The sequence below is a fragment of the Synchiropus splendidus genome, chromosome 10 (genome assembly GCF_027744825.2).
Source record: "Synchiropus splendidus isolate RoL2022-P1 chromosome 10, RoL_Sspl_1.0, whole genome shotgun sequence".
NCBI lineage: Eukaryota > Metazoa > Chordata > Actinopteri > Syngnathiformes > Callionymidae > Synchiropus > Synchiropus splendidus.
In genome coordinates this window covers 18,828,826-19,074,338 of record NC_071343.1, presented here as the reverse complement: position 1 = coordinate 19,074,338, position 245,513 = coordinate 18,828,826, and the positions used below count along the sequence as shown (strand labels likewise).

The following is a 245,513-nucleotide window of genomic DNA, read 5'->3' as shown; positions in this document are numbered from 1 at the left end:
CATGAAATTTCAGGTGAAAAAAGGGTAAGACAAAATGAAATTTGAAAGCAAAAAAAAAAAATTCTTCCTATTTCTTCTTTAGTCTGCACAATTACTTTTACCTTTGATTTTTGCCACGATGGCTGACTCCCCCACCACAGAGCATGTATGTCGGCACATATGGCAGCGACAAGTTTTAGTGGAAGAAATGGACCCCTGGAATGGATGGGAAATAATGGATCTCTTTCACAGTTTTTTGATGAATTTAACTGTCTTCACTCATGTAAAGTACTCTGATGAACTCCTTAATTTATTACTTATAATTATTATTTTGTCAATAAAGTCAAATTTTATTGACATTTTATACAAGTGTCTGTCAAAACTGGCGACATTGTATCATTAAAACAGGATTATTCACATTAAATGTGAGTCGAGAGTCATTTTACTGTCTATTTTCAAATGAAAAAAATGTGTAACTTTGAACTTAAATTTATGATCATTTTGCAAACACCTGCCAAAACTAGGTAAGGTAGTATCTGTCACATGGCTTAGTTAGGATTTTACTGCAGAGTTTAGATGTTAATTTGTTCTCTGGTTCTCAATAAACGTTGGTGAAATTAAGGATGTATTGTTGCTTCAGTTTCATTTTGTTGTCATTTTTAATGCGCTGCCTTATGTAAGCCATATTGGTGTCCCCCTATTGTTTTGTGTGGTTACTATTTTGTTGCACGCTGAACATTTATTTTATATAAGTGACTTTTGCATTTAGTTTATTGAACACATTAAAGTGAATTTTATTAAATCGTTTCAACAAATATTTCTGTCATAATTTGATGCCATGTTCACTGTAATGATGGACGCAAAAGAATGCTTAGTAAATAAACTATATTTTGTTTGGAAATAGGTGGAATGTGTTTTTTTCTTCATTCCATGGAAAGAAAAGGAGCTATTTATGGAGTTTATTGGTCCTATTAATATCTCATTCCCAGCTCGAAAGCGCAGAGCTCCCTTTTTATGGCTGAATGTCTGTTTTTATTAAGTTTAAAACGTACATAAATGCAGACAAAAGTTACACTACGTGCAGTGACGACATTTATTATGGTTAGGAAAACATTTGGGATGTATGTGTCTTGCAGTGGTGTTTTATGTTATGTCCAGCTCTTACTGTACGTTGAGACTCTTCATGAGACAAAAGTTTAGATTAAAAGATTTAAAAAAATATCTAATTAATTAGAGGTTCATAATTAATTAATCGCGATTAATCGCATTTTAATATTTGACCCAGAAATTTCTAATTTATGTTGAATTGCTCAGCTTTTGTTTAACCTGACATTTTCCAATGATCATCTCATAGAGGCTCATTCCTCCTGGGTGTTTGGTTCACAACATCATATTGTATCATGTGCTGCTCTGAAAAATGCTCCCTGTGATAGAAACTGCATTCATTGGATCAATAAACTATTTTTGCCTGTAATGAAGTAGTAAAACTCAATCCCCACCCCTAAAAAACACACGCTTGCTCTCGCAGAAGTGCTGTGTCAGATTTTAAAACTATCACCAAAGATCCAAAAGCATGAATCTGTCCTGAATCCATATTCCCACCAATATCTTGACCAAGTGCTTGGATACTAGCATTAACTGAAGCGCCATCGCTCCACAACCAGGTGGGAGAAGTTGTGTCGCGTTTGTTCAGTTCTGCCTCAAAGCCTTAAGAATGTAAACAGGGCCATACAGAGTTGGTTAAGAGCTGCAAACAGCAACTCTCTTTAGATGTTATTAACCCCAAAAAATGTCGGTTCCTTTCCTCCAGCTCATAATCCCATCACTGTCTTTCACTCAGCTGTGTTTATTCATGAATCGTCTCAAAGGGTGCGCTTGATTATTTGAGAGATCCGATGCATAGATTAAGCGTCAGGGCACTTATCAGTGTTTCATTACTCACTAGTACGTCATTGTTGGCCCATGCGACCACCTGCCTTCCAGCTTCAGTCCAGTCTTTGATGTGGACATTTGTAAACAATGCGTCCCTTGTAATCTTATCAGTCGCTGCATGTGATTTCCTCTTCCAAAGTGGAACAGCGAGGCAGCGGTGGCTTCACTTGTTCGCCCCTGTATTTCAGTGCCAGGGGTCTTGGCGGAGCATTTAGTGAGGCGATGTCTTGGCACTGCGCCATCATCGTTTCGTTCCTGAAGATTTTCACTCTATTTCTTTCACCAGCTCACGAAGAAGTTTTCAGTGACATCATATTTATGACTATAAATCATGAATCCTGTTACATGCTTTTACTTATTCAGAAAAAAAGGTGGCTCTTATTATTAACTACAGTTTAACAGCATGGTGCGCGCCATAAAGTCGGTGTTCCCTGTGGAGTCTTTCAGATATCGATTTAAAAAGAGCTTGAGCTCTGTATTAAGTGTTTTCCTCTTTCTCCTCTGTTTCTTTGCAGTTTCAATGAGATTGTAATTACACTTGTAATTGTAATGTAGTAACGGTGGCACAAACGTTAGGTTTGGTTCTCCCGTCGTAAACCGAGAAAATGCATTAAAAACATTGTCCTTCATCCCACCATCCTGCTAATAGTGCTTAAGTCTCACATCTGATCTTGCACATCTGTTCTAATGGCAGAAGAGTTTATCTCACAGCAAATCTAGAGAGTTTCAACCACCCACAGCATCATATTCAAATGAAGCCTTTGCTCTTTTCACAATTCCTCCACTCGTCTGGAGGTTTCCAATTTGCATCCCGACTGAGAGAAACTGTGGAGGTTTTCTCTCTCTATTGTGCCCAGTGATTTTCACCATTCTGTCTGAAGGAGGTGAAAGTGTTTGCATATAATAAGCTCTGCCTCTTCACACCCAAAACTGAACTGACGTTCGCATGAAAGGGACATTGAGGTGGTAATAGAGGTGGAGGAGGGGGGCGCCGCCGCTCTCCTGTGAGATGTTACAGTGAATGAAATCAGACCACTACCTTGGTCGCCTCAAAGTCGTGCAAGCATGTGTTTGGTTGCATCATTCAGCGAGCGTTTGCATCATGCAAGATCACAAACTTTTAACTTAACTAAGATCTTTGCACAGGAAGTTCAACTCAAGACTTCAGAAAAATGGATCATGTGATGACATCACCACTTAAACATGAGCAGGCAGCGCCTGATGGAGTAAACACATGTGCAGGGCAAGAGGAGATCTGCTCTGCCGATGCACAAAAAGTCTTGAAAGGAATTTAAGTTCAGAACAATATTCTCACACGACTCCCCTTCTTATTCCGACATACTGCAGCTTCCCGTCTGACTCTCCAGCGTCTAAACTCACAAATCACTTTTCCCTGCGTGGTCTTGGCGGCTGGCTGTGATATATCGTTTCATTTTTTCCATCACGGAGGAGAGGCGCTCTCCCGGCTGAGTCAATGGTGATTCTGGCAGTTTTACGCCCATAATTCCTCTCCGTCCAACTTTTTTGAAGACGTTGCAGATCGGCTGCCAGGGTTTTTTTACGCATCTTGGAGTCTCTGGCACGGACGCGGCAGTATCTTTTAATGACAGACTGTCTGCGGTGTTCAACAGTCTGAATCAAAGACTATTACTTTTAGACTGTGACGTTTGCTCGACATTGAACTTTTATTAGTGTCACAGGGTTTGAAGTGGATAGTGGATGGCTTTGGTTGGGTTACCTTTAAACAGGGATTGAAGGGATGAATAATGTAAGAAGCTGTGGAAACTGAAAACGCTCTTTATTGAACAGTGGCGTTTATGAAACAAAGAATCCGAAAATATGAGGCATAAGGGAGAGAACAAAAAGATGACTCTTGTTCTCGTCAGTCTTTTCATATTTTGGTTGTTCTTTTTCCCTCCATTGCCACCAACAAAGTTAAGTTTTTGTTTTTCTGGTAGCAAAATTACAAGAAAGTTACTGCACACATATGAATGAAATATGGATGATAAAAAGACACGTTACATTCCAATGTTTCTCGATTTTGGAAGGTTTGATGTCTATGTAAGATTTTGAGATTTTGTTTTTCAAATAGGGTTATTTGTTGCCCTGAAGATGAACAAATACAGGCATCTAAATACAAAGCAAAGTATGTTATATGTTGTTGATGTAACAAGTAAGTGCCCAACAGACTAAGACTTGGATGTGGTACTTGTGTTTTATTCTGAGCCGACTTAAAAAAAGAAAAAAAAACAAAACTCACATTTAAAACATATTACATATTAATACAACTATGTTGTTATTGTTAATCTAAATTTGTTTTGGGGGATGGTTAATGTGATAACTGGTATCAACTGCTGTGTTTACATTGAGCGCCTGCTCCTTTTGAAAAATGTATGTAGGAATTGTTCATGTAAACACTAAGTCAGCAAGTTCCAGGGGTGGAGGATGCCGAGCATTGATCAGTTCAACCTGATCGTGGGCTTATTATTGTGTCATTGCACGAGTTTACTGCACATCACATGCAAACAAACACTGGCACTGCAACTTAAGCAACTGCCCGCCTCAACAGCAAAAGCACCACAGACAAAACCAGTTGCTGCAGTGTGTGACCGTTAATATCAAAACAAGGACAAACAAATGAAGACATGAAACATGTTGCTAGGAGTAGGTCAGTTCAGATTAAAAATATCTGATCAGAATAAGTAAATCTGTCATGTGGAAGGTGAAGGTTCGCAGAGGTGAGCACTTTCTTAGTACTTTTGTAATGTAGCGTTGTGACGACTTCAAAGCCACTCTTTTCAAAGCTTTAGCCATTTCATCATCTGTCTGTTTGTGGACGTAATTATACAAATAATGACAAGAATAGCCGAGTCACTGAAGATTTCAAAACACAAAAAAAACCCCACTTTGGATCGGATTGTGCAATTTGTATGGATTCCAGAGGGCAACAAACTGACAATATATCAGTGTTGCGAAACCTCCAGACCAGATGTAGACAGCTGGAGTGTACGGTTACACACGCAGAGCCGTGAGAGCGTGTTCACAAGCATCGATAAGCAAAATGCTGCTAGTCTTCGGGTAAGTGCCCAACGGACTGAGACTTGGATAACACAACCCAGTATAACAGATCACATTTTAAGCCTTGCACTCTAAATCTCTTTTTCTGGGAGCAGGAATGTGAAGAGGAATGTGCTGCTTATGTCGTAAGCAGCAGTCGGAGAAGGCTGCTGGAACCATTTTGGAGGCCTCTTGCCAGTTTCCCCGCAAGCGCCAAACGCGTTAAGTAATTTGTACGTGGCAGCACTGTTCACAGATAAAATAATGATTTTACTGTGCCAGAGAAAACTATAAATCAAGTCGGTATATTTCAGTTGTCGTATTATGACCTTATATAGCCATGTCTGTTAGTGCCACGCAGCCGACGGTCACGTTGCACAGTCGATGACCACAGCAACTGATTTTGCTGTTGTGAAAGCCCGGCTGAGGAGGATCCATCTCTTGGTTTCCTTGCATTCCCTCAGAAGAACATCCAGAATTGGCCCAGATGATCCCACGTTGACCATGAAATCTGGTGAATCAAATATATCCTCTCTGTTAGGTTCAAATTCTGAGACTTAATGATGAAAAATATCTGTTCTAGTGAGCGAAACCATCCATACATTTCCTTTTATATATCAAATTCATGAGAATACAGTTTCGTCGGTTCTAACACATTTCTGGGAAAAAAAATATTTTGAGTGAGTAAAACAAAATCCTTCTCATTTACTCATCTTTATCAGGAAAGTCAGACGTCAGGGTCTGTAAAGGTCAATAGCAAGCATCACAGGGAGTGTGATGCTCGGTGTATTTGCGAATGGAACATCTGTTCTGCTGAGTCACTGAAGTTCTGCTGTCAAAATGAGAGCTGCTTTATTACACGCCCTTTCTTCACCTATAGACTGTGCAGCATGTTGTCATGTTGCATCAGACTTTAATTTTTTTTAAACTTTCATTACTATTATTTTGTAACAGCTTCAGCTAAAATATTATCTGAGGCTTTAGCATTGTGTTTTTTTTTACAATACTTTTCTCAGTGCTTAAAGCTGAAGTTCTGGTCACCTGCAGGACAAGTTCTTGTTTCAGGTCAGGGAATCTCCAGGTCCCGCCATCAGCGCACCCAGCCCCCGATACCCACACCACCACCATCTGCTTCGGGGGTAGGGCTGTCTGTTTCCATGACAACCCTGTACCCCTCCTCCCTGGTGGTGCTGGGGCTTCTTTTGTATGTCCCACGTGCGAGCCGTTCCATCTGTAACCCGACCATGCTACAGTGGGGTGCTGCTGATGAACACACGGGAGATGGGGGGTGGGGTGAGGTAACGTGACCTCCCGCCGTTGATGACTCCAGATCCACTGTGACCACAGGTAACACACTTCGAAAAGTCATTCAGAAGTTGGTAACCTGACAGCAAATAAGAAACACCCCACCCCCCATGGAAAAACAGGGTGACCTTGGCAGTTAAGCCACCCATCCCCTGCCAGTGCCCCGTCACCCCGACCAACCCCCAGCAAACTGAGCAAAAGTGGGGTAAGGTAATAGGCAGGAAAGGGAAGTACGACGCTGTAAATCAGCACGAACAGACCTGTTAACTACAAGACTGGACTCTCCAAAGCGACACATAAAAAGTTGCTGAGTCCCAAGGTTCTTGCAACCGAACACAAACTGCTTTTGAATAAGCTGCTCGAAAGTTCAACGTTAGAATGAGACTGGAAAACGAGTATGATTTTTAACAAGCCTCTGACAAGAGCACATCGTTCCAAACGGAGCACTGTAATTACGGAGCCCTCTCCGCTATAATTTACCTCCAGGTGTTGTGTGTTTTGCTGGTTCCATGGCCACAGGTGACACTCAGCACACTCCCATGAGGCCCAGACCCTCATAACCAGGACGTGGCAATCTCAGTCTTGAAGGGGCCATTTCTTATTTCACCAGAGGGTTTAAAGGTCGAAAACTATGTCTATTAAAACAAAACAGGATTTACGTTGAGTTCAAGGCTACGGTTAGGTTTTGAGAGGGTAATAGACATATGGATTATCTCTAACAACGAATCAATACAGTTCAATACATACAAATGCTGCATTGCAATACAAAACAACTGAAGCTCTGCAAATGGTAAATAAGAGCCACTTCATCCTGATTCAGTGGCACTATGAGGAGTTTGACTCATGGCCCCACTTCAGATTGTTCAGAAGAATTTCTTTTTTTTTTTCATCCTCCTCATTTCAGGGGTTGATGGTAGATTCTTTCGTCCGTGTGATCTGACAAGGTTATCTTTTTCTGCGTGTGCTTTTGTGTTATGAAACACACTTCAGTCAGTTCAAGAAAACAGAGCTCTCATTTTACCATCCACCCTCTTTCCGTGCCCTTTACAGGCGGCCACGGAAAATGGTCTAAGCCAATGTAGTACACATCCAGGGCCTGTAGTAGACAAACAAAGAACACCGCTTTAGCGCATAGAAGTGGGACACAGTCAAATGTGGAAAGAGACGTCAGTGTGTTCATGATCACTTTCGTGAAAGCTTTGCCAAAGAAAAAGAAAAAAAATACACACACACTATATATATATATATATATATATATATAGCCTGTGGTGTGGTAAAGTTTTCGGGGAGACGGACAAGCAGATGGAGCTGTGACATGATTGTTTTCAAATAGTATAGGCTGAACAGTCCACACAGAGATAATGTATCCACTTTAGAATGAATTGTAATAACTACCACGAATGAAAACCATGAGAATGAAAGGCCTATCTGACTCAGAACTAGTGCAGATGCAACAGACAAAATTTCACATCTTGATCTTTCATATCTATCTTTAAAATCATCTCGATATTGATGACTATGGATTTTGCTATTTTAAGAAAAATAAAAATATACAAAAGGCTGTAGAAAGTCAGATGCCTGCCGTTGGCAGGCTTCAGCTGTCAATCAAGGGCACACATGAAATGAGGTCTGTGGTTGGTTGGTCTGAGCTACAGCAGTCGCTTTATATGCAGAACAAGCTGGGTAAATTCACATTGTTGATTTAGTGCATCTTTAACACTTGTATGTTGGTACACTAACAGCATGTCTTCCAGCCCTAACAGGCCCTTATTCAAAAATCACACTCACTTTTACTTCATATTTTATCTTCTCGTTGAGGTACAGTTGACTGAAAATAACCAGAAAAACAGGTCTTGTGCAAGATGTTCAGAGAAAATGTGCAACGCAGAAGCACCACACGCTGCATCTTGTGTGAAGATGATTTGAAACTGTGATCTTATCAGACGTCGCATAACATATACAGTATAGTGTTTGAAAGTCAGTCATGAGATAGAATCTATGACGGAATGCAGCATCCTGGCTTCAAAGAGTGCATCATTTCCCTTAACTAAGTTACTTACAGTCATCCCTGACTGTCTTTAGTTACAGATCATATTTGTTGACTTCTCAAACCACACTCAACTGACATTGATGGTGGATTTCCTGTTGACACAGGCACGCACAAGGACTTCCATGTGAGAAGACAGGCGTCGGGTGCCCCCGTTTGAGCTCGACAAAAAAGAATCCTGGGTGAACAGTCGTTCAAGTGAAGGGTCCCACTCGACGTCAGCGGCTATTTTATTTTGGATGCACAGCCTTTGAACAGCGTGCGCAGATGGAAAGAATTAGTCTTACTGGCAGGAAATTCAACTTCCCTTCTCTACTGTGAATAGGAATGTGAGAGTGAGGGTGAAGCCCACTGCCCAACATAATTACCCGCTGACCAGTAAATAACTAACAGTCAGCGACTCAAATATTTGCCGGCTAATTAAAGGATGTTTATTTACTCCCGGATGGGTGATGCATCTGGGGAGAGGAACGGAATGGGTGGTGGAGGGAATCCTGGATCAGCGCAGTTGTGGGCAGCAGAAACACAGCCGGTCACTTTCTTGGATCATCTTGGTTTGAGCGACTCTTCACTCTCAAGAAGTCACGCTCTTGTGCTTCTCCTTGGCGTGTTGGCACGGAGACAGCTCCAAGAATGCAGGTTAAAGAGCCTCAAACCAGCGACTGCATTTCTGCTGACATCACAAAGGACGGTTCTGCATTTTTGTTTGATTTCAGAAGAATGGAAATTCTTCTTTTCGAATGGTGAATGTAACACGCTTTCTCACGACTGACAGAGTCAGGAGGTGAGCAGTAACTCCCCAGCTTCATGGCCTTTTAAGAACCATGCGGTAGTGTTAAAATGCTGACCACAGCAGCCTCGAAAAACCATCATGAGTTTCCATGTGGAACTTCAAAAGTGCCTAAGTCAACAAAAAAATTCAAATCATATGACGATGATTCACAGTGGGTTTGAGGTGGGGCAACTCTAGACCAAAGCCCTTTCACCTCTTTAAACATCGAACTACAGAATCACAAGCAGCGGGAATCGTTCACGTCTGCTGAATTACTCATTAATATAAAGTTAGGAAGGGCGTTACAACACTTATCATACCAGGTGCTTCATAACACGCCGCGCCTATGTAATCTAAAATAGTATTTTCTTTTGAAAATACCCTTCGCGATCACTATGCAGTATGTGGCAGCTCCTATATGAAGCACTTGAGGTGGGCCGCAAGGCTGCATTTTAGGCCCAATTTAATTTTACATGTATAAGATGCACATTGGTCAGATAGTGTCAAGAATAAATGTCTGGTTTTGCTTATGCTTGACATACCTGGCACTTGTGTCCTCATCGCTGTTTTACCCTGTCTGGACATTCTGACCAGTGGGGAACCCCAAACATCCTTTTATCTACTTTGCCTTGGACACCTTCAAACCAAAACTTCAGTGACGACATTTTCAGTATAACGGCAGTTGGTCGATTAAGTTACTGAGTCCGATTGCAGCGGTTTGTCAGGATTTACTAGCTCTTTGCTAGGGATTGACATTTCAATGTTTCATTCTGTGGCACAGCGCAATTTACACAGGTGCTGATCACCTGGTCCGATCACAGTCAAGCTAAACAGTGATATGCAGGCGTAATCGAGCTAACTGCATTTTCTAGGGAGGGTTGACATCAGGGCTTGCCAGAACCCATTCTGAAGCCTCATCTGCTCAGAAATGTAATGTATGACACAACATGTATCAACACAAACAGCAAAAGATTTGGGCTCCTGAACAATCTTGCGATTATTCTGCTGCTGGACTGTGGCAAACCACAGACCCACGTGGCATTGACACCATATCAAGTGACCTGTGATGTAGATACACTCTGACCGTCCACCTCTGCTTCTTGTTTGGTTTTGTCCCAACGTCACACTTCCCCTTTATTTTCCCCTGCTCATCTGAAGATGACAAAGTACTTTCAGAGGGAACAAACGTCCATTGGTCATTTTGCAACAGTTCTCTAAGAGTTTAGATTCCCAGGGTTTGAGAACTCCCAGATTTCACCACTGCTCCAAACTAAGCTGGCTCATCCAAGAAGATGAGCACTCCATGTCGGGCAGAAGGGATCAGTGGTTGATCAGATCCCAGACCGCCCTGCATGTTTCTTGAGGACTCGATGTGAGTTCAGACTTGAATCGTATCCCAGATAGTCCGCATGACGTGTGTTGGTTTTCATCACGACCTTCCACAAGGGAAACTAACCAACCTTGGACCACTCAAACCCAGCAATATAAAGAAAGTCCAGAGAAACTTTAAGGTTGTGTTGACTATCCAGTCATTGGTCAGAGAAACCAGGACATGTAGGCGAATAATCTTTTTTGGTCATTCAGGACTACGTACATGAAAATTGAAAATGCGTGAATTGGGAGCCAGAGAGCTGAACTACAGTTCCAAACAGCCTGAAGGCAAGCCAGTTCAGTCTCAAGATCATCGTCCTATTTTCTGCCGAGGAGGCTCCCCACATTATCTTGTATGAATAAAAGCATGCTTGTGGTTCACAATAGAGCTTTGCTGCGCCCCAAGAAGGGGGAAGGGCATTACATTCCTCTGCTGACCCCCCGTTTGCTGGCAATATTAAACAATATCTGCCGCCCCATGTGGGTTTAACCACGCTGTGATCGTCTTTATAATGCTGCCTTATGTACCAACAGTATAAGAGAAGATCTAGTCCTGTTTCAGAAAGATGGATGGTTATCGAGCGCATTCCAAATAGCTCAGATGGATTGATCTTGTGATATATTTTATCCAGGTTAACTGACCTTGTCTCATTTCAGTCAGTCTATCAAGGGAAGTGCAGTGTAAGCCATCTGCTGCTCCGTCAGCTGAAGTAAAGGTTAAAAACAATTAAGTAGATGCCACATCTCCTCTCATGCAAACTCCATATCCTGCTGATTTCACTCTGCATCCCTCAAACCCGGTCCAGAGAAACTTGCCTGCATTTCAGCGGGCCTGGTAATGGATATTGGCCCGATGCAGAATGATCAATCCTGGAACAATGTCAGCGTTAAGGCATAAATAAGGAGGTGGTGGGGGTGGGGGAGGTGTGGATCCGCACGTGTTGTTGTTGGCAAAGAAAGTGTGTCAGGGAGGAAAAGGCCTTCTGAGCACAACAACTTCCGAACATCTGCATAGTGAGGCGCCCAGCTCCGCGAGGTTAGATGGAGATAAGGCTGCCCGTCAGACGGCAGGCCTGCGAGGATATGTTAGCTGGCAGCTGCAGAAAAGGATAAAAGTGCAGAGAACAAATGCGCTCTGAAATGATGAAGTCCGTAGGAACATGTGAGAAGAATGTCACATAGACTTCTCAGTTCATATTTCATTTTTTCATTTGATGGCTAGGATTGTCTCTATGCAGTGGTACTGTGCTCGAGTTTTGGCCTGACATAAGTTCATGACAGACCCCTTTTTTTGTATGCACCATAAGCCCTCTTTGTTCATAAGCTGAACATTGACTATTATATATTTCGATCTCTTCAAAGGGACCCTAATGTGCATTTATTTTCCGTCAGTAATCAAATGTCACTTACTAATAAAGTAGTTTTGCATCAACATAAACGTTCAAATGTTTCTAATTACAGAATTACAGCTTTTTAAAGGTTGTAAAATGGCCATCTAGCTTAAAATGCTGTGTGTATATTGAAAGAAAGACGGTTTTAAATGGGCTTAAACAAACCCGTTTGTGAATAAAATTCAAAGTGACTCTTACATCATCTTGGCAAAACGTTGTGAATGCAGAAAAAATGCAGAAATCAGTGTAGCGTCCCAACCACGAGACATCACTCAAACTTCTGTCTGAGTCGCTGAGGAGGAGCGTTGTCACTGTTTATGTGTGGAGATGCTCCATCAGTTCATAAACCTGTCCTCATTCTTGTGATGGACACCAGCAGTTTATTTACTCTCTTTCTGGTGGTCATTAAAGCCCAGACCCAGGACAAGTCCTTGACAAAGCTCCTTATTAAGACGGGTGATCCTTTACAAAACCTGAAACTGTCCTCCTCATAATCCACTGCGCCTTCATGAACTGCTTTTTAGGACGGGAATGCAAGTTTCTCTACCTCAGCGCCAAAAACTCATTTCATCTTTGAAGACAGTCATGGTTAAAACGTTGCTCCATAAAGTCCGCTAGCAGCACTGTTTGCACTGAGTCATTAATCCCATGATCTTCTGCAGGATACATGAACAAGCTTCTGCCTTATGCCACAACGCATTGCAAGTGGATAACCGTTGTTCTTACACACACTCAGAGTACGTGTTAAGTTGAGCTTCCTCTTGCTAACACGGCAGCTAACACTTAAAAATGGAAAAGCATGAAGAAACTTGAATGGCCTGGTAGCTGGACATTAACACTTTTCTAAAAGATACCTTCCCTAGGGATGCTTCAAAATAACCTCAGGCCTTCGCTGGTAGTCCTGTTCCATGTTTGAAAGGCAACCAGAACCATGTCCAGAAGAAAGATGTGGATGTGTCTTTCTCTCTTGTTTCAGTGGAGTCTTCTTGGTATACATTTTATTGATGGAATTCAGTTCAAGCTGGGCTGTAGTCTGATTTGAAAGCCCATTTATAATAAAATGGAAAGTCACTATGCCACAAACATGTCCCAGAAAACACATTTATTTGTGCACTGTGGTCTAGCTGAATGGATCACTTTCTGATCAGATGTCAGACCACATCACACGCATCTTCGACACACAAGTTCAGATATGATATGATTCAAAGACGTCAACACTGTGAACACATCTTTCATCATCAACCACAAACTGTCGCATGGAAAATGCTTGTGCACCTTATATGATGGTCCAAAGCTCTCCATTTAAAATTCAGAGGTATCAAGGAACTCATAATTTAAGGACGCAAAACAAACTATATCATCACCGTATTACAAAATTCGGACATACAGTGGTACCTCAGTTCTCCACCACAGTCTGTTCCAGGCGGCCGTTCGAGAAGCGGTTTGTTCGAAATCTGAATCGATTTCTCCCATTACAATGAATGGAAAAAGAAATAATGCGTTCCAAGCCTTAAAATAGTCTTTTGTAGGAGTGAATGAAGAGTGTCTGCTGCAGGTGCGCTGTTCCTCTATGTGTGTGGCCGCTGCATGTGGGAGGGGTTGCCGAGTGAGTGACGTCTCTCCAGAAGTGAAGAGGTGCCCGGTGCGTGTCCAGCTCTGAATGTGCGCTTCTGTGCAGTTTGGCTGTGACAAAGTCATAAACCAAGTCACGCTCTGTCCCAGACTCGCCTCATCCCTGTCCCAGCTCCAGCCCACAACAGGACATCAAACCCTGGAGTGTGCACTCCAGTCTCGGAGGTGTGGAGAGCGAGCGCCTCCCCTGTGACACTCTACCACGGTCCAGTGTGGAGACAGGAAAGGTTTTACACCTCAATATGAAGAAAAAACAGTCAGTAAATGGAGCTAACGGGACACGTCTGCATGCAGAGGCTGTGTTATACACAATAACAAAGCGCGTCGTGGGTCAGCTGATCGGTCCGCGCACGTTATGTTTTTTCCAGCTTTTTTCGGGGGCGTTTAAGTTCTGGATTTTCGTTCGAAATCCGAAGCAAAAACATCTCCAAATTTTTGTGCGAACTCCGATTTGTTCGAAAACCGACGTACCACTGTATAATCCAAATCTAAATTCTACAATCCAAGATGGAAGCGCCCACATAACTCAATAAACAGATTTAAGTGTAATCAGATATCATCCAATAAGAAATGGTCTGGAGGTCATCTATTATGAGCTGATTTAAAACCATGCACAGTGAAGTTGTCATCACAAACACTGACAGTATGCAATTACAAATCTGTAATATTCAAGTAAAATCATAAAAAAAACTCTTGACAGAGTGACTGAAAGTGATACCCGCCACAGTGGTCGACAAACCTGATGCAGTTTCATGCGTAACCAGGTGTTTTCAAGTCACCTGGGCCGGCTTTATTCATTTTAAATTCATATCTAGATATTCTGTTGAGTTCGCTGTTCCTGTTAACAAATATCCAACTCACTCAAATGTCACCGTAATACACTTTTTCTAGAGGCGGATGTGTTTGTGTTGGTTTCTGCCACCAGGAAAACCGAGTGAGGATTGCATCAGGAATGCTGCCTGTATCCCCTCCCTTCTGCGCAGACGGGGTGGGCAGCAGGGAGGAGGCGGAGGAGGAGGAGGAGGGATTGAAAAGGGGGGTTCTTTGTCCTGCTCACCCCGCGACACAACACGCCAGGAGCGAGTCACAGGAGGGAAACCTGGATGGCTTGACATAAAAGCGGGAGTTTTTTTTGTTGTTGTCCTAGAGTCCCGGTCCAGCCGAGCGCAGCCTCAGGAGAGCAACTTGTGGAGAGACGCAGCAGCTTCCAGCGCGAGGTAACTACTCCAACAAAGCGTGGCAGGCAGCATCTCCGCAGCTTTTCTTCGTTATTGGCTCCACATTCCTGTCGCGAAGCCACCGCTGCTTCCACCTCTTGGACTTTTTTCTTCACTTGTTTCCACTTATGCTTTAACATTGCGACTTTAGTGCTGGATTTAAAGGCATTTTCATGCCGATAGTTTGCAACGCGCCCAGATTCATCCGGCTAACCATGTGCGCAGCTATTTCGTCTTTACGGTACATTGTTTTATCATCAAAAGCCGTGTTTTAAGTCTCGTTTGGCGTCAGAAATGAGTGGTTTTTGGACTAGGACTCGCACGTGCCGCTGCTTTGACGTCTGAAATACGACTTTAAAGGGGGTGATGTTGGCGTCTTTACCGCAACAGCCTCTAATTGTGAAGTACTTTGCGCGTGTGGACGCACGTGAAGCAAATTAATCCCGACTCCGACAGGATTAAAACATGTTTTCTTAACTTCATAATAACAAGTGGGATGCCTCGGTTTAGTCTTTCCTCGGTAGATTTGGTAACTCGCCTCATTATTGACTTATTCCGGAATTATTTCTCAGCCATTTCTGCTCGGCCTCCGCTGTCTGGAGTCCGAGTCAGAGCCAAAACTCTTCCTCCAGATGTGAGGGCCACAGAAGCGCGTTTGTTCTGGAAGCCTCTCCAGTTTGCCTGCTTCTATTACACATGGAATCCGCTCCTTAAGTGGACAGTGGTCGGGGGAAACACGCCATGTAGCCTATGAACCAGTGGAGAGATGAGTTCCTGTTCCTTCAAAAGCCTTTGAAAGTCCGCGTCTACACTCGGGAGAGGGTTTGGAACGGCCTGGCATGCCACAGAAATCTTCACTATGGCTTTGTAAACTGAACTTCCAACGGCAAAGAACATTCCTTAAGTAAATTTCTTTTTAATACAGTCAATTTTCCACACCCTTGGTGTGGATCAGCTGCTGTGAATTGGCTTCCTCAACCAGTGGAACTGAACTCAAGTGCTACAGTTTCCATTTTGTCATGGAATTGACGCCACATACTTTTAGACGCCATGGCTACATTTCACACAAGCTGGTGTGGAAACTGAAGTTCTGATGTTTGAACTTAAATTACATTCAGAAGAAACGGGCACAATAATGAATTTAGAGAACAAACCTCTTTCCCATTGTCCCCCCCCTCTTTATGTTGTTTTTCTTATGTTTTATTGGTTCATTTGCCTCCTCAGCAAAAACGTGGTGCCCTGAGCCAACTTCCATCTGTTAAGACTTAGTTATAAGTGGTCAAAAATGCTGCAGGCTGGAGGTTTTCACAAGTAACTGTGTAAGGTCCTGAAGCCATAAAGCACCAGGTGGAACAAACAGGAGTTGGGATTTATGGCTGGCTGGTGGTCCTGAGAGCAAACGGCAGGGATGTGTGTGCTTCACTGCTGGCTGCTACCATCCCCGTCTTCTTTTTTTTTTCCCCCACCGAAGTGGCCACAGAGTCATCCAGCTCTCTGGCCTTTTAATCACGCATATGGCCTCCAAACAGCTGATCACTGTTCAGGTCATTTATGGTGCGAAAACTCTGGAGCCCAGTGGAAACTTCACTGCCTCTTTGTAAGCGTTTGTTTATCAAGGGCAGGTTTCTTCCAAACCTAATGCCCAATGTCCCATTCAGACAGTGCCCTTATTCATTCTTGAGGTGCTGCCAAGTACAAGCTGTTATTATGACAATCCTCCGTGGAGCACCTCGGGGTGATGGATCCCGTTTAACGGGCCGTGTGCCACAAGAGACCATTTTCCCATGCAGGGAAGTTTTGTCCTTTTTTGGGTCCGAGGTCAGGTTTGTCTCAGATTCGTGCAATACCAAGAACAGATGAGTGCCGGGCATCACAGTAGGGGAAAAACTCTTGTCTTTTGAAGCAGAAACGCATGATGTCAAATCTGGAAATGGATCTAAATACCAGCCGTTGTTTTCAATGGGAGTGACTACAGAAAATATATTAAAGGAGGGAGTAGGTTGAACTGTGGGGAGGAGAAACGGGCAACATGCTGGACAAGGAATGGTAGACATGGAAGTACTAAGGAAGAGGGCATCAACCATTGTAGGTTTGGGTGTGACAAAGGGCATGACGCGCATAGGTGTGAGCAGGGAGGGTCTTCAAGATGAGTTGAGCTGACTTGCAGTGGCAATCCCTGACAGGAAACGCTGAGAGACAAGGGAGAAGTGAAGTGGTATTTAAAGAAGAAGTTGGCTCTTCTACTGTGTCTTATGTTTGGGCTTGTTTGGTATGGTAACTTGGAAGGCAGTGAACCTAGTGGACTGTCAGAGTGACATGATGGTGGAACATTAGTAAGGTCCTCCAGTGGATGAGCAACGTCTGCAGTATGTGCTCATCTCTCAGGAGCACCAGAGAACTAGTCATCTTCCTCTCTTTCCATCTCAATCTGACTTCATCAGCAAGTTTACACACTTGGACTGAAACCGTTCCGTATTGATCAGACTAGTGCCCACTAACTAATTTGGTGGTTTGTAGTGGAGGTGTGTCAGACAGATGTCTTTGTTCTTGTCACTTTGGCTGCATTTATTGAAGCTTCTCTCCTCGAGTCTGGTTGTGATAATTACTCTCCTTTTTTATGAGGTCGCTCACATGTGGCGTGAAACCTCAGGAGCCGTGTGCCACCTCTGTTTTGTTTATTTGTGTGGTTTCACCGCTGGCAAATTATTTAAACTGTGCATGTAATTGTTCAGTTGCGTGAGCGAGAAGCGAACCTCAGATTTGGACCATTCTGACCCAGGTGACGTTTTAAAGGAAAACACCGGCACTTGTTTCTACTGCAATTGCGCCCTCGTGTGGTTATATTGACAGGTGCTTGATCCATTGCCGCCTATAATCTGAAATTGCCCCACGTTTAATCGTGAATCTACTTTTTTTAAAAAAGCACTCTGCCTATGAGACTTGTTGATGACTGTCTTTGTAAGATATTCACCGGATTCTTGCTCTCTCCCACAGACATCCTGGTTCTTGAGGCAAAATGAGTTGGAGCTTCCTTACCCGCCTGTTGGATGAGATTTCCAACCACTCGACGTTTGTGGGCAAAATCTGGCTCACACTCCTGGTGGTGTTCCGGATTGTGCTGACCGCCGTCGGTGGCGAGTCCATCTACTACGATGAACAGTCCAAATTTGTGTGCAACACGAACCAGCCCGGTTGCGAGAACGTTTGCTACGACGCCTTCGCGCCGCTTTCGCACATCCGCTTCTGGGTGTTTCAGGTGATCCTGATCACCACACCCACCATCATGTACCTGGGTTTTGCCATGCACAAGATCGCCCGCATGGACGATGACGACTACAAGCCACGGACCAGGAAGCGCATGCCCATCGTCAGCAGGGGCGCCAACAGAGACTACGAGGAGGCGGAGGATAATGGGGAGGAGGACCCCATGATCCTGGAGGAGATTGAGCCAGAGAAAGACTCCAAGGAAGTGGTGGAGAAGCCCTGCAAAAAGCACGATGGCCGCCGGCGTATCAAGCGTGACGGCCTCATGAAGGTTTATGTGTTCCAGCTGCTGTCCCGTGCCATCTTCGAGGCCTCCTTCCTGTTTGGACAGTATGTCCTGTATGGACTGGAGGTGAAGGCCTTTTACATCTGCTCACGCTCCCCCTGCCCACACACAGTGGATTGTTTCGTCTCACGTCCCACCGAGAAAACCATCTTCCTCCTCATCATGTATGGCGTCAGTGCGCTCTGTCTGCTTTTCACCTTGCTGGAGATCCTTCACCTGGGCTTCAGTGGGATCCGCGATTGCTTCTGCGCCCCTCGGCCTAACCGAGCCACTCCTCGCCACTCTGCTCTTGCCAGCCAAAGATCTTCCATCAGCCGCCAGCCATCCGCCCCCCCGGGCTACCACACGGCTCTGAAGAAGGTCCCGCCAAGTAAACTGGGCTTCAGAGATAACCTGGGCGACTCCGGTCGCGAGTCTTTTGGAGACGAGTCTTCTTCAAGGGAGTTGGAGCGACTGAGGAGACACCTGAAATTGGCCCAGCAGCATCTGGATATGGCGTATCAGAGTGAGGAGGGCAGTCCAACAAGAAGCAGCAGCCCGGAGTCGAATGGCACAGCTGTGGAGCAGAACAGGCTCAACTTCGCTCAGGAGAAGCAGAGTGGCACGTGTGAGAAAGGTGAGTCTCAGAAGTCCCCCAGAAAAACTGTTGAAAGGGAAGCCGTCTCTGTACTGGGTTAAAAAGCTAAAGCTCTTCAACATCTTGGCGTCTAGCTAACAGGTTGAGGTTAAACATGGTGTTGTGAAAAGAAAAATCTTGTGGTAGTGGGTAGTAATGCGTAGTTCCAAAGGAAGTTTTTGGCCCAATTGCTGCTCCCCTGGTCTTTTCTACAGACCTGGTGAAGAGGTGTCGCGACCCTCCCCTCAGGTCACCACAGGCCTACTGAAACTCTTGGCTGCACAGCTGGATGTACTTAAGATACTGCAACTCTGTGTTGACAGACAACAGTTTTGTGTTTGCCTCTGACATCTCATACGCACGCCTCCACTTTTCTGATTATTATGTTGAGCTTCCTGGCTGGCCATGAAACCAGTCCTCACCCCAGCAAAGAGTCTGTTGTTTTTAACTTCCCTTGTCTTATTTTGAGCACATGGTTGCTGAGCAACTCAAATGAGGAACAGCTGGAAAAGAGGCCGTATTAGAAAGAGGACTGTCTGCTTGAAACAGATGTTGGAGTGATGTCATGCTGACGTGTTTCCCTTCTCTGTTTTCAGGTCTGCGTGCATGAGTTGCCATAACCCCCGCGAACACTGGTTATAGATTTGGACTTGCAGGAGGACATAAGGGAATCAAACCGGGGGTGTAACTGTGTGTGTGTGTCATGGCAGACTCACTTGAGGTGAATGAAGTCACCCCAAGCCTCTGAAGTGTTGCAGGGTAGTCGTGGCCTACCAGAAGATCCAAAGTGCTTCCAACCCACTGCTCAGTTGAGCGTCACGTGAACTTCTCCCTCAGGGCAGCTATACTATTTTATGTAAGTCTTAGAACTAAGATATTTTTAAGGCTCTTTTCATTCATCTCAATTTCTACACAACTGGAACTTTAAGAGAAGGCCAAGCCGGTTCTGCAAGAAAAAAAATAAAGTGAGTCAGTGAGATGTTGTAGATGCAGTGTGACGGACAAGGCGCCACTCACGAGGAAATGGTACTAGAGTGATTGTTAGGCTGAAGACTTTTGATATTGTTTGTCCAAACTTTTCTTTTTTGTTTTTGCCTCCAAGCGTGTTTTTTCCAAGCGATGTTGGCATCGCACCAGTCAGCAATCCCAAGTCTGGTGCCAGCTCTGGGAACTGGAACATGGTTGGGATACCTTTGTCCAAAGGATCAAACAAACCTGGGTAATGCTTGAATAACATGTATTTCTTGATATTGTGTTGTATTTGATACTGTATTTTGTAACTTGGGAGGATTGTGACGTTGAAAAGAAGCTGTCCCTTTGTCAGCATTTGTTTCCTGTAATTTTTTTTTTTTAACTTTTGTCTATCGTTTTGACATTCACTGCTGTCTTAGCTTTCAAAAGCCTGAATCCCGCCTGTGGGTGGTGTGTTCTGAAAAAAAAAAGCCTTCTAAAGATCAAGTGGAACTATTGACTGTAAAGTCGACTTAACTGTGTTGCTGAAGTTTGTCGTGTTAGGCGTCATGCTGTGTGCATATCTAACGTGTCGATTCTGAGTTGGTTGTGATGGTTGTAAACATTTCCATGTGAATTCACTATGCCTTGAACACGCTCCACCACGACAGCGTTTTGAATCATACCCACAGTGCCATTAATGCCACCTCAGATACTGTCATCTCAAGTTATTTTTGAACGATGCTTTTTGTACTTTTATACTTTTTCTATGGATAGAACTTTTGTGTGTAGTTTTAAAATAAAAAAAAAGTTAAACAAGCTGTTTTCTGTCTCCTTTCCTCATTCATAAACTGTTTCGTGTCACATTTCTTGTTTAGCTACTTTAATTTCATAGCATAAGACCTTGCATAGTCCATAGTCAAAACTGAAGATTTACATGCATTTGCTAGTGAGGTGTAGTCATGTTGAGCATGGCTATTTAAAACTGACCTGCATATAGGCTCCTCCCTGGATCCTGTTCCTGACTGGTGAGACAGTACTGGTGCTGGAGGCAGTGGCTGGATGCTTCTAGTGTCACTTCTAAATGGCCACAGAAGATCTGTCATACAAGATACTTGGCTTTGTTGTAGTCAGAAGTGGATGTTCAAGGGACTGCACCTGTCCCAGGTTTTTCATTTGTGGTGGGATTGAACCGGTGTGTTACTGGTCCTGCTCAGAGTTTCTATGGACAAGGTTGAGGCAGGATGTGCTGGGTTTAGTCACCTCAATGCCTTCAATTCCAACGGCACCAGTGACCATGACTTCGGTCATGGATGCGGACATGAGATCCCATGGTTAGGTGAGGACAGGATGGAGTTCCGAGTCCGACCACATGCAGCGTTGTGCGCCACCCCCTGGACAAGGTAGGTACAACAGACACCGCCGGGGTTGTGACTCAGATTGAATTTAACTGTCATAATTGCTCAAAGTTTCCGAATTAATTTCCTTTCTACACATATTTCTTACCTGTTTCTGATTTGCTAAATGTCGTTTAATACAAGGAGGACTAGCTTTACAGTAAGTCGAAAAAAACGAGCATTAATTTCAGGTATCAGAAGCTCTATATATTTGCAGAAGAGCACGTTTTCATAACCCTCAACATCTGTGATGCAATCGCGTAACCATAGTAACCGACGCGACTCGTTTGTTGACTACTTGGAAGCTTCACGCGCGTGGATAAACGTGCCTGCTGAGCCTCCATAAATCGCCCCATTGATACGAACGAGTTCTTGTTTGCCTCGGTATATGAAGCGGGGAATTAATCAAATACACCCAACGTGTACCGAGTCGTGAAAAGGGTAAGTTTAATATGAGCCGCTAAGGCTAATGGGCGCTAGCATAGTGTTGCTATTCTCATACAATTGAGTTTCCGTTTGTATTTCAAAATTAAAGTATCGCTCTTGTCAGATACCATACTAGCTTGAGTCTTCAGTTTTAGAAGTCAGCGCGAAATTGATTAGTAGACTCGTGTAGAAAGAAACTGTCGGTTTTAACTCGTATTCGGAATTGTACCTGAATAAAGGCAAGTCGTTCGCACGTGAAGGCTTTTATTTTGAAAGATTCACATTAGCACCGGGCGCTGTGGTGTGAGAATTTTGGGAAACTTTCCACTTCTGTTGTCTCGCTCGCAATCCCTGCGCTACTTGCTATAAATTCAAACTTGAAGTGGAGCCAATCGAATGCATGTTACTGTTATTAGTATGAAATATCAAGGGTAAACGGGTGTGTTGGGGGTCTTTCCGTTGGCTCCGCCGTCAGCCGAGTATAAATAGCCTGGCGATGCCTCGGTGTTGAAAGTGCGGAATCGTCTCCAGGTCGGTCGAACGACGCGATGTCGAATGATATCGCTGGTGTTTGGGAGGTCGCCCTGAGCGATGGCGTGCACAGGATCGAGTTCGAACACGGGACCACCACCGGCAAGAGAGTCATTTACGTCGATGGGAAGGTACGACTCCTCATCATTTCCAGAACACGCACGGTGTTTGGGTCATGCGGGTTTGTTGTGATGCACTCCAGGAGGTCCTCAGGCGAGACTGGATGTTCAAGCTCGTGGGCAAGGAGACGTTCACCGTGGGTCCAGCCGACACCAGGGCGACCATCAACATCGACGCAGTCAGCGGCTTCGCCTACGAGTACACGCTGGAAATCAACGGGAAGAGTTTGAAGAAGTACATGGAGAACAGGTCGAAGGTCACCAGCACCTGGCTGCTCAACCTGGACGGAAGTGACCTCAGGGTGGTCTTAGGTGAGGCGCACGAAGTGCACGAGCCAGCGTGGTGTGTTTACGTAAGGGTGTGGGTTGGAACCCACGCGTCCTATTTTCATCCCGCACCTCAAGCTGACATCAAAAACTCTACAGTCCGAGCTGAGCTGTTGAGGCCATGCTTGCTCTCTTCTACAGCCATCAAACACAACTTTTGAATGATCAGTGGCTCTCTGGAAAGACACGGGCAGATTTCACTGTCAGCACATACTGCTGTTTTCATGTGTTTAGCCTCCAAGTTATTATAACATCAGGGCGCTGCTTCCTGTGACCGCATTGCACCGAAGATACAACAATTCAGATGAATTTTCCATCCAATATAACAGGTTTGTCTCCATGGTTTTGGAGGATACCAACTCAAGACGCTGATGTGTAAGCAAGTCTTAGTGGTGCGTTGGCATTTAAAAGTGATTTAATGGTGGTCATATTAAATACGTTTTGATCTCCTCAACATGGTGGACTTGAGTTCCAGATCCATGCAAGCTCCCACTAATGTGTCAGAGATAGAGTTAAGCTCTTAAACTGCTTTCTGCTCCTGGCAGTCTTCTGGCTCCTCGGTGCTTCGCCGACTAAATCCTCCTCCTAATGACGCCGCAGCCCAGTTAGGCTGCTCAAGAGAAGCTGTAACTCAGGAGTCGCCACTGACTTCAGGGGTCTGAGGAAGAGCTTTGCTGCTTACAAGTATAATGTTGATATACTCAATTTACCAATGTTGACAGGGATGGCTCAGATTCAGTTTGGCAGCACAACTGAGGGAATAAAAACATATATGTTCATGATTATTGCAATGAAATATGTCCATATTTATGCGGTGCGAAGGGCAACAATTCGCCCAATATTATCTACAACTAATAATAGTTCATAATATTTGTGTAATTATCAGTAGTCTTGAAATACATTCCTGATTGTGTAACATAAAGTTAAATCTCATAAGACCCCCTTTTTAAAGCCTCATGACAAAATAATGTTCTCATGATAAAGTTTCCAACACTATGTCGCTGCTTTTAAAACAGACTTGTCAGTAGCGGCCTAAAAGCACGGGAATAATTGTGTTAATCCTTGTATGTGTGAAGTTAGATACTGTTTTTACTGTTTGTAAACTGGTAATGAGGCTTCATAAAACGGTGTCCTATTTTTAGGGTCCACTAGATGGCACTGTCTTGGCTAAAACATTGTAAAACTGTTTCATTGAAGCCTCAGCTTCAATGAGAGCAGCGCCGACTGGGATCTGAAAAAGAGGAACACTGTTTCATGAAGCCTCAGTGGTGTTTGGATAACTAGGATATAACTAGACTAGAGGAAGTATGCTTGTAATGAACATGTCTGAGAAAAAAATTGTTTCAATATTAAGTTGATACCTTTTAATCCCTTAAAAAAGTAACAATCATTTTTAATATGTAGTGCGTATAGGGTTTTATTATTTGTTCAGGATTGTTAAGGCGGAAAAAATGTGTTTTTATTAGATCATTTTAGACGTGAACAACTCCGTGTTTCATTAATTGAAGAAATTCATGTTGCGAGAGCGCAGTCCATGTAAAATGAGCCACTGAACAAAAGCAATATGTCATTAAAGAACGGGCATATGTCCGAGACAGATTCGAAAGGGAAAAAAAAACGCAAAGTTGCATTCATAGAATGAAAGACAAATTTGTGTTTCAGAGAAGGACACTATGGATGTGTGGTGCAATGGAGAGAAGATCGAGACAGCAGTAAGTATAACATCAACATGCTTATACTTCATGAAACACTTTCCTCTAGATGGCACTCTCTTCTCTAAAATCTGTGGTGGTAATGCGTAGACGAGGTTTCATGACACAACATTGACGGGTGGATGAGGTTTCATGAAACAGAGTCCTGATTTTCAGAGGCCACCAGATGGCACTGTCTGCTGCAAAATGTTAACAACTAATTCAATGAAACCTCACATCATTTCTCAACCAAAAGCGCCTTCTAGTGGCCTCTGGAAACACGGACACTGTTTCATCATTGTATTTCCACCTCATTCCTGCAGGGGGAGTTTGTGGACGACGGCACGGAGACGCACTTCACTCTTTGCGACCACAACTGCTGCGTGAAGGCGGTGAGCAGCGGGAAGAGGCGAGATGGGATCATTCACACGCTCATCGTGGACGGAACAGAGATAGCTGAGTGCACAGAGTGACTGTGAGCGGCGATGTGGCAGGCCCCTGTGTGTGTGTGTGTGTGTGTGTGTGTGTGTGTGTGTGTGTGTGTGTGTGTGTGTGTGTGTGTGTGTGTGTGTGTGTGTGTGTGTGTGTGTGTGTGTGTGTGTGTGTGTGTGTGTGTGTGTGTGTGTGTGTGTGTGTGTGTGTGTGTGTGTGTGTCGGGGACCATTGTTTGGAGAGAATACTGAGACACTGGCTTCGCACGTTCTCACTGCTTTGTTTTACCTCAGAGGTTTGGAAATACGTGAAAACTCATTTCAAACTATTCCCAGAATTGTGTAAATAGTTTTTCTTTTTGATAGAATTTCAAACCTACTGAAAAACGACACATGAAGTAAACATTTTAACTCCAAGCAATAATACACAATAATAAGGACTCTCCAGCTTTTCCTTAAATAATAATAATAATATAAATAATAAATATAAATCGTAAAAAAATATAAATAATAATAGTTTTACATTTTGAAACCGCCTCACTCTCTGACATCACACAGCAACAATAACATTTGGACTCAAAGTTTAAAAGTTATTTCAATCAACTGTCTCAATTTGTAGCTTCATTTTTTTCTAAGTATTTCAGTTTATAAGCTCATTTTTTTTTTGAGTTTTTGGAGGTCAATTAATTAAAGATAGTCAACATCATATTTAGTGATATGAAGGAAAGCATTTATTTAACTACTGTAGAGAAACAACAAACAACAAACAACATGCAATGACATGACAATGGTAGGATGAAAGAACAGCAGTTTAACACCTGTCTGAGTAATATACTGAAATTAAATCATCTACAGCTGTCAGTTAAGTGTGTTATGGCCATCATCATCATCATCATCATCAGTAGTTGTGGCCACTAGCGCACTCTGTTCTACAATCTACTTCAATGAAACCCTACCACTGAACTCTGTATATGAGGTCACAGAGGCAAGGTTTCGAGAGGTTATTGATGTGAGATCTACAAAATCTAAAATGCAAATCTGACACTTAAAACTCAAATGTCTTCAATGTGGAATGTTTACTTTGGAGTGCAAAACCCCAGGCGAAATCAAAATCATACGCATAGTTAAAATCACCCAATGCACATCTATAAAAATACGAATGTCCTCTGACAGAGATTAAAACAATTCAACCAGAAAATTGAACACTTGATGCACAAAAGGTTTGGAGAGTTGATGAGGTTTCATGACACAGTGTCCTGACTTTCAGAGGCCACCAGGTGGCACTGTCTGCTGTATACTGTTAGGACTTCAACAACTAATTCAGTGAAACCTCACATCATTTCTCAACCAATAGCACCATCTAGTGGCCTCTGAAAATAAGGACGCTGTTTCATCAACCTTGTAATACTGTCTCATGATACCTCATCCACCCATAACTAACTAAAAGTATATCAATTTTGTTCAGGGCATGACTTTTTGACCTCCTGTGCGATTATGTTTTACACCCAAACACTGTAGATGTTGAACACTCAAAATACAAGATACACTTGTGCGGCAAAAATGTGACGGTGAGCAAAACTAAATTCATAACTCAAGAATCCTTCAGAATACATTGTTTTCACTACGTACCGTAAAAACACTCCTGACTCCTACTACTATCATTTATGTGTGAAAGAAGCCATAATTCAAGCAATTAAAAGGGACTTGTGTGTTTACAAGCAGTGAAGTCTATTTCCATGACTGTGTTTACGTAATAACCACCATGGAGTCCCAGATGTGCCATGTTTCGTATCGTCCGTGATCAGCCTACTTGATTTATGTGGCGCCGTCCTCATCTTGAAACAAGCCAGCAGAAGGTCTCAGCGGGAGTTTTGAACCGTCAACTACAGATGAATGTATCACTAGTCCACTGCTCAGGAACGATCAGGTCGTCTCACTGTGTCTTCACGGCTGTAGTAGTTTCACTGACAATCGTGTGTGTCCGTCTCTAATATGTTCAAAGCTGCTTAAAAGAAATCGCTCGCGAATGATCCAGAACTAATGTCAGTTGCTCCGGAGCCTCTGCTGTATTACACACTGCTGCGTTCAACAAGGAACCAGAGTTGAGTCATAGTTCTACTCGTGTGCTTCATGATGGAGAGTGCTGGGGGTTCCCTGTTTTGAGCCTGCTCCTGGGGCCTCTACTTGTCAGGTGCACCACTCACCATTTGAGATCTTTTTGCTCCATAATATGGCACATTACTACTACATGTACTTGTTTTACAAACTGCATAAAAGATGTTACTAAGCTACAGGGTAAACAGAATAGAATTGCTTGACTTCAAGTTTTTACATGTGTTTGTAGCTGCGTGTGTTTGTAAAAATAAAGGTTGTCACATGACTTTCTCTGAGGACCACGAGTGCTGTCGTCATCTCATTTAGTGTTTGTTTTTGAAGTGCACCAAGTGGGAAAAAAACATTTTATAACCAAGGCTATCAAACTGCTTTAGCATTTACTTGGTATTTCCCACCAAGTCTGCCAGTGTCTATCAAAACAATGTCGGACCCCATTGAACACAGCAGGGTGTTTCTGTTTGCTCTGAATTAGGAGGTGGAGGGGTTCACAGCTGTGCTGGAATTAAAGTCAAGCGCAACATCACATTGCACTTTGCTCTCTTAACCACTAATTTGCAGAGATTTCAGATGTTTTTTAAGCCAATAGCTTCACAACAGAGCATCATCATGATGAGGACCTACTGCATCGTGGATTCAAATCATGCTTTTTCTCTTCTAAACAACAAGTTTAACTCTTCTTCTGTCATTTCAAACTGTTTACAGACTTGTCCGTTAATTTCAGCAATATCTTTTATATTCCCAATATTGCCCCTCATGGTGTCAGTGCTCTAACAACAAATTCATTCCTTCAACACGCTTTGGTTTATATGGTATTGCTTTGCAATACTGATCTATTTTTCCCACTATTTTCCTAAGGTCTCAGATTCCAATGCTCCTGTGACAGGTGAAGATGTACTTGGGTAGAGCTTGGTGGCCATTGAAAATGACAGAAATATCATTCCCCCCATGCACGCTGTGATACAGAACCTGAGGATCTGAGGGGTCAGCAGGTGGCAGAATAAGCCCTGGAGCCCCGAGGGTGGACTTCCCCGTCAGAACCTCTGCTTCCACAAAGTACAGATACTCTTCCGTCGGGCCTTTCCACACCGTCATCGCTTCCTCCACAGTGCCGGTGAAGTAGATTCCCTCTCCCAAAGCTGGCTCTGTACACGGGGAAGCCCTTGAGAATGAGCTTCTGGAAGATGTTTATTCATAAGAAGATCACTTTACCATAAGGTGGCGCACACTCTGAGTGAAAGCCAACATGGCAGACGACGTTGCAGAAGTGTGCAGGGAGGCGCTGGAACATCCGGCGAGGAGTGAAGACCTTCAGCTGCTTTTTCTTGAGCTCGAACATCTCACTCAGAGCGTTGTTCTCCACTTTCTCCACCTTGGAAATAGCAAAGACATGGCATAAGTGAAGCTTTGGTCTAAAATGTCTATCTTGACGCACCTTGACCACTTGAAGACCGACACTGCTGAAGTCTGACAGCTTCTGAGGAAAGGTGGCCGCGTGGTGATCGAACACTGTTTTCTTAAAGAGCACGTTCTGGTGCTGAGACAGCTCCTTCTCCTCTTCCTCCACGAATGCCTTCAGCACCTTGCAGACCAGCGCTTCCACCTTGATTCCCGCCACGGCAGCTTGGACCGGATCGCCACGTACCTCTACGCTGGAGTGACCGTTCTCCCAAAATTCTTCCACTGAAAGGTCTCTTCTGGAGAGGTCGGACAACCACCGGCACTGTGTTCGGCCCAGATGCTGCAGGAAGTTGTTGCAGATGATCACGACTCCAGAGGAGCTGCCCAGTGTTCGGATCAGCCAGTGCTTGGCCTCGCGCATGGCCTCCTCAGACTCTCCAGCCAGGCTGAGTCTGGGGATGGTGGTTCTGCTGTGTTGGTGCCTCCAATCTGCGAGAGATATCTCCTTTAGTTTCACATGAGTGTGGTGAGTACAAGCGTGTGCATCTCCATTGGGCTCACGATTCCATTATGATTAACCTGGCTACGATTCAAACTCTCGAAGCATCACGATGCTTCACGAAGCAACACTCTCCATCCTGAATTCTGAACAGAAGTCTACTATTGGACCCATGAGACAAGCAAGTAGTCAGATAAGCTCCCTTTCTTCCATAACTGCTCTCTGCTTCATCACCCACAAGTTTGTATTTCTATCCTTGTTAGGACTTTTGGAGGTTTCTCATTGCCATAATGCTTTCCCCAATCTTAAACCTAACCCTCCAAAACAAATGGCAAACCTGAACCAGGACCAGAACCAAACTCTAACCCAATTCTAATGACGCGGTTTCAGTCCTCAAAAGTTAGCTTAACCTTAATAGGACCAACACACACACACACACACACACATACACACACACTTGTAATTCTGTCTTTGTGAGGACACTCATTGACATTATGTTTTCCCTAGCCTTCTACCCTAAACCTCACCTGCCAAGAACAAATGCGCAAACTTTAACAATATTCTGAGCCAAACCTAAACCGAATCATAATGACCTAGTTACTCCCCACTCTGTCAATTGAAAACCCATACGAGTCCTCACAAAGTTAGAAGTGGAATAACACTCTTCATTCCAGGTCAACCTGTCTCTTCAGAGACCAGTAGAAGAAAAACTTTAAATAAACAACTGCTTTTCTCAACTGACTAAGATGGATGTTTAAATCAGCATCTGTTGTGTACAGTTATTTAGAATTTCAACAATAATCCTAAAAATATGTGTTTTCCCGTGGATTAGGAAAGAAGATGCTGAATGTTGTCATCGTTGTCTGAACCGTTTTGCGATTTTTATTTCAAAAAGATAAATGCTTAATGTTTGTTAAGCAGCTTTGAGAGCTATGGTGATCGGCATGTTTGTGTTTGTTATGAACTGGAACAGAGTCATGGCGCATCGCCGATTATTGTGGTCATTGTTGCTCAATTCACACCGTCTCTTGGCATAACTTTAAATTACAAACACTTTAAAATGATATTTTGAAGTGAAGCTACTCTTTAATTATGTGTAACTGGATTACTGAAGGGAAAGAATGCGCACCACTTTACACCACTATATGAGCAGAAGCGAACACAGAGTCAGATCATTTGGTCTGTTGTCAATGAAACGTACGCAGATTGTTGTGTTTGGTTTTCGTGGCTACACAAAACCAAACACAATACGTTACTACTATATACACTACTTGTGGATTCTTAATAAAAATTAGGCTGCCATCTAGTGGTCGCTCACTAAAATACAATTTTTGGTGATTTATTTTTTAAAAACATGATCGTTATACTAATACCAAATAACTATAATCTAACTATGGCTCAGTTTCTGCTGCAAGAGTTGACTATCAATCACGATGACAGACGTCAAAACCGTGGATGCAGCAGGACGCTCTCAAACACGCAGTAGTTCCTTTACCGTCTGAGGTGTTTGGCAGGGCGGAAGGCTGACGGAGAACTTGCATTCGTTTCTGAAAAATCTGACAAGAAATCACTTTTGTTAGAAGACTTGGCCAATAAATCCCTCCATATTGCCAAACATTTCCCAGTCTGCTTGTCCAGTCCCATTCCTTAAACCATAGCGTACGCTACATTTTACCAAAGAACACAGCAAGATTACCTGAAACATATTGACGGCCTGTGGGTGAACGACAAAACAGACTTCCAAAGTGGCCCCACTGTCCCTTGCACAACATAAGGCTGCATTGATGAGGGCCCCGGCCACTTTCTCATCGTCCACTCTATGGTGATCCTCAAAAAGAGCTGGGATGGAGACGGTGGTGTGTTTCTTCCTTACAGCCATCATGAGGCAGTCCGTCACTGAGTCGAAGAGCACCTGAAAGCACAGATCAGCCGATCAAAAAATGACCCCACAACCACCACATTGCCACAGAGATGTAAACTGTGTGATTAATTTGCCAGGTTCAGGTGAGGTTCAGTGCGATTAATTTAAATTCAGTGTTTTAATCTATTGACAGCCCTGAAAGAAATGTGTTAGTCTCCAACAGAGATTTCATAGCCATTCAACATTCAAGCTCATACTGAAAATCTGATTCCACAACACAAAGAGCCTGAAACAGACTGCCTGATGTGGTGGCTGGGTTTGACCTCTAAGTGTCGCCCCCTGTTTCAGAATTTCAGGGGTTTCTAACTTATTTTTTTTCTCAGCTAAACTCTTACCTGGATCGTGTCGTCTTTAAACCAGGTGACATGGAAGAGCTTTTTGCATGGTAGCTGGCCAGAATCCGTGCAGGTGACTCGATCTCCTTTGTATGTCTGTTTAAATTCCTTTTGCACAATGTCACCAGCTTTAAGAAGGAAACTGCGAGAGAGAGCAGGCAGGGCCTGTCTTGACTTCCGTGTAATGATGTTGATGACAACATCTGTCTGAAAATAAAAAAAAAAGTCTCAGATTTGCTGCACTTGAGTAAAATGGCATCAATGAAGACATTGATCCAGAACAATTCCTCATACACACACACACATCTGGGCCACTATCTTTGTCTGGACATTTCACTGACTTCCAAGCTTTCCCCAGCGTCTCACCCTAAACCTACCCACCCAAGACAAATGACTAACCTTAACTGATAATGAATTAGTTAACTTGGAAGTCTTCATCCTCAAATTGAGGTTCAGCCTTGTGTCCCCACAAGTATAGTGTTTTGTTGAAGAACTGTTCGTCACAAGGTTAGATAAACAAGCACGAACATACACACACTTGCGTGTCACAAGTGCATACTCGCATACTTGTGAGAAACAAACCAGTAGAACATGTCCAGAAGGCCTGTGGTTGAAGCCTCCTAGATCAGTGATTCTGAACTATAGAGCCGGGGCCCATGGTTGGGCTGCGAGTGCACCTGTAGAGGGCTGCTAAAAGTTCTTTTGTTTTTCAACTTTGGGCCGTGTAGCCACGTATGGTGGCAGTCGTGTGTGTCTGAATTGGCTTGACACCTCCAAATGTGTTATAGTAAACAACTACAGAGAAGTTCTTTGAAAGAAAGTGATGCTCCCTCAGCAGTAAAAACTGTTCATGATAGCACCTGTTGAAGCAGTTTTGAAAATGAATTGGAACATTTCATGGTGATATTTTAATTTACACATTACTGATATCTTATTTGGAGTTTAAATAAAATATATTGTTTTTAACATGGTTTTATCATATTTATTTCATTTGGAATTTATAAATTTGACTTGCACCTGGTTCTGCTGCTGGTTGGACAAATAAATATCTTTGCGATGATCACATGGTTTCATATCATTTCACGAGGTTTTGGTTTGTTTACGTGTAAGCAGATTAAATATGGTTATTGATCACAAATGAAATCAAGAGTAATGAATCAGTTCTATTGAATGGGCCCCGGACCCATTTGTTCAGGGAAAGGTGGGCCCCGAGATCAAAAAGGTTAAGAACCCCTGAACTACAGGACATCCTGACTGGACCTCTTCTGGCTTCGCCCTGTGCCATCGCTCCATCGTACGCCTCCAAAGCTCCTCATCTTAATCTAGTATTTCTGCAGTCTTCTTTCGTTGGTCACTACAAGGCTTGTGGCCACTGACTGAGTCAGAACTGATGGTATATGGTCGGTCTGTGACTGCCACTGGCGGTGATTGAATGGAAAAGTGAGAAGTTGGATATGTATAAATAACTATAAATCACTTGGATAATAGAGAACCACAGGCAGCTACACATTTGGAGTGGTTGCTGTAGATCAAGAAGAAAGAAGTCATGACAAATCAAATACACCTTGCACCCCAGGTGTGTATAACTGTGTTGTGTGTGATCAACTCCCTAAAGATCCACATTAACAGGTCAAGACATGAGCAGGTGTCAAGCACATACCTTCTGATCCTCGATGTGGCCCTTCACAAGAGTCAAAGTGGCATGTTCAACTCGGGCAGTCACAGCTGCAGCTTCAGCAGCACTTGTTCCTGAAGCTACCTGGCTGTATGACGGTGGCGTATCGGGGGATAGGAACTTCTGACAGGCCCTAACCATCTCAGCCACCGTTGCCTCCTCAATGTTAGCAAGCATGATCTCATTTGGGACATGCGCTGGCTTTGTGAAGGTTTTGTAGTAGCTGCCCACTGCGGACACGATTGTGTTTGCACACTCGCGCAGAGGAAAGCAGAAGATGCCGGAGCTGATGGCAGGAATGGCGACAGACTGAAGGTGATATTCTTCTACTCGGTCAAGGATCTTCCAAACAGCCTTCTCCAGAGTGATCTCCGCCTGCTTCAGGTCATACTGGGAGGGACGGCTTGGCAACTGAGGCCCGACCGCATGGATGATCTTCTTGTATTTCAACCATCCAGCGCCAGTGACCACTGCATCTCCTGTCTGAAGTGGACCGTTTTTCCGGATGTATTCTTTGCTCTCCCGTGGGACTTGAGGGCCGCCGGCATTGGCAAGAGCCAAAGCCAGGCCACCCCCATGTTGAAGGTGTACATTGGAGGCATTTACAACAGCATCCGCCTGGAACTTGGTGAGATCCACTTTCCACACCGAAACCACAACACCATTGGGAAGTGTTGCAGTGAACCTCTTATCTGGGAGAGCATTGTTGACCCCCTGAATGGTGGTGACACACTGGAATTTGCTTTGCAGGATGTCACACAGTTCGCTTCCACAGCTCTCCACAACAGCAAGAGAAGAGCGAACCAGAGAAAAGTCGAGCGTGGCCATACTTCCTCAAGAAGATGACGCTGTGGGCGAAAATGTTAGCAATCATAAAGTGAAGTGCCCTTTTTTATCTCAATCTTATGGCATGAATGCAACTTCACTCAAAAAAGTCTTGTGCATTAAGCAGGAATTTCTTTAGAATTGAAGTGTTTTTTTATTGCGCGCTAGTGTCACCAGAAGAACAGACCATGATTTTCGTCACTACAGCATACACCAGAAACTTGTAACTGAAGATGACTGATGTATTTCAGTGGTATTTTCTTACATACCACTGCTTGTTTGTCTGTTAGGTAGCAGTGACTGGACACCAGCCGGCAGGCAGGTATTACAGCAGGGAAATTTCTCTGGCAAAAGTGAAACCAAGAGTGAAAAAAAGGATTATAACATTGAATAACCTATAATAAACTTGAATAAAACTGAATTTTCTAGGAATGAAAGTAGCATGAAAAAAAAGAAGTATAGTACTACTATAGTAGTAGTATAGTATTGTATGCAGTAGTCGAGTCTTCTTTCATCATATAGTGTTAGGGTCAGAGGTGTAATTCATTTAAATGTACGATCAAAACAGAACACAGTCAAGAAGACTTCTCGTCTCCAGACACCTCAGGTCAAGTGTGTGTGTGTGTGTGTGTGAATAATAGATCATACATAAATTCTATTGTATACTTTACTATTGTATACTGAAAAACATTTCCTGTCTGTAACATTAAATAACGGGTGAAAGGAACCCCGACGTCCCTGAAGGGAAAAAGAGACGTTGGAGGCAGTATTTAACGTCACCTGCACATAACATACATTTGTTGCCTGTCGAGTCCAACAGGTGAAAAAAAGAGTCGTTTATGCAGGTCACATATGGGCCACAATAGAGCGCGACTACCTAAACGCAAATCTAACTTATTATGGAACATACATGGTTTATGTAAACGATCTCAATTTCAACCTGCAGTGAGAATAATCTGACTGCGTAGCTTAGACATTTGCTTTCACTTTTGCCCACGCCACGTTTGACCTTTTAACCACTTCCATAGGTTTTTGACGCAAACACAACGCAATCTAGATATGTAATTATCATACGTCACATAAGAAGTATAAAAGGGTGAAGAAGAACTCACCGAATAAGCTGGGAAGGTCCCGTGTTTTGCTGATTCTTCAAGGAAGCGCCCCGACTGATACGAAGCGAAAGTAAAAGTAAAGTCTGCAGAGGTTAGTGTGTGCGAACAGGCGATGGCGGCTGACCCGTATTCTCTCCGACTTCTCGTCGAATTGGAGGAAAACAACATACCAAAGTTGAAAACCAAGTTGGTGAAGTACTTCCAGAGCAAGAAGTCCAACGGAGGGGACTGCGAGGTGGACTACGAAAATGGCAGCGGGACTGCGGTGCTTCGCTTCCGCACGGAGAAAGGTCGGTGAAGCACCGTGCGATGAATTCACGTTTACCTGCTGGAATAAAGTGAGTCTCGTTTTGTTCATTTAGATCGGCAGGATGTTTTGGCCAAAGGGGCGCACCGGCTAGATCTGCCACAAGGGGTGTTGAAAATGAAAGTCAGCTTGCTGACTGATGACGGAACCAGCCATTTAGTAAGTTATTTCCATTTCAACTTCAGCATTGCTGATGGTTTCTGTGTAACCATTGCCATAACGGGAGTCAAAATCCACGGTGGGTTCCTATCTCATACGTGAACTTCTTCCAGGATGACTCAGCTGGTGACTCCGTCCGGACACAAGCAGGTGAGTCATCGCTCCTATTAACAGGATTAGAAAATTCACATCCTTTTCCTGAGATTGATTTATTGAGTGCTGAGAGGATTTTGGTGACTTGGGTGACATTTATTCATCGTTGAATCTATTTGGTTTTTCAACCTCAACCGAAACAACCAATCTGACCAAAAGCCAACATTGAATGAGTAAATGTCTTTGGCCATCTGGGTTGTTAGTCCATGAGCAAATTTAGTGCACGATCCATCCAATAGATGGAGGCAAAGGATTTGTCGGATCAGTGACCACATGGTATGCAGTCAGGCCAGTAATCTGATTTGCATTGCTATTGATTTTCTCGGTGCTTTTCCCATTTTAAATGAAACCAAAACATCAGAGTTAATGCTCAGATCTAGTCAAATATCTTGCTTTGTGAAGTGAAAGGGCAGGACAAAGGGACATACAAGGTGAATCGCTGAAAGGATTACAGAGATGACTCACCGTGTCAAGTTGTCAGTTTCTCTGTGAGTGAGGTGCTACACACAAGAAAAGCTCTCAAAGGAGCGCAGCTTCTTATTCTTCTAGCTTCTTCTTCTTATTATTTTAATTGCGCACTATGGATTTTAAATAAATACATTATTTATTTACCTTTATGTTTTGAGTTTTTCAGGCACTTGAGCTTTTTAAGCACCCAGTAATTTGACATCCATTTATTTATGTCGTTTCATAATCCCACCCATATAACAAGTGTGTTCCAAGCAGCGCATAAAACAAGGGCAACTGATTTCCTGTTGATTCACAGCTGTTGGTGATAACCAGGAGAACAGCCTGACGGAACCAGGCGATGAGTTGAGGTCTGTCGCTGCTGTGATAGAGAACGTACCGGAAAGTTTGAAACAGGAGCTGTTGGAGATGCTGGTGGAGAATATCTTGAAGGACCCAAAGCCAACAGCTCACACCAAAGCGTATACATTGGAAATCATTCCAGAAATGTCTTTGGCTGTGGTGACGCTCCAGAATGCAAAAGGTATGGATTTGTTCAGCCATCAAAGTCAATGTTTCTTGTTGGCAGCGTGATCGGCACTAAGCACTAAGTGTTTATAAAAAAGGAAATCAAGCCACACTTTCTCTGAAAGATATAGGATCATTAAGTTGAGAATTTATGATATTAATGGCTCAATGGTCCACCTTCCGCCTCTCTCTCATATATATATATATATATATATATATATATATATATATATATATATATATATATATATATATATATATATATAGGGCCGAATAATACTAGTATAAAGGACTGCAAGTGATCTTGGGCCAATGTCCCAAACTTGTGTATTGCATTTGTATCTTGCAGAAAACTCTGCTTTAATCCGGCGATGTCCAGAGAACAAGATTTTTAAAAAGCATGGTCTGGCAGTCCGTCCGCTTGAGGTCACCAGGGAAATCCTTGTCGAAGGTGTCCAGACGAGTGAGGATGTCCTCCATCTTTACTTTGAACAAGAAGGTGATGTTGAAAGTGTCGCTCTCAATGAAGACGAGGGCACTGCCCTCATCACCTTTTTCGAACCGCAAGGTAAAACACCTTTTGAGATACGGGACATTGTGTATAAATGCAGTGGTGCTGGGTAGTGATAGATCACACAGTGTGATGATGTTCAGAGGCCACCAGATGGCACTGTCTGCTGTAAAATGTTTGGACTTGAAGAACCAATTCAATGAAACCTCACATCATTTCTAAACCAAGATCGCCATCTAGTGGCCTCTGAAAACTAGGACACTGTTTCATCAACAATACTGCAATACTGTTTCACGATACCTCATCTGCCTATCACAAGTGTCAGGTATGAAGCAGCACAAACTAGTTAGTCTAAATGTATGACTTTGTTTTCGGCAGTGGCGCAGAAAACCCTCGCGAAGAAACACTCCATCCAACGGAATCAAGTCAAAGTTTATCCGTTCTATGGATCCTTGGGAACTGCCCTTTATGGAGCAAATAGGCCGGTTATGAAACTCCCTGCTTCGAATTTAGAACCCATAGACGTCGCAGTCCGAAAGTATCTGGAGGTGGAAAAGGCTGAGGCTGAAACAATTCACAAGGATTTGGCTGAAGTCTTCTGCCTTGTAGAACTTAGAGAATCAACCGTCCGTCTGAGCCCGCTGCCATCATTGATAAAACAAAGAGACGCAAAGAAATTAGCCCAAAGTTGGACTGCGACAGTTAAGTCAGCTTTTGAGCAATCCATGTCAAGATTCAAGCGAGTGACCTTCCAGCCAGGGAGTGATTCTCTGGAGGAGACGGAAGAAGCGTTTCAAGAGATGCTTCCCAAGAACATGGTCGTGATCCCGGAGAAAAAAAACGGTGAATTAGCAGTTGTTGGCCGGAAGGATGACGTTGACAAATATGAGCAAATGCTTTCGGATAAAGTGAGGGACATAGTCAAAACAGTGCAAAGAAAGAAATTGTCAGTAACCCATCAGATTGATGTGTCACCATCTGTTTTTCACATTTTGAACCAACATGGCCTTGAGTCGAAGCTGCTAGGTGGTCAGCCAGAAGTCCAGATGTCCTTCGACCAAGAGAAAAAAAGCCTGTCTTTCACTGGCCTGTACGAAGAAATCTGTCGAGCCAAGGAAACCCTCTTTGGTGAAATCTTTCGTCTTAAAGTGAACAAGTTAGAAGTGGATGGCATGTTCTTTGACTTTCTGATGAGCGAAGACCAAGAGGAGCTTACCGAGGTCTTCTTCAAAGCTAAAGGAATAAATGCAGCCTTTAAAATTAACGCTGGGGTCATCCAGCTCACTGCCATGTCCGACTTAGTTTTGACCAAAGCTGAAGAGCACCTGAGAAATCTGCTGAAGCCCATGATCATTCATCTTCACGATAGGGACGTCGTGAAGATGCCAGCGTGGGGCCAACTCGTCCAACAGTTGGAGGAGGACCACAAAGAGCTCAGCAGGAAAATTCACATCAACACCGAAGAAGATCAAGTTGTTGTCTTTGGACATGAAGGGGAGCTCACAAGTGTGTGCAGCAAACTGGAGGAATTCATAGAGCAGAATTCCTACTTGGAAGAAGTGATCCCGGTCAAGCCTGGCATCCTAGTCAAATTCATTCTCGAATGCCAAAACTCCTGGTTGGGGAACGTGCCTGGCGGAGTCAAGATCTCTCCTGTGAATGGTGGAATCCATGTTTGTGGTCGGAGTGCAGATGTAGAAGACTGCAGCACTGCTATTGACAACATGCTCTGCAGTGTGTGTTGGGAAAAAATTAACATCAGTAAGGCTGGGATGAAGAAGTTCATGAAAGATGAAGAAGCTGTTTACGCACAATTGCTCAAGAGAGAAACTGGATGTCTGGTGCAGCTGATTGAAGAGCCACCAGCTGGAGGTGCCAAAAAAGATGTCCAAAAGAAAGTTGCAAATCCTGCACCCTCCCCTAACTTATCCCCGCTGAAAACTCTTGCCAATAACCCAAACTTTTTGGGAAACGCTGTCACCAAGGAGGGTGTGAATATAACACTGATGAAGGGGAACATTCAGGAGGCTGAGGTAATGTACTCCCCCCCTAAAATCTCTCATGCAGTAATATGCATCTAATGACCGATATCTTGTGATTTCAGACGGATGCTGTCGTGAGCTCTCTGTCCTCAGATCTTAACTTGAGCAAAGGGCAGATTTCAAAGGCCATCTCAGAGGCGGCTGGTCCCAAACTTCAGGAGTTGGTAACGGCGTTTAACAGCGCTCACGTTGGGGATGTTTTTGAGACTGAAGGCTGCCAATTAAAAAGCAAGAAAATTATTCACGCAGTCTGCCCACACTGGGACAAGGGAGGTGGAAAAGTAGAACAGGTACTTTTGTGTAGGATCTCGGATGAACTCTCACAGGAACCTGTACCTGAACCTGTATGTTGTCATTTAAATACCGTATTAAATAAAGTACTTTTTTTAGCGCTGTATATTGGTAGTAATGCGGCAATATAATACATAACCTGATACAGGAGACAACATCACATGTCGCGATATACTGCAATATTTGCAAACAAAAGAAAGGCAATTTCAAATAAGTCATTCCAGCCCTTCGAATTTCACAGGTGATGGGTTTTTCCCTCAGGATTCAAACATCGCAGTGGTCCGCTGACGCTAATGTTTCAACCCACCCAAGTTCTTGTTATCTATCAGAACAGTACTGAAGAGGCTCGTCCAATTAGTAGCTAGTTAGGTCAGACATTTCATTAAATCAAAAACATATCTGAGTATTCCTTTAATACATATGGATGTAGTGGACGTAAAATAGTGCTACACTGTTGCCCCAACTATCGATATTTTCAGTGTGTTTTGTGGTCAAGTCTGATGGTGTGTTTATGTGGTCACAGCTGATGCGTGGCATCATCAAAAAGTGTTTGGACATGGCGGCAAATTCTGGCAGTACTTCGATTTCCTTCCCAGCTGTCGGTGCAGGAAACCTTGGTTTCCCAAAAGCCCTTTCTGCAACTATACTGTTTGAAGAAATCCTGGCATTTAGCACCAAAAGAAGCCCCTCAAATCTGAAGAAGGTTACACTTGTTCTCTTCCCATCGGACACCCAAACAATCCAGGCCAGTGATATTTGCAAAACAGAGGTGCCAAAGGGAAAACTGACCTAACGTCTGTTGCTGTGGGGTTTTTTTTGTCAACAGGATTTTGGACATGAATTTCAGAAAAAGTTCCCAGGCTGTACACCAGGGCCAAGTCTTCCAAAATTAACAGGTGAGCCCGAAATGCCTTTGGACAGAATTGTGCTTCAATTGAAAGGCAAGGACTTTGTGTCGTTCAGTCACATTCTTATATCAAGGTTCTTCATCAAATTGACATATATATATATATATATATTCTCAGACATTATCAGTCTGGAATTCTGGCCAGAGGTATTTGTCATCATAAAACTAGAACACAACTCATAAAGATTTGAAGCGCGGGACATTGATGTCCAAACAAATAAAAACAGAATCGCCCCTTTAACAAAGGTCTGAATGCTGTCAATGAAGTGTCAGAAAGTGGTTAAATATGAGTTTGACTGTTTGAGTACATTTTTGAGTTTAGAATTGATGCAGACATTTACTGCAGTATTTGACATTTATCAAGACAATAAAAACACCAACAAAAATAGTAGCAAAACAGCTTAAAAACGCGATCTGCCAGTGGTCCTGCAACAAAGCTTCTGAGAAGAGAAAAGACCTGAAGGCTATGTGATCCTAAATCCGCTGTCGTCCATTCAAAGGTAGGAATCTTTGTTGCAGTTGCTATGGTAACGGCGAGTCTTTTATGGCGGGGCGTACTCTTGGCTATATCAAAGTTGATAAGCGTGTCTTCTTTCATTTTGTGTACTCAACATTCGTATTTTCCCCCAGGCTCCTTGTCCAAAATTGTTTCCACCAAGGGCGTGCACGAGGCCAAGTTCGGCGCTGTGACTATTCAGGTGGTCTCTGGAGACATCACCAAGGAAACCTCTGATGTGATTGTCAACTCCTCAAACAACAATTTCACCCTGAAAACCGGTAACTCAAAAAAGTTGTTCAGTAGACGTGACTATTCTGATAAACTCTTAATCCATGCCATTCATGAGTAATTGTTGTATAAAGCTCAGTTTATTCAGTAGTTACTCCCCAATATGTAACCAGTGTGACTGAAAGTGCTAAACCCACCATACGTCTTTTTTAGGTGTTTCTAAGGCTATTCTGGAAGCTGCTGGCCAGTCTGTGGAAACGGAGTGCCAAACCCTTGGTATGAGACGTCTTACTCATTTTTTTTATTTTTTATTTATTTTTGTTCCCTGCTTTATAATGTCAGTGGTTTGAGAAAACAACATCTAAGCTACCGTGTCACCAACAAGTCTTTATGCTTTGATGTCCACTTAAACTCTCAATTTGTTTAAATGACCAAGCTTTTTGAATCTATGGGGAAATGTTTTCAAGATTCATATCTGAAATATTTAGGGTCTGTTGTGACCACCCAACGTTGTCAAGACAGGGCAGAGAGAACAAAATGGACCAAAAGCAAACACCAACTTTAAAGTCTTTTGGACATTGTGTCGAATAGTCTGAATCTATCACAGTTAGCCAGATAATTGGGTATTAGTGTGAAACTCATGGTGGGGTGGCTAAATCCTCAAAATGAAATTCAGTACTTCAGTATTTTAAAACACACCATGTGTTGGCTCACTTCAAACACTTAATATTGAGACTTAATATCGAGAGATCTTGAACGTTTGACACCATTCATGTAAATATGACTTTTCCAAGTATTCCCTTCTTGAAGATTTTGCCTTCACAATACATTCTCTGAATTCCAATTTTAGGTGCACAGGCACATCAGGGCATGATCATGACACAACCAGGCAACCTGAAGTGTAAAAAGATCCTCCACCTGGAAGGACAAACCACCCCTGTGAAAATCAATGCTGTGGTAAAGGATGCGCTCGAAGTCTGTCTCAAGGATGCTTACAAATCTGTCTCCTTCCCTGCAATTGGGACTGGTAAGTGAATGAATGTGTATTTCAATGCGGTATGACAAGTTAGATGACAATGGCATAACTATTATATCTTCTTCATTGTTACATTGCATACAATTTAGGCACTTTTTCTTCTTACATGATGCAGAGATTGAAAAGTATCAAAACAGAACAGTTGTCTACACCTTATTCCCATATTTCTTTACCTGTTCCTGTGTGTAAACTTGTCTCTGTTTGGTGGCATTTTGTGTGTGTGTGTTTATCCAACTTTGTAGGGACCCATTTTTAACAAAACACTATTCTTGTGAGGACCATATGACTCTGTGGGGACCCCATGAGGTTATGGCTCAATTTGAAGATTAAGACTTCAAAATAACTGGGTCATTATAAATAGGTTTAAGTTGGGTTCAGAGTCCTGCTTAAGTTTAGCCATAGTTTTCACAAACGCTACAAATACAAATGTGTGTGGATGTGTGGAATTGGTTTATATATTCTTGTGAGGACCAATTCTGGGAAAATACTCCTTGAGAGGACATAAGGCTTACTTAGGACCATTTTCCAGTCCCTACATATTTTATCCTGGACTTAAAAATAACCAGGTCATTATAGGTTTAGGTTTGGTTCTGAGTCCTGGTTAAGCTTAGCCATTTGCTTTGGACAGTTAAGAATGACTGGGTTGTGAAAGCATTCACGTTAGGTTTCTCATTTCTTTGTCAGTGAGTTCCACATTTTCCCTCCCACTATTGCAGTGAGGTCCTAGCATATGCTTGGTAGAAGCTCCCTCTTCTTCTCTGCTCCTCCTCATCAGGAGTTAGTTTAAACAGTGGTAGCAGTCCATTTCTGGCTCTAAACATGACTAACAGTGTTTGTCTCTCTACCAGCTCAGCTAACTTCAGTACTCTTGGTAAACAGATCTTTGGTGTGTGCTTTACTATTTGCCTAATGCTAAGGTTATTACAGTCATATACGACTGTAATAGCCTTCCTCTGTAGCAGAAGCAGTGGTCTTGTGTTACTTTGGTCGATGTTCCCTACACCTCATCTCCATACAGTAGGTGTGGGAGTACAGTACAGTGTTCTCAAAGCTCTTTCATTCAAATAGCATTTGCATTTGTCCATTATACACTGGATGTATACTGGACATACTGGATATTTTCGGTCTGTCTCCATGTGAGCTGCTTGTCTATACTGAAACCCAGAAATTCCACCTCTAATACTCCATCTAATCTCTTTCCACAAGAAATGCCCCTATACCAATGTGGTCGCTTAAGTTGCATTACAGTCTTGATGTACTTGTACATTGGGATTCCATCATTGCCGCAATGTGTGGCATTCCACTGAAAGATGAAATAATTACCTGTCGTTCCTTTTTAGGCCAAGGTGGTGTCGTGGCCAGGCAAGTGGCAGACGCCATGTTGGATGCGATTGTGGACAAGCTGAGTTCAGAAAAGTCCTGTAGCCTTGAGAGAATCCGGATCGTCATTTTCCAGACCACCATGCTTAAAGACTTCTATGAGAGCATGCATCTCAGGGAAGCCCCTCAAGCCAAACGGGAAGAAGGCTTTTTCTCAAGACTGAAATGTAAGTCATTGTCTGGAAATATTAATCCTTTTGTATACATGAAATCTAATCCATTCTTTCCAGCATTCTTTACAAGTGCTGTGAGCCCGGAAAGAGAGGACGAAGACATGACCATTGAGGGTATCAACTGTGAACCCGTTTGCTTCCACGTCTGTGGTAACACTGTGGCTGAATTGGCCTCGGCGAAGCAATGGATGGAGGAATATATGATTAAAGAATACACCACCATTTCCTTCACGGATGAAATCATAACGCTGTTCTCTGGGAAGGATTGCAAACGCATCAACGACATGCAGAAGAAGATGGGCTTGAACATAAGGACAAGGCAAATTCAGGGCAAAACCTCCCTGACAGTCGAAGGCTACTACAAGGACGTTCTTAAAGCTGGTCAGGAGATCAATGAGATGATGACAAGTGTGAGGAACAAGGAGGAGCAGAGAAAGAATGTGGAGTTGGCCAGTCGAGTGGCTGATTGGAGGTACCAAGCTCAGGGGAATAACTTTAACAGTTTTGATCCAGAGAGCAACTTCTTTCTTGAACAAGGACTGGAAAACAAACTAGCCAGTGTGAAAGTCACCATTGAAGGCCAGGACTACACAGTTACCATGCCAAACGGACCTGCAACCGGTAGTCAGGGACAAACGTTGCAGGTCAAGAGGATTGCCAAACTAATGGGTAATACGCCCCCTCATTCACTTAATAACTGCCAGTAATGTTTGATGACTGCACCATAAAACATGTTCTATTGTTTCAGTCGAAGGTGTGCCTGACCACTGGGATCTAATGCCAACCAACAGTACATGCCACAGAGTCGCACTTCAAGCTGGAACCCCAGAGCATACGGAGATCTTGAAGCTTTTCCAGGTCACCTGCCGACACAGTGTTCTGAAGGTAGTCATATTTTTGGGTTAGTTTTTGGCCTTGGTGGTTCTCCAAGTCTTGACAGTAGAACAATGCCTGTAATCTCTGAAGACTGTTTTGTCCTCTTACTACAGCATGGATTTTCGCGTTAGCTGGTGTCAGCGCTAGATTTTTTTCAGCCGACTGTAGCTTTGTTCAGGACTCACGCACTGTTGTACCAATCAATTGTGACTCTCGCGATGAGACAGCAAGCAAAGCGACTGGTAGCAGAATTATTTTCAAAATTACAATGAGCAAAGTTACAAGGGAGGGAAAACCGGCGGTCTTCAAGCCGTCTGCCGGAAGACTTGAGCTAGCTTGTGCTAACAGCCTGCCCACGAGCTAGCTTGCGCTAACAGCCTGCCCACAACACCATGTGACCGTAGAGTAAATGCCTCCAGAACTTGTTCCTGACGCATGAGCAACTGTTCTCCCTCATGTGATTCTCTTATCAAAGACAAATACTACTTACCTCTTGATGTCTCCAGAGGAAACATGGTCCCTTTTTGGGGTTGGGTGTCGTTCAGATTTTATGTTTGTAATTCATATTCTGATGCTGTATATTCCCTCCATTTCTCATTTTCTATGGCATCAAATCAGGTCCTCCAATTACAAATAAAACTTAAATTTTAAACACACATACATTCAGTACCTTTGCTAGCTATTTACTTTTGCACCGTAGAAACTTTTTCAGTTCTAGGAACCATTTTGTAAATTAAATGGTTCCTGCGTTCGACCCACAAAACAAATGGAATGGTTCTAGGAAGCTTTTTAATCCCAAATCCTAAAGGGTGTTCGTTTATGATCGAGGTATAAACACATTTTAATACATGAAACACTCAATAATGACACTAGTCGTGACTAAGACTCTTGAGTAGTGTTGGACATTCTAGTCATGGTCTGCAGACTTGGATCAACATGATGTAGTCCTCACATTGTTTTGACCGACACTAAAAGTGTGTCATGTACTTTGAATATTATTCATCATTGATCGTCGTGAAGTCATTTTAAATCAGCAAGACTCAACTAGTGACGCTCCAATCTACAGCGTCGCCGACATCACACAGGCTCATAGAACTGAGCGATCTGTGCTTGTAGTCTACAGGTGTATTTGGCGTGCACCAAGAGGACAGTCAGACTTCTCATTCAGGAACAGATGAGAGCTTCCAAAGTAAAAAGGCTTTGAAATATAATGGAAATCGATTCTACACTGGTTCCTGATGTCCTGCCTGAGTCATTATGTAGCATTATTTAGCAGCAACTCCCAGATCACGCGGCCAATAAAACAATTCTCTCAGATAAGGGTGACTTTTGACTTGTAGCAGACGCTCCCAAAAGAAAAATGGCTTCCATCCAAGAGACTCCACGTAGGAAATGAGTCCTCTGTTACTGACTGTTTACAAATGGGACATGTCTTTTTTTTTTACCCCGTAGATTGAAAGGATCCAAAACCCTGCTTTATGGAAAAGCCTGGAGATAAAGAAGAAAGTCATGGAGCAGAAAAACGGACATCAGAACAACGAAAAACGTCTTTTTCATGGCACCACTGCTGATTCTGTGGCGAATATCAATGAAGAAGGATTCAACCGGAGTTTTGCAGGAAAGAATGGTGAGCACAAACACTTTGATAGTGACGATGACCCTGGGTCTTATGGCACAATTGAAAGTACTTCTCTGATGAGCCCAGGGTAGGAACTGTCTGCTGTTTGGTGTTTACCAACACAACTCACTTGAATTCATTCACAGCTGCCAACTTTGGCAATGGAGTGTACATGGCTGTCAGCGCAAGCTACTCCGCCCAAGACACCTACTCCAAGCCGGATGCAAACGGGGAAAAGTGTATGTACCTCTGCCGTGTACTGACGGGAGATTACACACTCGGGCAGCAGCATATGAAGGTACCACCAGCCAAGAACAATTCATCGCAGAAGTACGACAGTGTGGTCAACGACATGCAAAACCCCACCATGTTCGTCATCTTCCATGACAGCCAAGCTTATCCTGAATACTTGATTTCATTCAAGTAGCTGTGAGTGATACTTGATACACTGATCCGAGACAGCGACATCACTCCTGAAACCCCCATTAAGTCAGTGAACACTGTGGTGAATGAGGCACTGAATCATGAACACAAACTGTATTAACCGATCAAGTTCAACATAAAGCTGAAGCCATGGATGCAGGCACTCGACTGTATGGCTCCAGTCACTTACTGATGGATTGCCCTTGTTTAACTAATACCACATGGCTGTTTTAAGAGTAATCAGGGTTGGCTACTACAGATATTTAACGCTTGCATGGCTTTCCCTCTGACACAGTGGGGCCTAGGTGAGCCACATAGACTTAACTTTTTCTTTTCGTTTGTCCGAAAACATGGCTCAGTGATGATGAACGATGGCCTGTGAAGTCGTATTAACAGCATTGGGACTTGCAAGTTTCACAGTATACTGTGGGTGGCAGTTTTCTAATCATGAAAATAAAGTTACTATGCCCACATGATCTTTGATGCAATAAATAAAAAAATAAATAAAATAATAGAAGTTAAAAAAAAAAGTCTCTGTTCAGGCTATTAACTTGTTCTGTATATGTTTTATGAATCCAAGTGTACAATTCAGAATTTCTGAAATAAAGTACATCATAATTTTACCAATGATGGAGATTCATTGCCTTCCTTTTTGGACCATTGGAGATGGAATAACCCTGTCACTAGGTATATTCAGCTCTCCAGCTGACAGGCTGCACGAGCTGATGGGTGGGTCACAGTGGGGAAAGCTTGATGCTAGTGATGGGTAAATGAGGCGTCACAAAACAGTATTGCAGGGTTGTATTTTCAGAGGCCACTCGCTAGAAATCGTTAAACACAGTGCTGATATCTACTGTTTTTTTGTTTTTGTTTATTTGGCCATTAGATTTCTAATGTTTGTTGCGTACACGGGTCAGAATCACTGAAAGGGGCACTGTAGTGTTTTTTTCCATGTCACTGCATTTTGCATCAATAGAAATTGTGATTTTTAAAAAAATATATATTCACTCCAAAAGTTGTCTAGTGGAAAACTATTCAGCTCGGTGACAGCAGCTCTACAAGATGGTTTCACATGGACATCAGATCCATGTGAGATTGTTTGCCGTGAAATGTTTGCTGAGCAACTGGGAGACACACTTGAGAGATTATACCTCATCCAGCAGGGAGCACCTCAGTAGTGCCATGGAGGAGATTTAGGAGGGTAATGGTGGGAGGGATGCCTGGCCTGCTGTAGTGCAGCTGTTGCCCCCACAACTCTATCGTATTTTCAATTTGCTATGCAGCTCCTGTACAGTCATGGCCAAAAGTTTTGAGAATGACACAAATATTACATTTTCACAAAACCAGGGCTTTCTCACAATCTTGCCTAAAAACACAGCGATGAGCAAAGTATGGTACCAGAACGTCCTCCAAGAGCAACTTCTCCCAACCATCCAGGGGTAATTTGATGATGAAGAATGCCTTTCCCAGCATGATGGAGCACCTTGCCATAAAGTAATGGTCATAACAAAATGGCTTAGGGAGCAAAACATTAATATTTTGGGCCCTTGGCCAGGAAACTCTCCAGATCTTAATCCCATTCAGAACTTGTGGTCAATCCTCAAGAGGCGGGTGGACAATCAAAAACCCACAAATTCTGACAAACTCCAAGCATTGATTATACAAGAATGGACGGCCATCAGTCAGGATCTGGTTCAGAAGGTGATCAACAGCATACCAGGGAGAATTGCACAGGTCTTGAAAAAGAAGGGTCAAGACTGCAAATATTGACCTATTGCATGTCATTCTCAATAAAAGCTTTTGATACTGAGATGCTTCTAATTGTATGTCATCATACCATAGAAACATCTGGCAAACACCTAAAAACCCTGAAGGAACAGACTTTGTGGAAATGTAATATTTGTGTCATTCTCAAAACCTTTGGCCATGACTGTACTATCTTTGAGTAAATGAGGCTTGATGAGAACATTTGAATTACAGATTATTTATAAATGCAACTACCACTCAAGTAAATTCCAGTTTAAGATGGGCTGAGTCTGCACCTTCTTTTAAATCACTCTTAAAACTCAGTTTAGTTTCTCTCATTGTACTTCCACACTGCATTTTATTCTCCTTTGTTTCTCTTTGCATTTACATCTGTGTTTTCTGCTGTTTTTATAGCCGCATGTTGGGTCTATGTAAAGCACCTGGTGTCTTTCTTCCTGACAGGTCCCATATGAATAAAGATTTCTGGTTATTATTATAATAATTTTGTGACACACGTGTAAGTTGAATCGCACTGGGTTTATGAAGGCTAATCTGATCTAGGCAACCAAAACGTTACATATCACCCACAAATTCACTTCTTGTCTAATCAATAAACGTATATAAATAAAAAAAAAAAAACTATGGACAGCAGCATTCAGTCTTATTACAGTCATAGCGCCCATGACTTGGTCGTAAATGGCGATATATATATTTTACATATGTATCTGGCACCATCTAGCGGTGGACTGAGCGAGCATCTTTTGCTGTCGATCCTATGTTTTTCCCTCAAAATTATTATTTTTTTCCTCTTTCCTTGTTCTTCAATCAACTAGCGAGGTTGTTCTGGAGCGCCAGTAGTTTTTTTTGCTTTGTATTCCGTGGGAAAGTGTGTCTCTCGGTCGCGCCCATCGGCGCAGGTGTGTCCGCTCTCCCACACTCCAAACACGGAAGTTCCAGGAGAGTTTGTTCGCGGTGCCACTGTTCTCCAGTTTGTCTCTGAGATTCGAGTGGACCTGAGGTAACTTCGAGACGGAAACAGGGTCTACATCCACAACTTTGTGACGCGGACTGGTGCGGCAGCGAGAGGCCAATGTCGTCCGCCGCCCGGGTGCCTCCAGGCGGCCTCGCCGACAACATGTCCGTGCACGGCAGCACCGAGGCGCTCAGCTCGTCTGCTGTCAACCGCATGCTCCTGGACGTGCTGCTGTACCTGGGCAGGGCTGTGGTGCTGTGTTACCCGGTCTACCTGACGGGATACCTGGGCCTCAGTGTCAGCTGGGTGCTGCTGTGCATGGTCATGATCACCTGGTGGAAGAAGAACCGCCAGTGGAAAGACGTCCGAATCGGCAGCGCCATAAAGTTCGTGGACGATGAAAGAATCGTCATTGACAAGGAGCTCCAGGGTGGACTGCAGATGGCGTCGTGGGTACGTACACTGGCAGCTCCCTAAACAATCCAGAGGGATCAAACCAAGTTGGATGCCTATCTGATATCCTCGCTTAATGCTTTCAAATAGGAAGTCTATCCTGAAATGACAACTCTGTAGCTTGTTCTTGCAAACTGTTTTGAATAGAACATTTTAATATCACAGGACTCATCTGAAAGCTGGCACATTGCTGTAGGCGTCTTGCAGCATCTTCTCCTTACCATACTCGTTCCACCTCAACAGACAAACTTCCCATTGCTCCTGAAATATCAATGTATTTTTTTTTATTTGAGATGATGAAGAAATAATCAAAACGTACCATAGCTGTGAATCAATTCAAATTTCCAACATCTGTTCCAGTCCATTCTCAGGATACCGGTGAGATTGTTTTGGTAAGAGCCGAGCGATAATATAGTGTCTGAATGAGGCAGATCTCTGACTGTGATGCATTTTTCAATGACCTTCCAATCATCTCTCTTTTGAAAGCACATTGATTTTTATGAATGAACATCACAACTCATTGCAGACCACCTTACTTTCCCCACTGTGCATGTTCACTCCCCCCAGACGACAACTGCACGTCACCCTTTCGTTTCTAGCGTTCCTGCCTGAAAATGTAACCCTGCGATCTTCCTTTGTGTTTAAGATCCACTTCCCTGATGAAGAGAAGGTCGACTGGGTCAACAAGGTAAGTGACTTTTAATCTTTGAAACACTTTAAAAATGATGAGTCGCAGTGTTGGTATTTAGAGATGCTTTCACCGCAGGAGTGGTACTCGGATGGGTTCAGTCTAGGGATGCTCCGATGAGGATTTTCATACCGGTCACATGGATTGACAATGAATTTGTCATCAAAATGATGAGACCTTCTGTGTACATGTGAAAAAATGAATCATGTTTTTGTATACCTCTTCAAGGAGGCAAAAACTAGAAAAACCTTGCGGCATGCAGCAACTATTCCCTCAAAAGGGCAACTGAAAAACATTGAATTTGACATGAGATGTCACACTTTGGTGAATCTCTTGAGACTACACTATGTCCGTGAAATATTTACTTACTGGCTGCTTGTAGTGGGACTCTGAGACAGAGAGCACTGCATTTATGACAGTTTCCAGTCTGAACGTTTTCTTTTACCTGGATCTTCCTCTCCACAAGTCCAAACCACTTGAGCCAGGCCAGAGACGTGGTCTCTGGTTCAGTGTGTCTTATATCCTCATCTTGGATCTGGTCTCTCTCTCTGCTCCAAAGTTAGCTCTGCTCAGTTGCACTTTGTTCTTCAGGTCATTGGTGATCTCCCGCCCTGAGCCATCAGAATCATTTGAATAGCATGTAAATCGACCGGAGGATGGCTGGCTATACCTAATATATTCAGCCATTGTGTTTACTGGTGTTGTTCTGAGGCACTGTCATGTGACTCCCTCAGTCGTGTGATCCTGTTTATTTTGGTTAATGGTATTTTCTAATCACACTTGTAACTCACCTCCATCTGCTCACTTAGATCAAAGTTTTAGTGGTTTTAAACCCACCTGACTGTAGTTGTCCACATGGTAAATGTTTGAATTTACATTGACACCTCTAAATGAGTTTGTAGTTAGTTTTTCCATTGACTTTCTGATACTTACCCCTTAGAAAAAAGAAGTTAAATTTACTGCATTTGTGTTCAACTTATCTATGCCTCATAGTTACATTTGTTTGATAATCTGAAACATTACACTGTGACAAATGTACAAAAAAAATGAGCAACACTTCCTAGTCTGGGGTTGTATTTCATCGCTCGATTAAACTCTATGTCTGCAGTGTGTGCTTTCAATTTTCTACCTCTGCCACGATCATCAGTAGACTCAAATGAGTGAGAGTCCCTAGTTTACTCAAGGTCTAGCACACCTTTTCAAAGGTTTCAAGGTTATATTTGATGAAGGTGTGTTCCTACCTGCATGTGTTCAGGTGTTGGAACAGGCATGGCCTTTCTTCGGCATGTTTATGGAGAAGCTCCTCAGAAACAACATCCAGCCGGCTGTCAGGCAGTCCAGTGGTGCGCTCAAAACTTTCTCCTTCACCAAGATCCACTTTGGACACAAAGTAAGTGTGTTTGGAAAAGTCTGCCCAGTAGGTTTTCGTCAGAATCAATTCAAATGTCTTTCCCCCAGCCTCTGAAGATCACCGGGATCAAAGCCTACACCCATGAAGTGGACCACCGGGAAGTGATTCTGGACATGAACGTCTGGTTGGTTTCAATTAAAAAGCGTAGGCTAGCTAATGTTTCCTGCCTTCAGTTTTCATGTTTTTGCTTTTCAGTTATGAAAGTGATGTTGACATAGATGGAGAAGTGAAGCCTGCTCTTACAGCTGGCGTCAAAGGTTTGACAGTAAGTGCCACTGTTTTGTCTTTTCTTGCTTTCAAACATATTTTTTATTTTAAGCCCTTACACCTTATTGACCTCATGTTATGACCAGGCCTCTTGGTCTTTTTCAGATGAAGGGGATGCTCAGGGTTATTCTGGAGCCACTGATTGGTCAAGCACCGCTGGTGGGCGGGGTCACCTTTTTCTTTATCCGCAGACCAGTAAGTTCCCTATGAACGACTGTATTCTTCCTCACTGAATAAATAAAGCACAGTTCCTCTTCTAGACACTTGAGATCAACTGGACAGGCATGACGAATCTGTTGGACAGCCCCGCCTTCAGGTATGCAACCTCACAACAGGCACGCGCGTCCTGGCCGATCCAGTTACCCCAGATATTTAGGAAGCTGTCTCATTCTGGCGGTTCCCTTCTAGCTCACTGTCTGAGGGGACCATCATGGACATCATCGCCTCTCTCATGGTGCTGCCCAATCGCATGTGCTTTCCCCTCATCGACCAAGTCAAAGTGGATCATATGAGGTTCCCGCTGCCACGTGTATGTAAGATGTTGACATCTTAGCTGGGTTGAAAGGTCATGTTAACGCCACAGGTCAAACAAACACCTGTCAACTATGGCAATCTGGGAGCACCCAGATTTGCATGTACTACAAGTATGTCTGTTTTGCCCAGCTTCCACAAGGCGGCTGTGCACTCAGTTTTGAGTAAACAGCACCATGTAAACTGACATGAGATCCCGTGGGTTGAGACTGGTGGTTTATCCAGATCGTTGATAGAGTTGGCGTCCGTGTACACACCCGATCCGATCGTCTCTCCATGCCTTGGCTGAATTCAGTGTGACTGTGCATGTCTATTCCCTGTGATATGACCAGTAAATTCATTCTAAACAAACACGAGTCCCTCGGCAGCATCCAGCAGTATGGGTTGCTGCACAGCTGGCTGCCTCAACAGTGAAAGACCCACTCACAACTGAAGGGGATAGTATCATTTTGCGCCATGGAAACGGGGAAGATTTAATCTTCGCTCGGGAGACAGTCATTCAGGTTGAGGAAAAGTGCCCATGTGACCGCAGCTAATGACCCGTGCACATGCTGGTTTTGATGTTCACTGTCAACTGTTTTCTATTTACAACTTATTAGCAAAGTATATAGTGGTCATTATTTGTGATTTTATTTTCTGGATTATTCATTTTTAAAAAATAATTTAAAGTATAAATAATTGTCGTGAACAAAGAGGAACTAGGGATGTGTATTGGGTAGAACACCACAATGTGATAAATCAAATATACTGTTGTATTGATATTTTTCTCTGCTCTAGAAGAACACATAGTATTGGATTTTAACAGCAAATGCCAGTTGTTATTGTAAACATTTTTGTTTCATGATTTAATGTATTGTAATTCTTTCTGTTGCTCATTTTAAAGCAGTATCAAGGTCAGTTTAGTCGACCACAGCCAGATACGTATCGACATCCATCTCAAAACTAAAATGTTGCTTTAAACAAATGCTCACTTGCATAAGTTCCTGAACTTGCGTGTGTCTGTTTCACACCATCATTTAAAACCCACGGTTTGCGGTGTGACGGCCATTTTAGTCCGATTGTAATTGTGCCTCTGGTGTCACCAGGGGGTTGTTAGGGTCCACCTGCTGGCGGCGCGGAACCTAGTGGCCAAGGACACCTACATGATAGGTCTGATCAAAGGCAAGTCTGACCCCTACGCGACTGTGCGCGTCGGCAACCGCCACTTCCAGAGCAAGACCGTGAAGGAGAGCCTGGACCCGACGTGGAATGAAGTGTATGAGGTAGTGCATCACATTAGTGTAGGTGCAGACATGTAGTGTTTCATGACGTCAGACGTTGGTCTGAGTTGCTATGGTGTTAAGTTAAGCTTTCCACTAAACAGACTTAAAGGATTCAAATCTGTTATACAAATCAATCCTTGCTGTACTGTTAAAGGAAAACAGAAGTGGAGGTTGACCTACTTTAGTTGACTTGCAGAAGAAGCGTGACAGCTCTTGTTTAATTTATATGTTAAGCTTACATCGGGTTTTACAGTTGTGTGTGTGTGTGTCGTGCGTGTGTGTGCAGTTTGTTGTTCACGAGGCACCGGGCCAGCAGCTGGAGGTGGAGCTCTTCGATGAGGACACAGACAAGGATGACTTCATTGGAAGGTAGTGTGGAAACATCGGTGAACTTTTAGTCTTATTTAAAAAGAAGAATGGCATGTTCTGTTGCAGATGACCCCGTTTGTGGAGATAAAATTTTAGAGGTCCTGAAATATAAATCAGCCTGATATAAAAACAACACTAAAATACATGGTCTTGAGTTTTACTTTCCCCAAGCTTCTTTGTAATACTTTGGTGTGTGTTATTATGTGAACCTGTTAAACGTGTGTTTTATGTTTACATAATTCATTCTGAACAAATACACAATCAGATTCGCAAACACGGATCAAAAAACATACAAAAACACACTTTATATAGTCATTATTAAGCATATTAAGCTAAGTACTGAATGATTAATTGATTTCTTTGCTACTCCAGGTATTTCCTCGACTTAGGAGAGGTGAAGAGGGAGAAGGAATTGGATAAGGTGAGTTGTTGGACATGGTGGCCTACAGACAGCTGAAATGGGTCTGATGAATAAGTGACACATGGCAGCTCTGGCAGGTATAAGAAGTAAATAATAGCTGTATTTATATAAAATGTAACTGAAACTGAAACTATTTCTTGCTTCATTATTGATTTTAAAAGACATTTGTTTTGTCTGTTGACGCTGAAGATGAATGGGATCACAAATGGTCTTTACGCAAGCCTTCACATGTCACAACTAATACATGGATGGATTAACAGTGCTTTTCATTTCAAGATGCTCCTTTTAGTTTCAAAACATGACACAGAGTATCATAATCGCCAGTATCCTGCTTCATGCTTCTCTCTGTCCCCCTCAGTGGTACACTCTTGAAGGAATACAGCATGGTGAGGTCCATTTGAAGCTGCAGTGGTTTGGACTTCAGGATGACGCCAGCCTGCTCAAGGAGGTGAAACGCTATTCTTAAAAAAAATCCATGTATTCAGTAAGAATCCTCTTCTTTTCAGGTTTTTAATCTTCATCACTTCTTTTAAAATACACCAAATGAATGTCATTGCACACCTACCACTGGAATTGTTATGATAGTGAAGGTCACTAACTGCCATGAGAATATTCCTCATGTGAAAAGTTGAATTAGCAATGCGTCATATATCAACATTGTGAGGTTATTACATTGCTCTCAATGTAATATACATTTCCGAATATACCCAAAATGCTACTGAATGTTTTGGTGAAATATATAATGAATATCAATAAGTAAAGATGACTAAACACAATGATTATCGCAGACATTATCTCATAATTAAATAATGAGGACAATCCAATTAATAATGACACTGCCTTAAAAACCTGAAGAACAGATGACACAGAAGCTGTGTCTTAAGTGCACTGAATATTAATTGCAGAGAGTCAAAAAAATTAAATGTATCTGCACATTATCATCAATTAAAGGTAAATACTGAAATAAATAATAGCGAAAATAATAAAAAAAAAATCAGTTTTCAAATCATCATGAAAAATCTTGGGAAAGCTGCGTCATACAGACACAAATGATTTTGTTTGTTTGCAAGGAAAACATTCCTGACGGCATCAATATATCACTTCTCAACATTGTCAACAAATAGCAGAGAATGTGTTGTGTTCAAATGCTGTGTGAATGTGTTCAAAACTGAACAATAAATAACTAGACCATCACAGCATCGATTTAATATTTACCGCTAGTAGTCCTGCTACCAGCACACAGTAGAATATGCAGGGAATATACAGTTATTCCATCACCGTGTATATTGTTCATCATTCATCATTCAGTGTATTTTATCATTCTTATGAGTCTTGTCTTGGCAAATCATCCCTGTGGTGAAAATATACAACATGTACAATGGAATAATAGACTCTTGGAAAACGATTAGTAGTTACACTATTCAAGCATAGTTGGTATTACAAATTTCAAAATGTAATATGAAATAGCAGATACATTTTTAGTACATCTGAAATTAATGTCGCTCGCTGTGAATTGTAGCTCAGTTTTTTTTTTTCTTTTTACAAAATGGTACTTTTTATGTTTATTTTGAAATGAATGCATAAAAATGATTTTAACTCAATTGTTGAAAAAGTGTTTGGATAATTGGCCAAATACCATATTTGACTGTTGTAATTTCCTCTTCCAACAGATTCCTGATGGCTTCGCCAGTGCTATGCTTGCCGTGTACCTGGACAGTGCTTCAAACATCCCTGTAAGTGGATGTTCAGGGCCCTCAAAACTACGTGTCTGGACAAGCATGACGGTGTTTGTTGTCGTCCTCAGAAAGACAACAGCGAGTTGACCCACAATCAGAAGCCGGGGAAGATCTCGAGGGAAGCCCAGGTGGGTCGCCTTGCTTCATAGCTTCCCTGCGTGTTCTCTAGTTTCGCTAGCATTATGGATCAAAGAGTCTGGAATGTTTTTTTCCCCTTTAGGCAATCTTTAAAGATCAGGCTCAAATAACACTATTTTTAAACACTTCACTGCAACTGTGATCAAGAAATACTTCCATCATTTAGCTTTCACGTGTGCGTGTATAACTAGTCAGCTTGACATGGTTAGGTAAACATGGCTGTAAATATGTGCCCTGCTTTTATTCTCTACATGACAGTTTTTCATTTGGCAACTAGTAGTTAGTTTGTACTTAGTACTTAGTTTGTATTTGACAGATTTTAATTACGATGTCCTGAAATGACATTGTGGACACAAGATTTTCTGTCCGCAAATATTACTTCAACGGTAATTCAGGTGCCCCACAAAATTACATTTAGGCGTGGATCAACTTGTCTAACTAAGTATATATGGTTAAGCTGTGTAAACTTTAATCTAGGGCAAAACATTTAGTTGAAAATACAAGAATGTCAAAACAATAATTGAAATAATAATTAAATGAGTAGTTTCAATTGATTGCTAACATTTTGTTCAACACAACTCCATGAACACCAAATCCATGAACATTATTTTTCAGGTTGAAACAAAATTCAACCACATTTTTTAGGGGCGGGAAAATGCCCCTCTTTCACCTTTTAGAGTCTACTTAACCACAGTTTACTGTGTCTGTAAAGACAAAATGCACTGCCATTTTTTGTCTTTGTCTTTACCTGAGAACTTCTTGAATTCAGTGTGTTAGAGTTGTGATGCACTTTTGGTTTCATTCAGAAATGGTTTTACTTTAGTCTCGATATATCACTGTGGAAAAGTCTACTTATGAGCTGCAGTTCCAGTCAGCAAAGGACAACCCCGCGGCCCAACTTTGCTCTCCACCTTTCATCTCCCAAACCCCCCCGAGACCATCATTGGTGCTTATCTGCTTGTGACAGCAACTCAGCAGGACTGAGAATCGTTGCGCTCACTGACTGACTGGCTGTCTGACTGCTCCATGCCATGTATGAGACTCTACTAGAAGATTATTAACTTAGTATGAAACTATTGGATGACCCTGGTTTCTCATATGTTTCGTCACACCAGTTGGTTGAATTCTTGTAGTTTGTTTTTCTTGTGCTCAAAACACTATTTTCAAAGCAAAACAAAAGCAGACTGTGAGGTTTACCTTTGTATCATGAATTTTTAATGGTCCAGGTGACTCGATGGGACGTGAACAACCAACTGTTGTGATGTATATCGATAAGTCATTAGATTTTGTGTTTCTGTGTTTGCTTTCACGTTAGACGAGGACGTGGCAGACGTTCAGTGTGCTGTGACATCTGTGTCTGATCTAGTTTTTCCTGTGAGCAGAGCAGGTATTACGGGTTTGTGTTGCTGCATGCTTGTCATTTCTCTGGGAGTGTTCACCAGCTGAGGGTTAGATTCCTTCCTCAACCTGAGGCTTACTTTACCTTTAGAAATGCCTCTTGGATGCTGATTAACATTGAGAAAGTAAAACTAGCATGTTGTGGGCAGGTGTTGATCTGTCTGAAACGCTTTCTTGAATGATTTATAACCCATTTAAACTGGTAGATTTGTGAACATTATTGGTTTGCTTCAGTGGCAACGTTCCTGACTGAAGCGCCACCTGCTGGTTGTCATGGTGAATCACAACAAAACAAACTTTAATTTTATTTTTTTTTAAGCTGTCATGTATTTTGTATTGTTGCAACATTTATTCAGCTTGTTCAATTATTCATGCCTATATAAATATAGTAATTAAACATTTTGGACTAAATATATATTACTTATTTGAGTCCTAGCCCGGGACACTTCTAATTCTGCGTCAGGCACCAATGCTAACTTTTCTTTATGACCGTGGCAACATGTGTTTGTTCCGTCTGGCGTTCTTCTGGAATGCAAAACCCTAAAATCTCAGTCAAAATCCTTGTGACTCTTCCTCTGTGCAAACCCTGATAAAAATAAATCTGCTCATGGTTCACTATGGAAAATGCTTTTTTAAATCTTTCAGTTTATTTCAAATTCTTAAAAAAATAAATTGATGTTGACATTAAAACTGATGTATGAGTCTGAATATTATGACACAAGAGTGCCATCTAGCGAGCTCTGGAAACTTTTTATTTTTACTTTCTTTCCAACCATTTTTTGGCTCCATATTTAAAGATGTGTGCCCATAATATTATGGCTTTTAATTGAAGATATGTCAACGTGCGATCGAGTGCTTTTCCCCACGGTTTCATCCTCCATTATTTAATCACAATCACACTTTCAGTATTTAAAAAAGAGCATTCTCTCTTCTCAGCTCACAAGAAAGGCCTCCAGCCCCAGCTCCTTTGTGGAACTCTCTTTAGGTGATGATGTTCAGAAAAGCAAGGTAACATCCGCAAGGTTACTGTGACATACAAGTCTGCTAATCTCAATTTAACATTAGGTTCAGATGAGAGAGGTTTTCTTCTTTTCTTAGGTGGCATTTTCCTCCAAAGACCCTGTTTGGGAGGAAGGCTTCACATTCTTTGTGCATGACATCAGCTCGGAGCAGCTAGTGATTCAGGTTTGAGAACTTATCTTCATTTGACAAGTTTAATCTTCCTCCAGAAGCGTCTGATCATCATCTGATCTGACATACACATCTTTTATTTCTTGCTGCTTTTATCCAGGTCAAAGAACATGAAAAGAAGACCGCCCTTGGTATTCTCAGCTTGCCTCTCACTCGCTTGCTCAACACCTCCAACATGATGCTCGACCAGCGTTTTCTCCTGGAGCGTTCCGGGGCCAACAGCCAGATCAAGCTGAAAGCAACTCTGAGGGTTGGCTGACACAAATCTTCTTCCTCCTCAAATGATATTGATGTCGTCAATGATTCTCCTGCAGCATCACGTGACTGAATGTTCAGTGGAATTCGGTGGACCAATACGGTCCAAAATTTGTATTGTTCTGTAGCTGCTGTCTTTGTCATTGGTAGTCGCGTAAAAATCTTTAAATTCCGCACAACTTACACTCACTGTCTCCCTCATCAGGTTTTAACGTTGGAAAAGCCACCACCAAAGGTCATCATTGATCCTCCTCGTGACCCTCCGGCCCTGGCCGACCAAGGCCAAGACATTGCAGCGTCCACTCTCTCCCTTCCGACACAGTCCTCCCTTGAACTTTCTTCCACTCATCATCCAGCTGCCCAAGCCTCTCCCACCGCAGTTCCCGAGCAAAACGGCGCCCATTCCACAAATGGACTTGCTCCCTCGCGGCCTTACGACACTTGGCATCCTCCAGCCTCCAAAGCAATGCGCCGCTACGACTCTCACAGCCTCCTGTCAGAGAACTCCATTGCCTCTTCCAGGTTCGACCTTTCAGATGGAGCCTCCTATCCAGAGTAAGTCTACGAAGTGTCTTCTCCTCACTGCTGAACCTCAAACCATGGTCATGTTTGGGTTAAAGAAGTCTAGATCTGATGCTCACTTGCCTGTCGTTGACCAGTCTGCATTCGACAGCCTCTCATTTCGGCGTCGGCATTGTTACCTTTGTAGCAGGTCCATCATGAAACGTTGCAGTGCATGATGGGTATGACATTGCTACTTCTTAAGTGGGCTTAAATTTGTCCTATCTGGACTATGCAAAGCACATTCAGTTGCTTAATACTAGAGAGACAGACACAGGAAGATGAATGTTAAATTACCATCAGTCTGTCCAATGTAATATATTGAATTTCTTTAATAGTGATGACTCATTTCCTCTTTTGAAAACATAATCTAATGTGTTCTCCAACCCTGCAGACCCCTCAGAAAATATCAAGGCTCTCTTGGTGAGATCAGTCTGACTATACGCTACGCCACCTTGAGGAAGAAGCTGATCATCCTGGTCAACGCCTGCAGGTACGCCACCTTCGCTTCCCCCGCAACAAAGCTTCTTGAAGCAGCGTCTTCATTTTCAGAGTCCACTAGATCAGAGGTTCTTAAGCTTCTTGATAACGGGGACCACTTTCCCAGAACCAATGGACCCGGGTCCCACTTTCCCAGAACCAATGGACCCGGGTCCCATTCTATAAAACTGATTCATGACTCTTCATTTCATTTGTGATCAATAACCATATTTAATCTACTTACAGGTAAACAAACCAAAACCTTGTGAAATAACATGAAACCATGTGATCATTGCTAAGATATTTATTTGTCATTGAAAAGTCCAACCAGCAGCAAAACCAGGTGGAAGTCATATTGATCAAATTTACTAAAGAAAAAAAAAAAAGAAGAAAAATACACTTGATGCAAACTGTTGAGAATTTTTGAAAAACTGAACAAAATTCTGAATAAAATAAATACAATAAAAACATTAAAATATCATAAAATAAAAATGATATATTTTATTGAAACTCCAAAGAAGATATAAGTAAAGTGTAAATGAAAACATCGCCATAAAATGTTAGTTTTAATTAATTTTCAAAACTGCTTCAACAGGTGCTTTCATGAACAGTTTTTACTGTTGGAGGAGGTGGCATCACTTTCTTAATCTTTTTTTTTTTTTTTTAGGAACTTCTCCATAGTTGGTAACTATCACAGATTTGCAGCTGCCAAGTCAATTCAGTGACAAACTACTGCCACCATATGCGGCTCATGCATTAAAACTGAGCCTCTTGCTGCCTTCACGCCCCAATGGTGTAAAACAAAAAAACTTTTAGCGGCCCTCTAAGAGGCGCTCGCGGCCCAACCATGAGCCCTGGCCCTATGGTTAAGAATCTCTGCACTTTATGGCTCTCCGTCTCATATTTCAATTACACCTCATGTAATTTTTAAACAGAGAGCAGAATCTTCTGCAGTCAGATGTTGAGGACCGTTTTCCCAAGCTTCACTAACACACCACGAGTTTCCACTTCAGATTGGATGTCATGTTTTGAATAATCTGTTTGACCTCATGACCCCTTTTAATATGAGAGCCATGTCCGCTTTGATGTTTTGTGTATTCCAAAGCATCTATGATTTTCATTGACCTCACTCACTGACCTTCAGACTGACCATCCGAAAGTAATGTGCGATTTTATTCCCTCGGCTTCCAACAGGAACTTGTTTCCTTCTAATGAAAATGGCACTGACTCCTATGTGCGCATCTATCTGCTGCCTGATCAATCCTGGAGACACCGCAAGAGGACACAAGTGGTGAGGAGGACAGTCAACCCCGTCTACAATGACAAGTCAGTCCATTAACCTCATCAGGATCGCACTTTGATCTGAGGCTGAAGCCCTTTCTTTAATCACAGGATTGAGTTTGAGGTGCCACTCGAGGAGGCTCAGACAAGGATGCTGGATGTGTCTGTGAAGAACAATAGAATGTTTAACCTTCGGCTACGAAAGGACATCGGCATGGTAGGCAGCAGTGAGAAACAGCTCGTGAGATGACGAAATATTAACTGTTAATGCTGAAATAACCCTCTTGTGTTTCAGACACAGATCGACCTGGCACAGATGGACGTGGTTAAAGGCGTCTCAGACTGGTAAAAACATCAGCATAGAGTTTGAGCACAGTTTCAGCTTTTGTTGTTTTCAGAGGTTTCCTGCCGGCCCTCATCCTCAGCCTGTAGTTTTATTTAAGCCACTTCATGCTTTGTCTGTGCGCTATAATTATTTTCTACGTATATGTATAAGCATTAAAAACTGTAAAAGGAAATTAAATTACTGTCTAATGGACTTGCTTTTCAAAGACGTTTGCCTTGAAATGCTTTTAAGAATCGGGAAGAAATCCCATTACAATTGCGTTGTATTTATAAAGGCAGACATATGGAATGTAATAACTTAATCTTAGCATTTTTATTTTATACTTTTGTAAGAAGATACGCTGGAAGCCAAAAAACTATTTAATAATCATGTATAGATTATGTATCAGTAAAACTATAAATGCATGAAACGACATTTTTAAAACGTCACATGTTCAGTCCCTGACACATTTACACCTTTATGTTTTTGTATGTTTATGCACACACTTCATTACTTTTTTGTCTTATTTCACTCTAACATTTTGTGGCAACAATACGCCCTTTGTTCTCATTGCATTTTGAAGCCACAGAATCATTTTGTTAAAGTCATTTGATTTTAATAATCTGTTTTTTCTCTTCTCTATCTCTCTCATGAAGGTTTGAGTTGACGTTACCTGGGTTGAAGAAAAGCAACTAGAAGAGCTGTTTGCACTGATCACCGTGGGCCTGACAGATATTTAGAAATATGCTTGTTACACTTGCACCCTGAACAATAATAGTCTTCTGCCAGTGATCTTTGTCTCGCTGTTACTGGAAAGGAATTACTGATAAATAAATAAATACATATGTTTTACTGCACCTTACACATTGTTGTGGTACTATGTGAGCATGTTAATTCCTTTTACATTTTTTTTAATTTAATGTTACAGTTAAAAAAAGTCATTGTTCTATGGGTTTGTATAATATAAATCACATTTTTTTATTTTTGCTTTGGTTTCTATGGTGGGGAGAGTCACTTGGTCTTTGGCAAATATGTTGGATTGTAAATATTTGTATTTATATTTTAATTTAATAAAGGGGAATAACACAAAAACAATGAGTTGTTTGCTTCCTCTCAGATTGTATTCTTTGCATTGTCTTATATTGCTTCTGACACATTACACACAGTATAGTGTCGTCAGAGTTTTGTCTTGTATTTCAGAGTTGAAATGCGACAGAGTTAAGTTCTTACAGTTCTTTCCATTCCCATATTCATTCCCATATTCCCACTTTCACCAACAATGAGTAGGTCTATGTCAGGTCCATTTTGTTGTGTTGTCATTTTTGTGCTATTGTCAGTGACTTGAAAACATTCATGTTGTTTAAGCTTTTCAGTTTAAATTTTCCTTTGTGAGTGAGTTCTAGATTTTCACTCCCACAGTATGCATTGGTATTATTTTCAAATGACTGTGGAAATTTCTGCGAGTAACGCAATGGGATCCTGAATCTGAAAAAGCAGAATTAATAAGGTATTATTCAGTAACAACACTTTTATGAAAATTTGTATAATTTTTTTTTTATAATTCCCTGCATGTCCGCAATAACCAAAGACCTACGGTTTATGAAATGATTCTAAATAGCAATAAAAAAGAGCTCAAATCTTCATTTTTAAATGCAACCCAACAAAAATGAACTGCCTAAAGGCCACATGTGTAGAAAATGACACTAACTTGACACTATAATAAAATAATTTAAAAATCCCTGACAACCGCTTGTTGAATTCGTGATCACCCTTTATTTTATTTTATTGACAGCACTTTATTCCGAAGCACCGTCCTAGTTGGTCGGATCCCCACTGACCATGGCAATAAATTTGATTCTGATTTCTGATTGTTGACTGGAAAGATTTGTTAGTTTTACGCTGAAAATTCCGAGCTTCCTTGAACGCCTCATTCACTTTTTCCTACGTCACGGGGAGACGGCGGTTCATTTTGCTTTGCGCTCAGGTGAGTTTGCAAACTTTACTCTTGAAAGCTGTGATACAAAGCAGTGACATTTAAAGTTTACATGTCGTGAACTAAGTATCGAACTAAGGTTGTGAATGTCTGGAAGTGTTTCTTCTGTAACTCGCCGAGCTAGCTTCATTATACGCATCTTCTGAGGTTCACACACGCTGAACAGATTTGAGTCACAACTGTTTCGATTGATATACGAACGAAAAAAAAAACAAATTTATAAATATAGTTACCAGCCTAATTAGTTTTACTTTTGTTGACGTCTTCCTCTGTGTCTGATTGTTGTGACGTTAGCAACTAGTGTTGCCAGGCAACGACCCCTCCGCCGCCCCCACACGCTTCAGAAGTTCAAGTGAGTGAAAAGGAAATAGCCAGATCATCACATGAATTTCATTTCATCTACCACAAGAAAGTAGCTAGAGTGGACTGGAACATGCATCTACCACGTATCTCGTTTGAATCAGAAATCAGAAAAGACTGTTTGTAACATGCTCTGTACTCAACATATCACAATAAATTAAAAAGAAATAATATTATAAAGTACAAAAAAAGCGATGCTAAAGAGCTTAGAAACCATGGGAACAATGTGCAAGAAAATGCAGTTCAAGAAGAATCCTTCATTGTAAAAATATACTTCTGCAATGTCACCGAGATCCAAAAAGTTGCTGATATTTGGTTTTGATGACCCGAGCTGGTTGATAACAATTTACATGACTATATTATTGTTTCAGATTTGTTTTGCTCACTCTGGAACTGACAAAGAACATGCCACGACATCAACTTCAGTCTTTTTAAGCAGCTCATATTTCATGCAGTTTGAGTGACTCATCGACAAACCTTAGAATCAAAGCTCCATTGTCACCAATTGAGGGACAACAAAGTGTATCGCCTCAGTACTAGTGACTTGGTTAAGCACAGTCGCTCCCCTCATGGACGTCCACTTTCCGCTAGGTTACTTGCTATTGTGACTCGCCACTCTCCATAGAAGCTTACCTTTATGTAACATAGAGCCTTGTGTGCTGTTGGTCCTGAGGTTGCTGCCATGTAGGCCACAGCTGTGTGAGCGGGTCTTTATTTCTCTCTGCGCGTCTCTTTTACTTCTCTTATCTTGAGATTTCAAAGCACATTTTGACACCCAATCAAAGCGTATAAATGATGAAGCCAACTTTTAAGTTCGAAAACATCACAGGAAATGGGATTGCCAGAGCTTTGTAATTACCAGCATGAAGTCATATAGTACTAAGTTGGTCAGATTTGTGCGTTTTATTATGTCCGTGATCTGGATTCTTTCTCATTTTTTATACTAAAAAATATACAGAATATCCACACAATGTTGAGTCTAGACAAAGGTGTCATTATGTTCTTATAATGTTGGTCTCAGGTTTTGTTTTTTAAATGAATTCACTCCAAACATGGCGTCTTTACCTAAGAAGAAGAGAGAAGACAACCAGGTATTTACATGAATCATATTACTGCTGCAAAATTCACGTGTGGGAACGTGTGGCTTCAACTACTTACCTTTCAAATTCACTTTAAGGCTGACAAAGAGCCACTGTGGGAATCCTCTGCGTATCTCTTCGACCCAGAAACAATCTTTCTTCAGACTCAAGAACCTGAGAACAGTAAGTGGGAGGAGCTTAGTTTCATTGACTGTTCTAGTGTAATCAGATTGAGGGCTTGACATTTTCATTCATCACCTTTGCTGCTAATTCATTGCTGCATTGTGAGGTTCCCATGACCCTCTTTTTTTCTGCTGCCACTCATGCAATAACCACAAAAGGACACATCATTACTATGTGTGCACTTTAAACTGCAGAGGTTACATTTGGATCCACCACATCTCTCTGCTGCTAGTACTCAATAAACAAGGTTTTACAGGGTTCAGCATGGTTTACTTACATACATTTATTTAAACATTATTTTTACTCTCTAATCCAGATGTGGGTAAAATATTGTGTGGCCCGTGGACCATGAGCCACCTGTATTTATGTGACCCTCATGAAGTTAGAGAAAAACCTGTACTTTTTATTTGGTTTGTAAATACAAACTTCCGGGTCTTTACTTTCTCTCGACACGTATGATGCTCATTTTAACAGTGTTTCTTGTCTCTCTCTCTCTCTCCCTCTCTCTTTCAAGAAAAAAAAAACATTTAATTTCCAGTGCCTGTTAAAAATGTTTGTGTAACTCTCATGGTTTGTTATTTATTAGCTTTTACACCTTTTACACCAGATTATACACCTGTTTTTTGTCCCTGTCTCCACCTGTTCTGATAATTATTACGCTGCTGTCCAGTAGTTTATAATCTAAGTTGAGTATTATATATGTGAATCATTTGTTGATACTTCATAAAAATATTGAACAAATTATGAGTTCAATTTAACTAAGAAGTATTTGTTGGTAAAGGTTTACTGTATGCTTAACTTTCCAAACTTCTTGCACAAAGACACAGCAGGCTGTTGAATATTCAGTGTAAAGTTTGTTTTGGTGGCTGAAGTTTGAAAACTGACTTTCTTGATATGCAATATAGAAGTTTTTCCCTTTGACAGAAAAATGAAATAATGACCTCATCTCTAGTTTGTTTAACCACAGGACGCCAATGTGCAGTGCTGGAACTAGGGACAAATTTATATCCCTGCTGCTTCGTATTGCGAGCAGATCTGACAACCTGAACCTCGGGTGTCCCAATGTTGCACCCCGCAACGGCCCTTTGTAATATTTGACGACACAAAATAGCTGTCCTCTGGGCAAACATGAACACTATTGTGTGGCCTAAGACAATAAGAAGACACCAAAACAAAACCGCACGAATGGACCGCCTGCGTTCTAAACTGTATTCTTTTGGAGCTTCTCTAGATTGGCTGTATTTTTTCATTGCCAGAAGTTACATTTGTACAACAAATGCTTTTGATTCTCTGTAACCCCAGCAGGAGTGCGTTTAGCAGAAGATGGGCCCAGTAAAAGTGGCACATCGACAACCAAAAAAGAATCTCGTACCTCCCAGTACTGCAGCCGCATCCTCTGTACAAAGTACCGACAGCTCAGTGAGCCGCGGTTTAAGCTAATATGGTACACAATTTGTTGTTATCTCTTTAATTTCTCATTATTATTGTTAAACCTCTTTGTATATGTCGAAACTTTAAACTGTAATTGCGTTTTCTGATAGTCAACAGTTGGAGCAGGAGAGCGAAGCTTTAGCAGAGGTATCATCCATCCGTCCCTTTGCTTCATCATTGGTGGAACCAGGCCAGGAGGACAGTGACACAGACATGGTGAAAATACTGCATTACGTTTCGTCCCGCTGTTTCCTTTTTGTTTTCATGGGTTTTTGCTAACCAGAATAGTTTTAGCTTCACCAATCTGTTCCCTATCTTCTTGGTCTAACACGGTATCTCAGTATTTTAATAAAAACTGGCCGTATGTGTATGACATAATACATTTCCCCAGCCTCTCACCCTGAAGCTAACCATCCTTGGCAAAGCCTAACCAGGACCTAAAGCAAAATTCAGTTTCATGACACTGTTGTTTTGAAGTTTTAATCCTCAAAATTGAGGTATAAACTTGTGGGGACTACAACACACACAAATCCCCACAAATTCATAAGGTCACCACAAGCAAGTCCCCACAGGTTTGTCATGCCATCTTTCAGGGGTTCGATTATTGATGTAATGCTCCCTAGCCTCTCGACCTTAACCTTCATAACCAAACTTAAACCCAAATGTAGTGTGCCAGTGATTTTGAAGTCTTACTCCTCATTGAGGCTGAACCTTGTGGGGTCTGGCATAAGGGCCCCATAAGCCTGTGTTTTCCCCAAAATTGGACCTCACTAGAACAGATGTGTGTAAACTCACACACACATAAATAAAAAAATAATCTGAATGAAGTATTCTGATGACATAGGTGCAAGTTACATTTATTGGTACACAGAAGTTAAACAACAGAGAAACTTGTGAAGAGAAGAAAAGTGTAAATATGGAGTACAAGTTTATTTAATTGACCTCTTGAGGAGTGAAAGCAACAAGTCAAGTATTCCAAAAGAAGGCTTATGTCCATTATCATTTTGTGCCACTTGAAACACACATGAAAATATTCTTTAAAAACTTTTCTGCAATGTCATCTCAACTTAACTTTTACTCAAGTTGTTAGTCATTGAGAGGGCACAGGTTTGAAATCACATTTGTAATATTTATTTGACTTCAAATATCAGTGACATTTTCAGTCATTTGTCATCATGATTCTTCTGTTTACTGTACGCATAAAACTATGCTAAATTCCAAACAATTCCACAAGTGGATGAGACTGACATCAGTAGTGCCTACTGGCAAGATTATTGGAACACAACTCTTATATCCTTCAAACTAAATTCCCCTGCTGCTAACAAGAATCAAGTTTTTTGTTTCTTTCTAGAGGGATAACTGCAACTTCTTTATCCAAAACTGGATACCTTTAGAACATGTGGCTCCTTTTGAAAACTCCTGGCTTGACAGTATTTTGGAAATGGTTCCAAAGTACCTGAGGAGTGAGCCCGCGCCAGTGGAGCCGCTGGTCGAAGAGGTTCAGGATGAGTACAAGCGCAGTGTTCAGAGAGCTACCTGTAGGTATTACCCATGTTATTTCAGTGTGGCCTACCTTTTGTGATCCTACATCATTTTTCTGGTTGCAGTGCAATATACTTACAGAAATGCAGCTGATGAAGACACAGACAAAGTAAAGGAGGTGCCACCTCACAGACAGGAGTAAGTTCAGTGGTGCTCTCGCCTTTTCCCTCATGTTAACTGATGTATTATACTGAGGTTTGTTTTATTTTAATGATCCTGTGCTGAAACTCTTTTGGAAGAGTCATTTATGAAAGATATTCAGCAATAATTTATTCATTATTAATGAAGAATCAATTTCATATCCAATCTGAACCATACAATTTACGCCTAAATAGACCTTTTTTGTATCATTCGTTTATTTATTTTGACCTGATCACCCAGCAAATAACTGCTTCTCATTTCCAGTATGGAGCTGGTGCCAAAACCGTGGCATAGCTCCTTTGAGTATGCACAGAGGAGAATGAAAGAGGTTCTTCACGCTTTCAATCCCACGATGCTTCAGGTACAGCAGCTTTGGCACAACTGCTACAAGTAAGTATGATGAACTGCCGTTCCACACTTGCACAGCTGTTTAACCGAGGAAAAGTTCAGGCCCCGTTTCACGTCCGCTGTCGACAGGAGTCTTCGACTGATCATGGTGAACGAGTTCCAGGAGCGAGAGGAGTCCATGGAGCTGTTGGAATTCAAACAAATAGTCACTTCACACGTCGACAACACCAGAAAAATCCTTTTGAATAAGTAAGAACTGATTTTGACATTACATGTGGAAATTGTTTTAAAGCAGAATTTAGTAAGATGCAAACAAATTCTGCTTCACAGGGACACACCACCTCTATTCCATAGTGACATATGTTCTGTCCTCTTTCCTCACACAGTCAACTGTTCTGGCTCACGGCACTATTTTTTAGCATGTAGCATTGCTAAAAAACACGCCTTATGTTAGAAGCCACCAAACACTTCGACGTTTTTTCTATTTCAATAAGGTTATGTGAGTTGTATGAGCCAAGTATGGTTGGACAAGAAGTGTGAGAGAGGGAGGGTGCCAGTTATTATATTACTGCGCCAACATCAAAATGCTCCCAAGTGTCATTCCGCCGTATGTTATTGTTTCCTTTTTTTATCCACTCAGAAAATCGTTTTATTTTGTCCAACCATACTTGACATAGCTAGCTTCGCATATAGCCTTATTTAAATATGGAAAACATGTAACTGATTCTGTTGTAGGTGTGTTTTGGATCCTAATGAAACCAGCAATACTACATGCATTTTTATTTTAAATTGATTCACGATTTCATGAAAAATTTTGGGGGGATGATTGTGTTTGAATTCTCTTATCACTTATTTCAGTCCCAAAGACTGTTTTATACTGTACCGTACTACACCAAACAAACACAAATAAACGTGAATTTAAGAGGGAATGTAAACATACTGAATCACATAATACATTAACAACAGCCAAACAATTTAAACAACTTTAAAAGGTTTAAGATGTGAGACTATTTAGTCATCGATACCCACTCTTTCAAGTTTCAGTTCACCTGACTCATAGACAATCGAGATTATTATGTGGTTCTGATGTCATGGTATAAAATTATTTATAAAAATAAAAGTAATTATAAACGTATTTTAAGAATTATTTTTACTTGTCTACTCCAGCGTTCTTTCTGCACTCCAGCGTTTACTGACACAAGGAGCGTTAGGTTTATTCACCACATTTAAACTTGTGCGTGGGTGTTTTTTTTGGTGCGGCATCCCCATCCAGATAACCATTAGTTTTCGGAATGTCTCCAACAAGCAACTATCACTGCCCTTGTGAGTCACAAGGCTAGATGAGCATCTGCTCAACGCTGAAAACACTATTGGAACATGTTGTACAGAGAGCATGTTTCACTGAACGGCGGTGAAAACAGCAGTGTCGAACTCACTCCCTGATAGAAGCAGAGCCAAAACACTAATTAATAAAATAAAAAAAATATATATATTTTTCACCCAGGCCTAGTTGAACATATTATTGTTATCATGGAATAACAGTGGCGCTGAGTCAGCAACAACAGCTACCTGTAGAACAACAACAATGACTGCCGGTGAAAAAGCAACCACAGCCAGTTTTAATCATTGCGTTCTGCTTCAACAGATGGGTCCATGAAGTGCAAAATATTTACAACATTGGGAACAGGCGAAAGCTGGTGCCTCCCACAAGCAATATGAGCAAGCTGCAGTCGTTCTTCAATTGTGCTGCGACACTGATGACCTTGCAGCTTCAAGGTCTGGCACTTGAATCGATGAGGGACTACACAAATCTCATTTCTCAGGATCCGGTGAGGAGCAAAAAAATTATATATATATTCTAATTATTTACAATTAAAAATATATACATATTATATATATATATATGCATTTCCCATTGTTTTGTCAGAACTCTGTGCTGGCCTTTGAGCACCCAGGCTTCATCATTAAACTGGTACTGGTGGACAGTGAGATCAAGTTTGAGCCTGACTTTAAAGTGTATGAAGAGGCTCTCCTCAACATCTTCGAGTTCATGCTCCGTACAGTCAGCATTGTCCCTCGCGTGGAGACAACGCTGTACTCCGAGTGGGTAAGTCAACAACAATATTTTTTATATTTTTCTTGGAAGGTCGAAAGACACCACTCAATTAAATCGAAGAGCCGTGTCTGTAATAAGATATAACAAATGTTTATAAATAAATAAAAGTTTCAATAATAGGCACCAGAGAGTGGCCCATGAAGCCATTGAGCCATTTAGGCCTATGAAGCCAATAGTCATCATTATGGGTGGTACTATCTGTTCTCAGTGGTATAGTTCTGTACTGAATACACGGCATAAAGTAGTGCATATGAATTCTGCGATCTTGAAAATCAACTGCTTCAATGAACTCTGACGTCCTGTCCAGAGAGTTTTCAGTGGCCACTAGATGACACTCTTGCTTTTGAAATGATGAGAGGTTTCATTTGTTGTTTGAATCCAAACATTATACAGTCACCTATCCATCATGTAAAAACAACTGCTTATAACTTGACTGATTTTCGAAATGGAATATTGTGTAATTCATTGCCGAACAGCAGCGATGCGGTCATCCAAGCTCATGGAAGTCATACAAGATATTAAAGGGATCTTTCTAATGTAGTGCAACATCTCTTTGTATTTGAAGTCAATTGTTTGTTCAATTTTCACCTCACTCTCTGTAGGCAACAAAATCATTGTCTTGCCAAAGTCTGACATTTTTGTCTTCATTAAATGATCAACATTTCTACAGTGAAGCAAATTTATTGTGGGATATTTTACCTAATGTGGGAGCATTTTAGTTTCCTATGAACCATTTCTGAAATGAATAGAATAATTAAAAATCAAGTTATAAGCAGTTGGATAAGCCTCAGGACTGGGACAGTACAGGAGACAGTGCCATCTTGTGGCCTCTGAAAATCAGGACACTGTTTCATGAAACCTCATCTACCCATCACTACTTAGAAGTAATGATACATTTTTGTCACTTCATCTTTATTTTTCCACGTAGCCAGCCTCTCTGCCCAAAACCCTCAAACCCAAAATCCTGCCAGAGATCCTGAAAGCTCAGCAGGAGGAGGTCTCCAGGGTGATATTGGCAGAGAGTTTGAAGCCCATTGAACATCTTCGTGAGTATGATAAATATTCATCACTGGTCACCAAAAAGGCTGACGAAGATGTGGAGACTTTCCTCAGCGAGCAACGTTCTTTTAAAGAAATTATGGTGGAGGTCAAACACTATCAGACGATGCTCGACCAGATCCAATACACGTCCTGCAAGGTATTAAAAAGCTATAAATTGACTGCTTTCTACTATTTAAAAAGTTAAATGTGTTTTGTGCTGTCTCATTGGGCTTCAGGTGATTCGTATGGGCATGTTTGAAGTTCAGTCACATTCTCTCATTGAGACGCTGGTGAAGCGTGCACAGGATCTGCAGCAGCAACTTGTTGCTAGGATGTTATTTGACCATCAAACTGTGAACAAAAGGTAAGCTTTTTCACGTCCTATCTCCTGCTTTCAGTTTACCAACCAAAGCCTTACCTCTTTCACAGAGTGTGTGGAGACTTTGAGAAGATAACCGAAAAGGCCCTGAGCATACCGTCAGGCACACATAAACTCATGGAGCTCAAGGTATCCTCAACAGTGTCTCGTACTTAGAATCCTGTTCACATCTGCTCACATCTGCTCATCCATCACATTTAGGCCTATATGAACAAAGTGAAGACCACAGAGATTCCTCAGCTGAAGAACACAGTGGCTGAGACCAACTCTGCATTGTGCTTCCTGGTAGACTTCGTCTCCCTGACGCCGATACAGATGAAGCTCAACAAGACTACAATCCAATGGCTCAGGCGACTGCCGGCCATTTTTAAAGATCACCGGCATATTGTTACAGAAAAGACAGAAGAATACCAGAATGCTCTAAAGGTGTGTTTTTGTTTACACTTGTTTCTGGGTTTCATTAATTGAGCATAAAATGCGCTTTAAAATGCCAGTGTTGTTGGGTCTTCTTTGCTCAATGACTAATACAGTCATATGTCTTCTCACTTTATGAGTCTTGGGTGTTTTTAAACTTTTTAACCAGTTCAGCACGTGGTCGAAAAGTGACAGCTGACCACTAAATATCCATGTCTTCAATGGTTCTTCTAGCAAGCCCGTGAGCAGTTTGTGGAAGACTTGGAGAGCTACTCGATACAAGTGGAGGAGTTCACTGACCTTGGCGAGTTGGCACTCATCAAGAGTTACCTGGACAAAGCCCAGACACTCCACAGGAAACTTGAAGAGGCTTTTGAAAGGGTGAATCTTATTCTCCATGAATTGATGATATAATGTGTTGTGTTGTTTTGCTTTGCCATTATGTACACCAGTCCTTTTTTATTGACTTCCTTACAGTTTTATCTTTTTTCTTATGCTTTTAATTCAGACATTTTCCCCATCATTGGTATTTATTTCCAGCAATTGAACTTCCATCATCAGAATGCAGTTTTACTCTTGAGAATACAAATAGGATAAGAGATAGTCCTTTATCTGGAAATCTTGTTCTTGTTCTTCTTCCTCCTCCTCCCCCCTCTTCTCTCTGCCTCGTACCTCCATCTCATCTTCACTCTCTCTGCCTATCACTATATTGTCAGAAAGCATCACCTTAACACCTTAACCTTGTCTGTTAGTTTGTCCATCTGCTTTATTTTCTGCTTAGTAAAATCTTTCCGCTAACGCTTTGCCCACCATTTGTTTTCCGACTCATTCACAGATAAATGAATTCAATCTTGAGGAGGAAGCTTATGGATGGCCTGTTTCCAAGTACCCAGAGCATAAACAAATCAATGACAAGCTCATGCCTTTCCTCCGCCTCTATGAGACCTCCAATGATTTCTTACTGCAGCATCACAAATGGCTTCATGGGCCACTCTCTGGTGTCAACCCAGACAAGGTAATGACAGTATTTCGTCTGAAATAAGTATAAATAATCCAGCTCTTATCTTCTTATCCTAAATCCAAAAGTTGGGGATTGATACTGTTGATGTGAAGAAGATGCGGTTCTCTACACTACTACAGTGCTGGCAATATTCTTGCTCAGGGAAAGGGATCTCTCAGGACTGACTAGCTTACTCTTACTGTTTTGTTATCTTATGTGCGAAACGCACCCTAAAGTATTTCCTCAGCACAGATCAGTTAAACACAAGGAGTGTGCTTGGAAAACCATGTGAGTCTCTCCAGGATAGGGATGATCTGAGCCGGTACGCAGGCTGCATTTGGAGGCTTGAAGAACTTTGACATAATGTTAAGTTGCTGTTGTATTCCTTGTGATTTCTCATGAAGAGTGAAAGCATAAATTAATAGTTGTATGAACCCTGTTTTTTTTTCTACCAACCAAACACCTCCCTCGCAGGTTGACGGTGACGTGGGTAATTTTTGGCGCACACTGTACAAACTGGAGAAAGGCTTTAGTGAAGTCCCTGCAGCGCTCAACATCGCCACATCTATGAAGAACAAGGTGGAAGAATTTAAAGACCACATCCCCTTGGTGCAGGTAAGACAAACATGTCTTTCTCGATGATAATAAATTCAAGGAAACCAGTAAAGGTTAGTGATATTTTCCCTGTTTTCTTGTTACTATTGAGAGGCATTGGTATTGGCATTTTAAGTTGAGCACACTTAATGTTGAATTCACTAAAAATCTGCACTGCCATAATGTTTACTCTATTGGCAAAAGTTAAAAAGTTTTACATATAATGCAAGCAGATGTTAATCTTTCATACAAATTTGCTGAATATACTTACAAGTTTGTTACAGATATTAGCTACAAACCATGACCAAGTCCTAATTCACCTCCTATTCAGCATGACTATGTTCTACCTGAGGAAATGGAAGTAACCTCTTATTACCGGTTATTATACAGTAATTAAACAAGGAATTGGTTCATTATTGGTAAATACAGTATGTGTTCCCTCATTTCAAGTGTTGCCTGTGCATTTGTTTGAAATTTGAAATTTGTGTATAGATTTGGCTGTTTGACAATGCTCCATTGGGAACTCGCTTTTTGTTTGAGGAATAAAGCCATCCTGCTTTGCTCCACTCTGTGGCGGGATATGAAATCCATTTCAATAACTGAAATTATTGACTAGATTTTTTTTTCGTGTTCTTTGCCATGGTTTACAGCAGGGGTGAGCAAACATTGTGGGTTTTTTGTCCAACCAATCGAGCACGGACAGCTTCACTTATTAGGTGTCTGAAGATTGTAAAAAAAGCTGCTGCTTGTTTCACCTGGTTGGTTGTTTGGTTGGAATTAAAACTGACGCCCACTGCGGCCCTTTCTGGAACAGTTTGGTGACCCCTGGTTTATAGGTGGCTGTGACAATGGAATAGGAGCTCATACTCTTTATTCTATGCTGGGCAACTCCATTAGTACTTTGATGTTGCTGTTGTGAGACCAACCAAACCTGACTGAAGGGTCATGTTAATGCGAAATGTTTCTCTCAAAAGGTAATGTGCAACCCGGGCCTGTACGATCGACACTGGGAGGCCATGGAGAAAGTGGCAGGTTGCTCCCTAAGAACGACTGAGGCAGATCCTTGTATGGCTTATTTCCTTTCGATGAAGTTGGAAAAGCATCAGGTAGCATTTGAGGGCATCAGTGAGGCGGCCAGCAAAGAGTACTCTCTGGAGAAGGCCATGGAGAAGATGGCCAGCGAATGGGTGGACATGAAGTTTGGCCTACAGCCCTACAGAGAGACAGGAACTTTCATACTTTCTGCCGTAGATGAAGTTCAAATGTTGCTGGATGACCACATTGTCAAAACACAAACCATGCGAGGGTCACCGTTCATCAAGCCGTTTGAGGCTGAAATACAGTAAGATACTTCTTCATTTGTCAATGGTTCTTGTCAATCTAAGTCTCTTGGTCTCTTTGTTGACTTGTTCGTCATTCGTGGTTTGTGAAAATGCAAATTCTTATGTCGGAAATCATTAGTTCAGAGTGGAGTTTCCAAAACCATGTTAGTTTTAGATCATTGTGATACCTTCACCATCTACAGTCCAATCCTATAAGAGTGTAAATTTATCAGGGTGTTTGATTCAAACGCAGAATTGGCCAAATTTAGCAACATTTTTTTTTTTCCATTTCTCATATTCTTCATCCAACGTGTTCCCTGTCTCTTCTCTGCATTTGTCCAAACCATTTGACTCTTACTGATCTTTGACATTGTTCTTCTTCTTAGTGAGTGGGAGGGCAAGTTACTGCTTCTTCAAGAGATCCTGGATGAATGGTTAAAGGTCCAGTCCACGTGGCTTTATCTGGAGCCCATCTTCAGCTCCCCCGACATCATGGCCCAGATGCCAGAGGAGGGACGTCGATTCAAAGCTGTTGATAAAACTTGGAGGGAGACGATGAAAGAAGTCGTGGCGGTAAGTATGGATAAATTACATGGAGCTCAAGTATGGAGATGCACCATAAAATGAGAAGTTTTTTTTTTTAGTGGGGCAGAGATACAATAATGGGGCTCAATATGGAAAAATGGGATAATAGCAAGCGTGCACCTGTGTTTGTCAACTGGTATGGGTGAGCGTTGGTGCTCTCTCTCTGACCTGCTGAAGGTCAAGTGGGATGCCTCAAGGCATTATTCTTAGCCCACTCTTGCTTAGTATGTACATATTTCCTTTAGCTCAGATTATGGGGTATCTCAACATCCTATGCACATACAAGTATGTTGATATCACACTTCACTTAACATGGCAGTCACCGTACAACTACACTGTCAACCCACAATTTTTTGGAGAGTAGCTCACTTTTTCTGTGGGTGATGTAATGGTGGGTCCTTACTGTGTGTGTTTGCAGTGTTTGTAGCTCAGCCTCCTGACACCGGTTACAGCGGCGCTTGCTGCTTCAGGAGTCCAGTTGTTCCAAGGACACTTATATCTGGTGCTGATACTGACACACATGTGTCTATTGCACAGACGTTGCCAACTCTAGTCGCAATACTGGGATGGCGTGATCATACCAGACCAAATATTCCAGGAAGTAAATAGTATATAAGGCACTTGATATGCAGGATAGTAGGTGGTAGCGCAACATATAGCTGTATTTCTACTGACACGTAGTAAAGACGAAATGCACATTACATTACATTACATTTAAACATGTATAGTGACAGCAAAACTAAATATCTTACGGTCAAATCAGTCATGTTTACTCAGTTAGTACTGTGCAATTTGTTTAGTGAACTTAATTTGGTTAGTTTATGTTGTGTCAATAAGTACACCGCAAACTCAGATTTCGATTTGTTTGTTCATCTAAATCTACAACGTAATCTATTTGAACTCAAGTTTTCAAATTGAAATGACAATTTAAACGTACAGTTCTGTCGACTAAAACACACATTGTTAATACAAGTCGACATGTTAATACAAATTGCCATTTTCACAACGGTTTTAGACCTCCCAGGTCAGTGTGGGTGGGAGCTGTACCCCATCGCCTTTTCAGTGCTGACCATATGCAATAACTAGATTGACTTTTCAGAAAACTGAAATTGTGTGAGAGGGATCTACATAGACGAGTGAATCATCGTCTTCCACTTCCAGAAAAAAAAAACATTTTCTCGGCTTCAGATGAATGAATAGAAGATTCATGTTTTGCACAGTCTGCAACGGTGGTACAGAAATTGGACAATTGCTTAAAATACTGTGACTTTTCAGTTTTCAGATGTCTGTTGGTGTTGCTACCCAAATATTCTCAACATTATTATGCATTTTTATGCATGCATTTTGGGTACACATTTTTGTAATTTGTGTTTTAGAACATAGAATTACAGCTTTCTAGGTTTTTATGAAAATGTCAACATCATTTTTAGTTTTGAAAATGTGTTATGCCTTAGTATGGTGAATTGTCATCTTTTTGTCAGGACTGGTTTTAAATATTATGGTTTTATATTTTTGTCTCTTGTTATCAGGAGTGTAACTTACATGACTATATAGACTATAGATTAAATGCATCCCTTTATCTCTGCTGCGTCAGAGATTAGCACTGCATTAAAATGGAATAATAGAAGAGCCATTTCTGTACACACAGGACATTTCTATTTTCTCACTAACCATTATGGAATTCACCACATGGAGATGCTCAAGAGCCACGAACTTCCATCTTGCTATGCCTGATCAAAATTCCATTTCTTTCTATAACTTGCCACCATTTTTAACATTGTGATATTAAAGATAAGACAACAAATAATTTAGACCTAATATATGATAACACAGGACAATTACCTGAATTCTTGTTTTTTATACTATCTTTTTTTTATCTAGATAACAAAAAAAAATACTGTCATTGTGGCATGAAAATTGTTGGTAATTATCATCACCCATTTTGTGTCTTTTAATGTGAGTTCTGTCGAATTGCAATTTGGGTCTTGAGTGATAGAGGATGATTGATTGGGTGGTATTTGAAATAGTAAAAGCTGTAGTGAAAGAGAGAGATACATTTGCGTCCAAAAGAGAAAAGTTCCTTCCCCAGCATTATTAATGACTCATTTTTCTTGTGGACGATGTCCACTATCACTCCATTATAACACAGTAGCTCCACAGCCGTCCAACTTTTTCAAAGAACTTTAAATAGCCTTCTAAAACCTGTAGCCAACCCTCTCAAAGCCAGCCAGCAGTGACACGCTCCCTTCTTTGTTTTATGCCCAACTGCGACACCAGCTGCAATGTACTGTGACACGTAATTATGAAATCCGAGAGAAAACAACTGCAGAAAACCAATTACAGACACCAGCTAACAGCCTTTTGCCATTGATTTTTCAGTCACTTATCGTATGGTTGCAGGTTTAATCACCCTCACCTGGTGAGTTTGTGTCGCCTACTTCTTGAGTACGAATACACTTCAAGGAGAATTAAATTATACTTTACTTCTCCTTGAGTCACACACTGGTCATCAACCTCAGTATTTAAACAAAGCAGTGACTGAGCAGTCACTGCACCATTTTCTAGCAGCACAGAAGCTGTGATTTTCTCGCATACTCCAGGGTGTGCTTTATAGTCGTCCTTATGCTCTTTAGAAGACTTTGGATTTAGTTATCTATTTGCTAAGATACTTCACTTAACCCAGGATCAGAGTGAATATGATTTCACATTGATTTAAATTCACTGCTTCAAGGTTCAGCAGTTCAGATAAGAGCCAAGCAGCAATTACCAACCACTAGTCTCTAGATCAGTGGAATTGCTTTCAAAAAGAAAGTTGGTTTCTGAATGTTATTCTACAGAAGAAGTGCTTCTTGTTTTTATTTGGTGTGATGCATGTGACTTGTTTCAGTCAATAAAAGTCGGCAAGTTGCTTTGACTGAAAAGGCAAGATGGGCTGAATAAGCTTTATGAAGCACTGTTCTCAATTGCAGAACTCAGTAAGTGGCGCTCTCTTTTGCTAAATATTTTAGAGGAAAGAAATAATAATAACGCATTGCTTCACCGACCTTCATCAACACAGTACAAAGAAGGAAATTGGAGCACATACACATGAATTCATCACGATACTGTACTATGCAATGCTAAAGCATGCTAAAATTAATATAAAATATACCAGGTAATATTAGTTATTGAAGTGTATTTTGTTTCTAGAAATTGCATCTTCATTAAGTATTAGTACATTAGTACATTACGTTCACACCACTGAACATTTACACTACAAAAGCTACAGATTTACATGTAAAGCGAATGCAGAGCCGCGACCACCTCTGAGTCTACGTTATGGAGCCAGGGATGCAACATGTTTGCAGCTTCAGCACTTTTCAAGCAACACGTTTCTGACAACTTTTGTAGGATCAAATAGTGATGTTGATTGACCAATCAGAGCAGAAATTGGACATATGCAGAAAAGCTCTTCAACAGAATTCATGTGTCAGCCACGCTATGTTAGTCTTGACGTTTTTTCAAGGGGACTTTCGCATCCCATAGTGAGGCGAAGTCAATCTTCTGCGTTATGTGTTGATGCATTGGCCTTTCACACCTTTTGCCTACTGCAGCATATCCTGACCCCATGAGCAGTGTGTCACATAAAACAAACACGATTGACCATGGCGTGGTGCTGCTTCAGTCTGTATAATCAATTGTCACTTGGTATATACAGTACCTCATGTGATTCTATCGTAGAACTGTCCAATGTCCTCATTACGTTAGGTTTCGTGCATGGTTCGCATCACTTCTTGAATCACTTCTTCGACATGTCTCACCTGTATGGAATTGCTCACACAAACCTCATAAATCAGTTCAGTCTCTGAGCTCAGTAAATAACCCCCCAAATCTTAGTTCTTTAACATTTCCATGGACATTATTGTTTCCAGCTAAAATGTAATTCCGCCAATATGAAATGAACAGCAACTTCTTGGCTCAAATGAAAGTATGAAAAGTGAAATCTTTGATTATTCAGTAGAACATTATCACCAACCAACAAATACAGTTACTGTAAAATTAATAATGATCACATGCAAATCCAATTTTTCTTTATTTTTTCTTCTTTTATCTGGATTTTAGAACAATATTCTGCCTTGTAAAACCTATCTCAGGCTGAGACTGTTCTCACGAGGGATGAGTGTTGCTGGGTAACAAGGGTTTGATGAACGTTAGGGAATATATAAAAAGTTGGCAGTCAAGCTCGATTCTTTCTTTTGATATTGAAGCTATTTGAGTGGAGTTTTTTTTAAATATGCATTTCCAAAATGGTCTCTCCTGATTTCTCTCCCAGGACAAGCATGTGTTGGCTGTTATTCTAATTGACAAAATGCTGGAGAAGTTAAAGAAATCCAACGAGCTTCTGGAAATGATCCTCAAAGGCCTTAACATCTACCTGGAGAAGAAACGCCTTTACTTTCCTCGATTCTTTTTCCTCTCTAATGAGGAGCTGCTGGAAATCCTGTCTGAAACCAAAGACCCTACCAGGTAAATAAACCTGAGCTGGGGACAATATTTTATTCCCCTAAAATAAGGCACTGATGAATTACTTTATTCGTGAAATATTGAGCATTACTTTGGTTGCCTCAGGTGGAAATAACGGGTATATTTCAGATCATGTATGATGGATAATTTATTGAATAGAAAGCAAAGTCACATAATATAGTTATGATAATGTGTCATCATTTTGTAGTTATTGTAGACAAACATTGTTATACTTGATGTGACACCTTTTTAATTTACTGTCGCGCTTTCCATTCACTCAGACCCTCTAGTGTATCATATTACACAAGTTTAGATTTTAAGTCTTGTTACAAAAAAAAATGCTTGTGTGTAGTCCTGCCTTTAATTTTTGAGTGGCATTAGTAGTGAATAATGTTCTGTGGTCAAATGGGAACTGTGGTTGAATGTTCTTACCTCATTCTTGTCCAGAGTGCAGCCTCATTTGAAGAAGTGCTTTGAAGGCATCGCTAATGTGGTGTTCACTCGCGAACTGGACATCACACACATGAAGAGCAGTGAGGGTGAGGTGGTGGAGCTGCTGGATATCATTTCCACTTCCGAAGCCAGAGGCCAAGTGGAGAAATGGCTCCTGGAACTTGAGAAAGACATGCTTGCCTCGCTGCATAAGGTGATGGATGTTTTCACTGACGCTTTGAACGCTTCTGTGCTGAGTTTACAGCAGCCTGGGAAATCTCATGCATCTTCCTGGGGGGCTTTCTAGGTTATTGGCCATGCGATTGAAGCATATCCCCTGGACTTACGGATCAACTGGGTGAGGGCTTGGCCAGGCCAGACTGTGCTGTGTGTCTCACAGGTTTACTGGACTAAGGATGTGCATGAAGCCATCAGTGCTGGCCAGAAGGTAAATCTCCTGTTGTTTTCATCCTTCTTTTCCCCCACATTAAGACATCAGACATATATTTCCCGTCCCTGTAGATCATTAAGTTACTCATTTGGTATTATTTTGTTTTTATGGAAATGTGGAGATTGACATTGATCCAGATCTGAGATGGCAAACTCAGTCACACAAACAAACAAAAGCACTGCTAGGATTAATATTCAATGAATTTTGGCAGACAAACTAGTGAAAATACAAATATAATTATAAACATTTACCTCTTCATGAACAGTTAAAAGGGATTTTTTCTTTTTCATGAACTAGTTTAATGAGAAGTAGGATGATAAGAGGGCATTCTGTTGGCTGGGCATTAGTAATAAACGCCAGTGTTGTGGGCCATATGTTGCGTTATTCATGCCAAATGTCAGCAGGCTCTTCATTTTACATTGTTGACTATGTAAATTAAAATCATGACCACAATTACGTAGGTGAACATTGTTACTCACATAAATACAGTGTATAAAGTTTTGTTTTCCTGCTAAACCGCTGATAAAATCTGTCACACTGGGTCTGTCCTGAGGCATCCGCCGAGATGTACATGCCCTGAAAACCTTACTCAACTTGTTGGACGTGATGTTACACATGGCCCCGAGTAGCGTTGTAGCCGAGATCAAGACACAGCACACCTACTACATAGAAGGAGCAAGACCAAGTCAGCACATAGACCAAATTCTACACAGAACACAGAAGTCTATTTGTCATTGTAAATCCAAACACCACCTAAATAAAATCCCTTGAAGCTAGCTCATCTCCTACCACCACTGAAAGTATTTATTGAAATAAAAAAATGATGGTGGCCGAGGTAACTACTGACACATGAATGTTGCATTTAGACCTGGCATGAGGATCATGGTGTCATGTTGTAAATACAGTTTGTTAATGGGCACAAACATGCAATGGAGGCCATGGCTTTCAAAATGTGGTCATGAATTTGTGCTTGACAACAAGACCACTCTTGAGTACTATCTGATTTACCGCCAAGTTTCCTCAAAAAATGAAGACCTGCTCCACTGATGAGTAATGAAAAACAGAAGCCAAGCTGTTTTTTTCTGGCAGGGTTAAAATCCATTTTCTCTATTTTTAAAGGAAAAATGACAATGAATGGAATATTCACCAAAAATAACAAAAAAATAGTTCTGACTTCCAGTGCAATCGTGGAACACATACTAAACATATTAGTTGTTTATTTACGCTTAATATTATAGTTATTATAGTTATAGTGTTCGAGTTAACTTCCAGTGACTGTTCCAGGGAAAACAATATAGTCAGCCTGAGCAAGACACTAATTACCACTTTATAATGATTAATTACTGGCTAATTTGCTGCGTATACACACATGAATTATTAGTTTATTTAGGGTGTTAAATGTTCGCTAATCTAAAAACTCATTAACTATTGTTGGTGCAATAATACATCAATGCCTTTTAAACCAGAGGAGTATAAACATGGCGCCAGAGAGACACAAGAATATCAGATTTATCTTACGTTATCAAATTTTGCTTACAGTCCTTTGGGCGAACAGAATGAACTATCATTGAACAAACCGGTATTTTTGTTGTCCCCCCCACCACTCCTATGTTCCATCTTTTCATTTATAAAACAAGTAAAAAAAGTGAAAATCTTATGAATTTTCCTGCATGAATCAGCACCTGCTGTTGTTTTTTGTTGTTGTTGTTGTTCTGGCAATGACTGAGTTTCTGTTAACATCTTTTTGTCGAAGGGGTTTCGTCTAAACCTCCTGCATCTGTCTTGAAACACCCTGGCCGGGTTTGTCCTTCCTTTAATCACGCTTGTCACCCTCAGGCTCTGGATGCTTACCTGGAGCAGAACAGCAGGCAGATTGATGACATTGTTGCGCTTGTACGTGGGAAGTTGTCCAAACAGAACCGGGTGACCCTCGGAGCGCTTGTCGTGCTGGACGTACACGCCAGAGATGTCCTCGCAATCCTGGTGCAGAAGGGCATCGACGATGAGAATGACTTCGAGTGGCTCAGCCAGCTGCGCTACTATTGGATCGTACGTGTCGTGTGTGTGAGAGAAATACACATCCACTGCAAGAATGAACTCTTAACTCTCCAACGTTGTTTGTAGGAAGATGATCTCCAGACCAAGATGATCAATGCAGGGTTGGCGTATGGTTATGAGTATCTGGGTAATTCCCCTCGTCTGGTCATCACCCCGCTAACTGACCGCTGCTATCGGTAAAGTTGCCCTAGCAATCTGTCAGTGCGTTGAAAAAACAGTGTGAAATATTGCTTGTTTATGAACACAATAATACAATGGCATTTAGATGGAACCAAAAATGTATTCGTGTATATGAGTACATTCACCTTTAAAGAATCTGAGTGATTATGATTACTGAATGAATGATAATCTTGATGACTATCCATAAGTTCTATTGCTTTCCTTCTGACCTTTTTAAGCACGCTGTTTGGAGCCCTGCATCTCCATCTAGGAGGCGCCCCTGAGGGTCCTGCTGGAACAGGCAAAACTGAGACCACTAAAGATCTGGCAAAAGCTGTCGCCAAGCAATGCGTCGTCTTCAATTGCTCTGATGGTCTGGACTACATCGCTCTTGGGAAGTTCTTTAAAGTGAGTTTTTCAGTTTTTTGGATAACGCATTAGATTAGGACACACATGGATATGTTTAAATGCAACACATGCATATATAGTAGTGATGCGGCCTGATTTTCAGAGGCCACCAGATGGCATTGTCTACTGTAAAATGTGGAGTAATTTGATGAAACTTCACATCATTTCTAAATCAAGAGCGCCATCTAGTGGCTTCTGAAAGTTAGGGCATTGTTTCATCAACTCTGCAATACTTTTTCATGACCCTTATTTACCCATCGCTATTAGACAATTGTTGGTCACAACGACTGTGTTGTAATTTAATAGCACTACATACAACGCCTTAATAAATAAGTGAACATGGGAGTCATTTGTTTCGTGATTGCTAATATGCAGTTATAACAGCAAGTGATGTACATAATGACAGAACCATTGTTGAGGTGCAGATGCTCTTGAATTAGTGGATTGTACATTATATTTTGGTTCGCACACACTTCCTGTTTGGCTTTCAGTGATAATCACAACTGCCCTACTACTGTACGATTTGCTCAGAGTCTCAGTCCGGAGTTGGGTTTTCCAGAAACATTCAACAGTCAGGGTTAGGGTAAGGGCGAGAAGGGCATTATCACCGGGGTGGTGGTGATGTTTCGGGGTAGTTAATAATAATATTCAGTAATAACATATGTAATAATATATGTATTATGCAATATTCACATAAAACAATAATCAAAACGATTGTCAAGCTAACTATTGATACCACTACATTTAAGGCTATGACTGTGCTCTTAACTCAAAAACTCAATGCAATCCAATCACATAAAATAGTACTCAAAGTTCAAATATTAAATTAGTAACAAAATAATGAAAATACTGTACATACTGCTGACATCAACATATGTTCAGTATGAAGTTAAGTGAAACTTCAGTCGTGAATGACATACATGCTTATAACTGGTCAAACATGTTCTCATGTTCTCTCATCAAACATGAAGTGCATGTGTTTTAAGTTTACTACACCAGGTCTCCGTTAAATGAATGCTGCTTGTAAATGTTTTCACTGACTGAGTAACATTGCTGCAGACACGGTGGGTCGTCTCTGTAGTTTGTGGCTCAAGGGGGGCAAAAAGACTAGATTGTTCGCTATTAAGAGCCACTGTTATGACATAACCGCGGGAGCTCGCCATTTGCACTATATGCAGTAAGTCATTGTCACAAAAAGGCTTCGTAAGATTGTCTACAGTGTCCAATAAGGTGTTCTGAAGTGATGCCTTATTGACAGAACCGTGGACTTGGATGTCACTCACCTGAACATCATCCAAATGTCCAGCAAATACGAGTCTGAGACTTTAGATTTCTGAAAGAATCAGCATAACCTGTTTCTTTTTGTTTAGGTGGCGTTAGCTATACAAGCCTGAAGATAATTTGAGACGCGATATCTAGCTAGTAGTGTTGGCTAATCATTCTTCCACCTGAGTTTTTCAGAATCAGAATTCAGATTTTACATTACTGATAATGTTACATTACTGATAATGTTGCGGTGTTTATTCAATGACTCAAATCATCTTAACTAGGCCGATGTCAACAGAGCTCCTGGATAACTTAGTTATACCAAAACATTTATTGAAAATTTCAGTCTTCAGCTTCAGTTGGTCTGCACCTGACTCCTCGCTGTGCATGCGCTGATCCTGCAGCCAAATCACATTGGTGCAAGGCTGATGCAAATGCGGCTTGTCACATGCACACGCTCTTCACGTACCGTTCCTCACATACTTGTGGCCCACTGGTTTTATACTTGTCACTAAGTGACTACTTAAACATGCCAATTAAGTACCCCACGATCTGCTCATCGCACCCCTCCCCCGACCCCACCAAAACGTTTCGCTTCGTATCTACACAGTGGCACCTGTTGGTCTCTGAAAATCAGGACTCTGTTTCACGAAACCTCAACTACCCATCACTCGTCAGTACTGGACTATTAACACAATGAAACAAAACAAAATAAATAGCCAAAAATCAATTACTTTTCGCATCTTTTAGCACACTCTAACTTTTGTAAAATGAATAATTGTGCGTGGTGTTCACAAATTAGCATTTAGATTCAGGGGACAGTCTGTGCTGTTTGCAGCTATAAACCTCAGGGAAAAGTGACAACGCTTCTGAGCCTTCTTAAATGACAAGGTTGAACTTGCAGCTACTACAGCAAGTTTTTTTGTTTAACAGCTACAGTACTCCCTTGTTGCACGCAACCCCCTTGTGTTTTTGGAAACTTAACTTCTCCTGCTGACTTGAAACACATGTTTTCTGCCCAGAATGAACATTTATTTTTTTGCTAAAACTCCCTTCCTCAAACTTATTCCTGCATTCCTGGTCTAAGACAAACTATGCTTCAGTTAGTTGACGTATCCACACTTGCTGTACTGAATATACTGTAGTCTTTTCTTATCAACTTTAATGCAACTGATCCACATAGAACAATGCTATTTTATTCAACTTTGACTGCAGTGGAAGGTCGTGCACATCTCAAAATATGAATTCCACCGGTCAGGATTTTGTCTCCCTTTGTCTAGTCTCATTTGTTTAAAAGTGAAACCCATTTGTCTGCAGGGTCTTCTCTCTTGTGGGGCCTGGGCCTGCTTTGATGAGTTTAACCGTATTGACTTGGAGGTGCTGTCTGTGGTGGCTCAACAGATCCTCACCATACAGAGAGGTTTGTGGTTATTGGGACTTCCCAAGTTCCCAAGCTATTCATTCCTCTGATATTTGCTTTGATATGCAGAGGTACTTTATACTTTCCTCTTTGCAGGAATTGCTGCCCATGCTACCTTGCTGATGTTTGAAGGGACAGAGCTGACTCTAAATCCATCTTGTGCTGTATTTATTACCATGAATCCTGGATATGCTGGTCGTTCTGAGCTGCCAGACAATCTTAAGGTATGAGTCTTAAATCAAACGTCTTATTTAATGTCAAATACCTTTAAAAACAAGATTAAATGTTCCACTCAACATCAGTGTTACAAGCTTATGGTTGCGATTTCCAATTTCATCCTGTTTTTACCAGCACATTTACTGCATCATGATGCCACTGTGTTCTTTTCAACCTCTGCAGAGTATCAATAAAAATGTGAACGTCAAAACATCCAAATTCCTTTAAGGAGTTAATCCATTCATAATTGCATTGTCATTCTATATTCCAAACCAAAATCATTTTATTTATAATGACATTATATTGTTTTAATTTCTTTTCATTATTAATCATTTCATCCAATTTAAATACATACCAGAGATCAGAGATAATAGTTTACTTTACAATATTTATTTTTCTGTAAGGTGATTTCATTTTTTGTTTGTTTTTTGTTTTGTTTGTTATAAATAATTTCACCCTATGAAATCACACATTGTCTGTGTCCAGCTCTGTTGACCCTTCCACAAACAAGATATATCTTCTGACTGTCTTTCTAATCTCAGTATGTACAACTCGTCTTACCTGCAGGCTCTTTTCCGAACGGTGGCCATGATGGTGCCCGACTATGCCATGATCGCTGAGATCGTGCTCTACTCCTGCGGCTTTGTGACTGCCAGACCTCTCTCAGTGAAAATCGTTGCTACCTATCGTCTCTGTTCGGAGCAGCTTTCCTCACAGTCTCACTACGACTACGGAATGAGAGCAGTTAAGTCTGTGCTGACGGCTGCTGGAAATCTTAAGGTAACGCACCTAATCTATTTCACGTTGCTGGGCTGAAATAGAGCAGTGTCTTTATACTTACAGTACCTTTTTATTAGCATGATTTGTGCTTCAAGTAAACAGTGATGTATTGCTGGCTGCTTGGAAAACAGACATCAGTTTGTTCTTGTGAAGAACGTGAACAGCTCTGTTGTATCATATTGTATTCTACAGTATTGTTGTTTACACTGGAATGTTTTTTCTTTTTTTTTGCCTGTGTTATTTGTCTAACTCTGTTCTTTTACTTCTATAATTATACCGCAGTGAGGTACCTGGTAATCAAGTGTGCGGTTTGCGTGTACACATTCAGTTAATTATCTTCACAGTATGGAGGAAAAACAAAAATAACTGAAACCTGGATCAGTTCAAGCAAAGCAACAAATTCATTGAAAAACAGTTTGGTAGGAAAGGAGAGCTGTTTATGACACTCAGAACTATGGTATAAATCCTGAACAATGATCCCTTGACTTCATCAACTGTGGACACTTTTTATCTCAAACCTTCCTTGGTACAGTACCTTCAAAAGTACCAGGTACTCAGCTATGCCTCCCTTATTTTCTGAGAGGGCCTCACATGAATGAATGCAATACAATATAAATCCATTTGATATTTGTATGACCTTCACCCAACCTCACCGCTCCTCCTCATCAGGAGTTAGTTTAAACAGTCTTCGTAAGATGAGCGGTGGCAGTCCATTTCTCAGCAGACACACTGTCAACAACAACTCTTAGTAAAATGTTTTCTGCCATTGCAGCTCCAGCATGCAAATTCACGTCACGTACATCATTTTACTTGTTGCTTCTGTCATGATGCCAAGTTTATTCAACTCATTTTAACGATTCTGTTGAGCTTCGTAGCAGACATTTATTAATGTGATATTATATTAGACAAATGTAGCTACCGCTTGGTGCAGCACAAACTTTTTATATCTACTATTGGCTCAACATCTGCTGTTACTGTAGTCAATTTTCTTTTAGAATTCACATATTTTCAATGTCAACATTTCATCCGGAAACTTTCGAAACCCCAAAGTTGATGCAGATAGGAGGGAATTCATTAGTAAGTGGAGTTGTTGTAGAAGGATGGAAGTGATTTATGCTCCTGCACCTTTTAGACTGCAATGTCCGATGCCATTTATAAACTCCTGAATCAACAAGACCTTTGTTTGATGTGCTACTTGGACGGTGCTTGACATTTTGATGTGTGATTGAGTTGGCACACATATTGCATTGGAGTGATGTGAGCAATTTATTTTAACGTGAGCCTAATGACAGTTCAGCTGACGTTAGCTTGATGTTGAAGCAAACAAATTGAACAAAAAAAATGGTAATGTATGTTTAGGTAGGTAAGTAGTTTGGTCTATTATGAAGTTCAAGTTCAATATTCAATATATTGAAGATATTATGCCAAACATTTATTTGTCTTATTCATTTATTTGCATGCGGAGCCACTTAAATGCTTCACTATAAGCAAAGCAAAAACAATAGTGAATTTCTGGGTCATATTAGATGTATTTATAGAGGTCACTGAAAAATAATTTCAAAAATTGGATAAAGAAAGTGTCACCATTACCCAAACAACTTTGATGTACTGACTGCACACTACATAGTAATAGCCAGGTAAATACGTAAAAGAAGTTGTAGGTCTGTGGATGAATACAAGTGAATCCTTCCCCGAAATATAACAAATCCAACTCGGGAGAGACAGCTAAAACAGGGTTGAAATAAAAACCTCAAAATACCAAAAATCAGAGCTCTAACGTCCATTGTATTTCAAAAAAAGCAAACAGTTGTCCGGCACATCAAGTGCAGTCCGGGCAGCAAAACAAAACTTTTTCCATTCAGCATTTAACAAACCTTTTAGGGTTTGTTTATCTCCCGACGGTGGCTTGTGAAAACCTTTGGCCAAGAAGACAAGTCTGTGTTTCACCAAGATGTTTGACAAATAATGAGCTGTGCCCTCTCTATGGCTTATGTTCTCAAATTATTTCAATAGATCATGAGGAATTTCTTTTGTCTTATAATCTAGGTGCCTTTTGTATCTCCTGTTAATCCATTTAGGTTTTTTCACGCCTATTTACTTTTGTGTTTCTCAGTCACTCTCTCCATTGTGTTCCTCAGCTCGCCTTTCCAGACGAGAACGAAGACACCCTGTTGCTGAGATCCATTATTGATGTCAATCTGCCAAAGTTCCTGGCCCATGATCTGAAGCTGTTCGAGGTGCTGTGCAGTGAAGCTCTTCCTAGAATAATGAAGCCAAACATATCTTTATCGTTTGTGGTGATTCCCACTTGCTGTGGCGCAGGCAGAAGGCTTTCTCTAATCACATGACCATTAATCTGTGTGCACCTTCGAAACCTTTCCCTTAGATTTTGTTGTTTTTGTTTTCTAATTGCATAATCTCGCTCTCTGCACACCATCGTCCCTGGTTCCTAAATTGTGACCAAGACAATTTATTAACTCTTTGTAGTTCCAGAGGAGACACAAACCAAAATACATCAATATACATTCTAAGCCAGGAAGCAAATGATACGATCCTTTTCCTTCTTGAAGCCATGTCATTTTAATGCACAATTCCAAAAGTGTGGTGGGTTTGTTTTTCCTCTCTCTGATGCTCTTACACTCCCAGAGAATGGTAAATATACAAGTGTCCTCAACCTCGCTGTTACCATGACAAACACTGTCTTTGATATTGTTTTCAGTTTTTCCCTCTTCTATCTCTCCATCATAGGGCATAACCTCTGACCTCTTTCCGGGAGCCTCTCTGCCAGACAGAGATTACACCGTTCTGCTGGCAGCCATTAGGGAGAACTGTGATCGCATGAACCTGCAGGTTACCGAGTTCTTTGTGGAGAAAATCCTTCAGATCTTTGAGATGATGATCGTGAGACATGGTTTCATGATGGTCGGTGAACCCTTTGGAGGAAAGACCTGCGCTTATCGTGTGCTAGCAGCAGCCCTGCATGACGTCTGTGAAAAGGTATGCGAGCATCAAGCAGTATTTGTTTTCCTCTGATTTCTTCATTTAGATCATACTCCAACTGAATTAACAATGCTTGTCCACCATTCTGCTCCATCAATGGCCTAACAGTCATTAGCGTCCGAACGTTGCCACTTAGCAGGATGACCTGGAAACATTATATCTAATTGAACAAGCATGCTGATGTCATACTGCTGTACAGAGCAGGCCACTTCTGACATTTGTGTGCGTACAAGCAGATGCACTCCAAGTCAGTCTTTGTGGGAGCACAAAGATAAAGTCAGACTATGCGCAAGAATGAGTTATTGAACACAAAAGTCTTTAAAATAACCCAAAACTGAAGAACACAACACCAAATCCGGGACATAAAACATTCAGGAAAAGAGCCCCCAAAACCCAACGAAGAAGGCAGAAGACGAAGACTAAAGAAGCCGGATGAAATTGTAACAACCCACATATGGCAGTCTATTGTGCCACTGTCGGGACCCAGCACTAACACAAACAGGCTGATTCCTCAGCCAGATGCCACCTTTGTTTGTAGTTGTGCACTTCCCTGCCTCCAAACCTGAGCCTTCCAGGGTGGTGCCCCTCCATTCTACAATACATAACAACTTGTCCAAACAAACAAAGAGCAAGAACAAAACCACTGTTTCTCAATGTTGAGCAATGTCACTCTTGATTTCCCATCACTAAATTCTGTAACAATAGGAATGTACATGGATCCTTGCCATGTAACATTGTACCTAAGGAAAGTAATAAACCTTAGCGTCTGCTGGCAGAAAAGTGCTGAAGCTTCCCTGAACTACACTCTCAGTAAACACATCAATTAGACTTGTCAAAGCTGCAGTCCTTGTTGGGCTGCTATTGATCTCGCACAGATTTGTATTTACATGGATCAGAGGAGTGAGTCTTATGAAGTGGACAGATGAAGGCCTGTTGATGGAACGGTGGCGGGATCCTCAGTTTGTCAATGTCATCCTTCTCACTCACCCACCAGCTCACTCCTTTGCTTCCTCATTGTTTAAAGATTGAAACAGTGTTTTGTGCACTTACTATAGATGTTGTTGTTATCACATCATCTTACATTTTCTCAAAATAATCCCTGTCTTTCTCACAACAGGAGTTGATGGAAGAAAACAAGGTACAGATCACTGTGATAAACCCCAAGTCCATCACCATGGGAGAGCTGTACGGGCAGTTTGACCCTGTTTCTCATGAGTGGTCAGATGGCATTCTGGCTGTCAGTTACAGAAACTTTGCTTCCTCACCGGTATGAGCACCTTTCTGGTTGTTTTCAACGAGAGCTGATATTTGTTGATATTTGTTGAAATGTATCAGTCCAGATGCAATATTCTTCAAGGCAGTATATTCATGAATGGTTTGATCAAACCAGGTGATGAAATGTCGACCCTTCCACAACCCATCAATACGTCAGTTAGTCACAGGGAATATACCTGGGTGGATGTATTGACAGTGACACATTTAAAAACCCAAGCCCATAACAAACAGGAGCCTCACTATATGAACAGTGTCCTAGTTACCTGAGAGCGGGAAGTTGGAACTAGAAATAACAGCTGACTTCAGCACGTTCCAGTTATTGAAGTTGGACAACAAGTCCACTATTGTAACCTTTTGTCATACATGCCCTGTCCAGTATAAGCAACGTCTTGATAAATATATGGCCCAATTTCCGCTTCCTGTCAATGTTTGAGGAAGTCATTGATAATAAATATTCAAATATGTATTTGTCTTATTTAATTATTTACACGCAGAGGCACTTAAACTATGACCAAAGCAAAAACAATAGTGAGTTTCTGGGTTATATTAGGTGTATTTACAGATCACGGAAAAATCATTTCAAAAAGTGGATAAAGAAAGTGTCACCATTACCCAAACAACTTTGTGTACTGACTGCACGCTACATAGTAATAGCCAGGTAAATACGTAAAAGACGTTGTAGGTCTGTGGATGAATACAAGTGAATCCTTCCCCAAAATATAACAAATCCAACTCGGGAGAGACAGCTAAAACAGGGTTGAAATAAAAACCTCAAAATACCAAAAATCAGAGCTCTAACATCCAATGTATTTCACAAACGCGAACAATTGTCTGGCACATCGAGTGCAGTCCGGGCAGCAAAACAGAACTTTTTCCATTCAGCATTTAACAAACCTTTTAGGGTTTGTTTATCTACTGATGAAGATATCTTGGACTGCGTACTCGGGGTAGTGACTGTAATCTATTTCAAGTTTCAGCACTTTTCACTGCCACATATTTTTGCACTGCCGTGCCATAGAGTTGTGCCAATCAGTTGTTACGACAGACTAAAATGTCTGTTTCTCCTCAAATACCTGTCTCTTCAATAACGGCTCATTTAGAAGTAAATGACTTCATGCTGAGGAGTGCACATATTCTAATGTGCAATGAACTGAACTCATTTGAGTGCATGCAGATGTTGGACATATTGGAATGTCTCACTCTACTGGGCAAAGATGAGGCTTTAATTCATCACAAACTCGACAAAGGTCTCTCTGGATTTCTTTAATAATCGCACAGGCGCGTCATGTGACGCATGGAAGGTGGGTTGCGAGGGAGAACCATGAGTTAGTGCCCCTCTGTTGAGTGAGAGTGTCTGTATCTTGAAGATCTCATTTTACAAATTGTTGTCTTGTGAGTGAGGAAGTAGCTGTGTTGACAAGAAGAAGCAGTTTGGCTTTGAAATAATATATTTCCTCTTGGGGGCAGAAAATAAGTCACTGTGCTGCCTTGTTTAACACGTCGGTAAACACATTTCTGAGCACTAATCTTGAATCTGCTGCAGAGTTAAAGTATATTCGTTCTTAGGAAATTAATCACTCCAGCGCTCCATCAAATGACGACACCCAGCAAGCCACTTACTCTCGCGAGCAGCAGATGGCTCCATCAAGTGAATCTACTCGTCTTTGTGTGCTAACAAATGGGTTTCAGCTCCAGCGTTTTTATCTCATTTGCTGATTGTCGACACTGCTGGTGGTCTTGCTAAATTCGCTAAAAAGACACAAAACTGCTGGAGGAGATGCATGAAGTCTAAATTTGGAAGTGCAGAAACAATAGGTCATCCTTAGCATTTTGCACATTTCTTTTTAGTGTGTTTTTGTTAAGTCATGACCGAAAGAACGCGATCCCGGATGCAGTCAAACGTTAAAAAGCAACAAACGTTAAAAACCAACAACGTTGAATGGAGCTGAATGGAGTTTCCTGTGCATGGTCCCATATGGATTCATGACATGCTAGATGCTTGATTATTTACTGTGGGTAGTACGGTAGTTTGAATGTAAACATTACTATTTTTAATAATGCGACAAATCTTCTACTAGTTACAGTGTCAGAGAATCGCTTCCATATTCACACGCAATTGATATAAATGACTGAAATTGAATTGAATCTCGCTTAGAATCAAATTTGTTTGGGAACTCAACACCTAGGTCTAAGCTGGAATAGGAACGTCTTGTTTGTATCAACAAGAAACAGTGAAAGAAAATGGCATCACTCACACTTATGCTATGCTAGAATTATTTGAGAAAATGTTACTCCAAATCCCAATAAACGTGCTATCTATATGGCACTTGTCATGACGCATATTTTTGTCCATTCTTCTTTTTCCAAAAAGGTCACTGCTCATTGCAGCCTGATATTTCTAGATTTCACATGCAATTTCGTCACTCAAGTGTGATCCCGTCAAACTATTGTCCTTCAAAGATGTCTTCTTGGTTACACTTCAGATTTGGTATCAAATGTTGTTTATTAAAGGCTAATATGTGCAATCTATGGTGTAACTGTCTTAATACAGCTACTGATTTAGCTCAAATTCACCATGCTAGTGTTTTTCTGACTATGCGCTTCAGTCTGCATAAATATAATATCCTTTCTTATTTAAGTCAACAGTGTCAATGGATCCAAACTTTGACGCCTGAGTGTGTTGAGAATATTCCTATTCCTTCTTTTCTGACAGAGCCCCGACAGGAAGTGGCTCATTTTCGACGGCCCAGTCGACGCCGTGTGGATCGAGAACATGAACACAGTGCTTGACGACAATAAGAAGTTGTGTCTAATGAGTGGCGAGATCATTCAGATGTCACCACAAATGAGCCTGATCTTTGAACCCATGGACCTTGAGGTGGCGTCTCCTGCCACGGTAAGAGAACGGAATTTAGTTAGCAAAGCAAGCCGCTTATCTTACGACCATTGTGTGGCTCTCTTGATTCTCCTCCATCCCAAACGCTTGTGCTAGGTGTCTCGGTGTGGAATGATCTACATGGAGCCACATATGCTGGGCTGGCGGCCTTTAATGCTGTCCTGGTTGAACACTCTGCCTCCCAGCCTCAAAGACACTCACAAGGAGCTCATCACTGGCCTTTTCGATCGGGTGGTTCCTGCATGCCTGCAGCTGATTCGCAAGGCGACCAAGGTACACAATAGATGCCCTAGTCTGCTCCTTTCAGGGGCTTTTAAAATGTCAATGAACCAATGCACTTTAATACATTTATTTTTTATAAAATAAATAATACAATTTCAGTGTATCTGCAGGAGAAGATATCTTCACACATTGGTTATCACATGTATTCACTGATGTCTCATAAGTTGCTGGTTATTACTCACTTTTTCTTTTTTCCTCTGTTTACTGCAGGAGTTATCGCCGACCTCTGACGCCAACCTTGTCAAGTCCCTAATGAATCTAATGGACTGTATGATGGATGAGTTTCATGACCAAGCAAAAATGAAGGAATTGAACGAGAAGGAGACTTGTTCCTGGTTGGAGGTCTGTGTTTCAATTATTGAAATTGCCGACATCTATCACACATCTCTCCCAGCTTAAGTATATATGGTGTTTTATCCTTGCAAAATCTGCCAAGCGCTCACTTTAAACATGAGCCTGTTGGGAAGAGATGCAGGTGAGGCTATTCATTTTTTTGTTACGGTTCATCACAGGCAAGTCCAAAGGGAAGAGGTACGTCTTAGATGTTCAGGAGGCTGGGTTGAGGTGGGCATTCTTTCTGCGGCGTGTGGAGTGGGGTCACATGGGGGGTGGCCATGTTAGCTTGACTACTGTGTTGAATGCAAATAAATAAGCTCCAGTGTGAGGAATCCAAGAGACTTTGAAGTTTTAAAGGAAGGTATTACAAGGTAAAGAGGAAGTCCAGAAGGCAGTGAGGGGAGACGGATGGGCCAGTCCACTTATTACACCTGGAGTAATCATAAAATTGTGCCACTACATGGAACTGAAATCAGATTATGGTTGTGTGAGAACTTAATGAATACATTGACTAGCAAGTTACCAAATTTGCATTTTATAGTTGATGCGGTGTCAGAATGTCAGCATTGCTTTATTTGTTCTGCTGTCGATGCAACATAACTATTATCACACTTGGAAACATGGGAGACGCGGTCACACTACTGTCTTTATACAAACCTTTCCGCTTTGCTCCTCTTTTCTGTAGCCAGTTTGTAGCTTGCGGGTGACCTTAAATACTGCAACTGAAAACTTGCTGCTTTTAAATCTTACTGGCCTGTTTTTATGATATATGCTCAATAAATTGAGATTGCTCCAAAAAACAAATATTAACACATGGCAATTCTGGCCCACTTACCCCCTCATGTTAACCTTGGACCAGCTATGACCTGCTAGTTGCAAAATTGAGTGGACCATCTAAGGGCCCTCTTTCCATGGTGTATATGGGTCAGATAAGAATATTTCGAGGATCCATATCTGGGCCACAGTGATTTCTCTCTCTGTGCAATGAAAATGAGCAATATCACTGAGCTTTTTGTCCTTTATTATTATGGTGATGACACAAATAAGAAGTCCCAAAGTGGTTAATGAAATATATATGAATGAACTGGAATTATTGAATTGAAAATGAATTATTGAACATTGGGCAGCATAGTCAGTGCGGGAGCGTTCCAGCTAAAAAGCCATCTTGACGCAGCTTTAGGTTTGGAGCGACCACTGTGTGGAGTTTGCCCGTTCTTTCTGTGTTTGTGTGCATTTCTGCCAGGCGCACTGGTTTGCTGTCACAGTCCAAAAACATACAACGTTATGTTATTATGTTATGTTACGTCAAGTTATCACTTATCCACACGAGAGTGTGTGAGCAGTGGCTGTTATCTACTCTCTACATGACCTGTGATGCACTGGTGACCTGCCCAACATGCCACCGCTCTCATGGGTTTGTTGCTGATGAGAGGAAGGACCACTAGCTCACCTTTGTAGTTTGAGTCATACTGACTGGAACACACTGCGACCCACTTCTCTGATTAATCACCGACAACACTCTAAATGAAGGAATGGTTGTATAGCAGTGAAAAATGTCTTTTAAAGACCAAATCCAAGTAGACCTGGGTCCAATCTTCCTTCGAAAGCATTAAGAATGAACAGCTACGAGGCTCCACATACTGACAAACATGGCACGTTTTTAACAGATGAGTTTTCCCATCTGCCCCCTGCATGGGCTAAAATTGATTCTTTTAGCTGTGAATGTCATCTTTTGAAAGCACTACTATTATCCCCCCGTGGCTGGCTGTGCTGATGAATGCCTCCCATCCCTCTCATACATGTTCCTCAGTGAGTCATTACCAGACTGTAGAATTAATCAACCTTTTAACAGCAGGCGCTTTCAAGAGGCTGCTCAGCCTCATTTCCAATTATTCTAGTCTTCCTGCGCTCAGCAAAGACCTTCTTTTGGTATTTATGTCATGGTAAGGCCAAGGAGATGAAAAACAATATTCTTACACTTGACATTAACCGGTTTCTGTTTCAATAGCTAAACAATTGTGAAATGTCTAATTTAAAACAAAACATATCTTAAATGGAAACAAACATATCACGCAAAAGCTGCTGTACAAAGGTGTGCGGGTGGTCTTTCTAAGAGTCTATTGCCCAAGAAGGTAAATTAAATAAAATCATTATTTCTGAAGTGTTCACACCTCTATATGATCGTCGGTGCTGTTCAACTACTTCAGTTAGTCTTATAGTCTTCTGGACTTTTATTATTCTATGTTTCTGCCAATTGATAAGAGCAACCTGGTGGTCTCACTGACCGTAACAATCACACCATGGCTTTGAATGAGACTTGTATTCTAATGTGAAACAACACTCCCTATCTAGTCTTCTAGCTCTTTCTCCATAAACCATCATCACTGCAGGGATTTTTTTTTTATTCCTCCAACTGTTCTGCAATCATTGTATGGAGAAGTCTGTAAAACTCTTGGACCATAAGGCTACTCAGCAAGTGCTCTGTTTGGATGGCCTTGGATTGCACTGGGGACTCCTGTGATAATACAAAGCCCTGACTCTATTCTTTCATATGGTGTTAACATTTTCTACCTAAGATAAGTCTTTATCAATAAGGTGTTGATACTTGTGGGCCAAATGTGGCCTGGGGCCACCTATTGAATACATAGGTTGTAGTGAAACAAGTGGGGGCTGTCTATGCTAACCAGTGGTGCAACGAATGTTCAGGACTCTCACGTTCCTCTAGTGACATTGTTTTCTGTGTGTCTCAGGGCATATTCATCTTCAGCCTCGTCTGGTCAGTGGGTGCCAGCTGTGACGACAACGGACGCCTCAAGTTTGATGCTTTGTTAAAAGAACTGATGAGAGGCGCCTTAAGTGAAGAAACACGGAATGCGCATGGACTTCTTCTTACAGTCGATGCTCCAGAGAAACCATTGACTGTGCCCCTTCCAATACAAGACACAATGTACCAGTATTTCTTCATTAAAGAGGTTTGTAGTGTACTGAAAAGATTATGTTGCTGTAGTTTAATGCCAGTTCTTCAACCCTTCAGCGATTACCAGTACTATCAATTCTTGTTTCAGGGAGAGGGCAGATGGGAGTTGTGGACCGCAGAACTGAAAAACGCGCCCCCAATAGACAAAGACCTGGGGTTCACCGAAATCATCGTCCCCACTGAAAACACAGTACGCTACATGGCTCTCATGGATCTCCTCATCACCCATGAAAAGCCAACAATTTTCATTGGGCCAACTGGTACAGGAAAGAGTGTCTATGTCACAGTAAGTACTGTATGTGGTAGAAAGAAAAGCAAAATCCCTGAAGTTAGCCATTTAGCCGCGTGAATTTTAAGTTCATTATGAATACCCCCAGATGTCTTCACCTGGTTTTATGCGAGGAGGAAGATGCTGATGACCGGCTGCATTCACATCACTGCTCATCGTTGTGCACATTACTCACGTTATTCTCAGAGCTGACTGTAGGATGACTTGTCCACAACAAGGCTCAGAAGTGTGACATAAAAAACAAGTATATTTTCCACCTCAATGGTGAAGTAAACTGCGTTCTTTTTAATATTATATTTGATCACATTCATGGAGCGCTGTGCCCTCAAATGTCAGTTTACCATTTGAACTGGACCAAATATCCTGTTGAACTGCTCATAATATATTTTTTTTTTTTAAATTTTAATAACCCTGTGATGTGGGTGCTGAGCAGCGTGCGTCGTCACAACTTTATTAAATTATTGAGCAAGGGGTTTACATAGTGACATGATTCCATAAAGCAATACAGATTCCTTGTATGCAGCGACCTATATGCATATCCCGATTTTCCAGTTTCCATGACAAGTGCTCCCTGGATGCTTTTGATGCAACATAAATGTTTTAGGCTCTAGCTTTGGGTTAGTGTCACTGAATGTTTTCAATGCAACACAGAAAACATGCTGAACCAGAGGGGGCAATGAAAATAGGAAACAACAAATAAACCTGCGTATTTATTTGTATCATATTTGTTCCTCTAAAATAGCTTAAATGTTAGGAGTGGGTCCGTATCAGTTGTATGGGTTCTCTAGTGTTCACTGACTTCAGAAAAACCGGAGGACGACTGGCCCTCGTTTTATGGAAGTAAATGAGATTAATAATTCAGCATGGAGTGTTGGTTTTCAAACTTTACCAAGACAGTAAAATCAATAAAATGAATGAAGAATGGCAAGAAAGAAAATAAGAATACATTTCTTAAGATCTTACTAAAACGAAAAGGTTTCTGATAACAACAGGTTGTTGCTTGTTGAGGTGTGAGAAGCAAGATGAGCATCTTTCATACTTAAAAAAGTTACACTTTTTACACAAAGACTGAACATTCACTCTGAACAAACTGTAATTACTGATTATTAACAGTATGTAACTAGCTTATTAATACTTAATCAGTGTTTCCCAATATGAAATGTACCTCATTTCACACTACAAAAAAGTTTTAAAAGTAGTGCTTTCGACTTACATTCACACAAATCTAAGGTGCCACAAACACAAGAACGAAATACTACAGTTATGTGTGAGACACATCTTTTATTGAACGCATTACCTGTTTGTTTTTTTTCATATTTTGCAGTCTACCTAGTCTACCCTTGAGATCTGTTGCTAGCTCGCGACCCACCCTGATCTACATTTTCAACTGTTTTTGAGCATCATGGGACTTGTGTGGTTATTCGTCTTTTAACAGCAGGCGAACATATATGAATCTGCAGAGAGTTGGCTGCTTGAGTTCCATATTACTGTTCAAACCATAGAACACCGGTGTCACTGAGTTGCATGAGTCCTTGGGTCGCTGTAGCCTGCTCACTGTTTCACTGCTTCTGCAAAAGTGACATTAGCTAATACATCCAGTTTGTTAAAAAAATGTTTTTGCTCACAGGACTTTTTGTTGAATCAACTGGAAAAGGAGGTGTACAGCCCGTTATTCATCAACTTTTCAGCACAAACCACAGCATCTCAGACCCAGGGCATCATAATGGCCAAACTGGACAAGCGTCGCAAAGGAGTCTTTGGTCCACCACCGGGAAAGAAAATGGTATCAGTTATATAGTCCAGCGTGTGTATTCGAAGTGAACTGAAATAGTTTCTTGTCAGATTGTATTTGTGGATGATGTGAACATGCCAGCACGAGAGGTGTACGGTGCCCAGCCCCCTGTGGAGCTGCTGCGACAGTGGCTGGACCACTGGAACTGGTACGACTTGAAGGACTGCTCCATCATCAACTTGGTGGATATTCAGGTCATATGTGCCATGGGACCGCCAGGTCAGTATTCATCTGCGTATTACACCTGGGTACTTGTGCTCCATTTTTCATATTAATGCATTCAGTTTATTTTTTTAAATACACATGATGAGTGGTTTTAAAAGTTAATGTAGGTTTCATTCAAGCAGTTAAAGGCCATGAGATGACAAGCTGAAAATGAAGACACTGCCTTTCTCTTCTCTCCAGCTTACTTGACTCATGAGCTACTACACGAGATGTCCAGCTCTCTGATACTAACTGAAGCACTTTTATTTATGATTCATTTAATGTGTAAACAGGTCAATATTATGACACATTTTTTGGTGATGTCTTCATGTCTTTCCACATAAACACGCTCCAGTTTTGGTTTGAACTCGCCCTCTGATGGTTTTTGTTCTTTATTTCACTTTGAGCGGCGGACAACTTTATCATTGACCAAAATGCTGGGTGAATTAGCCATTAGCCAGAGCTATATAAAAGGGTTTCTTTCCTTCAGTATTTACTGGATTCATCCTTCATTTCTGCTGTATTACAGGTGGAGGGCGTAATCCTGTGACACCTCGATACCTGCGCCACTTCAACATGATCACCATTAATGATTTCGATGAGAAGACCATGTATACTATATTTTCCAGAATCATGGACTGGCACTTCAGCATACGGTAGCTATGTTTTCATCATGCCAGCCAAAATACGTACACATTGTGTGGAAGAGCCGCCAGTCTTTGCCAAAACAGCGCTAATCCAAGTTCCTGTTCCCTCTGCAGGTTCTCCTTCCCAAAAACATTTGGCTCTTTAACCGCTGACATTGTGAACGGTACCATGTCGGTGTACAAAGAGGCCACCAAGAACCTGCTACCAACACCTGCAAAGTCACACTATTTGTTCAATCTGCGTGACATCTCAAGAGTCATTCAAGGAATCTGCCTGTCACGACCCGATACGGCTGAAGACATGGCAAGCATCAAGCGTCTTTGGCTGCATGAGGTATGGTTCTAAACATAGAGTCATGTCAATATTCATCATCCAGCCGAGTGTGGCAGTAGAATGAGAGCACTGCTGACTGGGTTTGGTGTCACACAACCGACTGGGGAGTGGTTTTGCAAATATAGCTGAGCTGTCGCTGTGTAATATTTTCTGACTCAGGGGTATCCATCAAATTTTATTTTTCTGCTTGTTGTCACTTTTTCGTGGGAGAAAGTATTCTGTTGATAAGGCTGGTTTTGAACACTCAAGGGGCCAATAAACACACCACAAAAGTTAAGATTGTTGAATGAGTGCCGTAAATGGCTGACAGTCAGGAAACAATTTCAACTTTTGCTTTCCTTTTATTTGTTTTTTTTATACCAGGCTTTATTGAATTCATGGATACATTTTTATGCTTTTGTAAGAAATATTTTTATGTTTGAAGTTGGTACATTTCTGAGTTACCATACTAACCTTGTGACAGTTGAAAGACTATATTGTTGACACATAAATAAAAGTACATTTTACTCATGCACACATTTCCTTTTTCATCAAGCCTGGACGTGTTACGATCACACTCGTCTTGTTAGCGTTGCGGCTTTCCATCATCGCTTTTTAAACATTCAGATGGAATTTCAAAAATCTCACATATTCAACGAGTTTATTAATACTGAGCAAAAACAATATTACACTACAACCTACAACACTACATAAAAACTTTGGTTGAGTATAGTTGTCAGTTTTAAACCTTCAGTTCGGGATCCAAATTCAATTAGATTTTTATTTTTTTCACATTTGGAATGTTGTTTTTTCCTCTAAAGTGCAGTGTTTCTTTTTAAATAATATATAATGAAATAATTAAAAACAATTGTAAAAAAATCAAATAAACAAGAACAATGCTGCATCCATCAACCTAAACTTTTCAGTTTTTGATTTGTTCTGGCTGCCATCTTGATTGAGGTCTGTTGTGTGTCCACTTAGCTGACTGTGTTTGGGTCACATACAGTATCAATGTAGACAGAATAGTTGACACCAAAACTACATTTCCGAACCTAAAACTTTCTAACTGCGTATGTGATATGTATTTTTTGCCCTCTGTTCAAATTCTTCCTTCCTTTTCTTTGGTTGCTTTGTTGTACAAGCTGTTGTAGCCAGTGCTGCAATAGTTTCTTTCTTGTAACATTGTTTGTGTCTGCGTCATCTTCCCATTACCAATGATACATCGTATCTTGTTGAAATAACTGATACCTACTGCAGCTTTAAAGTGAAAGTTGAAAAAAACTACAGTTAAAATGAATCATGCTTTTGTATTGCAGGTGTTGCGAGTGTATTCTGATCGACTTGTGTACGATTCGGACCAAGTCTGGCTTGTTGGCCACTTGCAGGAGGTTGTTAAGCGACATATGAAGGAAGACTTCCACCAGCTCTTCAAACATCTTGACCAGGACGACGATGGAATAGTCACTGAGGACGACCTCCGCAGCCTCATGTTTTGCGACTTCCATGACCCCAAAGGAGAAGACCGCAATTACCGCGAGGTGAACGACCTGGACCAGCTCCGACAGGTCGTGGAAGCGCACCTGGACGAGTACAACAACATCAGCAAAGCGCCAATGAATCTGGTGCTTTTCCGCTTCGCTATTGAGCATGTGTGCCGCATCTCCCGAGTCCTCAAACAACCTGGTGGGCATGCCTTGTTGGTTGGGGTCGGTGGGAGTGGACGTCAGTCTCTCACGCGTTTGGCGGCCTACATGGCTGGAGCTGAGCTGTTCCAGGTGGAGATATCCAAAGCTTACGGCACTGCAGAATGGCACACTGACATAAAAACTATCATGAGAAAATCCACCGTGGGGGAAGCACATGGTGTTTTCCTTTTTACGGACACTCAAATTAAAAGGGAGTCTTTCTTAGAAGACATTGGAAACATCCTCAACACAGGAGAGGTAAATAATATAATAATTCTACTGTAATACATACAATTGATGGATTGACCGTTTATTCTTCCTATTTGTCCCTAGGTACCAAACATTTTTGCAGTAGATGAAAAGCAGGAAGTCTGTGAGCGAATGCGTGTGTTGGATCGCCAGCGAGACAGAGACAAGCAGACAGACGGCAGCCCTTTGTCTCTTTTCAACATGTTCTTAGAGCGCTGCCGTGCACAGATGCACGTGGTGTTGGCCATGAGTCCCATCGGAGATGCGTTTAGGAACCGTTTAAGGCGTTTTCCTGCGCTTATTAACTGCTGCACCATCAACTGGTTCCAGGTGCGTCTTTAAGTTTCAGAAAATGTTTTTTTGACAGGACCATTATTTCAGCTGGTGCATCTGTAGCTCAAATGCTGAGACACAGTGTTCTCCTCTGAAGAACCATCCTGCTAAATAATTCTTGGGATCTTAAGAAACATTCTCCAAAGTCATTCCAACAGTACTTTTGTCTTTTTGGGTTGTAGCTGAATTTACTATGAAAACAAAACTGGACATCGAACACACAGCTGTTGCTTTTTAACATTACCAAATTCTACGTTTTGCATCCACACAATCAACCCACCACTAAGAGAACCTTTCTCCTTCCAGACCTGGCCTGAGGATGCCCTTCAGGCGGTGGCCTCCCGCTTCTTGCAGGAGGTCGAGATGACGGATGATATTCGAGATGGCTGCATTGATCTGTGCAAAAGCTTTCACACATCCACAATTCAGCTCTCAGACCGTTTTTTGGGGGAGTTGCAGCGCCACAACTATGTCACACCTACGTCCTACTTGGAACTCATCTCCACCTACAAAGACTTGCTGAAAACAAAAAGGGCGTAAGTTTTATAATGACACATTTGCTTGAAAGGATTTAAGGTGTGTGACCGTCTATAAACACAAATCACCTTTTTTCAAAATGGATGCGGCTTAGCATGTATCTGAGACAAAAACAGAATCCACACCACCACGAGTATGAGATGGCTTCCCAAACATGAAGTGTTAAAATATGCTGAAAGAAAGATGCATTGCACATATTTCCTTCTTGCAAGTTTCCTCTTCATTCGGCTGGTTTTGTAGCTTTCATGCACATCGCTGTATTGTTCTCCGACTTTTATAACTGGTATGCTACTGGTATGAAGTTGGCTGTGACGTGATTCCCAGCTCAGGCGTCTCACTTCTGAGGTAACTGGAACACAGCATAAGTAGGTTTCTTAAAGTGGGTGTTTTGGCTGTTCTTGCTAACTAACCTGCCCATATTGAAATGGCTTACAATGTCTTTGTGTAACTTTAACACAGCGAGGTGATGAAATTGAAACGGCGATATGAAGTTGGACTTGAGAAGCTGGAATCAGCGAGTAACCAAGTGTCGACCATGCAAGTGGAGCTGGAGGCTCTCCAGCCTCAGTTGCTTGTGGCCAGTAAGGAGGTGGACCAGATGATGGTTGTGATCGAGCATGAGTCTGCAGAGGTGGCCGAAACAGAAAAAGTGGTCAAAGTGGACGAAGCCGTTGCCAACGAACAAGCCATGGCAGCCAAGGCTATAAAAGATGAGTGTAATGCTGACCTGGCTGAGGCGATGCCTATTTTAAAATCAGCCTTGGAGGCCTTGGACACTCTCACCCAAAACGTAAGCATTATGCCACTTTTAACCTTATTTATGCGCCGTATACCTGACCGATGTTAATTCCTCTACAGGATATCACAATGGTGAAGTCCATGAAAAGCCCCCCAAATGCCGTCAAGATGGTGATGGAAGCGATTTGTATTCTTAAAGGCATCAAACCGGATCGAATTCCGGACCCATCCAAACCTGGCAAGAAGGTTGAGGACTATTGGGGACCTGCGAAGAAGCTTTTAGGAGACATGAAGTTTCTGCAGAGTCTTCACGATTATGACAAAGATAATATTCCTCTTAACTTGATTGCCCAAATTCGCGCCAAGTACACATCCAATCAGGACTTTGTACCAGAGAAGATCCGGACTGCGTCCACTGCTGCTGAGGGCCTGTGCAAGTGGGTCCATGCCATGGATAAGTACGAGAAGTAAGTAACCAGATCACACTCACGTCTAAAACTCACATACTGTACTGAGATATATATAATAACACAGTACAGTACAGTACAGTCATATATATATATACACGCACACATATAGGCACACTTAGATTATTTTAGCTTAGCTTAGCTTCGTTCATAGAAATTATACAGACTATTAAATCATTTAATAGTTTCATAGAAAATAATGAAAAAAATTTCAGAAAATATTTAATACAATTTTGACTATCTTGCTTTGGCTTGTTTCTGTTAATATTGAATTACTTACTCTGTGGAGTAGGAGAATAGGATAAAATGTAAAAACAGGATCGAACATTGTAACTGAAAATATCACTAATACTATTAAAAATACTACTGTTGATAATATAATATTACATTTCAGGTACATTTTATTGATGTCATACATTTATTCATGTTTATTCAAATCATAGAAAAGCAATGGAAAATATTTTGTTAATTTTCTGTCAGTTCATTTTGCGGGACCAGAAGTACTCTCAAAAATGAATAGGAAAGAAAGTATATTAGTCCTTAAACAAATAACTCTAAGTAGTTACATTTTTAATTGCTGTGATATTTTTATTTGCTGTCATATTCCTCATATCTTTTTAAGTCTGCATAACTATAGTTAATGGGCTGCACATTGCCCAGGTCTGCTCAGCTGTGTTTGGAAGGATGTGAAATGACAAATGCCTCCTGTGTGCTGCAGTGTTGCCAAAGTGGTTGCTCCAAAGAAGGCAAAGCTTCAGGAGGCTGAAGGGGAACTGGCAGTGGCCATGGAGAGTCTGCAGAAAAAGCAGGCTGCCCTCAAAGAAGTCCAGGACAAACTGGCTAAACTTCAGGCCACTTTAGATGCCAACAAAGCAAAGAAAGCTGAATTGGAGAGTCAGGTTCGTCAGATGTTTGAAAGAATGTTAAAGCATGTATGCGTTTTAGGTCCGTGACTCATGTCGACTGCTCTGCAGGTGGACTTGTGCAGCAAAAAGCTTAGCCGTGCAGAACAGCTGATTGGAGGGCTTGGTGGAGAAAAGACTCGTTGGAATGAAAGTGTCAAAAGTCTCGGGGAGCTCTATGAAAACCTGACAGGGGACATCTTGATCTCAGCTGGCATTGTGGCTTACCTCGGAGCGTTCACCTCCAGTTTCCGAGTGGTAAGCAAAAAAAAATGAGGCAGTCAAATTGCTCTTGTAAGAATGTTGAACTGCTTATACAGAAGGCTGTTTCAGGACGCTAGTGCAAATACTGTTGTTGGAAGGGAAAAAGGGATGAACGGAAAATGTCAGCAAACCTGATATAATTTCAGTGATGTGAATGAATGATTCCATACGATTAAAAATGTAGATTTTTCTTCCCAGTATATCAACTCAAAATAGCATGTACTGCAGGAGACAGACATCATTGAGCTTTATAAAAAGTGTAGTTGCTTTATATGTTATGACCCTTTTCCTAATATCATTATCCTCTTTTGAAGGACCAAACACAAGACTGGATCAATATATGTAAAGCCCGGGAGATTCCTTGCTCCCCCAACATGTCTCTTATGAACTCTTTGGGCAATCAAGTGAAGATTAGTGGATGGACCATCGCCGGCCTGCCTTCAGACAGCTTCTCAATCGACAATGGCATCATTATTTCGTAAGTGCTTCCTTTCTTTATTTTGGTTTTCACTTATACACTTGACTTTGAGGAGTGTCTTCTGTTGTTTTCTAAATCAGTCACTTGTGTTTAGAACAAATGTTCAACCATTCTTGGTGTAGTGTAACAAAACTTTCATTAGTTTATACAAGTAACATCCAACTTACGAACAGCCAAACAGTTGTAATTCGGATTGGACGTAAGTGGAATGCCATTCAAAATAGCAGACGTGAGGGTTATAGGTGCTACTGTAGTGGTAGATGGCTGTGTGAGAGTGAGATGCTGGGATGCTGTGCTGCTGTAACTGTCGTGCATAATGCCGGACTGCTACATGCTGCGGTGCCAGACATTGAATAAAAAAAAATAGAAGCATCTGCTGGCTGTGGTCATAGGTACGGGTGGACCTAAGTCGAGCTGGTCGTAAGTCGGATGTTACTTGTATGTGTAAAACAACCTTTTCTTCGGCATGACCTCAGTTGAACTTCTCTATAGGTTTCTTATACATAGCTAGTAGACATTAGTCCACATGGAAGTTCACCTGTTCCTCATTTTTTTTATTTTAGTATTTTAATTTCAATTATGCTGTTAAGATATTGATATTTTTGTCACTTTTTCTTTTTGTCTTTGACTTAATTTAGAGTCATTAATTACAGGCAAAAAAAAAAAAATCGAGCCAAATACTTTTTTTTTTCTCAGGGAATATTTTTTCAGCACACAATTTCCATGTGCACCGCATTATACAATGTGATAACATTACCTAAACATCATGAAGGAGACTGATTGATGGAAGTATAACTTTAAAAATAACTGCAGGATACAAGCAAAAAAGTTGTTCTGGACACTGCAACCAAGAGTTTGCTCATCACTCAGGCACTCCCCTTTGCTTCACGGAGGTGTCCCAGCAGCTCCACATTTCCATTTGACATTGTAGTTTTTCAGTCTTAAAAACAGCATCTAAACACAGCTCTTTTCCAACATTGAACTGCTGCTTTATAGTTGTGTAGTTTAACACAGCTTCTGGCCCATGGTCTCCAGAGATTCACCACCTCAGTTACCGTTGTTTCAATTACGACCACTTCTGATTCCAATTGCGCTGTACATCCATTCTGCCCTGCTAACTAAATTGTGAACTTAACCTAATAGTTCATGCAGACATCTGTTTTGTTGTGTAATCTAAGTAGCAACATTGTTTTCTAATCACAATACGGTGGCCCCCGGTGAGTTGCCCAACTGTGAGCTGTCTCATCCTGCTCCGAGTGAGCGTTCAGCCCTCAGCTGCTCTCTACATCTCATTACTCGCCCACCACTGTGATGTCTGGCTTGTTTAGAAGTTCTCACTTCCAGGCTCTGTTTGATCCTCAGCTACACTGCGTTTGTGTGTCTGCAGCAATGCCAGGCGCTGGCCTCTCATGATCGACCCTCAGGGCCAGGCCAACAAGTGGGTCAAAAACATGGAGAAGGTTAATAACCTGCATATCATTAAACAGAATGACGCTGATTTTGTTCGCACCTTGGAGAACTGCATTCAGTTTGGAACGCCAGGTAAGATGTTTGTTTTACGTACTTCCCAGGCATGAATAAATTAGGCATCCAAATAACCTGCAACAGCAGAGTTATTGTTATTACTGCTCTGTCCCAACATGCCCAGCGACACACCTAACCGTGCGTCTCACTGGGGTAAACACTCCCTGACATGCAGTATTATCACCAAATTATCTCTGAATAATTTCACAGTTATGTTAGTGACACTGTCCAGTGAGGAAAAACACATTTCCTGCATGCTGATATAGATTTTTTTTTTCAAACTGTAGTAAACCCATTGAGATTTTTTGTTTTCCACTGCAGTGCAAAAGCGGTGTCATGTGTTTTATTACATGCGTTCGTTTGAAAACTTTACTGTGAAGACTCGTTGTGAATGTGAACACAACCTTCTGTAGTTCATCCTCTCGCCAGAGGAGGTCTCTGTTTACCACATAACGAATGGGGCGCTGACTCGCACGCCTCTTTCGAGGATGCAGGCTTTCTGCCGTTCTGTGAATGTAACCGTATTTTTCTTGGAGCCACATCTGGCCAGAAAGAAACCGAAGCTCCTCAAGCGATGAAGTGTACTCACCTGTATTAATGCCTTAAAGAAAAAAGTTATTAAAATTGCATTATATGCTGAACAAAATTCCAACATGCTATATCGCTCTCCAAATGTTTCGTGTTTTGTCCAGTAAGATTATCATTCACACCTTTTTTATGGTCAGACTGAGTGAAGGTTTTGTTTTGTCTGTTCTCTGTGGTGTTTTTTTGAACAAATCTGAGGGTCTTACAGACATATTCTCAATAAGCAGCTCTTCAAACTGGAGACAATAAAGATGGGTGAATTAGATGATAACTAAGTAACTACAGTGTGGCTAGACAAATCCACTGCAGATGTATAGATGAATATGCAGCTATTTTGTTTATCTCAGGTCCCTCATGCTTTTTTCTTTGTTACATTTGGCGGCGTCATCTCTGCTTTAATGATTTAATCTGCATACAGTCTTTGTATTTTGTTGTTTTTTTGAAACACTGACATGCATACATGGTGATACACCATTACGGATGCTGTCCCTACTCTGCATAAAGAAATACGCTAACTAGGAGTGATTCAAATAAAAAAAGATGTCCAGAGTGAGAAAACTGAGTCTCCCATGTGGCCATTAAAAAGACATCTCAATAATGACCTGACTCTGCCAGCGATTGGCGCTTTGCTTTCTGGCAAACTGCGAGGCCAACAGTTCAGAGAGAAGCCCGTCCTCGCTGGATGTGAAACAGTCCCGCAGTTCCAGTGTGCACTCAGTTATTTTATTCACAGTTGTGCCATTTTGGTGGTTTGCTTCGCTGCCTGTATGATTTTATTCTATTCAGGAATCTGGTATGTTTTTTTTTTCTGAAATGATAGAAACTCCATTGGAATCTGCTGAAATATTAACATCACTGATGAGTGGTACAGAGAGTTTATGGCTCTGCCTCTGCTTTTAAAAGGTTGACCTCATAACAGTTGCAGTCATCAATTGTCTCACAACGTCCTCATGTAATCTCGCGCCTCGAGGAGAAAATGTCAATAATAGATTAGCTAATGCGCCTTACATAAAACAGCATCATCAAATCTTATGTTCGGTCACTTTAATATTAATGATAAAAAGATGAAGTGGTTATATTTCTGAGTTCCAGAGAGTTCTTGGAGCAAATTTGCGAGACGCTCGGGATATATATTTGAGCACAGTTTTATAGAGATTCTGCTGCTGATTATTGGCCATCCACTTTTCACTTAACATGACTTGTTTTGTTTCATTTTATTATCTTATTATTATTATTATATATGATAGGTAACCAACGGCACATGAATTTCTGTTTTGTTGTTACATCTCTGGCAATAAATATTTGTCTGCTTTAGATTCTGAATCACCTTCACCAAATCCCTACCATATAGATTTGCACTGAAGAAACATGCATGACAGCATAATACAATATAATTAAAAATATAATACCATTTTAAAATATGTCAATTAAAAAATGTTTCTGAGACAGTTGAACTGGCAATCTCAAAATTTCCTCGTTTAAAGGACAAAGTATGTCAAGACTGAACAGTACCATGGTTGACATGACACTTGGTGATGCAAAGAAAGGAGCAGTCCAAAACCAAAGCTCCCTGTACGATGTTGAAGTCCCTGGAAAAAGATTATTTACTCGCCCTTAATGGAGCCTCCTCAGCTGTTGATCGATGGCAGTTTTACTAGTTCAAGTAGATTGAACATTTCAGTAGCATTTGGGCTGAACACCTGTTGTCCTGTTGTACATTTTGTTTTATGATCCAATTGTCTAGATGTTAATGGTACAGTGATGTCAATGGTATTTATGAGTATTCATTCATTTCCATTCTGTTTTCTTCAGTGCTGTTGGAGAATGTTGGTGAAGACCTGGATCCTATCCTGGAGCCCCTTCTGCTGAGGCAAACCTTTAAAATGGGTGGTGCTATTTGTATCCGTCTGGGAGACTCAACGATTGAGTACTCTCACGATTTCCGTTTTTACATCACGACTAAGCTACGGAACCCGCACTATCTGCCCGAAACTGCTGTCAAGGTAACAGAATGTGCTCAGAGGCAATTTTTTATCTTGTCTCTCTATGAAAAAAGACAAAGTTTCGGCAGCTTTAATAGAGTCCAAAGGTGTTTTTATGCTTTAATGGAGTGATCATTGATGTAAATGGCCGGAGGAAGAAAAAAAGTACGTAATCTGAAATGAATAATCCCTTGTTCCAATAGTTAGTTAATACATATATTTCTGAAATATTTTTAAATATAAAAACAACTTTTCTTCTGCTGTTAAACATTACACTTTTGATCATCACTCCCTTATATTGCTTATTTATCTTACTTCTTACCACTCTGCTCAGACACCATATTAATTGCATGCCGCGTCAGTCACGGTGACACCTTGTGACTTGATATGACTTCAAAAAATACTACAAAAATGTTCCTCATGTCAGGTAATTTTGAGACTAAATGATTCCATTTATCTCAGAAGAGTGCTCTGACTTCAAAGGCAACCTTATATGAAGGTTAACTTTTCCTCTGCAGCAGGTGTCAGTGTTGCGTTTGCTGTCCTCCATTTCCCACTTCGCTACTCACATCTGACATGCATTGCTTGTCAGAGTCTTGACTGCAGTCAGATAGATTCAGTTTCAAAAAACAATGGTGCTGTTAACCGATGGCTGTCCAAGGAGCCAGCAGACATCTGTGACCCTCTAAAGTTTGTCTCAAGGTTGTCGCTATTGTGCACAAATAGTCAGCACTGACTTCCTGCTGTAGTCATTACTACATTCATAAGTGGAACTTGTCTGAAGTAATTGAAAATGGTGGTCATAGTTAGATCCAGTCATCTCAACCTCAGTGACAGTATCTTCCCAAAATTCATTTTGTTTACTGGTACTCACTGGCAAGAATGTGAGCTGCTGCAGTGCATTATGGAAATATTATTATTATATTTTCTTTTTTTCATATGCAAAAATGATGCAGTGTGGATGTAGCCTCAGGCTCTGAGTTGAAGCTGTACTGATCAGCCTTTGTGCTCACAAGGAAAATCAATTTCATCAAACTGGCTGTTGGTATCTGAAATGTTCGACCCTGATCCTAAAGGCAGGAGATGTGGAAGTGGCTCTTAAAGATTTTCTCTCTACCCTGCCCTCCATCCTGTCCTGCAACCATTATTTTCTTAGTACTTTAGTGTTGTTCTTAATGGGATGTTTTCAAATTTGGACTCACAAAGTCAAATGTTCCACCCGTATCTTGCCCATGAAAGCTGTTTGTCAGTGCTGGCTAGACCTGGCAAATTGGTTTTTATGTATCCGGTTGTCATTAATAGAGATGCAGTATACATGAGGAAATCATGGGTTAACTGTGTGACACGCTGACACACGCATTTGGAATTGAACCCGCAACCATCCAGCCACAGCCACTCTGAGCTTTGCTGCTGAAACTGTTTTCTACTTTTTAAAAGCAATAAATAAGCGAAGTTGCTGAAGTTAGCATTTCACTCCCAAGTTTTTGCGCCACCTCACCGCACGGCTCAGAGTGTTCCTTTTGAAGCTCGAACACAAATTGTTTATAACACTGAGGGATTGTTTTAGTCTGCTTGACGCACGATTTTGTGCCTTCGGTAGATAAGTGAGCTCGACTTGTCTCAGTGCTTTATTGCATCAAACCACTTGAGAAACAGCATATACTCACTCCAGAAACACTTCCTCTCTTGTCCCCAGTGAATGCTCTTTCTCTCATTGCTCTAAACAATAAAGCGTTTTTTCTGTTTTCGAATGGGAATTCTGTCCTGTAGGGCCAAACTGTTTCCTGAAGTCTGACACGTCTTGCTTCTACAAAATTACTTTTATCTTTAAATTCAGATTCCATTTTGGTAAAACTCCATCTAGCAGGTTTATGAAAATGGAAATATAAGGCTGGAGCTAAGTGGAGTTTTGACCCTCTGCTGACTTTGTTAATTGCTTCAATACAATGTTATTGGCTAATCTGTGAATACGAATTGAAATAGGTTTCTTAAGTCTTCTCTCTAATATCTGTTCCGTAAGGTAACCCTCCTGAACTTCATGATCACACCCGAGGGCATTCAAGATCAGCTGCTGGGTATTGTTGTAGCCAGGGAAAGGCCTGACCTGGAGGAAGAAAAACAGGCACTTATCTTACAAGGTGCAGACAACAAAAGGTACTGAGAGGCGGAAAAGTCTTCTCTTCAGGAAAGAAAGTTGGCGCGGGTGAAAAATTATCTGTGCTTTTGCTCTTTTTTCAGGCAATTGAAAGAAATCGAGGACAAAATCTTAGAGGTGCTTTCTTCCTCGGAGGGCAATATTCTTGAAGATGAGTCAGCTGTCAAGATTCTGTCCTGCTCCAAGGTTCTGGCCAACGACATCTCGGAAAAACAGGCAGTGGCTGAAGTTACCGAGAAGGAGATTGATATGACCCGATTAGGCTACAGGCCGATAGCCGTTCATTCTGCTATTCTGTTCTTCTCCATTGCTGACTTGGCTAGCATCGAGCCTATGTACCAGTACTCCCTCACCTGGTTTATTAACCTTTTTATCGGCTCCATCGACAACTCGGAGAAGATTGATGACTTGGAAAAGAGGTAAACATAGCTGAGAAATGTACCGACAAAACTGGCTTTTAAAGAAAGGGGTGGGCAGTCAAGGGGCTTACTAATGTGTTCTGTGGATTCACAGTTTGTTATGTTTTTGGTTCAAATCTGGACCGCCAACTGTTGAAAATCATTAGTATATGTTTTATTATACTAGATGCACAATTTATGGATGGGTAGCAGATACTAGTGATGGGCTGATGAGGTTTCATGACACAGGATCCTGATCTTCAAAGGCCACCGGGTGGCGCTGTCTGCTGTATAATCTTTGGACTTCTGCAACTAATTTACAAAGAAATATGATGAGGAGGCTTTATGAAATAGTGTCTTCATTTTGGCTGTTTAAAAGGTCATTTCTCCGTTTAAACATTACATAAGGCTTCCATGAAATAATAGTTCAAAGCCAAAGTTTTCAGAGCACTGAGTGCAGTGCTACTGAAGAGCAATGACTTATGGGTCTTAAATAATGTAATAACCTTTTGCCTAAAAGACATATTTGGAAGTGATTTTAGTCATAGTTTTACTTATTTTTTTTCTAATAAGGAAGTTGTTGAATTTTTTTTTTCCCTCAGACTACAAATCTTGAAAGATCACTTCACATACAACCTGTATGTCAACGTCTGCCGCTCACTCTTTGAGAAGGACAAGCTGCTCTTCTCCTTCTGCCTCAGTGTTAATCTACTGATGCACGTGAAGATGGTAGGTAGACACCACTAGCTCTGCAATGAAGGACTTGAAGTCTCCTCTAACTCTTTACGATTCTTCCTCCTCTCACTTGTGAACAAGACACCAACATACAGGCATGCGCTCTCACCTGGCGCATACTTGGGCTGAACATTCCTCTATTTGCTGACTGAGAAGCATGGTCTCAGATTTAGCAGAGCTCTATGCGCAGCTATAAACTGTTAGTGGCATTAAACTTATTACAATACAGATTGTAGCCAAGTAACAGGAATAATTTGTCATGTTATACTAATGTTTCAGCGTAAATACTTATTTTTGAAACACTAAAACTACACTCAGATTCCATACATTCGGAATCATTTGGAATATTATTTCAATTTATTTCATTTTTATTAGGTAACACTGATACTGATGTCGTGGCCATGCCTATGATAGTAAAAGTGAAGTAAGAAATTGACTTTCTTGTAGATGTCCTGTGAAACTTTAAGTTGCTTTCATTGAGCCACAAACTGGAGGACTGTTGCGAATGTCAATGGTTCATGGTCTTCTGGTGTCCTTGTCGGAATTATTTCCCCAAAATGGAGAGTCGTTTTTCGGGTGTTGCTATTTACACAATCCTTGGGACAATAATGGAGAGGCCAGATCCAACTGTCAGATTTGTGATGTCTGGGATAAAATGACTTGGCAACCATTTTGACTACTTCTTAAATAAGTTATAATACTTCAAATTGAACTACTAAACATGATTCAGGAATACCCCAAAATTATGAATATCAATTTTAATGCTATTTCGTGGATCTCCTTCAGTCTAGAGTGACTTGGGATTTCGGGTGATCGGGTGACGAAATGGCAACGTATTTTTACAACTTTAGACTTCAATGGCTCTCAGGAACTGTCAAAAGGTCTTGAGCGCTGTTGACCAGACTGTGGCTTGTTTGATGTGTTATTCATCTGTCCAAAATAATTAGATGCTAGATCTCTGCTAGCTTCTGTACAGAGCTACAGTTTTAAATGCTCGAATATGAATTGAGACGCGTGGCTTCCCTCCATCTTGTGGTTTGGAGTCGGTGGACGCAATCCAATTCTGGTGATGTCGGTAGAACCTCAGCTCCCAAGGACTCAGAAAGGAGGTCAGCAAAGAAGTTTGTTGACTCCAGTCCCTCAACGGATTCCAGAAGCCCGACAAGTCTAATGTTATTCCGACGGCTACGGCTCTCCAGGTCCACCCCTTTTTGCTAGGAGCTGTGCACTAGCGTTGCACACTTTTCTCCCAGTATGTTGTTACGCTGGTCTTGAGAGTTAGCGCTCATTTCCAGTGAGTCAATTTGTGTCTCCTGCTCCATCACAATAGCGTGTGTGGAGTTGACCACAGTCTCCAAAGCAGTGAACATGTCCTTAAGGTCGGTGGAAAACTTGGCTCTGTGCTCCTCCAAAAGTCTAGCAATGTCTCCACAGGTTGTTTAGACATCTTTTTCTGTTTTCAGATGAAAGAAATAAGAGCTTTTCACAAGCCTTTCTCAGTTACCCAGGGCAGCGAAAGATTAACTTTTAAATGATTTGGGGAACAGTTATCAATATCCACCTGCACTCACTTACTTGCCTACCCAGCCACCGACCCAATAGTCGTGAAAAGGTTAGGGGTATCTTGTGAAAATAAGTGTAAGTATGCCAAGATGCCAGGGACATGGACGAAACCTGGCCTCAAGTATAGCATATGTGGCAACGCATGACTGTAGCTTGATATCAGCGTAATTTGAAGATAAATAAGCATTTTTGAATGATCTCCAGATCAAAATGCTTCGATAATTTGGTGCCATTTATAAATTTCCTCTGCAGCTGATCCATGTCCCTGTTTAAGGTGAATGAGAGCGAGTGGCGCTTCCTTTTGACGGGCGGTGTTGGACTGGATAATAACTACTCAAATCCCTGCACTTGGCTCGCCAAGAAGTCCTGGGATGAGATATGCCGTCTGGATGAGATGGAGAATTTCAAAGGCATGCGTCGCGACATGGCCCGCCTGAGAAACGAGTGGAAGAAGGTCTACGAAAGCCCTGTAAGTATCATTGAGCTGACTCGTGTCTGTGAGTGGCACCACTTATAATAATCCTGCGATACAGTCACACTTCACCAGCACATCTACCTGAGATTTATTCCCAATTACTACATTTCCCTCGTGTTGGGTTAGAGGCATAGAGAAGCTGCATCTGGATCGTGGCGTGGTGTAAATCCAAACCACTGCTCTGCATTACAGCTCTCATTTAAATACAGAAAATTGTTGTTGTGTTTGTGGTCTTTTATCCGTGAATTAATGTGGATTTCCTCTCAGGTTTCACTTGAAAAACATTTGTGTTCATTCTAATGAGATCATCTGAATAAATAAATAAGACAATGGAATAAATGAGGGAAAACAAGCCTCGCCAAAAAATAATGTTCTTACACCAGAGTGCCGCTTCAAATGATCCATTGGTTCGGGGGAAGTTGTTTTGTTGTGAATCAGCAACAATTATTTCCCAGAGATAATCTAGTAAGCCTTTTTATCGTGTTACAAAGAGCCCGTTTTTCCCAGGGAAAACTGTGGCTGCCGATCATTTAAACCGTGAATAGGAGCAATGTTGTCCCGCACTAATCCTCATTGTGCTCGTGTAATTACTTTTACAAGCACTTTGTTTTTTTGCAGTTCAGTATGCATGTTTCCAGAGCATCTTCTGCACAGAATATTTGGTCTTTTCAATACTAAAATCTAGTCTCCGCAAGGTTTTGTTTCGCTTTGATGTGCAGCATGTAGCATGGAAGCTGGCTCCACAATTAATTGGATTATTTAAAGCTTATCTTTAAATGTATGTTTGTACAATCATTTTATAACTTTTAATACACTGTCAACACTGTGAGCAACAAAGAGCATAAATTCGGGTGCTTCAAATCAGCGCTTTGAGGAAGGTGGCATAAATATATACATATATATAAATATAAAATCACTTTTTTCTATATTATTAATTATCCAGAGAGAAAAGAAAGAAGAAAAGCACTATAGTCATGATTAACACTTTCAGAAGTAAAAGCAAAACAAAAAACTGTTTTTGGAGGAATTAAGGAAGAATGTGTGATGACAAAGAGTTATTTGATTGCAAAAAGAATAATAGTTTCCAATAGTAAAAAGATTTTTTTTTTTTTGTTTGAAGAAAAAAAACTAAAGATTAGGCCTATCTCTATAACTAATTTTGCTCGACAATAAATTGCCCTAAACGTTATTAGCTACTACTAATGTCAACATTAGTTTGAGACCAAATTAACACAATAAAAAGCAACAATAACAAAACTCCAGTTAAACTGCACTGGTTGTGGTTGTTGTCATGTGGGTTAGTTGTGCTGCCTTTTTCTAGTTCTTGCTCAACTGTGTGCTAGTAGCGCTGCTTCTCCTGCGGAGACAAAGATTCTGGACAACTGACAAGAGGGTTCACTCTGCACACCCAGCGTAGCTGGTTGGAGACAGGGAAAACAAACTGGCAATTTTGCGGCAAAATGGTCAAGTTAATGTTTATTGTCTTTCCGATCATCATTATTGATTATCATGACTGGCTTATGTAAAGTCAAATCTTGAAATGCAACATAAGCACAATTATGATCAAACAATTATGATTTATTAATGCAACACAATATGATGAAAAAGACAAAAAAAAGCTTAAAAAGTGTGAATCTTCTTTTCTTTGAAGCTTTGGATTATTAAAAAAATAAAAAATAATAAATCAATTAATGGCTGAAGAGGAAAAATATTCTTTGCAAAGTTTGTTCTGCATTTATAAGTAATTCCTAAGTGGTAAAACTCTATGTCAAATATACATTATGAATATTAAATAGAAAATAATTATGTTTCTATACTACTTGTGTTTTTTTAAATAAACTAAAATGGCACTATCATTCAGAAGTTCCATAGCCATCGTGATGTCCAGTCAAATGCAGGCGAAAGGCCACTCATTGCCCAGCCTATTTGTAGCACCCATTGGTGTTATAGTCATCTCATTTTGAAGTTATTGCACCTCACAGCGGAGGAGTCTCCGTCCCTACAAATCTGTTCACACTCCTGACAATAAAAGTGACATGGCATCACAGATGGCGTGGATGGAATCATTCCTCCAAGGCAGCCTTCTCACTGGCAACACCAAACTGTAGCCCACCGAGCTGCTGTCTTGGCCTTCGCTTCCACTCTGATCAACGTGAGAAGAAGAAACTTTGAACGTGAAAGTTTCTCCCTCATATTTAATTGATGTACATACGCTGCCTTTTGAATCCTAAATGATCTTAAATTGAAGTTTTACCCAATTAAATCTAATCAGGACAGTTGTGACAGCGACGTCTCTCTTATCCGGATCCGAGAACAGCTGTTAAATCCGAGTGTGAGAAGACACGTCAGGCTGCACACGCGCCATTATACACATTGAGACGCACATTCATACACCATCCTTGATTTATAATCAACACAATCAGCCGTAGCACTTCTATCTAATTAAATCCAGTTTGTTACAGTTGCGGATGCACATTCCGCCCATTGCTCTGCGAGAACATCTGTTCAATCAAGCCGCCCCAAACTGGCTCAGACACATTGCGTATCCCCAGGAGATCCAAAATAGGAGCTTCTGTCTCAAAGCACCTGCCAGCACAACATATATAGCCAGACGTTGCATCGCAAACAACCAGGGGGAAGGCAGCTCGACACCACCATTGCTCACTGCTGTGGAGCGTCCAACCATTCAAAATACTCCGCTCCCTCGCAGCCCACTCAGCGCTCTCTTTATCAAGCCGTCATTACTGATACGCAACGCAATTAAACAGTGACTTTGTCCTCGCCTTTTATGTTGAACAAAGATGACACTGCCTGCTTACTGACATGTCATGTATTTTGTATCTGTCGTTGCCCTCACTGGTGCGTGTGTCTTCTGCCTATAGCTCAGCAAAGGGCCAGCTAAGTTCCCAAGGGGCCAACTGTGACTGTCCTGCGTCAAGCCAAAAAAGAATTTTATCACTAAAATATTATAAACTGAGAAAATCGAAAAGAGAACAAAGTCAAAGAAAAACAGTGTTAAAACCCCAGTAACACTACATGATTGTATTTGACAGAAAAAATATGTCCAGGTATATAATAATAAGTAGTGAATGTTCTGCTTTCACTGGGTAAAACGTGTAAATATGATATAAAGGCACTTCATTGCTAGTTTATTTTGCTAATGTCTTTCAAGGGACAAGAAATGCATTTCAGTATGACTCTCAACAACTATAGATGGAGAAAAACAGACACCAAGATGGGCGAAGGAGAGTTTTATTTATAATTCTTTTTTTTTTCATTATTCATTGTGCACTTTTTGACTGACTGTTGTGAATGAATATTGCATCCCTATTGTTGTCTGAGTATCATCTGAAGGTCTGTGTGCTTCTCACTTCAGACTCCACACCAAAGTGAGTTCCCTGAGGACTGGCAGGACAAGCTGACATATTTTCAGAAGATGCTGGTCATCCGATGTCTTCGGCCGGACAAGGTTAGTTGCATGACTCCCGTGACGAAATCCTCATCAGGGTACTTTTTCTGCCCACAGTTTCTGATCCCACTTGACTTGTGTTTCCTCTAGATTATTCCCATGGTGCAGGAGTTTGTTTCAGAGAGTTTGGGTCGTCTGTTTATCGAAACCCCTCCCTTCAGCTTGAGCACAGCCTTCAGTGACAGCCACTGTTGTGCCCCTCTCATCTTCATCCTCTCCCCTGGCTCAGACCCCATGGCTGCGTTGCTCAAGTTTGGAGATGAAATGGTATGAAAAATTTAGCACCTTTGAAGCGTGCTGCTCCTACAAGCCCCCAAAATCAGAGGAGAAATGGAATTCTTTAGATTTACCAGACTCAAACATGTTTCTTAAAAGCAGTGAAAATATGAATTCTGGCAGCCTAGTTATCGGCTGCAGCCACATCAGAGAGCATGACTTCGTCTGTTCTTGTGCCTCAGGGCTTTACAGGCAAGAAGCTGAACTCTCTGTCGCTGGGACAAGGCCAGGGTCCTATTGCCATGCGGATGATTGAAACTGGCATTAAAGACGGCACCTGGGTGGTTCTGCAGAATTGCCACTTGGCTACATCATGGATGGCAACATTGGAGAAAGTTTGTGAGGTCAGGAAATGCTTCAACACGTTTTAGAGGGTAATTTTCCACATGTGAATGTTAAAAACATGGGATTTTTAAAGCATGTATTCTTATTCTTATTCTTATTCTTATTCTTATTCTTGTTATTATTATTGGTAATAATAATGATCATAATTTTTATGTAGTGATGCCCTATTGTGATTTTCACACATTACTAGAGTGATTGGCATCAAAATCAAATTATAAATGTCTTTATGAAGTATCTATTCAATCTATTGGTTGGCGACAAAGCTATATTTTTTTGTTGATGCCTTTGTTGTATTTGTGAAACAAACTATATACACTTCAAAAGTGATACATGGCAGAACTGGAAATTTGTTCATTTGTGTTTGATCTGGACTCAGCTCAGGAGTTGTACGATTGTGGCAGAGGATGAAGCCATTAAGTCGTTCGTCAACCTCGTTTTTAGCGGTGACTTTAAGAAAAGCCAAAGAAACAGACGTTATCTTGTTGAAAAAGTGGCTGTGCAAAGTCCATAAGTGGTGCCATTCATACGGTGGTGTTCATCGATCCCATGATTCTTTGCAAGATCTGTAGGCTAAAGGAATCGATGAAAGTCAGTGCATGTGTAGGTAGGGTATTTGTCAGTGAATTACTCAGAAATGGCTAAACATAGTGACGTTTAAGTTTGCTAACAATGTATTCTGACTTTGAAAACATAAGGTAAATCTTTCACCACTCACATAATATACGTTTAGCGAGTACTTTTGTGCTTCCATGGTGCGTGCACATCATAGACAATCCTTTGGCCTGTGATTTTTTTTGCTGTAGTTTTGTAAATTACATTTTCCCTGAGGCAGAAATGTAGTTTGCAAATGCTTGCAGAAGTAACACTGAAGATTTGTGTACTCAATTTGGACACACATTCACTCAGGCACACACACAAGAGAGAAAAGGGGGAGAGATAGGTTCATAGATCTTACATAGCTTAAAGCTTATCAATAATTCCCAATTTTTCAGACATTAATTCAGTTCTGGTGCTTTAGGGAACAGATTGCTGAGAGACACTATTTATTCAGAATTATCACACAGCAAGGAAAGTTTAGGAACACATTAAAGTATTATTTTAATCTTGGACAGAGCCGCACCAATTTAGCTACGACTCGAGAAGAGACACTTATTTAACAAGTTATTTATATGGATGGCTATATGAGTTTTAACCAGGCTGTGCTGTCATGAGACTTTTCTGTGATCAAGGATTTTGGTTAAATAGCCTGTATCTTTCACCAACTTTGGTTTTGGTCCAAACTTGGGCATCGTGATAAATGTTATGTCATTTCGACGATAACGCTCATCATCACGATAAATTCTCTTCCGTGTGTTGGACACACTACAGTCTCTCTTGAAACTGTTTTATGATTAAAGTTTTAGTGGAGTTTGTCTCCAACATCATTATTTGTTTATGTTTTAATAGAATAGTTATCTAAGTGTCGAGGTGAGAAATTCAATGTTTCACGTCTCTGGTAGAAGCCGCTGGTGTCTGACAGACTGCTCTGCCTGCTTTATTTAGGGGTTAAATTGAGCCGTCTGTCTGCTGTATCTCACGTCTCTAAACAGTTGTCTTTAACTATGGACCAGTCTGGACACATTTCCTAGATGCTATTGAAGAAATATTAGAAATAATGTGAATAAACGATCATTTAGTCATATTCTATTCTCCAAATCATTATACAAACGCTCAGTCCTTTGTTTTGTGTGATGAAAAACCTTTTCACAATTCTCTCTCCTAAAATGGTTGTTTTTCACTGCCTTATTGAAGATTTCACCAATACTTTGACCGCCATAGAATTTGTCGATGGTCCGTCGTAACATTAGCGCTGCCTGTGAGAGTGTGTCCACGATCAATGAACCCTAACGGGGACGCGGAAGAGGACGCCACCGCCAATATCGGAGCGGAGGTCCATCCTATAATCAACTATTTGCCTTGTGAACCAAGGCAGATGACCGCGACAGAGAACCTGTGAGGACCACTCCATCTCATAAAACAAACACACGATCCAGAGACTCGACCAGACATCAAAGGCTTCCTTTATTAAAAATAAGTTAAAAACTATGAGTGTGGACCGAAGTCCACCACACCCTCCACAACTGTCACGCGCTGGTGTCGGCTGTCGAACGCCACTCAGTTTATAACACCGTCCCAAGTTCATGTGTGCAAGTCCAATGCATCTAGTGTGACGTGTGTTTATCGAAGATGCAGAATTGTCATGGTGGAGTTTGTGTTTGGCGGTATATTGTCTACGATATCGCTCATCCCTTTTCCAAGCCTGTGCTTTCATGAGGCATTTACAGTTCAAATAGTGCCAGCTAATGGAGGTCTGTGCTCTGGTTGTATTCATGGTCAAATGGATCAGTGAGGGAGAAGTAAGAACAAGGAAAGTTAGCAGCAGATGAATAATTTATGAACCAGACATCTGAATAATGACTAGTAAAACACCGTCATTAGCGCTCATGACAAACTGCCCCACTGTGCCCTTATATGAAAGCTGAATTAATAACTATTTGATTTTCCCTTTCAAGGAACTAAATCCCGACAACACCCACCCAGACTTCCGACTGTGGCTCACTAGCTACCCGTCTCCCACCTTTCCCGTGGCTGTGCTCCAGAACGGCGTGAAAATGACCAATGAGGCACCGAAAGGTCTTCGCTCCAACATCGCACGGTCCTTCTTAATGGACCCCATATCTGACCCGCAGTTTTTTGATAACAGCAGCAAACCGGTCAGTGTCTGTCTCTGTTTTCCTCCCTTGCTGTGAATGCTTTATTTTCCTTCATCAGTGGGTGTCACACCACTTTCACTCTGACTGTGCCGACTGTGGAGGTTCTGAACATCCACCCACTGCTTAGCTACACCCAGCTCTTTGTGTTTGTGCTTTGATCATGTGTTTGATCCTGTGTTGCTCTGTGTTCCTCACATCAGGCTGTGTTTAAGAAGCTGCTGTACGGCCTGTGTTTCTTCCACGCCCTTGTCCAAGAGAGGAGGAAGTTCGGACCTCTGGGATGGAACATTCCCTACGAGTTCAACGAAACCGACCTGCGTATTTCTGTGCAACAGCTGCACATGTTCCTGGAACAGTACGAGGTAGTGGACTGGTTGGAACAGTATTCCAACATATAGAGATTCAGCTAGACCAGTGGCAACTGGAGGTATCAGTGTGGTTTTCTCATTACCCACAGATGTTTTTTTCACATCATAGATTGCACCTGAGGCGGTTGCTCACATTGTCCATAGCTAAAACTGACTCTCGATCCCTGCGCCTGTTGGTGACCAAACATTCACGTGCACACTTTAGGTGCATCTAGTGTCCCTATGAAACCCTATGGCATGAAATACATTGAATGCTTATGAAAGCATTTGTGATGCTGAATATTTAATCTCAAACGTTAAAATATTTCAGTAAATGATCTTACACTGCATATATTCTGCCTGTGAACCTAACATCATCTGAAGTTTTTCATGTTTTGCTTGAGCACTATTTTGCACAGCTGATCATTTCTCCAAGTTCATATGGGGGTTTATTCCCCTTTGGCTCGACTTAATAGAGATTTTTACTCACCTTGTGACAGCTTCCAACCGAGGCTTGGTATATGCTTTGAATAGTCAATCAAAGGGCAGTAATTTTACAAGTTGATTCCTCTTCATATCAGTATCTCTGCGAAGCTCCACTTGACATTTTTCCTGGCTCAGATAAGACCAAAACTCTCCAACGTTGCCAGCAGCTGAAATGCTTTATGAGCATGTTTAATGCAGTGACATTTTCAACGTCTCACTGAGTGTCGGGGAATTTGTGAGTGGAAACTCAGAAAGTTTAGTAGTGGCCAGTCGCAACCTTTTGCCTGCTCTTGACTTTAACTTCGCTCTCAGCTATAATTGAATCTTTGCCACTTTTGCTCATATCTAATCATCTAAATTCTGTCTACCAAAGTTTTCTTTTTTTTGATCCCTATTAGGCACTTTGAATATATATTTTTTTAAATATTGAGTTATACATAGCTATTTACTTAATACACATTTAACCATGTAGAATAAGCATTTTAATAAATAATAAAAATATTTTCAAACCATTAGAAACCATTAGGGGATATTAAAAAGGATTATGAATATGAATAAAGACACACGTTGATGTAATTGTACTTGTACATTTTCAATAAAGTGTGTTGTGACACAAAGTTTATAATATCATTTTTACTAAGGCAATTTTTTCGGTGAACTTGATCATCACGAAGTGCGTCTTCTGCAGGAAGTTCCGTTTGACGCCCTCCGTTACATGACTGGGGAGTGTAACTACGGAGGACGTGTGACCGATGACTGGGACAGAAGGACACTGCGCACAATCCTCGCCAACTTCTACACTGCTGCAATTGTCAGGGACCCAGGCTATAAATTTGACCCAAGTGGCCTTTACTACGCACCTGATGAAGGAGATGTAAGACGTTTTAGTTTCCTACATTATTATGTGAACACATTCTCATGCCCACTTATGTTGATGCAGCGATGGCAGCCATCTGTGGCGCATGTTGATAGATGGGGTCAAATGTTTCTTCTCCTGCCTGAAGTGGCAAAGGGAGGGAGAAAGTTTGTGAGTTCTCATCATTGATATATTGGGGTGGAATAACATTGATTCATGTGTCTATATACATCACATTTGTTTGGTTACAATATCAAGTGAGGTCCTTGCATGAGCTACTTTAGTATTCATGAAGAGTAAATAACACTAATACAAAATGTATCACCACCTTTGTCACTCAACAATTCTCTCTGTGAGACCCTGATTTATTTTTAGCTTTTAGACAAGGGAAATAAGGAGAAATAAAACCCAATGATCAACACTATGCATCAGCAGTAGAATCACAATAATGTGAATTGAATCAGCACCCATGAGTCGGGATAAAACCAAAGCACCACCTCACGGCTGAACCCTTACTCTGATGTCTGTCTTTCTTTTGCATCACACACATCACGTGGCGTCAGTATATGCTGCAGAATGTTCAAAGCTTAATGTGTTGACATGCAAAGCCAGCGGCTGATCAGAGTCCACTTGTGAACGGTCAGTGTGTCAAGTGAGAGAATGTGTTGTGTACAGTAGCGTCACAAAAAATCACAAATGCAGTTTAATCCCTCAACATTCAGTCAACTCTTTTCCATAACAGAATGGTCTGGATTGATAGCTAAAAAACAGCCCTGCTTCGGTACGTACGAATGATATAATATGAGAGTATGAAAACAGATAAACAGTAAGCTGGTGGAGTCAGGTCTTGACCTTTCCACTAAGCTGTGGAGAAGCTTTTGTTTCAGATGACCTCCAGACTCTCAAGCACAGTTTTTGAACTACTTTTAAAAAGTCGTCATGCAATAAAAGACTGGAAATTAGGCACCGCAGGGAACCACCATCAGTGAGGGCTGACATATTTGCTTACCCGATTTCAATTCAACAGGCGCTCCATTTTACTTGGCATTTTGTTACCCAGTTGCCCCCCTTTCCTACAGCCGCATGTTTTATTCATGGAGTCGCATTTACATAGCCATTTAAAAAATGTCAGCTTTCAACAAAGCTGACTAGTCTTCAGCTGTGTTTTTCAAAATGTACTTCATGTGGCTTAATATAATAATGTAACCAGCCCCTTTGTTTTCCAGCACAATAGCTACATCGAGTACACCAAAGCACTGCCACTCAACCCCTCACCAGAGATCTTTGGTATGAACGCCAATGCGGATATCACCAAGGATCAAGCGGAGACACAGCTGCTGTTTGACAGCATCCTGCTCACTCAGGTAAAAATCCGTCAAGGACTTCTGCAGCCTGGTCTTTTATTACCTGATGTTCCCACTTCAGTAGGTGACTGTTTGTACTTTTACAAGCATTTTACACTGCAAACTCAGTTTACAAGACAGGTGCCACCTGCTCGCCTCTGCATGTCTTTGGACTGTGGGAGGAAACCAGAGTCCCGGGTGGAACATACTCAAGTGTGGGGGGAACCTAACTAAAATGTGGTTAAGCCAGTCAACCCATATCTATGCCTTTCAACATTTCAGCTCGTAGTTAAGAAGACCATGTAAAACACACTTGAATGTCTTGAGTGAGTGTGATAGTTCTTACCCTAGATTTGTCACATCGCTTTCCATTTGCCAGATTGCAGTTCGTCTTTTGTATCCATGTGTATTTGTTTTGGTCTGGTGACAAAAGCTATTTCAACCGAGCGCATCATTGAATGAAAAAGTAATTTTTGGGCGGCAAAAATGAGCTGTTTTTCATGTAAAAAAAAGTGGGCAGCACTGTATACCAACAAAAATAAAATATAGTGGAATTAAGTTGGTGATGTTGCAAAACTGGAAGTAGATGCTATTGCTCCAGCAGCTAAGTAACTGAAGGTGCTAGCCATATTAGACTTGCATGGCAAAGGTTACTGGCAGAGCTTTGGTCGTTGGTGTTGCAAGTGGTTTTAAAATGAGTTGCCATTTCCTGGGCTTTGAAAATGAGGGTACTGTTTCATGAAGCTTCACTAGCCCATCACCAAGTATTGGGCTATCTATCTTTATTTTTTTTATATTCAAGTCTATTACCGAATGGGGTGTTCAGTGTATAAAACTAAATTAGGTAACTTTGTGTCTTGTTTAATGGATTTTTTTTTAAATAAAAAAAATTATTTTAAAAGTGAAGGCGATAAAAAATAACATTCACATTTGTAAGCGTGATTCCGTCTGGTTATTTCTTTGGATGAGCGTGTAGCTGACGCGTGTCTTCCGAGATGCGAAAATATCCACAGTCACTTCCCTTGATACGATTTATTAAATCCTTCATTTGGTGACAACAAGAACAACTGCGGTATTCCAAACAAAATAACAGTAGCACGCTTACATCAAGTCAAAAACTAGTATGCTCCTCACGCTTCCTTAGCACTTCCCAACGTCAACACGCACACACGCACACACGTCACACACGTCACGTCACGTCGCATACGAGAAGTCACACCACTCATCCACCGTGCACACACACACAAAATGACTCTAACAACATTTAAGAGTGCAATGCAATTGCATTAAATTGTCACAATTTTTGGTGGATTGTTTTTGTTACCTTCACCAAACATCTTAAGTCACTTAAGTTGGTGACATCTAAAGTGATTTCACGCACATTTTGCTCTTGATAGCCCACATTTTCAACGGGGTGTTTTCAATAGTTCAGCATACATAGGAAAGCTTAAATACAGTCACTTCACTCCCAAACACTGGTAAATCAATGATGCCACTGCCTGTGTGACTCATAGAAACATCAAAAACAAGAGTGTCTCGAAAGTGTCCTCTCCATATTTGAATATTTCATTGCCATCCTCTGGAACGTCTCATGCAGAATTCATTAAAAAGGAAGCGCGAATCAATCTTTCAGTTGTTTGTTGAGAGACTTTCCACTTATTAGATCTTTGACACTGCAGAGGAACAGCAAGCCTGGCGGTGGCTCTGGTTGAGCTCAGTGAATTGGCATCATTATAGCTGAGATGTATGTGGTTCCACACCAAACTTTGTTTCCCACTGCTCCCCTTCTTCACTCAATGTTTGCTGCGAATCAAATCAAAAAGAGATTGAAATCTGCTCTGAAAAGTCTAACTGCATCTCCTGTAAATTGGAGAGATATTTTTTTTCATTTGTTATCCGCCAGAAGGGAATTTTTCTGAACATTTCGGTATGTGCATACGTTTTTACTTGTTCACCTCAAACTGGGTTACTGCAAACAACTTCACTCTGTCACCGTAGCTATTTATAACTTTAAATGAAGCTCAATAACATTTGGCATTTATTTATTTCCTTTTCCTTCCGGATGAATAACGGAGTCAGTAATGCGTTGACTTTGTTAGGATATAATTTGATCCCATCGTCTCAGTGAGGGCGACACAAACAAGATGAAAGGGCTATTTGTCATTTCCCGTCTGTAACCCTCGGCCCCATTAGCAAATTATGACTTATTATTCCGTACAGCTGGCGAGTGGCCCCGCGCCTCGCAGGTGAAAGTTGTTAGCCTGAAAATCCAATGAAATGCAAAAATGAAAATGAGTTAAATAGCGCTCGCTGGACCTGGAATTAAAAAAGCACAATTAATATCCAAGCATAGCAACATTGAGGTCATTTGCTACCTCACTCAGCTCCAGTGTTTGTGCTATTTTCGACACTGAAACCTATTGCTCAGTTCATGGAGAGCAGACAAGATCATAACGTTCAGCTTCAAAATTTGGAGCAGTTTAAATGTATTCCTGTTGCATTAAAGGGACCCTGCGAATGGAGTAGCTTGGCATCAAAATAAAATGTTAGATGTTTGTATTTATGTTGTCATATTTATATGAATGGAATGATCGAGAAGGACTAGAAAAATGGCTACTAGTACGTTCCTAACAGGTTTAGCTACAATTTGTTGTGAAGCAAAGCTTGTCGCCAGATAAGAGAATAACAAGTCACACTCTTTTTTTTCTAATTTTAGGTTATCTGTTTAACATATTTCTTCACATTTTGGAATCAAAATTAATGTATTTATTCATTTTGTACTCCCGAAGAGTTGGTTGCAGGGCTAGTAGCCCAGCTAACAACTTAGACATTTGATTCCATAATTAAATCACTATTGAGTCCAGTTTTGTCGTAAAACTTGTGAGAAATGTTTGGTGTAATAAAGACTGCTGTCTTGAAAAACCGTGCCATAGGCGTGTACACGTTCCTCACCCTCACAGCCAAAAACACACTGTAAATATTTTACTCCATGTGGTTTGGAAGTTGTGCTATTTATACCGTGTGGTGTGTCATCAGTCCCATGATCCTTTGCGGGTTTCATGAACAAGTTTTTGTCACATCATTGATTTCCCACATCATGAGGCCTAAGGAATCTCTGAAATAGTGTGTTGTGTTGGCGCCATATTTATTATTTTTAATGTAAACCACCACTCCCTACTGGGATGAACTCAGGCCCTCTAACTTATTTGTCTGTATCACGTTTGTTTTGGCAGCGTCTGACGCGTGACAGGTCAAGTCAACTTGATTTCATTAGGCAACTTCTTTTGGTGATTTGTCACAGCAGGTGCCAGAACTTGAATTACGTGACAGAATATCCAGCAAGCGAATGACAGTTTTCTACATCTTGGCACGTCAGGGGCTTTTCAGGATCAGAACAGCAAAGGGGTCAAAAAAGAGAATAGTCAATTTGACAATTCAAAGGCATCACGAGAAATCTTCACCAAATGTCAAAGTGATCAGAACTTCCAGTTTTGCCTTCCTCTTCTCATCTGTCCTGTGTGTCTGTGTGATCAGTCGCGCTCCTCAGGCGGAGACTCCAAATCCTCTGACGACATGGTGTTTGATGTGGCGGGCGACGTCCTCAGCAAGTTGCCTCCAGACTTCGACTTGGAAGCGGTGATGCTGGTTTTCCCCACGGACTACAACCAGAGCATGAACACGGTGCTGGCACAAGAGATGGGTCGCTTCAACAATCTGCTGCGCACCATCCGCGACTCCTGCATCAACATTCAGAAAGCCATCAAGGTAACAGTGGTCATTGTACGTGGGAGTAAAGGACAGGTGTCAGGGTGGAGGCTGATCATCCTGTCTGGATGTTGGGGTCCAGGTCACGCAAGTCGTACACTGAGTTGTACACTTAAGTCCAACATTTACAGCATGTGTCAAAGTCAAGGCAGGGGGACCTAAATTGGCCCTCCAACTCATTTTGTGTGGCCTGCAAAGTTGAACTGAGCACTACTTTGAAGTGCACCGAAAACCAGCTGAGCACCTGGAGGCACTCATGAAGACCTTGTAACACAAAAGACCTTGAAGCTCAAATACACGCCACTTTCCCAAAGTACTTTTCTTTCCTATCAGTTTTCAGATTTTGGAAGTTTCTCGATCAATCAACTCGCATCTTCATAGGTCATGGTATCAACACAAATGTTAAAATGCACTGACTTTCATGTTGAGCTGAGTGGCCGCATAAAAGGACTTGGCTGGCCAGATTTTGGCCCAGAGCTTCGAGTTTGACTTGTGGTTTGACCACAACAGAATTTTAAAAAATTTAAGTGATAGAGTGACTTTGACAAGTGTTATTAGTCATGAACTGGTGAGGCTTCTTGAAACAGTATCCTCTAGATCAGAGGTGGGCAGTTAAATTTCCTAAAGGGCCACATTATAAACTGTAACTATTGTAAGGGGCCATCATGCCCCATGAAAGGCGGCGATGACTTTGGTACATGACGAAAAAATCGTAAGGAAATGAACCATAAAAGATTAAATGGAAGCAAGGATATTAAGAAGTGTAAATATGGCATGAAACCTATTAAAAAAAATATATATATTTTAATAGAAATCAACAAAAATATGCACCAAACATTGAAGATGAAAAGGCAATTTATTTCAAAATATCTTTTTAATTTTCTTTCGACAATTTTTGAGGGAAATACTAATAACGAACAAAAAAAGAAACAAAAATGACTGGCTAAAACGGAACCAGGATTAAAAAATTATGAGTTATAAGTTATATAACTATAAGTTATAAGAGGGCCACAAAGACACAGTCAAGGGGCCGCATATGGCCCCCGGGCCGCACTTTGCCCAGGTCTGCTCTAGATGGCACTCTCTGCTTTAAAATCTTTGGCTTTGAACAACTATTTAAATGAAACCTGATGTTACTTTTAAACTAATAGCACCACCTTCTGAGCTCTGAACATGAGGAAAGTGTTTGTGACACCATGTTGGTGCTGCGTTCAGGGTCTGGTGGTGATGTCAGCAGAGCTGGAGGAAGTGGTCCAAGGCATCCTGATGGGTCGTATCCCAGGCATGTGGATGAAGAAGTCGTACCCCAGCCTCAAACCACTTGGCAGCTATGTCAACGACTTCCTGGAACGTCTCAAGTTCTTCCAGGTGTGTGCAGCTCGACAAGACGCCGCAGTCGGAAACGCTAAACCCCTCTGGGAGTTACGATCACAGTTAGACATATACAGTCAGAAACAATGTGACCCCCACTTGTGTTTTAACAGTATCTTGTGAGGTGTTTGTCTGTAATGGAGAGGCTTCTGTCCAGTTACATGTCTGGAAGTGTTGATGTCAAATCTCTGAAATGAGTCTCCCGGCCCAGAGATGATAATGGTGATGCAAGGCTTGTGAGCATGTTACTGCTGAATATACTGCATCAGTTACAACGTCCTGTTCCCTTTCCCAATTTTTTTTTTTTCTAACCCCAAATCTTGCATCTGTCACGGTTTCTTTGTTCGTTGTTTCGTCCACTCCTCTGAAAGTGTGTGAGGCTCGAACACAAGCTGAAGCTTTTACATTCCAGTCTGGAGCTCTGGGAGACACGTGTAGACTCATGACCACTCGTGTGTCAGGCCAGTCGGTGTGTGTTTGTGTGACTGTGGGAAACGTCGCCTTCTACACACATGCTGACCTGCAGGGAAACATTTATTACCTTTATGTTATTGATCAGGAATCCCAATACTAATCCGCTGCTCCAAGATGGAGGACAGGTTTTGTGAAAAATGAGTTGATATACTTGCATCCATTTTCCGAGTGGAGTAGAAAAGTGCAGAAAAGTACACTAGCATAGTAATGTACAATAGAGTAGCCTAAAATAAAAACACGTGAATTGAAGTAATTGACTAGTAGTGTTGTTAAAAATACCACACATTTCTGCGTGGTCAGTTTCCTTGTTTCATACTGGGCCTTTGAGGGCTGGATAAATGCGGTCAAAGGTCGCCCCAGGGTCGAGCATGTGATCGGCTCTGATCATGGTCTGATCCTCACATGTCTGCTTTCTTAAGACCCAAACCCTTTGGTGTCCAAAGTGCTTTGCTCAAGGGATCGAGTCCCTGCCCACTGGGTGTTCACATCTTATCTCTCTCTCCAGTTAGAACCATGACCATATTCATGCTGTCTTTTGTGTACGTATTTGACCTTTAACCTTGTCCATTTTGACATTGTTGGACTGCAGATCTGTCGAAGGGAAGGTCATGCAAAGTAGTACCCTGATACTTTTGAAGTGAACATTGTTTATCCTCCCACCTTGCAGGTCCATTAAGATGTCAAACGTCACCAGCTGAATCTCTGCCACTGCTCTTTTCTGCTCGCTGTGGTCTGATGCTAAAGTAATGGGGGTTGTCTGTGTGTCCAGGACTGGTACACCGGGGGCACGCCAGCTGTCTTCTGGGTGTCGGGGTTTTTCTTCACTCAGGCCTTCCTCACCGGCAGCCAACAGAACTACGCCAGGAAACACAAAATCCCCATCGACCTGCTCGGCTTTGACTTTGAGGTGCTGGAAGATCAGCAGTACAAACGCCCCCCGGAAGATGGTACGACCCGACCCCTGACTTTTCTACGGCCCCACACAGGTTTAAGAGGAATTGACGACTCAGCGCTGTAGATAAGAATCTGCACTCCGCGCAGTTTATTCAGTTAATTTCAATTCTCTCTGGATTTATTTTTTATTCCAACACCATCCAACTCTTAAAGCTCACAAGTGTTGTTGAGTAGTTTGTAACTAGCGTGTTAGGTTCGGTGGAGTTAACTGCGTGTGAATGCACCATGACTGTCGCACACAGGTTCCCATGCTCAGATGCTGTCGTGTTCTTTGTTGCTCGCTTCAGGATCAGGAAAATGCATCACCACTTTACTACTTCAAACGACTTCACGAAATACCATGTTTGGATCAGTATCAGATCATTTGGTGCTATCGAGTTTGTTCGCGCGCCGCCTAGATGGTTGGTCAGAGCTTGCTGAGTCAGATGGGTCGTGGCTGAGATGGTGATGGTGGACGCCGAAGTTCTCGGTGCTCGTGGGTCCGAGGTGGAGAAGCTGAAGATCCTGATACTGAAACAGAGGACACAAACTAGTGATGGGTATGAAACTGTAAGGTCAGTAAAGAGACCTTCATTTGTTGTCTTCAGCTTATCTGAGGTTTCGGGAGAGAGGCTGAAGGAAACTTCCCTGGTGCCTGCCTCTTGACACCCTCCTGTTCAGTTTTGTCCCTTACAAATACGCATAACTGAGTTATTATGTTTTTGTAAACCTACATTTAGTGGAGCGTTTCATCTCCCTCCTGCGTTGTCGCGCAGCCTCATAACAGTAAATACATCAAGACACTAAGCTGCGTGAGGAAGATTCGGAAATACCATCGCCTGCTGCTATCAAAAAGTGAAGTAAGTAAAACACAAGTTCCCCTCCCTCCCCCCACGTGGCACGCAGACAGACCCCTCGCTGCGTCTCCAACACGTCCCCAGATTCTGGCTCCGTCTTACACCAAGCTTCGGGCCTCAATCAGCCACCAGCTGAGCTCATCACTAGCAGAGTATAGACGCAGGCTCGACACAAGCATGAGCTGCTTCTGTGTCTGTGTGTGAGTCGCAGACAGGATCCAGGTGAATAAGGAGTGGAATTAGCAGCACGGGATCTTCGTTGCAGTCACTAGCTTGGCGCTTTAAATGACGGATTAAAGAACTGGGCAATAACAGAGTTCCATTCGTGAGGAGGGGGTTTGCTGTGTCTGGTGTTTGCGTGAGATTTGTAGTGAGGTAAGGTGGATGGATGATTCAGTCAACATGAAAACAAGACATCTTTACCGTAATTTCCAGACTATAGCGTGCACCGCTATATAAGCCACACACACCTGTATGCTCACATGAGACCCCAGGAGGAATCAGTGAGTTGGGCATTGAATAAACTTTATGGTTTTCAAATGTGAAAAACACATTTTTTATATTAAAAGAATTATTTCAATTATTTTACCCTAGTTTCCATGAGCATGAGCTGCCTCTTAAGGTACCTTCACTCCAAAGTCAATGGAGATGAGTGAATATAAGACACACAACACCAGAACCAGGACTTTTTTTTAAACTGTGGCGAAGAAGCGACAGAGAAACGATGAGGCAGAAGGGAAAGTTTTGACATTTCCTGACTCAGCGATGATAAAAACACTAGTTTTTAATCATGAGAGGTAAATCTCCCTCCTATCTGCAGTCACGTGGTCCGTCTCTACTCAGAAAACCACGCCCAAGTGCGCCTCCATGATGCGCTACAGTTGTCGCGAAGTTGTCCACTTGTTTTGATGTTTCCTTCTCATACTACGCATGATCACGCGAGACTTCATCATGAGCAGAGACCATTTTTCTGGCGCCCCTCACTGCTGTACAGGCAGTGGAAACCCTGCAGGATCAACCCTGCCAAGATGATGACTGAGGATCGAGCATTTGTGTTTTTAGATTTAATAAAGTGTTTGTTTGCAGGTGTCTACATCCGGGGCTTGTTTCTGGATGGGGCCCGCTGGGATCGGAAAACCAAACTACTTGCGGAGTCCTATCCTAAAATTCTGCACGACACCATGCCTGTGGTAAGGAGCGACTGTGTTAACAACATGGAAGAAAAGTGGTCGACCTTTGAAGTGAGGCTTCATGAAACAGTGTCATTTTCAGAGCTCTGCAGGTGGCGCTCTCAGATTCAAAATTGTGTGAGGCTGAAAAAATACATTTTTTGAGACTACAGAGCAGAGAACGGCACCTAGAGAGCAGTGAAAATGAGGACAAGGCTTCACGAAGCCTCATCATTTCATCACTACTTGACATAAGTGTAAAACCTTATCTGAGTGGAACTTCATGAAGCCAATACTCGCTGGTGTGGAGTGAAGACTCAGTGGAGTGGCTTTGCTTTTGTTTTGATTCCTAATTTTGGATTCAAGGGATTTGGGATTTTAGACAGCCACACATGGCATTGATGCAGAAATTAATCTGTGTGCGACATTGGATCCTGAGCAGAGGCTCGGCATGTCAGCTGACTGACTTATTTAAAGTACCGGGGTCAGATTTGGATTTTATCTCTGAGGCACCCTGTTCTCCACTGGTGGCCTTCGGTGGCACTTTCCACACCAAGAGCATGTGCTCATTCTTGAAGCCATCAGTTTGCGACTACTTGGCTTCACCGTCACGCCACCTGCAGAGCAACACATTCAATGGAAATATGAGGTTTCATGAAACAGTGTCCTGATCTTCAGAGGCCACTAGGTGCTGTAAACTGTTTGGACTTGAACAACTGATTCAATGAAACCTCACATCATTTCTAAGGGCACCATCTAGTGGCCTCTGAAAATAAGAACCTTGTTTCATCAACACTGCGACACTGTTTCATGATGCCTCATCCACCCATCACCACCGTCGTCTCTAACTGGCCCGTGATGGTCAGAAGATCACGTTCATCACCAACAGGCGTTTGTTTCATAACTCCAGAATACAAACTGAAGTTGCTTTGCCAATTCAGCTGTAAGATTATGACCAGTCTGGTTGTAGACACGAGTCTGAAGATGCCCAGTCATGGGGAAAAAACAATTTGCCTGGAAGACGGTTCCCACCAGAACTCCCACGGCGCTTCTGCACATCAGGAAGCGGAGCTCCTCATGACATCACCTGCTGTTTCCTGTTGGATCTGAAATTTGGGGTGTTTTGGTTAAATGAAAGGCACCACAGTTCAGAGCACAATGCATGTTCCAAATCCTGGAACTCACTGGTGCACCATGAGTGGGAGTGAAGGGCATCACTGGAGCCGAAAGTGCAGCACTGCTTTTCCATCTTCATCTCAACAGTGGGACGTGATGGAGGGTCTCCCAGCAGAAGTGGCTCACAAACACTGATCAACTTTCCGTTTTATTATTGCGTGTGCAGCCGCCATGAATAATGCACGAGGGCCTTTAAATATTCAGGCATTTCAAGGCAAGTTATTAGCAGAATCAGTTTCTGACAAGAGCAAAACTTAATTAAAGCTGTGTTTATTATTTGTGCGAGCGGAGGACGAGGGACAACAGAGGGCGGCGCCTTTGAAATGCAAATCTGAGGGAAGTTAAAGGAGAGAAGCACTTGCTTTTGCTCCACAACTTGTTTGGTTTCGCTCTGGCGAGTGGGTTTTTGGCCCACTTTATTGTCTCTGCCGTCCAAAATGTTGCTTTTCTCAGTGACACCTTTCTTTGGTACCCACAAAGGTTAAACTGCTGGATGTCCAACTTGGAGGTGAAAGAGCAACGCCAGACCGCTTTGTGAGCCACTCATATCCACTGTTTCAGGAGGCGTTTACGTAGACGAAACTGATAGCATCTTCCACCACTAACCGTTGGATAGTGTCTGTTTACATGGGGATTTATCGCAGGGTGAAAACTTTCAGCGCCGATGCCATCTTCATCGCGGTGTGGACTTTTTCCCGCCCAAGAAAACGTCCCCCCTCAGCATTGACTTCATGGCGCTTCATGAGGCCTCATTGTCGGAGCTCAGTAGGTGGCGCTGATTGGTTCTGGCAGATGGATTCAGATTCAAACAGAACACAAGATTTCACTGCCAGATGAATTTAATACCACTAGTGTTTGCACTGTAGCCACAAGCACTGTGGTTTGCCGCCTGCAGTTCCTCATTTTTCATTGTGGATGGTTCTATGTTTTTAATTTATTCTCATCATAACAAAGGTACGTTGGAACTCTGAGAGGAAATTCAGTTGGTTTTTCGAGGTGTAGTCGATTCCAGATGACATTGATGTCTCTAAATTCTTCAGGCATTTTATAATCTTTTACGACTGTTAAATTGTGTTAAGATGAGATTGGTAGCAGTTTTGTTTATTTTGACTAAATGATGTGATTTCTTTTTGTTTCCGTCAATAGTCGTGCAGCGACAGTTTCAGAGGCGCTGGAAGCTTCAGTGCGTGTCTCGAGTGATAGCTGATGGTTTGGGTTTCATGTCGAACATCTGGTGAAGTGCTCCTCACTTGTTTGTCCCTGCAGATGTGGTTGAAGCCCATCAAGCGTCAGGACATCAAGGAGCGTCTCAGCTACTTGTCTCCAGTCTACAAGACCAGCGAGCGCAGGGGAACGCTGTCCACCACGGGGCACTCCACCAACTACGTCATCGCCATGACGCTCAACTCTGACATGGCTCCAGAGCACTGGATCAGACGAGGGGTGGCGCTGTTGTGCCAACTCAGCTCATAAACAAGAGCGTGCTTTTTTTTGCTGCTACCTCACGGTTGCTCCTTTTCTGTCCCCAGTGGGCCGGCTACTTCCTGTTTATCCTAAAAAGGACTCCACAGGTGGGACTCTCGTCCCTTGAAAATCAGCTGTCATTGAATCAAAACTTTATTTAAACAGATAAATGTTTTAACTTTTTAAAATAAAGTGCCAACTGGTCTCACTTTTGTTACTGCTACACATGCTTGAAGAGAATGTTTGTGACCTAAGGTGACGCGATATTTGGGGTGGTTATGGGCTGGTGAGGCTTCATGAAAGAGTGTCCTCATTTGTCCACTAGATTTAACAACTACTTCAATGAGCCATCACATCCTTTTTTTTAGAGCGCCATCTTCTGAATGGCGAATGAGGAGACTGTCTCATGAAGCCTCACCAGCCCATCACTAAAAAAGACCTTTTAAGAAACTGTTGATAATGGAACCAGGAACCTCGTAACCAAAATTTTGGGACCAAATGAGTGGCTTTGATAAACCAATTCAATAAAACCTCACATTTTTAACCGTCTGAACCACTGAAAATGAGGACATGGTTTCGTGAAGCCTCTCCAGCCCACCACGACCACTTAACACTCCAGCTTATTAAGAACAAAACACTCTTTTACCCTAAAGTTTATTCACTGATGATACACAGATGCAAACAGCACTTGTATTTCCCATCCAGATCATGAACCAGATATATACAAAGAAGCAAAAAAAAAAAAAAAAAGGCAATAAACAAGAACCTTCATTTCACTGTCTGCAGAGAAGCGGCCACGAGAGCTGCAACTCGGATGTCATGGTTTTAAAAAAAAGTCATCTACTGTCAGGACTAAACTACAAAACAGATCACGTCTCTCTGATATTCTCCCTAACAAAAAAATAACAAGACTTTGCCTTCAAGTTCTAAAATGATTGGTGTAAAAATGATGTGCTATCGCTAAGAGTCCTGCTTGCCCGCGTCTGACGGAGCGAGTCCCGGTCAGCAGACGAGACCTTTCTGCTGGACAGAGAGTGAAGACACACTGGACAGCCGTCCTCGCTCATGCTACATGCATGATGGACTGACAATGACTGTTAAGACACAAGATGATGTCACACAGTGACAGGATAGATGAACACACACACACAAACACACATGCGTGTTCCCACTGCTGACAGATGGAATGTCAAAGGAAGTGTGGGGGCGGGGCTCAAATGGAGGGGGTGTGTCAAGCATCAGCCACAGTCCACAGTGTTGCAGTCACAGAATATTTACACCAGATTAACGTCCCGAATGAGTGCAAAGGAATGCTGATGATGAAAGCACCGTTTCCTGCTGGAGGTCTGCGATTGTCTGGGTCTTCTAACTCACCTCAGGAGGGGGGTACAGCAACTGTTGTGTCCCTATAGGTTGGCACCACAGTTCAAGCAGGGAGCACCTTGAAACCCAGCGTCTGATTCATCAACGAAACATTCACGAGTCTATCCAGCGGATCGTTTCATAAACACTTTTGGCATAATAAACAAAAAGAGCAGATCATAACTTAGCGTCTTTGGCAGAAGAATCTGCGGATCGACGTGTGGGAAGAATTAGAGGGGATCGGACGATGGACACGATTGACAGCGAGCAGAGCCGAGGGCTGGGGGGAGGGACGCGACGCGGAGGAAAGCACGCAACAGCTCAGAGACAACACGTGGACGACAGGAAGTGATGGAGAGGCGACACGACCGCCGACGCGCCGCCGTCCCCTGAGCAGCTCGACTCTTGAGAGAGCCGACGAGAGGTCGGGGAGCGGCGGCCGGGCGACCTGTTCTTTTCTAGATGGGCACATGACTGGTGGAGCTGAAGCCGCACGTTTGGGGGGAGGCACAGACTCATGCAACACGTCTCCGTCTCCTGGCCCCCGGGTTGACTAGAACCCGAAGTCCAGGACGATCTGGTCCTCGAAAATGGCGATGATGAGCATGATGCCGAAGCCCGTCAGCATGCCCACGTTCTGCAGCAGGAAGTGGCCCGGCTGGCAGCGCTTGTCCTCCTCGCTGTCGCCGTGCAGCATCTCGGGGAGCTGCGGGACACACAGGTCACATGACTCGTCAGGTTCACACGTCGCGAGGATGCGTCTTCAACATCTGTGTGTCCGTCAGGTGTCAATGTCTCCACCCGTGGATGGATGTGGTTTCAGAGTTTAGACTTGACTTCTAACCCAAAACACCATCTCGTTCACATGCACACTTGCATTGAGCGGTTCAGTACTGGTGTGTCTGATGTTAATGCCTAGTGTGTGTGTGTGTGTGTCTCACCATGTCCACCAGCGCCACATAGAGGAACATCCCGGCAGTGATGGCGAAGATCCAGTTGGTGACGTTGTGCGTGTACTGGCCCACCGCCGTGCCGATGATCATTCCCACGTAGGCCATGAGCGCCGAGAGCACGTTGTAGACGATGGCCTGCTTCACCGTCATGCCGGCCTTCAGCAGCACGACAAAGTCACCTGTGGGGAAACCAGACCCGAGTCAGACCCCAAACACCACCTGTGCTTCCATCAAGTCAAACTTGAAGAGAGACGGAGAGAGGAGTCGGGCGGCTACGTCCCTGCTAGCAGCAACTCATCTGTGTTAGTGTGATGAGCCGTCACGCTGGAGTGAAAGCCAGCGGAGGGAAGTCTGAAAAGCAGAGTCCTTCTCTCCTACTGTGGCTCCATCTCACTTTCTTCTCAAACTCTGTCGCACTCCTCGACACGCCTGCCGCCACCGCGTCTAGCGCAATTAGCAGACTGCTCACTGTCAATTAGCTTCACTGCAGGTGGTTAAAGAAGCTCATCATCATCACCATCATCGCCGCCGCCGCCCAGCTGCCGGGGCGTGTGAAGGATCCCAGAGGTTCATCTGAAGAGATGTGCCTTCATCAGTGAATAGAGACGCAGCGTGCTGATCCACACCTTATTTAAAGTGGAGTGGAGCAACACAACGTCTCCTCTGTTAAAGCTGCAGGCATTTAGCAAACTCATCCATACAGCGCTTCCCCTGCGGCGCAGCACAGGACGCCACCCACGGTTAGGTCACCAAACTTTTCCATGGTTAAGGTCTCCAGTCTTGGGCTGCGTCCCATTTCTCACCCAGCACTTGGTTTTGAGTGCCCTCCACTATGAAGCGCCCTGCGACGACCAAGTGAAACGATTGACGTCCCTAAGAATTGGGACAACACTTCATGACGTCACGCGCAAGGACAACGTGTCAACGTGTTTTGTGTCCTGCATATCCAGTGTTGGAGATTTTGGAAATACCAGCTCCAGCGTTTTTGCAACCGCTTGAATCGGTGCTGATCAACTCACTTGGTTTGAAGGGTAGTTGATGAAACAGAGTCCTTATCTTCAGTGACCACTAGACGGCACTCTTGCTTTAGAAATAATGTGAAGTGTCATTGAATTGGTTGTTCATATGTTCAATCCAAACATTTTACAGCAGACAGTGCCATCTGGTGGCCTCTGAAAATCAGGACACTGTTTCATGAAACCACGCACTACATGTGTTCTGATGGGTGATACTCATGTCACTGACACCACCAGCAGTCCACACTATGACTATGAAGGTTGTAAAACTATAGCTACTGGAAAGCAGCGATACGACACGGATACGACACTCGTTGACCATGGTATCCGTATTAGCGGTTGCTAGTGCACCACTGCAGTCCATGCTTGCTGCGATTCACTTGTTGCTCAATGAATATTGGTTGTTTCGTCATTAGCCACAGCTAGCAGTCTTTAGCTCACTAGCGTAACTCAAAAAACAATGAAAATATGATGCCCAGTCTCCTGAACCTGTGACATCTGTGAGCAAGTACACATAACTTATAGTTTGTGTATTTATCTGGCATTATTTGCAGGGAAAATGTGTGTGTTTTTGTTTTTTTTCCCTCATTTTCTGAGGATTGACTTTATTTAACGGATTATTTATCGCGCTGGTGAGGCTTCCTGAAACCCACTGAGTCCACTAGATGGCACTCTCTGCTCCAAAATCTTTGGCCTCCAACAACTATTTCAAATCTCACGTCATTTTTAAAAGAAGAGCGCCACCTATCGAGCACTGGAAATGACTCCAGAAGCCTCACCAGAGAAGTCCCTTCGATGAGTAACCTTCATGACACTCATCTTCATCAGAAACTCGGCTCTCTCTTGTTTGTCCCAAACAACAACAGCATGCGACTCTGCAGAGTGTAACAGGTCCGAGTCCATTAATCGAGCGGACAAACGAGGCGTGAAAAATGCTGTGATGGCACACAGTGTTAACGGTGATTCAGTGGCTCCTTCCAAATGTGAGGTAGCAGCACACTGCGGCCCGTGTGTCATGGAACAGCGCATTCCACTGAAGCTCCAGCTGTAGCCTCCCAGTGCCGGACAAGGGTGTGTACTGCTCAGTCAATCGCTCACAACAGACAACACACATCTTCCAGAGCGTGTCGAGGCAGCTAACTGCTGCTAGGTGGTCATAATGTTACCGTGTGATTTCTGTGACTGAAGAACACGTACCCAGTTCATGAGGCAATTCATGGCAGAAGACGGCGACCGACGTGCTGATGCCTCCGGTGATGTTGGCGCTGAAAGCTGCCCCTGAAACCCCAAACACATGACGGTCAGTTGGCGTTCACCTCCACCTCCGTTCACCGGACTCGGCGTTACCGATGGCGAGGCCGTCGCTGAAGTTGTGCATCCCGTCCCCCATGATGACCATCCAGGCGATGCTGGCGATGCCGGCGTCCTTCATCTCCTGGTCCGAGTGGCAGTTCCCGCCATGGGAGTGGCCATGGCCGTGGTGCTTGGACTTGTGACCGTTGGACTTGGCGGGCGATTTCTGCTGATCTGGCGTTTTGTTGGTGAGTGGGGTTTTGGTGGGGGAGTCTGGGATCTGGACCCCGGTGAGCTGCGTGTCGTTGTGGGCACTGTTGTCCGGATCGCCCTCTGAAGAGAGGAGGGTCGTGACGTGGTGTGTTTGTCGCGTCTAACTCAACAAAAGAGCCGTGCAACTGCAACTCACCTTCATTGAGTGGCTTCAGCTGGAGCCACTCGGCGTCCGAGCGTCGATTCAGCTTGTGATCAGACAACTTCCTGCCGATGGTTCCGTCCTTGCTGCCTTTCTTCAGCGCCTAGAAGCAAAACTCCAAGTTAACTTGTCCAAACAACAGTTGGCCAGGCAGCGCCGCCTGCGGGCCACTACCTTTCGGTCCTTGTAGTGCTTCAACATGCCGATGCAGTGCTCTATGATGAAGAGGAGGTAAATCCCGGAGAGGGCCGTCAGACCTTTCCACACGCCGTCGAACTTCACCACCAGGTCCTCACTATCGACGTGGTGGTGGTGTCCGTGTTCACCGTGGTCATGTTGACCTTGAGACTGGAGATGAGGAGGAGAACATCAGGAGCAGAGAAGATAAGAACTAGGGAGGTGAAATAAATTGACTGAATTTCTAGCATTATTGCAACCAAACAGGGAGACAAGGCACGTAAATTCCAGTGAAAATGGTGTGTGTGGGGGCCACGATCATGCTAGCAAATTCATGGGCTAAATAAAAGTTGAGTGAACTGGAGAGGGACATGTTTATTCAGCTAGTTTTTGACTAAATCCTAACTTCTCGGGTAATGAAACCACAGGATAGTGACGCTTCATGAAACAGTGCGGTGCTAGTGATGGATCGATGAGGTAACATGAGACAGTAGTGCAGGGTTGATGAAACAGAGGCCACTAGATGTCGCTCTTGGTTTAGAGATGGGCTTCATTGAATTAGTTATTCTGAAAAGTCTGGAGGTCTGCACGACTTACGTGGGGCAGGAGGTGGAGCAGGGCATCTCCACTGAGGGTGCCCACAGCCAGAGCCACCAGGAAGGTCAGCAGGAACTTGAAGCAGGACTGGTTGAGGATGGGAACCAGAACCACACCCAGCAGAGACAGCAAGCTGATGATGGTGATGGACACAAAGCCCCAGATCCAGATCCAAACTGACAGAGAAGACAACAAGGTTACATCTGCCCCTAAAGAGAAAGGAAGACAGACTCTCCAGTGTGATGACACTGTCAGCAGGTCCATGTGACTTTCATGTATGGCTCAGCCTTTGGCCTGGAGTGTAAGGTCACAGCTAGAACTGAAAAAAGCAGGGCCACAAATGACTTTCCACAAGTTGGAAGGGAAACTATTCCAGCCTTGTGACAGGTGGAGCGAGCTATCAGTTTGAGAGGCCGGACCTTTCTGAAACACGCGTGTCCTTGTGACGAAATGACGCCTGAAGCGAGGAACGCGACGTGCCTCTCCGGCAGCATCCGGCCTCATTTCACCCGCGTCTCCGCCGCCGACACGAAGCAGACGAGGGGAAAGTCAGAGGAGCCCGCCGTCATTGAAGCTGTCAGTGTACTTGTCAGCGGGTGACACATTCCCGAAGCTCGCGAGGGGGGCCGACAAAAAGTTTACAACCAGAGGACAAAATGTTTAATGTAGTATGAAATTCAATGTCACACCTAAAACAGCTCCATAACAACTTTTATTGACTGAAACATGACGCGCACGCAGAGCGTTCATCTTCCAGCCAATTGACTTCAGCAAGTCTCCGCACATGATTTACGTCGAGTGGAACGCTACAAAAGTAAATGTGTCAAACTTAAGCCGTTATTGTTTGGTTTCATTTTCTGGCTGAAAGCATTCGGCGGCTTCTGAGCCCTACTTTATGTAAACGGCGGTGGCAGAGCTGACACTTCGCAGGAGTGGAAGTAAACAACACCGGGACGGCAGCAGAGGCTTGTTCTTCACGTCTAATCGGCCCCAGGTGGTGGAGCCCGCGAGTAGACGACCTGAAGCACGTCTGCTGTTTGACAAACTGCGCTTCAGAGGGACTGGAAACAAGCTGTCACTGTCCCATTAACCAGCTGTAGGATTAAGAAGCTAGTAAAAACACCTCTCCACGGGCAGCCGTACTTAAGCGCTTCAGAAACTCCTCTTAGAAGAGATCCAAACAGAGGAACCATGGTGTGTCGCCACACATTTGGGAGATGAATTGTCAATGCTGACACTGGAGCTAATGATGTTTTTTTGTGTTGTTTTTGAGAAGGCAAGACAAGGATTCTTGGACATGTGGTGGACTCATCGATGCACCCAGGGACTATCCTTCAGCTGAGCTTGTGCATGTGACGTTAGCCTCGTCAGAAACTGTATCATGTACCACACAGTTCTGACAGCTCTGATAAGCACTGAAAAAGCAGAGAAGAATTTACATGCGTATACACGCCGTCATTTCCGGACTATAGAGTCCACGGAATATTAGACGCACCCAGTCAATGTAACTAGGAAAATACATGTTGTTCATACATAAGCCGCATAGGTGCATAAACTGCAGGTGCAGTGGTGCTGTCTGCACCGTAGAACGGTCAGTGGTGCACCCGGCTCACAAATGCATGAGGATCCCTTCTAAACTAGTCTTGAAAACGGGGTCCAGCATCGCGACTGACTTATGAAACAAACCTGGCAATGTTCTGACCCTGAATCATGAACTCATCACATCTTTTATTCACATTAAAGCGCTCAAAATGCACTGTTTTTCAGTTGCACCACAACCGATCGCAGCTGCTGCTTCTCGTCTCCGGTCCTCCAGGCGACCCGCTCTGTTGCTGGGGCTACAGACACACGGGTGAAAACAGCACATTTTGAGCACTTTAAGGTCGATAAAACACATTGGTTTGATGTCACCAGGCTCAACTCAATATCTTGGCAGCATGACGCTCTTTAGCTTGTAAAAATCTCAACATTAGCCACATGGTTGTAGAAGCCGCAGGGCAATGTTCCCTCTGAGCTGCGCGAGTGCGCCTAGTCAGGTGAGGAAATTAACTGTGTTGTCAGTGAAAGAAACCTGTTTTTTCTTCATTTTAGCCTGATCCACACAGGCTCACTGTTCCATGAGGAGCGGTCACAGAATACGGTAGCCTCAAGTGGACAAAATTCAGTCCCACAACAGACACGTCTTATCAATCCGTTTGATCCGCCCTCAATGGTCTAATGTGCCTATATATATATATATATATATATATATATATATATATATATATATATATATATATATATTCAAAAACAATTGAATGCTTTTATTTTTTAAATAAAAATATATAAAATTTCACACGTTCCATTCCTCAATGTGAATTACACAAATTGTAAATTTTTTTTTTTTAATATTTTAACGCTATTATAAAGTACTACAGACACAGCCAACGACGGGTTGCTCACAGTGGTCCGGGTGACCGCTCAGAGAGTTTGTGGGTTTGCTCAGACACATGGAAAAGCGGCTTCTACTCCGGAAATATGGAACATATAAAACACAATCTTTACAATAGCATTCAAGATTATGTACAAAATCATTTTCCCTCCAAGAAGTTCAAATACCTTTAGATTGTGCATATTCTGACTCACTGACCTGCTAACATGCATCTAAGGAAGCACCCAGAAATGACTGATAACACTCCAGAGATAACAAGCATTTTTCCTACAGCAGACACAGTTGTCCATAGTTTAGAAAAAGGGAGCCACTATGAAAACTGCTTTTTTTTATGATAACTTTTTTTGCCAGTCCCAGAGGCAAATACAGTGAGTGAACTCATGGGAAAACCTTGTGAGACTCTTGTCTTGTGATGTGAGTCAGCTGATTCATTTTGTTCAGCTCGTGTCTTGCATGAGGGTAACATCCATTCCATACATGTAAGACACAGTAGCATATATGACAGGAAGAGATCTCAAAAAATGCATCATGAAGAAGAAGTGGCAACGGACTATAAGCCACATTTTCATCTATTTTTTTCAAAATCCGTTGCATGAAGCGCTAACACCAGACAGGTCCTCCCCCAAAGTCAATTGTATTCATCCCTCCCAACGTGGCGGGGGACGAAACGTAACCAAGACATGAGCCAACTTGAGAAGAAAGGAAGCAAAGGGAGCAATTTTTGACACTTATTGCACTGAGAAAAACACTAGCTTTTAATGAAAAGTAAATATGAATAGATCCGGAACACGCAAACGATTTTTATCCATTTAAAAACACCAAAAAACACTGTAAATATGTCCATGTCTATGTCACGTGTTGTTTTTTTTCTCTGCCATTTTTTTTTTAATCTAGAAAACGTGAAAGGATCATTTATATTATGAAGGTAGCTAAACAAAAAGGGACTTCATTGAGGTTTCATTGTAGCATGAAAAAAAAAAAAGATGCAAAAATATGCAGAATCCAAATGACTCACAACAAGACCATAACATCACAAGAAAATAAGGACGGATTAAAAGCATGAGATTAAATGAAAGTAGCTCATCATTGGGGGCAGGATGGAAAGTAAAATAGGAAATATTATAGCTTCCATTTTTGTTTACAAAGCAGATTCGACACAACAAAGCTGCGACAAAAATTGTTGCACTCTTTGCACAGTTTAAGGACACGAGGATGGGGGGTCAACACGGAGGGTTTAGAAGACAGGCAGCAGCCAGAATTAGCCTTTCATGGTGAAACCTATCTGACCACTGCCTGTCTATTAAACACTGACATACGGCCGATTCAGACCAGCGCATGGGCAGGAATGCAGAATCACTGATCAGGTGCTCTCTCTCTCTCTCGACTCATCACAAAAAGAAGGATGTAGCAACTTACTACTGACATTATTATTCATCTCATGAGGGCTGACATAGAAGCCCTGAGAGCCAAAAGACCAGCAGGCAGCCAGAATACAGACACAGGTTCCTCCACATTCAGACGGCTCAACTGCAGCTCTCTCTCTCATTACCTTCCCTCCACAGCGCGTGTGCACGGAGGTGAAGGTCTATACTAGCAACGCTGAAGAGGAGAGGACCCGCTGGTCAAATGATGCGCGGCCTGTGATCGTGGGCTCAGGAAAAACGGCTCTAGGTGGAGCTCTCCCTCTTCTAATTGGCCCCCCACCGGGGAAGGGGTAGGTAGAGACCCCAGACACAGCTATCCACTGCTGTCACTGCCCCTCCCCTCGGACGCCTGTGGGAGGTAAATGAGCTAGCTGAGTCACGCCTACAGCTGAGTCCCGCATCCTCTGTCCCTCTAATGAGACTCCATCACCGACCGGTTCTTCCTCAGTCTTCTCACAGTGGTTACCAGAGGGCTGTTCCACTGAGCGGCTCCCGGCTTCCTCTGCATGTCCACACGCATATGAGCTTAATAATTACAGATCCAGAAGGTCACGGACTTTAGGGTATTGTAAGATGTAACACTTCACAATCAATAGTGTGTAAGTGCAATAAACTGTTGTGCAGTAAAGTCACTTCAACAGGCTCCTGTTGCTTCACATTCAGAGAACTTTACGACTTCCCAGCTGCGGCGTTATCTGCTCCACATGTAGTTCACGTGTGCGCACCTGGAGTGACCCGACCTGCTGAACACCAGCTCGTGTAGCTTGGATCCGCCCCCTGACTCAGTAGTTATAGATATTATATCTCGGGTTTCTGCATTTTTATTTAAAATAAACCGCCTTTGAAGACTGCGTGCATTTGCTTTTCTTAATAATAGTAAAATAAAATATTGACTCACATCTAACTTCATACTGGGACTGGGCGAGAACAGGCAAAATCCTATCTATCACAAGGGTTAAGATGGTGTCAGTCTGAATTTCAAGCGACATAAAATAAGACAGAAAACGAGTCCAATTCAAAGATGTAAATGAAACCTGATCACCTCCATAAACACTTCAGCCTTGCAGTTTGACTCCACTTGGCAGATGGTTGTACGTTGCACCAACCTATTCTGGAGATTTACACGCTCGACCCGCTGATATTCACTCGTACTGATGCGGATAAATCAGACACGGAGGACGGTAACATTTTACAACCTCCTGTGTGATTTGTAGCTTTTGTGTGAGAAAAACGAATACGGCTGTGTTTGATTTAAAGAAAACTTTTATGGCTTTATGAGCATCGGGGGCTATATTTCACATCTTGCAACTCATGAACATGAGACGCAAGCCATAAATGTGGAAACCTCAAGTCCCACACACTTTGCGCCTACATGGCTTTCGAAATGGTTTGTGTTGACGTGACACATAAGCGTTAGCTTCAATGGCAAGTGATGGACAGACCTCAAGGGAGGAGATGAAGAGTGCAGGCTGGGTGGATCTGTGACAGAAGAGATGCTTTATAGGACAGTAGTGAGACCAGCCATGATGTGTGGTTTAGTGGCTGTAGCGCTGATATAAAGAAGAAGTCTGGAGATGCTGGGGTTTTCTTTGGGAGTGGCTGGGAAGGACGAGAATAGAAGCCAGTACTTCAGAGGGACGTGGAGAAGTTTGGAGACAAGGTTAGGGAGAGGAGGGATGGGGAACAAGTTGTGTGAAGAGTGTTAGAAATTGGGTTACCTTGCAACAAGAGGAGGGCAACCACTGAGGTTGTAGCAAACAAAGGTGTGGAAGAAAGCAAGAAGGTGGTTTAAAGTAGTGGAAGCTTACTGAGGCAAACCCTGGTAGGAAATTCTAAACAATACTGATGTCTCACGACAGCATGAGTTAACACAACAAATCCAAATGCATTTGATGAATAGAACAGCAGTGGCCCAAGTAACGTACCCTGAGGGACCCCCGATCAGATGGCACAAGGTGTGTACACAAAAATAGTGGGCAACTACAGTAAAAAAAAAGAAATGCAGTGCGAGCCACCATGCCTTCAGAGTGGCGATCTCTTTTTCAGTTTAAATAAAACTTACATGATCAAACATATTCAAGTGGAAAAGTCACATGACGCATCACGCGGGTGGACATGATTATGGTTGTATTCAGCGGAAACCCTGAAACCCTCATCGCACATTTGAAGCAGCATCAAACACCAGCATGTGGCAAAGAAACAACAAACCTCTGAGATGCTTTATGACTGGAAGACAAAAACAAGCTTCATGTCGTTTTAAGAATGTTTTTCTTGGATTTGTTCTGGTTATTTGTCATGGTCTCCCAATTTATCTTTTATTTATTTTTGTAAATATTATGTGGCAGGTTAACATTGATGTATAAATAAGCAACAAAGGTATGTATGATGCACATATCGTATCAGACTGATATCAGCCACTCCTCAAAGACTGCAATATCGGGATCGTGTTAGAAGTTAAAAAGAAGGTTGTATTGGGACATACAAACAAATAGACTGAGCCAACGGTAATCTGGATTTAAAGAGTTTGATTATTATGATGGTTTTAGGATTGTAATACTGATAGTGCTTCCCTGACTTCCACACTGCACGAGGGACATTTCATCTTCCATGTTTTTACCCCAGTTATTTCAGCCAAACCCAAAGTCATGAGGAGAAAAGACAGAAGAGGATGAGAGTTGAAGCCTCTCTTTTAAGTAAATTGGACGCTACATTGTTTGTTCAGAAATGTTGAGCATTCCTTTTTAATTTCAAGTTCCCTCAGGATTATGCTATAAAGCTTTCCCTCCCATAAACTCGCTGGTTCGTTGGTAGCTGGGTGTTTAACTGGTGTGTTCCTGCCCATACAGCAGAGTTTCCACCTGAACGATTTTAGTGGCAGCTTAACGGCAAGATACACAATAAATTTAGAAAAGCGATGGGTTTGGAAATACGCGCCTTTCACATAATGTGCGCAGTTGAGTCCAAAAGGCGCGAAATTAATGGCTCAGAAAAGAGAGTGACCTTCTGTCCCTCCACTGCGCTTCCTCTCCATGAACAAGTAATTGGATCACAGTCTGCTGCTGAATTTCTGCAAAGTGGCCTCGAGTGAAGAGCAGATGAACGTGCCAGTGTTTAGAAGTGACAAAAAGTGGTGACGCGTCAGATTGGCAGCCTCTCTCAAAATCAACAAGGCTAAAAAAAGCCCCAGATTATGTCCATTTCAGGACTTGTGCACTCATAGTGATGCGGGTAAATCCAAATATTTTTGGCCCCAGCACTGCTCGATCAAATGCTAGAAATTATGGCACGGAAAATCGAAAAACAATCCTCTCCACGATGAGCGCAAAAGTTGACAAAAATGAAGGGTCATTTAATTATTAAGGTTATTTATTCTTCGTCAAATTTACTTTTATTCCAAGTTCCTATTTTGGCTGCTGAGTGTTGCAGGTCGCCGGACCAAATTCAATGAACAGACAGTTCATTCAAATTCTTTGTGACCCTTGCATTTGAGCAACTCGGCCAACTACACTTCTATTCTGACCTTCATACGTCCATCAATTCTATGAGCATTTCCAGCAGAATGTTATCAACGTGCTATTGAAAAACAAGTGATAAGTCTGTTTTTATCACTATACCCTTATTAACAGAGAAAAACTTGGCATTAATGTAGGTCAGCCCCACCCTGAGCATGGCGGAAATCTACCACTCGCCATGTCTGGTGACTAACTATTAGAGATAACCATTAACTCAGATAAGATAGAGCTTTTTTTCTTAGTTTCAGCACTATTCACAACTGATTTTACAAGCGCCTGCTCCAGTTGTTCACAGAGAGGAAGTTTCTCACTCGATACTATAGTTCAGGAAGTCAAGTACAACACACTTTGGGAATAGTGAGGCGACTATTAAGCTTCAGCCGTGACCCAGCCCTCACAGTGCATGAGTGCTCAAGGCACAACGTGTACTTTCTAAAATGAAAGCAGCATTGATAACATGTCGCTATTGTTCATCATCATCATAACAAGGCAATTAAAATGTCCCATCTGTTCATTGCTTAACATCGACTAATCGTCATAAAACAAGGGGAGAGATCATTTCGCTGTAGTCAATAACACTGCTCTCGCTGTCCACCAAACTGACCGCTCGGATGTTCAAAACCATTTGCAAACCATTCAAACCTATTGGTAAAGCATAACCCTGACAGCAACAAGAACATCTCTGGACTTCACAACTGCTTATACACATGTTTGGACAGTAAAGGCTCAGGGAATAAAGCCCTGTCCAAAACTTGCCCGTCCACTCCAGAGAGCACCGTACCTCCTCCTGCTCACGCTACTATGTATGCGGTGAGCATGTACAGGGCCGTACCTTAAAAAAGACCTCATGGGGCTTACAATATTGAGGAAAAATAGACACGCTTGTTCGACTTGGCGACACAGTTGTGGTTGAACCAATGCAATAACTGACTCACTGGAACCAGGGCTCAGCGACTCCTGCTCAACGCTCATCTGGTGGAAATGTCGTATGCAGACCCGACTGTCGATCTGGTACAGCAGGGCGGGACACAAGTAGGTGAACTGGCTGGGTGAGATGAGCGATTCCGAGCTCAGACCGTAGTGCTCTAGGAGTTGGGTCAGGTTTAGACACTGGAAAGGAACATAACAGAGTGTGAAGTTCAAACGTGTTCCACTGTGCCACATCTCAATAATGATTCTGCGTGACACACAACGCAGGTCTTAGCTACAATGATACGATCCTTGTGTTGACAGAGTGGAATCACTTTAAAACGTAACATGCTACTAGCATATCAAGTTAGCAAGTAAAACACTGAACGATATGCTTTGTTTGTTTTCACTCCACATTGTTACATGCAGGCATGGCAGATTGGAACTTGGGGAACTTCAGCGATTACTGAACAAGTTAGCCTCAGAAACCGACACTATGAAGAAGCTCAATGCTTCCAAATACAGTAAACATCTGCTTGAAGAACAACTTAAATGGTTCCATCCTCACGTGAGGAAAACAATGTTTGCGTTCGATCAAAAGATACAATTTTCATCATGTTCTTGTTCCGGGTTGGTCTTTCTCAAGACAGGAACGCACGATAGATGGGTTGTTGATTCACAATAGCTTAGTCTTAGATCATGGATCAAACATCTGTAGAAAGAATGAGGTCTGATGATGTCCTACCTCTTCGTGCTGGTGAAACAATCGATCATGACCAGATGGTGTTTGACCCAATCCTGGAGCTTCTCTTTTGTTTTTTCGGACATGACTGTTGTGATCGTGGTCATGGCTGTGGTCATGGCTGTGGTCGTGGTCATGGCTGTGGTCATGGCTGTGGTCGTGGTCATGATCATGATTATGATTATGATTATGATCGTGATCATGGTTGTGACTGTGGTCCTGGTCACCAGGATGCGATACAGTCTTGCCCCGACCATGCTGCCCTCTGCCTCGCCCCTGCTTCCTTGGCTTCTTAGTTTGTCTTTCAACAGGAGAAGGAGTAGCTTGTCGGCCCTGAGGGACTCTGGTAGGCGCCACTTGGGACGGGAGCAGTTGTTTACTGGCGGAAATGTCTGTGTTGATCTGTATTTTAAGGCCATGATCATGGCCACCGTGGTTGTTGCCCTGCTCCTGTTTCTCATCATGTGAGTGATTGTGGTCATGACCATGGTCATGATGATGGTCGTGGTCATGATGATTGTGGTCATGGTCATGATGATGATGGTCATGGTCATGATGATGGTCATGGTCATGGTCCTCTGACCCAGTTGCAGTGGGGACCGTCGCGTTCTCGTTGCATGGCTTCGGATCCTCGTGGTGATGAGGATGATGCGATCCTGCATTGTGATGTGTATGATCATGATGGCCATGACTGTCGCCTGTCGACGTGCGTGTGTGGTGTCCCTCCTGCATGTCCAGAAGGCCCAGGTGGGCAACATGGTCGTGACCCAGCTCCTCGTGTTCCATCTCCACCACCTTCACTTCCCCCAGGCCCAGACTGAGCAGGAGACTTTGGAAGCCCTGGAAGTCTAACTTGTCGTTCTTGCCATAACGTCTGAACAGCTGCTGGATGTAAAAACGCTGCTCCTCCTCCAGCGTGCCGCCTTGTGGAGATTTGAAATCGGGCGACAGGGTACTTCTAGTCAAATACGGAGCCTCGGAAATCTGCAGGTCATTGTGGGCGTCCTGGTGGTGGTGGCCCACGTCCTCATGGCAGTGGCTGCTCTGATTGAGGAGCACGGTGAGCACACACAGGAAACAGAACTTTGTGTGCACGTGGACACGCATCGTCGCCCCTTGCTGCAGATCCGCTGTGAAGACACACAAAAAACCTCAGATGACAAACAAATACTGGGTCGTGGAGAAGTCGGCTCGCTGCAGTTAGCCTGCTGCTCAATGTTGGTTGTTGTGCTCGCAGCTAGTAGTCTTTAGCCTGCTGACATGACACACATGCCTTCACCTTTATCAACAATAAAAGCAGCAGAGACACGGAAAATATAGATGAGTGCCTTTGAGACATTTGAGATATTTATTTTGCATTATTTGTAAGTGGAAATGTGACTGTCTTGTTTTTTTTCATTTTTTTTAATCATTTCCGATTATTTAATAATTTTATTTAATAGATTATTCATGCATGGATCTGTTTTTCATGTTGTTTATTTTTCACCATCATTCTTGGAATCACTATTGAGTTTGCAGCTGCAGTCTTGTGATACATTACTGAACGTACATTGAGGTCACTTTGTATTGTTACTACACTGATAAATCGAAAAAAAGGCACAGTTCATTTTCCAACCAAAGCAAATGGCTTTTATTCCTCAATTAAATGGCAAACTAAATATAATGCATCAAACTGATCACCTCACTGAATGGATGACCCTCGCAGTTTAATGATGAATGAAAGCACTGGCTGAGATTTTTTTTTTCCCTTGTAAATTGTCATGACGGACCCAAATAACTGGCTTACTAATTTATGGGAATACAATTTTTTTCAGCTGCACAGAACTATTAGCAGCAGGACACATTGGTCCAAAACTTGACTCTTAACAAGACTGGCTAAGTGGCACCACACCAGGGACCAATCTGCGGTCCAATACAATTGCTTTAAGCCCCACCAACCAAACTTTACCCAAAGGGCCCACTTAAAAGCATTAAGAAAAAAGGAGTCAAAAGAAAGCACACCGACTTTACATTGCGGGGTAAAAGCATTAACTAGACCATCCAACTGGCTCAGATGAGGTCCCTATCTCAGTAAAAAGCAGCAATATAAAGCATAAAAAAACAGGCTGTTCATGTTTAGGAAAAGTTTTGCAGTCTTCATAATTGCCTTGTTGACCACCGTCGGGCGAGAAAAGTTCACAACTTTTTCTACCTTCACCTCTGTGGTCTTTTTAAATTGGAAGCCGTCTCCTTTTTTTGATGGACTGCAATAAACTTCCATGCTTATAAATCAACTAGTAATCCACTCATATAACGCCGGCGGTTGAAGGCGACAGGAAACAGCGCGACTAATCAACGCTGATATCGTAAAGTCAGTGACTATTATCGGCTTTTGTGAGCCTCATCAGGTCTTATCTGTGATGCACTTACTGAGAAAGGAGCACAGCAGGGCTTCAGGTTAAGAGTCAGGCAGAAATGGGATAATAAGGCAGCACACAAACACTCCAAACAAGCTCTGCTCCTGACTTCATGTTAGAGTAACACAGCTCATAAGTGCATCTCGGCACTTCCTGGAACACAATGTACTCGCTGCTGTGACTTGTAGAGCAAATTGCTTGTTTTCTGCGACCTAACTCAGCCTGAAGACGCGATACCATTCCAGTCAAATGATCCTCATAAGTTTGTTTGCAGAGCTTGAGGCAGGTCGGCTTTGACACGTGGGTTGATGATATGGATGGAGATGGAGAAGACAAATAAATTTTTTTTTTTTTTTAAAACACACAAGCACTTTTGGCTGTTATACAGCGGCAGTGACTAAAGGAGACATTTTCCTGAACTTCCAGCAGGAAGGACACCACAGGTAGTGTGTCTCACTACCAGCGTCCTTCAAGCGAGATGGAAAGATGTGTACGCATTTTTGTTTCCTTGATCACTGCTGCAGTGATGATACAAAAACAACATCACACCCAACATTACTGATGGACCAGTGATGGTCAAACACCGGCTTGAACATGCTGCAGGTTAGTCAATATTTTCACAAGCACCATCACAAATTCATCGGTTTCAATAGTAGCTGAAATTCTGAATCACCAAAGATGTCAAGCTACTTACTTGTCTCTGTAAAAGCGCGGCGTGAAATCCTATAAGAAGTGTGCAACGCTGCTCTGACTCAAGGCGCTTGGCGCGTGGTGCCGTGAAAAACTGACTTCATGGCTGTTGACAAGACACTGTTTATAAACATGAGACAGTGACCTATGAACCCTTACAGCCGATAGGGTTGGTGCTTAACCGGGACCTATTTTAAAGAACACACCCTCCACCACACAACAGAACTTTCTCTGTTTCTCTGCGATACGACAAAACCCAAGGAGGCAGTTTTGAATGTGCCTGTATTAATGGTCCACGTAAACAAAGCATTTTGTTATGTGTCGACCTTCGGTCAGAATAAATTATTGCTATAAAAAAACGCAATGACTTTTTTTTTCACAAGTGAAGTAATGACAATTTCATTACAGATTTATTTAATTTGGCAGACTTCAGGTTTTGCACCTTCAATCACATTCACATTAATCAATAATAAAAAGCCTTTTAATGCCAACATGCTCATTAATAATTAACTGGAGCAAAAATGAGATTTAAAGGATCATTGAAGCATTTTATGGCCCTTTCGATTAAACATTGTTTTGAAATGAAGAGGGAGGCCCGTGTGCTCTGTAGTTTTTTGAGTCACTTTGAGTGGATTTTTTTTCTCTGGTAGTGCGAAAACTATTTAGTTTCCATTTCCTTGTTAAACACCGATCTGACAAACGGAATAGTCAGAAATGTGCGACACCACAAGGATTAACAAAGTCACAGTGACTTCACACACTAGTGTTTGATTCTATTCTTGTCAAATAAAGAGGACAACAATTAAATGCACAAAAACAAAAATGAAGGAGCACCAAATGAATAAAGGATCTATTTGTTCCAAGAAATGGACTGAGGGTAAATACAAGAGCAGACGAGGCCAGAGTGACCTGTAACTATAGAGCAAGAAAGTCATAAGACATTTGCTTTTATATATTGTTTGCCAGTCATGGATCCTGCTAGGAAAAAAAACCACTCTGTTTTTTACATTTTTACCAAAACTGTTTAATTGACAGACACGTGAGATGACGGCGGGTTTTCGATCTTGTATGGCACTTGTCCATTTTTGTTGAACAAAACACATGACTAATGGAGTGAAAAAGTCCAGTCAAATTTGAGCCAGAGTTTTCACTTCAAGGCTTGCTGAACTTGGCTTTGTTCTGGCTTTTGCAACATATGAAAAGCCACAATTATGAATCATAAAGGCTCAGTGAACGTGGGAAGGGAACACTACATATTAGTCATAACATTGTCATAACAACAGTGTCTTTCTTTTCATCAGATTTTGACATTTTAAACTGTCAAGGTCCAGCAACACTGGCTACTAAAGGCTTTGATGCGTTACGAAAGAAACAGTGATGACGTACCACAATATGTGTCCTCCTTATTGGCCCCCAGTGTTGATGCTTATGCTGTGACTCTGTAAAATGTAAGACAGAGAGTTAAACTGAGGGGAAAACACAGAAAATTCACACCCCAATATAAAATGCACATAGCGTTGGGAAACAAATCCCTACTTTCAAGTGGATTTTTTTGTCTCAGAGTGACGCCAAACAAGCCTGCCACGTCACACGTTGATGCTGCACGGCACGTAAAAAGAAAGACAGAATTTGGGGTTACTCCTTTCCCTCAGTCCATTTGGTAGTCACTTGATGTATAAAGCGCCTCAAATTAAGATTGTGAAGGACTTGAATCTGCCAAAGCGAGAAGATCGTATGGATCATCTCGGCTACATTCTATAAATTACAGTTCTATGGTGATGCACTAACCTTTACTGGCAGAGGAAACTGCGCTACACACATCACTCTCTAGTCATATGTGATGTCGTCCTCCCACACACGCTCAGAGTCAGAGCAAACAAACCAGTCAAATGCACACCTTTCAGTTGTTGAAAAACAACTTTTTAAACATTTATTGACACCTTAAATGGCACCAGTGTAACTCCATTGTTGACCTAAAATGAAATTCAGTTCCAAGTCACTTGGAAGATCACTATTAAGGAACAATCTGAGCTAATAGATGTAAAAGTGTGGTCTGGAACCTCCCCCATTTAGCTTTTCTTATTAATCATCACAAGTATTAAGGTATTAAAGTTTTATAAATAAAAAATCTGATCAGAAAGGTTTTGTGGCCAAAATGTCTTCATTGTTTTACGGTTTTCCATAGAGAAATGGCTTGGTTGCACTGACCAGGAACAAGAAAATATGTAAAACTGTGATGAAACAGAAATTGTGATTTGAATTTAAAACATTCATGTTGAAGACGCCTAAATATACATAACTCTAAGCCCGTCCTATTTCTTCATGGGAGCATCAAGGACAGACTCGAGGTTCTCAGCTGAGTCACATTAACTCCTCTCTGAGCAGGCAAAGCACCAGCATCTCTGTTGTGTTCAAGGACAGTCAGAGCAGAGTGGAGCTGACAGGGCACTGACATCTCACCCTGGTGTAAGTGCTAAAAGCCAGTGTCTGTCCTTTCATGTTGGACTAATTGATTCACCCTTACCATCCAAAGAGCTGCAGAGACGAATGAGTGAATGTGGCACATCTACAGGACTTGATTTTATTCCCTCATCTTGACACAAAGATAGAGTTTTAGAAGAGTTTAATGAATAGCACCAAACAACCAGGTCTGCATTCAACACTTGAACTGAAAGACAAGGTTTATTTCTGTTGCTAAAAAAAAATAAATTCCACTGAAGGAAAATATAAAATCCTTAAATTTGTCTGACATTACACATTTCACAGATTGACTTATCCAAATTAACAATACAGAGCTTGATAAAGCAAAGTGACATGATGATAGATTCACTTCTGTATAAAAAATAATAACCACTCCATCCAGACCGGAGCTATGTTTCCTTCATCATTCTTCTTATCAGTGAGTTATTGTTCAGCTTTAAAGATCACATTAAAACACCATTTCATTTATAAAGGAGTCACTCTTCTCCACTCACTCGGAGGTTCCAAATTATTTTCATTTCAGGGCTTTTAAATGGCAGTGGAGCACAGGAGTAAGTTTCTTTTAATAACACGCTCCATAAAACATTTAATAAGTGCAGGACACTGTCTCTCAGCGCCTCTGAGGCTTGGATTAGACATTCCCCTGGCTGCCACCGCACCTCATTTGTTGCAGTTGGACAGAGGCAGAGCCTTGCTTCTGAGCGGGTAACAATAATAACAGGAATTATTATGTTTAATTAACAATGAAAGCAGGTAAGGCAAAGAGCTATTCTTCCACTATGGAGTGAGATGGGTGGAATAATGAGGAAAACAATGCACTACTACATATAGCCTCGTAGTAACGTATCGCAGTAAAATAGTGTGAAAATGAAGCTTGACAAAACACATGTATTCCCCATTTGTGAGATGTTTTGGAAGGCAACAGAGGCGTTTCAAAGCAGAATCCGTGCCGTGGCTGGACTCTCCAGATCACACAAGGATTGCAACATGCCGCAATGGTTGGTGCTCCAATGATTCCAATGATCATGTGAATGGAACAATAAACCAGCAGGAGGTCGAATGCTTGCTCTTTATTTGATCACTACACTGGTGTGAGGTCTCCCGGTCAAGCGTCGTTCAGAGCCAAATACCACTGAAATGAGACTTTTCAGGTTTTTCATGGGATCTCAGTCCCCTCACTGAGTCACCTGGTTGAATCATGAATGGGGTTGTCATAAGACATAATCCATTTAAAGATCACAACCTTACAAAAGTTGAGTATTCACTGTGCTTCTGCATCTTTTAGCACAGAATTTTAATTGCAATACCAGCTGCTGAGAATGTTAGATTCCTAAAAGAGCAGCAGTGCCCTCCCACGATACAAGACAAACAATATTGTGCTGCTTGCAGACATCACAGCAAGAGTGGTCAAATATTTTACATTAAAAGAAAAATGCAGAGTCTTCAAAAAAATAAAAACAGTGCTTATAAATGTGCAAAAAAATGAAACTATTACATGTTAAAAACCAGAAAAGTTTCTTTCTGGTATAAAGCTACAAACTGTTCCTTATCAACATCCGGAAGAAACAAAGGACTTAGTTCCACATAGTCTCACATGACTATGAGCCAGTTTTCACTGGATACAATCAACTTGCTGTATCCAAAGAATGAAGAACTGATGTAGATATAAATATGTGGGGTTTTTTACCATTCCTTGACCTGAATGTGAGTGACATCGTGCGCTCCTTTCAAAGGCTTCTGAAGCTCCAGAAGCCAGCACCTCCACAAACCTACCACACTGGCTCTCCAGCCAAATGAATAACGTATATTTGGGTGAAGCATAACAAGACATTAGGGATAGAAAAAGGAAACTCACTTGTTACCAGGTGTTTCGCAAGCTTCAAAGTTTTCGCACCTTTGATTAGATAACTTCAGAGACAGCTTTTGCACGTGGAAAGCTTTTAATTAGCTTTGCATTTATCTGCCTTGACTGCACAGTATCTGCACATGTGACTCTGCCTACCTGGAGTATCAGTAGCCACATGTGTTTTTAAGACAGTCGGTGTTCGTCGTCAGTGCTCACACACATATCGAGCCCCAACAGTCCTGCTGAGAATCAACACAGCTCTCTGAGGTGACTGTGCTGAAAAGGTATCGAAGTGAAACCGTACACATTTTTGCCTATAGAAGTATCATTTTCCGCTTTATTATTTATTACATATTTTTGAATGTTTTTTTTTTTTGCTGAGGTTGAGGAAGGTCCTTGCAACAGAAAAAAAACTGTTGTGCTGCTAAATGCAAAACTTATCCTAAGATTAACTATGTTGTAAATGATCACTGCTTGGGCTGTATATTACTGAAATAAAAATAATCAGAATAGTTATGCTGAAAGACAGAATCTTCAAGGAGTGAACAGAAATAAAATGACCAACCAAAATGTGTTTCTTCCTTCCTGGTGAGGGAGATTCCAACTTTCCAAAGATATGCACTCTGAAAAGAGAGAAAAAATGAAGGTTTAATTGAGGGTAAAGGTATTGGAAGAATGGTGCATGGAAGATTGTCAGCGCCTCAGTAATCCGCAACCATCAAATCCAAAGCAAATTCAGAGAGTTCTTTACGCCACCGTTTTCTCACCTCTGTCTGAAATGCAACCAAGCAGCCGCGCTTTATTGTGATCACGTCTCGTGAACAAATCTATTTGCAGGCGTTGGATCAACATGAATGATGCAGCAACGTCAAACCTGGCTGGGTCTAACTCTCTCAGGCTGACCGTGACCGAAAGCCTCCTCACAATGAGCGTAACACAAATGGCTTTCAAGGATTTTAACCGTTTATTCCAAGCCGCTTATATATTGTGGCAGCGCTTACTTTTTTTTAGTATTTCACTTCCCCACGGGACGTTGTTGCTTCGCCAGCTCTGCAATATTTGTTTTTTTTTTTCATTTAAAGGCAAACCGTGAATATACATGAATATTTAAATGATACCATGTTTACCAGTTATAAGAAGAGAAGTAGTACTTTTTCAACACAACTTTTTTGTTATGAAACGAGGCTGAGATCAAACAAGAGTGAAATCGATGACAAAATTCACCACCTCGGTTACATCATGCAGTTGGAGTAAAGATATGGCAAGAAAAAAAAGTTGCTGTAACGTTATGTAAGATTAATCCATGTGGGAGGGAGTGTGAGAAAATCGATCACGAGTCTCAGAGTTTGTACAACTACACTTTGAATCAGCAGAGGTTAAATGAGGTCTGCTTCGTTTGCACAGGCAAACCTTCAGTACCAAAAACAGGCCTGAAGAACTGACTAGCAATGTTCACTTGGATTTAAATTGCTTCACTCTTAAAAACATCCTTTTTTTGTCAAGATCGACTGCACTCCCATCTCTTCTCATGCAGTGAACTAGGTAGGTAGATAATCCCGTCTTCAAAAGGCACAATACCGACTCACTAGTGGCAAAACAGAGCTGTTGACACGGTTGAGACCAAAATGAAGCATGTGATGAATAGTATTGATAAGGAAATACACCACTATCTTTTCAGTTGTTTTATGTTGTTGTTCTTCAATTTCAATAGCATTTTTAATATGATTCCAGTTTAATTGGTCTAATACTTATCACAGGACCTGTTCCAAATCTGAATAGCTCACATGCCAAACCAGGTTTCAGACTTGAACACAAAACTCTAGGCAAGATTAGCCAGTTCTGGTAACGTTACGTGATCGGCCATCTGAGATATTAAAGCCATCCACATGTTCCCAGTTCAGCCAGGTGGTCCAACACTGGGAAAAGGCAGGACACCAAGTGATATGATAGGCTTATCAACTTCCAAGTACAGCACTGAAAAAGAGGTCACGCAATGTTTGAACCAAGTCACCTCGACTTCAGATTATGCAGATAAATTGTACATTGTACACACATAATTTATATATATATATATATATATATATATATATATATATATATATATATATATATATATATATACAAACATTCTGAAATGTAGCAATATTTTCAAATGACTGAATAGCAATACCAACTTTTAATACTACGTTTTCTGCGGAACTCCCAAAGCCAAATTACATATCTCGCATAATTCCCTGTCTTTTCCAGTTCACTGAAGACAACAGGAGTTCAGTTATTTCTCTTCAGGGGAGTGCTGACATTGGCCTCAAAGGTGATTCACATGACTCTCATATGACCGTATCTTTCTCAACACAGCAGAGAGCAGATATCTGCTATAATATCTGACTGTACATGAGACGCAAGCACAGGTCACTTTGTTCGGTTCACCAGCTCACATCAGATGTGTGTGTATATATATATATATATATATATATATATATACATATATATATATATCACATGGATTGACAATAAATTTGTCAATAAATCATTTTAATTGAGACATGTTTTATATACCGGTACCTCTTCAAGGTGGCAAAAAATAGGAAAAACCTAGCTGAATGCAGCAATACAGACATAGAACATAAGACACTTGGTTTGCACTTGTAGCCAACGTACATACGCTTCTTTTGTATAAGGTAGGAAATATAGGGCAGGAAAACATTGTGCCTTGTGAAGACATGACCATTTCTGCAGAGGGCATGATATGATCAGATTACAAGTGGCACTATGCGAGGGCATGAAAGTGTCTCATCTAAGAATGTCAGTTTGAGCAGACACTTCTTCCCCTGAGAGATGACCATTCCAAACAAGAAGACTTGTGTTTTGACTGCTTGGAAATAAGATATATGTTGCTGAATGGATAACTAGTCCCTTCAGACCACAGCCGGTAGTAGACATCACAAGGCAATCACAAAGGGCCTGGGGTCACATTACAGTGAATCACTGAAAGAATGACTGAAGTAGCAGGAAAAAAAAACATCCTCCAAAGTTTCAAAAAAGACAATTCACAAAACAAAAGAATCAGTTGATCAAAACACCGACTTTTATTCATCATTAAATGTGTTTGAATTTACTTTCAAGCAGGAAATATATTCAACTAGTGCACACAATCTGTTAGTTTTTTAGAGTGGCAATTTGTAGTGTTGTTCTTAGCACATCCTACCAATGAAGTGAGCCAACAAAAACATCATGTCTGCAGACTTGTGGATGACTGAGTCCATTACACAACAGGAATCCTGGAGTCACTACTTAACATCTCAATCACCATCACGGCATGTGGCCCTTGATGACCACAAAAAACAATAGTGAATGGCAGATTTGTGGGTCTTTCCATTCATGGATGCCAAAGCAATCCAAGCATTCCACTTGTTAACAACATGAGTTTTAAACCACTGGCTACGGCTTGCGCATGACTAGGCGGTGTACTTGTTTTCTGTGCAGGTAAAATACATGTTTGACTCAGACACTCTCGTCATGAACGGCTGCTATCACAACATGTCTCACCCCATATCCTCTAATTAAGATAAGCTATTGTCATGCGTTGGTTAGGCGGGTTTGGCTAAATCTGTAGATCCAGCAGCTTGTGTTCGCCTTCTGACACTCACTGACAAACAACTGCTGTCGCTGACTCAGCAAGTGACTGGTCAGGCAAAACCGGCAGTCCCAGCTGACTCATACAGATCCTTGATATCCTTCAATAATAAGGCGCCGACATGGGACAGGACCAGCTAGGAATACAGTAGATAGATAGCAGCACAAATTGGAAGAATAGTGATAGATGCAATAGTGCTGCTATAATTTTATTTATTTATCATTCATTCTGGCTCCTTTTAAGAAGATGGCTCAGTTTCTAGGAGCATTTGACAGCAACTAAGGGGTCGACAACATGGAGCCCCCACTCACCAGGTTGCCCAAAGGGTCCATTATAACTTAACTTAACCAACAATTTAATTTGCTTTTTAAGACAAAGAAAGCTTTACAAATGATCCAAAGATGTTCACACAATATTTAAGCATAATGGAAGTCAAGACTTTTCCGCTTACAAGTTCCCTCCTTGTCATCTCATTCCAGGAGTGGTGATGTGTAAAAAAAGTCATGAAATGACCAACAGTCACCAGATTATACATCTAAACTTAGGACAAACCCCCCTCACAGACAGGCAGTAACACGAGATTCAATGTAACCCTCAATTAATGTAAGCTCAGCTTAAATGAATCAAACAAATCTTCCATACAATTTCGGTCAAACTGCTGCTTCAGGTGCTGAACATCTGATGGCCAGTTCCAAAGCCCAGGCTGTCCATAAAAACCCAGATGAGGCTATAAATGGGCTTTCAACGAACAATTCTTTCCGGCACGTGTGACTGTGTGCTACCCCTAGTCAGTTCATCGCCTCATACAGAGCTGCAATCCAGAAGCTGTCACTTTATTGCTTTGTTCCTCTCATCTGTCAAAACAATCGCTACATTCAGCATCAGTTGGAGTGTGTGAATAAAGCTAATGTATTCAGTCAGAGACAAGTACGGAACAGTCATTTTGACTAGGTAACTGAGGGCAGTGGCGTCAACATTTACACAAACACAATGCAAACCAATGGTAAGATTTCAGTTGTGTATCGACAAACATGCAGGTAAAGAGCACAAATGAGACACAAACCTGTCCTTCCTTGGCTGCCTTAAAGAATTTTCCAAGTGTTTTGAAATGAATCCTGTGCATGCCAGTGGCACTGAGCTATTCAGACAATGCTGCCTGCATGGGGAAACAGTACGTCTCCAAATCTCTTTAGTAGAAGTACGAGTGTGATGCAAAACAATGTGCGATGAGTGTGTGAAAGACGCAGGTGCACAGTCGATGCTCTGTGGCCTGGAAGCTGGCTTATCACACAGCGAGCAGAGTTTTGACACCGCAGAGCTAATCTGCTGACAAGTAAGAAGAGGACTCGGCTACATAAATAAATGAAGAAGACACACCTTGGGAGAACAAAATGGGCCTTACCTCCAAAAAAAATAAACACGCCGACAAAGAGAGGGAGTTCACACCAACAGTCGCTTAGGCTCAGATCAACAGCGCTAGCGCTTGGAGGATTTGGAGTCCTGGGACTTTGTACAGGGAGGAGAGAGGCACTGATGTTGCTGCTCATTTGAGGGACGACCTCATGACTGGGCCTTTCTTATGCACCTATGTGTATCTACGTCACATTGTCTGGATCCAAACTGGCAATTTGGAAACGTCAAAAACCTTTCAGCAAGTGTCAGAGGGGCTATTAACACAGAGCAAACAAATAAGCAGTCTAAATCTAAATGATGGAACTCCTCATACTCCAACAGATCGAACTCAAGCGTCAATCCGACACACTTCAAGGCCTTCATTAAAAAAAAAAAACGACTCAGATGCTAAATGTACACTAGCCAACAAATCGTGTCGCAAATTGTAACAATGGAGCTATACAGAGACAAAATCATTTCTCATTCCAGTGAGACGAAAGTGCCTTCGTCAGACAAACAACTAAAATTTCTAAAAAATCTCCTCTTTCACATACACCAAATAAGGGTTTATTCCTCACAGAGGATAAGACAAAAATGTTTATTTGCTTGCACTACCGTAACATGAAACCATTCCTCTTTGTCCTTCAGCTTTTCCCATCCGAGGTTGCCACAGCCAGTGAGCTTCCTCCACCTAAAATCATCTCTATCATCCAGCCTAGTCAAACATATCATTTCAATATTCTCTGCACTTGTGTTCCTCTTCTCCTTTTACTGAGTGCCAAGGTTCTTCCTCCAACATGTCCCCATTGAGGCTCAAATACTTTTTGCGGGTTGTAACAATATGGCAGCAGTCATGACCCAGCTATTCCATTCTTGTCATAGTTGGAGGTAACTACTTCGATCAAGGACCATGTTTGTTCACATAGAAAGATATGATTTGATACGATTCAGTGGCTTGAAATCGAATCAGTAGCTTCCAACACAAAATTCTAACCTGTATAACTTTGACAAAATGAACAGGTTTCCTGTTAAATTATGAATTAATTCTGGACAATAAGTCAACAGTTAATCGCAAACACATTCACATTTTATTTTTACAACAATGAACCCAACACCGAAGGATCAACCAGCAAGTTAACCTCTACAATACTTTGAGGAAAAAAATAAAGTGCAACCAGTTGAATATTACTTCAACCTGAATAAATGATGCTTGGACTTTTGATTTTTATCCATACTGCAGTATTTCTACATTGAAAAACAACAACTGTATTATTATTTTTCTAAACTTCAAGATGAAATCCAAATAGCAAAACTGCAACCTTTCTCCAGGTTGAATGAGCAGTGGTTGGTTGGGGCCATTGGTCAGGTTGCCATTATAGCTACTTAATCTTTACCAATCCAACACACCGCAACCAACTTAGACCATCTCCGTTCAAAACTCCAAATGTTACAGCCCTATTATTTAGCCACTCCATCATATTCCAAGGTTGAAATACAATTCAAGGCAGAGGCACAACTCAGATGCAACATTTCTTCAGGTTATCAGGTCATTCATTTATGTACGAGATTCGACTTCTGGGTGCTCAGATGATGTTTCACTAAATATTTACAATGCAGGAGTTTCAGAGGAGGTCAACTTTGTAAATTTCACTTGCACTTTCAGCGCATTCAATCCTAGCTAAAGGCCTGATCTGACCCCTCAAAAACATTGGTATCGGAGCCCAATCCTGATACTGGAAACGACCGGTACCTTCCCCACCTCATTCGATTAAAGAAAGTGAGAGTTCATTTTTGCCAGTCTAAGGAACATAGAGAGGGAGAATTATAGATTAACATCTGCGCAACATCATGGATTTCAACATGGATTATGGTGTCTTTGCTGTATGACTGCAAAATTCCGACAGCGAAGCCATTTGCTTTGAAGTTTAGTGCCACTTCATTTCCTCTGCATCTCTATTGTCTTGATGCTTCACTAAAGAGAACATCTGCAGCCAGTAGGAAGTCTGGAGAACAGAAGTTCAGCCGTGCGTAGTACAAGGGAAGCAGAAACATGTTGCCTGCTGATGAGCCTCTATGATTATCACCCAAGTATACTCAAAAAAATAATACATTCATTTGAAAAAAAAAAGAATTCATCTGAATGGTCAACACCCAGACAATGACACAGCCTCCAGGGGACAGATGCTGGACTTTGACACGAAGATCAAGAGATTGATAAGTGTACCGCTTCTTTTGGGGTGTAGCTGATAAGGGAATGTGATAAACATTATTCATGAGGAGAAAATAAACTACTTCAGCTGGACACAAACTTAGGTACACATCCTCTGATCTATCTGCACTGACACACTGCAGCAGTGTGAGAAACCGTGTACAAAAGGCAGATTGTGGAAAGTGTAAGCACTAAAGCAAACACGAGGGACCAGTCCAGACGACATTTGAACCAGAAAACTACAGTGGTCAGCAGAGTGACCCGGGCTGACACCAGGGAGCAGTCACACGTCTGGAAAACAGTTAAGTCTTCAGTCACCTCCCTTTACCTTTCTACAACACTGAATGAAAACAAACATGCTTTGCAAAATTGAATTCATCAATAGAAAAATAATTGATTAAAATGGAGTTATAAGGAGTCAGTCACTCTTCCATAAGGTTGTCATATTTCAATGTTCATGCAGGTAGCTTATAAAATCAATCACTGCAGATCTTGTCTGGACGGTTTGCCCTACTTGGACATGGCTATCACACACTTCCACCAGCTTCCACAATAATAAGTTGGGAACCTAATTTGTTATTCTAATACAGGCCCCTTTTATAGTAATCCAAAACTTTAAACTAACAAATACTTTCTAAATCATTTTTGTCATTGGATAAGATTATTTTTGTATTTATTAAAATAATTCATGTTTTGTTTTGGGGGTTTTTCCCCAATCAAACAGAACACAACTTAACAACTGTTTGGGCTCTAACACTTACCACTGTGACGCTCAATTGGTGTTTTTAGTGCAGGTTGTATCACAACAGAAAAAAAAAAAAAAGACAAATACTAAAAAGTTAAAGTTTATTTAACGGTGGATAAACTACCCTCTGCTATCAATGCATCTAAAAACACACACACACACATATATATATATATATATATATATATATATATATAAAACCCCAATGTGCCAGAAGGAGACAGAACACACAGTCAAGTTATCCTCCTCCTGCCTGCTCATCTCGTTCTGCTAGAAGGTAGATCTCTAACCTCTACTGAGCAGCACTCGCCACTTCAGGGCATATACAACACAGATGGTACAATTTCAGCCTGAACTATCTGCATTTTAAACAGCTGACACAGTTTCCAAATTCAAAATGAATTACTATTCAACTTTTTCCCCAAAATTGCTCAATACTGACAGTGTTTCTACTGAATCATTGTGCAGGCCAGGATGCTGCTGACCAATTCAAATCTAATGTTCATAACACGTAGGATGATCACGTTACATTTTCACACTTACACCTGCGCATGAAAGCAAACATAGAAGCATCTAAATTATTTTATTGCTGATCTTAATTTGGTGACCTTCAGCCATCAACACAAACAGCAATCCCCTATATATAGTGGAATGTTGGTAAGGAAACAAAGGATGGCCACACTCTATGGCCTGGCCAATGTTTATTGGTTATGCTGTTGACAGCAAAATCTCGCTGCACAGAACTGGTACATCAGCGGACAGAGCAAGGAAGTTTCTAATAAAAAATAAGTTACTACCAAACCTCGCCTGTTTGGAAATTCATACTTGACCATGAGAAGAACATGACAAAAAAGATGAACGGAATCTAATAAAAAGTGATTGTGAATTGTACCATAGAAATATAAAGTATAAATTGAGGGAGATATAATTTAAATCAATATGAGCACAAAACTACTTCTCAAAGTAAAATTAAGATCCACCGAGAATAAAGGTGTATAAAAAACATACTTCCCTTTCTAAACTATAGGAACTAAATGTCTATGTCAATTCCTTACAGTAAATAAAGCCACATTAAATTAAACATGTAATTTTTTTAAGTAATGGAACAGTTCATTTTGAGGTGTAAACAGTATTATTACACATTTCAGTGAAGAAATTGCAGCACTGCTGATGCTTACAGAGTGCTTTGATGTCACCTTCTCTATCGTCCATTTTATACAAGTACAAAGATCATTCAAGCGGGAACAGACTGCAGTTCCAGTTCTTGAATCGCCTCCAAATGGGGATCAGGAGGATTTACAGCAGCCCCACAGTGACTGAGCATGGGGCCCGAGTCCGGCATGCTCGTCCCAAGTACATGTACTGGAAAGGATGCTTCTGACTCATGAATGGGTCAGAAAGCGCCTAAATAAAGAGATTGCTACATCACGCAGTGGACGATCAAAGGTCGACGCGTTGACGATTGCAACGAGGAAGCTGTAAATCACCCCAAATATTTCTGTAATACCGTTTAAAAGGGCAACAAGTCGGTTTAAGAGCGAGGATGACGATGCAGCAGCGCTGCCTCGCTTCACCGCACGTGTGCTGGATCCGCAGGAGGAAGCGCGTCGTTCCAAACTACACCTCTGTCACTACCGAGTCGACAAGCTAAACCCAAATAAAGCCACCGCCAGATCCAGACCGGAGTTTCAGTAGCACACAGCCAAACCCGCCGCCGCCGCTGCCGACACAAGCGGGCAGCTGCTGGCTTTTTGTCACGGAGCTGCCTCACTGACAGGCTAGCAGCGCTAGCTCAGCTAGCATGTTAACCAACCCCACACACGGGAAACTAGCTCTCAGTCGACTATGAGCAGCGACTACACTGTCGAGGAGAAGAACGCCGGCAAATCTATCACATAGTGCCGCGCCGACGCTCGACACGGCGAGCCGAGCTCTGCCCGCGTCCATGCGGTGGGAGTGAATGACAATAAATGGCGTGTTTTATATAGTTACCTCACTCGAGTGCCGTGTGCATCTCCTCTCCGCTCGGTACCAAAAAGCCTCCGTGTGGTTTACGTCAGCGCGCGAAAGACAGCACATTCACGAAGGCTTATTACGAACACAGCGTGCAATCCGGTCGCAGGCGTGTCAGCAGTCTACGCAACCAACGCAGCCTTTTGACTAAAGCGCTTCTTTCCGCCAGATAGTCTGGATGTCATATGACTCACCGGTGGGATGACCAGATAAATGCAACAATGGACACGCACACGGCATGAGGAAATCACGCTGTATTCCAGCGGCCGTTATGTCGCAATAGGGTGTGAAAAACACGTTCGTCGAGCTTACCGGGGCGGTAGGGAGATACATAAATGGACATAAAACGCAAATTGGGAATAAAAGCTGATTGTAAATCAAAGCGGAAATATAAATATATCCACTTTTATTCGCAAACCTCAATCCTAACCCACTTTTAACAGTGACACTCTTCCTAGTCAAGAGCTCTTTGGTAACAGAGCTACCTTTTAGACAAGATGTGATGTGCATGAATTTCCATTACCAATTTGCTTTGTCATAACTATTATTATTTTAGTTGGAATTTTTTAAAAAAATCATGTTTTCAGCCAAGGGTCTCTAACATGTGGCCCGTGGGCCATTTGTGGCCTTCAGGATGCAGTTCTGCGGCCCGCCACTGGAAGGCTAATTTTAGCATGGGTGTGTTCTCTCTGTGTTCAGAGTGAGCTGCTAATAAAACACTGTCTAAGTGAATTCCTATGGCCAACATCTGAGCTTTTATTGGGAAACAGGCTTAAATTGGAGATGTATACTGTATTTACTGTTGCACTTTATTGGAAGTACAACCTTTCTGACTGAGACAGACACTGTGAGTGTGATGCACGTGTGTTGGGCGGACCTGTTATCAAGTCACTGGTGGACTGGAATCTTGGACTGGTCTGCGTGTTCAGACAGGAAAAGAACTGGTTCAGAAGCTGGAAAGTTGGTTCATGGCTGAAAGTCGGTTGGAGTCTGACATCATCGGTGGGTGTGTACTATTCTCTGTTTTCTAAAATGAGAAGGGTGTCAAGGAAGCTCTGGAAATGAAATGAAATGAAATATAGACTCTATAAACCGATGATAGTTCTTTGCAACATTGGTTTATTGACAAAGTGGTTGAAGAGTCAAGCTTGATTTTGAACTTCTAATAAAGACTTATTACTTCATACATTTTTTAGTCTAGATTTACTTTGTTCGATTCTTCCAATCGATGAGTATAATTTTTGAGGAACTAAAATAAATAAATGCAAAATTTAATTTATTCTACAACATGCTCATTTTAGCATTTATTTATTTTAGTCCCTCTTTTGTTTTTTTAAATAACTTGGAAAATTGAGGGCCTTTATATCATATTTTACCAGATATACCACTAAAAAAAAGATTTTCCAACATTCATGATTTATATAATAAAAATGAAAAAAAAGTGTATTAAAATCAAAGAATTAACATAAAAATCTAATAACATATTTAAAGTATATTGTATCATAGATTGATAATGCTTATGTTATTTCATAATACTGAAGTATCACAGATTACATTTGATATCGGTCCGATCTGATCTGATTGTGATACTTCATGCTATGACCCAAGAATTAAGAATTGTGATGTCGCACTAGTTGGCCACCAAAGTATTCCGTCTCTCTGCCCTCGCTCCCTTGCACCTCGCTGCTTCAGCTCATGACACAGGTGAGTGCAAATTGTTTGGCATAAAGCAGAACTTGGAAAGACGGTGATGTCGGCAACAGTTTTTTGGTACAACAAAGGCCAAATATATGGCAAATATTTACTCGTGTATGAATGCATGAATCTGTAAACAGTCTTTATATTTGACATATACACAACTTATGATAAAAATGAGATTTCTTTGCTTCTGATATATAGTGTCCCATCATTTCATCTTTTAGCTGAAAAAAAGCCAAGTGAAGAACAGTTCTTATCATTCCAGCCCCTTATTCCCACGTTACTGAATTTCAAATGCAAGTATGAATTAGTTTATAGTGTGTTTCTGTAGCAGACATGTTGAAAGAGATATGGTGGGAGGCAATTCTGGAGATATTTGAATGCTGTGCATAATAGTGTATAATGTAGATATTAATGGAAAAAATACTGAACAGCTTTATATTATATACTATTATATTTGAGTAAAATAGAACAATTGATAACGACACTAGATAAAAGCATACAACTTCAAAGGAATCAGAATCAGAATCAGAATCTGAATCAAATTTATTGCCATGGTCAGTGGGGAGCCCACTAACTAGGAAAGTGTTTTGGAATAACGTGCAGTCAAAAAGTAAATAAATAATAAAATAAAATAAAGTAAAATAAAAATAAATGAAATAAAATAACAACAAGGCTGTTCACGAATTCAACAGTCTGACGGCTGAGGGGAAGAAGCTGTCCCTGTGACGGGAGGTTCTGGTCTGGATGGACCGTAGCCTCCTGCCAGAGGGAAGGGGAACAAACAGTCCATGTCCAGGGTGAGAAGGGTCGGCTCTGATCCGACCTGCACGTCTCTGGGTCCTGGAGACATACAGGTCCTGAAGAGGTGGCAGGCTGCAACCGATGACCTTCTCAGCAGAATGTACGATGCGCTGCAGTCTGCTCTTGTCCCTGGAGGTGGCACTGTTGTACCAGACGGTGATAGAGGAGGTGAGGATGGACTGGATGATGACCGTGTAGAACTCCACCAGCAACTTCGTCGGCAGTCGTAGTTTCCGTAGCTGCCTCAGAAAGAACATTCTCTGCTGGGCCTTCCTGATGAGGGGCCTGATGGTCGGCTCCCATTTGAGGTCCTCAGTGATGGTGGTTCCCAGGAAGCAGAAGGAGTCTACAATAGGAATGGGCCAACCAGCCAGCATGAGAGGGGTCAGAGAAACTGTGACTCTCCTGAAGTCTATAACCATCTCCACTGTCTTCTGGGCGTTGAGCTCCAGGTTGTTGTGGCTGCACCAGGACACCAGCCGCTCCACCTCTCTCCTGTAAGCCGACTCATCTCCATCTGAGATGAGCCCGATGATGGTGGTGTCATCCGCAAACTTGATCAGCTTCACGGACTCGTGGCTGGAGGTGCAGCAGTTAGTGTACAGGGAGAAGAGCCATGGAGAGAGAACACAGCCCTGAGGAGACCCAATGTTGAGGGTCCGAGTGTCGGAGACGGTCGTCCCCAGCCGCACATACTGACTCCGGCTGGTCAGGAAGTCTGTAATCCATCTACAGAGGGAGTCAGGCACATCGAGCTTGTCTTCAAGCAAAGCTGGAAGAATCGTGTTAAAGGCAGAGCTGAAGTCCACAAACAGGATCCTGGCATAGGTTCCTGGGCAGTCCAGATGCTCCAGAACGAAATGAAGGGCCTGGTTCACGGCATCGTCCACAGATCTGTTGGTTCTGTAGGCAAACTGCAATGAGTCCAGGTGAGAAGCAGTGAGAGATTTCAGGTGAGAGAGAACCAGGCGCTCAAAGGACTTCATGACCACAGACGTCAGTGCCACCGGTCTGTAGTCATTCAGTCCTGTGATCCTGGCCTTCTTGGGAACAGGAATAATAGTGGAGGATTTAAAGCAGGCAGGAACATGACAGGACACCAAGGAAGCATTGAAGATGTCCGTGAACACTGGAGCCAGCTCAGCAGCACAATGCTTCAGGATGGCAGGGGAAACTCTGTCCAGACCCGCAGCCTTCCGAAGGTTCAGCCTCCTGAACTGAGTGCGCACGTCCTGCTCCATGATGTCAAGAGAAAGAGAAAGAGGGGGGAGGTGAGGGGGTGGCTCATCAAAAGTGTCTGTGATCGACTTTCCTGTCTCAGTGACATCGTTGGTCTTAGTTGTGTCACTAAGAGACAGCACAGTCCTTTGTTGTAAAGTGGAACATGGGGCTGGAGAGACCACAGAGGTATATGACAAAATGTGGCATAGCAATAATGTTTTAGGCAAAGCGTAAGATATATGGTCATTTGTCACATATTTATTAAAATCGAGTCATCATTTTCTTCAAGCTGATTTGTCATTGTTGCGATCTGATATTTCTGCACAGGTAAAGTTCAAATGTCAGATTTTTATTCATGTATTTAAATTTGTCCTTATTAACGGAAAGCAGCTTTTAGTAGTTTTGCTGAACTGTCCCAGCATAAAACAAATATTCATTTCAACAACATAAAAACAAAACAAAAAACCTGGTAGTAGCTCTGCTTTAATGATAGTCGCATTTGCGATGTACTTTTCAACGTTTGCTAGCAAAAGCTCAAGATGCACAACGTACACGTAAAAAAAAAAAAAAGAAGTGTTGGTGCATTGTCTGATTTGCAGTCATTCATTATTACTTTTTATTTTTATTCATTGTTATTTTATTTTACATTTATGATTATTATTATTATCATGTTTGGTTCATTCTTTAGAGTTAGGTGGGAGTGAGGCTGCAAACTTTGTTGCAATGCTATGTGTCAACATGCAACTCTGAGGGCTGACTATTGCCTCAGTCTGGGACAAAAATTCCACTTGAATATAATCATATTTGTCTCATTCTTAAGTCTTCTATTTTTCGATATGTTCATTTTTGCCTTTGTTTCTACAGGATTGACTGTATTGTCGACGAGCAACATTTCCCAATAGAGGGAAGATTAAAGGCATTCTGTTCTATTCTATTGGGAGTTAGAATGTGTTGCCCGAGCAGCAATGTTGGCAGTGTGAAAGCACCCACAAATGAAAGAGCTGTGTATTTATAGTATGAATTAGGTTTTGTATTCATAATTATGATAAATGACTCTCAAAATATAGTGGAATTAGAGGTGAAATCATAACTGTGGTAGATAAGTATTGATCATTTCATGAGCATAATAGAAATATGGCGAGTTATAAACAGTTTTTATTTTTTCAATGTAATACTGTATATGCTCATGAGTCTATAACACATGTTAAACTGTTCCTGTACTGTACTTAGTATTACACTCACAGTGAACCACAGTGACCACTGATATTTACACGGTGCCATGAATGCTGTCTTCATATTTTTTTTGTCATTGCTATTGGCCTTGGGTCTTCTTCATGAGACATGATTTTGAAGCAAGATTCCTGGAACCTATCGAACAGCAATGTATATAATGAAAACACAGTTGTATATACACTTGAGTAGTCGAATGAGAATCCTGAAATCTTTCAGTTTTTATGAAAAGTTCAGTCATTTTGGTTGTGAAAGGAGTGGAATGGCCAGATTTTTATCAGTTTGATACTTCATCACTAGAATTAAATAAAGCAATGTGACCAAATAATAATAATAATAATGATGATGATCATAATAATAAACATTTTAAGTCACATGATAATTGAGGGTCAGGTCATACACCATGGTTGGTGACAGATTTGGAGATCGGAAGACGATTGCTGGAGGAAGATGCTGTGCCAAAGTTCAGTCGATTTAAAATCCGTTTTCACATGAAGGTGATTGTTGTCTGTGCAACACTGAAGTGAAACTATGTTTAAATAGGCCAGTTTATCTGTATTATTACATTTAAAAGAATTATAATTGCTCCATGTGAGCAAACTTAAGTTAGCAGTAAAACAGTCATTAACAATTGAAGGCTGTGGCTGTGCTTTTAATATTTAATATATGTTTTTGTTTTGCTGCGTTTCCTAATGCCATTGAGACCTGTATGACTGAATCATGCATTTCTTTCTTTTGTTCATGTCCCACTGAGTGAAGACTGAGTTACAAAAGGTGTGTTAGGTCTTTTACCCTCTTATTTATAGCAGATATTATTTTCCTTGAATACATTTTTTTAATTTACAATACAAAATTTGAACTCGAAAATATTATGCAATAAACACATATAATTCATTTTTACCTACGTGCCTTCTGTTTCTGTTCAGTGCCAACACACACACTGTGAATTACTATTGTATGACATTGGACAAATTATAACAGTGTGTGCAGGTAGATAGTGGTGAGAAGAGAAAATTCACTTTTTTTTTTTTTACTGCCAGGGATAGCAGTTTTGAACAGAGCAGTATATTCTGTGCATCACTTGCACTCCACCATATAGTTTTGTCTCGACGATTAATCTGCCAGTAGTCCATGGGGCTAACCATTCAAACCTCTGCCATATACATATTTTGGATTAATTTATTCACCGTAAATGTCCATGAAACACTCATCTTGATGGACCTACGGTGCACCGAATGCGCACCTATATATCTGCTGCAGTGAGCTCCATGTCTCCCTCTATAGGTCATAACCTACTCATTTGTCACATTTGTTTTTGTTACTGTGATGTGTCCTCCTACTTTTGAAAACATACAGAAGACATGTGATATAAGATGAGAGGGGGGTCCAAATATGTGACACAAGCTGTGGGTCGAACACAATTGACTGGAAAAAAGTCGTATTAACAGAATATTAGCCTCTCAAATTAATAACCGTGCCATTAAATCTACCCACAATGATATATGATATGTTAATCCTGACCGCTGTGTGAGCTGCTGACCTGTGTGTGGGAGTGAAGACTAGGACCCATGACCATATTCAGCTTGTGTCTCGCAACAGATGGCTTCTCAGCATGTCCTCCCTCATCTCATATTAGACGCCTCCTACTGATCACGGAAGGATGAATTTGGGGCACTTTACACTTCACATACTAGTTTACATGGTCTTTATTACAGGATTGACTGTAATAAATATAGTGTTCTGACCTCCAACTTATTGTGTGTGTGTGTGTGTGTGTGTGTGTGTGTGTGTGTGTGTGTGTGCAATCACACAATGCCATTCTTTTGCTGTGCTGAACACATCGACTATTAAATAAAAAAAATGTTTATATGTCGAGAGGTGCTTTATAGGGATAGTTTGTAGTTAATTTGCCTTACTGTGGCCAGTTTATGAGGTGCCTTTGATGCCTTTTTCATACTTATACCCCACAAACCAGGTCTTGTGGTGGGTGGAACGATGTTTTCATGTGTCAGCCACCTGACCACAGAAGGCCGCTGCCATTTGTTGCCAGCATTTGCACATAACTGCCTGTTCCTAATACGCACTTTCTTGAACCAGAGTTTTCCAATTCAACCGTTTTACTTCAAGTCTGGATCCCCAGTGCGTATGTGCTCCTGGCTGACATTTTGCTGATTCGGAGCGATAGTGGCACTCCTCAGAGCCACCGGCGCCCTGTCCTGGAGGGCTGCCAGACAGCAGACAGAACTGGAGAAAAGGCTGAGAGAGTGACACAGAGAGTCTTCGCGCTTTAAATACCAGCTCATTAGCTACCTGTAAAACCCACCTCATGGCGCTCATGGATTCTTCATTCCCTTTAATCGGATGGAGGTTGGTGAAAGAAGAGCACTTGTTTCCCCCTTGTTTCTCACACACAAATTCCTCTGACCTTTACAAGGTCACAGTGAACCATATAAACTCACAATACAACAGCATTCTGCTTGAACATGTCTGAGAGGTATCACTTTCAAGTTGCAACTTTTGTCCGTGCCCTGCGTTCATTTCATCATTATTTCTACACGGATACGAGCCAAACCGAGCAGCACCACCAAAATCCTTGGGGGCAATGTTGCTGTCACTACCCAATATGTAGCCTTATTGAGACACGAAGTAGACAACAATGGTGGAAATTCTCCTGTTTTCCTCTTTTGTGCAAGAGGTACATTATTTTGTAGTTTGTTGTTGTCATAAATTGACTATGGGCTCTGCCCCCTGCTGGATATAATGGTGTACGGCAATACCGTCGTGAAGAACGACACGAGACTTTTAAAATACTATATATAATAATATTATATATGCAGAATGTTATAACACCATCTAGTAGCTTTATGAAGTCAAAGTTATCTCTAAGCAGTTGAGATTGGTGCAGCAGCCGCTCACAGATGGTTCACCGCTATCTCTATGGAAGCAATGATGAAATACAAAAGGAAATTTGAAGATATGAAGTGAAGACCATCCTTGTCTTCAAAGGTTCCGTGAAACTTTAATTCAAAGGTGCAGCAAAACTCTTGTTCAACTGAAGTGTTGAAACACAAAATCTAATTTCCCTTCGTAAAATAGGGAAGAGAGCTTGAGCAACTTTCATTTTGTAACAGCAGGTAATCTTTTTTTTTTTTTAAAGGATGTTATCGTCTTCTCATTTCGACTAGTGCTCCAGACAGAGCTTCAGCATGTGGTGGATTTCACAGTTTGATGATTCCCAAGTCTAGAAGCTGTCAGGATTCTGACGAACTCCTCTGGTTTATAAACTTGTTTGACAGTTTGTCAGATGATCAACAAACCTTTCAAACATTTCATCAAGACTACTGAAATCGTTGGGATCCATCATTGAACTTTTTATGAATTATACATGAGAGTAGCCTGACGGTGAGGTAGCCAGCTGGAGCATCTCATGTGTTCCCTAAGAGGAAAGTAAATATACCTTGTAGTTGGAGTATGACAAGGCTGACTTACATTACATCATCCACTATGGTCAATACTGGTGTTTCCAGCCACCGATTCTTATCTGGATTCCACAAAAAGTGAAAATAAACATAAATGGAAATGCAATACATTTGAAAAAAAAAAAACAGGAAAAAAAAATTTTAACGCTTGAAGGTGGTGGATTGAAGGAAATTACTTTTTTGCTTTGGAAACAGGTTTTGCAGAGAAAGGATGACTGTACTGGTTACCACATGTCACACATATATACGCACAAACAGTGCTGCTTAAGTCGTGAAGTTGCATTTTACTTTGGATGCTAAGAAAGAAACATATGCTCTGTTAGTTCATAAAGCCATTCCCAGGAAGTTGTGTTGTATGTGGGTCGGCTTGTGGGTCTGCATGTGGCTCCAAAGTGAGTCAAAAGTAAACAGCAAAGTGGGATTCACGACTGTCGATTGATTTCCCAACACTGGTCAGCAGGGCCACAGCGATACAGTAAGTGTGCAACAACAAAGCACCTGCTCCCCTGCTGCCCAGCACGGTGAGCAACCACTGAAAGAATGTTTTCTTCCATTCATCCGTTTTCTGCAGCTTATTCCCACGGTTTTCTCGACGCAAACAAATCAGGCCCTTCTTGGCTCTGAAGTTGGCAAAAATCTGTTGGAAGCAAGGTTCATTGACGAGTCTTTCACTTGCTCATCCACCACACACGGCCTTGTACAGTCACACCTGTTTTATATATACAGCAGTTCCTGGTCCACTGGTCACACTGAGGCACAAGACACGTGGCAGCTAGGGTGATAACAACAACAACAAACATGGAGGAAGCCCTGAACAAAAGCAAACAAAAGCATCTGTTGGCTTTGGTTCAGGGGTGTTTTTCACTAGACAATGGCCAGGGTTTCCACTACTCTGAATCTACTTGAAATTCTTGTAAAATTGAAATTCTTATACAAATGTTTTCAAGACATTAAAAGAGCTTTAGTTTAAATAAGGTGATATAAAAACTTGAATATAGCCACCATCGTGATTTATTGTGCTATTGCTATTTTAAATGTATGTATGGGTCCATCATTTGATTCAGTAATATACCAAATTCATTCAAATTGAAAAATGAGGCTTCTTTTGTTCTTATACCTTTAAAGTGCGATTAATTGAGATTAATTAATCACAAATTATCAAATAAATTAGATTTTCTTAAATTGAATCACACCCCTAATATATATATATATATATATATATATATATATATACAGTGGTGGTCAAAAGTTCACATACACATGTAAAGAACATAATGTCATGGCTGTCTTGAGTTTCCAGCTATTTCTACAAATCTGATTTTTCTCTGATAGAATGATTGGAACAGATACTTCTTTGTCACAAGAAACAATCATGAAGTTTGATTTTTTGATGACTTTATTATGGGTAAACTGAAAGTGTGACCAAAATCAGCTGGGTCAAAAATGTACATACAGCAACATGAATGCGCAATTTTGGAGACTTAGAAAGTCGTGTCAATGACATGAGCTTCATAGCATGGCCTCTTAACTTCTTGTGAGTGATTATGAGTGGCTACAGCTGGTGACTTCTCTGAGGCCATTTAAAAAGGGCTCATTGGATAAAAACACCCACAAACGCTACAATGGGAAAGTCAAAGGAGCTCAGCACAGATCTGAAAAAGAGAATCATTGACTTGAACAAGTCAGGAAAGTCACTTGGAGCCATTTCAAAGCAGCTGCAGCTTCCAAGAGCAACAGTGCAAACAATTGTTTGCAAGTATAAAGTGCATGGCACTGTTTTGTCACTGCCACGATCAGGAAGAAAACGCAAGCTGTCACCTGCTGCTGAGAGAAAACTTGTCAGGAGGGTGAAGAGTCAACCCAGGAGCACCAAAAAGCAGATCTGAATTAAAGAATTAGAAGCTGCTGGAACACAGGTGTCAGTGTCCACAGTCAAGCGTGTTTTGCATCTCCATGGCCTGAGAGGCTGCCATGCAAGAAGGAAGCCCTTGCTCCAAAAGCGGCACCTAAAGGCTTGACTAAAGTTTGCTGCTGATCACATGGACAAAGATGACACCTTCTGGAGGAAAGTTCTGTGGTCAGATGAAACAAAAATTGAGCTGTTTGGCCACAATGCCCAGCAATATGTTTGGAGGAGGAAAGGTGAGGCCTTTAACCCCAAGAACACCATGCCTACCATCAAGCACGGTGGTGGTAGTATTATGCTGTGGGCCTGTTTTGCTGCCAATGGAACTGGTGCTTTACAGAGAGTCAATGGGACAATGAAGAAGGAGGATTACCTTCAAATTCTTCAAGAAAACCTAAAGTCATCAGCCCGAAGGTCGGGACTTGGGCGCAGTTGGGTGTTCCAACAGGACAATGACCCCAAACATACGTCAAAAGTAGTAATGGAATGGCCAAATCAGGCTAGAATGAAGGTTTTAGAATGGCCTTCCCAAAGTCCTGACTTAAACCCCATTGGGAACATGTGGACAATGCTGAAGAAACAAGTCCATGTCAGAAAGGCAACAAATTTAACTGAACTGCACCAATTCTGTCAAGAGGAGTGGTCAAAGATTCAACCAGAAACTTGCCAGAAGCTTGTGGATGACTACCAAAAGCGCCTGATTGAAGTAAAAATGCCCAAGGGACATGTAACCAAATATTAGCATTCGCTGTATGTACATTTTTGACCCAGCTGATTTTGGTCACACTTTCAGTTTACCCATAATAAAGTCATAAAAGAATCAAACTTCATGATTGTTTTTTGTGACAAAGAAGTATCTGTTCCAATCATTCTTTCCCTAAAAATCAGATTTGTAGAAATGGCTAGAAACTCAAGACAGCCATGACATTATGTTCTTTACAAGTGTGTGTAAACTTTTGACCACCACTGTATATATATATATATATATATATATATATACACTCACACATGGATGTAGTTTCAAACATAATTGATTTACATTACATCAACCACTTTGGTCAATACTGGTGTTTCCATCCACCGATTCTTATTTGAATTTCAAAAAAAGCGAATTTGAAAAAAAAAAAAACACTGGAAAAAAGTTGAAAAAAAAGTGGATTTGTCTGCATATTGATAAAAGGAAATTACTTTTTGCTTTGGAAACAGGTTTTGCAGAGAAACTGTTTACCACGTCACACATAAATTATTTTATTATTTTGTTTGTTGTTGTCATAAAATGCTGCTCCCAGAGTCTATATATATATATATATATATATATATATATATATATATATATACTTTTAAAAACATTAAATAATACAGTGGTACCTCGGTTCTCGACCACAATCCGTTCCAGACGGCCGTTCGAGAAGCGATTTGTTCGAAATCTGAATCGATTTTTCCCATTACAATGAATGGAAAAATAAAAAATGCGTTCCAAGCCTTAAAATAGTCTTTTGTAGGAGTGAATGTAGAGTGTCTGCTGCAGGTGCGCTGTTCCTCTATGTGTGTGGCCGCTGCATGTGGGAGGGGTTGCCGAGTGAGTGAGGTCTCTCCAGAAGTGAAGAGGTGCCCGGTGCGTGTCCAGCTCTGAATGTGCGCTTCTGTGCAGTTTGGCTGTGACAAAGTCATAAACCAAGTAACGCTCTGTCCCAGACTCGCCCCATCCCTGTCCCAGCTCCAGCCCACAACAGGACATCAGACCCTGGAGTGTAGCTCCAGTGTAGCTAACGGGACACGTCTGCATACAGAGGCTGCGTTATACACAATAACAAAGCACGTCGTGGGCCAGCTGATCGGTCAGCGCACGTTATGGTTTTTCTAGCTTTTTCGGGGGCGTTCGAGTTCTGGATTTTCGTTCGAAATCCAAAGCAAAAAAAATCTCAAAATTTTAGTTCGAACTTTGATTTTTTTCGAATTTCGGGACGTTCGAAAACCGAGGTACAACTGTAATAATTTTAAATAAAAAATAAACAGCTCAAAAGACATTCAAACTCCAGTTGTTCATCTGATGCCTCTCATTTTGCATATTCGACTCCCACGGCAAATGATTTCTTTCACCATTAGCTCTTCTTGTTTTCTTGTTCCCCTCTTTACCAACGACACACCCACAGGCAAGAACGCACACACATCCTTTGCATGCAACAGTGCTCTTTGTTTCCTCACGTGATGAAATGCAAAGAAACAGTCACTGCTCTCAGGAACAAACGTTCCTGTTCCGTCACTAACAATATCATGTTTCGTCCCAAAAATCACGGCAGGTGCCGTTTGAGCGTTGACACTTTGCTGCTCTGTGATAAAAATAAAAGCTGACATTTTCATTTTACTGTGATTCTGAATTTTAATTATTTATTTTTTTCCTCCAGATCGCTGGATTAAATATATTCTCCTGTCGTCTATCGTTACAGATAGCCCTCAGCACAACACTTGATATATACGGTTTTTATTGCATCAGCAAGCCATTATCATAATTTTACGAGTTTCCCATCACATTTGTTATGCGAGCCATTCAGCTGATGGCTGTGCCGTGCCTCCGCTCTGACATCCCAAATCTGTTTTGCAACGTGCTGCCACAATCCATCAGTTTAATTTCATAGATCACATGCGTACTTAGCCACAAGCATCAAAGCTGCAACTCAACAACAGTCAACAGTGGTGGCATTCATTTTTCCTCTGTCATTAAACCACAGAGGAAGAGAGAGTGAGGAAACCTGCGCACATGACCGTAACGATTGTGAAACTTGACTTTTACACCATTTGTTTTCGCGTTCTGAACAAACAGGACTTTGACTGGAAGGTCTTTGCAGGCCAAAGTTTCAAATAGTTTAATAGTAATAGCATTGATGTCACTGAAAGAATGAACCCCAATATAGATTGTTTCTAGTCAGTTTTAGTTTTTTGCTGAAAAGCAACCGGACCATGTTTCAAACTTATGGTCTGAGGGCCAAACCTGGCCTTCCGAGTCCTTCAATGTGACCTGGCTAAGCTTTTATTCCACAGGTGAAACCAAATTAAGAACTAACTTAAAGTGCATCAGTGTTCAAGCTTGGCCCTCCGACAAGCTAACAAGTGTCAAACAGCAATGTCAAAGTGACCTGATACTCCCAGGAGAACACTTACTTTAGGACGTGCGTCAAGTCTCTGAATCTGCCAGAAAAAATGATGGTCTTCCAAAAGTTGTGGTTCACATCGGACCAAAGTTGGAGATGTAATATATTTTTCCACCAAGTCTCTGTGTGACCACTGATGTTTGCTGATGAATACTGATGGGTTGATGATGTATCATGAAACAGTATTGCAGGAACAGATGCCGTCAGATGACGCTTTTGATTTAGAAATGATGTGAGATTTCACTGAATGAATTGTTCAAATCCTTACATTATACAGCAGACAGTGCCATCTGGTGGCCTTTTAAACTCAGGACACGGTTTCATGAAACCTCATGAACCCTTCACTCCTGACAAGGCCAATTTTACTGGATGATTCTGATTCTGTGACTGATCTTGAGGATCCGTGAATACATGGCAACATCCTGTTTATCCTCTGTGACTTGTCTTCATTCATGGCCTTCTCCCTGACATTGACCCTGAATGACCCCGATGAATATTTGTTGCTCTTTCATAACAGAACCATTCTATCGCCTGTGCTATAAATTATTGCAGATTGTCTTGAAGCTAGCCATAGAGAAGCCTCATGCTAAAACTCCCCCTCAATAATTCAAAGGGACACTGACATCGCATTCTCCTTAAAATGCTTTTTCTTCTCAAATAATGCCATTTACAGAGTCTCCAGGTGCAGACTTGTGTTTGAAATATTGGTGCCTACTGCGTTACTGGGTTCGACATCCTTGAACCAGTTGTTCAGACACTTAAAGAGACAATATTGCTCATCCTAGAATCTTCACCTTCTCTTCGTGTTGACCTTTTCCTTCATGCCTTACAATCCTGGTTTGCTGCTAACTGTTCAGATGGCGCCCTGCGTTACAGCCTACTGCCGTCAGCGTGTGAATGTGGGTTAAGGAGGAAAGACAATAGTCTTGTGTTTCGATGAAGCAAATAACCTCATGATGTTTTCCACAACAGATCTATAATGATGAAGATAGGGAGGGATGGTGGTAAAGATAGATGTTGAAGGAGGTCCAGCAGTTGGAAAATGGCTCACTAAAGCTCTTTGAGTTTATTGTGAAAGACGCCCATGTGATGTCAGGACAGTCTGATCTATCTTCAAGAGGCACCCAGCATGAACAAGCACTCCCCTATGACAGGCTTTCTGTGCTTAATCCTCCATATTACACTGGTGTGCAATGGCTGTAATATACGTGTTGTTTTAGTGAGAAGTAAGTGTTGATATACAAGTCGTTTTACGAAGTAAAGGTATTACAAAGGGAACTGTATTTGGGAATATTTTGAAGTATTATCAGCTGGAAAACAGGTTTAGGAATTTAAGCTACTAATAAATTCTTTTATAACAGACCATTGCTGGCACATGTGCATTGGCCTTGAGTTCCACATCTGGAGGGGAAATCAAGTGTAGGGTCGAATATCAAGATAAAGGTACATGAATTGACCTTGAGTCTTGCAGAAAATAGAATGGCAAATGAATCCTTCCTCCTGTGCTTCCAGAATTAAAGTAGTGACATGCGCTTGTGGATGGATCAGTACTGATGTATGTGAGATCATTGGATGTTTCGGATCAACATCATATGTCAAACCCTCTGGGGATCCAGCAAGCAAGTTGACTTCCACTGATTTCCTTAGTATTTTCCTGTGTGTTTGTCTGGTCCATGAGCTTATGTTAGTTTTCCACCCTGAATTTCTGAACCGCCATGTACTTTTTGTTGCACCCTTTTTCAATGAACTTGACCGTAAGCCTTCAGTTTCTCTACGACATGTATTTTCAGTTTTTTATTGTGGGTTAAGGAGGACCATGAATGATGTAGAATGCGCTCTGTCGTCCTTCAACACTTCTCCATCACTTTTTAAGTTAAGTCAAGTTAAAGAGAGAAACCAACAGTTTCCGGAGTGAACACAGTACTTAAGCAGACTTTTTGGTCTCAGAATAAAAACAACTTGCTGCAGTATCTTTCTCTTCTTTTGACATTTCTCATCAGACAAGTTTGTCTCCTCCACTCTCATCTAGCTTGCACACCCTCCCTTCCAATAGCTCTACCACAGTAGCTTAATGTTCAGGAGGGTTGAGCACTGCAGATGACACCTATTTATTTCTTATGCGGCTTGATATTCACTTAAAGAGATGTCATTTCTGAAGCCACCGTTGGTCCAGCAGTGCAAAGAAACGTTAGAGTCTCACACTGTGTTATGATGTTCCGCGACATTTAGAGAAGAGGCAAAGGGCTCTCTGTTTGAGTTCATTAATAGAAGTGGAGCCTAATAACTAGTTATTTCTCACTAAGGTCAAGAGAATCGGCTGCATCGTAAAATGATAGATGGAAATGGGGAAGTGAAGAGCAGCTTCATTAAAATTCAGCAGGATACTCTGGGTGTACATCCTGTTTTTAATTTCAAACATTCATTTTTAGTTTCAGCCGGTGGAGGATCATAAGGCTCTTTTTTCTACTGAAATATCTTTCTGCTGGTGGTATATGTTTGTTCTTTCAGTCAAACCCAGAGGACAGACATTTGCTTTTAAGCAGGAATAACGGGATCAATTATGGAATGAATCTGTTTGAAGTACAGATTCCTTAATACTCCTCTGGATATACAGCACAGTTGCTGGTTGCTTTTCCCTCCATCAGCAGGATAATGTGCAGTTGAAGTTACAACAATCAGTTTGTGTTTTGCTTTTCTTTTATTGGCTTATTTTTGCTCTCCAGAGTGGATCAATGGGTTGTTATGTACTAGAGCTGTTTATGAAAGTTGTCCATAATTGAACACAATAATAGATTAATATCCTTTAATGATCAAATACACGTTTCATACACAGCACTGATGTGATGTATAATGGATCTCTGGATGTATTTCCCTTGCATGTATAGAAGAGGTCCACCATTTCACTCTTTCATAACATGCTGAGTGAGCATTTCTTCAGAACCTTGTCAGTCATATTGTCAGACAAGATGTGGATCTTAGCCTCCAGGTTTAAGATTCTGTTTTGAAATGCATCTTTGTTTGTGTCTATGTGTACAGACGTGGAATGGAAAGCCTGAACTTCAACAGAGGTGATGTAGTCAACCCTGATTTTCCTCAGGTTTTCAGTCTCTGCGACGCTAGATGAACCATCTGCCTGGTTGTTGTGCAGCTTAGGCAGACAGTAATAGGCCACCTGCTGATGTTGCTAGACATATTCAGAGAAAGCCACACAAAGAAAATCAACTCAAAACCTGAGCGTAATTGGTGGAACAGCGTCACTAAGTGTGTGAGTAGATCAGTTATTTCCCATGAAGTCTTGAGTTCGTGAGCCACAGAAATTCTTGTTCATACTCACCCATGTTTGTGTCCATCAGCAAAAAGCTGTTTTCATACGCAGTTGTTGGCCATGCAGAGTTCAGTGTAAAATGTCAGCCTGTTCGAGTATCCCTCGCTCCAGCGTGACACTGCCACAGACCGTGGTGACCCAGATGATGTGACACACGTTGCTATTATCAGCTGCTACTGGCTCATCACCACCGCACACAGCATCCTGTCATCAACATGCACACAACGCATAGAACTCACGGACAAATTTTTATTTGGAAAATGGGGACAATCCCAGATGAGGCTCTGTATTGCTGACACAGTCTCGGCTTTCACTCATTGAGCGGTGAGTGCATCACTGAACTGATGTACACACTGTGCTCTGAGGGCACAATATACAGCTGAACTCCAGCTCCTGAGTCCTAGTCCTCTGTTCCTCTGGTGCCTCAGTAGAAATTCAGATTTCAGAATCCTACACCTATACAGAGCAGATATGTGTCCACCTGTGCACCTCGGTATGTTGATACATGGCAGTACGGAACCAAGGCAAATATGAATTGCGAGCATATGGTGACACCACTGTGTCATAACATTGTAGTCAAGACCACCCAACACAAGACCGAGTCGATACCGAGACCAGAGCGTACAAAGACCAAGACTTTGAGGCCTCGAGTCAGTGTCAAGACCAGTGAGGTGTGCGAGACCAAGAGCAAACTGAATTGAAAATACATAATCACAAGTCTATTAGACACATAAACACACAGATTTGTTTCTAACTGAAAAAGAAAATCGAATAATTTAATCAAAATAAATCAACCAACTATTCAATTTGGTCTCACTCTTGGTCTTGGTGTCACCCCTTATTGGTCTTGGTCTTGACTCGGTCTCGGGGCCCACAAAGTCAAGTCACGTCTCTGTATGCTCTGCCCCCGGTCTTGGCTATTTGGTCCTGAAAACAACAATACTCTGTCTGTAGTGCTCCCCCACTTTTTTGCACCAAACTGTCAAAATAAATAAATAAAAACAGCAACAAAAAGTTCAACATATGGCAGCGACCACCTAATGAATTGTAAGAATGAGTTGATGGTTGTTAGTCATCATAATGTAACTTGAGTCTGGAAGTGCCACAACGTAGCTCAGAGAACCAAGTTATTGAGTTAGTCCAGCAAGTTCAGACTTTTATGTAAATACATGTTAGCAACTTAGTCTGACTACTGGAGAGAAATTCAAATTTCTAGTCGGACTACACAACCTGGATAATGTGGTTAATAGCGTGAGTAAGCTAGCATGTAGCTCGACTATGACTGGACTGGGATTCTTCAGCTACGCAGCGTAAGTAAACAAACTAAAGTAAACAAAAGACAGTAAACACTGTCTAATGATGTTTAATAACCTCGTTTAAAATCAAGAAGTCGTGTGTGTTCCTCGGTCTTAGTCGATCTCTGTGGACGACAAACCTGATAGCAGCTGTGTGTCATGATTCTGCTTTTATTTTCCCCTCCTCCCTCCTTCCTTCCTGTTTCAACCCCTAATCTTCAAGCCTTAAAAACACCTGGACTCCAGCAACGTGTGCCAGATGGACTCCTTTGCTCCTACTGGTAATTTGCTCTGTTCTTCCCTGCTGTCATACATTTTATCCGTTGTTTGAGTTATCTTCTGTTCAGCTATTTCTAAACCCTGGTGCTCTAAGTTTTTGTATTTTGGTTCCCTTTGATCTCCCTGCTCCGCCTGGCTTCTTGGTTTTCTTTCTGTAATCTCTCACTCATGCGTTCGCGTTGACGTCCTTGATAGTTTACTTTGTATTACTGCTCATTGTGTGTGTTCTCTTTTTACAAACTCTACTTGCATTCTTTCTCCTGGTTTCCTGGTGACGCCTTTTGTTATATATTTTTGTATTTTCTGATGAAATAATTGCATTGACTCGCTGCAGCCTCCCGTGACTCTTTCACCACTGCACTTGGGTCCCGTCCTGCGTCTTGAACTGTAACACTGTTTTGTAACTGGTGACGACGATGATCTGTAGATGTGTCCATTTGTCTTCAATGTTAGTTCTCACAAGAAAAGACGTGATTTGTTGGTTTAAGGAGACGCCATTACCGCCATGTTAGCAACTGTTAGCATGGTTGCTAAATTTAGTTGAGTCCGGTGATCAGCTCCACTCTGTACTTTAGATACTCTACATCTATCACTCTTGTGATGTATAGACAACACAATCCGGAATATTTAATTTTATTCCAAAACTTACGATTTTATTCCCAAAACCTGCTGAAGGAAGCGCGTTGGCGATTATGACAATGGTGAACCATCGCTCCGACGCGCTGAATGTGGACCTCTGAAGTTTAACTATTTCATCAGTCAGCACAATCGCTGTCTACACAGTTCAATAAAATAGTCTGATCACTTGATCTTCAATGCACTGCATGTAAACCAAGAGAACATGATGCAAACGGACTTGCTGGCCTAATCGAGCTATTCCTGAGACAGGCTCCGCTCTGCACGTAACCGCAGTCACTACTATCAACATCGGACGACAAAGTCCACTTCATGGACCGCAATATCTGACCGAGTGATGCTTGGTCATTCTGATGTTTGGTGTTGTAAGATAAGGATAAAGCTAATAAATGATAAACCCAGTTTTATGCTGTGCTTTATTGAACTGAAAGGAAAAAAACAAGCCATATTCTCTGAGGTTTCCGAGATAAAAACACCAGTGACCTCATGGCACAGAAACTGGGCAAAGTGTGGTGCTGTAGGTGTCACTGCTCCAATGTATTTTTGACCCTGGCCGCCCCCCAAAAAATGCCGCCATTGCCGGCTCCTGTTTTACCACCTGCCGAGAATTGCCCTTCTTCCTAGAAAGCTATGTAAATGAACAATTGCGTTGTTTTCGGTTTTGTGGCTTCCATCAAAACAAACCACCTTAATTCCTGTCATCCATCATATTGAAGTGAGCTTGAATGAAGTGTCTTCAATTGACAGTCTGAATGACTCATGACATCTCTTTAACACAGAAAAAACCCCCAAACAACTTGAATTAGAAATGTCTAAATGAAGGAAGATCAGTCACTTCAGATGAGAAAGACAAGAGGTCAACAAAAGTTAAGTGATCCTCTTCAAGTGCGCCGTGTTTTCGGTCCTCTCTCTCATCAGGTGGGGCTGATTGCAAGAGCAGGCTGAGCAGCGGTGGCTCATGCTGCTCGCTGCTTGAAAGTGAGGATCAAGTGTTTCTTTTTCGAGTGATCGGAGCCTCCTAGTCTTGTGTATTTCAACAAAACATCTTGTAGCTTGTGTTCGATCCCTATTTCCACTAACGCAGTGCCATATTGTCATGAATGTGAACTGTGAAATTGTTTACAGTTTTGTCAGCAGACTTTTTTATTGGCACCATAATAGAAAGTGACCCTTAGGTCCACTTTAATATGGACATATGTCAAGCCAGATTGTTTTTAAAATATCAAATGAAGCGTTAGCGTGTCACATTGAGTGTTTCTCCGGGAAGCCTGCTGTCCAAAAACATCTTGGCTCTCACCAAGAACCTCCGGAAGTCATGCTAATGCTTAGATAGCGTAAAGTTAGCCGGTTATGATGCTGCCCACGGAGAAACTCAAGACTTCTTGAAAACCAGCAGACATGGCGTTCTCAGCCACCTGCTGTTATGTACAGTAGGTATACGGATTTGATACGTATTTACTCAGAAAATGCAACTGCTGCACCTACAACTTCAATAGGCTAACACAGACGCAGCTCCACGGTTCACTATTGTGTTCGATCACACAACCAGAAACTTTTATCAGAATAAAAATGGATAAATAATACTCCATTATTGCTCGTAAAACAAACAAACAAACAATAACATTTCTAATATAACGTACTAATTCTGGCAATGGTATGTCAAGATAGCTACCAGAGGCATACCGTTACGGTGCATTCAATTATTTTAGTTTATTTTAGTTTTTAAAGAGTGCACCATAACATGTCACATACAAAATATATTATTTTGGAGTAAACAGCTTCTTGTTCATCACATCTAACTTAAGGAACTCGGTCACATGGCACCTGAAATTCAGCCAATCAGCATCCTAGAATCTGAAGATTTGACAGCAACAACTCAAATTCTTGGCTACTTTTAAGTTTAACTTGATAAAAAAAAGTGCTTTGACGCAGGAACAAGACTGATTCTACAGTGTATTTTAACCAAACTACAGTACATGATGAGTTTGTAGGGACCACGTGCACTTCTGAAACCCAGCTAGTAGTAGTAACACTAGTGCACCATTAAAATCAAAATAATAATCAAAATATATATATATTTAACTTTTGAAAATATTTCTTTTTTTGTATTTAAATGTAATTTATGTGTTTATTTTGCTCAAATTTATTGTCGAATCATGTCCGTATGTAAAGATTGCTTTGGTGTCTAAACCTCTACAGCCACCACTGATAAGCAAGTGACCTATATTACAACCTGAATACTAACCTCTATAAGCTTTGCATTTGCAGGACACAATATTGACAAAAACAGTAGCTGGAAAGGACTTGTGACTCCCATACAATAAGCTGACGACTAACTTTGCTCCTCTATTACATATTTTAATCTGTGAAAATAGACTGTGCTCCCTTGTTTACCATGACTCCATTTATTTGGCACAACATGAAACAAGTTAGTCACTAAAAGCAAACTCCTAAAAGAGATGGCCTCAATTTATTATGCATATAGTAACTTTGGCAGTGCATAACTCCTGAGCGCCTTTGATGAACAGAGATTCAGCTGCACAACCCAAAAATACTTCTGGCCCCCCGAGGCGATGAATGTCTTCCGTGCAAATTGTAAATCATAAAAAACATTTTAGGCCAGAATGAATAAGAAATGCAACGCAAGTGTAAAAGGGGAGCAAAGTGGATTAATATTTTATATCTCTAGATCTGTGCTTTGACCTGATATTTGGACTGTGAAGTTGTAGCAAGAGGCCACTTGAAAATAGCGAAAGAAAACTGTGCTTTCAAGAGAAACACTGTCAATAATTAAATCACCAAAGAAAACTGAAAAAGATGCCTGAAAACAATCAAAGTTTCAAGTGATATTGGATCCCAATGGGCCATAATTTTTTTTTTTGATAGAATACCCCATCAAGAAAACAGAGCAAGTCCACAAACAGATACGGATGTGTTGCATTGTTGGTTTCTAGGGATGAAACAGAAAGAGATTGCGCTCACATTCACCATTACAACGCTGAAGCTTAGAGTTTAGAGAAGGGATTCTTAACCTTGTTTGTCCTGGGGTCGGAGGTGGGCCCGTTCAAATATTAGAACTGAACTGGTATTGTCACTCATAATTTAATATGTATTAAATGTCTTTATCTAATCTTGCAGTTTTACTTGCCTAAACCTCACTATGTGACATGAAACCATGCGCCACTCAACAGATATGTGTCATCCAAACTTAAACCAGAACCGAAGACTCAAGTCATGTTTATGAAATTCCCAAAAGGAAGATAAAAAAAAATGGACATGTGATGTACATTTAAATTAAATAAACACAAGGACTCGGTCCCAGCATCGACCGAGAAGCTTGTTCTCCAAGTCGCAAATCTCACTCAACTATGCAACATCAAAGTGGTGGATGATGGTGTTTCTTTAACAGACAAATCCCGAAAGAAACACCATGAACACCTGCTGCCAGGACATATGAAGGAAGAGACCGGATGAGAACAGCTGCAAATTGGACAGAGATTTACTTCCAGTGATTCAAAACTATTGCCATAAATTCAGTCAATGTCAAGGTGCCCTTTGATGTCTGCGGAGTCTTGTAGTTGCAAAGAGAAACATGGTCTACTTTTTATTCTTTAGTCACTTGAATGAAGCCATGAAAATAAAATAGAGCGGAGGAGTATTGAAACAGAGGCCCGCTAAGGCAGAGCTGCCCGATTTAATGTCCTCAGGGCCACATTATATACTGTGACTGTTGTGAGGGGCCCTTCAAGTCCAAAGAAAGGAGGCGAGGAGAAAGAAATATGCTGACCTGATGTGGAAACTTCAAGTGTAAATTGAAGTATATATATATATATATATATATATATATATGGTTTAGATGCACACATCGTCCATCATTTTAAACCTGAATACATTTCCATAACCATTACTTCTTGCAGCATGTTAGAGGAGGAAGACATACTTGTATGAAATAAAAACACCTCCCACTCAAAAACTTAATTTATATGTGAAGCACACTGATCTAAACCTGTGAAAAGACGATACAGCTATGAGCAGTGAGACTTTCTAATGAGTCAAATCCTCTCAAGCAAATGGTCGCAGGGACGTTACTGGTTGTGCAGGGAAGATGTGTATGTGTGTGAACTTGAATGAAAGGATGGTTCAAAATGTTTGAGAGAGTTTGTAAGAAGGAACAGAGGTTACACATTTTATACACATTCTTTTTTCTGCATTTCTACTGACTTGGATTAAATGTGTTTGAATACAGTTCCAGGAGGAAACATTGTGTCAGCGTAGAAGCATCTCCTGAGGATTTAGGCAGTTGCTGCCCTTTGTTTTACAGTGAAACAGCAGAAGGCAAAAACATATCATATCCATGTTCTTATGATGGAATTACGCCTTTAAATGCCAGGTTTGATGAAAGCAATTTATTACAAGCTGGACGCACAAGATTGGCAAATCAGATTCCCCATCCCCCCATCAGCTCTGGAGTGGCGCTTCAATGCAGCTCGAGTAGCATGAATCAAATTCATTACTTAACAGCTAGAAATATAGAAATATACTGGACATATTTGCAGGATCTTATGTTAGCTTCACTATCAAAAATGAATGTGTAGAAATAATATATGGGGACATTTGTCAGACCAACACTCAACTATGAAAATGGAGCACATGTAAAAGCCCTCACACCTGTTAAGTCACAAAACCTTTGACAGACACATGGAAAAACTCACATACTCATTTCAAACTTCTGACTCGTATATTTCTTCTGAACATATGTGAACATCACTCCAACATATTGAAACATTCATGCACGTTTGGACACATGTCTTGTCTCTCACACAGATGACTCATCTGAGCTCTCATCCATCTGGTTTCTGCACCTCCTTCACAAGAAGTAGCAACCAATACGGACAGCATGCAAGTGCCACCAAGAAGAGAACAGTTTTAATTGAGTTCATCATGAGGGCAACAGTGGAAATTCAAATGCAGGTCAGAAATCCTTACGCCAGACATGACCAAGTCCCATGGTCCTCTTGTGTTTTTTTATGTGGCCACTAGTGCTGTCAACCAAAAATACGATGATAATAGAGATACACGTTTGAGATATTTTAAAAGACGTTGGGAGTCAGGGATGTAAGTTTGTATGTTGATACACTAACATATTGCGGTATTTGATAGCACAACATATTTTACACTCACTTTATTAATATTTAATATTGTAAATGTAACTTCAATGTGTCTTTTTATGGTATTAAGGGGATTTTCACACTGCGGATTCTGTCTCGCCTCCTTCTGTGCAGCCTCACACCTCTGTGAGGCAATGTCCTTCTGCTCAGCTGGGGGCGCTGTGCGCAAAATTGCTAGTGTGTGACCCACAATGAAGTGATTCACAAGCCCAAACCTATTTACAACCGTCCGCACGACGGTTCTGTCACTTCTTCGCACTACCTCACCTCAGAGATAAACTGATGATGGACCTCCGCCCCAGCTGTAACAGAATGTGGCGTTTCACAGCCAAACGTAAACATAAGTGTTATCATGTTTATTTTACAAGGAAATAGCGGAAACAAGATGCGTAATACAGAGCATCCTGACTGATCCACGTTGCTCTCACGACAAGTTGAACAAAGAGAGAGATTACTGATGATTGAGAAGATTTGAATCATTTAAGTTCAGATCCCGACATCAAAAATGATCAACGAATACTCTGGTAATCTTCAGTAACTTGGGAAAAATCAGCTTCTTCCCTCTTCGCTGTTCACCTCATGCAGACAGCTGCGCAGCTGCAAGATCACAGCAGTGAAAACAGTTACTGTAGAGCACTGCATTATATTAGAGTTTGCAAAGTTGTTTTTGAACAATGTTCAACAGATGTTTATCATGTGTGTGTGTATTTGAGCTGTACACATAGTTGCCGGCATCTAGCACCGAGTCGCCTGAGGTGAGAAGCTCACCGCCCGAGGAGAGACAAGGTGCACTCTCCAGCCGGGATCAAGTCCGCAGCTAAAACCCAACTCACTTGTGTTCAGATGTCAGACTTTTGAGGCTAAGTGCGCAGTGTGAAAAGCCCCTAAGACATTTTGACCAGGGGAAAATCCTACTAAATGAAACTAATGTGTCCAAAAATCTAAATCCAAATCTAAAAGCTAAACTATCTCTATCCCACATGGCTACATGCTCTCTCTCCTATGGCAACACATCCTCACTCCCATGGCTTCAAATGACTATTTTCAAATTTGTGCCCCAGAATGACGGAAAAGTCAGCCTTAAATCAAGAGGACTGAAACAGTGGACTGTAACACGTTCACACCAACTCCCTTGTTTGGAGCCTTACCTGGGATGAGGAATTTTTGACTCCAATGAAACACTTATGCTTCAAAATGCAATGTGGACGGCCGCCTTCATTGTCAACATAGGACACAAAGGTTCACCTGAAAGAGCCACTATTTGACACCTTGGGTCAAATTGTCAAACTGACTTGTGTCCTGGGGTGACTCAGAAAACAGCTTTGTTGACTTTCAATTGGCGGAAGCATTTCCCTTCCAGCGCCATTTCCTGATGACGTGGAGAAAGTCGACTGTACAACGTGAAAAATAACGTGAAAGCTTTTGGGGTATGGGTGAAGCTCTGGACTGGGGCTCCTTCAGTGCACGGCACCGTGAGTCATGCTGTCCACTTGTGTGGTCCACATGTTATTAGCGAGAAGGTGTATGAGTAACATGAGGAGTTTTGGTTTAAAGTTTCAAACTTTGGAATATAACTCCATATTTATGCCTCCTCAAAAGTGTTTGGTAGGCAGCCCTTTTTTTCCTTTCTGTCTCTTAGAAATGCACAGCAAGATGCTTACCGTGTTAACTCAAGACGGCGAGGGAGTTGGGAACTTTTCTCCATGGAGCTTAATGCTTACATCCTCATCACCCGCTGGATGATCTCTTGATGAGATGCAAAGAAACGTGTCGGCGTCTCCTTCACACAAACCTTCTGACAAGCCGGCCCTTGGTATTCCGACCACCTCAAGAACCAACAGCGCCGGGATAACTTCATCCGCAGCCCTCATTAATAGTGGGAAAGCGGCAGCGCTGTCTAATTATGAGGCCCATCTATCAGCTATAACAAGGGCCGTCGCCGATATTTACTCGGGCATAAAAAGCCACGCGCTCCGCTTGATATGCGAAACAAGGCGCCACAAAGAATTTGCAAGTTCCCAATCTGGACCCTAATGGCTCCCTGTGATTTCATGAATGATGAATTAAAGCGGGATGCAAATCTCCTCATACGCGGAGGACGGAGTGGGAAACACAAAGACTGATTTATTTGTGACCTCTGCGAGGACAGCGACGGGCGCTCACCTGTCACGCATCGCAAAAGCCTCTTAATGCCTGGTCGTAATTAACGGATAATTATAATGACTTCTCTAATCAGCCTTGCTCATTGGAATAACAATGAAAGTCAGAAGTGTCGATGCCATTCCCGCTTTCTTCTCTGAAGCACCGCGGTGCCACGGCTTTATCTATAATGAGCACTGTGAGCCCAGAATCGTGTTTGCCGATAAAAAAAAGAAGCAACTAATAAGAAAGATTCCAACTCCAGCGCACAAACAAAGAGATCAATCTCGCTGAATGATGCCAGTGATTCTGCCTCTCAGCACAATATGGATCATAATTCCATTTAATGCTTTTTTTAGCGTTGTTTTCCAACGTGTTTCAAGCGGCTGGTGGGAACAACAAACTCTTTTGTGAGTGTTAAATCTCTCCGAACAGCAACCACCGCAGCCACCCCCTTCTCTAATGAAGCCATTCTTTTGCCTGTTTCAGATATGGTAGCGTGAGGTTAATGGCTTCACTAGGCGACAAATCGCCATCCAGGGCCGGAGTAATTGGCTTCCCCTGAACCGTCTTGACTGTACTTCATCATTTGCAGTGTGTGAAAGGATTAAATAACAGGAAATAGATCAGTCGGGGATAGCAACATGGATTGTTTTTATTGCAGCATGAGATTCGGTGCAATAATTTATTGGCGCTCAGTTTCTTTCCAATGAATTTACACCCTCCATAAGTCGCTACTGGAACTAATGTGGACATCCTTACAGGATGTGACGGAGTTTTCAACTGCTGAAATACAAGGACGGCAGACACCCAAGTGACGGAATTAAAGTTGGTTCAAATATAGAAATCATGATGAGTCAGTGAGCAGCCGAATGGTTTCATGCCTCACATTGTGTACACTGAGGATGTTAACATTGTATGTTGTTTACACCTTGGATGAGATCTGCAAATGGGCCATAAAGCACTGAAATCTTTTCCTACCCGGGCTTCCTCTTTCAACTTGCATACAAGCACCCTCACATACTGACCACTTAGGATGCCGACACACAGTACAGCCTAGTCGCACTGAACGCAATTTTGCGCTCATGAACCGGAAATTGTCCTCTGTCAAGTCATGAAACGCAAAACATGATCATTCTGTGTGATATACCAGCAGACGGCGGTCATATGATGTTGCCTAGGTATTAGACCTCAAATGACTGCTTACTGCTGATAGGCCTCATGAAAGATGTGGTATTCTTGGGTTAAACATGACATGAGATTTCATTGAAATAGTTGTTCGATGCTAGAGACTATAGAGGACGGAGTGCCATCTGGTGGACTTGGAAAATGAGGACACTGTTGCATGAAGGCTCGCCAACTCATCACTATTACTTACCTTGCGATACTACTATTTACCCATCTCCTGGAAGGTTCTGACCAGATTAGTCTTATGTTACGGAGAATGAAAAAAAAAAGCACTATAGGTTGCACTGTAGTGCTGTCGAAGGACGGTTTTATAGTACTCTTTTGCACAGCCTGTACAACTGTCTTCTTATTTTTTGTCATATATTTTTCTAAACCATGCAAAGACCCATTTTCTTGATATAAGTGATGGGTAGATGAAGTATCATGCAACATTATTGCAGGGTTGATGAATCAGCGTCCTATTTTTCAGACGATGGTTTCACAAGATGGTTCTCTTGGTTTAGAAATTATTTAAGATTTCATTGAATTATTTGCTCAAGTCCAAACATTATACACTGCCTGGCCAAAAAAAAAAGTCTCCACCTGGATCCTGGATCTGGGGTTGCTGCAGTTCCTCAGGTCCAGGTTCAACAACATTATGTGCTCAAAGAATGAGCTCAGCTGACTACCTGAATATACTGAATGACCAGTTTATTCCATCAATGGATGTTTTCTTCCCTGATGGCATGGGCATATTCCAAGATGACAATGCCAGGATTCATCGTCCTCAAGTTGTGACAGACTGGTTCAGGGAGCATGAGACATCATTTTCACACGTGGAGTGGCCACCACAGAGTCCAGACCTTCACCCATTGAGAAGCTTTGGGATGTGCTGGAGAAGGCTTTGCGCAGCGGTCAGACTCTACCATCATCAATGCAAGATCTTGGTGAGGAATTAATGCAACACTGGATGGAAATAAATCTTGTGACATTGCAGAAGCTTCTCGAAACAATGCCACAGCGAATGTGTGCTGCAATCCAAGCTGAAGGCGGTCCAACGAAATATTAGAGAGTATGACCCTTTTTTTTGGTGGCGACTTTTTTTTTGGCCAGGCAGTGTACATCGGACAGTGTCATCTGTGGCCTCTGTAAGTCAGGACACTGTTTCATGAAACCTCATCCACCCTTTACTACTCGATCCATATGTCCTGACTGCTCCCTTCAGCTGCTTCAGGGGATGATATGATTGTCCATAAGTCTGAGGTCTTCGGTGGTGCTGGCGTCGTTCCTTTGCTTTTCTTTTCAGTCATCGCTGTTCGAGAAGATGCTGCGCTCCTTAAATAGAAGTAGTTGAATTTAAGATGTTTTCATTGTGATTGACTAGAAAGAAAAAGTTTAGAAACCAGTACATCAGAGGGGCTGCTCATGTGGAAGGGTTGGTGGACGAAGCTTCAGGAGGTTTTCTCAACCTATTATCACTCCCAAAGCATTAAATAGCGACCATCTTCAAGTGACTTCTGCTCTCTGTGTTGATGCTGAAGTCAGCCTTCTGTGTTATTTAGTTAGTTTAGTTGGTTATTTAGGCACTTGATACATTACAAGGGGCGCCATTCCATAGCTAAGCATCATTCATCATAACATCATTCTCTGTCTTTCTGTTACGTGACTGACAGGAAGCGGAAGGAGGAACATTGAAAACCTAATACCTCAACATGCAACGCTAAAGGCTGCCTTCAGCAAAGACATAAAACTCACTTGAAGTGCGTCGGTATATGGCGCCATGGGAGGGAGAACGTTTTCGGTATATACCTGGACAGTTCGACCTCTTTTGAACGCGAGTCGTCATCACCAGGAAATTGGTGAGCCATACTTCCACTTTTTCTACTCAGTAGGAGACTCACCTGACAAGTCTTAGATCTAGTCAGCAGACTCAGTGGAATCTCTGGAGAAGACGGTCCAAACTGTCTTTCAGCACATGACCATTAGAGCTTGTTTTTGTTTGGACACCTAAAATGTCTTTTGATTCACATTTATTGCTATTGCGTATGATTGTCTCCCTTCACTGTTAGAAACGTAGCGACTCATAATGAAGAAGGTGTTACATGAATAACATGACTTCCAATCAAAAACTACTCATCTAAACTTGGAAAAGAGAATGTGCAAAGTCACCAGTTGGTTAGAATCTCTGACTGAGTCCAAAAACAAGGCCATATTTATCGGCGTACTGAGACGCTTTGAAAGTGTCTTGAAAAGAGATAACCTCTTTCAAAGTCAGCCTTCGCTGACTGACTTCTCCTTTTTTCCATGTGTAGTGAATGACATTAGAAATCTCACTTCATTTTGAAAAAAAAGTTAATGGAAAAGTTGAAAGCTAATTTCTCCCAAATATGAACTTATGATGTGTTTGTCTCCCTGTGAACGAGTTCCTTTATGCAGTTTAGCAAAGTGATGCCTGGAAGCTCCCTCTGAGTGCAGCCGCGATGTTTAATTCATGCCTGCGTGTGTTTTGATTCATTCTATTCCAGGTGAGTCTGTAACAATCGCAGACGCTGGAATGAGTTGGAGGGGTTGGGTGGCAATAAAAATGATAATGAAAAGAGAGACAGAGGCCACATTGTGCAAAGAACTGTAGAGCTGGTGGGCTCAATCAAAGGCTGAACAGCTGCCTCAAGCTTTCCAGAAGTTGTGATCTTATCTTTAATGAAAGGATGCATAAAATGGAGCATACGGAAAGTAAATCCCCTCTGGATCACAGAGGATGCGCAACAGTCAACAGAACAAAGGACTCGTGCAACAGTTGTGGCCACTGTCATAAAGGACTGAGTCATATGAACAGTGCTTGTCCTCTCTCAGGGACCTTTGAAAACTGCTTCAGTGAACACCAAATTCACTTTTTTATCTCACGCGTTTGGACTAAATGTACTCATTTCAACCCTTAAAATCAGGCCGTCATGCTGCTCCTTTGTTTGTTGCCCTGGCCATTCCCTAAAGTGAGAGACCTCCTGTTGTCTCAAAGACGGGTGTCATACTCATTTGTCATACTACAGAGTTGGCTCACAATTAAAGTTCCAGTTTCAGCATATACAAAATGTCTTTAAAAATTAATAAATAAATAACAGTAATTACTAGTAATTAATAATTATTAGTACATTGAAAGTAATAATAATAAAAAAAGTTCACACTTTTAAACAGGAAATTTTAATATATATTTTTTTAAATATACTGAATATCCATTTAAAAAAAATCATCCAAACCATGTCAATGTTCTGCTGCTGTTTATCGAACGACACTCCACTGAAAAAGTATTTATTCCATTCCATTTTTCCATTATCCATTGGACTGGGAGATCTTGCTTCATTAGATGTTATTTGTGCAATGTTTGCATATATTTAACTAATGTTTATTATATTATTGTGTTTTTGGTCCTGTCCCGCTAACTCCCGACTGAAACAGTTGACTTGAGGAGCTCTGTGTTTCTGTCAATAAGTTCTCTCCCTCCCACGTTTCAAATGTTTGTCTTCAGATGTCATCAGATGTTGCTTCATTTGATGTTATTTGTTCAATGTTTGTATATATTTCACTAATGTTTATTATATTATTGTGTTTTTGGTCCTGTCCCGCTAACTCCCGACTGAAACAGTTGACTTGAGGAGCACTGTGTTTCTGTCAATAAGTTCTCTCCCTCCCACGATTCTCATTCATGTTGTAGGCAACGTGCAGTAAACACTTGTATTCATTCCAGGTGTTTATTGGTGTTTTAGCAGGTGACAAAAGCATTGTGTTCACGTCGCTGCAGTATGTGTATATTTTTTCAACTTGGTTGACATGTATAGTGAAGGCACAACATGCTGGGGATGACGATATCCCTGCTGTGGTAGTGGATACATGTCACATTTGTGCAAGCATTTTGCAAGCGTGTGTGAAGATGAAGCATTGAAAGAAGTTATCGAACGTTACAGCACCACTTGGTTTTGGAGGAGATAACTGACCAGGTGTTTATGAGATTAAAGTACTGTGAGGGAAACTTTGTTAAAAAAAAAAGGAACATAAATGAAACATAACCTACTCAATTCATGTAGCAGATGGCGTCTCTTGGGTAGTGCAGATGCAAAAGTCTGAATCATCTATACGACACCATGATGAAACAGCAGTAAAACTTGAGCCGCATTTCACTATTTTATGAAGATTCAGTGGAAGTAGTGGAACTATCAAATGATACACAAGAAGTATGGAATACAGGGTGTATTATTATTATTATTATTCGTTTTCTTTTTTCTTCTTCTGGATTTCATGTTTCTTTGTATGAGTGTGTTGAATGCATTTTTTAAAAAGCAACAAAATCTTCAGTGGGTGTATCAGCCAGGGTACAATTATTTATCGATTTACAAATTTGAAAGCAGTTTGTTTTTCTTAATCCTGTGGACAAACATATAATTGTAATTGAATGTTCTGCTGCTGTTTATCGGGCGACACTCACTGAAAAAAATATTTATTCCATTCCATTTTTCCATCATCTTATTGCATATATTTAACTAATGTTTACTATATTGTTGTGTTTTTGGCCGATACTCTATTGTACAGCTACTCGATGGTTTCCCATTTTGGGATGACTAAAGTCTGTTTTTCTGTCAGTCATCTTTTGGCTCCATTGTGAAGTCACAGAACACCAACAATCATCCATCAGCTGCTCTTTTCATTTCTCAGCTTTGCGACCACAGGCCATTTCCACACTCAATATATTTCCTAACCACTCCTGTCGATGCTCTTTGTTAGACAGTTTGAAATTATTCCACCTCCCCCCTACATCTCCATTCACAAAAACCTGCATGGTGAAAAGCTGACAACGCCTCCTTTTCCAACACTCAGGCACAAAAGCACAGAGCAGTTTGGGTCGATTTGATCAAATCCTAACAAATTGCATTTTAACAGCCTCTTTTATAATAACTGGAGCCAAACAGTGACAGATGTGGAGTTAATATTGAAACTTCCCTGAAGCTCAAAGCTATAAAATAAAAACAAGATTGAGAAAGTGTCTTCATTCTCGTTGGCTTGTTTAGGATTTTAACAGTCATGTGAGTCTTGTTCGTATCTAATGGATACATACATAAAACGTGAGTCTTCAGTCCACAACCATTATTTTAATGGTTGACTAAATAGTGGTGATGGGTAGGTGAGGTATCATGAAACAGTGATGAAACAGAGGCCACTAGATGGTGCTCTTGCTCTTGGTTCATTTCATTGAATTAGCTGTTCTTGTTGAAACTTTTTATTGTAGACAGTGCCATCCGGTGGCCTCTGAAAATCAGGATACTGTTTCATGAAACCTCATCTACCTATCGATGCTAAACAGCCATTCATGAACAGGTAATATGCAAAATAATACGATTTGCTACATTGACTTACTAGACTGTTACGAATCTTTCCATTTTCAGCCCTTGTTTATAAACTAAGCTGGTTCATGAACTACAAACAGTAAAACTGAAAGGGGACCCTTCCTATGGGATCCAACCCCCCCATTTTAAAAGCTCACTTTAAGTGTCGCGAACAAGCCATTAGATTCACGATATCTTTTCCAGATTTGGCAATGCTGCTCCGTGTCAAACTTTGTACTGGCGGAAGCGTGAGCGTGAACATTCGTCCTGTTGGGTGAAAGCCTCAGACGTCCTTTAAATGTGTCCACTCTTTGCTTATAAGCAGGTTTTCTTCAGACAGAAAATGTTAACCATGTTTGAAAGCATAAATATTTTAAACCCTGACCAAGTATAATCCATCTCTGCTGTGATATTGCTTCCTGATTTTCTCACCGTGTCTCTGTCATGAGTTTCTCCTTCATTAGTTTACGGTTAGGGTTTCCGTCCCCGTCTCAAAAATAATGATCTCCACGGACGCCTTGATATAACAGGAGACAGGTGATTACGGAGGGAGAGAAAAAAAAAAGACTCTAATGAATACCGATGAATCACCGGCGAGGAAGGTGGCAACAGGGAGCGCCGTGCCGCTCTCTGGCATTTCTTTGATTAACGCTTTGTCTTGAGATGCATGGTGACCGCGACTCCCACAATGTCTTGCAGATCATTGTCTGGAGACTTCATTTTCCTCCACCTCAATTGCCCCAGACGGATTTTTTTTTTCTATACGCCCTTATAGCTTTTTCCCGATGATGTCTCCCAACTGGCTGAGAGCATTAATGATGTTGCCGTGGCGATTAATCATGACTCAAACCTCGTTGTTCACTGACAAACGGACTCTTCTGTTTGGCTCACGCTGCTTCGTACTTTCCTCTTTTCGTAACCATATTCTTGCGCTGTCTACAGTTGACACGTCATGAGATGGTGAAACCTCATGAAGGACCATCCTCTTTTAAAGAGCTCACTAGATGACAGTGCTTACCGATCTACTGTTTTTGTTCTTGTGAAACCTTGCATCCTTGCATCAAGTATCAGCGACTGAGCTCCAAAAACAAGGACACTGCTCCATGAAGCGTCACAATAAGGTTTCATGAAACAGTGTCCAGATTTTCAGAGGCCACCAGTCTGCTGTAAAATGTTTGGACTTGAACAACTGATTCATTGAAGCCTCACATCATTTCTAAACCAAGAGCGACATCTAGTGGCCTCTGAAAATTAGGACACTGTTTCATCAACCCTGCAGTACTGTTTCATGATGCCTCATCCAGCCATCACTGAGTAATACCAATAGAAGACAGACAGTTGCATATTTTTGGAAGGAATTGTTTACGCACTGTATCAGTTAATGCTGCTTTCAGATATCTTCATGTCATCATCATTGTGCTTCCATTATCGAGTCATGGGTAGACTAGACAAAACTGCCTACATTGCTGATGTCTCATGAAACAGTTCCCTAATTTTCAAAGGCCGCTAGATGGCACTGTCAGCAGTATCATGTTTTGGCTTTGGACAATGATTTCAATGAAGCCTCACATCATTGCTAAACCAAGTGCGCCCTCTAGTGGCCTATAAAAATTACAACAGTGTTTTATCAGCGCTGCAATACTGTTTCATGATGCCCCACCTGCCCATCTCTACGATTCACTTAATTCTACTTTTAAGAGAAGATGTTAACTAAGGGGTGTTTTACGTTCTTTCTAAAATGATTCACAGCCAAAAGAAGCAGAGATGCTGGGACAGTAAGCAAATATCACTCCCTCACATTTTCACTGCAATTCCATCCACCCACTGCGACTTTGCCTCAAATCTGACCAATCACTTTAGTCTCCTTTGAATGCAGCCGTGAGGGGGGGCAAGCCAGTTTTCTTCTTATGACAGTCCCATGACCGGATAAATGCAGAGGGTTGTGTCAGGAAGGGCATCCGATGTATAACCTTGCCAAACTAAAGATGCGGATCAGAATGAGGTTGGAACTGCCAGGCAGAAGGTGGAGAGGAAGGCCAAAGAGTAGATTTATGGAGGTGGTGAAGGGGGACATGAGGTTTGTAGGTTTGAGAGAAGAGGAAGCAGAGGACAGGGTGAGATGGACGAGGATGATCTGCTGTGATCCCTGAAGGGAGAAGCCGAAAGGAGAAGAAGAAGACTTTAGTCTCCTTTCACCCACCCCTCGATGTTAAGATGAAGTCATGTGGGACGCCCTGGGCTCATATTTGTCCACAAACATTACCACCAAGGTTCACAATTCGGACGTAAACGATTCTGAATTGATTCACAAATGTCTAAATTCTGATTATTTAAATGTGTAATAGGCGGAACACACTAGTGCAGTGTGTCGCCGCCTGAACACTATTCAGTACAGGGCAGACGTCAACACACATGACTGACCACTAGAGCCATCTCTCTCAACACTATGACTGACTACATCCCGACCCTGTGGAACATGGTATGTTACCAGTTACTGTTCTTATTTGCTGTATAAATGAGCTGCTGAACCACTCTTGTCACACACACACACACACACACACACACACACACACACACACACTCCCAAACACTCCCCACCTCAGACTCCGCTCATCCAAATGTTAATCTCTGCCCTTGTGAGGAGCTCTGTAACAAAACAACAAGCACTCACTACAGGTAGCCAGCCAGGAAACTTGTCCCAGAACATCATAAAAAAAAAAAAAAAAAAAAAAAAATGTATTCATCATCATTTTTTATTTAGTACGTACATATGTTTTATTTATTTATTTATCTTTTTGTGTGTGTGTGGCAGGATTATTTGCACTTAAAATAGTTATTGAAAAGCAGATTTTGTTGAAATCATAGCAGCCCGGAGCTTTTTTTAGGCTAAAAACTGACAGTATTTTTTACAAGCTAATTAAAAATTATTGCAACTCTTATTTTCATATTATTAATATGCGACAAATTTTTGGCTGCAAAAAAAAAAATAATAGAAAGAAAAAGGGTCTGATAAAGAATGCAGAATAATATTCAGTCACATTCCAGAATGCTGGTGACTACTAATGAGAATTGTGCATTTATTATACAATATTAATGTTATTCATTGTTTGTGCTACTAATAAAGAAGTTATTTACAGATGCAGGAATGCTGAATGAGGGAGTGTAGCTGAGTGTGTGTGAGAATTTGAAGTTGCAGGTGGAGTACAAAGACAGGAGTGAACCACACTGGAGGCCCGAGCAGACATTGGAACTCATTACAAGGGTCCAAGGTCAGATGGAGGAGGCTGGGAAGTACCACCTTCTCCAGAGCTGGAATGAGCTGGTCTAGATGAGAGCCACCAGGGTCCGGAACGGAGGCGCATGCCTTGTGGTCATGGCCATGGTTACGAGGGAGCCAGCAACCAGGTCTGGTGTCAACGGCGGAGGACCAATTGGACGAGGACGGAGCCCACGTAGAGAAACCTTTGTGTATAAAGGGTCAAGACCTCAGATACTTTTTTTGTTGCTCTACCGGACTTCTGCTAAGGCTAAGTTAGGCGTAGTTGCTGACCCAGAACTCTACTTTTGTATTAGACTCCTCCGTCAGGGAATACATTTCTTGTTGGATTCTTGGTAGTCAATCTCACGAGTGAACGAACGTTACACGGGAGGTGTATTTCCAACACTATGACGTAAACATGGTGTCAGTTTTTTGTTCAGTCCCTTGTTTTTTGTCCACGTCTCATAACTGGGGTTTCTGAGGTCAGGTCTCTATGGTTAAATAGCAAATTCTCAAGACAAAATTGTCTTTCATCCGCCATTAAATCAATGTTGTGTAAACAAACGAAAAGCTACTCAGACACTTCTAAAAGCCTTTGCTTCCATAATATTAAACTCGGAAAGAGAAAACCACAGCCTCCCGCCCTTCTCCTCCAACATGCTTCACGCTGCGGCTCCTTTAGGTGACATGACATTTTAACTAATGAGATGAGGTGTAAAACGAGGGCTAAACTCAATTTGATGCCAAGGGGGAATTAGAAGACTGTGACAGGGAAGGTAATGGGATTCAGCCAGGCAAATAAATAGATAATGAAAACACCGGACTGGATTAGAGCAAACAAAATTTAATGACCCAATCAATAAATAAAATGTATTCAACTGCCAGGATGCGGTGATAGTTCAAGAAAAGATACCAGGGTTTGATATCATCCACAAAGTTTGGCTCCCACTGCTGCAGGTTTTTGTTTTTTTTTTTTGTCGCCGTCATCTTTCAGAATGCATCAATTCCAACAAACGCTGCTGTCAAACCGAGCTCCGGGACTCATTTGGGGGCTTGAGGGAAATTTGTTTAAGCCGTCTTTAGTGAAAAATTAAGTTTCAGCCCAGAGCGCTTAAAAAGGCTGAATATAAAATTATTGAAATTGCAAACATAGATCTTTGCAAGTGGCCTTTATTGCCTCCCCGCTGCTCTTCAGAGGCCATAACAAGTGCACGCGAGCAAAGCTCGGATTAGTGGCTAATGGCTGGCATCAATATGACTCTAATGTCATTTCCTGATGCATCCTGGTCGTTACGGGTCCCGGCAAAGAGTGGTCCCCGGCTCGCTGTAATGACTGGGATGTCAGGAAAACAAATGTTATTATGCGGCGGTAAAAGGGCCTTTATTTCACTGACAGAAGTGGGAGAAGAAAGCAGTCAGACGCTCTGTGTTGTGTTCGTTAGACTCAAATGGTAGAAAAGTGCCGCGTAAAAATCTCTCTGAAAAAGGTGAATGTTACTTGCGAACTTGATTGGCTCTCTTCGTGGAAACATCATCGATCGATCTTTGTCAGTCTGTGTGCAGCGTGAGAATCAGTTGGAATTTCGGCTTGTTAGTCCAAGCTGCCAATGTGGCACCTTGCTCTTGAGCTTATGCGTGCGACTTGATCCTATCTGAAACCTGAGACCCGAGTTAGCATTTGACTCAAGACCACAGACAGACGTCCTGGATCTGTCTGGAGTTAGACATTTGAGCTCACTAACATTAACCGTATTGTTCTGTAGTGTGAATATTTTCCAGTCACTATCTCTATATCTTATTGAACTTTGAGTCGGATTTTTCTGGACCTCCCGACCGTCTCTGACTAGAACAGTCCATCAAACATTTTTCAATCCAATATGGCCAAGATTATGTTACATTCAGACTTCTTTTCCAACGTTTTAAATTCCTATTCCAAATTAAACATAACTTTGTGCGGATACTTTACAAACACTTCATTCAAATCCGTTGAAAGATACACGTTTCAATCCCGAAACCGAAAGCAGTTCCATCATCATCCGCTGAACTGATGGTTGGTTCCGAAAGGATCTTACCGCCTCTTTTTGTGATGAAATAGACATTGCTCATTTAGATTCTCTCAACACTGTGTTCTTATCAGGACAAACGCAGCGGTCGGAACAAGGGGTGGAATCAGCACATTGCCTGAATCCAACTATTCTGTGCGTGTAACCGTTCAAATGCAGGTGTTTTAGGGGGTAAATAGCAGCAAGGCATCAGCACCAAGGCATCAAATAGTGAGTACAAGTAACATCCGACGTAACATTATGACCGGGATTGGTTCCGACCAACCGGTCGCAAGTCGGATTGGATGTAAGTTGAATGCCATTCAAAATAGCTGAGGCGAGGGTTATATGTCCTACTGTAGTGGTAGATGGCTGTGTGAGAGTGAGATGCTGGGATACTGTGCTGCCGTAACTGTCGTACGTGATGCCGGGCTGCTACGTGCTGAATACAGACACTGAATTAAAAAAAAATAAATGAAAAAAATAAGCATCTGCTGGCCGTGGTCGTAAGTACAGGTGGACATAAGTCAAGCAGGTCGTAAGTCGGATGGTACTTGTATTTGTAAGTGGCCTTTTGCATCAAATGCCGTTTCCCCTTATGCCCGACGTTTCAAAAGTCAGGGTTGGGTTTAGAACATATGGGCATGTCATCACTACCTTGCACCCTATGTGGCTCTTCTATTTATTATACTATATTCACTATAGACTCAGTATGAATGGAGTGTCACCCCAAGGCTCACCCCGAACCACAACCTTTGTCATTCTTGGACAATAAGTATTGCACTTAGTAGACAGTAAGTAACTGTTAAACAATAATGAAACATTCATGTGAAAATGGTTAAATAATTTAACAAAACTAAGCAAAATGTGTTAAAAACCTGCCAACAAAATGTGATTCCTTAAGTTTAAAAATGACATTGTATTTATTACATTTCTGAGTGGTTAATAAGTTGATCTTTATTTCAAAGTGTGATTATCCTCGACTGCCGATCTATTGCTTTTCCCTTTCATATACACATGGAGCCTTGGCAGGTTTCCCCATAGCGCATATCCTGTGGATGAGGAAAGGTTGTGACTGTGGTCACTTCTCAACTGATCCTGCCTTTTCATTGGCTGCCCTTGAGATACAGAATCATCCTGCATTTGACATGACAATTAAGTCTCCCTTTTTGAACAATCACGGGACGCCATTTGTTCAGTGTATTTTCAACTAGATTGTGAGTATATTTGTGTAAATAACTTCAACTACAGCATGAAGCAACGGTTGTGCGGAATAGCTATGCGCACCAGCAACATGAACATCTCCTGCTATTCTAAATAACACTTTTTCATGCGTGAATTTAAATTTTTTATGATTCGAACTTTGACTGATCGTAGCAGTGCATGTTACTCTTTGCAGCGTGTGGTGAGTGAAGTTTAAAGCTGCCACCGAGTACTCTGGGCCAGCAGTCCTTTATTCAGTGACAAGAAAGGTGGTAATGCTAGTGTCCCAGGTTTGTAGCTGGGTGTGGCTGCTGATCTGAACACATATTTCTGATGGCACTCAGCAGCAAATGGTTGGTCTTGCTGAGGGGGGATCAGTGCTCAGTAGTGACGGCTAGATGAGGTTTCATGACCCAGTGTTGAAGGCCTGATGAGGTTTCATGAAACAGCGTCCAGATTTTCAGAGATGGCACTGAAAATGTTTGGACTTAAAACAACTAGCACATTGAAACCTCACACCATTTCTATATCATGAGCACCATCTAGTGGCCTCTTAAAATTATGACACTGTTTCATAATACCCTCATCTACCCATCAGTCGTGTTCAGCTGTAGAGACAATACAACAATTGTTCTGCTGTGGTCAATGTACCCTGTGGTTTGTACAACGTTGACTATGTTTCAGCATTATTCAGAGCAGTATTCGGAAAATACTGCTATGGAATAATGAATGGATTATTTCCTATGTTAGACTTAAAGTCACTTCATTTTTCTCCATCCTGTAACTTGCAACTAACTCACCAGATAACAGAAAAAGAAGACATTTTTCATTAAAGCGCCAGCTCTTACAGCATGTATTTGGTATGACCACGTGGGAAAACCAATTCTCTCACACCACTTCTCAAGGATGATTTAAAGACAACGTACACGATCTTTTCATCAGGACTGCAGTGTAGGAAATATACAAATCAAAGTCAAAAAGAAGCTGTATCTTATGGGATAAGAAGGTGTTTCATTTCACCTGTCCCTGAAGAGTTATCTTGAAGTTGCAGAGAAGAATAGATCCAGGTACAAGAACAAGGAAGGATCCTGACGTATACCTGATTCACTCTGGAGCACATCTACATAAATTTATCGATAGTTTCACAGAACATTCTGCACTGCAGCAGCTCGACACTGGAGTTGACTGTCACCTTGTGAGAACAGAGGAGGAAAAAAGGAAATTACATCTATGAGAAATAATGAGACGACGAGGGATTGTTGAGGGAAGTCAGTGGACCACTGTGCTCTATATATTTCATCATATGCAGCCAAAACTCTAGTGGGTTCTTATTACTGCGCTCTCTTCCTGCCTGAGTTTTATCTTCTGCTATAAAGTGGTCATAAATATTCCCACTTCAGTGCAAGAGTTAGCGAGTGCAGACCAGAAATAATGACTTTGAAACTTATTGAAGAAATGAACAGGTTCATGAGAAACGACAGGTTAATGTTGAGAAAATATATTGTTCCTCAATCATAAGCTTAAAAAGCTGGCATACATTTTTGGAAAAGGACCACAGTCACGACGTTGGCTAAAGTCGGAAATGTCTGTTGCCAAATCATTTCATGTCCCTGACCGTGTGGGGCTTTATCATCATCCCACTGTTGCTCTGCTGTGTGTTTGATGCAAATTGTCGGTATAAGCAGAACACCTCCTCTTTGCTTTTGTGCTCATGTTCTCTGGATTGTCAATATTATGAACACACAAGCAACAAATCCCTCGTTCACCATTGTTGGCTTACATGACTGGGATAGTGTTGTTTTAACCCCAACAGGGAAGCCCAGCATTTTCCTTCTATTTTGACGCAACCCACACACCTGAGGATGTCTCTACTACCTCTGAGACAAGGTTGCTATTTGTTTGGATGGCAACTCTTTTATGGCCAGCTCAAGGTACTCTTCAACTGGGACCTCTAATAGCAGTCCGATCCACATGGGTCGAAACTTGAGGACAAAGCGGAATAGATGCTGTATGGACGGTGGCTGCACAAACCACCAAGGTGTGGGTACTATTTTCTGGGTTCAACCCCGGACGTTGGGTGAGGAGCAGTAGCATCACACATCGTGAGAAGGCATCTGCTCAGGAAGACTCCTGGACAAGTGCTGGGAATTCTCACTCCTAAGGTGTCGCACATGGATTGTCAAGTAGACTTTTGTGTACCAGTGTGACAAAGACGTCAGGCTTTCAATTGAAGCACTTGTTTCTTGATGCTCAGAGAAAGTGGCTGGGGTTAGGATAAGATCTCACTGTTACTTCATTCGTGACTAGTCAACTTATATTCATGTGAGGCATTGCATGTACAGTAGTACCTCGGTTCTCGACCACAATCCGTTAATAGAAAATAGTCTTTTGTAGGAGTGAATGTAGAGTGTCTGCTGCAGGTGCGCTGTTCCTCTATGTGTGTGGCCGCTGCATGTGGGAGGGGTTGCCGAGTGAGTGACGTCTCTCCAGAAGTGAAGAGGTGCCCGGTGCGTGTCCAGCTCTGAATGTGCGCTTCTGTGCAGTTTGGCTGTGACAAAGTCATAAACCAAGTCACGCTCTGTCCCAGACTCGCCTCATCCCTGTCCCAGCTCCAGCCCACAACAGGACATCAAACCCTGGAGTGAGCGCTCCAGCCTCAGAGGTATGGAGAGCGAGCACCTCCCCTGTGACACTCTACCAGGGTCCAGTGTGGAGACAGGAAAGGTTTTACACCTCAATATGAAGAAAAAACAGTCAGTAAATGTAGCTAACGGGACACGTCTGCATACAGAGGCTGCGTTATACACAATAACAAAGCAAGTTGTGGGTCAGCTGATCGGTCCGCGTCACGTTTTTCCCGGCTTTTTTCCGGGGCGTTCAAGTTCTGGATTTTCGTTCGAAAATCTGAAGCAAAAAACTCACGTAATGTTTGTTCGAACTCCGATTTGTTCGAATTCCGGACTCAATGACAATGACTGACACAATGGTTGGGGTGGGAGTTTAGACAGGGGAGGCGCACTTTGAGGTTCTGCTCTTGAAATACAATGTTTTATCACTTGTATTGCATAGTACCTCATGGGGTTATGAGCTTGCTGTGCTGTGCTCACAACTCTTGTACTGTGAATCAAGCTCATGGACCCATGAACAAGACAGCTTACCATTGTTACATCCTAAATACAGCCATTCATTTTCAACCAAACCCTCTTTAGCGACCGTATGTGACGCCTGAGGAGTGTTGGAGAGGAAGACCCAGGGGAGACAGGATGCAGCAAAGACGTAGCTCGCCATTCTGGGTGAAGGGAAGTTTTCAAAGTGATTCAAAAGGGGAGCGGACGCTATTCACTAACTGGCACAGCAATGGGACTTTAGTTTGATCATCCGTCCATTTCAAATTCTGCGGTTTAAATGACTTTCCAATGACTGTGGTTCCATGACGTCTCAGAAAACTGAATAATTCTATTAGTCCGACTAAAATGTGACTTTTAAAATGCATACAAACAGCTTAGTCTGACGACTGGAGAAAAATTGTAACTTCACTAAGTCATTTCAAGCTTTAACTTCCTTCACTCAGGTTGTTTTGATTGTTAGTTCTCACGAGAAGACGTGATTTGTTGGTTTTAGGAGACGACATTACTGCCACGTTAGCATGGTTGCTAAGTTAGTGGAGGCTCACAACGGTGATCAAAAGTGCAACTCTGCATTTTAGATACGCCACATATATCACTCTTGTAAGACATAAACAACAGAATATCCAGAATATTTTATTTTATTCATAAACCTGTGAGTTTAATGCCAAAATGTGTGGATGGAAAGGAAGGGGACGACGGCGGCTCCACGACAGTGACCGCGTTGAACCATCGCACTGGCCCGCTGATTCTGTACATCTGTACTTAAGCTAGTTAAACTAGTCAGCAAGATCACTGTCTACACAGTTCTATGTGAGAGTTGGAAACAGCTTCTCGCTACCTGTCAGCTTCAATTGCTCTTCCTCTGCAGTCATAGGAACCGGAACGACTGAAGAGCTCACAGCGCCACCCCTTGTTACGGAGGAGAACTCCTCATAGCTTGATTTTCTATGCACCGCTTGTAAACCGGGAGAAGATGACACAAACGGACTCAATGCCTCAATCGACCTATTGCCGTAGTTGGGCTGTGCTGTGCATGTAACCGCTGTCAACCGTGCTTACAATATTTTACAGTCCACTTACGTCCACTAAAACCTTTGTTTAAACGCATTGAATTAATAGGTTGCGAGTCAGTGTGTGAGGGGATTTTAATCATGAATAAAAAATGATACCCTACCTTTGAATTGTGTATTGTACCGTGCAGTCAAAGTCCAACACAATACTCATGACTCATTTTAGGTGAATACATTTCCCCCCTGCAGTACAGCGCACATACATGAAAACATAGTAATGACTCCTAAGTATTCCCAACAGCCTCCCTTCTCCCAGAGGCGCGGCCTCTTCATTTGTTTTTATCCCAATTAATAAGGGTCTTCACGGCTGCCGCCGCCCCGAGAGTCTCAGCACTGACATTTCAATATTTAGCGAAGAATACATGTGGAAAAGTCTCTCAACTCTCCAACCTTTGGCGATGAGAACTTCAGGGAGCACGTCAGGGTCGGCTCGGGGCCGCGCCAGGAAATGTTAAGAGGGAGGGAAGATGAGAAGGAAGTCAGCGAGCTGGATCATTAGGATTTCCTTATGCTGTCCGTGCCGCTAATTACACCCCGCCAAGGAGGCTCAGAAGAGGATGCTGCTTCGCTTCATGTTGGGCTCCTTGGTGGTCCCTTTTTTATTATTTTTTTTATTTCCAGCTCCCACTTTGTTGGTGATGTGGATAATGAGCCACCTGTCTCACCACAGTCCTGCAATATTTCACTCGCTATTTCATCTGCTGGTGCGCAGGGGAACAGAAAAGCTCAGTGGTGTGAAAGAACAGAACAAAAAAGAAAAGCTCTGTAGTTTTAACCTGCCTGAGATACTCTTCATATATTCCTTTGCAAATATTCACAACTCTTTTTTTTTCTCTCATGTGAACTGCATAAGTAGAATTCGGTTTGATTTTTTTTTTTTTCAGCATCAAAGTTTCAACCATTTCTAAATCTGTGTATCGGAAACAGAAAGTGTAAAAAAATGCAATGTGTTCCTGTTTTTAATGTTGTTTTTCCTCTACGTACTGGCAACACAATGCATCTGGATTATTTATCAGCCACACTTCAAAATTGAAGGTGGGGTTGTTTCAACGGCACCTGTGGTATAATACATTGTATTTGAACAACAAAATAAAGTTCTCAACTAAACAATTCTCTTGCGCTCCAAGATGAGTTTGCTGTTATGAAGTTATCACATTTTTTAAAATTTATTTATTTATTTTTATAAACACATTCTACTGTGAGACTGTTTTAATACTAAACAAAATGAGAAGGACATTTATTTTTTTTTAAACAACTCATCAACAATCCAGAACAAAGCAGAACAAAAGGGATTTAAGAATTACTTTTTTTTAACGTTTCATACATCAGAGAATGTATGCACTTCTCCACTTCTCCATGTGCACCACATTATACAATGGGATATCATAAACAAAACACCCATGATGAAAGAGAAATAGTTAGATGAAGCAGTTGACATAATTTAAGTTAAAAAAACACGTTATTTAAAAAAAATAATAAAATAAAACAAAACAAATCACCTTCACCCTGATGTTGAAGTTATGTGTACATATTCAACTGGAATTTGATTATTCCGCTGCCAAAAGCCATTCATTGTAGTTACTAAATAATAATAAAAATAATTTCATAATTATTTTTTAAATCAAGTCCCACTACTCACTGAAATGGAGCACACTGCACACGTGTCAGGACACCAGCTTCTCCTAGCATTATAATGGCTGGGAGCTTACATCGCTGCATGGTGCGTCCAGTACTTTTTACTCTTCTTCTGATCCTCTCCCCTCTGACTCACTACGCTTTGTGAGGTAGCTATTGGGTGCGGCGCGGGCTATGGAGCGAGGCAGACCGCTGGTGGAAGGGAACTGCTGTGGACTGCTGGGTGGAAATTCAGAAACAAGCTGACATTTCGCCTCAGTGTGGAGGAAGCTTATTGCTGAAGACACGCAGCGTCCGCCAGTTGCTTCCCTGACTGTCTCACAGGAGCTGATATGATATCATAGGATGGAAAATCATGAAGAAAGACATGGTAGATCTTCTTAGTGCTGTGCTAACAACAAAGGGTGTTCAGAGGCTGAGCTTGGATGAAGAAATAAAAGTTGGTGTAGAGCATCACGCTGTTGTTGTGATGAGTATGATGCGTTTACGGCTTCGGAGGTTGGTCTCAGAAGATGGTGTGTATCTGTTGTGTAAACAACAATGGCCGCTGGGTCCTTTTTTTTTTTTTTTTTTTTTTACCTTCTCTATTATAGTTGAGCATGAATTGCAGCATGGATCACCCCACTTACATCTCTCAGCCATTTCAACCTAAACCAGACGACCAAAAATCTTTGAGTAAATGGTGATGTATATCTTGTGAAAATGTTAAAGTAGATCTGTTTATTGGAGTCGAGCTGCTGTGAATCTGACCATGAACTATATTGGTTTTAAATAATAAGTATCACTCTTGAATGCATCCAGGGTGTTTGCACAGCAACTTTCTTTATAAGTTCCTGACAGACAGCACAGACAGAAACGTACTTCCTGACTGGTAAGTTGCATTTTGTTGTGCAATGTGAGTAGAATGAAAACATTGATTTTCAAAATAAATCACTCACCAGCGATGTTCAGTGACTTCTCTCAGCCTCCTGTCCGCCCACAGAGGAGTCAGTGGGTGGATTGGGAGAGGAGCGATGTGGCCACGGCGAGGCAAAATGCAAATGTGAACTTTGCAGGGAGACCGGCTCTGATGGCCATGTCTCTTTGGTTGACCGACGAAGTACAAAAGCAGCAGTTGATGAGCCTCCGCGTCTGACAAGGTGCCTATTTGTGGTTTCAGTGAGCAACTAACAAGACGGCTGTGACAGCAGCACCTGGAGGTGACACAGAGGTGGTCACGCCAACTCCCAGGGTCAGCCTTTGATTTATCGTTTGTCACAACAACAGGAACCTTTGTGTTGTATGGAGATTGAGTTTATTGCTGTAAATACTCACTGCCATCGTAGGTGAGTTGAGGACAGTCATAAGAGGTGAATTATGAAAACAAGTATGGCTTCACTTTTCCCACATGGACAAACACTCACTACCCTCAGGTGCAGTGGACAGTGTCCACCAATTGTGTGTGAAGTTTGTACCTGTATGTTGTGGATTTCTTTAGGGCAATATCTGCACTTCATCGTCTTTTTCTTTGAAATACATGCCTTCTATTTCTGTTCACACAACATCTACACCCACAGACACACACTGTCGCACTTCTTTGTGGGGTCCTCCCATGACATAGTTCTTTCTCCAGCCTCCCAACTTAAACCTAACCATCCAAAACAAATGGCTAAACCAGGACCTAAACAAAACTCCAATTCACTTACAATGACCCCCCTGTTTTTGTTAAGTTCTAATCTTCAAAATGAGGCTTGGACTTGCGGGGACCGGCAAAAATGTACTCAAAAGGAGTTGTTGTTGCAAGAATTGGTCCCCACAATACAGGCTAAACATTACCAGGACAAGGCTTAACCTTGTGGGGACTGACAAAAGCTACCCACAAATAGCTCCAAATAGCAAAAGGTCCCCTCAAGGAGGTGTGTTTCCAAGAATTCTTCCCCACAAACAGAGCTATACAAATTTGCACATACACACACACAGTAATGTTTTTCATATTTCGTGGGGATATTTCATTAACTTTCATCCTCTCACCCTAAGCCTAACCCTCCAAAACAAATAGCTAACCTTTACCAGGACCTAAACCAAACTTATATTCAATTATAATGACCAAGTTATTTTGAAGTTTTTGAAGGGAACTGGCAGAAAGTCCCCACAAATAGCATGAGGTCCCCACAAGGAGGGACGTCTCCCAAAATAAGTCCCCACAGGTATAGCTATACAAGCTCTCTCACACACACACAAACTCAGCACACTGACAAAACAGTGGATTCCGTTTTTTATGAACGTGGCAAACAGTGATTTGGTCTTTTGTTTGGCTCAAAAAGAAACCCATTTGAGTTTATGACAGACTCTTCATGACATGGTATAAATGATTATTCTCTGTCAATGACAATATGTGTCTGGCTTTAGTCAATGGTTCTGTGACTCGATGAGAAAAGAAGTCATCAAACAAGAACACTTGAAAATGTCCAGTTATCAGACCACATTTCACAGTGGACAGTTACACAGAGTAGGCTGCTCTCTGGATCTATTAATGTCAGTCCAGCATGAGACCCTCTCTGCTTCCAGATTGTCCAGCAGGTGCATGATAAACAAGTAACTGAGAAACTCAGGTTTTTGTGGGTGGACACTATTAAATCATGGCAGTTACGTCGAGCTTGTCATATATGCACACAATAATTCTTGACTTACTGAAGTACCTGAAGAAGACTTTTTACTTCTGCTTCAGTATTTTCCCCCTGTAAATATGGTGTTTTTTCCCATCCTGCTGGTCACAATGAGTGCGTCACCGTCGTCTGGATTAATGATGGCTGACCTGCTCTTGTTGACGCTCAGTCTGAGTCAACACCTGTGGCCCCACACTCGGTCATTGTTTTCCCTGCCTGAAAAAAACAAGGATGTGGGGCTTCATTGGGGCCACACCTGTGGTCCATACGAAAAAGTCCACTTCCCAACATCAATATGTGACACCATGGGAGTGAGGATGGCTTGGCATTCATACCATATCATCAAACATACACAGACCCAGAGCAGGATGTACTTCCTGAGGAGACTGCGGTCCTTCAACATCTGCAGTAAACTGCTGCAGATGTTCTACCAGTCTGTGGTTGCCAGCGTCCTTTTCTACACCGTGGTGTGCTGGGGGGGGCAGCATATCCAAGAAGGACACTTCCAGACTGGACAAACTGATCAGGCGGGCCGGCTCTGTGGTCGGCATGAAGCTGGACTCTCTGGTGACCGTGGCAGAGTTGAGGACTCTGGACAAACTGCTGGATATTATGGACAACGCCAGCCACCCTCTGCACACCGTCATCAGCAACCAGAGGAGCTTGTTCAGTGAAAGGCTGCTGCTCCCCAAGTGTCGGACCAACAGACTTAAGAACTCTTTTGTACACCATGCCACCGTACTCTACAGCTCCTCACTTGGGGGGAGGAAGTAGGTTACGCTACACTACATAGTAATGGACACTTGTTCAATGTGCAATCCCTGTTTCTCTGGTGCAATAACCTATATAACCTATCTAGTTTAATTTAATTTTTTATTTTATTTTTATGTTATTATTATTATTATATATATATTTTTATTCTCTGTGTGATGCTCTTCCTTTCTTGCCTCTATTGCTGCTGGACATGTAAATTTGCTGGAGGGAGTCATCCCAAAGGGGTCAATAAAGTCTAGTCTAAGTCTAAGTCTATGTCTAACCTATTACCTGCAAAACTAAAGCAAATACGCCTGTTGTTCAGAAAAGTTTGCTGATTTTGCCAATATCAACAGTTTTCTTCCCCACCAGCACAATGATAGCAACATAACTGATGTCAGTTGTGTTACACTCGAGGGTACTAAATCATGTCAGTAACATTCAGCTGGTTAGCATGTCGGACACGACACACTTGGCGTGTGTAAAAGACCCCCAACCGAGGCTATTGAACTGCCAATATGTTGAAAAACGTTGAAGAAGACAACGCCACAGTCTGACACCATTCAGTCCTAAAACTATAAGTTAGGTGGGATGACTGTGTCAAGGTTGTCAAGAGGTTCACTGCAAAATAATCCAGAAAAGGAGGGTAAACAATTCAACTTGGGATGAGCGTGTAGTCAGACAGGCTTTGAACTTGGCAGGCTGCTTTCAGGAATCCACATCCGCCACAATAATAGAAAAATGGCGTTTTTCTTTCTTGTTCACGTGCATGCCGAGAAACCAAAGGCCCCCAAAAGACCCTAGTTGGATAGCAAAAAAAAGTTTACTATGATACCAGATCTTTAAATCGACTTGCTAATATTACTCATTCATTGAGGTCACCGCACTTTACTGTTGTGCAATAATAATGCTGTAACTACAAAACACACTTGGACGCAAGAGCCACATATCTTAGTAACTGTTATTAGCCTTGACAGCATGTGGTAATACATCAAATCTATTGCTTGACATCGCTCGACTTCTCACGGTGTAAGAGCTCAAACACACACACACGCGCGCATACACACACACACAGCCTTGTGATTAGAGTTTTCGTTCCACATCCATGTTTTGTTTTTTGATGATGTACGGTCATATTGTATGGAAATGAGCCTCCCCTGCTGTTTGTCTGCAGGACCTGCGAGAGATCAGAGCCTCCCGTGATCCGGCTTGCTCCGTGACAAGAGTGTCTAATGGGGAGGCTTGATTTCACACGCTGGGAACAAGCAATTATTGAGTGTGGAGTGTTATGAACGGATGGCTGCTAAAATACGGGGTAAGAAATCCAAAGGATGTGCTTCATTCTGAGTGTATTCCTTCCTAAATAGCTCACTTTTCGCAGACCTGATTCATGTCAGTCATATGTGGCTGGATCCCTATGTTTAACTGGATAATATGGATGTAGGCTAGAAGCACACCATGTGACTGTGTTGAAGAAATAGACACTCTAAGTTGAGTAGTGACCTTGAACGGAACAGGTTCATCCTCTAGGGTGAGTTGGTGGGAGCTGCTGTTTCAACCAGCCTGAGCTTCATCTGCAGCGATTCTGAGCATAACTAATTGGTTTTGCAAGTCATGTGACACACTAGCGTTCATACATGCCAGTCATAGTCTTCAGAACATCTTGTCCCATCTGCTAGACCCGTCAGCTGGAAAAATCCCGACCATATGGAACACATATCCACAATTCAGCTGAGTTCTCAGCTCTCACGCTGGAAGAGACGGGTAGTAGGCTTCAACTAAAGGCACCGCAGTCTCATTCTCTGTTCTATATTTAGAGGCTTCTATCCATATGTTTGCGAGTAGTCGAGAAATCGCTGTAGAGCTGAATGGCACGTTAAAGTTCTGCTCATGAGAACACAAGGTTTTGCCCTGTTTAAATACAGAATAATCGATGAGACACAGACAATGCTGATGTTGTGGCCCACTGCCCAGAGTCAATCAATACACGGGAGAAGGTGACACAAGAGCTAAAAGAGGGGGGCACTTTGGACACTTTCATCATCCCTGAAGGACTCACAGGTGAGGCGAAAAATGACTTGATCCTAACATAAGCATAACATAAATATTATATTAAATGAAATTTCAATTCAAATATAACGCACATATTAAATATGCAAAAGCAGATTTACTTTTTATAAATATTTGGGAAAAAAAATAACATACATACAGTAAATGTGAATGAAATCTTGGCTCACTCCACCCAGGTTTAGAAATTGGGGATTACTGTCGTACAAAGGAAGTTGTTTTTTTTATGTATGTATTGAAATTTCGAACTTCACATCACAAAGGTCGTGGTGTTCCAGGGTTGGTGTGTGTTACTGTACCACCCCCATTTCCTATAGTTTATTGTCCCAAACTACAAATGCTGTGGGGCCTCACAGAGACTCACTCAGACACACAGACGCCAAAGGAAAAAGGAAGATGGATGTCAGAGACAGAAACAACACAGCTGGCACAGGATGGAGGGGACTAGTTATGGGCTGCAACAGGAACTGCTGCGGCACCAGGTGCCCGCCAGTGGAGGTGGGCAGTTATAGGTTAGCAAGTCGCTACCTCAACAAGTACAGTGCAACCTTTCGGGGTGAAGTCGGCGCACTGCCATTGCTTACAATATGGCGGCAGAAGAAAAGGGTTCCAGTTGGCACTGGTGGCAGAGGGTGGGAAGAGGGGGAGTGAACCACTGGGATGCCAGCCAGGACTGTCTTGGGTCACTTGTGTCTGGGGTAAGAGTAATGCACTCACTTTAACAAGCATGGTGAACGGTGGCCTCTGTGTCAGAAACACAAATGTGAATCAGAAAAACCTTTCCCTACACTCTCTACACGGCCGAATGTTTTGCTCAGTACTGCATCATTTTCTACTCTGATCTGCAGTTGCATTATGGTGCTAATGCGATTGCATTTTAGTAGGATTGATGCGCAGATGCTAAACATGAAATCGACTTTGAAAACTAAGTTTAACACAATGAAGACCAATGAAGAAAAGATTGTGTTTCTTATTAGTCGGCTCCGTGTGTGGCGGAATCCTGCCGGGAGGAAGACTTGCACATTCCAACTGCGAGCCTTTGTTGAGGATTCGATTCTCTCGCATGCATGGAGCGTAATAAGACAAGACGACTGAAGACACACCTATATATCCAAAAAGACCCCTGTAGTGCCCCCAATCTTTTACTCTGTGTGTCTGGATCACATTTTTTTTCTGCAGGAAGGATGATAATGCAAAGCCAGAGCAACATGATGGATGGCTGCAGGAGTGAGGAGGAAAGAAAGATTAAGAAATGATCGATTGCATGAGTGAGAGAGAGTTTGTGCGCATTGGTTCATCGTGCGATCGGAATATGCTGTTGCTCGGAGATGAATCATGTCTCTCTCCCGTGGAGCGGGAGGGAGCGGGAGCCTTATGTTGCGTCAGTGAGAGCGTGAAGGTGAGACGGGTTTCACAATTCATCGTTTAATATTTCAGCTTTTCTTTTACATGTTTTTTTTTACCAATTCAGAAGATCATCCATTTCTTAAGACCCTTGTGGGAAAAAAAAACAAAAAAAAAAACTTGAACTTTAGCATTAGCCATTTCAAAATAAAAGCTAACTTAAAAAATGAAATGAAAATGAAAAAAATATTTTTAATAGGAACTAGAAATGGACAAAGGGAACATAAACCTCAGCCAAGATTCCTTCAAAAAATCATCTCATTTCACATATTTCCTAAACATTTCAACCAGACCTTCAACACCAGCAAACAAACAGTGTCGAAAACATAACCTCCTTGGCGGAGGAAATACTGTAATAATAAGATTGTTCCTGGGAGACTAATACTATCAGACTCCTGTCTTGACACACCCCATGCTTGATATATTGGGGTTGTTGTCTCGATTGAATCATTATATTTCCCATTGTCATGAGGTCCCTCAACATAAACCATAGTTATGGTCCAGTTTTCTTTTTTAATACTTAACATAAAAAAAATAAATTAAAGCTATGAGAGATTGAAGGATATTGGATGCCTTATTATGCATACAAAAACAAATAATAGAATGAATAAACAAATGCATAAATAAAATACATTTGAAATCTATTCCTCTATGTTTGAAGAATAATTCAAATTATAATAAGTTGCATCTACATGAGCAGTTCTGTTCAAAAGGGAAGGAAGTTAAAAGCCCCACTGCTTCTCAGTCCTCTTCTTCGCTCCCCTCTCTGACCTGCAGATGGTACTGTGGTTCTTCTTCTTCTTCTCATCAATTCTAAAGCACAATTTTCCCAAGACGCACACACAAATTAATAATTACCAACTCTTCTCATTGAATCGCTACAACTGGAGCACTCTGAAATATATATATTGTTCTCCAAAAATACCAATAGTTATACAATTTTATTCTCCAAAACAATAATCCTGAACGATTTCACACATACAAGTTAAAATAAATACAAGTATTCACTTGGGAACGGAAGGGATGTATTTCTTCTCATGACTTATAGAACACAAAACCACCTGATACACACACTTGCACTCACCGGCACACACACACACAGACACGCACTCACACAGGGGCAGGACTCGCCTCACCTCAGCACTAATGGATATCCATTTGTCTGAGCAAACGTGAGGTGAGCAGTACAACTGGACCTCAAAGTGCTGTGTTGCGCGGAGGGATGGCGCTTCTACCCTGCAGGACATCTATATTTCCCTGACTCAAATACGTTTTTGGTCTATTTTCATGCATTTTTCACCCAAAGTCTGTCCTCTACACTCCCCTTGGGCCATGCAAAAGCAAACCGCTTGTTCTGGATCCTGCTGCGTCTCCTTGGTTGAGCTACAGAAAGAGGAGCGGGCAACAACGCAACAGCAGATTATGACTGAACTCTGAGAGTTTACAAAAATTATCCAGCAAGTAAAAGAGCGAACACGATATCCATGTCGTTCTTGGATCAAACTTTGATAGATAATAAACATCAGTAGTACAGAGTTTTACTCAGAGTGTTAGGTTACAGCTTCTTGGTTCATGACTGCTACGTTTAAATAACTATGTCTGATATATCAGGAACTTTTTAGAGATTAGATTAAATACGCATTAGTGTTACAAAAAAGCTTGTAAATAGTTCCTTTCTCGATCAAGCACTTGTGTATAACTCAAGGTGTCACGTATGTGGCCCACAAAAGCTTCAAGATTTAAACCACTGATGTGTGTGGCAGGTCTGTTTGGACCGTACCAACATGGAATTTCATCTGCGTGTGTCATTGTTTTATCATCATCATTGTTACAATAGACTGCTTGCATTATCCTAGTGGTTTTTCCTAAAATGTGAAGGTGACAGTATTTCATGATGGACCAAACTTAACATTTCTTCATATATGCCTTCTTTCCTCTGCATCAGCAAAATGTTCTCCCTCTGTTCGAACATTTCCAACATCAAGAGGTTCCGCTTTGTTTTTGCTGTGCTATATACTGTTTTTGACAATACTATTCCTTCGCAATAGTACGCTCAGTGAGAGACATTTTTTGAGTTCCTTCCGTGTTTGCTCCATCATAGGGAGTTGAGTAAAGTAGAGTAAAGTTTCTTCAGCTGGCACCACATTCTCACTCCAAAGGCATCAAATAGCTCCTATCTTTTGTGACTTTTGTGTCAACCTTACGTGTTGCAATGTGTGTGTCCCGCATTCTGCGGCATGACCTGACACTGTGGGTAACATGAGGCGTAAAATAAAGATGGAGGATGGGCTTTGGGGTCTCTGTTGGACTGTGAAATTTAAATGAAAGCCTAACTGAACTGATGTCATAACAATTTTTTTCATACAAATAATATTGTACGGCATTACTGGTACTCCTTCTTACTACGATATACAGTGGTACCTCTGTTTTCAAACGTCCTGGACTTCGAACAAATCAGAGTTCGACCCACGACGCACTTTGTTATTGTGTATAGCGCAGCCTCTGTATGCAGACGTGTCCCGTTAGCTACATTTACTGACTGTTGTTTCTTCATGTTGAGGTGTAAAACCTTTCCTGTCTCCACACTGGACCGTGGTAGAGTGTCGCTCGCTCTCCACACCTCCGAGGCTGGAGCTCACACTCCAGGGTGTGATGTCCTGTTGTGGGTTGGAGCTCTGACAGGGATGAGGCGAGTCTGGGACAGAGCGTTACTTGGTTTATGGCTTTGTCACAGCCAAACTGCACAGAAGCGCACATTCAGAGCTGGACACGCACCGGGCACCTCTTCACTTCTGGAGAGACGTCACTCACTCGGCAACCCCTCCCACATGCAGTGGCCTTGTCTCCTCCTGTGTACGCGTCCAAAACACTGCCTTCGCTTGAAACGGAAACTATTCTACTTACTGATACACTTATTTGTTAACATACAACATGGAAGGTTCTGCGTTAACATTGGGTGCAAAGGTCACTTGAAGGTGGTCGCTGTTTGTTGTCTTGGCAGTGAGAATGGGTAGGTTTCTTAGCCAACTATGAGGGCATATTGTTCTCTTCAATTTCATTGTTTAACCTCTTCTTTCCGCAAGGTTTTGGATATACTCTCCCACTCTCAATATAGAAATGTAGGTAGAATATTTCTGTAAATTGCTGACTTCTCAGACACCTTTTGGGAGCTCCGGTTATCTTCCTCCATGCCAATGTTTAAAGTCTGTTAAAAACCAACAATTGTTGAAATGGTGTCATAGTCATAGCGGTGCCAACTGACCTGGCACACTGACCTGGCACATGCACAGACACATGTAGACCCCCAGTGGTGCTCAAGCATCAGCCCTTTTTTACCTGAGTGAGAACGTGCCCTTTTGCTGGAGCAATCTCTTTTCTTCATTCTTGAATTGTTAGGATAAAAAGTGACTCTGTGTCTCATTAGTTCAACCCAAATGCCATCTTTAGGGGTGTTTATTTGACTTTTTGTTAGAACCGGTTCCATCCACCTTCTCTTCCCACAGTGCTGAACTGCCAAAAACGGTTCTTTGGACGAGCAGCATCAGACAGACAGGTCAAAAACAGAGGTAACCAAAAGCTACTGCCAGTGCGATGCCCTCTGACTGCACTTTGCTATATTGGCATCCAAGTATGGCACTGAGAGAAAAGTAAACCCAACAGGTGGCAGGAGGCCTGTCCTCCATTTGACTCAGCCATGGAGAGCGACCACTGCCGTGTTGTAGAAATGCAGCCCCCCGATACAGTTTAAAGCTAAGTTAAGCACAATAGAAAACTGTACACTCTGAACCTTATCAGTTTACCTCTGTAAGCAATGTTGAATGGGCCTGGACAACACGTCACCGCAGCATAAATGTGACTCAACTGTATGTTGTGTTGCAGTTACGAAAGTAATCCATATTAAGGAGATGTGTTTAGAAATGTTGTGAGCGACAACAGATATTACTATTACTGGCGTGAGCCAGTGCCTGACAAAAATCATTCTGCAACCAGAGCAATAACCAACAAGTTCTCCTGCAGGTCATTCATTTCCTTCCAGCTTGACTTCCATTCGTCGTGAACTCCAAGTCCGCAGCCTCCACTGTCACAAAGAGTGTGAATTAATGTGAGTGGACAGGGTGATGCTGATACTTTTGCCATGGTCACAAAGAGAATTAATGATGCAATAATGTCTGATGGCCGTCAGCAATGACATGGACTGTTGTGGTGTCCTGAAATGATCCCACACATCCAGTCATGCATTTAAAACATTTCTTTAAAAAGCACACACCTTTCCCGGATGGTAAACTTTCAACAAACAACATAGACTGAATTCCTTTGGTGCACACTTGGAACAGACCACACTCTCCTCCCAGTGTGATATCGGCCTACTTTAAACACAGCCGTGGACTTTCTTTGGGCATATGAAGGTCAGGTGAAGGTAATGCTGGGGATTACGGGAGCTCAGTGGCTAGTCCCTCTTGCTGCTATGAAAGGATGAAGTTAATGACTCAGAGCAGAGTGGGAGGTCTCGGCTGTCGCCGCTGCAGCCCGTGAAAACGGATGCCTTTTATTGCAGATTGACCCTCACAAGCTGCAGCTGGAGGCCTCTCACCTGGATGAGGTTCTGAGGGAGGCAGAGGGGAGATGGTTGGCGGAGGGCTTGTCTCTTCCAGGATTTACAGTTAATGTACCGCTGTTAATGAAGCTGCCACGGACGGCTGCCCGCTTCGCTATGCCATGTTGGGTTCTTTCCCTTGTTGATCACCGCCGGCCTGCTGTGGGTCATAAGTGCCGGTAGAACTGCGGCCTTCCCGCCCTGAGATGACTTTGGGTCTGGTGCCTAATGGTGGAGAGAAGGGTGAAGAGAGGGGGGAGCCACTCAATTACTGTCAGTCAGAGAGCCATTCGTTTTATTGGAGTCCACCATAAACATGATCTATCTGACAAAAAGGCTGCATGTTGTTTGATTTTTCACACGTATAAAAGAGAAAATATAGAATGTTTGTTTTTGTGTAACCGTTGGTCCTTTTCAGTGTTTTTGGTTTTACCCTTTTTGTCAAGATAATGAACCAAACGGAACATCCGGGACAGGATGAGGCCATTGACATAATGTTTAGCTTGTCTTTGCCTTTGAAGTCCAGTTGTTGCTTTGACATGCTATTGGAACAAATGAAACAATAACAACGGGAACACATGTCCAATAGAAACCACTGTATATCGATTTGAAAACAAAAACAAAATACACATACATGAGCCATCAGCTCACATTTATGCTAACTTTACTTGTAGCATTTGTGTGGCTTGTTATGAACATTCGCTTGATGTGTCATTTTATGAAAAATTGGCCTTAGATTAATTCATAATGCGCAAAAACGTGATGAATCGGATGTCAACCTCCTTTACCTTTTTCACTTGTTTTACCTTTTCGCCAACATTAAACAATGTGATGTCATCACCAAAATGTCCATGTTGGTGGAGGCCAAATCATATTGCACTGATGTACGGGAAATTTCAGTTTAAAAAACTTGAGGATAGAAGCAGAAAAATAAGTTCGCTGGAGCTCTACCACGCATGTGTCAGTGTACATACAGTGCCTTTAATTAGTATTCACCCTCTTGGATGTTTACCGTTTTAGCGCTTTCATAAATCAAACATGGTCAATAAAATTTGGCTTTTTTAACACAAACAGTTATTGGAAAAAACTCTTTAATGTAAAAGTGCAAATGGATTTCTACAAAGTATATATATTTCTTTATATATTTTTTATTTCATTGACATCACTTTGTAGAAATCTGTTTTCATTTTGACATTAAAGAGTTTTTTCCAATTAAATTTTTGTGTTAAAAAAGCCAAATTTTATTGACCATGTTTGATTTATGAAAGCACTAAAAGGGTAAAATATCCAAGGGGGTGAATACTAATGATAGACACTGTATGTGTACAGACTCTGCCTCTTAAAAAAGTGAATAATGAATATATAACTGAAATTAATTAGATACAATTGTTTCAAGTTTCACCCCTCTTTAAAATATCATTGCCAGAGAGTTGACACAGTTTGTTGGCATATACAGTAGTGATGCGCATTGGATGTGTGATAGTTGGGAGGAAACATGAAGTAGGATGATAAAGAATTTAGTTGCAACTCGACTGGACTGGAAGTTTCCAAACACAAAACTTAGAAAATGTCATGACTTAAAATCAGTTGTTTGCTCAGTCTAAATCCCTGAAGTTTTTATTCAGCATGAAGACAAAAAGGTGCTGCCCTGCTCCTGACAGATTTGGAATACATTGGTGAGTTTGTAAAGTTCTGCAGCTCCTGCAGCTTTACCAACCTTGAAATGAAACACATTTCAAAATCCACAAAAAAAAGCTGATTTATTTTTATGTCACCTTGAGGGGGAAAAGACTTTTTGTGGCTATTTGATATATATATATATATATATATATATATATATATATATATATATATATATATATATATATATATATATATATATATATATATATATATTCTTTCTTAATACTAAGAGAAGATGAAGGTAGCCTTATTCAGCATCAACACTCATAGCATCTAAAGAAGACTTGCTTACGGGTACATGACTTGAATGGATTGATTATGAATCATATTTCATAAATATTCTCCATAAAGACTGCAGAGAGTATTACCTTTGTGTATTACAGGCATTTCTCAAAATGAAGTTGTCAGGAAGGATTTAAGGCTTTGGCTGAATTTCAGTCGGGGTATTAGAATTGGAAAAGGGCTTTATGAGAAGTGAAGGGTGAATACACAGACCGGTTATAAAGTCATTACCGATGGTGTGCTGTATTCTGCGGCGGCCAAACATTTCACCTCCTGTGGCAAGAAAGGGTGACTCTCTTAGTCATATAAGGTCAGCTCCGGGGGCAGTCGTCACTTCTCTGCTCTGACATGCTCCCAACAGGGTTTAAGTGAGAGCCGTTAGTCCTGTGGATGAAGCAGAGTGATCCACCTTCAAACACTTTTCATTGTTCTGACCCCCACTCTCTTGGAGCATCCCCCATGTCATAATGTTGAAGCCTATTTTTAACAGATGCTGACTCTGCGTTTTGTTGAAGTGGATCCAGCAAAGGAGCAGCTGGAACAGACGCTGGCATCACAACAGCAGTCTTGCACTTCCTCTCACCGATGTTTGGGCTCCAAGTCAGCAGCTGGGCTCAATGTCATCCGAGCCATAGGAGCCGACAGAGGTGTCAGGGTCTCGACATGACCCCACTGCGCCTCTAATGGAGATCAATGTCTCACACTACATGTGTGGACGGCCGAGAAAACAAACCGCCACTGATCCCGACTGATAGGTGACATTTGCTGAAAGCAGCGACCAGTACACAGGGACATTTGGGCGGCTGTGTGACACGGACTGTTGTCCGTCTCATTCAAATGTATTTTTAAGGACTCATGTTGATTCACTGACAAGCAGAGATTGACAACATCTACATGGAGGTCAGGCCACGAGGTAGAAAACTGATAGGAAGAGAGGCACCAACAAAAGGCTGCAGCCATCAGAGGATTTGTCGAGCAAACTCCTTCAGAGAGTTTAAGGCTGCCTCACAGAGAGTGGACTGAGACTGGTGACATGACTGACATGGTTGTATGCTATCAAGCTTTTCATGAACCCGAGAACCCTTTTATTCAAAGCATGAAAGGTCTCTGAGTAAATACATATTAAGGAATAAATATCAGTTCTGTTTCTGAACTATCTGCTCAGAGCAAAGCCTCACATCATTTCTAAACCAAGAGCGCCATCCAGTGATGGAAAGTCAGGACACTGTTTCAACAATGCAACACTGTTTCATGATACCTCATCAACTACTGGGATGGGCTAAAATCCTTTTCTTCGTTCAACTATTTTATTGAAACCTCACATCAAATTTAAACTGCAAGTGCCACCTTCTGAGCTCTGAAAATGCGGACACTGTTTCACGAAGCCTCACCAGCCACTCACCACTGAAGAGAGCTTGAGTGAACAGGAAATACACAAGGGAAGTGATGACGTATGCTATTCTGACACCACCGTCCTGCACAATTACACATAGACAATGTTTGTGCATGTCTTCAGAACATGTTAAAGACATATACAATTTCACACAAATGATAAGACTAGCGGGTGTTAAATACATACACTTGCATTGTCTTGAAAATATATTTTTTTGAAAGGCCAGACCTACTGTAAATACACTAACTTCATCACTATCTTCATACATTTCTAGCATGCGCTAACAGGTTAGGTTTGGTAAAAGCGACCTGCAAGTAAATGTACAACGTATGCTGTTTCATTTTAAATCATCATAAATCAATGTATGCCGTCAGGAATTTGTTCGTAAAGTGTAAATAATTTGAGGAAGACACACAATTTCAGAACCCAAGATAATATCAGACAGGGCCTCTGGCCCTCAGTTCCATTCATGGACTGCTTGTTGACCATATCACAAAATGTGATGTGCTCTCCAGGTGCCACTCGAGCGTCGCCTCAAAATTCAAGGCCAAGACTGAACTTCTCAAAGTCCTTTTCTTCTAGTGTGTGTGTGTAACCAATTTAAATTACTTTTTTAACCTGGTCATGGTACACGCAGGATCAAACTGAGTCACGCAGACTGTTTGCCGCAGCGAGGGCAGTGGTGTCAGATGGAACAGAAGTCAACTAATATGAATTGGCAGCTGCCGGTAAATGGAATCAAACCTGGAGGGCCAGATGAGTCACGCTGCACAATGGGCTCTGGACGTTGATGCACACCTTGATGACCCGCCGCTCACACGGCATGGCCAACCCTGACTTTGTGAGGCCACATTATTCTAAAGTTATCCCTGGTCTGTGAGGGGCTCCTGTCGTTATTGGGGGTGCCAAATTGCCAAGCACAGTTATTTAGCACTACATTACCTCCCATTCCATCCCTATTAGCAGGTACAGATGGTGCTTTTCGTGCCACTTGAAGGTGCTCACAGCTGGCAAACCTGAACTGCGTTTGGATTTTGGCCGCTCGCACCACCGACCAGATGGGCCAGGGTTTGTCGACCAGTGTATTGGAGTGTACGGGCATTACTGTGCACACGTGTGTACATGTTGCGCACAGCAAGCCCAAAAGAGTTGCAGGAAAGCACTGCATGGAGGCTGCCTGTATAAAGAAGAAAAGAGGGATTGCATTCCCAAAAGATAGAAAATACACCCAAACAGTGACCCCAGATCATCAATACATCGAGTATCACCTGGCTAGCTACTCGTCTTTGGACTTAAGAGTCACTGACAGCAGCTTTCCCAAAACTATATACCATAATTTCCCGACGATAGAGTGCACCACTTTGTCACGAGACAGTGTCTCACATCTTTTTATTCACATTAAAGCCCTTAAAATGCGCTGTTTTCGCCCCGTGCCCAAAGTTCCGACACCACTGCCGGTCTCAGTGGCTGCTTCTCGATTCCAGACCTCCAGGAAACGACTCTGTTGACGGAGCTATGGACATGCTGGCAAAACAGCGCATTTTAGGACTTTAAGGGTAAATATAAAGCCTCTGATTTCATCTATTTCATGGCCACTGATTTAATCGGATTTCAGCCTGCAAAAATCCATCTATTAACCTCGCTGTTGTATAAGCCACAAGGCTCTGACAGCAGGGAAAAAAGTAGGGGCTTGTAATCCGGGAATTACCGCTATATGATCAACTCAAATCAGTTACAGCTTTAAACTCCATAGAGGCATTGGTGGGTTTCATGAAACGGTGCCCTCATTTTCTGAGCTCAGAAGGTGGTGCTATTGGTTGAAAAAAAAAGAGTTAAGAGTTAAAGAAGTGTAGAGATTGCCATCTAGTGGACTCTGAAAAGAGGACACACACATAGAGGAACAGCGCACCTGCAGCAGACACTCTACATTCACTCCTACAAAAGACTATTTCAAGGCTTGGAATTTCTTTTTCCATTCATTGTAATGGGAAAAATCGATTCAGATTTTGAAGAAATCGCTTCTCGAACGGCCGTCTGGAACGGATTGTGGTTGAGAACCGAGGTACTGCACTACTTGTTGTCATATCTGATTTCTTAAAGTGGTAACTACAGTGGAGTAGAAGGACGGAAAAACCACATCTGAAATTGAGTGAATAACGGTGCCATTCTCTGATATAGAAAACATGATGTTTGTGGTTCTAAAGGCTACAAAGGCTAACTCAAAACAGTTGCCCACAATCAAAAGAACTCTGGAATCCCTTTAGTCTTCTCCACAAATAATATCAGCACACTTGGTGAGCGCTGACCTCTGTGCAGTCACGGCTCGTGGGCAGGAGGTTTAGCGTCTCGCTTGTCTGCCAGGATCCTGTCTCCAGGCAACCGGCACAGAGGCCAGCTGTCATTTTGGATCAATGGGCACACCTGCCCACCCACCTGTCCTTAGTCTTGTCACACAACCCGCCGGGGCTACAGGGAAGGTGAGCCGGAGAGAATCATGCTGTTGTTTGATGACCTGATTCAGAATGAATAGATGCGTGGGATTTGCTTCCTTACAAAGTAGTAGTGTTTGACTTATACTGCATGTGCGTTTGCCGTTCTTCGTGGTTATGGCGTCACATTCAATTCCGCAGCGAGCTGAAACATAGAACTGTCCTATTCTCCCGACTTTGCAGCTCCACCAGCTGCCTCTCCTGCTGCAGCGCCGACACCTCAGTGATGAACACACTCGGAGAGAGAGAGTCACCAATGCGTCAAAATCGTTCGTTCCGGTTCAATGCACTGATGGATGAGTGACAGATGATGGACAGCTCATATTCACACAGGAAACACTTAATGCCTTTTAATACTCCCAATTAAAGTAGTTCTCACTGCAGGTCTTCACTCTCATTGAATGACCTCTGTGCGGTGCGTCAGTGCTGTCTTTTCATATGCAGAAATAGGATGATTGACATTCAAACATTGAGATTTAAGTCAAGGGGAATGGACTCCATTTACTTATGGAAGTCTCACACATGCCTTAGTTTTAGTTCCAACTGCATGTTACAGCTAAGTTAAGAAGGTGATGACATGCTTTTGGACAAGGCCAAATAATACATTCTTTTCTTTTATTAATTATTTATTAAAAAAAAAAAATAAAATAAATAAATAAATCTGGGTCTCCATCATGTCTTTGTGCGTGTGCTCATCATATAGAATGTGAATATGAATGCTTATATAACCTGTGGCGGCTGGTAAAAACATATGGGGTGAGGGCGTGTGTAAACATTACAATAATATCATTTGACAGATGAGCAGAAGAGTGCTATTTGTGAATTTATGAATTTATGCAAAACTAGTGACCATTTCAAGCCTGCGATTGGCTGAGCTGCTGCGCTGGGCGGGCACCTTCCTCCATAACAGAATAATTTACATCTTAGAATTGACATGTTGTAGTGGTCTCAGAAGAGTCCTCTCTGAGGGAGGAGTCACTCCTCTTACCCAGGAAAATGTCCGCAAAGGGTGGCAAAATTAAGTAGTAGGGAGAACCCTGAAAATGACAGAGAAAAGTTTCTATATACAACAATAAAAAACAATTATTTTACAATGAGCGCCCCTTGTGGACTAGTCATCATTCACTTAAACTACTGTTACTGTATGAACTGAGAGAGAGCAAGACTCTCTATGTCAACAACATGACAATGGCCGCCGATGAAAAACACGCAACACCAGCCCATCAGATAGTGGAGGAGGAAGTGAACTTCCATGAGAGCGACGCTAGTAAACTCATTCTGAACAGCACATCCTCACTCATCATGGCACGGTATGTTGATGTTGGGAAAGTGTTTCAATAGACTAAAAGAATGTTTTCCCCCCAGTGTAGCAATCCAGACCCGGGCGGGGAGGAGAAAAAAAATAAGAACATCCAAATATGTGAATTGCGAGGAGCACTTGCTCTTGACCTTAGTGACTGTACTAAAAGTCGCCGGGATGGTCTTCAAATAGCAAGTGACTTGTTGTGACACGTAGAATGAATGGAGCACCAGCCTATTACCTAACCCCACTACCTTAGTCTGCGGGTTTTTTACAGACATGCTACGCTGAAGGCTACCCATGTCCTCAGTATACGTCGATTTATTATACGTACATGTATATAACTGTCAGTGTGCATCCTCAACAGAGAATGTAATGTTGATGTACCACGGAGACCAACGCTTGTAAATACTATGACAGAAAAACTATGACATCCCATATTCACTTGAGAAGGTCGAAGTTCTCAGACCAGTCTGTCCTGAAGCTGGATAAATTTAAATTTCAATAACTTAAGAGCACAGTGAAGCGGCGCTGGCACAGCAGGAGTTCAAAACTTGGACATACAGGAGAAGGCACCTTTTTACACAAAGAACATACTGTCTTGTTTTTCAGGCAACTGCTAGCAGGCAATGCTGTGGCCGTGATGCCTAATTAAAAAATGTATGAAAACAATGTGATGCCCAGCAGCAGAAGTGCAAAGCTACTTGAGATAAAGTTAAATTAGTAAAGCTTGTCCCCAGAAGGGATGGATGGACGGGTTGGCAGAGGATTGTCCAAGGCACTGAATGCCCACCAGGCGTTTCTCAGACGTTGTCTACCACAGCAGAGGTGTCCTCGCCTGAAGCAAGTACACTCTGGTGCAAAGTTTAAAAATATATTCTGACTTTCACATGAAACTAAGTCAGATTAACAACACCTGCCACCATCACAAACTGAAAAGTTTCGAGCAGTACCCGAAATTTGTCCTCCACAAATCCGATCTAGATCAACCTGCTTTAGAGGTATGCCATGAATATTTTATGAGCACTTCCACCCAGACCAGCTGGACAGCTGGACACAGGAAAGAATCAGAATCGCCATAGTCAGTGGCATCCCACCAACTAGGACAGGGCTTTGGAAAAATAAAAATAAAAATAAAAATAAAAATAAAAATAAAAATGATGCCACTGGGGTTAGATGCCACTAACTATGACAATGCAGAATATCTTAAAATAATGCGTCAGTCATACATCATACAAATACGCTTTGAATTTTGAAGGAGGAATATTTGTATTCAATTCACTGTTAGTGAATAAAGGCCCAGGATTTTGTCAATTTCAGTGAACCATGTGGTTTCTTTGAACTATGTCAACTGAGTAAAGCAATAACAAATTAAAAACATCATGATTCTAAGTGTGACTTATATATCTCTAATGTGCCTCGGCCTGACAATGTAGTGTGTGGTCAGGACCGAAAAGCACTGGACCTGATTCAGCTGTAGACTGTTGCTGAAGTCAAATAAGAACTTGGATCTGTGGGTAGACGAGTGCACAGAACAGCTCTTGGTGTTCTGTGCACTTGTTGGTGTTGTAGTTTTTGTCTAATTGGTTTGTTTGGATTTTTGGACATGCTTAAGGTTTTCTCTCATTTCTATGTCTATGGTGACGTGACCAGCGGTGGTTGAAAACAAGGTCTAGACGGAAAACTTGCCTTTAAGAATACAACACAGCGTACAATGAAATGACTGAAATAAATAAACTTTCACTTCACTATAGTGACAAATGGTTGTCCATGTTAACATGTCTTCATGCATAGATTATTGCAGTGGAACAGTGTGTAGAGGCGAGCGCTGAAGTACGCACAACTTACATCCCCGTCGTGCCCTGACAGATGAGCTGGTGAGGCTTCATGAAACAGTGTACTCATTTTCAGAGCCCTCTTTATGGCACTCTCTGCTCTAAAATCTTTGGCTTCAGACAATGAATTTCAATGAAACCTCTCTCTCTCTCTTTTCGCTCATTTATAAACCTTCTGTGCTCTGAAAAGGAGGTCACTGTTTCATGAAGCCTCACCAGCCCATCACTAGTGATAACCCTAATCCGAGATGCCTATACACAGAAGTCCCCATAACATTCATCAGTATGACCAAACATACATTCAACTCCACTTCAGTTTTGTCTCACTATTAAAACAAATAACTTTCAAACGAAGATGCACACTCTTGTCCACAACAAGTCTTGTGTACACCTTTGGAACATGCCAGACACACATTTTCTACTTGTAAATGGTTTTAAAAACTCAGATGGTGCAAGGCAAACATACTTCTTTGTATTTCCTAATCCCAAACGTGCTTGTAAATATTGCCTGCAAATTGAATATTCATTGCATCAACAGCGCTAACTGAGGCGCTATTTTACAACATATTTACAGCTTCGACAAAATAAAATAAGAATCATCATATAAATCATTAATACAAGCAACCTAAGGCTGTATTCGACCATACAGGCCAATATTGCTGATATTTGAGTTTTGAAAAATCCTCTGAACCACCTTCATATGTTCATAGATCAGATGCGGACTCAAATAAAGTTTGAAGATAAATCATGCAATATAAAGCCGGTCAAACTTTTGCTGGATTTTATTGCGTCTCTCTCATAGTAAAATCAAAAATGTATTTCATAATCTGCCTCTTGACAGACTTCGCAATGCCACCCCGCACGATTAAACACAGCAGTTCCATGCAAACAAGAGGAAATCATGGCTGCTGTAGAGGATGGAAAATCATTTTTTTGAACATAAGACAAAGAATAGAAAATCATTAAAAAGCAATCTAGCCTGACTGCAAATCGGCGTGCGGATCACAAATCACATTTCAGTTTTTCTCTGGAGACCGCACACCAATCCAGTCAGTGCCCAGTGTTTGAGCTCAGATCTTTATCCCTCTGAGCAACTAATTTCACATGCAGTTCTTTATTTTTCATTTGTTTAATAGACAACTGGCAGCCTTTTTCTAAAAAAAATCTGATGTTTCTTTAACATGGCTGGGTCTCACATTTCAAACTTTACAGTTGTCTTACGGAAGCTAGTGCACATGCTACATCAAGAGTTGCTCCATTGTTGTTTATTGTTATTCTGCTCCAAAACCTGGAGCTATGTGAACTCCACAAGAAGTTCTGAGATTGTTGGAATTTCTGACTTCGGAATTGTGTGAAGTCGATACATGGCATCACCTCTGCTCTGCGGCAACCTCTCCTCTCAGTTAGGTTCCACAGTGACGAAAGAATCAATGAGCCATTGGTAGAATATGATGGTTGTATATGTATATTTAGTACAATTGACATTAATAACAATGTACAAGTAACATCCGACTTACGACTTTCTCGACTGACGTCCACCCGTACTTCCGGCCACGGCCACCAGATGCCAGAAGATGCTTTTTTTGTTTTTATTTATCCATTTTTACGGCAACGCGTATGACAATTATGCCAGGCAGCCGGCATCGTGTACAACAGTTACGGCAGCACAGTATCCCAGCATCTCACTCTCACACAGTGATCTACCACTACAGTAGCACCTATAACCCTCATGTCAGCTATTTTGAATCAACTTACGTCCAACGCGACTTACGACCGGTTGGTCGGAACCGATCTCCGTCGTAACTGGCTTACAACCGGTTGGTCGGAACTGATCCCGGTCGTAAGTCGGATGTGACTTATAGTGGTAGTAGACACTTTGATTCAGTCTTAGCTTCATTAGAATCAACATAAGTTGTCAAACAGTGACTGTTTTCAGGTGTACGTGTTTCTGTCATTTAGTTTTTCGATGTTTCTTTTGTGATTCTTCCATGAGAAAATCATATACTGTAAAACAACTATCCGGTGCACTTCCACGTTGTCAGCTATGTTTTCCACTTGTGATGTTGTGACTTCTCCACGTGTGAGAGTTCGGGCTGGGTGCGGAGGCAGAATCTTTATGTGGGGTGCACCAAAGACATAATGGTTAATATTATACACTATTAATAATTATTTCTAACAGGTTCCTGTGGCAATAAAAACATACAATTCATGCCTGAAAGATTACAATGAAGGATTCTTTGGCACGTTTTTCTGTTCTTGAACTGCATTTTCTTGCACATTGTTTTCTAAGCTCTTTTGTATCGCTTTTTTGCACTTTATAATATTATTTCTTTTTAATTTATTGTGATATGTTGTGTACATAGCATGTTTACGAACACAATTTCCCTTGGAATTAATAAAGTTTTCTGATTCTGATGCACATTGCTTGGTATATAGCAGTTCAATGTGCCTATGTGCTTTAGCCTCCAAGAAACTAAAAAAACAAAACATTTTGAATAATATCAGGACATGAATTTAAATAACTTCAAATAAAAAAGCTGATGATATTCACATTTAAATATTTGTTTCTCACATAGGCGATTCACTGTGCTGTGGTTTTACAGATCAGCATTATCTCTTTCCTCACACTCACTGAATGATGATGGTGTTTGGACGGTGATGCTGACTTTAGTTTCTGTACGCGTCAACAATCCAGATCTGAATAATAAAGGCGGTGGACGTGGACTTGGCCCACAAGTCAAGCTCCGACAGGATGATCTTTGCCCTCACCCTATCTCCACTGAGAATGAAGTGCATGCACAAACACTGTTCTTCCCCCAAAACGCCCTGCTCTCAGCGGTGACTGTACTTCACGCTTTAGAGTTGGTATCAGCAGGGTGGATCACAACTTCTGTCTTTACTTTTCTGCAGTGTAGAAGGATTCCGCATCACTTATCTGTCTGATAACACTTCTCTGTTTTAAATACACATTAGCATACTTCTTGGATAACAAGCACGCAGACCTTGTCATGGTAAATAAATAGTCACGTCACCCAACGCTTGCTTGAGAGGATGGATGCCAAAAACGAGACAAGGAGAAATCTGCGAGCGCATTTATCTCCATCAGGCTAATCTACTGTCGAGGTCGGCTTGCAGAGCTGTCAATTACACAATCAAGCCTTGTTCAGCCGCTTCACAAGACGTACAGGCGTAGAACCAGCAGGCTGACTGTGTGTAATCCCTTATCAGCTGTGGACAGATATTTGGTTGTTTTGGATTTATCGCTCTGCCCACCAGTAACTCGCCTTGTTAATGCTTGAGAATATTTTACCCTGATTGACCCCCGACACACAAAACGCTTGATGCATCTCGTAGTTTTATGGATTTAAACACATTCATTTTACATGAAAGCTATTATGTATATTATTCTATTATGTTATACACTATATTATATTAAATTATATGTATGTTATGTATGACCGTAGCAGGAGCATGGTTCGCATTGCTGGCAGTAGATCATTGTTCGCGGTGCATGTTGGTCTCCGCCAGGGCTGCCCTTTGTCACCGGTTCTGTTCATCACTTTTATGGACAGAATTTCGAGGCGCAGCCAGGGGTCGGAGGGGATCCGATTCAGGAACCACAGAATTTCATCTCTGCTATTTGCGGACGATGTTGTTCTGCTGGCCTCATTGGACCGGGACCTTCAGCATGCTCTGGGGCGGTTTGCAGCCGACTGTGAAGCGGCCAGGATGAGGATCAGCACCTCCAAGTCTGAGGCCATGGTTCTCGACCGGAATAAGGTGGTTTGCTCTCTCCAGGTCGGTCGAGAGTTCTTGCCCCAAGTGGTGGAGTTTAAGTATCTCAGGGTCTTGTTCTCGAGTGAGGGAAAAGGGAATGAGACCGAAAGGATGAGATCGCGGATACAAGCGGCTGAGATGAGTTTCCTCCCCAGGGTGGCTGGGCGCACCCTTAGAGATAGGGTGAGGAGTTCGGTCATCCGGGAGGAGCTCGGGGTGGAGCCGCTGCTCCTCCACATCGAGTGGAACCAGCTGGTTCCGGATGCCCCCTGTGCGCCTCCCTGGGGAGGTGTTCTGGGCATGTCCTACCGGGAGGAGACCCCGTGGAAGACCCAGGACTCGCTGGAGAGACTATGTCTCCGGTCTGGCCTGGGAACAACTCGGGATCCCCGGGAAGAGCTGGAGGAGGTTTGAGCGGATCGGGAAGTTTGGTCTTCCCTGCTCCGAATGCTGCCTCCGCGACCCGACCCCGGAAAAGTGGCAGAACAAGGTGAAGGTGAAAGCTATTATTGTTAGGCTCAGTGTATTACATCAATACTCCTGCTTCTCTTTGTTGGCTTAAATCTCCTTTTTTCTCCCCTACAATCACCATAGGGATGGCACAACCTCTGACATTGACATAACATATTACCTTCATGGAAATATCTGAATTTTTTCCGGAATTCTAGCCTTCATTATCACGTTATATAAGTAATTGTACACCTAGTAAATGCAGCCGTTCACATACTGCTTCCATCGGCAGTGTTGGCCAAGGAGTTTCGTAAAGCTGTGTCCTCATTTTCTGGGTCTACTAGACCAGTGGTTCTTAACCATAGGGCTGGTGCCCATGGTTGGTCTGCAAGCGCCCCCTAGAGGGCCACTAGAAGTTTTTTTTTACAAGCCGCAACTCATTTTTAATTCTATACTACATATTTTACATATACTACATGCTTTAATACTTATTACATATGGTGGCAGTAGTGTGTCATTGAATCGAATTCATAGCTGCAAATTTGTGATACAGTTGAACCCTCATTTATCATGGGTGTTACGTTCCGAAAAGAACCTGTGATAGGCGAAATCAAGTCAGCTTTATTTTTTTTAACAGTTATTATACAATACTGAACTATTTGTGGACAGTTACAATCCTTTTTGCAACCTTGTTAAAATCTATTGCTGCTGTCATCCTTATGGTATTTTCCTCCTTCTTTATGGAACGAACCGAAGATTCCTTTATTCCGTAATGGCACCCGACAGCCGCATAGCTTCTACCTTCCTTCAGCATGTCCAGAAGTTTAACTTTTTCTGCGATGTTTAGCATCTTTCTCTTCATTTTGGGCGGGTCCTCAGGTGCTTTTGCCGGTGCAGAACGTTTCATTGACATTGTGGGTTTTATCATGGAGTAAATTTGGCAAACTGTACAGAGAGGAGGCGCGGAGTCTGTTCACGTTGGTTAGTCCCTTAGCCAATCAGGACGCAGAACACAATGCTGTTTAAAAAAAATAATAAAAAACTGCACAAAAAAAATGAAACAGCGAAGCCCCGAAAGGTGAACCGTGTTATAGCGAGGGTTCACTGTAGTTACCAACTGTGGAGAAGTTCTTGAAAATGATGAAGTGATGGCGCCCCCAACAGTGAGAACTGTTCTCCTGTTGGAGCAGTTTTAAACATTAAGTGTTTCATGCCAATCTTTCATTTGCACTCTACTTATCTTCTTTGGAGTTTATCTATGAAAAAGAAACTATTTTATGATATTTAGACATTGTTTTAGTATATTTATTTCATTCAGAATTGTATTCATGACGTACAGTTTTTCCAATTTTGACTGACTTGCACATGGTTCCGCTGCTGTTTGGACTTCTAATAATAAATATCTTCCCGCACAAGGTTTTGGTTTGTTTACATACATGGTTATTGAACACAAATGAAAGCAGTCATTCTGAAATCAGAAATAACAGTCTTGAATCAGTTCTATTCCTTGAATGGGCCTCGGACCCATTTGTTCTGGAAAAGGTGGGCCCCGAGATCAAAAAGGTTAAGAACCCCTGAGCTAGATGGCATTCTCTGCTCTAAAGAGCCCTGAAAAGAGAACACTGTTTCATGAAGCCTCACGAGCCAGTGGTGTTGAAAACTGACTTGTTCTGTCTCTATCTTCTGTGACAGGATGACTGGATCTGGATGTGTGAAACCATCCGACGGCCGATGTTATCAGCTTGATGTTGGCAAAACAATTGGCGCACAGAGTCACTGTTTAGTTCCTTTGATATTGAATGTGGAAAATGTCGTGCCAAATGCAGGACATACTCAGAATTACACATAATATCTATGGTCTAGAGTTTTATAGGGGCATCACAAAATCTGGGCTATGTACTGTTTGCAAGGCGCCTGTCAATCATGGCCACGGCTTCATCCATCAATGCCTCATCCCAGCTCATCCAGGCTCTCGCCTGACAGAGCAGAGCTGCTGTTCAGTGTGCGCTTGCTTCTTCCATTGATGAGAATGATCATACACATGACAATAGGAGGCTTAGTTTCATTCACAAATATCTACCAGTGACACACATGGATGAAAAATGGAGCGATGTACACCAGGTGAGTCAGCATTACTCCTGCGCTTCCTTTGGTTGACTTGACAAAATAAAAGGCACAGTGGGAGGTCCAGTTTGTAAGTACAATGTTATGCTCAATCGTCACATGACATGGTGTAAAATTCACAGAGGAGAAAAAAAGGAACATATCAATATTGGTTGGTATCGGAATCAGAAATCAAGTGTAAAGACATTATCAAAGCATGTTAGAAACTGGAAGTCAGTGTCAATATTGGACAGTTCTGACATCACAATATCTTTGGGTGGATTTAAATTAAATAAACTGCTCTGATTCTTCCCACAATGGGGACAGTGGTTGTTTTCCGCCGCATACAAACTTTACATGAAAGACATTATAGACTTAGACAAAGAAACAAAACAACGCTGAAACTAAGAAAAACACTGTTGAAAAGGAAAACAAAATAGCCCACATGATATATACTTGAAATAAATAAAATAAAAAATCCTCTACTGTGCAACCTGATAGCAGTGGGCGGAAAGCAACCACTGACTGGTTCCCTTATGCTGCAAGGGTGGACAAGTCCGCCTCCCACTGACAACAGAGCAGCACCAGTGGCTCAGCCACCACTGTTGTTGTCACTGACGTTGCTGTTGAGAGACGACAATCGTGCCCTTCACAGTCAGCTAAGCATCATCGAGTTAGTATCAGATGACTGGGATCCAGAGTTGGGACAATGGCACCATGACAACAAGCAGAGTCTCCGGATGCTGTTCATGTGGGGTCCAGCAAATCCACACAATAATGAGACAAGAAAGTGAGAGGAACCATATAGTTATAGACACTTTTCAATGTTCTTAATATACTGCAGTGGAAGCTTCCTGATCACCTTGAAGACATGATCATTTTATATAAATATGATCTGTGTGATCACTTGGAGTTGTGTGGCACCACTGATTTATCATGGTCAGATACTTGAAATGTAACTGGTCGACTTGTGAAATGGAATTGTTTGTCACCTACCATGCCAAATATGGATGAATGGTGGGTGGCTACTCAAGAACTCAATGATCCACACTCACCTTTTTTTTCCATGTATTTGTCCTTTTATCCTTCATCATTTCTGTGTAGAACTTGCCAAGTATTTAATGTTAATAGTGCAAGCCATTTGAGGAATAACTAAATTACACTTCACATAATGAACGTGTCACTGTGAGCTGGTACATATAGAGTTGAACTCTCATTACTGCAGTATAATAAGGTTATCACTTGGGAGCTGGAGGTTTATTCAGGCCAGTTAGTGACACAGATGAGGATGTGGGAACGGAGGAGGTGGAGGTCTGTTTGACTAGAAGTATGAAATGAGGAGCTGTCTTTTCTGCCATAAGCGAAACTGCTGGTGGCAACACATAGATGTTCCGACGCTGCAAACAATTTGCCCAGTATTCACTTTTTTCCTCACTTCCTACTTCTCAAGGCTCTTTTTTTCCTGTCCAGTAGATGAATATCTCAGCTGATGTGGTGAGGAAACCAAGTGTGAGAAGGAGCGAGATATTTAAATGGTGCAACAATGGAGTGCGGGAGCGACGCGTTCACACGTGCGCCGCGTTGTTCTGAAGTGACTGCAGTGCGAGGCGTCATCCGGACTTCCTACTTCCTCTCACAGTATCTGCCAGAGCAGCAAGATGAACACTAAATTGCAGTACTTTGCAATTTAGTGTCAAAGCTGCCAGGTTCCCAAAATCAACAAAATGCTGAAGAGACTGCAGAACTTGATTTTCTGGCTCACAAATGAGAGCTTTTTTTTTGTCACCCCACATAAGCAGTGCAGCTTCTCTGTGTCCTGGTGAACTCCAATCATCGTTTCAGTCTGATTATGCCTTCATGCTTCTGCAGCCTAAATAATTGGTGGGCACTTCGTCAACAACCGCAGTCCTCCACACTTCATTTACATACTGATGTTGGAGCCAATGGGGCAGAGGAGCTCAGAAAAAAATACAGTGTGTCATCACTGTTCGCTCATTCACTGCACAGATGATCTTGAGGCCTGTAGTGACTGTTCCCTTCTGAACTGAGGTTAGGAGCATGGAAGCAGGGGTGGGGAGGGGAGGATGTGTGTGTGTGTGTGTTTTCCTCCTATATGCCATGTACATCACTCAAATGTCACACCTTTTGAGCACTTTCACTTCAATAAAAAAAAAAAAATCACACTGATGCACAAGACACGTGGCAGCTAGGATGATAACAACAACAACAAACATGGAGGAATCCCTGAACAAAAGCAAACAAAAGCATCTGTTTGCTTTTCAGGGATGTTTTTCACAACACAATGGCCAGGGTTTCCACTACTTTGAATGTACTTGAAATTCTTAAACAAATATTTTCAAGACATTAAAAGAGCTGTAGTTTAAATAAGGTGATATAAAAACTTGAATATAGCCACCATCGTGATTTATTGTGCTGTTGTCAAACTGATGCAAAATAAACAATATTTTGTTGTTTCGATGTATGTATGGCTCCATCATTAGTTTCACCTTGTGTCCGCTATTTTGAATGGCATTCGACTTACGTCCAATCTGACTTATGATCGGTTGGTCGGAACCGATGCCCGTCGTAAGTCGGATGTTACTTGTGTATATATATATATATATATATATATATATATATATATATATATATATATATATATATATAATATACTATTAACAAAAGGAGCACCACAAAATAGCAATGTAAAAAAAACTCCAACTTAAATCCACAACAAAAGGTGCTTCACTTGGAAGGATAACAAACTTGACTTGACTCGATGTGACACACAGACTTGACTCGATGTGACACACAGACTTGACCAGAAGACACACACATACAATGAACACAGAAACAAAAGGGCACTAATGGGAATAGAGCAAGACACCAGGTGCAGTCAATGGCAGGATTTGGGGTAGACGCAGACAAAGCAAGACAAGACAAAGTCCTCACCAAAATAAAACGTTAAGTGTACGAGAACAATACAGAAGAAAGAACAAATTAAGATGAACTAACCCTACCTCAACATAACTAAAAACAGGGGACATCCGCAGAACATCTGCATGGGGACGCGAGGCTACGAATTGGACTTGAGCTGCGCTTAAGTCACACCTATTAGTGACTTGAGACTTGACTTGGACTTGAGGACAATTAACTCAAGACTCGACTCGGACTCTTGGTTCGTGACTCATGCACAATATTTATGTATGTATGTATGTGTTTTG

The 245,513-nt window shown here is 41.8% G+C and overlaps 7 protein-coding genes and 1 long non-coding RNA gene across 13 annotated transcripts; 5 read left to right on the top strand and 3 right to left on the bottom strand.

Moving 5' to 3' along the window:
• Window positions 1-14,556: 14,556 nt before the first annotated feature.
• LOC128766320 (gap junction gamma-1 protein-like) lies at window positions 14,557-20,611 on the top strand. Its single transcript, XM_053877845.1, has 3 exons — window positions 14,557-14,703; window positions 17,698-18,869; window positions 19,466-20,611. Exons 2-3 carry the CDS (start codon window positions 17,720-17,722, stop codon window positions 19,477-19,479), a joined length of 1,164 nt encoding a protein of 387 aa, XP_053733820.1. The 5' UTR covers window positions 14,557-14,703; window positions 17,698-17,719; the 3' UTR covers window positions 19,480-20,611.
• An 896-nt stretch (window positions 20,612-21,507) lies between these two features.
• Window positions 21,508-27,128, top strand: faima (Fas apoptotic inhibitory molecule a). The gene is made up of 5 exons (XM_053876726.1): window positions 21,508-21,658; window positions 22,175-22,305; window positions 22,377-22,605; window positions 24,283-24,332; window positions 24,635-27,128. The coding sequence occupies exons 2-5, from the start codon at window positions 22,192-22,194 to the stop codon at window positions 24,782-24,784; spliced, it is 543 nt and encodes a 180-aa protein (XP_053732701.1). The 5' UTR covers window positions 21,508-21,658; window positions 22,175-22,191; the 3' UTR covers window positions 24,785-27,128.
• On the bottom strand, window positions 25,166-34,771 carry parp9 (poly(ADP-ribose) polymerase family member 9). Its single transcript, XM_053876725.1, has 8 exons — window positions 34,623-34,771; window positions 32,671-33,533; window positions 31,011-31,217; window positions 30,451-30,666; window positions 30,250-30,310; window positions 28,290-28,744; window positions 28,067-28,226; window positions 25,166-27,999 (listed from the first exon to the last, which is right to left on the bottom strand). The coding sequence occupies exons 2-8, from the start codon at window positions 33,511-33,513 to the stop codon at window positions 27,716-27,718; spliced, it is 2,226 nt and encodes a 741-aa protein (XP_053732700.1). The 5' UTR covers window positions 33,514-33,533; window positions 34,623-34,771; the 3' UTR covers window positions 25,166-27,715.
• parp14rs1 (poly(ADP-ribose) polymerase family member 14-related sequence 1) lies at window positions 34,694-46,823 on the top strand. The gene is made up of 17 exons (XM_053876724.1): window positions 34,694-34,912; window positions 34,985-35,088; window positions 35,202-35,238; window positions 36,008-36,232; window positions 36,566-36,784; window positions 37,106-38,760; window positions 38,832-39,059; window positions 39,584-39,805; window positions 39,887-39,956; window positions 40,598-40,744; window positions 40,908-40,970; window positions 41,545-41,721; window positions 43,071-43,277; window positions 43,341-43,952; window positions 44,032-44,168; window positions 45,612-45,786; window positions 45,924-46,823. Exons 1-17 carry the CDS (start codon window positions 34,735-34,737, stop codon window positions 46,202-46,204), a joined length of 4,737 nt encoding a protein of 1,578 aa, XP_053732699.1. The 5' UTR covers window positions 34,694-34,734; the 3' UTR covers window positions 46,205-46,823.
• A 1,986-nt stretch (window positions 46,824-48,809) lies between these two features.
• Window positions 48,810-62,775, top strand: esyt3 (extended synaptotagmin-like protein 3). Its single transcript, XM_053878122.1, has 23 exons — window positions 48,810-49,372; window positions 50,019-50,060; window positions 51,316-51,450; window positions 51,519-51,595; window positions 51,667-51,736; window positions 51,844-51,933; window positions 51,999-52,054; window positions 52,147-52,267; window positions 53,355-53,531; window positions 53,818-53,900; window positions 54,273-54,321; window positions 54,680-54,769; window positions 55,992-56,054; window positions 56,126-56,185; window positions 58,530-58,601; window positions 58,692-58,778; window positions 58,885-59,034; window positions 59,245-59,594; window positions 59,995-60,093; window positions 61,275-61,406; window positions 61,473-61,578; window positions 61,657-61,706; window positions 62,343-62,775. Exons 1-23 carry the CDS (start codon window positions 49,037-49,039, stop codon window positions 62,380-62,382), a joined length of 2,535 nt encoding a protein of 844 aa, XP_053734097.1. The 5' UTR covers window positions 48,810-49,036; the 3' UTR covers window positions 62,383-62,775.
• LOC128766467 (uncharacterized) lies at window positions 60,597-64,741 on the bottom strand. Its single transcript, XR_008415995.1, has 3 exons — window positions 64,673-64,741; window positions 61,421-61,525; window positions 60,597-61,343 (listed from the first exon to the last, which is right to left on the bottom strand). It is a non-coding gene; the product is annotated as an uncharacterized LOC128766467 (long non-coding RNA).
• A 223-nt stretch (window positions 64,742-64,964) lies between these two features.
• Window positions 64,965-138,722, top strand: dnah7 (dynein, axonemal, heavy chain 7). Of its 2 annotated transcripts, none has more exons than XM_053878121.1 (66): window positions 64,965-65,130; window positions 65,217-65,301; window positions 66,607-66,745; window positions 66,843-66,948; window positions 68,084-68,270; window positions 68,340-68,412; window positions 68,680-68,805; window positions 68,893-69,012; window positions 70,409-70,592; window positions 70,691-70,870; window positions 71,808-72,077; window positions 72,157-72,284; window positions 72,350-72,428; window positions 72,501-72,725; window positions 72,948-73,094; window positions 73,549-73,728; window positions 74,188-74,328; window positions 75,282-75,649; window positions 76,016-76,202; window positions 80,527-80,720; window positions 81,165-81,363; window positions 81,457-81,597; window positions 83,437-83,649; window positions 83,725-83,834; window positions 84,057-84,225; window positions 86,809-86,911; window positions 87,008-87,135; window positions 87,695-87,907; window positions 90,046-90,144; window positions 90,656-90,904; window positions 92,025-92,174; window positions 94,896-95,078; window positions 95,175-95,351; window positions 95,571-95,702; window positions 98,447-98,668; window positions 98,762-98,959; window positions 100,590-100,745; window positions 100,805-100,973; window positions 101,488-101,614; window positions 101,720-101,939; window positions 103,235-103,861; window positions 103,937-104,182; window positions 104,492-104,721; window positions 105,182-105,512; window positions 105,581-105,927; window positions 106,646-106,826; window positions 106,902-107,087; window positions 107,408-107,571; window positions 108,959-109,113; window positions 111,493-111,683; window positions 113,683-113,816; window positions 113,901-114,236; window positions 114,818-114,944; window positions 116,788-116,982; window positions 120,365-120,457; window positions 120,548-120,724; window positions 120,916-121,077; window positions 123,631-123,831; window positions 124,032-124,193; window positions 125,353-125,538; window positions 126,747-126,884; window positions 130,398-130,628; window positions 131,844-131,996; window positions 133,243-133,420; window positions 135,350-135,453; window positions 137,875-138,722. In XM_053878121.1, the coding sequence occupies exons 1-66, from the start codon at window positions 65,092-65,094 to the stop codon at window positions 138,079-138,081; spliced, it is 11,958 nt and encodes a 3,985-aa protein (XP_053734096.1). In that variant the 5' UTR covers window positions 64,965-65,091; the 3' UTR covers window positions 138,082-138,722. The 2 variants fall into 2 exon arrangements, with proteins under 2 accessions (XP_053734096.1, XP_053734095.1); XM_053878120.1 differs by having other exon boundaries at window positions 66,604-66,745.
• slc39a10 (solute carrier family 39 member 10) lies at window positions 138,699-170,389 on the bottom strand. 5 transcript variants are annotated; one of them, XM_053878127.1, is made up of 13 exons: window positions 170,289-170,354; window positions 160,882-160,939; window positions 157,526-157,588; window positions 157,376-157,428; window positions 152,907-154,033; window positions 152,188-152,362; window positions 143,886-144,061; window positions 143,286-143,459; window positions 143,106-143,214; window positions 142,751-143,029; window positions 142,601-142,681; window positions 140,376-140,566; window positions 138,699-140,140 (listed from the first exon to the last, which is right to left on the bottom strand). In XM_053878127.1, exons 5-13 carry the CDS (start codon window positions 154,008-154,010, stop codon window positions 139,988-139,990), a joined length of 2,442 nt encoding a protein of 813 aa, XP_053734102.1. In that variant the 5' UTR covers window positions 154,011-154,033; window positions 157,376-157,428; window positions 157,526-157,588; window positions 160,882-160,939; window positions 170,289-170,354; the 3' UTR covers window positions 138,699-139,987. The 5 variants fall into 5 exon arrangements, with proteins under 5 accessions (XP_053734102.1, XP_053734098.1, XP_053734100.1 ...); XM_053878123.1 differs by lacking the exon at window positions 157,526-157,588 and having other exon boundaries at window positions 170,289-170,389; XM_053878125.1 differs by lacking the exons at window positions 157,526-157,588; window positions 170,289-170,354 and adding an exon at window positions 169,475-170,245.
• Between the last annotated feature and the right edge of the window lie 75,124 nt (window positions 170,390-245,513).

What these genes read in the sequence shown, in the direction of transcription:
- esyt3 (XM_053878122.1), top strand. Translation starts at nt 49,037, where the DNA reads ATGTCGTCCGCCGCCCGGGTGCCTCCAGGCGGCCTCGCCGACAACATG. An exon ending in ATGATGTTCAGAAAAGCAAG is followed by an intron (nt 58,602 to 58,691) that starts GTAACATCCGCA and finishes TTCTTTTCTTAG; the next exon opens with GTGGCATTTTCCTCCAAAGA. An exon ending in GATGGAGCCTCCTATCCAGA is followed by an intron (nt 59,595 to 59,994) that starts GTAAGTCTACGA and finishes CCAACCCTGCAG; the next exon opens with ACCCCTCAGAAAATATCAAG.
- LOC128766320 (XM_053877845.1), top strand. Translation starts at nt 17,720, where the DNA reads ATGAGTTGGAGCTTCCTTACCCGCCTGTTGGATGAGATTTCCAACCAC.
- parp14rs1 (XM_053876724.1), top strand. Translation starts at nt 34,735, where the DNA reads ATGGCGGCTGACCCGTATTCTCTCCGACTTCTCGTCGAATTGGAGGAA. An exon ending in ATGACGGAACCAGCCATTTA is followed by an intron (nt 35,089 to 35,201) that starts GTAAGTTATTTC and finishes AACTTCTTCCAG; the next exon opens with GATGACTCAGCTGGTGACTC. An exon ending in AAGTCTTCCAAAATTAACAG is followed by an intron (nt 39,957 to 40,597) that starts GTGAGCCCGAAA and finishes ATTTTCCCCCAG; the next exon opens with GCTCCTTGTCCAAAATTGTT.
- dnah7 (XM_053878120.1), top strand. Translation starts at nt 65,092, where the DNA reads ATGGCGTCTTTACCTAAGAAGAAGAGAGAAGACAACCAG. An exon ending in CAACGCTGTACTCCGAGTGG is followed by an intron (nt 70,871 to 71,807) that starts GTAAGTCAACAA and finishes TTTTCCACGTAG; the next exon opens with CCAGCCTCTCTGCCCAAAAC. An exon ending in AGTATTTCTTCATTAAAGAG is followed by an intron (nt 98,669 to 98,761) that starts GTTTGTAGTGTA and finishes TTCTTGTTTCAG; the next exon opens with GGAGAGGGCAGATGGGAGTT.
- slc39a10 (XM_053878123.1), bottom strand. Translation starts at nt 154,010, where the DNA reads ATGCGTGTCCACGTGCACACAAAGTTCTGTTTCCTGTGTGTGCTCACC. An exon ending in TGTTTCACCAGCACGAAGAG is followed by an intron (nt 152,363 to 152,906) that starts GTAGGACATCAT and finishes GTTCCTTTCCAG; the next exon opens with TGTCTAAACCTGACCCAACT. An exon ending in TGCTCCACCTCCTGCCCCAC is followed by an intron (nt 143,460 to 143,885) that starts GTAAGTCGTGCA and finishes CCTCATCTCCAG; the next exon opens with TCTCAAGGTCAACATGACCA.
- faima (XM_053876726.1), top strand. Translation starts at nt 22,192, where the DNA reads ATGTCGAATGATATCGCTGGTGTTTGGGAGGTCGCCCTGAGCGATGGC. An exon ending in TCATTTACGTCGATGGGAAG is followed by an intron (nt 22,306 to 22,376) that starts GTACGACTCCTC and finishes GATGCACTCCAG; the next exon opens with GAGGTCCTCAGGCGAGACTG. An exon ending in TGACCTCAGGGTGGTCTTAG is followed by an intron (nt 22,606 to 24,282) that starts GTGAGGCGCACG and finishes TTTGTGTTTCAG; the next exon opens with AGAAGGACACTATGGATGTG.
- parp9 (XM_053876725.1), bottom strand. Translation starts at nt 33,513, where the DNA reads ATGGCCACGCTCGACTTTTCTCTGGTTCGCTCTTCTCTTGCTGTTGTG. An exon ending in TCGGTCTTCAAGTGGTCAAG is followed by an intron (nt 28,227 to 28,289) that starts GTGCGTCAAGAT and finishes GCTATTTCCAAG; the next exon opens with GTGGAGAAAGTGGAGAACAA. An exon ending in AGAGTGTGCGCCACCTTATG is followed by an intron (nt 28,000 to 28,066) that starts GTAAAGTGATCT and finishes CCCCGTGTACAG; the next exon opens with AGCCAGCTTTGGGAGAGGGA.